Source organism: Hakea prostrata, chromosome 2 (assembly GCF_041222555.1).
Source record: "Hakea prostrata isolate BN-2017 chromosome 2, UWA_Hpros_2, whole genome shotgun sequence".
In the NCBI taxonomy this organism is placed as follows: Eukaryota; Viridiplantae; Streptophyta; class Magnoliopsida; order Proteales; family Proteaceae; genus Hakea; species Hakea prostrata.
Genome location: NC_142601.1, coordinates 68,588,514 through 68,793,387, shown reverse-complemented (window position 1 = coordinate 68,793,387; position 204,874 = coordinate 68,588,514). Strand labels below are relative to the sequence as shown.

Sequence of the window (204,874 nt, the reverse complement as noted above, 5' to 3'; positions counted from 1 at the left end):
AAAAATTTGAATGTGTCACGGTTGATCAGTCATGAACTTGAGGTCCTCTAAGTCCCTAGGATGCGTTTGATAATGTTCTCAGAAAATAATTCTTTTGCTTTTAGAGAAGACAAGAATAGTTGGTAGACGGGTTGGGTCATTTCTTTTGTTCTTCAAGAGCAAACTGATCAGAAAAGTTGATATAAAAAACGTCTTTTGAAGGATATGAATTACATGTTCTTATAACAGAACAAAAACTTAACAAAATAATCTCAGCAGTGAAGGTCGTCTTGAGATTACCCCCAACCCTATTCCTACTTGTAAACCCTATCCGCTTTGCTCTCTTACCCTGCAATCTTGTTCAAAAACAAGTTAAAACAAATGCCCACTCCAAACAAAGAACAATATCTTAGCACATAAACATGTAAATATGGTTTATACAAGCACTGGTTTTTTAGAACAGAAACATTATTGAACGTTGATTAAGAGAGATACAATTAATTAACCTTAGCTAGGCCCTCGAATTTGATGGTTTCCCCTCTTTTCCTCCATTTGTTTTTTCCTTTTTATCTTCTCTCACCATAGATCTATAAGACATTTGTCTTCAAAGATCGATCAATCTGTATCTCTTTCCAACCATGATGACCCACTAAAAGATACCCATTTAATTGCTTGGCCAAGTTAAGATCTTATTTGTTCAAGAACTCGATAAGCTTTTGAAAAGGACCTTTTAGAAGTGGAAAGAAAGTTCAGTAACATAAGCACCTAAGTTCTCTAGCATACCATTTTAGATTTGAAGTAGTTTCTGACAGTCTTTCCAAAACAGATGGATGCATTGCATACACTGAAGTCTTCATCATCGTGTTCATCATAGCTTGCACCATTATATGCACTGCCATCACTGTTCCTATTAAAATCATATACCCTACTTAGAGGTCCCCCACTACCCAAACTCCTTGAATTTGAATTTTAACACAACTTTAATATGGAATCGATCAATCCATCTAATACTCATAATTGCTTTCAAGCTTCGAACTTGCTACTGTAAATAGGTTCACATTCTCCACAATTCTAGCTGAATTATGTTTATCATGGTATGATTTTAACAGAACTTTACTGTTTATTCACTCCGATGTATATTTTTTGGCACCAAAGATGATCAGAGAGCGTGCCATAATCAATTTGAATCCCCTTTAATGACTGCAATTCTGAGTTGCAGACTTGAATTTCTAATTACGTTTGAGGAAATGTCTCATTTGGCATTTTAACTCAAAACACAATGTGTCAGAAGAATGAATAATTCATTAAGTCTCACCACTGACAGCTGTGCTATAACTCAATGAAGAACTACCAAGGATCCCTAATTCTAATACATGTCGAAACAATACAGGAATGTAGATGTATATACAATGACAAGAAATAAAAGAGAAATCCCACTAGTTTTGTTCCAGAATTTGCTCATCTTTAAAAAGTTGAATTTGCAGTAATGCATTAGATTCATAAGTCAGCAATTTCTCTTTTCTTTCTTCCCAGATTAGCTCACATAGGTCAATCAGTACCGATAAGCTACATATAGTGTCTTCTACTTTCGCATTCTAGCAGTTACTTTCATTAGACCCATCATTCCCTGCATTAAGCATGGCTCAAACCGGTCAGAACAAGTTAATTTTCCATCAAAACTGGATAAATCATCTAGCTAATGAATGTATGCCTCGGTTCTCAGAAGTTATTGAACACTGTGCAGTCAAAACCTTGTCTGCTTAGAATGAAGAGCCAGATGCAAACCTATTAAGGAGAATAAAACATTTTTTCATTGAAACAACTAATGAAAAAATAGAGAATAGAGTAGCCTAGTGCAACCCTTGTGGGATAATTAGTCTATAGCATCACAGCAAAAGCTAATTAATGTAAATGTGACAAATAATTTTGCATTGACTGAAAACTGTACAGGACAGTTACTGCTGTACATTCAATTCCAAAGTCTCAAACAAAACCACGAATTTCAATAGCCACCCCCCCCCTCCCAAATCCCAATTTCAGGGTATTATTAGACTGGTTTAATCTTCATATTGGTTTGTTTATTGACTAAGTGTTCATATGGAAGATCCGAGTAGCAGATTCTCTTCATATTTCAGGGTACTATAGGGACCAGTTTAATCTCCAGACTGGGTTCTTTGTTGACTAATCTCAATCCAGCCATTTAATTTCACACTATCTTCAAGGAATCATTCTACCATTGGCATGATGCAATCCAACACAATTTAGTATCCATCCAAGTCTTTGATGCACTTTTATCTAAGTTCCTAGGTTAGAAACCTAAATTGCAGATTCTGGAAACACCTAGATGCATTTTTATCTAAGATCCTAGGTTAGAAACCTAAATCGCTGACTCTGGAAACACCTACGGTTTACAATCAATGGTCAGAACATTGGAGTTCTGGGGGTTGGGTTACGGTTGGTTTGCAAACACCGACCAAACTATTTTCTTGACCAGAACAGGTTGATTTTGACTACAAACAGTTGACACAGATTCTGTTTTCGAATTATATTTTGTATCATGTTAAAAGGGGTGCCTAATAAGAACCTATGGTTCATCCTATCTACTCCCTTACCATCTAGCCTGCATATATATTCAGTCTCCTTTGTAACACCCATTGGATCACGTTTATTTTAAAATGGATTCAAACAAGTGGTTTGCGGCCCAAAGCATAGAACCTCTCATTCTGGCACCAAATTTACCACCCAGAGAGAACCCATGGGATTTGCAGCCAATTGGGTAAGAGAAAGCTAGAAATATATCTCCCCCATTATTCCTCAACACATATCCTATACCTGACTGTAGTGGGTTATCGCTGAAACACAATCAAAATTCAACTTGAAGGACCTGCTGCAAAAGGGAGGCTGACAGGCCACAGATGGACTATGGAACTTCACAAAGACACAGAGATTTTGCTAATATTAAAAAGAGAAATGGTAGATGAGAAGTAGAACGGAGAGTAAGCAAAAGACATACTCATCCACAATATAGGATATATCCATTTTGAGTTTCCAATTGCCAACAAATAATTTTATGCAATGCTAAATATAAGTAGAGAGGAGAAGAAAAAAGGTTTGAGGTAGTGCCAGAGCATTAGTCTCCATGGTCTCCAAGGCCGTTATTCATTATGGAAGAACCATCAATAATATTGCTCATGTCTACATAGACTACTAAAGGACTGGCGTTTGAATCCTCCCAACCTTAAAGAATATAAAGGCACCTAAACACCTAAACGATTTTCCCATAACAGCCGGAAAATGCTCACTACTGACAAAGGATCAACCTCCCCCCCACCCCCCACCCACCCCCAAAAATAGGACACCTAGCCTTGACGAACTCTTTTTTTATTTTTTTATTTTAAAAGGGAAATCAATGTAATTAATATACCTGTATTTCTAGGAATTGCTAGCTTTTGGGCCTTGCATTTTCTGCGGTTGTGGCCAACCTCTTTGCACTGAGCACAATGAAGTGGTCTCTTATCTACAGGGTCAGGCTTCACTTGCTTCCCCTTCGGCCTGCCAGGTAAACGGCGAACAGTAGGAGGACGAAGGCCAAGTCCAGTGCTGGAATCCTCATCACTGTTTCCATCAGTGGCAGCACCATTAGGAATTTCATGAATTGGTACTGGGTGCATCTGCTCTGAGTATATCGCCTGTTGTGTCTCTTTCAGGTAGCAAGCTTCTACATGATGATACGCATCCGCATTAATACTTCTAAGAGCTGCACAACCATGCTCGCAAGGGAGACCTGTCATATCCCATTCCCGACATGTGCAGTTCCTGTTATGTAAATCAACAACATACTTGTTAGGTAAAACACATACTTCAAATTTTGAGTCTGACAAATAATGGACACCAAATCCTTGACTTCTCTCCATGTTTCCTTTTAATTTATCATCAATCTGGCTACCAACTGGAAGCTGCCAAGTTGAAGCTTCAGTACGCTTTCCACACATGAGGTCTGCTATCTTCAATCGAATTAGGTTAACAAATCCCATAATTGGCAATTCTTGAGCTTCTTGAACCCATGTGGTAAAAGATTCATCAAAATTCAAGCTGAACTTGTCATAACGCTTACCCGGGAAAAGAGAATTAGCCCAGCACATAGGTTCACTTTCCAGCACCCAATCATATGCCTCATTAGAAAGTGACTGCATTTGTCCCAGGGCATTATCAAAATCTATCCGGTTCCTTGAGTATGCGAGTTTGTCCAAGATTGTCCTCAAGGCATCTTTTATAGAATTAGACAAATGCTGGCCTCTAAGAAACAACTTGAAACTTTCACTCAAGTGGCGGTAAGAATGTGCATGACGCACAGAACCAAATGTATCATTAACTGCCTGAAGGAGGTGTTCATTCCAGTCTGAGACGAAGATAATGTCTCTACTGTCTTTCAGAGCTACTTTCAAGTTTCCAAAGAACCATGTCCAGTCTTGCAAAGAAGCTGACTCAACCACAGCAAAGGCCACTGGAAACATATCATCATTTGCATCCATGGCTGTTGCGGAAAGGAATGTACTAAGAAACTTTCCCTTCAAGAGTATACCATCTATAAACAGAATAGGGCGGCAACCCACCCGAAACCCATGAGTGGAAGCATTGAATGAAATGAATAACTGATTGAAGGTAGAGTCATCTTTCTGTGTATAAACTGCAAGAGTCCCAGGGTTAGACTTCATTACTCTTTCGCAAAACCCAGGTAACAGCTTGTAGGAGTCCAAAAACGACCCGTTGACTTCCTGCATTGCAATTTCCTTGCCCCGCCAAGCTTGCTGGTAAGTTAAATCCACATTGTAGTCACGCTTGAAGTCCTTAATTATATCCATTGGCAAGTAACCAGGATTCTCGCGGACCTTGTTTGCCATGATCTTTGCAATCAACCTCTTTGGCATGCGAACCTTTGAAGCTTTTGAACAATTATCTTTGTGATTATGTGATTTTTCATATTTGTACACCCTCACCTTGCCAGTCTTTCCCAACATGCTTGCAGCAATGGCCCATGGGCAACCATCAACTTCACATTGTGCTATCATACGGACTGAAGCATTCCTCGTGTACTTATACCCAAAGCCACAGGCAATGGAGTACTTGTTGAGTTCATCTCGAAATGCATCTGCACTATCGAAAATCTGTCCAACACCCTCTATTGTGCTTGCCCATGATGTTGCCAGCAGAGGCAGCCGTTCTTCAGTGGTTAGTGAATCAACATAGTCTGAGTCCTCTAAAGGTAACTCTGTAGCAACACTTCCAGAACACCTGGGTGTATTGCAAATAGTTAACATTGAATATAGCTGAATTGTTCAAACCAACTAGGCTCCATCAGGTTGCAAACTAAAAATAATAATAATAACAAAAGGGAATTGAACATGTAATTCAAATTCAGTTGCTAATTTTTATTTTCCTCATAACCAGATAGAGCACAAAAATTATGTTACCTAGAAACTGCTGGCGTCTGTAGCTGTATCAATGTCTCTTCTGCCTTGATTACATATACATCAGCAGTTCCTTGATTGAAATCCAACAAATTTGCAATTTCAGCTTGACCAGCCAAGGTAAGAAGGCGGGCCTTGTCATATTGGATAGTATACTTAAGTGTTACTGAGGATGGGTCGACTTTGAGTTTACTGCACACTTGAGCCACAAAATCATCATATTTGGTACTTTCGTCAACCCTTAATCCTTCAGTAATTCCACCACGGTAAGCAACAGAACCATCTGGGTTTTTTAAAAGCTCGCCACCGGTCATACAATAGCAGAAGAGAACCTTCTGAGCGTTCCGTTCCATTTCTGAATTAAAAGGAAATTAATCGAATTCCATATAGAGCGACACGATTAGAGGAAGAACAAACGGTGAAAGCCTGACAATCAACCAATGATATAAGCTGTTGGGGATGAAAACTATAATTAAAAAGAAAACTGAAACCCTAGAAAGATTAATTACGATCAAAGTACACTAACCCATTCACACGGAAATACAAGTTAAACAATACCTGAACTTAAACCAAGATTGAAAATGGAGAGAACCTGCAACTTGGAAGCGCGCCTTAAAGACTAATTAAGGGTATGATCATGGAGCATTCAATCTTCTTCAAACAAGAGAGTAGCTCGACCTAGCAGCAACGAATAGTATCGTCAGGCACCATTTTGGATCCTCCGGGCAACGCGGCGAGCGAATTTGGGGAGGGAGACGGAAGATGGGCAGGTGGTGGCGGGAGAAGATTAACGCATCGGTACGATATTACCCCTAAACTATTTAGCATTAACCACCAGATTATTTGATATTTAATTTTAGATTAAATTACAAATTGCACGTTTTAGTGGGACTTAACCAAAAAATATATATATATATTTATTTGATATTTATTTTGAATTAGATCATTTTCAACTATACCCTAGGGTTTCATTCAAATTATAAGAAGGGAAAAAAATTATATTTTGAGTAACTCCAGCTCTCTAAGGGTTCTACTCAAAAAGAAACAACCAGTTGAGGAGTAGGGGAAATAAATACTCAATGCACAAAGGAATAGAAATCCTCTTCGCCTGAGCAGGCCGAACGCCCACCCCCACCCTCTTGGATGGGCACCACATGTCCTACTGGTGATACGACAGGCGAGCCATCTAGAATGCAAGGGAAAAGGCAACAACCTATCCGAGTAGAGAGGATCCCTACACAAAAGAGAATAAATTCGAATTGGTGTGGATGATGTTTGATTTCATGCAAAAGTAATCAATCCATTTTGGATCTTCAGGTAATGCAAGTACATCATACTACCATCTTACCAAAATTAGAAACGCACATCATAATACTAGTAAGTCTCAGATTGTACTACAGATAGGGATATATGATCAAATGAGAAAAAGAAGAAGAAAAAAAAATATCCTTTTTAAGAGTAGTGGAGTCAAGAGTCTCATACTCGAATGGTTTGAGCTCATCCATATATCCATAGCCCAAGCTCAAAAGTGAGGGAACTAATCTGAAAAGTCAGAATGCATGCAAGTTCATTTACTCAATCAAGTGGGACTAGTCTCACAGCCGATTATAAACAGGATAAGAAGATTTCAGAACCATTCAAAGTAGCCACAGAGACGTTGAGCCAACAAGTGATAACATGAAGTCATCCTGAAGCATTACATGGCGGAAAACCACTGTTAGCACTGTTATGCCTCTATTAAATTTGTGGCAGTTTTTGCTTCCAAAATTGAAAATGTAGCATTTTGGTCATGGAATCTCTTATCCCTCAGATAAGGAAGAAAACATTTTCAGCAGACAGATTCCATTTTAACAGGGAAATAAACAACCAGCACTATCCTTTCTCCTTTTTTTTTGGGGGGGGGGGGGAGGGGTCCCATCTAAAGTGATCCAAGGTGATAGCTTTTCAATTATGGTAAATCCAAACAAATGAATTTTGCTCACTCTAGTCCTAATTTTGAGCAATAATATACAACAAAAATGTTACAGAAAAGTATATCTTGGATGCAGTGAGAAGCATTTTTGTCCTATGAACTTAATATACACCTGCCAGTAACTTCTGATCCTAATTTGATCAACTTCCAACCTATCAAACCATCTATTCGTCATAATCCGAATCCTCACTTTCACTTTCTTGATCCTCACCTCTTTCCTGCATTGAAATGAAAATAAGTTTGTTTTTCCAAGTGGTCACCATGCTAAAACTTCGCCATCCAAATTATCCCATTAAACAAAGTGAATAAGATATCCCATAAATCCTAAAGCAAAACAGTACAAAACAAACAAACTACCTTCCTCTTGATATACTCTTGCATGGCCTCCTCAAATTCTGCTCTTTTCTCTGTGGCTGTGTCATAGTATTGAACCTTCTCCTGTAAAATAACCAAAAGGAACAGATAAAAACCAGACACATTAACCTTCCAAGAAAGAATGACTTCACCCTGCCGTGGGAGGGGGTTGGAAGGGGTATGTTTACTTTCTTTTCTACAAATATCTTTATCTATTTGGAAAGGGTGGGGGTGGGGATTGGAAACCCAATAAAATAAATGCTGCAAAAAGATTTTTTACACCAGAAAAGGTCAAGCATCTTACCACTGATAGATGGATATTAAGCTTCCCAAAGAGCACCCCAAAAAAAAAAAAAGAAATGTTGACCACAGATGATTGAGTTAATGAAAATAATCAACTTGAACTAAGATGTTCATAGATATCACCGAGATCACTTTTGAGCATCAGAGGAATATAATCTCACGTAAAGCATCCCAGTTCTTGATGAAGACAAATATTCCAGCAAGCAATATTATCAAGGATTTGGCTCCTCTCTTAGGAGAAATCTGCCAATGGGTGCCCAAATAAGTGATAAGATTCAGCCACCTGTAAACATTCTAATCCAAGAGCACTCATTAGATTTATTCTTAACCTTTGGATTAAAATATTCCACATGATTGAATCCTATCACTCATTGGGCTCTCATTGGGAGATTTTTAGGAGAGAATCCAAACCCTATTATCACATGCCCAAGAAGAACCAGGCCCACGATTCTTCATCTGGTTTTTTGGGCCAGGCAATAAAGCCCATGGTCTGGGTGTTAGCTAGTTCTCTCAAAACCAGAGTTGTGGAGGGTTATATGCAGTTTCTAACTAGAGATTTATTTAGGTATTATTTAGGTCTAAGTCTTTCATTTCTAGCTAGTAGTTTTATTTTACAAGGTTCTACCATGCGCTGAAATTTTTATCAGTGCTTTCCATATTCTGTTCTGAGTGCTACCTAATTTTTTGTAGTGCAACCAGAACCTATATAATTGTAAGGCTACAAACCTATACAGCAAAAAATCAGCCTTACACTAAATGGGGTCAATTACATGAATCCTTGCCTTACAACCATATCTATTTTCCAGACCATACTAGATATAAGGCCTAAGCAATGCATGTCTTTCCTAACCACTTCTCCTAGAGTCATTTAGATCTCTCAATGGCTATTTTAGATCCTTCAATCAAAATCAAATTACTCCTCTATACTGGTGCATCTATAGGCCATTGCTAAGATTCCCACAACATAGAACTCTCTCATATCTTCTCATGCATCAGAGCCACTCCCAAATCAACCCTAATTTGATCATTCCTGGCTTTATCCTTTCTAGAATTGCCATACTTGCATCTAAACATCTTCATCTCAACTAAACATCCATGTGATGCTTCTTAGTTGCTCAACAGTCTTCAGCATACATCATAGCCAACCTTATGACTACCATGGTACTACCCTTTAAAATTTTCCTTTCATGTTTAAAGGGATATGACGATCACACAAAACTCCAAACTTCTCCACTGCATCCATTTTATTTTAGTTCTTCCTGAAGCCCCATGCTCTATATCTCCTTCTATATTTAAGAGTGAGCCTAAATACCTAAAATAATCACTTTGTGGCTCATCACTCCATATTAATGTAACCAAGATCACACATCACATACTCCCTCTTCATACTCATCTTAAAACCTTTTGACGTAACCTTAGAAGAGCTAAAGGCCAAAACAGGACCACTGAATAGAAACAACTCAATTTGGGCAGAATTAGCATTAGGGTCTCAAAATTTGGGGAAATTGGAGAATTGGTGTTTACGTTTAGAATTCAGGAAGAGACTCAGGTCGAGCGTTAAAATGACTGCGGTTCAATCCAAATAAGGACAGAATCTGATGGTCGGAACTGAAGTTCTCAAATTTAGGGTTTTGGGAAATTAGATATGGATATTCTACATATAACAACACTGAAAATGGTTTTACAGTGAATTCATTAAGAAGATATCATTCAAGAAAGAGAGAGAGAGGGAGGGAGAAATTTCAGAACAAGTACTAGGCTGGTAAAAGAAGTAACTAGGAAGTCAAGGAGACCACATAAAGCAAAACAGAACATACAAAAAGTGAGGATACGATAATATATGATAATATTCAAAATGTTCAAAGAATTCCAGGTCCTTCACTATTCAGGATACAGCCAATAAATGATGTCATGTGAATGGAAATCCTCATATATTATTTAAGCTGCCACAGGTGCAGAATATGACTCGAACAAAGAAAAAAAGAATGATGAACTACTACGGAATACCAACATTGTGTATGCATATTTGATGAAGCATATATCTTTCTTCCTGATGGTCATGATAGGTTGTTTAACCATCTTAAGGGATAAGTTAATCATGATGTATATTGCATCAGCAGTCCCATATTTACACTAGTGTCCTGCATTCCAATGAACCAACTATGTCTATGATTCCAACCCAACCCCCCCCCCCCCCCAAAAAAAAAAAAATATTTCCTGATCCCTTGTCTTCAAAGGTGAAAATACTTATCTGCATTGATACATCTACCTATCTCTTAATTCCCAAGATGTCCCAGATGATTTGTGTGCAATGATCCTTGAACAGTAAAGTCCCTATTCTAAACTTGACCTTCTTGTGTACTGCAGCAAGTGGCGGCATTCTTGGATATCATAAGCCCTTGTGTAAGCCCACACTTAAAATGACACTTCAGTAGGCCCATGTTCGGTACCAGTGACAAGATGTGCTTTCTGTTATATACCCGGATAGAAGCCCTTGTGGTAATTTGAGAAGAAAAATTTGAACATTTCTTCAGTGGCATTGTTGTCAAGAGTTTCTTGTGGTGCTACTCAGAAACCACTAGGTTTGAGTGTGAGCCAAAACATTTGAATTATTGTTGGAACCCGGAAAAGAATTGTGAGGGTGACTACACTTGGTCTTGGGTGTAGATGAGTTGCCAGACCACTCTAAAACACTTTTGTGTCAATCTTATTTTCTCTTATCTCCTGTCAATTACATTAGCACACTAAGCATACAAATTTGCATTCATCCTTTAAATGGCCAACTGAGTTTTTATTTGACAATCATAAACAACACCCTTATTGCCCACCACTCCTCCAAAGACTACATGTTCCATTATGATGGTAAAAGTTACAGTTCAGAAGATACAGACAATCAATGCCAGAAATTTACTAAAAGATAGGCTACAAATGCAGAGAATTGACCAAAAAAAGAAAATTTTGAAGAACATATCTGGTGCTTAAACAAATCAACAAACCTCATAGGTCATTGTTTTCCATTTCTCTCCACATGCCTTACCAATCTGAAACATGTAAGTATAACAACAAGTGTTGAACCACCAAAAAGATACATCAATTTAAATCAAACAGAATGTGAAGCAGCAAGAACATACGTCACGCATCGACTTGACATCTGGATTCTTTTCTTGGAAATCCTTACGGAAATCTTCCCTTCAAAATCACAAAGAGGAACGGTTAGAATGCAGCATATATCTGGATTTTGCACCTAAGGCTTTTACAAGAATTGATTTATGGTCCCCTCTATTCATTGTAAGATTTGTTAATATGATTCACTCCCTAAAGTTCTTTCTGTTCAGCTAGTCAACAGGTGCACTTGCAAGGATGGGGATCCAGATTTCTTGTGATAAAGAATGAAAATTTCAGATGTGGAAGAGAATGGTGGAAGAGAATGACAAGGATGATGTTGCAAAATTCAGACCCAACCCCGCCCCCTTCATTTTCCAGGATCACCCCAAAAAAGGGAAAAAGTATCTACAATGAAGCTCTTCAATGGAAAAATCATCACAATATAAGAGTTTCTCAGTAATTCACTCTTAAGAGTTCATGCAAGGTTTAACTCTGTCAGGAGTCCACCTTGCTGCATTATTTTCTCTACTTTTATCCTCATTAATGCTTCTCTAAATCATTTCAGGCACCCTATTGTAACACCCACGACATGTGGTGTCTTGACAAATAATGCAGCCTTCCATCAAAACATGCTCATTTAGTAGGCTATAGAAATAAACCTTTTTCAATGTCTCCCTAATGTCCTCAGCCTACATTAATACTTCTCCATCTTCAATTTTAATACATCTAACATGATCAAAATTTGTGTTATTCCTTTATTTCATCATACATACCTTATATATTAGTTTCTTCCCCCTTCTTTTGTGCTCAGATTGTTCCAAGAATCACTCCTGCATTTCATCAGAACTGAACCAAACTTGCAGCAAAGCTTCTTCACATCAGGGCCTACAGTCGATCCTCCTTGGAGCCCAAACAGTATTGCTTTGCAAATGATTTCATATCTACTAATTCTGAGTTATCTTCATGACTCAACTTATATCCATAGTAATTGGCTGAAATTGAAAGCGTTAAATTATACTAGCCTCCACCTTAGCTAGACCTAACTTTAATACTGTACAGGCTGGTTTCATTTCTACCTCCTAAGGAACTAATTCTGGTTTATTATACTTCGAGTTCTGCTGCTCCATGTTATCAATCCTACTGCATAGTGATTCTTAGCTGAACCCTTCCCACATTAGCCCAAGAAAGCAGAAGATAGTAGTCAAAAAAGCCCCACAAATTGGATCAATAATTCTGATTTATGCTTTACCTTTATTACTTTGTTTCTTGATGAATATACTTATATAATATCTTATGATTTGTTTATTTATTGTTGGTGTTTTCATACTAGACTATTACTAGTATAATTATATCTTACTGCATTGATATGCCTCACATGGTGCATATAGAGAATCACATAAATTACCATTAGTATACTATATAGAGTTATTAATGCAAACCTAGGGCACCAAGCTTGACCCAAAAAAAAAAACCTAGGGCACCAAGCTGATGCCTCGGATAGCTATTAACCTATACAGTTTTCAACTTTCACCTAGGGCTCCTGCCAACAAACCTAGGTTTACAAAACGGCTCAATGTTTGTTCTCCTCTGTGTTACAGATTTTATTTTACTTTCAAACATACTAACTTTATGATGTCATTGATCCTATGCACTAAATGGAGATATATTGGACTAGAAAAAAAAAACGGCCAACCCTATCCCCAAAAGCTTCCGTTTTGGTTCCAAAATAATACTTTCTGAAATTCCATGGGTTAGTTGAACTTTGAGTACAAGCCCATTTATACATTGAGGAATAACAAAATGGAAAGAAGTATGAAAAGGCAGTGGTTAACAAAGTGAGTAATTGTGGGAAATTGTGAGCGAGTTACATACAAGAAGTAGAAGAAAGCAGTCGGGGGCTTTTTGGGTTTATTGGCGTCCTCTTTCTTGGCTTTCTTCTTTGTCTTGGCTTTGGGTTTTGCCGCCTTCGCTGGTTTCAATGCTTTTGACCTGCAATATATCCAGCAAACAAAGTGAGGAACCAACTGAAGACCAATCAACCAAACTTATTGGAAAAGAAAGAAAAAAAACAGAGAGATACCAAAGATGGAATAGAAGAGTAAGCAGGGAAAGATTACTTCAGGGAGGCCGCTTTGGTGCTTTCAGCAGAAGCTCCTACCTTCGACCCAGTGGTTTTCTTCACCATTTCTCACTCGCTCACTCACTCTCTCTCTCTCTCTCTCTCTCTCTCTCGGCGTCGAAGGTTTTTCAGAAGATTGGGCTGCAGCTACGCTTTGGACTCTGGTAATCGATGACGTGCATCATCAGGCTATGTTGGGGCTGGGCTGGGCTGAAACCAGCCCAGTCCAAGGGTATGAGTCCAAGAATGTGTTGGGAGTTTGGTTTTGGTTTACCACGTAAATTTTCCTTTTGGCCAGGTCAGCTCTTACGGAGTCCGGATTGTTTTTCCCGATGGTTGTTGACCACGAATTACAAGAGACCTACAGGATTAGAATGTTAGGGTTTAGTTTTTAAAATATTTTATTATTTTTTACTTGTAGGTCCCACATTATTTTTTACTTGTGGGTCCCACATTCACTACATCAGCCAAAGCTTTGCCTCTAGGTTTTAGGCTTGGGAGAATTTGAACTCTTGATCTCATGCTATGAGACGATGGTCTCTTACATCCGCGTTAGAGATTCTAAATTATATTTCAAAATTGTGTCATGAAAAGTATAATGTTACATTATTTGTCCATTTACATGGATTACTCCGTTGTTCTAGCCGTAAATGGATTTCCGCGAATTCGCATTCGACGTAAGGGTATCCGCCAAATTTCCTACCGGAAATATCCGTATCCGCTAAGTAAGCTCATCGATTATCATTGCTTCAATCGGTTTCCGGATCAACTTTATCCGGATGGGTTTAACATTTTCCTTTAAAAATAGATGTAATCGGATTCGGATCCGGTAATCGGATTCGGATCACTCCCTAATCAAAATTTCGAAATTTATAATAAAAAATGTCAAAAAGTGACAATTATCAATCAATAATCGGATATTTTATCGGTCGATTATTATCGGTTCCGTGTTTCGATTCGGTTTGGATGCCTTCTCTTTTGCCGGTTCGGTTCGTTCGGTGCGGATTTGCTCATCGGATTCGGTTACACATGGATTACTACCGTTGTATCCTTATTATATGGCTCTTAACTTATTGTGAAAAAACAGTTTAAGGGTGATTATGCCAGCCAGGTTCGCCCAACCCGGTTCAAACTGAAACTGGTCGAAGTTGGACTCTTAAGTTTGTGGCAATCAGGGCGAGACATGTGAAAACTGAAAGAAGAAACAACAATCATTGAGGTGAAATTATAATTGTGTCTTGTTTGACATCTACAATTTATTAAGTCCCAACAGCACCTGGAATCTTTTTCAATCAACTACAGGATACCAATTGATTGGCATCTTCTCTAATCATTGGCACCTTGAGATGTGAGTGATCTTACCGACCCATAGAAAGAAAGAAAGATACAGGTGTATTGAAACTGGTGGCTTTGCCTATTGGAACACTTACAGTCCAGCCTGTGAAAAGTTTGGTATAGGGTCTCAGAATTGTAAAATGTTTTTGACAGCCCAACCTCAACCCCACAATTATTCTCTTTGTGATTATGTGGTTTTGCCAACACTAAAGAACTGGCAGATTCCTGTTTCACTCCACTATTGGCTAACCTTCCTTTATAAGCATGGAAGCTTGCCTTTCCCTTCTCAGAACTCAAAAGCCACTTCCACAGTTCCACAGAGCAGTTGTTGTCTAAGCATTTGGCTCTTCCTTCCTAGCATCTGAAGATTCAGTGAGAAATGGAGAGCTGCAGGTTGGTCATCTTCTTCACCATTTACATAATGGTCCTGATGGCATTCTCTGGAGTCACAGTTGCAGTCGATGATTTTGAAAGGATTGCACCATCGCCGTCGATGCAGAGTGCTGGAGTGGCTCTGTCTGCCCCAGCCATTGTTGCAGCCATAGTTTCTCTTGTTGCTTGGTTCTTTTAAATTTTATGTTCCTGAGTGCTGTGTCTTGAGTCAGTTTTTCATATTCTTTCTGTAAATGGGTTTTCTTTTCAGTTCAAGTCTGTAATTTCAGGGCTATTTAAGCATTATTTGATTGTGGTCATCACTTGTTCTAGATCTTTCAGCTGGGGTTTTTTCCGAACTTTGGTTTGCACATCTATATTGCTCAATTGCAACGATCTTTCCTCACAGCATCATTTGTTTCAACATCCAACAACTGGATCAGTAACCATGGCTGAGGTTATCTTCTCTTTTATACAACACAAGCAGGTTTCTCATCTTTTATAATCAACAAAATTCAGCTATAGGCTAGATAGGTTACTTGAGCTAACAAGCTTATCAATGGGGGGGGGGGGGGGGGAGGAGAGAGAGACGGGAAAGATTGTTGATGTGAATATGGCTTAGCTACATCATAACAAAATCAGTGTTGCTTTATGGAACCAAATAATTCTTCAAATGGACGCTTTGGAGCTTCAACACGAGAAACAATTTCGACTACCTTATAAGAAGCTTCTGGGCGGAGCAATGCCTCAACAGCAACTTCTGCAACCTGATCCCTAGATATAGAACCTTCATAAAGTGTATCCTAGAGGAAAAAGAAGGGGGATTTCAGAAACATAAACGAGTATCAGTGAAGTAAGCATGCAACAAGGCCTGTGAGAATACTTGAAGGGGAAAATGATAATTCTTACCTCAGGCTCCATAACTATGTTACCACTTGGCGGGTCATTTCTCAATCCACCAGGCCTTATGATGGTATAGTCAATACCAGATCTCCTGATATAGTTCTCTGCCTGTAGCTTTGCTACCAATGTTAATCCAAATACATTTAGAAATATGTAAGCTGGATTGAGTAGTTGCCCCATTGCAGCTCCATTGACCAAAATAGAACTGACGAGAACAAATTTCTTTACACCGTTTTTCCGGCATGCTTCAACCAGGTTTACAGTTCCAAAGTTATCAACCTGTAACAAAACAATGATCTTCGGATGCAAACAGAGTTCATACCTTATCAAAGCAGATTCTAATGATTATTTTATCAATTGACACCTGACTCAATATGATGGATGAACGGATAAATAGGTCGTATTTTGCTGCACAGAAGATTATTAATAAGAAGAACGTCAAAGAACAATGTGAATATCTACCAGGAACAAAAAGAACAATGTGAATATATTCTTTTCATATAATGCTCATATATTTATGTCAATTGGAATATTGTGATGTATCTTGGGTGGCGAGTTGGGACTTCTCACTGGAGCTAATGTGATGTCAGAGTCCAAATCCTACACGGCGTAATGCACACAAGAAGAAGTTCCACCTGCTATCTCATTCATCAAGTTCTCTCAACTTTATTATTTCCCTTCTTATCTCAGCGAAGTTTACGAAAAACCCATTCTTGAAGGCTGACACAGCAGAGATCCATGCTCTTTCTCCTTCCTCTGTTTCTGAAACCTGCAAATTTGTTCCAGCTTCTTCCTGGTCTTAGTATTCTCTGCACGGGATGTGAAACAGTGGCATAAACAGCACCTGAAATGATTGAACAGTAAGGTATGACTCAGATCCAAGGAATACTCCCTTTTGATGATTCCAGTCTCACCATTATGTACCAAAGGATTTGCTGTCAGTATTTTTTTACTTCCCATCGTGATTTCCAGAGCTGGTGAGGTCTGTGACCACTCAGCTATTTGATCCGAATCCTGAGATCTGTGTCAGTTTCCAAGCTCTAACGGAACTGGGTTGTCACAAAGAACCCACTCCAATATAGGGATTTGGATCCAACCCATCAGATACGAACCCTGTTCATGCAGCTAACAATATCTCTGGAGAAAGGTGCGATTAGTGTTCTTGACATCAGATCAATGTCATCAGGATTGGATCTCTCGGGATTGTTTGAAGCAAGGAGGAAGAAGATGAAGAGGTTCATGTTGATGATAATAGCAATGGCAGAGAGGGTTGTGGAGGTTGGGAAGAAGCTAGGACATACAGCAGAGAGAGAAGGAAGAGACGAGGGCTTGGGCTGGGGAAGGAGAGGATCCCAGAATGTTCACGGCAGTGCTGGAAGTGGCATCTTCACTGTTCATGGTAGAAGTGAGAGAGGGAACTAGGGAAGGAGGAATGGATTTGGTGGATTTGCATAGAGAGAGTTGAAAGTGGAGCTTGAAGATATGGTCCTTGCCTGGCACAATAATTCTATTTGAGAGCATGCACTAACCTCTCCGAAATTTGGATGGTTTTTACTTGATCAACTGACAGGATTACGGAGCTACTGATCATCGGTTTTGCTTCTACATTCCCATAGTGGAGGTGTTTGGTGAGGTTGTAAGGTAGGCACCACCCCTGTATTTTTGTCCTCTAATTTTACCAACCAACCCCCTGGATGCACTAATCCGAGCTCAAAATGGATTCGAATTGTGGTATAAATGAGGAACAGCGGATTAGTCATTTATTTGCCTACAGAAAATATCCATTAGTCTTAAATATGTTTCTCCTGCTTTGATTTAACTGCTTTTCTTCTATCTGTTCAATTCATGACTCTGATTTGTTCACTTTGGTTAAGTAATTGAAGAATGTTTGCTGGTTAAGTTGTTATTACCCACGTAATATGTAGAGTTGATATGTTCCTTTAATCTATGTAAAGATTCATATTGGAAGCTAATTGTGTGGCGAAATGTGGTATGGTATAAAGAGTTAAAGTAGACTGGTTCTCTCCCTTTGGTAAATTAACTCACTCTCAGTCAAGAAGAAATAATTGGCGTTTAAATTCCTGGGATTTCACAAATGACCCCATCAGTTTATCCAGTTTTACTAAGCATTTTATGCTTTATTATACATGTGAGTCCCATGTTTCATGAGAGTTTGAAGCCTTCATGTATTTAGTGAAGACTTGAACTCTTACAATCACCTTAATATAACTTAGAAATGAACTACTGAAACTTTCCTGGTTTTTTCATCCATGTCAATTGACTAAATAAGAGGTAGACATGGCCTTTGAAGATTTTGTTATTGTTTTTATAATCCATAGCAGCATCTAGCTTCTTCAAGGACATCATGTTAGTTCATTTATTTCAAGCAACATGATTAACACCGGTTTACTAAAGCAGTATCCTCCCTCCTGAGATCGTTACAATTTTTTCTTTAAAAAAAAAAGAGTGGATTGATTAAAGAAAATAACCAGCTTTCAACTCATTACTAGAAACTAAAAATTTTCAGAGGTGGAGTTGCAATAAATGCTAGATTTAAGTTCATGCTATCATGGGGCAACAACATTACAAGTAAGCAGGTCTAATGGTTACAATAATGGAGATAACAGCATTTTGGACTTCCTCACTAAAACAATCCTAGTTAGAAAATTACAGCAAAATCAAAAGATTAAATGGAATCGATAATTGGACAGGAATTTAGTATTTTCTGCTGCTGAATAAATTCTAAAATGAGCTACTGAAATTGCCTTAAATATTACTAGGAGACCTAAGCGCAAGCAGAAAACAAAAGAAGAAATCAAATGCACTACCATCACTAACCAGAATGCAACTGAATTACCTTCCATGGAGTCAATAGATCCCATGAGGGTCGAAAACCAGTAGCGCAGATCACAGCTTCAGCATCATTACCTATAGCTTCAGCCAGCTTATCCTGACCCTCTGTTACATCGGCTTTCACCTGCAAAATAGACCGACATCAGACCTGGATTCTCAACACACTGCAAATCAAAACAAACCCCATTAAAAGGAAAATTAGCTCACAAATTGCATGTCTGGATTGTCAGAAAGGCTAGTCTTGGCCTTCTCTATGTCACGAACCCCAGCCTTCACTGCAAAACCCTTCAGCAGAAGCTGATTAACAATTCTTTTTCCGGTATTCCCAGTAGCTCCGGCGACGAAGATTTTCTTTTTCTCATTCACATTTACTTCCCCCGCCTCTGTAATTTCATTTCCTTCCATCTAAGAGTAGTCAACAAGAAAGAAAAATTATTAAGTAACCCCACGAGATAGACACCAAGGGTTATTGGTCATGACCCAAAACGAGGAAGAGAAGCACAAATAGATAAATGGTCCTTAAATTGCAACCAAGAACTGCTTAAATTGGAAACCCTAAAAGAGGAGTGTGAGAAGCAACTTACCTTGACAGCTTTAATGGAGAAAGAACAGCGGGATTTCGAGAGAGAAGATGCAGATAAGGGTTTAACGAAGGAAGCCTTAGCTTGGTGGAAGAGAGAGAATAGACACAAATGAGAGTGAGTGTTGGCAAGGAAGAAAGCTGTGTTCATTTTATTTTATTTTTTTCCTTTAATTTCTATTCTTATTTTCTTCTCCTTCGGTTACCAGCTATGGAAGTGGAACGTCTGCCTCAATTTTCTCCTCCTCTGAATAAGAAGATAGAACGATGACAAGTGGCCACACCAAAGCCGTATAAATTCGGACAACACAGCAAATCAGATATTCATTTTCTCTTCATTTTTTTTTCTGCTTATAACCGACTAGGCGTTCGAAGCTAAGTGATCAGTAACAGTAAAATGTTGTTCAACCTACAAATTAGATTTCGATTTCTGCCATCTATATATACCTTTCAGATTCTGCTGGTGCACGAAATCTAAATTCAGATTTCGGCATCTACCATTATCTGATCACCCGCTCGGACCATTAGGAACTTTGATAAGTTCAAAATCTCCTTAAAGAATTTATATTTAAATTATATATAAAATGCATCTTATTAGTCAAAGTGTGTGTAAGCTCCAAACAAACTTCAATTCTCTAAAGAAAAAAATAAAAATTTTAGTGGATCCAAATCTGATTTTAACCGGCCAATTTATGACTGGATAACCATCAAATTGTTGGTTTGATAATGACCAATACCTCGAAATGAGAGACAAAAAGAATTTAGTTATAATGTAACAAACCACGAGTCTGTGTTTATCCCTGGGTAATGAATCATTGTGACGCAACTGCCTTTACTTGAAACAGCTCTTTGATGAGTGGGGAACACATTCAGGTTTATTTTAAGGCAACTTATTAGCGAATAACTATAACATTAATTTAGTGATCCTTGCTTTTAAGATGATAGGCAGTATAAATTCTCAGAAACAAGAACATACAGAGGTACAGAGAAGGGGGAAAAGAACCAACAAATCTGATGATTCCTATCTTTCAACCTTTGCACCAGCCAAATCTTGCTTGTGCTTATCGAAGTCAATTTACAAGTTTAAGCAGAACCATTTATTTTTTTTAACAATCCAAATTTCATTCAGAAACAGAGTAGGAACAACAACACAAGGCCTCAGAATTACACATCAGCGAGCCAAGGAATGAAATATGACCAGTCAATCCTCCCTGCTGAAATGATTCTGCTGAAATGATTGCCTTCTTGGCTAAAGAATGAGCTATGAAGTTACATTCCTAAGACTAAGAGTAAAACAGCAAAAAATAAAAAGAGGAAAGGTGAACAATATCATCAACTACATTTTGGACCTCAGTGAACCATCTTTTTTAAGTCATACAAGACTTTAAAATGCAACTTAATTGGAGTTGGGGGAGGAATAGATGAAAAGAGAAAAAGCAAACGATCATTGGACACTCAAAAAATGAAAAAGAAGTTCACAATTTAATGTGACTACTCTTAGATAAGTAGCAAGAGTGCCTGTTCTAGCCAAGACACCATGTAGAGAAACATATTAATAAACCAGTCTTGGGTTTCCACCATGCACTTCGTTCAACCATCCAACAAACCATTCAAGCCCTTCACGAAGGGACAAAGTGATGTTTTGTTTTGAGTGAATGATTTTTGCTCCTCCATTGTCTCTTGATACTCCCTGAAATCCATTATGCAAACCTTTTAACTAGTAAAGAAGTAAACAGAACACCCTAATCTACAGTATGCAAGCAATTGCAAGATTAACATCATATGCAGCCTATTAGTGTTACAAAAAACTTCCACAATGCTGACTAACCAGCACAACAATGACAGATAAAAATAAAGATTATATTTTTGGCCAATAACTCCACAGTTGTTGAACTTCTCACATTCCATGGTTTTGACAGTTGAAAAGAAGTGAGGTTGACAAGTTTACTCAAGTTAACTCACAAAGGCTAGTGCAGAAGGGTTTTACCAAAGTGAGCATTAGGTTTGCATTTTGATCTAAAGATAATCTCCACCACCATCTGGAAACATTTGCTTAGAAGCCCATGCTCTAGCTGCTATAATGCATGCCCTCAGGACATAAGTATGCATATTAAAAAGTTAAAACATCAATGGAGGGAAAAAACAAGATATTCACAAATATTCCAGCCAGAGTAACCAGTGATCAAGAATGCAAAAAAGGGTTTCGGGAGGACCAGTAAGCAAGAAAACCATTAAAAGCTTGGAAAATCCTAGGAATGGTGTTCACTAACCGCATGAGTTGCTGGCTGGAAATTTGCTCCTTGCCATTGCTTCACATTATATGCACCATTTCATCAACTATCATCAATTTGTTATCTGCTTGTAGTCTCTGCAGAAAATATCAATTTTCCATCCTCAGGTAGGTAATGTGGATTCAATCCCAACTTCTACTTGGCAGACAAAAAAGAACACGATATGATAGAAGAGCCCCAGCAAACCCCCCACCCCCACCCCCAAAAAAAAAATGCTGCTTACCTCTAATAAAGATATTATTTCTGGCCTAGTGAAATGTACAGCTGCCCCTGTGTTGACAACCTCTTCTATATCCGTAATAGATATCAGATCCAAGTGATTAGCACGCATATGCTGTCCAAATACAGACTCAAATGCTGCTATTCTGTAACCCAACAGAAGAAATCAGAAGGCTGAGAACCACACTTAGATGATAAATTAGGTTCAGAGAAATACTATGTTATGTGACTGAACTTGAAGACAGACCTTTCTGTAGAAATATTGAGACCAGGTTCAGCCGTAGGAGGTTCATCCAAATCCATGGCATCCGTAGTGGAACTATGTAATCAAGAAAAAAAATAAAAATATATAAAATTGCATAACCATGCTATTTTGAAAAAATGAAAGAAACTTGTAACACTTACACCACCTAAAATCTTATGCATCACCAATACTAGACTAGAATGGAAAACCAGCTGATAATATCATGACAATATTTGCTTGTGTTTTGAAAGGGTGCAGTAAACAACTGATTGCAATTAAGCTGTTAAAGGCAAAAGAGATACCCGAGCCCAATGCACATAATAAGTCCAAGTTCAAATCAGTTTTGTATTTGCATTGCTTTTGGAAAATTTTGGGATCTAACTGCATGATTTTCCCCCAAAAAAGAGACTATTTCAGTGTAAATATTTTGCAGGAAATGGTTAAAAATATAAATGAAATTTCATAAATATAAATCCAGAATTTTTTTTATTGAAATATGACAATTTCCGACAATGAATTCTGTTTTGTATTCTTAAATGTTTCTAGATGAAATGGAAATCCTGAAAATCCTACAACAGCCACCTCCGGAATTAGAGGAATGTCTTCAGGCTGATATGTTGGTTGGGCCAAATTAGTTTTTTCTTTGTTTTGTTTTCTATGCATGACCCAGTTCTTTCTACCAAAAAAAAAATGTTTTTAGATAAATGGGGGCAGATTCATGCGTGACCATGATAGAATTTCCACCCATTGTATAGTTGAATCTTTTTCCCACTCAACCATTACTAAACATGCTACCTTGTTATATAAAATTGAATAAAGTACAAGGCCAAACCAAGAAGATAGAATTTTAATAAAAGCTTCTTCTCTAGAATTTTTTCAATAAACATAAAAAGATCTTAAGAAAAGTGAACAATTCTTATTAACATTTTCCAGATATTAAAGATTTCTTTTGTGCTTGTGCTCTTAATAATTATTTTTTAAACAGCAACATAAGATAGAGGTGCATAATACATAATTCCTTGTGCATATCAGCATTATAGTTGCAAAATAGGGTAGCTGGTTTTTTTTTTTTTTTTTGGATGAAAAAGAAGTTTGGACAAATTCCAAGTTTGCAAATTAGCATAGTCTGAACTTCTACTGAGACATCATTCTAAAATACTAACCCTCGTCCTGTAGCAGTTCCACTGGCATCATTGTCAGCTTTTTGCTTCCTCTCCAATTCCGTTGCCCTTTCTTGCTCCCGATCCTCCATCTCTGTCAACTCTTTGTGGTAGATGGCAAAGTTTAGAACTTGAAGTGCAGCCTCAACATCAGTTTTTGTAACCTGACCAGACAATATGGCATTCAGAACCAATGAATAGAAAGCATGAAATCAACAATAAAACTATTGTTCAAGCTGTGACAAGCATGATAAATGCAACATTTAAATAGATACATTGCATCTAATTGCAATTCCAAGCTTTTCCACATCTTAGATTAAATTATAGATAGGAAAAAAGTTCTAGAATTGGCATACCTTTTTACTCAGCTTCAGTTTGGCATGGGCCGTTGAAAGACGAATTATCGTCTCCAGTGTCCTTGCAGTGATTGGAAGTGTTCCTCCCGATCCCCCTCCAGATGCCTACAGGAGAGAGAACCAATAAAAACCCCCAAATGATCCCAGAAAGAACAAAAAAAGGAGGGGAGCTAGAATCAAGCACATCCTAGCAACTTCAACTTGAAATATTTGCTTGAAAATTGCTGATACCAACCATCCCATTCGAGCTGGAATCCCTAAGCTCCGCATATGCAGTTGCGATGGTTTCAGATGCCTGTAGTTAAAAGTTTTGAGTATTTACAAAAGAATTTACTATCAAACATCACATAAAACTGTAGGTAACACGTATTGGTTTTGGTACTAGTATAAGCTGTGAACTTCATAAGAGAGTTCCATGGCAAACTAAAAAATGCTACTGGAGTAGAGTCAGCAGACTACATGCAAATGAACTCTCCATAGAAGAAAGGTTATGGTGGTTTATTAGTAGGGCAGATGATGAAAAATAAAGCAAATAGAACAAACCTCATCAGTCAGGGCTGGCTGAATCCTATGCTTCGCGTAGTGAATATACTTCTTAAGAAATTTGATTGTAAGACTGTCTGCCCTTTTCCTTTTTTTTCCCTGTAGCATGCGGTTATACTTAACAAAGACAGCAGAGTTGGCATCGGTATCATCTTCTCTGTCTCTAGAAGTCCTATCAGGTGCTGTCCAGCCCATGAAATTTTATGTTACTTCAACTCAACAGTTTCACATTAATAAAGAAAACAGAACCCAAAGTTAACTTTGACTTAGGCATCACTTACCTCCATCAACTGCAGATTGATACCGATGCATGCGAACAACATGCTCTGAGATCTGACTGTCAATATCAGGATCCATTTGATCCAACACAATAAAGAGCAGATCAAAACGCGAAAGCAAAGAGTCTGGAAGTCCAATATTCTTTGTTGGGGTGAGTGAACGATCATACTGTCATTCAACATCAAGCACATAATCAGTCTGATCATGTGAAGCAACATCATAAATTTTTAGGCAGTCAAAAATTGGTAGATTAATGGACTAAAAAAAGCAGACAACCAAAATATAGCTTACCGTCCCATAAATAGGATTTGCAGCTGCAACTACACTGCATCGAGCATTTAGTGAAGCATGAATACCAGCTTTGGCAATAGTTACAGTCTGCTGCTCCATTACTTCATGTATGGCAACACGATCTTGATCATTCATTTTGTCAAACTCATCGATACAAACAACACCTCGATCAGCAAGAACCATCGCACCAGCTTCTAGCCTTCTCTCTCCTGATTATACGAGTCCAGATGGTGTTATCCCAAGTGAATCACCAGATTATCGCAACAAATAACAATCAAATGAGAATTATTACCAGTTTCTTGATCAGAGGTAACAGCAGCAGTCAAACCAACACCAGATGAACCCCGACCGGTTGTTGATATTGCCAAAGGAGCAATATTCATGATAGCTCTTAAGAGTTGAGACTTGGCAACAGAAGGATCACCAACCATCATCATGTTTATGTCACTAAATGTGAGCAAAGCGAAAGATGATAGTAAGAACCAATGGAACTTCTGTCATACATAACAAATCATGCGGAGACAAAAGCATTACTCACCCTCTTAAGTGGGTTCCATTTTTTAGGTTCTTTTCCATTCCCCCAAGCATCAACAAAATCACAGCTTTCTTAATCCATGAATGTCCGTAAATAGATGGTGCAAGTGAATTACCCAGCAAATCAAATGTATCAGTTCTCTCAGCTATCTTTTTTATGTTTTTAAGATCATCAGTTGTATAAATTGGAGCATTTGCCTCTTTGTTGAGCAGAGATACATTGTTAGCAATGAGGACAGTCCTATAGAAAAAGCTCAGTGGTTCAGACATTTAAATCAGAAATTATTATAGGTGTACCATGAAGATAAACAAAAGAAATTAAAAAAATATGATGAAATAAGGGAACCTGAATACTCCATTTACACTGCCCTTGCTTCTCCCAGGGACAGCTTTATATATCCCGACAATTGCTACACGATCACCAGGCTTGCATGAATCTACCAAGTCATCCTCTAGTATTACATCCACTGTTCGTGGAAGCTGACCAGGGGCAGAATTCTCCGGCACTTCCTGCATGGATAGTGTCTGATGATCTTTGTACTTGCACAACCCATACTCAGTCACCAACAAGTTACCATTTTCATCCTACAAAAAAGTTGATTATTCACATACCACTCTTATAAAGACAGAATGGCAGAAAAATAAATTTTCAGAATAAAAGTTGAGATTACCCTTGTAGGATACACAGACCCTGTTGGTAAGCCAGCATTTGATGTTATGTCTCGATATTCACGGGACAAAAAGGCATTAGTTGTGGGGCAGAAATGAACACTTTTGACAACTTTTGGCCTTACAAGAGAACCTTCCATTGAAAAAATAGATGAGAGTTTAGGCACTTATCTAAAACATTTTACATAAATTGAGAAGCGCTAAAACTCAATCTAATATGACAACATTGTACCAGTTTCCCATTATATACATCATAAAACAATGCCTTTAGTTGAAAAGGCATGTATCATGTCTTGAAAAAGCATATGGGAAAGATGTCCACAGCAGAAAAGTAAACATAGATGAAATATGTGTCCAATCCCGAGCTTCACTCAATCTAATAAGATTTTGAAATGCAGCAACAAGTCCTGGGTTACATTTATTTATTTTTCTTTAATGGAGAAGGGATGAAAGGGAAGTTTGAAGGGTTTGCTCTCTTAGACATAAATCTCATAATATGCTTTCAGTTTCACATGCCCCGACCCACTCTTGTACATAATCTTTAACTAGAATTCAACAGGTTAAGATCACAGACACACTTCCAAGTCCTAATGCTCAAGTTGAGGACTTGGAATTGGAAGCTCAGTGAATTGCTCGATTAAAAATTGGAAACAGGTGATTTCTGCACCCCCTTGAACCACTTTGGTTTAATGATCTTCATTTGGTTCTCAACGTTTCTTTTATTTGATAAACATCAGAAAAAACAATGAAATTATCTTTGGTGGCAAGGTCCCCATGTTTATTGAATTAAAAAAACGCAAAATAATGACAATTTGTTTCTACCTCCCAATTAATTTTCTGGGGTTTTTTTGTTGGAATTGGTGTAGCCTAGTCCAATGCCTGATTCTGTATACTTATCCACCTAATGCTTAACCAGAAAATATTTCAAAGGTATGTTGATCAACTGGGGTAAAAACCCCAAGCGTCAAATAAACCGAAAGCGGCTGGATGAGAGATATTGGATTGATGCGGTAACATAACAAATAGAAAACCCACTCCTTTATTGCCCCATTACCCATTCAGATTTAGCTGAAATGCACCATCAATATACTTTTCAACCTATAAACCCTAAGCCGCTAAGCCCAGTAGAGAGAGAGAGAGAGAGAGAGAGTGGTACATTTGGTAACGATCCCTTCAACGCAGATCATAGAGCCAATGAAGTTGGAGAGGAGTTCTCTGGGAGTGACCCTGCGGGATACAAAGGGGCCCTCGAAGCCGACAAGTACATGCTCCCCTTCTTTTAGGTATTTCGGATCTATGTTGCGGGTTGCCTCTGTCAGCGCATCAGAGAATGGCTGCATGTATTCGCTAGGGTTCTGAAGCAGTCTGAGAGTAAAGAAAACAATTTTTGCAGTGATTTCAAAATTACAATAAATCGAAATGAACAGAGAATAAACAGACACCGGAAGAAGACAAGGAAAGAAGTGATCACATACCGGCGAGGCAAGTCTTCGGCTTTGAAATCATGGAGATCGGACACGTCGATGATGAGACGGCGGCGTTTATGGTCGATCATGTCCCTTATGGCTTGCATGTAAATACCCTGCCCAACCTGTTATTATACATTATTATTGGAGCAATTTCAAAACTAGGTCATCCTAAAGAGTTTTAGAACAGAGAGAAACAGACAAATCAACTATGCTTACATCTTGATCCAAGAACTCCATGAAAGTTCGCTTGTTAGCTGCCATGGATTCTTCGCTGATGTCCATTTTTGCCTTTGTTACTGCTTCACAGCGAGAGAGGGAGAGAGAAAAATCAACAGAGAGAGAGAGAGAAGAAAGATGAAGAGTCGACGGAGGGTTCACTCCGACAGTGCCTGCTTTTTTCAATTGTCTTTAGGGTTTTGGCGGGAAACGGGATATGACGATGAAGGTTTTGGCGGGAAGAAAACGGGCTAATGTGATCCGTGCATCGGATACCCCAGCTTATTAGGATTAAAGTGCATGTGGTGTCTAGCGTTGATGGATGACACGTGGATTCGTTAAATCTTAGTGGTTCAAAACTACATTCATGATTCAACCAGCTTAAGTGGAATATATCAGTTTTTCTTTAAAATGAATTGAATAATATTTCGAACGCTTGAGATCTGATGGAATATATGTAACGTCCATCAAATGCTTGGCACCATCCGGCATCACAATAGCAGCACTAGCCTAGCAAAATCCCAAGATCAAACCGTTTTATTTAATGCAAAATGTCATTTTTCACCTGTTACTATTGGTTGACACAATATCAGATACTAGCTTAGCATCCCTATCATTGTGGCTAACCATACTCTTACGAGTTCAAATCACATTCTCGTAAGGAAAGAACAAGTTGCGTAGAACCCACATGACCCTTCTTGAGAATTTTATTTTTTATTTTTTATCTTTTAATATTTGCAGGGGTTTCACCCCATCCAATATAATTCAAAACCGTCAAGAGAGTACATCATTTTACCAAGGTGATCTAAATTTTATTATTATTATTCACTACGCTTCTAGAACTTCAAAAGACCCCAACAAGCAATAGCCATTGATATGACAACAACGCTAATACGCCACAATGACATTGGAAAAAAATTACTACAAAATTTGGAATGCCATAATTTTATTTTATTTTTTGGTGATAAGGAATGCCGTAATTATTAAAAAAAAATCCATTTGAGTATAACTTTTTTTAGAAATATCTTATTATAGTAATAAAAAAACATTAGAACCTGACCATCTTAAAAAATTTCCGTACAATTTTTTGTCTCTAGTATCAGTGGGAGGAGTCCAAACGGTTACAGAAAAGAAGTAAAGAAGATAATGTATTTATAGAAGAAGATAACTCTTAAGGATGCCAAAGGAGGAGGAAAAACAACTGAGAGAGAGATAGAGGTGTTAATTATCTTAGCCCAAGACCTGAAAACATGAAGCATGTTACGAAAATGAGAGCTTTAGCTTTGTGGAAGAGGGAGACTAGACCAAAATGAGAGTGAGTGTTTGTAGCGAAGAGAGCTGCTACCTCAATTCCCCCTCCCCCCAATAAGTAGATCGGTGATTTAAGTGGCCACACCAAAGCCTCGCACTAAATAAAAATGATGCAACAAAATCAGATCTCGATTTCTACCATTTATATGTTGAGGACATGAATGCACAACCAAAAAGAATAATATGACTTAAACATGTACGAAGAATTTAATGTGGTTCAGTAAAACTCTACCTAAGCAGTAATTCAAGTTCTGAGTGTTGTAAAAAGGTGAATAACCCTACCTGAAGAGCTTTCTCCTTCACCCAAAAGGATAGGTTTGGTCAGCCAAAAGCATGATTTAGAAGAAACCATTGTACACCTAGTTTGCAGTTTGCATCAACAATCAAACTTTCTTTTTCACCCTTAAATCTTGCTAGGAGGAAAAAAAACACGTACAAATCTGGGGTTTCCTATCTTTCAACCTTTACTCCAGCCAAATCTTTCTTGTACTTGTCAAAGCAAATTTACTAGTTTAAGCAGTGAACCATCCTTTCTTAATCCACAGAACACTAAACCAAACGATGTGTCAACCTCAAAATACAACATAACTGGGGTTGGTGGCGGAATGGATGACGAGACAAAATGCAAACTATCATTGGAATCTCTTGAAATTTTTTTTCAAAAGTTCACAATCTAATGAGACTACTATTACATGAATTCGGATCATCACCCCCGACGGGCCCCGACAATTTTTCCACCACAAAAACGCTGGCCCACCTCTGAAAAAAAAAAAAAACTCCCATCACCACCCCTGCCACCCCCCCGTTTTTGTGGTGGTCGCCGATCCGGATTCCTATTACATTTACATGGGCACCAGACTTTCTCCTGAGTTGGCAGTAAAAAGGCAGCACAAATAAAGTGCCTGTTCTACCCATGACATCATGTTGAGAGACATTAATTACCACATTGCTATAGCATCCAGCTTACCAGTCTTGGTTTCCACCATTCCACCATGCACCCCGGTCAACCATCCAACAAACCATTTAAGCTCTTCACGAAGGGGCAAAGAGATGTTTTAATTATTATGAGAGTGATTTTTGCACCTTCACTGTCTCTTCATACTCCCTGAAATCCATTACGCAAATCTTTTAACCAGTAAAGAAACAAACAGAACACCATAATCTACAGTATGCAAAGAATTGCAAGATTAAAATCATATGCAGTCTATTAGTGTTACAAAAGACTTCCACAATGCCAACTAATCGGCACAATAATGAACAGAAAATTTTAAAGATTATATTTTGGCCCATGACTCCAAACTACACATATTCCATGGTTTTGGAAGTTGAAAATAAGTGAGGTTGACATGTTACTCAATTTAGATCACAAAGGCCAGCCAACGCAGAAGGGTTTTAGCGAAGTGAACACTAGGTTTGCATTTTGATCTAAAAGATACTACACCATCATAGCTGGAAAAAACTTGTCATGCAAAGCATAGTGTGAACTTCTACTGAGACATCATGCTAAAAATACTAACCCTTGAGCTGTAGTAGTTCCTTTTTTTTCTTGCCCAAAGACCTGTAATAGTTCCACTGCCAGCATGGTCAGCTCTTTGCTTCCTCTCCAACTCCCTTGCCCTTTCCTGCTCCCGATCCTCCATCTCTGTCAATTCTTTGTGGTAGATGGCAAAGTTTAGAACTTTAAGTGCAGCCTCAACATCAGTTTTTGTAACCTGACCAGACAATTTAGCATTCGGAACCAGTGAACAGAAAGCATGAAATGAACAATACAAATATTGTCAAAGTTGTGACAAGTATGATAAATGCAACATTCAAAAAGAAACATTGCCATCTTATTGCACCTCAATTCCAAGCTTTTCACATCTTAGGTTAAGTTATAGATTGAAAAAGTTCCAGAATTGACATACGTTTTTACTCAACTTTAGTTTGGCATGGGCAGTTGAGAGACGAATTATGGTCTCCAGTGTTCTTGCAGTGATTGGAAGTGTTCCTCCCGATCCCCCTCTAGATGTCTACAGGAGAGAGAACCAATAAAAAAAACTCAGATGATCCCAAAAAGAACAAGAAACAAAAGGAGGGGGGGGGGGGGGCAAGAATTAAGCTCATCCTAGCAACTTCAACTTGAAATGTTTGCTTGAAAATTGCTGATACCAACCATCCCATTTGAGCTGGCATCCCTAAGCTCCGCATATGCAGCTGCAATGGTTTCAGATGCCTGCAGTTGAAAGTTGTGTGTTTACAAAAGAATTCGCTATCAAACATGACACAAAACTGTAGTTAACACATATTGGTTTTGTGCTAGTATAAGCTGTAAACTTCATAAGACAGTTCCATGGCAAGCTGAAAAATGATATTGTAGAGTCGGCAGACTACATGCAAATTAGCTCTCCATAGAGGAAAGGTTATGGTGGTTTATTATTAGGGAAGATGATGAGTGATGACAAACAAAGCAAATGGAACCAACCTCATCTGTCAGGTCTGGCTGAATCCTATGCTTCGCATAGTGGATATACTTCTTAAGAAACTTGATTGTAAAACTGTCTGCCCTTTTCCTTTTTCTTCCATGTAGCATGCAGTTATACTTGACAAAGACAGAGGAGTTAGCATCAGCATCATCTTCTCTGTCTATGGAAGTCCTATCAGGTGCTATCCAGCCCATGAAATTTATGTTAATTCAACTCAACAGTTTCACATAGACAAAGAAAACAAAACACGAGTTATCTTTGAGCGTGTGTGTCACTTACCTCCAACAACTGCAGGTTGATAAGTATGCATGCGGAGAACATGCTCTGAGATCTGACTGTCAATATCAGGATCCATTTGATCCAACACAATAAAGACCAGATCAAAACGGGAAAGCAAAGAGTCTGGAAGTCCGATATTCTTTGTTGGGGTGAGTGAATGGTCATACTGTAGATTCATTCGACATCAAGCACATAATCAGTCTTATCATTAGAAGCAACATCATAGATTTTTAGGTGATCATGAATTGTTAGACAAATGATATAGTCAATGTAAACTAAAACCGAAAACCAATATAGCTTACTGTCCCATATATAGGATTTGCAGCTGCAACCACACTGCATCGAGCGTTTAGTGAAGCATGAATACCAGCTTTTGCAATAGTTACAGTCTGCTGCTCCATTACTTCATGTATGGCAACACGATCTTGATCATTAATTTTGTCAAACTCATCAATACAAACAACACCTCGATCAGCAAGAACCATTGCACCAGCTTCTAGCTTTCTCTCTCCTGATTATACAAGTCCATTTGGTGTTATCCCAAGTGGATCACCAGATTATGGCAACATATAAGAATCAAATGAGATTTATTACCAGTTTCTTGGTCAGAGGTAACAGCAGCAGTCAAACCAACACCAGATGAACCCCGACCAGTTGTTGATATTGCCAAAGGAGCAATATCCATGATAGCTCTTAAGAGTTGAGACTTGGCAACAGAAGGATCACCAACCATCATCATGTTTATGTCACTAAATGTGAGCAAAGCAAAAGATGATAGTAAGAACCACTGGAACTTCTCTTATACATAACAAATCATTCCAAGACAAAAGTATTACTCACCCTCTTAAGTGGGTTCCATTTTTCAGGTTCTTTTCCATTCCCCCAAGCATCAACAAAATCACAGCTTTCTTAATCCATGAATGTCCATAAATAGATGGTGCAAGTGAATTACCCAGCAAATCAAATGTATCGGGTCTCTCAGCTATCTCTTTTATCTTTTTAAGATCATCAGTTGTATAAATTGGAGCATTTGCCTCTTTGTTGAGCAAAGATACATTGTTAGCAATGAGGACATTCCTACAGAAAAAGCTCAGTAGTTCAGGCATCTATATCAGAAATTATTATAGATCTACCATGAAGATAAACAAAAGAAATTAAAGAATCTGATAAAATACGAGAACCTGAATACTCCATTTACAATAATGCCCTTTCTTCTCCCAGGCACAGCTTTATATATCCCTACAATTGCCACACGATCACCGGGCTTGCACGAATCCACCAAGTCATCCTCTAGTATTACATCCACTGTTCATGGAAGCTGACCAGGGGCAGAAATCTCTGGCATTTCCTGCATGGTTAGTGTCTGATGATCTTTGTACTTACACAACCCATATTCAGTCACCAACACGCTACCATTTTCATCCTGAAAAAAAGCTTATTATTCACATACCACTCTTATAAAGACAGAATGGCAGAAAAAGAAAATTTCAGAATGAAAATTGAGATTAACCTTGTAGGATACACAGATCCTGTTGGTAAGCCAGTATTTGATGTAATGTCTTGATTTTCACGGGACATAGAGGCATTAGTTGTGGGGCAGTAATGAGCACTTTTGACAACTTTTGGCCTTACAAGAGAACCTTCCATTGAAAAAATAGATGAGAGTTTAGGCACATATCTAAAACATTTTACATAAATGAGTCGTGCTAAAACTCAATCTAATATGACATCACAGTACAAGATTCCCACCATATACAACAAAAAACAATGCCCTTAGTTGAAAAAGGCATTTATAAGCAATGCAGCAGACAGGTCACATATTTGTTGACTTTAATAACTCATGCTTTGGAAAAGCATATGAGAAAAACGTCCACAACTGAAAAGTAAGCATAATAAATTATGTATCCAATCCCAAGCCTCGCTAAATTTTTTAAGTTTTTGAAATGCATACATTTATTTATTTTTCTTCACTGAGAGCAGAGGAGAGGGAAGTTTGAATTGTTTGCTCTCTTGGACATAATGCTCATAGTATGCTTCTAGTTTCACATGCCTAAACCCACCCTTCTAGATAATAATTAACTAGAATTCAACAGATTAAAGTCATAGGCACACCTGGAAGTCCTAATGCTCAAGTTGAGGACTTGGAATTGGAAGTGAGGTGAATTGCCCGGTTAAAAATCAGTAACAGCTCATTTCTGCAAATCCCTCCCCCCTTGAACCACTTTGGTTTACTGTTTAATCTTCATTTATTCCCAACACTTATTTTATTTGATAAACATCAGAAAGAAAAAAAATTAACTTACCCTTGGTGGCAAGGTCCCCAAGTTTATGGAATTACAAAATCCAAAACAATGACAGTTTGTTTCTTCCTCCTAATACCTTTTCCAGGGTTTCTTGTTGGAATTGGTGTAGCCTTATACCACACTTAATTCTGTATACTTGATCCACCTAATGCTCAACCAGAAAGTATTTGAAAGGTATGTTGATCAACGAACAACTTGGGGGGAAATCCCAACACTGTTATTCCATTTGCACCAACGGTGTTATATAAACTGAAAGTGGCTGGAACAAACCATATGAGAGATGTTGGTTCTAGAGATACAGATAAACTAGTTGATTTAGTAACATAACAAAGAGAAAACCCCCTTTTTTATTGCCCCATTCCCCATGAAGATTTAGCTGAAATGCACTGTCAGTGTACTTTTGAACTTTTCAAGCCTAAGCCACTAAGCCTAGTAGAGAGAGAGAGAGAGAGAGAGAGAGAGAGAGTACATTTGGTAACAATCCCTTCAACGCAGATCATAGAACCAATGAAGTTGGAGAGGATTTCGCTGGGAGTGACCCTGCAGGATACAAAGGGACCCTTGAAGCCGACAAGGACATGCTCCCCTTCTTTTAGATATCTTGAATCTATGTTGTGGGTTACCTCTGTCAGCGCATCAGAGAATGGCTGCATGTATTCGCTACTTTTCTGAAGCAGTCTGAGAGTAGAGAAAACAATTTTTGTAGTAATTTAAGAATTACAAAGAATAGGAACAGACAGCAGAAGACAGGGAAAGAAGTGATCACATACCTGCGAGCCAATTCAGTGTTGAATTTGTGGATGTCGAACATGTCGACGATGAGACGGCGGCGTTTACAGTCAATCATGTCCCTTATGGCTTGCATGTATATACCGTTCCCAACCTGTTCTTATACATTTGAAACGATTTCAAAACCATTAATAGATAAACAATAGAGTTTTGAAAGTCATAATGATTGGGAAAAAAGTTTAAACAATTAAATACGAAAAAATTGCTTTAATCCTTGAGATAATGTCAATATCCTGTATCTAAATTCCCTCTCCCCCCCCCAAAAAAAAAAAAGATAGAAGTAAAAACTAAAAACAACCAAAAGTATACAAATGTAATCATTGACAAAGAGTTGGCATAATCAATTAAGAACACTTATTTTTCTGTCTAAGAAATATAGCCACCAAATGCATACTGAACAAGATTGATCCCCATTGCAATGCTGAACAAGAATGATCAACTGAAACAGAACAAAAGTATTTCTAGAGTACCAATTCTCAATCCTTATACAGGATGCACAAAACAACCAAACATCTAAATAAAATCTAATTTATGAATCTCAAGACATGCAAATCAAACGAATACCAAAGATAACAAACTAGATGCTAGAATCTCACGGACAAGAAGAGGATTGACACGGAATCACAATAAGCGGGGTGGTTTCTCGAAGCGAATGTACGACATTCACAATAATGACGAACGGAATGATTTCTCCGAAACCCTACCCCTAGATACGAGAACACCAAAGATCAACAAAATTACGCTCGATCGGAAAAAAGAAAACAAATAATTCACCGAAGAATATACCGATTTCCCCTATGATCTTAATAATCAAAACCAACGCGCGAAACCCTCAAAATTCAACAACATCAAAATAATCTAAATACGAGACCCGATCGGACGTCAAAACTAAATGAGTTATACACCAGAGAGATTAACGCTGCTTACATCTTTCTCCAAGAAATCCATGAAAGTTCGCTTGTGAGTTGCCATGGATTATTTGCTGATGTCAATTTTTCCTCGGCTACTGCTTCACCGTGAGAGAGGGAGAGAAAAAGAAAAATCAAACTGAGAGAGGAAAGATGACGAGCCGATGGAGGGTTCAGTTCTAGGGTGACAGTTATTTTCAATTGATCTCAGGGTTTTGGCGGGAATAAAAAAGGCGCTAATATGTGCAACTAATACAAACTTTAAGTACTAATAATTTAAGTGAAGTAAACCGATTTTTCTTAACCAAACCATTTTGGAAGTTGAGATTGAAAGGAGTGCACATGGCATACATTCAATGCTATGCACCACCAAGTCAGATGCAGCCAATGAACGATATTTTGCCTGATTTGCCGAGTTCGGCTAACTAATCAGCGAACCGGGCGTAAGGGCGAAATCTCGGTACATTCAATGCTATGCACCACCAAGTTAGATGCAGCCAAGGAACAACATTTCATCCGATTTGCCGGGTTCGCTAACCAGCGAACCAGGCGAAAGGGCGAAATATCGCCGAGATTTCGCCCCCCAATTTGAAAATTTTCACCCCTTGTTTCGGGGGTATTTTTTGTCAATAATTTTGATGCCTATTCTAATTTGATACAAATATGTGGTAAATTTGGATATTTCCTATAAATTCTTCCATTTAAATTCTACCTAACCACATTTAACATGTTACCTTATGAGGCTTACATCATTTGGACATAAATTAAAATGATTATCCATTCACTTTGAATATTCTATTAGGGCTTGTTTGGTTTCTTTAATCTAGAGATTTCAAATCTCTGGATTCATGAATATGAGAATTATACCCGTTTGGTTGTAAAAATCTCTAGATTCATGAAATCTAAAGATTCACCTTTTGACTTTAAAAACGTGAATCTGTAGATTTATGGGTAAGGGGTAAAATCCAAAGATTTCAAAAAAGCTATACATTTGCACCTTCACAAAAATCACGCTTGATCAAATAGTTTTTTAGGTTGAATCCACAGATTTCATTTCACAACCAAACATTTAATTTTATAAATTATGGTTCCATAGATTTGAAATCTCTAGATATTTGAAATCTCCAAACTCATGTAATCAAACAGGCCCTTACAAAATTCATTCATAATTTAAAGAGCAAATTGCACTGATACTTCAAAATGGAGGCCTTAAAGCATTACACACCACTTTATGTTTAAAAATAACATAGACCCCAAAATTGATTTTTTATTGGATATATTTGTCTAATTTGTAACTAAAAACCTATAAAACACTATTAATTATAGGGATATTTTTTAATATAAACAATAATTTAACTATATTAAGTGATAAATTTGAATATATTCACCAAAAATTCATTTTTTTTTATTGTATATATTTGTCTAATTTGTAACTAAAAACCTATAAAACACTATTAATTATAGGGATATTTTTTAATATAAACAAGCTTTATAATTTGAACTATTTTAAATTATCTATGAGATTATCCTTCAATCATAGCCCCTTTTGAGTCTTGAATCATTGGGATAGAATTGGTAAGATTGTCTATTGATTCTAAAGATTTTTTTATATAGAATCGCAAGAGAAATCGTCTAAAAATATAGATATATTGCGATATATGATGAGATATCTCCAAAATCGCCCCCTGGGGCTTGGATGTAAAGGGGTGCATGTGAGGAGTGGGGGAAATACCATATAGATTTTATTAAATTTGTCCAAAATACTATGTGAAAATAAATTGATTTTCCTTTGAAACAAACCTTACCAGTTTTGAGAACTTGGCGGCCCCCCCCCCCCCGTCGCCCATAAAGTTAGAAGTTCGTATTCACATAAATATGGGGCTATACGGTTTGATATGGGTAAACTTGACAAAATATAGGCCCACACTCATGTGATAAATGCATTTTAATAGAATAAATGTAATGTGAATTAAACGCTGGCACTATAGCCATCATCATGTGAGCACCACTTGCCTAGCAAAATCCCAAGATGAAACGGCTCCACCGTTGGTTGACAGGTAAGCAAGCAAACCTTTCGTTTCTTCACACATCAAAAACCAGCTCAGCATGTTTGTGTCTGTCCTCATTGTTTACCATACTACCCCTCTGAGGCCTCTGAAACATCGAAAGATCACACAACGGCCATTAAAGAGGACAACATCGTAATTATGCCACTGTGACCTCCCGTGCGGCCGTGCCTTCTCTAGATAAATGTCTACTTTGGCGTCAGCGTGAGGAGTCCAAACGGTTATAGCAAAGAAGTGAACGGAGCGACACAAGAAGAGGAACTGTTCCTCAAGGATGCCAAAGGAGAAGGAGAAGCAGGTGAGAGAGATAGAGGTGCTGATCATCTCAGCCCAAGATCTGAAGAACGTGAAGCATGTAACGAAGATGAGAGCCTACGCGGTTGTCTACGTGGAACGTGACATGGAAGCGAGGACACACGTGGACGAACAAGGAGGAGTGAATCCGGCATGGAACGAGGTGTTGAAGGTCAAGTTTCACAAGAGCTTGGAGAACGATGTGAAGACAGCTCTGAACGTTGATATATACGCGCATGGTCATATACGGGAGAAACCGGTAGGAAGTGCTAGGGTGCTTTTGTGCGATGTGCTGAAGGGTGGAGACTCGTCCGAGCCGGCGGATAATCCGATTCAGTGCATGACGATTCAGGTTTGGAGGTCTTCTGGAAGGCCTCAGGGGTTGCTCAATCTGTGGGTCCCACCCACCGGTAAGTTTCTCATCCGGCGAGATTCCTTGTCTTTCTCCGTCAAGGATGACGGCGTGGCTGCTGAGGCGAAGGAGGTTTCGAATGAGAAGTTGGAGTCGGTGGCGGTCGAAGACGAAAAGGCCACTCGCCGCTCGCATGGCGAGTAAAAACTGATGAGTCACATGTTGCCTAGCCCTAGAGTCACCGGGGTGGGTTTTATGTGGGGCAGTTGTTACTGTTGTTTTTTCCTTTTCTTTTTTTAAATAATATTTTCTGCAAATGAAAGTCGAATATGGTTGTACGGAAGAGTGAAAAGCTTGTTATTAACTTATTATCAGAATTCAGATATTTTAAGTGTAGTCTACGTTCAAGTTTCAACTATGACTCTGTGGCCCAATGGATAAGGCGCTGGTCTACGGAACCAGAGATTCTGGGTTCGATCCCCAGCAGAGTCGATTCTTTTGAATTTTGTGTATATACTATTTTTACCCATGAGCGTAAGTTGCAGAATGAAGTTGAACCATTTCTTTCATTAACTGCTGTTAAGTATATTCTTGTGTGATATATATTATTGGTTATCTATTGTGAATTTCTAAAGGGCATTTAAGTCATAACACTAATACATTGGTTACCATTTGTAAATAGCTAAAGGAAATTTCAGTTATAATTTAAGAATATTTTGGTCCCTAAAAAACCAAGATAATCCTTTGCAAGTCAAATGTCGTTAGAAGCGGATTATTCTATATCATTTGCTTTGCGTTTTTATTTTCCTTCATTCATCTATGATAAAGCATTTGAAGTCCTTTTTCTGGGGGTAAACATGGTGTGGGAGAAGTCAGGACCCATCAATCTGTATGTTAATTTGATATAATTCTATATAGGGGAAACAATCATTCATATTTTTCAATTGCAAAGATTAAATTACATTATCACCCTCACTGAAGAAAATAAAACTGAGATTACCAGTTATTTTTGACACTGACTGTGTCAACAAGAAAATCTCGATAGAAAATGTAATACGATTGCTGTGAAAATACAAATCTGGAGCAACTTTCTCCCTTTCCCCTTTTAGTAACCTTATCTAGGTTTGTTTTGGGTGGCAATGGCAGAAGTGGTGGGAGGGGGAAGAGTATATAAGGATTTCAATTGCTTGGTTATAAGCTTGCTGTTATGGAGAGCCAGTTGGAGTTCCAAGTCATCTGACCACCACTGCTCCAACCCGTGTGCCTCAAGAAACTTCTGTTTACCTTTGGACATCACAAATAGCTTAGCTGCTACATTCCCATCACCAGGATCGTTGTTCTCTTTACCAGATGCCTCACCATTGCCTGCTGCCTGAGTTGCTGCAGCCATTGTCCCAGCCGGATCAGTATAATAGCAACAGACATAGTCACTGTTGTTCACATACAAATGTGGGATCCATTTCTTCATTTCTCCACTCCCTCCTCTTCCTAAAGTAGCATTAGTAGGCTTCTGTGCCTCCACTTCTTCACTAGTTTTGATCTCAGCATTTGAAGGAAGCATTGATTTTAATCTTCTCCAGACATGCTCAGCTTTCTCTCCAATGCTTCTCAAACTCATGGCTAGTGACACAGATGGTGGATTGAACAGATGAGTCTCCACAAAAACTCCTTGCTTTGCTAATGCTTTGCCCACTTGAAGAGCAAAACCTGCTCCTAAGGAATGCCCAGCAATGCATATATTAGAACTCCCATGTTTCTCCACTGTTGTTTTTAGTGCTTCCAAAGCTACATTAAATCTAACAGACCCTTTCAGGCTTTCCCATGCTAGAAACCGGAGATCATCTTCTATGTCCCTTCTAATTGTTGGGCTCTTCAGTACTGTTCCTCTGAGTGCTAGAACAGCCCTTGGAGCACCACTGGGTCTTATGACAATGAAGTCAGCTAGAGCCGCTGATCGATCCCATTCCAGTATTGCCCCAAAAATGGAGCCATCCCTTTCATCCACTAATACTTGGGTCAACTTGTATTTGAAGGGCTTCCACCATTTTGGAGCAAGAGCTGTTGCTTCTGTTCTGTTCTCTTGTCTGTCAAGTTCAAGCAAGTACACTGCCTGTATGAAGCAGGCTATGACTGTTCTTCTATAGTTGGCATCTTTCCTGCAAAAGCAAGCAGTGGGCGGTTGAAAATGCTAGCAAAGAGTGGAGCAACCCCATAAAAATAACTAAACCTAAATCACTGGTAAAAGTTCAGAAAATGTTGGTTTAAATTATGTTCAAATGTAAAAAAAAAAATAAAAATTGATAATTTGGAAAGAATCTATAGTCTGAGTGAGTTTTCACCAAGTACATTTAGGACTCTAAAGCACTGGTTTCATCAATTAGCACAACTAAAAAACAACAATTATAAGAATCAAAGCCCCTTGTAAGAGCTTCTATTTACTCAGAAACACTGGAGAGGCCACAAGATCAATTTTCTAGCATTTGGGTCAGATGCATATTTTGATTTCCCAGATTTTTTTTATAATGGCCCGAAACAAGAACGAGAAAAACCACAGAAGTTTAAAGGAACCAATCTGACCTTAATAAATCTATCTAGTCTCCAATTCAAATCTAAAAACAAAGTAGGAAAGGGATTTTCAAATATAATGTGTATGGGTTTCTTCATCTCATTTTTATACACTTCTGATCCACACAAAAAGAGAGAAGAAAAGAACCCTAATTATAGTAGAGAACCCAGTTACAGTTCATCCTTGAGGGTTTGCAACGATTACTCAGAACTAACAACCCATTGCATAAGTAAAATAAGAAGGTTCATACCAGCTAGAGTTGATGAGTTCTCTCCAGTTGGGGGAAGAAATTTTTCGAGGTCCAGAGACATGGAAAGCGTAAGGATGACTTTCATCACCTTCTGATGCCATGAAAGAATCCTTCACTGCTTACTTACTCTCTGTTAGTCTGCTATCTTGACATGCTTCAACAGAGCCGAGTTCAAGTTGAGAAAGCAACAAAATGAAGATAGAAAGAGAGAAGAGAACAACGGTCGAAAATAGTGGTGGAAGATGCTGAAAGAAAGGAAATGGAGGAGAGAAGAAAGCTTTTCAACTTTGAGAAATTCTGATTCGTTGTAGCTGTAAAGTTCAAAATAAGAGAGAGAAAACTTAATAATTAGATGGTCTCCACTTTCGCTAACTGCACTATTCATTAATTTCATTAGAAATCAAACGGCCGGATATTCCCCGGCTTCTGCGCACCTAACGGTCATATTTCTCTCCGATATTTGTTTGCTCGTGGTATCTCCTATGGCTTTTCCGGATAGACGAAAAACACCCTGAAATAAAGCCGAAGGCTCGCATTAAGGCTTTACAGGAAGGTCATCGTAGTAATTTGCAATTTTCTGAGCGTCGACATGTGATGAGACTTTCCCACACTTCTCCTTTCCTTGTTGGCTAAGTTTTCCAGGGTGGATTTGGTTTCGGTACTCCAAGTGGCAATTTGGCATGTGAGTTTAGGTTAACGTGTAAACACGTAGCCGCGTTCATCAGCCTCCATGAGAGAGGTCCACACACGCAAATATGCAATCTGGAGTAAATCTAGCGATTTCAGATGCACCCGTCACAAGTTTCTTGTTTTTTGTTTTTGGGTTGGTAACCACTTCCCACGTGTGTTAAGAAAACCCATTATAAACCTATCCTGGTTCTAAACCATAAAAAAAAAGACAGTAGGGCCCACATAATTAAGGCGATTGAAAAAAAATTCCTACAACCACAACACACGCACAGTGGCACAGTGCTATAAACAAAAGATGTTTACTATAAATTGGAATATTTTTTACTTGTAGGTCCCGCATAAAATAGGTCCACATTTTAGCTTGTAGGTCCCATATGTGGCTGTAACGCCGTCAGAAGAGCATTCTCATCAGGGAGATGATCCATACACATCAAAAGCCTGTTTTAGTTGACAAGTACTAGTTTTTTTTTCTTCCTGTAGATAATAGACAATTATCAATGCATCTTATTGAAAATTGTCTAAATAATACATGTAACAGCCCTTCACAAACATCCTCTACAGACACCACCAACCTCCTGACTCAGAAGATAACAGAGAGTAATGGTGAAACCAGTGCTGTCAAAGCCAAAGAGAGACAAGGCGGAGGAAACAAAGTCAAAAGAGAAAACAGAGAATAGGTTTAAAGACCAACCATGGTTACGGGTTGGAAAAATTCTTTCACCCAAAAAAGGAAAATTCTAACCGTAAAATTAAGATATGACAGATGTCCTTCATCAAAGGGTGCACATGATATTTTTTTCCCCTCCTTTTTTTTGTGTTTGGGGAAGAGGGGTGGGGGTGTTAAAACACATGATAGAACGCATCAAAACTTGAGCTGATAAAAATTGATGGTAACAATATGTTTTGGCTGTATCGAACCAGATAAGTAAACCGTAAACCCTCTTGTTTTGCTAATAGGTGTTAGTCATGTTGATTTTGTACAGCAAAGTCTACTCCACTACTTTGACCACTCCAGGGCCCCTACTTCCTCAGAAAGGTACACGCTCAGTCACTCTTGGGTCTTGTGAGGCCTGAGGCATGCGCCAAGAACCACATTATGATGACAATCATCACTGTTCTTCCATCCTGCTCGAATTGCATAATTTAGAAATGAAACTCGAGTTGACGGAGGTCTGCTACTACTATTTTGAAGAGCTCAGGCATGCATTCTTTCACTTCTTGCTTTGTAGAACTGGGTTTATCTTTCCCTTTAGTTATGGAGCATTATGACTCTGCCTTACCAGGTTGGTCTGCTTTTGGTGCAGCTTTCAGTTTCTCCAGTTGTTTTAGAAGATACTCCCGTCTTAATTTCTCCCTGTAAGCTGTAAGTTGCTCTTGCCTTCGCAATTTGCGAACAGCTGTCTTTTCCCTCGCTTGATTAGCTTCTTCATGGACCTCCCTAAGAAAAACACCAGGAAAAGGGTCATGATATAGAAATTTCAATCCTACACGTTTGTACCATTAAACAAAACTGAATTATTTTCCCACACCAGAGAAAATAATTTTTTTCAGCTCAAAATCAATTTTCTTCCAAATGTCAGAATTTTATTAGTTCATTTTGTCCATCAGTATTTCAGTATTTTCCAGTTTCATCATTCATCCTATTCTCATATGAATGCTTACTGTAAATACAATTTAGTAGATGGGTGACCAAGTATGGACTTAGTATGAAGTTTTTATTGTTTGATTTGGTTTGTGTTCCTCAGTTTTGAGACATTCTTACAGCACCCAATTCTATTTATCTGGTCCATTATTGCACAGCAACAACTACATCCATATCCAGTCGAACAGTACATGACGTGGAATCTAATTGTTATCCAGTCTAATAGCACGTGACACGGAATCTGATTGTGTTTATAACATCTGATAATACCAAGAAAGCATAAAGTAGTATCATGTTTGACATGAGGCCAAAAGAAGAAACCAAAAAGTGTGTGGGAAAGACAAAAATTAATCAGTAATTTAGCCTGAAAAGTGAAAACATTTTTTTTTCTTCGTTGAAAGAAAATCAAATAATCTATCAAAACCAAATGCAGCAGGAAAGCCCTGGCACTACTTAAAGACGATGGCAGAAAGGTGTAGCTAGTTACCCCCTCGAAAAAAGTTCAGGTTTTAAGTGCGGTATGGGTGAAAATATGATTTTGGGACTCAGGAATGATTGGTGTTCATCAAAACATCACGCAGTGTTCAAGGAACCCATAAAAAATAGAAGAGTTCATCCATGCACCTCAAAACAGCATTATGAAAACAAAGCAGGCCGTACCTCACAAAACGCTTGTGTTCAGCATTATCAAATGTGCCAGCTGTTCGTCCAGGCCCAAATGTTCTCGTGTTTGACATCACAGGATCATCAATGTCATCTTCATTTTGTGCAGAAAATCCAGGGGGAGCTTCAGGGGCTTGCTCTTCCTTTTGCTTATCCTGTTCAAGGGTCTTACTGAAAAAGTCCACACAATACTTTTCCTTCTCTTCTTCATCAGGAAGTTGGCCTTTTGCAAGTTTATCATATAACTCGGCCTTCCTTTCTAATGCTGCATAGCTGACGGATCCATCATTTACTGCTTTCAGCGCAAGCTTATCCCTAGCATTTTTGTACAGACACACATAAGATGAGCAATCAAGAAAATTTAAGCATGATACTAAGATTTTGAAGAGCTATCACAGGTAATAAACAAGAGCAAAAGAGAGCAAATTAGCACCAAAAAACTATTTAAGACTAGGGAGAGAGAAGGCTACACGGTCATGGGCACCTGGAAAAAAAGAAGCCTTGTTCCCATACAAAAACAGATAATCCCAGTGCATTCAAGGCACATTGTGAATCTAGGCTTGGGAGCCACACAAGGCGCACTACCAGGTAGCATTCTATTTCACTTGAGATTAATAGCAGTTTGTTGTGGCTAATAAGGATTTGCCATTGATGTTAACAGTACCAAGGATAGTAGAAGGCACAGTCACCCCTGTGTCTTGTATTATCTTTTTTGTACCCATGGCAAAAGTATTAATATCAATCTTGCTGATGTTTTTAAATTTATATCACAAATTTTCTTTCTGGTGAAAAATTCATAACACAAAATAACCATAGAACAAAGTAGGTGATTATTTTATATAGTTTCACAGGGCAGAGGTTTGTTTTCACACATCTTGACATCATGCACAATTTACTCTGGGTTCCAGAACAAAACTTAATTGGTTGAAATTTTGCACCAGAACGACAAGAAAGTAGGGTTGTTTCAGCTTATCTTTCTAACACTATGTGCCCCCCTCTCTCTCTCTGGGGGGCTCATAATAAATATTAGGTACCAACTTTTGCCTCACACTGCACTTTAATAGGAGATACCTATGGAAGAAAACCCAATAAAATAAAATAAATAAAAAATGGAGGAGGAGGAGGAAAAGGTTAAAACCTCAAGGAGAAAGGCTCAGTTGGAGACCAACAGACCTCACTATCAAGAGGTCACAAGTTGCAACTTGAAGCTTACCTATTAAGAAATGGTAATAGAGTAACTTATCTACCTTTTTAGGTAATGCTTTGGAAGGTAGAAAAGTGGAATTTTATTTAGAAGCTTAAGTCCCAAATACTTGAACCATGTATCCAAAATTCTAGGAGCCAATGTTTCTCTCTGAGAAAACAAAAAACTCAATTGAGTGCAAAACCACATGAAATCCAGTAAAACAGTGAGAACCCATTAAATATATGGAATTGAGGCACTCCATTCTTCATAGAATAAGTAATGTAAAGCTCTCAACCTATTATGCACCTGACACTTTACTACTCTCCCTTTTTATCCTCCTATTTTAGAATGTGTAAAGCGTTGTATCCTGCAGCCCCTGACATTATCCCAGCCAATTTTATGTCAAGGGGATTAGCTATGGTTAAATTGGTAATCTAAGTTGTAGGTGGCAAAGAGAATGGGAGGGTTTCTGTTCCGTCCTATTCTCTCCCACCCACCCTCATGTTAAGGTAGATACAGTAGGAGCTATGAGAATATTAAACTATTTCTAATATAGTTTGTTGAAAAATAGGTCTGTGATGCAGATAAACTGCCTTGGACTGACCCATCCCAAATGGGTTTTCAGACCAAGATGTACCAGGAAATATGTTACCTAGGAAAATAGAGTCTTTGATTATTTACTTTATTTATTTTAGATATTAGCCATGTATGATGGAGGTCAAGAGTTAGTCTTATTCTTAGGAGTCTCTAAATTTTCTTTACAAATGATGGGGGCCCTTAGACGAAGATAGGACACATGAATAGAGTTTAAGAGATCATGTGTGGCTGGTGTGTGCATTTGAACACTCTTCTGTCCCCTGCGTCTCTGATTTTTCAGGCATTCTGCTTCTCTTCTCCCTACTCACCATTAGTTAGTTGTAGGGTTAATGGTATCAATCACGATAGGAGAGTGCCCTTATGATGTGGTTGTGTTTCCTAATTCCAAGTTCTTCTATGTTTCCTCATTAGTTTATAGTTAGTACTTATCTTGAACAGTGCAACACTCTCTTTTTTTTTGGATGAATAAATAATCATTACTAAAGAGGATAAAAGAAAATATAAGGGCACAAGGGACAAAGCCCAGGCAAAAGCAAGACAAGGGCCTCAACTAACAAGCAACCTGAGAGGCATCTAGCCTAGCAACACCTAAGAGCAACAATAAAAGCAAACTAGTTACACAAGCACAAGTGGCCCAAAGCCATACTAACAAGCAATCTAAGAGGCATCGAGCCTAGCAACTACCTAAGAACAACAATAGAAGACGCTAGTCACAAGTGGCCCAAAGCCCTAAAATTAGACCAGAAAATACAACCACAACAAGTGGACCAAAAGGGCAGCAGACCCCACTAGACACGATCGGTCGGAGCCAAGAGAAGCCTTTCTTGCAACACTGTGCAGGGACCTACGCAACATCTCCACAAATGCAAGGGTTGGTAGCAACACAAGGTTGAGACGAAGAATGAAGAGAACATATCAGAGTTGGAAATGGTTCGGAGAGTTCAACAATGATGTCTTCATGGCTTTCCCCCAAAAAGCTAGAGAGGCCATCTAAGGCTGGAATCCTCAACAAACTGAAATGAAACCTTGAAACAGGAAGGTGAGAGGGCAAGAGAAGGAGAAACAGAGGGAGAAAGAAACACCTGGATCTGAGAATGAACCCGATTCAGAGAAAACAGCTATGATGGCCCTCATGGCTTCCCCCTACGCCGGAGATGCCATTAAGGACTAGAAACCTTGATGAAGAAGCTGAAACCAGAAACAGAAAAGGGAGAGGGAGAGGAAGAGAGAAGGAGAGACTGAGGAAGGAGATGAGACCATATTTGTGATCGAAATAGAATTGGAGAGATCAGCAACAATGGCCCTCATGGCTTTCCCCCGACACTAGAGAGACCACTGAAAACAGAAACCCTCAACGACCATAGATGGAACCCTGAAACAGCCATTCTAGTTTTGTTTTTCTTTTTTTCCCCCCTGGACTGAGAGGAGAGGGTAGAAAGGAGATGAGAAGTAGGGAGAAGATGGAAGCAAGAGCAGAGAAACAGGGAGGAGATGAGATCGAGAGGAGAAGAAGCAGAGAGAAAGAAAGGAGAATCAGAGAGCGAGAGGGGAAGGAGGCGGAGAGACACTGACAGACAACCTGTGTCTCTCCGCCTCCAGAATCACCCAACACTACCACGGCAGAGAGGAGGAGGAGAGATGCAGAGGCGGAGGACCACCAACCTCTGCCTCAACAGCCGCTACCGATCCCAAAGGCAAGTCGCTTCTTCAGATCGCAGCTGGTCTTGGCGCTTCCCTTCAGATCGCCAACTCCCTCTCCAGATGGTTCAGTGTAATTCAAGATGCAGAATCGGGAAATCAAATTCTTGATTATAGGGTTTAAGTGAAACTCGTTTTCAAGAAGATGCTGTGCACACTCTTAGTAGGACTGTAGAAGTGTAATTGTTTGGTGTTAAATATGGAACAAGCACTGAACATGATAGACAAATTGGATCATGCTCCAGCAAACACTCTCTTCTTTAGTTATTCTCTTCTCTCTCTTCTATTGCAGTTACTGGTTACAGATATAGTACTTGATATCATGCCGCAATATCTTGGAGATATTTACTGGTTCACAATCTTCCCAGAGAATGTAAACAAACTTTAAAGCTTTTTAAGTTTCTTTAAGGTTTTCTGTTATTTTTTATTATGTTGAACTGTAAAAATCAATTTGATTGATTTGGCCTTGATGCTAGATGACTCAGTTGGTTGTCTAAAAGACTAAAAATTTAATCTCTAAAAGGTGTAAGGTGTACAAGTACTCCCTAATCACTCGCTGTCATCCACCCCACAATTAAAACAAAGTTCCATGAGAATAATGTTAAAGAAAAAATCTATAAAAGAATTCAAATATGGTGGATGAAAGTGGAGAGGTGCGTTTGGCGTCTTGCGTGATTGATGTATTCCTTGAAAGGTCAAAGGAAAATTCTATAAGAGCGTCGTACGTCCAACTATATTGTATGTTGCACAATGTTGGGCTGTGCAGAAACATCATGTAGGTAAACTCAATATAGAAGAAATGATGATGCTAAGATGGATGAGTGGCAAAACTAGGACGGATCAAGTAAGAAGTGGTCATACATTCATACTAGAGCTATGAGAAAGTAGATTGAGGTGGCACAACCAGGTTCAAAGGAGGCCCTTAAATGCCCCAGTACAGAGAAGTGATTTAATTTAGACTGAAGGAATCAGAAGAATTAAGGGCATAATTAATATAAAATTAAGAGAAGCGGTGAGAAAGGATATGCATAGCTTAGGCCTTGTAGCTAGTATGGCTTCAAATAGAGCTGACTGAGAGGCAATGATCCATGTAGCTGGCCCCATTTAGTTGGGAAAAGGTTTCTTGTTGTTGTTCTACAAAATCTATGAAAGGGAGGCACGCAAGTGGTGGGGTGGAGGGAGATTGGATTATCTCAGGTTGAGAAAGGGCCCAGTTTCAGAGGCTTATAGTTTTAAGGTTGATTTGGTTTCAATGTAGGCATAGAGAAAAGAATATTTAGATTATAGTATGTATAAGATATATTCCAATAGCTTACTAATGTCAGAACTGTACTTGTTAGCATGATAATCATAGGTTATACGCAACTATTATGGTATAATACATTCTATAATCTTATATGTGGAAGTTTGTCCAAATTCCAAACCCAACCTTGGAATTCATGGGTTGGGCTTGGGTCCCCATGAATGGAGTCAACTGCCCACCCTAGTGAAGTTTTGACATTCATTTTAACGAATAGGTAACTGATGGAGAGCAACTGCAATAAAAATGCACGATATGACTATTGTTTCTCTTAATTTTTTCTGTTATTTTTTGTCCTTCTAATTTTGTCTATTTTATGGATGAGTGCTTGAGGGGCTCAAGTACAATAGTTAAGGCCACTGAGAGTATCCCCAGATCTGTCAATAGCATCCATACATGAAATGATTGGACCCTAACAACAGATAACTAGCCAATTTGCATCTACCGCAAAATAGATGGGAATAATTACTGCAAGCAACCAATGAGTAGGTTTTCCAATCAAACATAAGCAGACATCACAAATAAAACAAAGCACCATCAGAAAATAACACAGCAGAAACAAGCATGGGAAATAATACATCCATGACCAGCCTACACAACCCCCCCCTCCGACAAGAGAGTCAGTTTATGTCATCTTACTAACTAAGGAATGGATTGAGCCTTTCATTTATAACATTTGAGTGTTTTTCAGTCTTCTTTACAAGTTTTAACAGTATATGTTACAGCCTCCAACAGGAAATTGATGAACAAAGTTTGGCTCTTAGGCTCTTACCCATGGTTCTGTGGTGATTAAGAATGCTCCTTCCCTGTGTGAACCCTGCCAAAGTCCCAATGCCTTGGCAGTGTTTCTTTTTCATTCAGTGTTGCAATTAGTTCCTTCAAATTCTGTTTTAACTCGTGCAACTGAAGTCAGACTCTGTCCTTGTGATTCTTCAGTCCTCCCTTCAGTGGGATTCTTGGACTTAAGATATTTTGTATTTCCGGGGTTCAGTTCCAGTTCAGAATTATTCATATGACAGCACCCCCCCCCCTCTTCCTTCTATATTCTGTTTTCAGTTGTTCTAGTTCCTTCACCAATGCTAAACATTATAATTGCTGAGACTGAACCATAATCTAATTGCCTATAAGAATATAAAATATGTATCTAATGAACCTGCTCATAATTAGCTTTCAACAAAATTATTGGATTATCTGTATACTATCACAAAATATCCCATATTCTCAGTCCACCCGTTCTGACTGAGAAGCCATAAAAATAACAGCTTCTTTTTCTGCCTTTTGAATTGCTTAGTACAAGGAGAAGAACCAAACTGGACAGTAACTTCTCCGTGTCTCTAAGGTAAGAAGTCAGCGTCATGAGGACTGCTACACCTATTTCTTGCACCTAGACCCATCAAAATATCTGGGATACAAAATGAGCATGCAAAAACACCTTGACCTGATTGGTACAAGTACAGGCGAAAAAAGTTGTTGACCGCAATCAGATGATTGACCACCATCTGGGGCACTCCAAATACAGAAATATGACAAATTGGAATCACATTTTTTTAGTTTAAAAGCCAATATTTAGGAGCCTACAATTTTGCATCTACCTGATTAAACTTGCAAATGTTCCATAACTTCTATGACAGTATAACAAAACTAATCCCCAAAGGTTACCTATGTAGAGGAACCAGTTTATTCAATGCAAGGAATCTCGAGAATTTGGGGTTTCAGCTGTGTTTCTTAGAACACAAGAAAACGAAGCTTAATCTTCCGTTGATCAAGCTGGTTAGCAGTAATACTGTTTAGACGATTAACCAAATACAAGGAAAGAAGATTATCTAACCTGCTCTACTAAACCAAACGAGGGGAATTCATTTCAGTGAATTATCCTCTTCCCACATTAATGCATACATACTCCTACAACTACAACTACATCATTCCCGACTAATGGAACATCAACATTCTTCATTTAAACTCAAAAAGCATAGTAAGAAAGCCCTAGAAGCTCATATAGAATTGTTATAGATTAAAATTTTAATAAAATTGTTCAGTATGGGTTACCACAGAAAGAAAACGATGACAGTAACACAAAATAAAACAAATAACGTACTTGGTAGCTCGAGATTCTACTCCGGAGTTTTTCTGTGCGAATACATCATGGGCGGCGATCTTCTTCTTGGCTCGGTGAAATTCTAAATCGGGCGTTAATTCCTTGGCCTTCTTGGCCTCTTCTTGGGACTTGTAAAGGTGCGCCTTCAGTTCGAGGATGGAAGAAGCACCTACGCCTTCGATAGCCTTATGCTTCCTGGGCATTATGGAAGATTCCGTGAGCCATCCTAACGACTCCACCGTCCTCTTCTTCTTCTTCTCCTCTTCTACCATCTCGAAGATTGATTAATTTGTGCCGCTGAGTTATCTCCCTGTGAAAGGTCTTGACAAATTCTCTAATGGAACGAAATAGAATTGCAGTACCGCCCTAGACGCGCAGAAGCGTTTTACAGAGAAAGGGAGGAGAAACCAAAAGGTTTCTTATTGTCTCGTTGATGTATGTAACCAAGCTCGTGACAGAACTTCATTATAACCACTCTTTTCTTACCACTTTTACCCTCCCACTTTTTCCTTTTTCCTTGTGTAGCTCTTAAATTTTTAATATGACAAACCAGCCGTTGAATTTTTCCTGTATTTTTACAAAAGTAAACAAAACTAGTTAAAACTGAATTTGCACTCAATACTTTACTCAACAAAACTAGTTAAAGTTGAATTTGCATTTCAAAACTAACTAAAATAGTAATTTCCCCCCCTAAACTAACCACATGAAGAGGAAAAATTACTATTTTGTCCAAAAGAAAAGAGTCACTAATTTTTCATATCCTTCAAACATTTTCAACCCATATTAATGCGGTCAATTTTAGGGGTAAAAATGTCCAAAAGGATGAAAATTTATTATTTTAGTTAGTTTTGTAAACGTAAACTCAATTTTAGCTAATTTTGTTAAGTGAAACATTGAGTGATTACTTTTGTAGAAGAAAACCTAAAAATAATTAATCATGTAAAGAGGGGGAACTTCTAATCCCCAAATGAACCATGCCCACCAGATGGAGGAGGAAGAAAAGCTACATATACCTGTGGCTTTTTCTAAAAGAATTTGGAAATCTTAATGGAACCAATAATGATGTTGCTTATGATCCCTCTCAAGGTAAGCTTAGTCATTGGGGGATACCTAAGCAATGGTATCAAGTACATGATGATCCTCATTTTGATGATAATTTGAAACACACTTTCTTTTTTTTGGAGGACCTGCAGGAAGAGACTGTAATGTTCAAGGGTTGGTGTCATGGAGATTGATAGGAATTATTCATGAGGTCTTGTAATTCTCAAACTCATAACAAAGTTTTATATAGAAGCTGAAACATGATTAAGAGTTTCAGTGAGATCTGAGCCATGGAGATTTATCATCTTGAATTGCTGACAGCAGCTCCCAAATGTGGCCATCCCTCTGGGTAATCAATGGAAATATATATTAATATAAAGCCACCCAGGGATATTCTATTCCAATAATTCAACTATATTAGAACAATATTAAACAAATGTGAGGAGAAGTCCTTGAACAACAACTAAATGGATCAAACCAAATTATCCTTAGCCTCTAAGTTTTCATTTCTAAATATTAAATACATGTGAGAAGTCATTGAACAGCAACTAAATGGATCAAACCAAATTATCCTTAGCCTCTAAGTTTTCATCTTGCAAGTTCCCTCACTTTCTCTGCTCTACATGGTCAACCTAACATATCCATCTATTGTTTATTGTTTTCATTGTCGTGGGGAAGAAGAAAATCAAGTTGCTAGGCACCCCCGTTGACCTTCATATAGGCCTTTATAAGTAGACATCTAAGCTCACTACCAAAAACAAAAAGTAGACATCTAAGCTGCGAGAAAGCTTCAGTGATAAACATGGTTAAAACAGCTCTCATAGGAGAGACCAATCTCCTTCTTCCTCTGTTCCTGTTCCCTCTTCTCTTTCTTTTGTACAAGCTTTTCAAATCTTCCCCACCCAGAGGTTCATCTCTTCCACCAGGACCATCTCCATGGCCCATCATAGGCAACATTCACCAATTGGGAAGAGAGACCCATGCCTCACTCACCCACTTAGCTCAAACCTATGGTCCACTCATCTCACTGAGACTTGGTCCCCGGCTTCTAGTGGTTGCATCATCACCAGCCACAGCAACTGAGATACTCAAAACTCATGACACTGTACTCTCAGGCCGCTTTGCACCACGGTCAGCAGCCGACCTTAAGGACAACCCAGAAAGCATGACCATTGCATGGGCTCCTGAATGCAATGATCAATGGAAGAATCTACGTACCCTTTATCGATCTGAGCTGTTTTTGGGCAAGGTAATCGAGTCTCAAGCGATCTTGAGGGAAAAGAAGGTGATGGACCTGATAAGTTTTCTGAGTTCAAAGGAAGGTGACGTTGTGAACATAGGTGAAGTAATGTTCGCTACTGTTTTTAACATCTTGAGTTCTCTTTTCCTATCAAAGGATTTGGTTAGCTTTGAGGATGATGGTAGTGATGGAGGCATTAAGCAACTGGTTAAGAGGAAAATGGTCTTGGCATCTACTCCTGACTTGGGTGATCTGTTTCCAATATTCAAGAAGTTAGATATTCAGAGGCTAAAAAAGAGAACGAACGAATTGTTTGAGAAGATCAGTGCTAGGTGGGAGAACATCATCAGAGAAAGAAGAGCGAAAGTTGAAAGTGGTATTTCAGGCCAAGAAGATTTGTTGGATGTTCTGATCAACCATGGCTACACTGATTATCAGATCAACAACATGCTTCATGTAAGACGCATGCAAACATTCTGTTTCTCTCTGATTTAGATTGAATTAAGGTCAAACTTGAGATGCCCATTCAATTTTTTTTGAAATTTTCTGTTTCACGTGCTTGACAGGAGCTGTTCACTGCTGGTACCGATACAAGTAGAATAACAATTGAGTGGGCAATGGCAGAACTGATGAAAAATCAAGAGGTCATGAACGAGGTTCGCAATGAACTTACAAGGGAGATAGGAGAAAAATTCGTGCAAGAGTCTGATCTACCTCACCTACCCTATCTTCAAGCCTGTGTGAAAGAGACACTAAGACTACATCCTCCAGCACCCTTGCTGCTTGCTCATCGAGCAATTGATAGATGCACTGTGATGAACTACACCATACCCAAGGATTCTTTAATATTCGTGAACGCATGGGCAATTGCTCGAGACCCTGAGGTTTGGGAAGATCCATTAGCATTCAAACCAGAGAGGTTCCTTGAATCTGATGTTGAATTCAAAGGTAACCATTTCCAATTCATACCCTTTGGGGCAGGAAGGAGAATCTGCCCAGGACTACCCATGGCTGCCAGGCAAATTCATCTAATTCTGGCTTCTCTGATTCACTCCTTCGATTGGTCTCTCCCTCAAGGCATGGATCCAACCAATCTAGACATGAATGAGAAGTTTGGAATAATGTTAAGGAAGAAACATGCTCTACTCCTCGTCCCTAAATCAAAACTAGGTCAGTGAAATGGATAGAGAATTAGTTTTCCTTCCTCAGTGTTTTGTGAATGGATTATGTGTAAGTTTTGCTTGACCGCTATGCAGATCTTTTGTATTTTCTTCTCCTGTGAATACAATTCTATTCTAATATTGATGAATAAACAGAGAAGGGTTTTGTTTTTGTGCACAAATTGGGACCAATCATACCGTATTTAGGCAAACACTACCAGATTTCGCAAGGAGCAAGTCAATGGAGAGTGAAATGGAAAGTTGGAACTTGAACCTTCTCTTTGCCCAAACCCTTCCATGGCACTCAATTATTGGGTTGCTTCGCTCCACTTAAGGCCTTCATCCCCTGTATCATCGGTCCCGAAATGCAGATTTTTCCATTCCATCTCTTCAGGCCCACCACCAGGAAAACAGTTCTCTGTTTCTTGTAAGATAGCTGCACAATCAGATGGAACAGAGGATCCTTCAAGTTTCTCAGGTGATACATTAAGTTTCTGCTTTTGATATTGATTTATCTATCTATGGTCACTCACCTCTGCTATTACAATTGAAAAAATTGTCAAAATATAGGAACCGTTAAATCTTTCGGCAGAAATAATGAATGCCAACTAATCCTGGCAAACCAAAGTAGAACTGCCATGTCCTTGTTTTTTTCTCATGGCGGTGGATAGATTCAGTGAACATGGGCTAGCCTAAATTGGTACAGATGAGTTTCTTCTAAATCAAAGGGCATTTTTGACAACCCATGCATGATGATAAGAGGTCATGGATGCATCACTGAAGAGCTGCAAGTCCACAAGTGCCTCAACAACGCAGATGGACAAACCTAGAGAAGAACTTCATTTTAATGTTCTTAGTGCTTCAGTTTGATTAAACTGACTACTTATAAGAAAAATGTGTTAACAGAGAAGTCTGCTCTGGAAGCATACCCATTCATGAAGATACCAAAAGGCTTCTTATGTGTCTTGACAAAGTCACCTAATGGAACGAAACAGAATTGCAGAACCGCCCTAGATGCGCAGAAGCGTTTTAACAGAGGAAGGGAGGAGAAACCAAAAGGTTTCTTAAATATTGTCTCATTGATGTAACCAAGCTCGTGACAGAACTTCATTATAACCACTCTTTTCTTACCACTTTTACCCTCTCACTTTTTTCTTTTTCCTCTGTTGATCATGTGGGTAGTTTTTAATATGACAAAACTACCCCTCGAACTTTAATTAGGAAATAAATAAAAAATTATCCCTTCAACAATGTAATGACCAAATATATTTCCACACACATCCTATTTTCATTGTTCTAGCAGGCACCTAAAAATACTGTTGTTTGACTAAAAAAATACTCTTGTTTGACTAAATACCTCTTCATGTAGGTGGGTGAAGAGATTTCCCTTTATGTACGCATCTCCTTCTTTCACTTTATTAAAGATTAGCCATCACCAGCCTCCAAAATCACCCAATATAAAATCCATTATAAAGACAAGGTTTTAAGAACTCAAGAATTCTTTTCATTTTTTTCCTTTGTTTTTAGATTCAATATTTTGAATAGATACGTTAAATGTTAAACCCATCATTAATGGCAACTTTGTATACACAAAGTCTGTTCTTTGTCACTTTTGCTTTCAGGGTGTTTAGTTTTTGGATTACAAGACAAAAAAACAGAGCTTTTAAAATTTTTAGGGGAGAATTGAATGACATGTTCAATTGTTGTAGTGGATGGGGAAGACTTTGGGATTTTAGTGTGGATCCTTGTAGTGGCAAATCGGGATGGCCGATGGGCAACGATTGGAATATCTCTTTAATAGAGGGTATATTTATTATTTTATACTTGAATGGTTTTTTAGTAGTTTGTTGTCTTTTAGAATGGAGTTTCTGTCATTTCGATTGCTGTATATATAAACCTCTTTTTGGGTTTAGAGTTTCCTATGTTTTGTAATAAGTGTTGGGTTCTCTCCTAAACTGTTGGGATTTTTCTCTGGATCCCTCTAGTGCCTTTCACGATGGTTGATGAGCAACGTTTGGAATATCTCTGTATAGTTGGCATATTTCTCATTGGGTTTGATAGGGGTTTTAGTGGTTTTGGTTGTAGCTTCATGTTGTCTTTTGGATGCATGGTGTTTTTGTCATTTCCAGGTGCTCTAGATAAATCTGTTTTTTGGGTTTAGAATTTCCAGTGTTGTGATGCCAGTGATGGTTCTCTTTCTGGCTATGATTCTTCTCTAGGGTCTCATCTTTGCGATACTGTATTGTTATAAGTTCTTGGTGTTATATATATATATATATATATATATATTATCTTCAATCTTTTGAACTCATCCTTAAATATAGGTCACTTGATCAAATCAAGTAAATCTTTGCCTCTTTGGGGTCCCTACCTTTAAATTGATTTTTTAAATTAAAGAGTTTATCCAACCACGTAACATTTAATGCGGTCCACAAATTTGAAAAAAATGGTACAATTATTGATAATGATATTTTTTTTTCCGATAAAATATAGGTAAAATTAAAGCAATAATATAAAAAAAATATATACACATGACATCAATCCTAAAAAGTTAAATGCAAACCAAAATTTTATTTGGTAAGAAATGTAAACAAAATTTTTTTTTTTAGGTAAGAGATGCAAATCAATGGTAATCAGTTACCTACTAACTATAGACATTTTATTCACAATACAAAATCAAATAACAAAAATTGCAGAAGAAATAAAGAAACATAGAATATAAAATCAAATTAAAAAGAATAATAAAAGAAAAATGAAAAAAAAAAACAATAAATAAATTGAGAAAGAGACTTAATTGTGGAGTAGATTTTTTTCCAAATTTTCTTAAGCCACGCTTATAGAAAGGGAAGAGAATAAATAGGAAAAAAAGAGGATACACGAGAGGAGATAAGAGACTAAATAGGGATTGAAGAGTTAGTTTTTAATTAGAAAGAACATTTTGATTTTTGAATACCTAATAAGATTTTTTTTTTCAAAAATTTCCCTTAACCCGCGTTTATAGAAACAGAAGAGAATAAATAAGAAGAAAAGATGAGAGAGAAGAGGGGAGAATAAATAGGGATTGATGAATTAATTTTTATCAGAATGACATTTATACCCATCATTTTACCTTTAAAATTTGTTTACAATATTATGGGGGCCAAATAGTGATATTTCACATGTGGGAAGAGAAAAAACTGGAGAAATTAAAGGAATTAGGAGAATATGCATAAAATTTTAAAAAATCCGGGGGACCATGACCCCTCCGGCCCCTTCATAGGTCCGCCTCTATATATATATATTATCTTGAATCTTTTGAACTCATCTTTGAGATACTGAAATTGTCATTTCAATTTCAAGCAAGGGAAGGGTGAAAAAGTGGGTTTTTTTTTTTTTTTTTGGGGGTTGGGGGGATGGTGTTGGGAAGTAGGGTGGTTTTTGACAAAAGCCGATGGGTGATATCTTACAATCCAAAAGGACAATGGTTGGTGATAATTATTGTAGGAGAAGGCAAGGCAATGGTCATTTAACTTTTGAAGTTAATGGGCTTAACTGCCAACCGTTAACTTGTGACTCACATGTCATTTTTGCTAGGTAAGTGACTTAACTCATGTTTTAACCCATTTTAAGTGCCCCCATTAATTAAAAAAGTCTATCATTATACGGTATAGTAATGGAATGGGGACAAAATTGTCAATATGGATCACATCAGTATTTGTGGAGTTGCCTCAGTCAAATAAGTTTGTTGTTTTCGATTTTCTTATTAGACAAAATAAAATGCATTTAACCACCTTTTTCATGGGTTGAACTTCATAGTCGTCGACGGTTGAGATCAAATCTCGACCATTTGTTTCAATTTCAACACGCTAGATCAAATCCAAATTTTGGTCAGTCAACCGCACATGGTTTGTATATAGACGCCCAATCCTTTCTCCATGTTTGGCAAAAAAAAAGGGAGAAAAAAAAAATTTCTCGGTTTTCATTTTGTTTAGGTAGAATTTAAAAGTCCATAACTAAAGCTATAGAGTTAAATTAGTAGCCATCCACCTGAAAATAAGTTTTAGAATTTGTATCGAAGATCTCTTAAGTTTGGATAATGCGATTCAAATGTTGACCATGTGTGGAGAATCTTAAAAGGGTGTATGGTTTGAAAGGATGGAATCCCTTTTCTTTTTATTTTTTGGAATCCCAGTTTATGATCCGTGAGGTCATTGTTCACGTCTACCTTCTCATTTGACGCTTGCGGTGATGTAATTAGAATAAGTTATGGCTGCTTTCTTGATTGACGTATTAATCCATCCACTTCAACCTGAAACAAATTGAAATATAAATACGAAGCAATGATCGGTTCATTTTCATAATCTCTTGTGCAAAGCCTCTGTTAATCTCTTTCTTTTATCTTTCATCAGCAATAATGGAGATGTTAGCATTCTACTACTTCCTGGGTTTTTTTCTAGCTTTCTTTCTACTCTCCAAACAATTCTTCCAGAGGAGGAAAAACCTTCCACCAACTGGTCCTCTCTCCTTACCCATAATCGGCCATCTCTATCTGTTCAAGAAGCCACTTCACCAAACCTTGGCTGGTGTTGCAGCCCAATATGGTCCAATCTTACTACTCAACTTTGGCTCACGCCGTGTTCTTCATGTCACATCTTCCTCTGCTGCTGAGGAATGCTTCACAACTAATGATATTGTCTTCGCCGACCGCCCTCGGTTCCTTTTTGGGAAATACTTGGGTTTCAATTACACAATCTTCGCCTTGCCCCCTACGGCCAGCATTGGCGTGATCTCAGGCGCCTTATCACTATTGAAATCTTCTCATCTACTCGTTTGCAGATGTTCTCTAAGATACGTATCAACGAAGTTCACTCCTTACTCCGGCGGCTCGTTAACGCCGGAAAATCTTCCAAGACAGTAGAAATGAAGTCCACCTTCTTTGAGTTAAACCTCAATAACATCATGATGATGATTGCTGGAAAGAGGTACTATGGTGAGGAGGTTAAGGACTTGGATAAGGCAAGACAATTCCAAAAGCTCGTAGAGGAGATAGTGCTGGTGGAGCTTCAAATGTTGAAGATTTCTTGCCATTCTGGGTGAAATGGGTTACTTTTAATAGATTGGAGAAGAAGTTCGTGAGGCTGCAGAGAAAGAGGGATCAATTTATGTTGGAACTGATTGAAGAGCATCGGAAGGCCAGGACTCAATCCAAGGATGAGAAGTCTTTGATTGATGTTCTTTTGTCACTACAAGAAAAGGAGCCAGATTACTACACTGATGAAATCATCATTGGCATTATTCATGTAAGTAGCTTTAACCCTACCCTTTTCCTATGTAACTCAGATATAAAGGTTCAAAAGCTGATAGAAAAAGCTGAGTAAAGCATTTATATATCCTATCCATGGCGCATGCCCTTACACTAAATTAGACCCCATTAGGCAGGAACCATTCTTGTATACCCTTAATTAGACTGATGATATCCCTTCATTGTGCAGGTTATGCTAACAGCTGGGACAGATACTACAGCAGGAACCATGGAGTGGGCAATTTCATTATTGCTGAACCATCCAGAAGTCCTCAAGAAGGCACAAGCTGAGATCGATGCCATTGTAGGAAAGGATCGACTGCTCGATGAATCAGATGTTGCCAAACTCCCATATCTTCATTGCATCATAAATGAAACACTACGGTTGTACCCTGCAGGTCCAATGCTAGTACCCCATGAATCATCAGAAGAGTGCACCGTTGCAGGTTATACCATTCCACGTGGCACGATGCTGTTGGTGAATGTGTGGGCCATCCATAAGGATCCCAAGTTGTGGGAAGAACCCACAAAGTTCAAGCCAGAGAGAATGGAGGGCATTGGAGGAGTAAGGGATGGGTACAAGTTGATGCCATTTGGGTCTGGGAGAAGGAGTTGCCCTGGGGAAGGTCTAGCCATGCGTGTTGCTGGCTTGACATTAGGCTTACTGATTCAATGCTTCGATTGGGAAAGGGTTGATGAAGAGATGGTCGACATGACTGAAGGTGCTGGTCTCACCTTGCCTAAAGCTAAGCCCTTAGAGGCTAAGTGCAAGCCACGTCCAGCCTTGTTAAACCTTCTTTCTCAACTTTGATACATCCAGACCAGTGGCGGAACATCACACAACGCTTTGCTCCCTTAATTGTTCCTGGTTTTTCTCCTTGTCAGTATGAAATACCTTGATTTGTCCCCCTTAATTCTTTGATGCTTTTTTTATAGATACTGAATATGTACGAATAAGAGTATAATTGTGTGAAAGTTTATTCTTCTATTTTTTTTATAAATTATTTATTTTTATTTGTGATTGATTCGTTGAAGTGAGAGAACATATATTTTTAATATATCAAATTAAATTTAAATTTGTATTATATCTAGACTCTAACACCTGCAACATTAGATAAAATTCTGTATATTTGAATTTTGAAAAATTTGTTGTAAGTCAAATAATAAATAGAACATTTCCACAAGCAAACAAATCATGGAAGAATTCATCATCTCCAAGTCTTCCTTTGGACTTGAATTCATTGTTTGAATTCTATCTCTATTTTTTCCTATCATGACTGATCTATGGTAAGAACCTAGTCAAAAAGGAGTTTTCTTTTCTTCTTCAAAAACATTTCCAGGAACAAACAATCAGAAGAATACATCCCCAGGTCTTCCATAAATTTAAATCTAGTTTTTTCTGAGCGAAAAAAAAGTTGGGTGAAAATAATAGGTTTATAAATCAATCTAATTTTATAGCAAAAAAGTTGGGTGAAAATAGTTTTTTTTTTTTAGGGAGAAAATAAGTTATAATCTTATAGATGTAGGATCAAACTGTAATAACACAAGATTGAACATAAGTCACAATTTTACATAAGTTCTTTATTTATTGTCACTTTTGATTTACTCCTTAAGAAAAGAAAAAACATAAAATAAAAGTTAACAATTAACTAAACCTTGTGGATGCAAAAAATTCCTGTTGGGAGACTCATCCACCACAGTTAGATTTGCGACCCGGGTCGAACATCGGATTAGTCAGGGCAAAGCCTTGGAACCGGGTTGGCAAAAAAAAAAAAAAAACTAATATAAAAAATTCCTTATTATGATTGAAATTACTCTTAAAACTGGTTGTAAATTTTAGATTTTTCTAAACAATGTACTCCTAAAAGCCACCAAAAAAATCAATTTTTTACTTATTTATTTCTTAATAAATATTATGAAATTAAAATTTTCTTTACTATACAAAGTGCTTTATTGAGAGTTGAACCCACATCCTCTTCACTAAGAGGTGTTGGTTTCAACCACTAGAACAACTTTGCATTAGTTATGAATTAATTTTATCAAAAAGAAATTTATATATATATATATATATATATATATATATATATATATATAAAAAAAACTTATCAAGTAAATCTTTTTATTTGTTTAGTACTAAAAATTTTGTATAGTTTATTTATTAATGCCTTAATTTTTTTGGTTTTTATATTAATTTCTCTTATTTTTCTTCAATATTTTCTCTTCCCACATGTAAAATGTCACTATTTGGCCCCCCCAATATTGAAAATAATTTTTAAGGGTAATATAATGAGTATAAATGTCATTCCTAATTAAAAACTAATTCCTCGATCCCTATTTATTTTCTTCTCTCTTCTTTCTCATGTTTTCTTCTTATTTATTCTCTTCTCTTTCTATAAATGTGTATTAAAAGAATTAAAAAAAAAAAAAAAACCTTATTTGTATTTAAAATGTTATTCCTAATTAGAAACTAACTCATCAATCCCTATTTATTCTCACCTCTCTTTCCTCTCTCATATTTTCTTTCTATTTATTCTCTTCCTTTCCTATAAGTGTGGGTTAAGAAAAAAATTGAAAAAAAAAATCTTCTCCATAATTATGTACTCTATCTCAATTTATTTATCGTTTATCTTTTTCTCATTTCTCATTATTATTTTTATTTGATTTTATATTCTTTATCTCTTTATTTCTTCTACAATTTTTGTTATTTTATTTTATATTGTGAATAAAATGTCTACTGTTAATAAGGTAAAACTACAATTGATTTGCATCTCTTAACTTAAAAAAAAAAAAAAAAAAAAAAAAAAAAACTTAAAAATTGGTTTGTAGGTAAAGAAAATTTTGGTTTGGGTATAACTTTTTAGGGTTGGTTTTTTTTTTCCTCTTTAATTTATCTATATTTTGTCAAAAAAAAAATATTATTATCAATAATTTACCTATTTTTTTCAAATGTACAGACCCTACAAAATATATGTGAGCATATTCTTTAAATAATAAAATAATTTAGAAGTGGGACCTCAATGGGTTTTATAAGGGCTCACACAATATGTGTAGCAGAAAAACATTAGTGTTTCCTTAACGAGAAGGTTATTTTGGATTTTTATTCTTGGCCCCCCTATGTTGGATCATGGATCCACCCCTACACTCGAGGATGTTAAATTTTGAATCCAAACAAATATATTGACAACCTAACCTCGTAACAAAATGTTCTAGAATAAGAGAGCCAGCCCGTAGATGTTAAGGTTGCTTTAGAAGCATCCACCCAAATTTCGTCAATAAAGCTAAATTATAGACAGAAAATCATAATGTAATTACTACACAAAGTAGAAACTACTTAGCCTTCAAAAATCCACCCCGTAGATCTTAAAGGCTGATTTAGAAGCATCCACCCAAGTTTAGTCAATATCGCTAAATTATGGTAACAAACTATAGTGAAAAAAGAAAAGAACATATCCTGTGCATAAGGCTTCCATTACCACTTGATCACAATGGAACAAACGTTACAACTAAACTAAGACCAAATGTGCCCTCATAACTTTTTTCATTGGTGCTTAATGAGAGATACCCTTCTAATAAGAGACAAGCATTCTTCGAAAGGAAGCCCATCTTTTATGTTTGGCTAGTCTCATTAAGGTTTAAAATATCTCACGGTACAATGATACTAGTCAATAGGTATCCATATTAGACACAACCGATATGATACATGTTAATACATCTCTCTATTGAATTATATTAAATTGAGTTTCTTACATGAGTCCCCTCCATTTTCATGGGAAACAAACCACACCCCCTCTAAAATTAACACCTTGCAAATACCCCCTCCACGTTAACCCCGTTACTTAGGACTGTTAAATAATTTTAATATGATCATATTACCTTCAAATATGGTAACGTTTGAACTTCTTATTTTCAAAGTCATACCACCTCACTCCTCATAATTTACTCACAGTTACTCACGATGCCTCGTAATCTATCATCATTACTGCAAATTGACGCTCACGATTACTACCGGAGGAACATTTGGGGAGAAGCAGTGCATACCTCATCTTGAGGAGAAGAAACATTGCAGAAGAAGAAGAAGAAAAAAATGCAAGTGAGGTATACACTGCTTCTCCTCAAATGTCCCTCCGGTGGTAATTGTGGGCGTTGATTGGCAGTGGTAATGACAAATTACGAGGCATTGTGAGTAAATGTGAGGAGTGAGGTGGTATGGTTTTGAAAATAAGAAATTCAAACATTATCATATTTGAGGGTAATATGGTCATATTAAAATTATTTTACAGTCCTAAGTAATGGGGTTAACGATAGAGGGGGTATTTGCAAGGTTTTTGATTTTAGAAGGGGTGCACCTTGTTTCCCATGAAAATGGAAAGGGCTCATGTAAAAAATTCTTGAAAATAGAAAGTTCAAACGTTACCATATTTGAGGGTAATATGGTCATATTAAAATTATTTAACAGTCCTAAGTAACGGGTTAACGGTGGAGGGGGTATTTGCAAGGTTTTGATTTTAGAGGGGGTGCATTTTATTTCCCATGAAAATGGAGAGGGCTCATGTAAAAAACTCAATTTTTTAAATACTTTGTTATTTTTTACCTGTGGGCCCCACAGTAATATGAGGTTGTAAATAGGGGTGTAAATGGATAACCAAAATCCGCTTTCGAATTTGCATCCGCATCCGTTTAGAGGTATCCGAATCCGTCCGATTATTAATAGGATACGGATATGGTATACCCCTTTCTTACCGAATATTATCCGTCCGATAAAATTATCCGATTAAGTTACTTATCTAGATTTATTATTCTTATTTTTATAAAGTTTACCTATGAAATGTGACTATTTTTGTAGATTTTCTACTAAAATAGTTACCAAAGTTGTTAAATTCTTAAATTTCAAACCTAGCTCTCACAAATAAAAAGGTAAAAATGTAAATAGGTAGTCGAAAATTTGTATTCAATCTATATTTATGCCCATTTAGAATAATCTACTTAAGAAAATAACTATCCGATTATCATTCGAATCCGATAGAATCCGTCCGAAAACCGATAGGATATTATCCGAATCCGTCCGAATATAATAGGATGCGGATATGGATATATCACTATCCGATCCGAATCCGGTCCGTTTACACCCCTAGTTGTAAAGCTGGCTTCCCAGTTGCCAATGGAGGAGGAGTAGGATGGTTAGGAACCTGCTTCTCAGTGGAGAAGTCATGGGTTCAACTCCTACGGACGGCATATGTATATCCGTATCCCTATATATAAAAAGTTAGTTATTGGCAAATTTCACACGGAAAAGAAAACAAAATAAAACAAATAACATACTTGGTAGCTCGAGATTCTACTCTAGAGTTTTTGTGTGCGGATACATCATGGGCGACGTTCTTCTTCTTGGCTTTCGGTTTTGTGCAAATCTTTTCTCTGTGTTTGGCCAGAAAAGGAAAAAACATATTTTTCTTCATTTTCATTTTGTTTGAATAGAAATTAAGAGTCCATAATTATTACTGTCGAGTTAAATTAGTAGCCGCCCACCTGAAAAATAAGTTTTAGAATTTGTATGGAAGACTTTTTTTATTTTTCAGTTTGATTATCTGAATTCAGAGATTTCAAATCCATGGATTGGTGAATCAAAAATTAGTTGTAAAACATCCCTAAATTCTTTGTCTAGTTGTAAAACATTTCTGAATTCATCAAAGGGGTTTCACTTTTTTGCTGAAAACGTGAATTAAGCCATTTTTAGGTGTTAGGGCAAAATCCATGAATTTTTTGAACATGAATCAGTATATTTAAAATCTTACTTCATTTCAAATTCCTAGATTCATTTAATCAAACACGCAGAGTTTCTATTTATCTGATTCAAATGTAAACCACTTGTTGAGGATCTAAAAAGGTATACAGCTTGAGTGGTTAGAATCCCAGTTCATTTATGATCCATGAGGTCATCGTTCACGTCTACGTTCCCAATCGACGCATGTGGTGATGTAATAAGTTATGGCTGGTTTCCTCACTTCCTGATAATGTTGGGCCAAACCATGATATTGATTGACGTATGAATCCACTTCAACCGGAAACAAATTGAAATATAAATAGGAAGCAGTGATCTGTTCCTTTTCATCTTCATCTCTTGTGCAAAACCTCTGTTAATCTCTTACTCTTCTTCTATCCATCAGCAGTAATGGAGATTTTAGCATTCTACTACTTTCTGGGTTTTTTTCTGGCTTTCTTTCTACTCTCCAAACAATTCTTCCAGAGGAGGAAAAACCTACCACCAACTGGCCCTCTCTCTTTACCCATAATCGGCCATCTCTATCTGTTCAAGAAGCCACTTCACCAAACCTTGGCTGGTCTTGCAGCCCAATATGGCCCCATCTTACTACTCAACTTTGGCTCACGCCGTGTTCTTCATGTCACATCTTCCTCTGCTGCTGAGGAATGCTTCACAACTAATGATGTTGTCTTCGCCAACCGCCCTCGGTTCCTTTTTGGGAAATACTTGGGTTTCAATTACACAGTCTTCGCCGCGGCCTCCTACGGCCAGCATTGGCGTGATCTCAGGCGCCTTACCACTGTTGAAATCTTCTCATCTACTCGTTTGCAGATGTTCTCTAAGATACGTATCAACGAAGTTCACTCCTTACTCCGGCGGCTCGTTGACGCCGGAAAATCTTCCAAGACAGTGGAAATGAAGTCCACCTTCTTTGAGTTAAACCTCAATAACATCATGATGATGATTGCTGGAAAGAGGTACTATGGTGAGGAGGTTAAGGACTTGGATAAGGCAAGACAATTCCAAAAGCTCGTAGAGGAAATAGTTAGTGCTGGTGGAGCTTCAAATGTTGAAGATTTCTTGCCATTCTGGGTGAAATGGGTTACTTTTAATAGATTGGAGAAGAAGTTCGTGAGGTTGCAGAGAAAGAGGGATCAATTTATGTTGGAACTGATTGAAGAGCATCGGAAGGCCAGGACTCAATCCAAGGATGAGAAGTCGTTGATTGATGTTCTTTTGTCACTACAAGAAAAAGACCCAGATTACTACACTGATGAAATCATCATGGGCATTATTCATGTAAGTACCTTTAACTCTACCCTTTTCCTATGTAATTCTTCCTGGGATTTGATACAGATATAAAGATTCAAAAGCTGAGTAAAGCATTTATCCTATATATCTATGGCCCATGCTGATCTTATACTAAATTAGACCCCATTAGGCAGGAACCATTCTTGTATTGTATACCCTTAATTAGACTAATGATATCTCTTCTGCTCTTCATTGTGCAGGTTATGCTAACAGCAGGGACAGATACTACAGCAGGGACCATGGTGTGGGCAATTTCGTTATTGTTGAACCATCCAGAAGTCCTCAAGAAGGCACAAGCTGAGATCGATGCCATTGTAGGACAGGATCGACTGCTCGATGAATCAGATGTTGCCAAACTCCCATATCTTCATTGCATCATAAATGAGACACTACGGTTGTACCCTGCAGGTCCATTGCTAGTACCCCATGAATCATCAGAAGAGTGCAACGTTGCAGGTTATACCATTCCACGTGGCACGATGTTGTTGGTGAATGTGTGGGCCATCCATAAAGATCCCAAGTTGTGGGAAGAACCCACAAAGTTCAAGCCAGAGAGAATGGAGGGCATTGGAGGAGTAAGGGATGGGTATAAGTTGATGCCATTTGGGTCTGGGAGAAGGAGTTGCCCTGGGGAAGGTCTAGCCATGCGTGTTGCTGGCTTGACATTAGGCTTATTGATTCAATGCTTCAATTGGGAAAGGGTTGAATGAAGAGATGGTCGACATGACTGAAGGTGCTGGTCTCACCTTGCCTAAAGCTAAGCCCTTAGAGGCTAAGTGCAAGCCACGTCCAGCCTTGTTAAACCTTCTTTCTCAGCTTTGATACATCCAGACCAGTGGCGGAACATCAATCAAACACTTTGCTCCCTTAATTGTTCCTGATTTTTCTCCTTGTCAGTGTGAAATACCTAGATTTGTTCCCTTTAATTCTTTGATGTTTTTCTTTTTCAATACTGAATATGTACAAGTAAGAGTATAATTGTACGAAAGTTTATTCCTGCTATTTTTATTTGTGATTGATTCGTTGAAGTGAGAGAACATAGACTTTTAATAAATCAAAAAATCAAATTTTAAATTCAAACCCAACGTAATAGAAACTCTATCCTATAATTGTATAGAATAGGAGAAAAATTTTGTATTATATCTAAACTCTAACACCTACAACATTAGATATAAAGTGTATTAATAGCTCTGTACCATACTACGTATCATGCATACATATAATCACTATAAAAATCAGATGGTTTTTGACAAAAGAGAAGAGTAAACAGTACGTCATCCTCAATTGATTTACCACACAGCCACATGTGTGGTTAGAAAAAACCTAACGCAATGCTTTTTATTTTTTATTTTTATTCTTATTTTAAAAGCTAGTCATTCGAGGAACTCACTCATTCTTTCATTTTTTCTTATTTCTCTTTGCAGACGTATAGTCACAACGTGCAGAGCTTCTATTTCTACTTCCCATGTTCTTCTTCTTTCTGAGCTTCTCCATCCAGAAGATGCAAATCTGATTTTTGGATAATCCTTGGGCTCTTCTTCTTCCTCTTCATGTGCTGCCATGGCTATTGTTTCTATTTCTGCTTCTGCTTCAAACAAAAGGGCTACCAAAGAAATGGGAGGAAACCAACCCAGTAAGGTCGAATAGAGTACCCAGAAAGCAGAGTTTTTCCCAGAAATAAGAACGGTTTCTGCATATTTGGTTTGGCCTTGATTTGGGAGTATGTTTAATTTTGATCTCATAACGAAATTCGGCGATAAATCTTTAAGTATAGCCAATTTCGCGGCGATATCTCGCAAAGTTTGTTTCGCGCCCTGGTTTCGGTTTGCCAAGGGGGCGATATCACCGAAATTCAGCGAGATATCGTTTGGCGATATGTTCTTCCATAAGTAAAACTACCATTGCATCTCTTAACTTTTAAAAAAAAAAAACACTTAAAAATTAGTTTGCAGGTAAATAAAATTTTTGTTTCCGAATAACTTTGTTGATTTTTTTTTCCTTTAATTTATCTATATTTTGTCAAAAAAAAATAATATTATCAATAATTTATTATTATTATTATTATTTTTTCAAATATACGGCCACAAAAATAAAATAATTTAGACGTGGAACACCAAATAAGTTTGCTAAGGACCCACACAATATGTGTAGCAGAAAAACATTAGTAATTCCTCAACGAAAAGATTATTTTGGACTTTTTTTCTTGGCTCCCCTTCAATGTTGGATCCTGGGTCCAACCCTTGCCCCTGATGATGTTAAATTCTGGATTCACCCAGATTCAAACAAATATATTGACAGCCTAAACTCATAATAAAATTTTCTAAAATAGGAGAGCCATCCTAATATGTAATTAGAACAAAGAGTGAGAATTACTTAAGCTTCAAAACTCCTCCCCATTGATGTTAAGGTTGCTTTAGAAGCATCCACCCAAATTTCATCAATAAAGCTAAATTATGGACAGAAAATCATAATGTAATTACTACACAGAGTAGAAACTACTTAGCCTTCAAAACTCCACCCTATAGATCTTAAAGGCTGATTTAGAAGCATGAAAATATCATGTGTATAAGGCTCCCACTACCACTTGATCACAATGGAACAAACTTTACAGCTAAACTAAGACCAACCGTGCCACTTGATTACGACTATTAATTCACAAATTTATACTCTTGTGGGTCTTTTGAACATTGTGGAAGGCATCACTCATTTGTCTTTCTATTTTATTTCATGTAATTTTTCTTTTGTTCCTAAGGGATGCAATACTGTTGCTCATTACCTAGCTGGGAAGGCTGTTACCTCGGCAAGGAGGATTATCTGGACCAAATTCCTCTTCTTGGTTGTTAGATTTGTGTAACTCTGACACCTTGTATGATGCTTGCTCTTTGAAATAAATTTCGATTTACCAAAAAAAAAAAAAAAAAAACAAAAACCATGCCCATTTATTGCAATGATAACTTTTTTTCAGAAGAAATAAAAATATACATTGCACCTTCTAATAAGAGACAAGCATTGTTCAAAAGGAAACCCATCTTTTATCTCTGGGTAGTCTCAATTAAGGTTTAAAATATCTCACGATACGATGATACTAGTCAATACGTATCCATATTAGACACAACTGATATTATACATATCAATACATTTTTCTATTGAATTATATTAAATTATATTGGCCAGTACAATACAATATTCGACACGAGACAATATCTCCCCCTAAAATCACTTGCCTGATACAATATTCGATACCAATACTTTAAACCTTCCAATCCCCTTAATTGATGAACATAATTTATCTAGGCATGAAGTCTGAAGCTGGTAACAATCGAAGCAAATGCCACAACGATTTGAAGTCTTCCCAATGAGTCGGGATCATCTCCCCGTTGCAATGGGGCCCACAGGTGGAATTCATGATTTTTTTTAGAGTTTTTTACATGAGCCCCCTCCATTTTCATGGAAAACAAACTGCACCCCCTCTAAAATCAAAACCTTGCAAATACCCCCTCCACCGTTAACCCCGTTACTTAGGACTGTTAAATAATTTTAATATGACCATATTACCCTCAAATATGGTTAACGTTTGAACTTTTTATTTTTAAGAATTTTTTACATGAGCCCCCTCCATTTTCATGGGAAACAAGGTGCCACACCCCCTCTAAAATAAAAAACCTTGCAAATACCCCCTCCACCGTTAACCCCGTTACTTAGGATTGTAAAATAATTTTAATATAACCATATTACCCTCAAATATGATAATGTTTGAATTTCTTATTTTCAAAACCATACCACTTCACTCCTCACAGTTACTCACAATGCCTCGTAATCTGTCATCACCACTGCCAATCAACGCCCACGATTACCACCGGAGGGACATTTGAGGAGAAGCAGTGCATACCTCATCTTGAGGAGAAGAAACGTTGCAGGAGAAGAAGAAAAAAAATACAAGTGAGGTACGCATTGCTTCTCCTCAAATGTCCCTCCGGTGGTAATTGTGGGCGTTGATTGGCAGTGGTGATGACAAATTACGAGACATCATGAGTAACTGTGAGGAGTGAGGTGATATGGCTCTGAAAATAAGAAATTCAAACATTATCATATTTGAAGGTAATATGGTCATATAAAATTTATTATATAGTCCTAAGTAATGGAGTTAATGGTGGAGGGAGTATTTGTAAGGTTTTTGATTTTAGAGGGGGTGCACTTTGTTTCCCATGAAAATGGAGGGGGCTCATGTAAAAAATTCTTGAAAATAAAAAGTTCAAACGTTACCATATTTGAGGGTAATATGATCATATTAAAATTATTTAACAGTCTTAAGTAATGGATTCACATCCTCTGTAATTCCCTTCCTTACAATTCCCTGCAATTCCCTCATAGGATTGTACCATGTGGCATTTAAGTAATCCAAAGGTTACCAACAAACTAGAGTTTAAATAAAATTCAAATTTATGGGTGGGTTTAAATAAAATTCAAATTTATTTTAAATTAGATAACCGTTGGATTACTTGAATGCCACATGGCACAATCTTATGAGGGAATTACAGGGAATTGTAGGGAAGGGAATACAGATGATGTGAATCCCTAAGTAACGGGGTTAACGGTGGAGGGGGTATTTGCAAGGTTTTGATTTTAGAGGGGGTGCAGTTTGTTTCCCATAAAAATAGAGATGGCTCATGTAAAAAATTCAATTTTTAAAATATTTTGTTATTTTTTATCTGTGGGCCCCACAGCAATATGTGGTTGTAAAGCCGGTTCCAATATCATAAATAAGTAGTTGATGGCAAATTTCACACCGAAAAAAAAAACGATGACAGTAACACAAAATAAAACAAATAACATACCTGGTAGCTCGAGATTCTACTCTAGAGTTTTTGTGTGCGGATACATCATCGGCGACGTTCTTCTTCTTGGCTTTCGGTTTTGTGCAAATCCTTTCTCTGTGTTTGGCCCAGAAAAGGAAAAAAACATCTTTTTCTTCATTTCATTTTGTTTGAATAGAAATTAAGAGTCCATAATTATCACTGTCGAGTTAAATTAGTAACCGCCCACCTGAAAAATAAGATTTAGAATTTGTATCGAAGACCTTTTTCAGTTTGATTATCTGAATTCAGAGATTTCAAATCCATGGATTGGTGAATCGAAAATTATTTGTAAAACATCCCTAAATTCTCTGTTTAGTGGTAAAACATTTCCAAATTCATTGAATTCAGGGTTTCACTTTTTTGCTAAAAACGTGAATGAAACCATTTTTAGGTGTTGGGCGAAATCCATGAATTTGTTGAACCATGAATCAGTATATTTGAAATCCTATTTCATTTCAAATCCCTAGATTTATTTAATCAAATACACACTTTTTATTTATCTGATTCAAATGTAAACCACGTGTTGAAAATCTAAAAAGGTATAAAGCTTTGAGTGGTTAGAATCCCAGTTTATTTATGATCCATGAGGTCATTGTTCACGTCTACCTTCCCAATCGACGCATGTGGTGATGTAATTAAAACAAATTGAGATATAAATACGAAGCAGTGATTTGTTCCTTTTCATCATCTCTTATGCAAAGCCTCTGTTAATCTCTTTCTTTTATCTTTCATCAGCAATAATGGAGATGTTAGCATTCTACTACTTTCTGGGTTTTTTTCTAGCTTTCTTTCTACTCTCCAAACAATTCTTCCAGAGGAGGCAAAACCTTCCACCAACTGGCCCTCTCTCGTTACCCATAATCGGCCATCTCTATCTGTTCAAGAAGCCACTTCACCAAACCTTGGCTGGTGTTGCAGCCCAATATGGCCCCATTTTACTACTCAACTTTGGCACACGCCGTGTTCTTCATGTCACATCTTCTTCTGCAGCTGAGGAATGCTTCACAACTAATGATATTGTCTTCGCCAACCGCCCTCGGTTCATCCTTGGGAAATACTTGGGTTTCAATTACACAGTCTTCGCCTTGGCCCCTTACGGCCAGCATTGGCGTGATCTCAGGCGCCTTACCACTATTGAAATCTTCTCATCTAATCGTTTGCAGATGTTCTCTAAGATACGTATCAACGAAGTTCACTCCTTACTCCGGCGGCTCGTTGACGCCGGAAAATCTTCCAAGACAGTAGAAATGAAGTCCACCTTCTTTGAGTTAACCCTCAATAACATCATGATGATGATTGCTGGAAAGAGGTACTATGGTGAGGAGGTTAAGGACTTGGATAAGGCAAGACAATTCCAAGAGCTCGTAGAGGAAATAGTTAGGGCTGGTGGAGCTTCAAATGTTGAAGATTTCTTGCCATTCTGGGTGAAATGGGTTACTTTTAATAGATTGGAGAAGAAGTTCGTGAGGTTGCAGAGAAAGAGGGATCAATTTATGTTGGAACTGATTGAAGAGCATCGGAAGGCCAGGACTCAATCCAAGGATGAGAAGTCTTTGATTGATGTTCTTTTGTCACTACAAGAAAAAGACCCAGATTACTACACTGATGAAATCATCGTTGGCATTATTCATGTAAGTAGCTTTAACTCTACCCTTTTCCTATGTAATTCAGATATAAAGGTTCAAAAGCTGATGGAAAAAGCTGAGTAAAGCATTTTATCCTATCTATGGCCCATGCTGATCTTATACTAAATTAGACCCCATTAGGCAGGAACCATTCTTGTATACCCTTAATTAATTAGACTAATGATATCTCTTCATTGTGCAGGTTATGCTAACAGCTGGGACAGATACTACAGCAGGGACCATGGTGTGGGCAATTTCGTTATTGTTGAACCATCCAGAAGTCCTCAAGAAGGCACAAGCTGAGATCGATGCCATTGTAGGACAGGATCGACTGCTCGATGAATCAGATGTTGCCAAACTCCCATATCTTCATTGCATCATAAATGAGACACTACGGTTGTACCCTGCAGGTCCACTGCTAGTACCCCATGAATCATCAGAAGAGTGCACCGTTGCAGGTTATACCATTCCACGTGGCACGATGCTGTTGGTGAATGTTTGGGCCATCCATAAAGATCCCAAGTTGTGGGAAGAACCCACAAAGTTCAAGCCAGAGAGAATGGAGGGCATTGGAGGAGTAAGGGATGGGTACAAGTTGATGCCATTTGGGTCTGGGAGAAGGAGTTGCCCTGGGGAAGGTCTAGCCATGCGTGTTGCTGGCTTGACATTAGGCTCATTGATTCAATGCTTCGATTGGGAAAGGGTTGATGAAGAGCTAGTTGACATGACTGAAGGTGCTGGTCTCACCTTGCCTAAAGCTAAGCCCTTAGAGGCTAAGTGCAAGCCACGTCCAGCCTTGTTAAAACTCCTTTCTCAGCTTTGATACATCCAGACAAATACACTGACAGCCCAAACTCCTAACAAGAAGATCCAGATTAAGAGAACCATTCTAATGTAATTACTGCAAAGAGTGGGAACTTAACCTTCAAAAACCCCCTCCCTTAGATCTTAAGGTTGATTTAGAAGCATCCACCCAAGTTTAGTCAATAAAGCCAAATTATGTTTTGGACAGAACTACAGTCAAAACAAAAGTAAATATAGGACATATCCTGTGTATAAGGCTCCCACTGCTACTTGGTCAGAATGGATCAAACTTCATAGCCGCATCGAGACCCACTGTCCCTTTTTATAGCATCTGAACTGCAAAAATTTGTCCCAGATGAGTCCGAAATTATACAGTGGTGACGGCCGTACTAGACTATTTGGGCATTGGACTGGGAGTTCCATCCAGAGTCTCAAACTAACATCCATTGCCACTTCAGCTTTGATTCCATGTATTCAGTAATCGATCTCGTTTTGTTTATGATATACATCTGAAGGCTGTTTTAATACCTTATGTCAAGGTTTTGTTCAAGTTAACAGAGGTTTGCCTATTGACATGGCTGTTAACACTTCTGACAATCATGGATGAATAGTTGCAATGCAGTTCTCCCTTCACCAGGTAGAATGAGAAAATAAAATTGGAATATCTACTATACTAAAAACAATTGTAAGAGTGGTATATTGTTCTAATTTGTATTTTTCATTTTGATTTGAGTGAAGCATGACACTGGAGACTGGTGTCTGTATATGTGAGTAAAACCTACTCCAGTAAAATATTGTACAGGCTTATTCCCAAGCACGAAGAAATTTGCAACTATGGTTGTTTGGAGAGGGGGCACTTATAGTCCTCCAAATGAACCATGCCCACCAGATGGAGGAGGAAGAAAAGCGATATATACCTGTGATTTTTTTTTAAAGAGTTGGAAATTTTAATGGAACTAATAATGATGTTGCTTATGATCCCTCTCAAGGTAAACTTGAAGCCATTGTGTGTGGGGGGGGGGGGGGGGGGGAGAGATTCCTAAGCAAAGCTATCAGGTACATGATGATCCTCATATTGATGACAATTTGAAACACTTAATTTTTTTTTTTGGAGAACCATGGGGATGAAACTGTAATGTTCGAGGGTTGGTGTCCTAGAGGTTGATAGGCATTATTCATGAGGTCTTATAATTCTCAAACTGATAACAAAGTTTTAGATAGAAGCTGGAACATGATTAAGAGTTTCAGTGAGATCTGAGCCATGGAGATTAATGGTGAGAGGCTTAATTACTTATTTATTAATGCTGAGAGATCAATGCAGAATAAAAAAGATACTCCCCCCATGTTAACATAATAATTGGACCACATCTTCTTCTTCTTCTTCCATGACTTTTGGCTATTACAAAGTACACTATTAATAATTTATCATCTTGAATTGCTGACAGCAGCTTCCAAATCTGGCCTTCCCTTTGGGTAACCAATGGAAATGTATATTAAAATAAAGCCAATCAGCGTGGATGGTTACCGCGTTAAGGACTAAGGAAGATCTGAGAGACTGTATCTAGGGATATTCAAGTCCAAGAATTCAACTATATTAGAAAAATATTAAATACATGAGAGGAGAAGTCCTTGAACAGCAAGTAAATGGATCAAAGCAAATTATCCTTAGCCTCTAAGTTTTCATCTTGCAAGTTCCCTCACTTCCTCTGCTGTACATGGTCTAACATATCCATCTATTGTTTATTGTTTTCATTGTCGTGGGGAAGAAGAAAATCAAGTTGCTAGGCACCCCGTTGACCTTCATATTGGCCTTTATAAGTAGACATCTAAGCTATGATCAGGAAGTAGACATCTAAGCTGCAAAAAAGCCTCAGTGATAAACATGATTAAAACAGCTCTCATAGGAGAGACCAACCTCCTTCTTCCTCTGTTCCTGTTACCTCTTCTCTTTCTTTTGTACAAGCTTTTCAAATCTTCCCCACCCAGATGTTCATCTCTTCCACCAGGGCCATCTCCATGGCCCATCATAGGCAACATTCACCAAATGGGAAGAGAGACCCATTCCTCACTCACCCACTTAGCTCAAACCTATGGTCCACTCATCTCACTAAAACTTGGTCCCCAGCTTCTAGTGGTTGCATCATCACCAGCCGCAGCAACTGAGATACTCAAAACTCATGACACTGTACTCTCAGGCCGCTTTGCACCACAATCAGCATCTGACCTTGAGGACAACCCAGAACGCATGACCATTGCATGGGCTCCTGAATGCAATGATCAATGGAAGAGTCTACGTACCCTTTATCGATCTGAGCTGTTTTCAGGCAAGGTAATTGAGTCTCAATCAATCTTGAGGGAGAAGAAGGTGATGGACCTGATAAGATTTCTGAGTTCAAAGGAAGGTGAGGTTGTGAACATTGGTGAAGTAATGTTCGCTACTGTTTTTAACATCTTGAGTTCTCTTTTCCTATCAAAGGATTTAGTTAGCTATGAGGATGATGGTAGTGATGGAGGCATTAAGCAACTGGTGAAGAGGATAATGGTCTTGGCATCTACTCCTGACTTGGGTGATCTGTTTCCAATATTCAAGAAGTTAGATATTCAGAGGCTAAACAAGAGAGTGAACGCATTGTTTGAGAAGATCAGTGCTAGGTGGGAGAACATCATCAGAGAAAGAAGAGCGAGAGTTGAAGGTGGTGTTTCAGGCCAAGAAGATTTGTTGGATGTTCTGATCAACCATGGCTATACTGATTATCATATCAACAACATGCTTCATGTAAGACACACTCACGCACGCACACTGTTTCTCTCTGATTTAGATTGAATTAAGATCAAACTTGAGATGCCCATTAAATTTTTTTGAAATTTTCTGTTTCACGTGCTTGACAGGAGCTGTTCACTGCTGGTACCGATACAAGTGGAACAACAATTGAGTGGGCAATGGCAGAACTGGTGAAAAATCAAGAGGTCATGAACAAGGTTCGCAATGAACTTACAAGGGAGATAGGAGAAAAATTCGTGCAAGAGTCAGATCTACCTCGCCTACCCTATCTTCATGCCTGTGTGAAAGAGACACTAAGACTACATCCTCCAGCAGCCTTTCTGCTTCCTCATCGAGCAATTGATACATGCACTGTGATGAACTACACCGTACCCAAGGACTCTTTAATATTCGTGAACGCATGGGCAATTGCTCGAGACCCTGAGGTTTGGGAAGATCCACTAGCATTCAAACCAGAGAGGTTCCTTAAATCTGATGTTGAATTCAAAGGTAATCATTTCCAATTCATACCTTTTGGGGCAGGAAGGAGAATCTGCCCAGGACTACCCATGGCTGCCAGGCAAATTCATCTAATTCTGGCTTCTCTGATTCACTCCTTCGATTGGTCTCTCCCTCAAGGCATGGATCCAACCAATCTAGACATGAATGAGAAGTTTGGAATGATGTTAAGGAAGAAAGATGCTCTTCTCCTTGTTCCTAAATCAAAACTAAGTCAGTGAAATGGATAGACAATTAGTTTTCCTTCCTCAGTTTTCTTTTTTTTTTTTTCTTTCCTTCCTCTGGGTTTTGTGAATGGATTGTGCAAGTTTTGCTTGACCGCTATGCAGATCTTTTGTATTTTCTTCTCCTGCATACTATTCTAAGATTGATGAATAAACAGTTTTGTTTTTGTGCACCAAAAAGCAAGACAGCAATAAGTAAGCATATTGAACGGCTCTGATCAATTCATGATGGGACAAATCATACTGTATTTAGGCAAACACTAAAAGATTTCTCTGTGAATATATGTGGTGGAGCAGCTTTCCAATCTAAATTGTGGTGAGCACCGACTACAAAATGACTGAAGAAAATCCGCAAGGAACAAACCAATGGAGAGTGAAATGGAAAGTTGGAACCTGAACCTTCTTTTTGCCCGAACCCTTCCATGGCACTCAATTATTGGGCTGCTTCGCTCCACTCAAGGCCTTCATCCCCTGTATCTTCGGTCCCGAAATGCAGATTTTTCCACTCCATCTCACCAAGCCCACCACCAGGAAAACAGTTCTTGGTTTCTTGTAAGGCAGCTGCACAATCAGATGGAACAGAGGGAGGAGTAACAGAGGATCCTTCAAGTTTCTCAGGTGATAGATTACGTATCTGCTTTTGATATTGATTTTTCTATCTAGGGTCACTCACCTCTGCTATTACAATTGAAAGAATTGTCAAAATATAGGAACCTTTAAATCTTCGGCAGAAATAATGAGTGCCAACTAAATCCTACCGGACAAAATAGAACTGCCATGTCCTTGTTTTCTTCTCATGGCGGTGGATAGATTCGGTGAACATGGGCTAGCCTAAATTGGTACAGATGAATTTCTTCTTTCAACATGAATCAAAAGGCCTTTTTCACAACCCATGCATGATGATAAAGATCATTGATGCTCATCACTGAAGAGCTGCAACTCCACGAGTGCCTCAATAACGCAGATGGACAAACCTAGAGAAGAATTTCATTTTAATGTTCTGAGTTCTGACCATTCATTAAGGCTTCAGTTTGATAAAACTGACTACTTATAGCAACCGGTGTTAACAGAGAAGTCTGCTCTGGTATTTTTACTTTTTTATCTTTTGATTTAATTTCATGTTTTAAGAGTGGAAGCATACCCATTACTAGTTTCATGAATCAAACTCTCATGTCAATTACTGTTCCATTACTGCACCATGTAGAAGACAAACTGTGATTTCAAACTCACTAATTACTGGTTCATGGTGAAAGGTTCTTTGTCTTCCACTAGGAGTCAGCTAGATCTCTTGGAACAACTGACATCAACCAGCTCCTTGAGTGATGGTAGGTGCACTCTTTCTCAGGGAAGAGGAAACTTCATGTTATTCAGTCATTTTGATGTAAACAAATTTGCTTCATGACTAGGTTATGAGAGTAGTGGCGATGATCAGCGACGAACAATTCGTGATCAGCTCTCTCAGCTGGTTGGAGATAGAGAAGGTCAAGACTTCAGCATACCCTTAGGTAAAGATTTAAAGAAAGTGGCTGAGAAATTTTTAACCATCTCACAGAAGAGGAACATCAAAAGACAGGCTTACTTGAATGAAGTCTCTCGTAGAAATGATAGTGTTTTCTTTGCCACAATTGGAGCATTTGTAATTATCCCACCAATTCTTATATTAGGGGTAGCTGTATTAACTGGTTATATACAACTTTTTCCATGACTTTAATCAGTATTAAAAAGGACATCTGAAATTCTTCCAGTTATCTGGAGTATTTTCCTGTTCTAGTAATGATGTTCCTCTCTGGATCTTTTTCCAGTCGATGTTGAGCACCATCTTTTCTTTGATTTGTTACTTGATAAAAAAAACTTATCTGTAATTAGACTACCCTTATAGCGATATATATTACATCAAAGTGCCTGATGATTCAGTCTTCATAAATTGTTCTAGAAATACCTGTCAGATGTAATCTGTTTCACCACATTACTCTTTTGCCATGGTTGCCGAATTTTATGCATTTGCATTTTTACCTACAACTGTTGAATTACTTGCAATGGTAATTCCTGTTGCCTTGCAACAAGATGGTCAAATGAGCCATTTTCCAGTAAATGAGTGTCCGTATCCTCGTGCCATGTAAGTACCAGCCAAGAAGATGTGATTGTGTCTCTGCTTTTCACTTTGTTGACTCTATCCTTGCTTGTTCACACTTTTCAGTGAAAAAGCACACTAGGCATCAAATTGCTGAGAACATCAGTCTGAAGAAATTTTATGTTTCCTGGAAAATATATTTGTGGTTAAAACTTGAATTGCTGCCATGTTTTGAGTATGATTTTTGCTGTTCTTCTCTCTCTCTGCCCTCTCTTCTTTCCCCTCCATGGGTCTGGTCTGGGCACATTGATCGTCAAGGTAAACAGTTGCAATGTGGCCCAAGTGAGACCTCAACCACCATGGTCACATAAAAATCACAGGAGAGTATTGGTTTTGAATGTATGCTCAAAAGATGAATTTGATAGGGATATTTCAGAGATGTTTTGAGCTTTGATAAAATCCATGATACATTCCTTTTATACACAACACAAGATTACAAAGTATACTGATGAAAGACACAATACAATTTCACAAAGTGCAGTACTTATCAGGGGCTGTAACACAGATGCTTAGAGCTTAATGGCAAAACTATATTCAATCCTTATGGCTTATACAAATGAGCACACCATCCATCAATTAGTCTTACCTAAGAAGGTTAATAAAAAACACTATTGTTTCTTCCATGACAATGGAACATTCTTCATTTAGTCACATGAATTCCAAGAAATCCAATCTCTCATGGTTGAGGAAGAAAACCCGGGGAAGACAAAAAATAATCACATGTTAGTTGGGAGAGCACCCTTAAATTGCTTTTCCATCAAGGCACAATCATATCCTTTCGGTTGGTTGTTGGGGAAATTACTGGAGCAGTGGGTATGGCGGTTTCATTACTTAATATTACTCCCTGCTTATGCATATATTCCCACTTGTCTTGTAACAGATAGAGGAGAGCAATGGAGAATACCTCAGCAGTGAAAAGCAGAGTCCAAAGTCTTGTACTTTTCATTGTCTTCTTCTCATAGGCTAGTAACCCAGTGTATATGTTGATGATCCCCAACAAAGAGATTCCAGTTCCAAGTACCCAGTGAGCAAAATACCACACACTTCTTCCTTTAGTTCCTCTGTACAGGGGGGAAAAAAAAAGAGGAACTTAGAGAAGCATACAACCCCTCTCTCTCTCTCTCTCTCTGAGATGCCACCCACCCACAGACACATTGTCACATAAGAAGATAAAGCCTCTTAATCTTGAGGAATCAGTCGAATTACCTTTGAGGCCTGAAGAATCCAACTATGACTTGCAACCATATGATACCATAAAGAACCAAGCCTATTCTTTGATGGTTGTTGCTGAAGGAGTTATCAAAATTTCTGATGGACATGACTGCTCCAGCTGTAGCAAGGAGTACTGAAAGTATCTGTTAAATGCAAGCAACCAACAAACCTGATCAGTATATGATAATAAGAGCATAAATTAGCCAAACTCTACAAAGATTTGATTACTTTCCCTACTATCTCAAGCCATATTTGGGAATGAAAAAACAGAAATCCTTGTCCTTTCTCACTGTAATCTTTGGAAGCAATGTCTGTGTGTGTGTTTCTACATGGCTTGCCTGGACAGATTCAAACCAAGACATTCATCTTCCATTAAATGATAAAAGAAGTACACAGTATGTAAATCAATAGTTATTGCTTTACTTCTACTTACATCCAACCATGCTCTTATAATATCTGGTTTGGAGACCAAGCAAGATGGGTTCTGGACTAATAATTCCATGGTAAGATTGAAAGAAATAAATATATTTTTGGGGTCTCTTCATCATCATTGAAAAGCCTTAGTGTTCTACCCTATCTGATAATTAAACAAAGTTAAAAGGCAGTAATGATCACAATTTTTGCCTCCAAGAGAATTCACGATTCAGTTAAATAACGAAAAATAGAAAATAATCAGGTGGTTGGTTCTTCATCAAGGAAAAGTGCAGCCTACGTAACACAAGAACAGGGGAAGAGGCAAACTAACCTGCAATATAACATGGAAATAAAAGATAACCTTGAGCCTTCTCCGACATTTCACTCTATTGGACATTCTAATGATAAGAATACCAACAGGCATTAGGAATCCCATTGAAACCCAGAGGAGGAAGCCATGGACAGTAATTTCAAATGAAAGCTCAGGGCTCAACTGTGAATATAACATAAAACTGGTTAGCTCTCAAAAATACTTTGAAGATTTTCAGATATAAGATATTTATAATCAAATTCCCTGCTGGTAGCGTAAGGAAGAAAAATTCTTTTGCTGCAGTTTTTAACTGGAGTACAATGAAGGGAGGGAGAAGGAGCCAACCGACGAGAGAAGCAAAATATGAGTTCTGAAGAAAATTTAGAGACTGAAAAAGTACCTTTTGCGTGTTCTGAGTTTTTCTCTTTTGATTGATCAAGTGTTTTTTCTCTTCACTTGATGAATTCACAGAAGGCACGAAAACAAGGACAACAATAGCGATAGCAATTGTAAGAAAAACTAGCTTCTGAAAGATTTTCATTCTTCAATATCAAGCAAAACAAGGGCAACCCACTTCAGGTAACTGAAAACACTCCTTGTATTCTTATCTGTTTGAGATAAATAACAGGAAAACTGGGACTAACTTGAGAGCAACTGCTGAAAACACTCCTTGTATGCTTGGCCTAGATGAAGTTCTTAAGTAAATCACACAGACCCATTCGCTGACGTCTCCTTATGTCACTGTATCTCAGATAGAGAAGCAAAGAACTTCGGTATTTGGCCTCTTATCTCCATACAATCTTTCATCTAGAAACTGCATTTTCCACTTTGACAGGAAAAAAAACAGTGGGTTGTTCATTAAATTATTAAAAGGGCTACTTTGTATGAATACACTGTGGCCTCTGTGTAGTGATTCTCGATGGTGCTCTGATAGGTTTGCCATGCTGGTAAGAGTAATTGAAAATGTAAAAGAAATGGTGGCCATGAATTGTAATTCATTCCATGTGGGCCTCACTAATACTTGCTTTTTTAGGTGGAAAGAAAGGAATGTGGAGTTGCAGAGAGCATAAACCAAAAAGCATGAGACTTTTGGAGGGACACATAGTAAAAGACAGTAAGGTATGGAAGTAAACGCATACGTCCATTTTCTGCATTTCCACTTCCACTGTTACCCACTCCGAGGTTCCCAATAATAGTATCCTTGAAAAGATAGATAGTATCCATTTTTCATATCCAGTTTGAATTCCTCTCAATATTTTCTTGACAATGGCCTGAAAAGTCTATACCATATTAGTCCATATTTCAAAATATGAAGAATTGTGAAACACCTAACTTTTAATGTGAAAACTTGTCGTCAATCAGAGAGAGAGAGAGAGAGAGAGAGAGAGAGAGAGAGAGAGAGGTGGGCTCGAAGAAAGCTGCCTGTGGTCTTGATTGTAATGAACACTTCAACCTAATTTCTTGGCAACCATGATGATTTGGATCCTACAGGTTTCAGCCATACAGAGGAACATGTAAATATAAATCTTTGAAAAGTTTGAGAGTGGAGAGAGAGAGAGAGAGTTGAGGATCTCTCTAATAGTATCATCAGAAGGGAAACAACTGGGCAACACGATTACATGGATTCCAATCTGATGTTTTTGTTATTCAAGAGCAGAGACATTCAGATTAGGCTCTCAATTATTTATACCAGACTCATCATGCTTAGTGAGAATTAAAACACATGAGACCAAATCTCAGGGAATTATTTAGGCCTCATTATGCTTAAGAAGAGATACAACACAGATTGGGATCATTAAATAATCTTAAATGTTGAAAAGTTCCCTTTACTTCGTTAGGCAAAAGCTGTGATCAACATGAAACTGATGCATGTTTGATCATAAGTTGGACCTAATTTTATATTTCATTTGGTTTGATTAGTTGTAAATTGTTATTATTCTTATGATCAAGATTTACAGTTCTGGACCTTAACCTATCACAAACAGAAACCTCACACCTCTGTGACATTTCATCAGAGGCAGCTCAGGGAAATATTGGTTGGATTAATTGAGTGTTTACACCAACCATAACTTCCAAAAACTTAGACTAAGCAGATGGAAAATCATTTCAGAGGGGTCTTTGTCAGATCCTTATCCCAACACATGAACTAATTATACTATTTCTCCCCTGTTGTTGACACATCACATGTGGTTCAGCAGCAATGACCTGCATGAAATCATGAGATTTAATGCATATTACTACGTATTTCATCTGATATGGATTCATAAGCTGAGAGACTAAAGATATTCAAAGGAAGACTTTGCTTTCACTATATAATTCTGCCATTGGAGAACTAGATAAGAATCTGTAGCCTTTAATAGAACAGAGGAATGGCAACTTTTTCAATGGAATTTGACTTTTGCTTTTGATTTTAGGCCGTTGTTTAACCATATTAGGAGAAAATAAAAACTAGAAAGTGTTTCTTAAGGATAATCAAGTGGGTTCTTCTAAATAAAGATTATAAAAGGGGATGCTCTGTAACAACCTCCAATTTAAAAAAGGGAATAATCTGCTTTTTGGCTTTTGGGCTCTGTAACCGAGATATCAATGAAACAAACAAATAGAGGATTAGATCCAGGCAATGAAGGGTCCTACTAATTATTACTGTATTTGTTAGAGTCTGAGTTGTAATCTAATTCTAAGGATTCTTAACAAGAATTTAAAGTTTCTGCCTTTTAGCTTAATTCTGACTGCCTCATTATTGATTCAAATTCTGATTTTGCTCTTTAAACCTGATTTGTGTATAGAACAAGTCTTCAATGTGAAAAACTATGGATTTTGAAAATCTGGTTTCCCTCACCGACCTTACCTACAAAGGCTGACCAGTCACACTCACCACTCTATGCCATGCATATCACATACGTATGATTTTGTGTGCAGTTTTCCCTTCAAGTATTGATTGTTGTGGTAGTGGTAGGAACACTAGCAGGAAAGCGAAAGCTAAACTCAATAATTTCTCATTGTCAACAACTTTGTTGTGCGCTGTGAAGAGAACCCAGAACTTCTCAATCAAGATTCTCTGTTCCTCGTGGCTGTTTTGATGTAAATTTCTCCATTACCTATTCGGGCCACCCTTCTCTTTCTCTTGGCCCATCCCCTTTGCTCTCTTTTGAGAATCCGGATCACCACCCCGATGGTTTTTCCACCACAAAAATGGTGGGCCCCACCACTGAAAATATTTAAAAAAAAAAAAAAAAAAAAAAAAACCCCTCCGATCACCACCCCTGGCCCCCCTTTTTTTTTGTGGTGGTGAGTCGTCTGGGAGCACAAAGTGCTCCCCGACGGGGTCGCAGATCCAGACTCCTCTTTTGAACCCATCCGTGGCTTCCTCTCTTGGGCCTGCCCCTCCAATTTCTTCGTCTCCTACTCTCTCTTTCCTAGCTTCTGGGCTTGGTCCACCCATCTCTCCCCTAAGCACTTCCCTTGCTTTAGGGACTCCCTCAACTTCTATTTCCCCTAATGGAAAAAAATCATATGTTGTGTACATCTCTCTTATATGCATAGCAGTACGCTTTTATACCATATAGAATGTGGTGATTAAAGACTTGATTATAAGTGCACTATTGGGCATTGTAGAAAGATGTGCACAACAAAAGATGTTTTCATATTCCCTTGTCCTCTCTCCTCTTATGCTCTGGGGATTTCTTACATTCTCTAGAGCATCTCTAGCCTCTACTCTTGTCATCACTCTTTTGTGCTTCGCTTCCTTGTGCTTGCGATTGTCGATCTTCCTCTTTTGGATCCCATGGAAATTCACCCCCTTGTTCTCTCGGAGTTTTTTGGCCCTTATGAGGATACTGAATTTCTTGAGGGTGCCCCTTATTCCAATTGCGATGGGTGTAGGAGGAGCAATCACACTATCAAAAATTGTGGTGGCATTGGTGAAGATTTTATTGTAAATTTTAAGTCACCAAGGGAAGAATTTTTTTTTCTTCTTCTTCATATGTATTTCCTCCTTTAATTGTTTGCTATGCTTTTGTTCAACATTTTGTTGCTAGTTGTTCCAACTTCTTCTTTTCATGTGGTTGGGATTGTCCCTTAGTGTAATTAGTTCCTCCCTCCCCGTTTCTCTCTTTGGTTAATGGTTTTTTTCTCTCCATTCATTCTTAAAATAAAATAAAAATAAAAAATAAAAAATCTTCACTAGAACTATGAATTAGAATGATTTGTAAATATTATTGCCTAAAAATTGGAAATATTCGGATTTCATGGTTTGAGGTTAAATCTATTCATGCCCTTGATTGACTACAACTTTACACCCTTGACTGGCATACTCGTGGTGCATGTTACTCAAAACGAATTAGATCAAAAGAGCAACTGGCGATAATAGATTTTAAGTGGATTAGTAAGATAATTAGGTTATTTCAATTAATAAGTGAACTAGTAAGGTAGTTAGGTCATTTCAACTAACATTAATATGAGTAACTAATGATAGTTTGGTTATTCCAATTTCAAACTTAATGGTGTTAACTTTTAGGATTTTTTGCAAAATTGATGTCTCCTTAAATTGATTTTTTTGGGATATCACAAGGGAGTCAAATGCAAAACATCAACTTTTTTGGGTTAAAAATGCTATGAGGCAAATCTCAAGGGTCCAAATAAAAATCACCCTTCAAGAAAATATAAATCGTGTAATAGAGGAGTTTATATTATTAAGTGGGAGGCCCAGAGGATCTGGTTTTTTATTTTGCTTCCAAGTGGGCCGTCTAAGGAGGCACCTTAAGTGGGCCAGGGAAGAATTCACGAAGCCCAATATTAACAACTGGAGGCCCACACATGCTCGTCGCAATTCTGGATCGGTGGTTTCTATGTTCGACTCGTGACGTGAGTAGCGGCTCAGCGCTTTCATGAGTTTTTACTTCCTTTCAGAGAAGAAGAAGACGACAGTTGAAAAGGCCGCGGCCGCGAAGGTCAAATTCCCATCTACGTGTACAAAGAGCAAGTGAGCACAGAAGGTTATTCATTTTTTTTTTTTCTTTGTTCAATTGCCGCCGGCGATTTAAGGATTTGCGATGAAATTGATCTGTTAATCTCCAATCGCAAACCAAATTCTAGGGTTATTTTTTTTTCCCACCAACACGAACATCCCTGAACAATAAACCTTAAGAGTCAATTAATGGCGGCTGTTTCAGTAGCTGCAGAATGGCAGCTCCTCTATAACCGCTATTACCGCAAACCCGAGATCTACACATTGCAGTGGAAACACATCGATCTCAATCGTTACAAGGTAGCCTGCGCTCCCTTTGGCGGACCGGTTGCGATTATTCGTGACGATTCCAAGATTGTTCCATTATACGGAGAATCGGCCCTGCGTAAGCTTCGTATTTTCAATTGCGCCGGAGTTCAGCTATCCGAGACCGTATGGAAGAACCCAGGTGGACGTCTCGTGGGCATGGCATGGACAGATGATCAAAATATAGTATGTGTTGTTCAGGATGGCACTGTGTATCGTTACAACATACACGCAGAGCTACAGGAGCCAAACATCTCAATGGGTAAGGAGTGTTTCGAGCAGAATGTCGTTGAATGCGTGTTTTGGGGCAATGGAATGGTTTGTATCACTGAAGGGTTCCAGATTTTCTGTATCCCTGATTTCAATAATCCAAAGCCTTGTAAGCTTGCTGAAACGGCAATTGAAGAGTTGCCCCTTTGTATGGCGGTGATTGAGCCACAGTATACGATGTCGGGGAATGTGGAGGTTCTTCTTGCCGTTAATGATCATGTTTTGCTTGTTGAAGAAGAATCGGTTCAGCTGCTTGGGGAAGGGGTGGGTCCGTTGCAAAAAATGGTGGTGTCACGGAACGGGAAGATGCTTGCTTCTTTTACGCATGACGGGCGGCTTCTGGTCATCTCTACTGATTTCTCAAAGATCATATTTGAGTACAACTGCGAGGTCTGATTAAAAAGTTTTTCTTTTTCTTTTTTTTATTATTTAATTTTGTATTTTTTATTATTACTTGTAGTACTCTAAAAACAAATAGAATGGGATAGCCCTGAATAGCGAATGCATTCACTCTGTCACTGGTTTAGTTTCCCATAGAAAGATGTAACTTGGTTGAATCTTGGTTGAATATCGTTGAATAGGATATAAGGTTCAGATAGATGTGTATCCGTATATCTGGTGACAACCTAAAATTTAAAGCAATTCGGTGCTGAATTGGAGAGATAGGGGATAAATTTTTTCAGTTGTATTTAGCATTGTTTGTTGAGCATGGTTTTGATGGCATTCTTAACAGTGAACTTATCATGTTGCAAGAACTTATTGAATTACATTACTTTGACTTCCATATTGCAGTCAGCCTTGCCTCCAGAACAGTTAGCTTGGTGCGGGATGGACAGTGTGCTGCTTTATTGGGATGATATGCTTTTGATGGTGGGTCCTTATGGAGATCCAGTGCGTTATTTGTATGATGAGCCTATTATTCTTATCCCTGAATGTGATGGAGTGAGGATCCTTACAAATACAAGCATGGAATTCTTACAACGAGTTCCAGATTCTACGGTGTCCATATTTAAGATTGGTAGTACGCTACCTGCAGCTTTATTATATGATGCATTGGATCACTTTGACAGACACAGTGCCAAGGTATGTTCATTTTTCTTCATGTATTGAATGACAAGCTCATTATTGCTTTGACTGGCAGTCCAGAGGCTCTAAAGTACCTTTAGGAAAGGTCTTCAAGAGAAATACTAACCATACTTTTAGTGGGCAATAGTTTGATTTGAAATGTTGCTTGCACATTTTTTTGGTTTTGCTGCATCTAGAGAAGTTCATTTGTTTCTTTATTCTTAAATTTATCATGTTGTATGTATTCATTGGGCAGTAGATGATTCATCAATTCCACACTCTGCTATTTCTTTTCGGAAATGAAGTGAAAATGATGTTAAAGGACGTATATCGTATATCCAATATGCAGTTTGATCTGTCATAAGCTGTTTAAAGTAACTTGAAGGTAGACTTCTGAGAGAATTCTCTATGAGAGTGTACTATGTAATGGTCATATGAAGATGAAGAATTTGAGACTTCACAATAACCTATGACATTTGTGCATCAGATTAAGTGTTTAGCTGTAGATTTTGGCAAATGGGGAGCATACTATGTTATAGTCATATGAGGATGTATAATTTTGAAATTCACAATAACCTAAGACATTTGTGCTTCAGTTTAAGTGTTTAGATATAGACTTTGGCAAATCTGGATTGAAGTCGTGCGTGTTGTTGTTCTCACCTTAGTTTCACCCCTCTTCTTTTTCTCCTCTTTCTTGAACATCTGGAATCGCATAGCTGCTGTGACAACTATGGGTCTCAACTCTCAAGTCACTACAAGGTGAGTTTTGGTGAAGCTGAATAATACAATACAGGGTCACTAATGAGAGTATGTTGCGATCCTATTATGAGTGTTTATCGATTTAGTATTAGATTCCCCTTGAGATGTTAACAAGCAGCACAACAACAACAACCATAACAATAAGCCTTTTCCCAACTAAATGGAGTGGGCTTCATGGATTCTTGCCTCCCAATCACCTCTATTTGAGGCCATACTAGATATAAGACTAAGCCATGCATATCCTTTCTCACCACTTCTCCTAAGGTTATCCTAGTTCTTCTTGTTCCTTCGATTTGAATTAAGTCATTCATTTGTATAGGGGCATTTGAAGGCCTCTGTTGAACTTGGCTGTACCACCTCAAATGACTTTCTCGTAGCTTATCATTTATCGAAGTTATCCTCATTCTTTACTTTATCCTTCCTAATTTTGCCAGTCATCCATCATAGCATCCTCGTTTCCAACATATTAAGTTTATGTATTTGATGCTTCTCAAATAGCCCAATGCTCCGCACCACACATCTTAGTTGGTCATACAACTGTCCTATAGAGTTTTCCTTTGGGTTTTAAAGGAATACGCCAATCACACAAAACGTCAGAGCATGTCTTTGCTTCGTCCACCCTACTTCTTTATTTATGATTGAACCCAGTTACCTAAAATAATGGCATTGCAGGATCTCCTTTTAATCAAGTTCACCATCTCATTATCCATTTGCTCATGACCAAAGTTACACATTAGATATTTCGTCTTCATACTACTTAGTTTAAAACCTTTTGATTCCAAAGTTTCTCTCCATAGTTCTACTTGGAAATCTTGAAGATTTAATTGACAGATCTTTGCATGTGGACCAATTAGTGTTTGGATGAATTTTCAACAATAGTTCCTTTTTTTTTTTTGTGATGTAATATCCAATGCTGTTATAACTTTTTTTATTGGCTGCGGAGCATCTGGATAACTCTTACCATCTTTGACAGGCAGATGAAAATTTGCGTTTGATTAGATCCTCCTTGCCTGAGGCCGTTGAAGCGTGCATTGATGCTGCAGGTCATGAGTTTGATGTCTCTCGCCAGCGAACTTTATTAAGAGCTGCAAGCTATGGCCAAGCATTTTGCAGGTTTATCTTTTAAGAGCTTGCCCAGTTCTCCTTTAACCCAAAGTGCAAGTTAGAACAATTAGAAAGAACCACATGTATTTTTCATTTGAAATATTGCTTTCATGATGGATCATGGAATTTATAGTTAACTTAGTCATGTTTAGGATTCTACTGTTAGTCTGTTTCCAAAACAGGGTTGATTTCATGAAGCAAAATTACTTTTTTCCTTTGTTCTCAAATGATTTTGTTGGATTAAGTAAAATATATTTTTCTTATGGACTTCAGTTTTCCTAGTGTAATTTAATGTGGTCCTTTCTGATGATACTTCTTAGATGATGTTATTAGCCTTTTCTTTTTCCCTCTTTTCTTTTCTCTTTCTTTCTTTTTTCTTTTGGGTGTCCACATTGTGTAATCATCTTGCAGTTTATCTAAATGGTTAAAACACAGTCTTCTGATTTACACTCTCGGTAATGATATCCAGTTGGCTTTGGCAGCAATTTTCAACGTGACCGGTTTCAAGAGATGTGCAAAACATTACGAGTGCTAAATGCTGCGCGCAACTATGAGATTGGTATTCCCCTTAGCATTCAGCAATACAAGGTCTTCAATACTTACTGAATCCAGCTGCCTTGTGTATTCTGAAATCAGTTGCTTATTTTCTCTTGACTTTTCATCTGTTCTTGTTCCTTTCAGTTGCTTACTCCAGCAGTTCTGATTGGTCGTTTGATAAATGCTCACTGCCACTTTCTTGCGCTGCGCATATCTGAATATCTTGGACTGAACCAGGTAAGCTTTTGGAATTTTTAGTGCTGTAGATTGCTTATTTTCAAGAATGAGAGTTTGTTTTCCAAAGTTTCTTCTGATGTCTACCCTCTGTTAGTTGGCCTCAACCAGGTAAGCTTCTGGAACTTTGTAGAGCCTACTTTTAAGAGTAAAGAGTTTATTCTTCGTAATTCTTCCGATGTCTACCTTCTGCCAGTTTCTGGGACCAACACTGTATATTGTATAAGCCTACATGGTTTTTACATTTTACATCTTGGGCATCACATACTGCTTTCCTATATTCTGCATTAAGCATTGTGTTCCTTGGCTGTTTTCGGTTGCACTCTTTGTCCCATTCCTTCTCCTTCTTATTACTTTATTTTCGACAACTCAGCCAGTTAGTCAGCCTGTTGTGAAGTTCTTCACCTGTTTGTTGTACTTATTTTCAGTTGGTAGGTCTTTGCTCTTAAATGCTTATTGGTTTTCGGGGCCTCGTCTTTTCTCTCCGTGTGCAAGGCAAACTGTTCCAAGTGGAAGGTTAGTCTTAGTCATCAGACGGAAGTTTGGATTCATGGTGAATCCTGCTAGGGTAATAGCCAGGAAATGATGATAAAATCCTATGAATTCGAGGTCTACTTACTTTATAAACTCTAACTTGTCCTCCGCCATGTATGCATACATCCATTAGTGTTGAAATCCCTTCCCTGATGATTATCGGGTAACCATGACACTTTTTTACTTGTGCTCTACTGTCTTATATGCTACTTACTGAAAATAGTTACAATAACCTTTTTTTAATTCAATAGTTACTATAACTTTGTTACTTCACCTTTTGAAAGCAAAGCATCATTTTCCCTGGAAATCTATGTAATCTTCCTGATTTATCTTGTGTAGGAGGTGGTAATAATGCACTGGGCATGTGCAAAAATAACAGCTTCCTTACCTATTCACGATGCTGCTCTTCTCGAAATTTTACTTGATAAGGTTCGTACACAATTGCACAAATAATAGCTTCCTAACATTTAAGAGGTCTTCATGTTTTTCGTCCACAAACTGCTTTACTCAACTTCTGAACTGATACTTTGAATTCAGCTGAAACTATGCAGAGGGATATCTTATGCAGCAGTTGCTGCACATGCAGACAAGAATGGACGCCGAAAATTAGCTGCAATGCTTATTGAACATGAACCGCGCTCCTCCAAACAGGTTACTTTGGATTTTTCTTTGTGGTGATTAAGAGAGTATCTGTTTTCCCTTCTTTGATCCAATTACTCGTATATTGTTTAATTTTGTAAGGAGATAATGCTGCAGTAATTTTTCTAGATAACTGAAAAACAATACGGTCATTATTGTTCTTGATTATCAGGTCCCACTATTGTTGAGCATAGGCGAGGAAGACACAGCTTTAAGCAAGGCTACCGACTCTGGTGACACTGATCTTGTGTATCTTGTTCTTTTTCATATCTGGCAGAAGGTATTAGCTTCAGCATTCTGTATGTTACTTTTCGTTTGTGATCATATATATTTCAGATTGAATCAGTTTTACCATATATGCAGCATCAATGATGCTGCTGATGACAGATTTTACCTTTACCATGATTTTCTTGTCCTTTCTTGTTTGTAGAAACTCCCCTTGGAATTTTTCAGTATGATCCAAGCAAGGCCACTGGCTCGTGATCTCTTTATCACATATGCTCGGTATTTTGTGCTCAACTGCATCACGTATTTATTATATTTATATATTATTTTTTCCGTTTGGATCTTCGATCAGAAGGAAAAAGATTTTGTAATCCTATACATGAGAAGCAAAATAGGTGTATATGTGTATGTCTTTGCTAGGAGATGTTTACAACAAAATGTACATGTGAAAATATATTATACAGCCCATAGTCTTGTGCTTCACTCCTTAAGTCTCACTTTTGAGTCATCCCTAAAGCTTGGTGTACAGATAAGCTGTTCATAAGAAGTGAATTCTATTAATTGGGAATCTTTGACCGTTGATCCTCTACCTTACCATATTTTTATTGGTTTTGATGGGCTTCTTTCCAACTGTTGTCGTCTAGATGCTGTCACCAAATATTTTGTTTTGCCAGTGGAAACTTAGTTTTAGATGTGAATTCACTAGTCCTTTACTTTTCAGGTGTTACAATCATGAATTCCTGAAGGATTTCTTTCTCTCAACTGGACAGCTTCAAGTAAGTTTTAGTTGTTTGACCAAGTGACCAACTCTATGGATCAGAGCCAACTAATTTATTATACTTTTCACTGTGAAGGATGCTTATTTTCTAGAAGGAGTTAGCTTTCAATTTACCATATGATCAATTCTAAGCTAATGTTGGGGGAGAGACCTTTATACTCATAATGCAACTTTTTGCTGTTTGATTTAGGATGTGGCTTTTCTATTGTGGAAAGAGTCATGGGAACTAACAAAAAATCCAATGGCTAGTAAAGGATCTCCACTTCATGGACCACGCATAAAGTTAATTGAAAAGGCTCAAAGTCTCTTTGCAGAGACCAAGGAGCACATGTTTGAATCAAAAGCTGCTGAAGAGCATGCAAAATTACTAAGGTAAAACAGATGCTGATTTTGTGGTAAAGAATCCTGAGAGAAATTCACTCTACTCTATTGTGTGATTTCCATCTACCTGTATCCTTTATCATCTAGTTGATATGAAGTGTACTTTTTTTTATCCACTGTCGGTAGCCGTAGCACAGGCAATAGCATAACTTTATTCACATATTGCTGAATTGATGAAGTTCTTCTAGTCTTTTTGTTTGTTCAGGAATTGCAAATGCTCATTTAGGCCCTTTGATTGGAGCACATACACTTTTAAAGAAGATTTTTCTGTTTACTGTGCCCACTGCTCCTATCCATGCTTACTTTGTACTAGTATAAGTGGCTTTCCTGCTGTTTGGCTCTAGAAGGGGTAATCCTTGCATAGTGTGATTCTTGTCAGAAGGAAGTGAAAGAATATTCCCTAGATGTTTCAATAAAGATCTTGAAAGATGTTCTGTACTCTAAATTTAGTCACATGAGTGGTATTCAACTTGTGGTTGATCTTATTCCTATATCATCTTTTCTGGTATTCCCATTATCGAATAACTCCTACATAGCATAAAAAAGGGCGAACCCAGATCCAAAAAACAAGGAGAGTACGGGGGTGCAATTTTCGTACATGGCCTTACGCTAGCAGTTTTTGTTGAGAGGCTGTTTTGATACCTTGACCTCTGGTTATAACTGTGGTCCACTGACCATTGCATGAAGGTCTGCCCTTTAAATCCTACATAACATTCTGAGTTGGAAATCAAGCTGATTAACTCTTGAGAAAAGGATTTATCTGGGAAAGTCTAAACCATGTGCAGTGCCAAAGTATTACTAAACCCATAGATTGATTGCTAGTGTGCATTTCATACTTTCTCTAACATGGCCTATTTTTTAACTGAATCTTAGTACAAGAACACATACAATTCAAAGTAAAATTACTTCAGTACCAACTAGAACAAATGCACCCTCCCTGCATTTGTTTAGTTCCTCGCACTGCCTTTTCTCTTTGTCCCTGAGGGAGGGGAATGATGGCACCTCCTCACAGCGCTGACCGGCGGCGGACTGAGAGAACCTGTTTTCTGATCAGGAATAGCCCTTTAGGCTGGCCCCTACTTCATTTACTCCTGCTTGATAGAATAGGCGGTTCTCTTTCTGTTAGCAAGAGTCTGCTGTTAAAGAATAGGCTTTAACTAATAGACGGATGGGATTTCTTGATTCTAAACTGACATGCAGAGCAATGTTAAACAGGTTGTTTAATGTTGTCATGTGTGATTAGTTCCCTATTCAAATTGTTCCTCGATGGTCTGTCAGTATGCATTGGTATTGTAGTGGATAGACATGTAAATATAAACCATCTCATAAGTCATTCATTGTACATGCCTGCATGGCTTGTTAAAGAATCAAATATGCGTAGCCAACTATACCCACAAGAAGTCACCCCTATTTCCATTCTAGAGTCCAAGACTCCTAGTATCAAAACAAGTTCTGGCCCATATAACCAATAATACAATGTTCTTGTTGCTGAGTCAAATTATTTTCTGACTTAACCACTAAAGCTGTCAATGTCATTTCTTGGCAGAGGAAATGCTCAATACCATCTACAGCATCCCGCATGGCAGAATAAATGCTTAATGTCATCTACAGCATCCCATAAACGGGATCTTGCACAAATTTTCAAATGATGGAGAAAATCTTTGCTTCCACTGCATTCCTCTGCTGCCCAAGTACTTGTTCGAATCTTCTACAACCACTAGAACATTGATTTGGCCAAGAAATATCATAGTTTGGTTTGATAACTGTTGGTGGCAAAACTGTCAATTTCACCCAATATTGAGAAACCATGGCTTTATAGCTTTGTCCCATTTCATCCGATGTTTAACACACTGAGATTTTGGTCAACATGGTGGATATCTATAGTATCTCTGGCTGATCTGCTTGGACTGCTTGTGATACCAATAAATTTACTGAAATTTAGTACCTTGCCTGTTATCCTGAATATACTTAGCTCTTATAGTATCTAATATAATAATAACTAGTGGAAAATTACGTTATCTTTTGTTTCCCACACATGAAGCTTTTTGGTTACAGAATGTTTGTTACTTGCAAATTTCTTATTTCAGATATTGAGAAAAGCTTTAAGTTTCTTTCATTGATGCTTAGGTTATTTATTCGTGGAATTTACTTCGCCTTGTGCTTTGTTGGTTACATGTTTTGAACTCCTATTCTTTCTATACGGATTGGGTTTCTGCTGTTTCTGATCTTACAATTGCCGTTATTGCAGAATGCAACATGAACTAGAAGTCACCACAAAGCAGACCATATTTGTTGATTCAAGTATCAGTGATACAATCCGTACCTGTATCGTTCTTGGAAACCATCGGGCTGCAATGAAAGTTAAAACAGAATTTAAGGTTTCTTTCCTGTACTAAGCATTATGCTGTATGCTATGATTATTGTATAGTAAGCTTTATTTAAAAAAAACTACAGTAAGCTAGGTAAGCAGGGGAGGAGCCAGGATTAAATAAAAAAAAAAAATTTTTTGGGGGGGGGGGGCGAATAATAAGTCCGGATCACTTCCCCAACGGACGAGCATTAAGCCACACATATTGTGTGGGCTCATGTGGGACCCATTGTTAGATTATTTTATCGTATTTTAGTTCAATTACTTCAATAATTCTTTTTTTTATTTTTTTTAATAAAACAATTAGTTCAATATAACTATACAAGTATACAATGTTAGAAAAAACAATTAATGTAATTAGTTCAATAATTAAATTGAAAAAATTTAAATTAGGTCATCATTTTTTTAAAAAGAATAACAGGAAGAAAAAAAATAGAGAGATAGAATACATATTACTAAAATTATTATTTCAATATAATGTTAAAAAAATAATTAGTTCATTATTTAAATTGTAAAAGAAAAAATCAATTGGTTCATGCCTTTGTGGTTTTCTAAGTTTTTAGAAAAGAATACAAGAAAAATTGAGAGAAGAGAGAGAGTACTTGTTAATTGTGGATGATTTAGGAAAACTCGAACTACCTTAGCCATTTTTGAGAGGTGTAAGGAAAGAAGAGAGAAAAAATAGGGAATAAAAAAGGAGACTTAGGAGAGAATAAATAAAAATAGAAATATTAGAGAGTAGATAAGGAGAAATTTATGGATAGTGATTTAGTTTGTAATTAAGTTTTAACCTTCTGTTCCTTAAAGGTAGGGGTTTAATGGTAACCGTTGGACATTGATTAAGAATGACATTTATACCCGTCATATTTATCTTAAAAATTTATTTTTAAAATTTGGGGGGGGGGGGAAATAGTGGTATTTCACATGTGGAGTGAGAAAAATAAGGGGAAAAGAAGAGAAGTAATCATATTTAAAAAAAAAATTTGGGGGGGGGGGACCCCAGCCCCTATGTGGCTCCGCCACTGTAGGTAAGTGCAGTTTCTATGTAAAGTCTATGGGGCAGGTACTTTCCATGATTACTGTGCAAATGTGGCAGTGGTGCAGGGAGCCAAACCTTCCAGTAGGTGTCACTATAATTGCCACATGGCAACATTTTGATTGTCCAACTTGAGTACATATGTTGTCAATCATCATCTAGTCATGGTTACATTTTAAACCTATCTGTCTTCGCCAAGTGTTGAGGTAATGCTTTGGAAAATATTTGATAAACAGGGGAAGGGCCCAATGGGTGGGTGTGGCCTCTAGCCAATGATCAAAATTGTAAATCATCAATTCATGTGGCAGAAAATTAGCTGGTATGTGAGAAATGCTTCCACCAGCGTGTCGAGCCCTTTTCCATGTTATTTTTTAATCAATTTATTTGTTCATTCCTTTTAAGTTCTCAATGGGTGGCTCTTCTTGATGCAACTCAAGTGTTGCGCAATTCCAACCTGTTTGTGGGTTCAAATTTTGGAAACAACCTCTTCTGTGAAACAGACCCTGCAGTAGCTGGAGACTCGTGTACTGGAATGTCCTTTTTATTCTATAACTTTGTTGTCTAACTCCTGATCAAAAAGTTTTGTACATTGGCCTTTGGCATCCACATAGAAATATATCATTGTTGTGCTTATCATCATTAAATTTTGTTTCTTTTTCTCAGGTTTCTGAGAAGAGGTGGTATTGGCTCAAAGTATTTGCTTTGGCCACAATCAGAGACTGGGATGCTCTGGAAAAATTTTCAAAGGAAAAACGACCACCTATCGGTAATATCCTCTTCTTTTTTTTTGGGTTTTTGTTTTGTGGTTGGGGCCCTGGGGGGGGGGGGTTGTTGTTGTGGAGGGGGATTGTCGGGCTGGGGTTGAATTATTTGATATTCAGTTGCCTTACCTATCCTGTCATCTAGGCTTGCATCTGAAAAAAAGTTTTGTCAATTTCTATATACTGCAGCGGGGCAAACTATTGTTAATCATGTTTTATGTAAAGAACTGACCTTATCTTAAACTATTAACTTGTCTAGTAAGTTCTTTTACCAATATATTCCCATTGCAGATATTTGACAGTGATCAGGAAAATTGTTACAGTTTCCACACAAACTAATTATTTCATATCCTTGACAAGTTTATGTTTGTCCGGTACCAATTGTTGTTGATCCGCGATCGATCCAGAACCAGTTTACCTCATTGATCAGAAGTTTTAGAAGTACTCAAGCTAGTGAACTGTACATAGCGGCTAAGGGGCCTATGATGGTTGGCTGAGTCTAGAAAGCACCGAGAACACCACTTCCAGATCTAGAGCCCGGATCACCCCTTCTAAGTTGGAAACTAGCGGCAAGCCTGCGAAGGTAGCATTCTTGGGAGGGTTAGAAGATGAAAGGGCAGCAGGGATGGAGAATTCACCCACACAAGTTTATAGACCATTGTGTTGTGGGTAGAGAGATCTGAACTAGTAGGGAATTGTGGCATTGGGACGGCTATTATAGATTTTAGCTGTTGCATTCATGGTTGTCATGGTGTCTAGACAATCGTAGGAGCTAGAAGAGGGGAGAAAACAAAGGTGACACAAGTGAGGTGTCAAGGTACCGCCTTGGCATCCTTTGGCAGAGGTGTTATTGGCTCAACAGTGCTTGCTTTGGCTACAGCAAGAGACTGGGATGTAATAGGAAATTTTCAGGAAAAATACCAATAATTATTCTTATCTTCATATATTCTTTTTAAATTCTACGATATCCTTGCCTATCCTTCCATCTGTCCCCTTCTGCCAGGAATGAAAAAGAAGGTGGTCTAGAAACCGTTCTAAGGATGACTTTACAAGACTCTTACTTCTGTGCTTTTTGAATCAAATAGGTTATAGGCCATTTGTGGAGGCGTGTATTGATGCAGACGAGAAAGCTGAAGCTCTAAAATACATCCCAAAACTCACAGATCCCCGAGAAAGGGCTGAGGTAATTGAGCCTGTTTTTACATTGATAAGATGTATTATGCTGTCTAGGTTTCAAGCTCATGTTTCCTAATCATTTGATTGCTCACATCTCTTATATACAATCTCAATTTCCCTTTTGCATGTTTGGAATATTCGTGTGTGAAACAGTCATATGCACGCATTGGCATGGCCAAGGAAGCTGCGGATGCTGCATCACAGACGAAAGATGGTGAATTGCTTGGTCGATTAAAGCTTACCTTTGCTCAGAATACTGCAGCTTCATCAATTTTTGATACCTTGCGAGATCGGTTGTCCTTCCAAGGAGCTTCTTAGTTTTTCCACTATGCATTCCTTTGTGTGTTTTTGAAATATTTACCAACAGTGTTCAGGGGAGGGCATCCATGGGGTGCAGCAAAGTGGTACCGTACATTAGAGGGGGTTGTTTTGAAAGAGAGATAAACACGACATCCTTCCATGGCAGCTCAGCGAACCACCTCTCTTGTGTTTATGAGTTTGGAGTGAATAGAAGGTGTTTAGTTTGATGACTACTACTACTACAGTGTAACATCGGGAAGCAGGGATTTTTTTTGCTGCTTCCTTTCAATTTTTCTCCTGTTAAACTTTACACTGTATGTATAAGAAATCAATTGATTCTGAATGCAAGTTCTTTTCTTTGGTTTCCTTTTGCTCTATATCATCAAAGAGTTGCTCAGTTGACAATATCCCCCACCTCTTAGTGTAGAGATAATAGGTTTGATGCTCTTTGTGGTTTATGTAGTCTCCATCCAGTTCAATAGGGTTAATATTAACTTGATTTAATGGTAGTTTTCTTTTTCGCAAAAAAATAGTCTCCATCCTGTGTCATAAAGCTAAATTAAAAAGCTATCCAATTCCCCCCCCTTTTTTTTTTTTTTTTTTTTTTTTTTTTTTTTTTCACCCCCACAAAAAAAAATTATATAAAAATTAAGTAAATGAAGGATTTTAACCTTGGAGGATCAAGATCTTCTACGTCTGAGCAGGGCATGCATTTATGTGTGTCCGTTGGATGCCTTGTCCACAATAGAAGATTTAAATGTTCTAATACGCACGGAAGTACACCTTGCTCGGACGCAAAGCATTTGCCTTGGACCAAATTTGTGGAGTTTTAAAAAGCCTTGGGGTGAAAAGTTGGGCTATCAGTTTACCGTACAAGTTTCATTGATTAAGGAAGCTAGTCTTTCACTTTCTCATCCTAAACAACCAAAACAATATAAACTTTCTATATACTTTTAAGAGAAGTAGAAAAAATTTGATTTTTTAAAAAATGTTTTCATCCCATTTTTATTCCAGCAAACAAACGCAACCGTAGAGTTCTCAGCTCCTCTCGGTCCTTGGGCGTGGTTCGATGCCCGTATCAGTCTTGGTCGATATCTTGAACCACGTAATGCAGTCATCAGACCACCTGAATACGGTTTGCCCCGACTTTTGGATATAGTCGTCGTTAGGGAACTTACTGAGGGTAATTTAGTCTCGAAATATCACGGAACCCTAGCCCTAACCCGAGTCGCAGTTATAATTTACAACCTCTTGAGCTCTCAGGCTTTCTGTGTTTTCCCGCGAGGCGCTTACGATAGTCAGGGTTTCTCTGTTTTCCTCGTGAGGTGCTTACCACTGCTCCACTGATCTGCAAGCCTAATCTATCACAATGGTATTTCACGCATTTAATCTTTCTCTTAGTTTCGTTCTTCTTGGTTGTCTGTTCATCTGAGCTTTGCTTTGTGATTGATTACTGGATCTGTTCTCTTCTCATGTGTATTTCAGTCTCTGATTGCAAACGAAGATTTCCAACACATTCTTCGTGTTCTGAACACCAATGTCGATGGAAAGCAAAAGATAATGTTCGCGCTGACGTCCATCAAAGGTATTGGGAGGCGGCTTGCCAACATCGTCTGCAAGAAGGCCGACGTCGATATGAACAAGAGGTTTTGATCTTTTTTGCTCTCTGTCCCTTTTTATTCTGCAAGTTGACGAATTCTGTTAAATTTATTTGTTTTCGTGACTTTGACATGCGGTTTTCTGTTGAAACTGAAATCGCTCTACCACTCCCTCTTGGTTATGTGGATTCTAAATGATTTTTGCTTTTTCAAAAGTTACTTATTTAACAAAAGTCTCTATACGTGCGACCTGTGATGAGTCCTACATCATTCCTTAGTTGTTTTTTTGAGTGATTTGTTGCTGTGTTGTTAGGGCTGGTGAACTATCCGCGCAGGAGCTGGAGAATCTCATGGTGATTGTTGCCAACCCTAAACAGTTCAAAATCCCTGACTGGTTTTTGAACAGGAAGAAGGATTACAAGGATGGGAGGTACTCTCAGGTCGTGTCTAATGCGTTGGATATGAAGTTGAGAGATGATTTGGAACGGTTGAAGAAGATTAGGTAATTTCTTATATTAATTGTAATGATTTTCTTTACGTGGGAAGGTTTTGATACAGTAGGATTCATTAACTAATTGCATGTCTCGTTTTAACTTCGCAGCATTATTGTGATGGTATATTGATTATTGCCTCTTACATAGATTTCTCCCTCTAATTAGTATGGTTTACGCTTTATCTTTGCTAGATTTTGATGACTTAAGCGTCCGAAGTACAGACTATTGCGAAAAATGTCTTGTTTTCTATGCAATATGCAATTATTTTTCCTACTCAACTGCAAAATTTTGTGGGAGTATGGCGGTTCTGTAATTCTGTTTTATATTACATTGTTAACCTTTGAATAGCTTTTATCCTGATCTTAGAATAAAGGTTAAAGGTAATGTTGCACTTTTTAAAATATCACTTGTTTCAGAAGCCTTCAAGGCCTCAAGCCGATACTGTTGAATGGATGATCTTGTTTGTGCACGTTGGTGTATTTGGATCCTGGAATAGGGATGCTTATCTGCTTGGTTTACCTTGAATGGTATTTCTTGTATTCATTATCTGTTAAAGTCGGTTTTAGAGGTATAGTTGACAAACTGCATATGAAGTAGGATCCATCTTATTAAAATTGCGGATTGAACTTGTCTGGTTGAATCATGAATATAATGCTATATTTCAAGAATGAGAGCTAAACATTAATTTGTGGATTAAGTTGTCATTTTCTAACTTGGGAAACTTTGGAAGTAGAAAATTAGGTCTATAGAGTTGTAGCCAGCATTGGGGAATTCAAGAAGACATCAAGGCAACCCTATTTGTTTGCAGAGTGATTAGATCCACAATTGGTCTCAATCATGATGGGTGGTAAAAGTAATATTTTGGAAATACAATCATGTTGGACTAAGAGATTCTTGAAGATGTAAGGGAGACTAGGAGAGTGATCTCAACTTATGTTGGTATTGCCGAATGCTGAAGATGTAGCAACATTTTCTTCATCCTAGATTTTGTTTATCTTCTTAGTAGGTTTAGAAGAAAAGTATTATGTTTCATTTTACATCACTCATCTCTTCTACATCTAACTGTACATTTATTGGTGCCTCATTTTTCTGAGCCACAATAACTACCAAGTTTGAACCTCCAAGAGAGCAGTAATTCCGAGATCTCACAGTTGCTTGAGCAACCATCCTTGAGACATCACAGTTCCTTGATTTATTTCTTATCTATGAAGGCTTACCTTAACCACATGTTGAATAACATCTTATTAGGTTAAAGATAATATATATGACATAGAAGATAAAAAGAAGAACAGGAAGATAATGAAACAATTAGCCTTGCCACAGTGAGTTCCTTTAGAAGATTAGGTACTAGTGAGAATGAACTATTTGTAGATGTTAAATTGATAGATTCACTACTTGTTAACTGATGGCGTGATAGGTAAGCTTGCTTTTGGTTCATCTTCTTGTGTGGGAGGATAGTCCTGGTCTAAGAGGCTTGAATACACCACATGCACACTTGGATTGGCAAGCTCATAACGGTTCAGCTGCCTGTGTATGGGTGGACAGAGCTGGTCTAGTAGCGCTTTGATACGCACACACACATATAACCAAAAGGAAAAAGAAGAGGAAAAAAAAGAACACACACACACACACACTCGTGTGTGATCCATGCAATGATGCAAAGTGAACTACCAGGTACTGTTTTATTTTTTATTAATCAGTTCACAGGAAGTCATGATTGTCTCATGGTATTGAAATAATTGCTAGGTTATCTTTAATGCACAAATTTTAAATGTCTTTCAATGGCAGTTGCATCTTTGTAAGTAATACTTGTGTCCAATTGTTTTGCGTTGGACAGAATCATTATTTAAAGGTTATGATAAATTACATGGTTAAGCATCACATTGTTGGCGTTTTCTGTCAAGCTGCACCTACCAAGTATATTGTTAATGGTATACTACAATTTAAGTGCTTGAAAAGAGCACCTTCTTTTTTTTTGGGGGGGGGGGGGGGGGGGTTCGGAACAAAGGTATACTTCCATAAACTATTAGATTTATTTGTCAGAGAAACAGTCAGTTGTTTGGATCTAGGAGGGATTCTCTAGAGCTTTGATTCCTTAATTCTCTGCTACTATTGATTTTTTATCATTCAATAATATTTCCCCTCACCTAGAGAGAGAGAGAGAGAGAGAGAGGAGGGGGGGTGGAGGGTGTGATGTCTGTTTTTAATATTTGATGTTGATGCTGACATATCTGCTGTTTTTTAGGAACCATCGTGGTCTGAGGCACTACTGGGGTCTCCGTGTCCGTGGTCAGCACACCAAGACTACAGGTCGTAGGGGTAAGACTGTTGGTGTCTCCAAGAAGCGTTAAGCTTGTCTGATTTTGGATTTCTAGATAGATTATCAGGTGACTTCTGTAAGAAATTTTGAATTTTTGACTTTATGACATTGTTCTCCAAATTCTTTCGGAGCCACTGTTGATTCAAAGATGATTATGGTTGAATATGAGGTGGGAAATCTCGCCATCCACTCTCCCAAGTTAACGTCTTTTCCTTCCATACAAATTTAAGAATGTCCTTTGGGTTGTTATAGTCCCTATACTGGGTCAGGAACTTGAAGGTCACAACTTGAGACGATAATGATCTCCTTTAAGAGTGTCATTTTGGGACTGGTGCTTTGTTATCAAGTTCCCAAACCAGCTTCCCCGAATTGGAATTCATTTTGTGAACGGATTTCTTATAATTTGTTTATTTTATGAGTTATTTTCACTAGTTTGCTTGCACCGGAAAAGAAAAGGTTGAGTTTCTTGGTGTTAAATTTCCCACTCACTGTTTCATGATATTGGAACTGGGAAGACTTTGAGTTTCTGTAGCATTGTTTCCAATTTTCTTAGTTTTTACGGTTCAATGGAGGACCGTCACAGGTCTCTGTGAACTGTTTCTTTTCACCGACAGAATAATCATATAAACTTAGGTACGGATTCTTGCACCATCCTGGATCTGTTGCTTCAGGACTAGCGAAAAGCTCTAATTCAGGAATGCTGGGTCCTGCTTTCTATGATGTAATTCTGGACTGGAGTATTCGTCTTAGGTGATGTACGCGGCATAAAGAATGATACCTAAATTATGCTCCATCAGTTGAGGGGATTAGGGCTAAGCCATGCGTAAATGGTTGTTTTTGTTTTGTGTTTTCTTGATGGTGGAATGGAAAAAGCTTGGTTTTGATAGTATTGGTGGAGTAAACTACACCACTGATAATATGTTGGTTGCAAATTTTGAATGTGTGCATATTAACATGATTAGAAAAAGTCAACCAAAATTGAGTCCTTTATAAGTATCTCTACAGATTTGAATTTTTTCTTGACAATTTCAGGAACTTCAAATCATTTTCTTCTAATTTCTTAATTGCACATAATTTCCTTTTTAAAGTATATATTGTTCATGAGTTTACTTTCCATCAAATATTTATAGGGTAATAAATAAATAAACGAAAAATAAATGAGAGTAATCATATTTGTACCTAGGAATCTGCTTTGGATGTTTCAAGAACAATGGAACATTCCAATGCTGGTTGTTGAGCTTCAGGATGTTAAACCCAGAGAACCACCGACCCACAACACATGGTAGGTGCTTTTAGATTGTAATGATTTTTGTTCTGTTTCAGATGTTAAAGTTAAGAGTCAAGATCTTTTAGATTCTTCCTCCCACGTAGCCCGGGTTGGTTCCATGTCAACAGTGTCCTTATGTCCAGCTGGCATCGCGGCTGGCTGCTCAATTTTTTTTTTTTTTTTTTAAATAGCAGTGGTGGAACTTCTACATTATGATCGTTTCAGCCACAGAGATCTCACAATCGGTACCCACTCACTCCCTCCAGCAGCAATGGTATAAATATAATCACCGTTTGAATGCTTCTTTAATATCGCTTTGCGGGGCTAAAGATGTACCTACAAGCAAGATTTAAAGTATCGGTATCGAGTACCGATACGGCTAGGTGATTTTAAGAAACGTATCCTCCTATATCGAATATTGTATCACTCTAACTAATGTATTTTATTGTATATGGAAGACGTCGGATGTGGGTCAAAAAAGATCGGGCAGTATCATATGGTATCGTGGGATACTTTAAACCTTGCCTACAAGTGAATTGTCCAAAAATTGGAGAACTTTACATGAACGTCCATTTTTTATTTTTTTCCGCCTTTTTTACAACCAAAAATCTTTCTTCCTATTGAAACCATTTATTTTTCTATTAATAGTAATGAAAACCAGAGAAAGAAACTGTAAAATCAGCCTGAATTCTGTAGAACACTAAATTGTTTAAGGGAGATACATAGGGAAGTATATGTGATGAGGATCTCAAGGCAGCTGAGATGTTAAGATTACTTGAGTCAAGCTGTTCCCTTCAGACTTGGATAAGCTGTATTCTCATACTTCCCATCCCAACTGTTCAGAACTAGAGAAATTAATGGCTGAAGTGAAAAATTGAAGAAAGGAAACTAAACAAAGCAGATTAGTGACACTGACCTGCACTCTTCATTTGCTGGAAGCTTGAGCTCCAATTCTTCTTTAAATGGTTGGAAGACTAGATCCAGTTTCTCTGTGCTGACCTTATCAAGAGTTGCCGGGTCCCACTACAAAATTTTATCAAATTAGATAGATAAGAGAGAGAGAAAGAGAGAGTCAGTAATTACCTTTGGGGAATTATCTTTGTCGATGGTTAGAGCTCTGATACCCTTTCCAAAACAAAAACAAAAACAATTTATTCATCTCTGACATGCATTGCAAAACAAATTGTAAATTTGCTCCACTCTTTTCTTATTTTCACCCAGATGTCCAATAGTTGTAATTACTACCTCATAGACATCACCAAATATTTTGCCTCTTAATATGTTGACTGTGACTCTGAATTCTCTCTTCAGACATTCAGGCAAACTTTGTTTCCTTCCCTCTCGAATCTGTGAAAAATGAAGAAATGGAACTGTAGGATATAGATGCTAGAGCTCGCAAGAAAAGGCCCAAGAAACATAATAAAAATGGCAGTTAGAAAGCACAGACGATCCAAGCAAGCATACCGATCTTAATGTTATCTTTAGTCCTGTGGGAGAAGATCTTTTCAAACCCTTGAGCACTGGACCTATCCATTCATTTCCCTTAATGTTTCCTTCAGATTCCTGAACAGCAAAAGATAAATTTCATAAGGTTTGAACAGGGTGATGGTACAAAACTCAAACAGCCTCAAAACCCATCCTTTTACTGATCAGTTGATCATCTCAATGGCAATTGATCAGTTGGTTGATGGAAGTCCGCAAAGGTTGATGTGCTCAAAACACATACTTGTCCATTGACAATAAACCATAGACCTAATCCTCCAAAAGAATAATCTTAGGCAATTTCTGGTGCAATATGGCTAATGTCAGCAAGACATCCATTTGGCTTATTCAAGTCTATCCCATCAGATGGATGGTCACAGATTTTACTGTGTTTTAGTCCATCAAGGAGGCACGTCTATTTGTGCTTGAATAGGGATCATAAGGGCTGGTATCATAGAAGGTGCCATTTCCAGGTATTCAGATGAATCAGCAATGGGTAAGATTAATAAGAAATGCAAACAGAAGAAGAGTAAGATTGAAGACTGTAAAGAATCAAGGCCTTAAACAAATGTCATGTGTAAGTTAGCTAGAACCTGGCCACTGGTCAATTAAATGAGACCTGAACCTATTTTCACACATCTGCGAGTTAAAGTGATAATGGAAACTCACAAATGATTTTATAATTTCCTCAACGGAATCCTTGCAGAAGCATTTGTCAATTATTGACTGCCTGGTGAAAAAACCAGAAAACAGTACTGTAATACCCATGACACTAATCCTCTTCTCTGAAGGCAGAAAAGACATGCTTCATCAGTTCAGTATTATTACTTTTGTAAGAAACTATCTTCATCAAGTTGAACATCAACAGAGAATTCCTGAATGACTGATTTAACAGCATTGTGGTCCCCAGAGTTCAAACTAATCAAACGCCTCTCAAGCTCAAGCAATTTCTGAAACACAAAAATGTCATAATATGTTAGTAATTTGAACGTCCATGCTTGCAATTGGTATAAATGATACTAACACAAAAATTTGGATGACAATGTCTCAGATTCATTTTTATATTGCTTACATCACCTCCAATATAGGTTTCATCCAGGAACTCCATACCTTTTTTCCTCTCTATGTCTCCATGTACTCTGGGATTGTGGACATACTTGTATGTACCTGTGGCATGTCTAAGTAGGTTTTTGTGCTTCTTAGGTATATCTTTTGTCCATGGAAAAGCCAGAAGCAGTTAATTCTATAACACCAGAGCAATGCCATACATTTTACAGATTCAGATATTGTCATGCTGTTCCAGTTCTGGAAATATAAGCATCCAGTGAGTCTGCAACAGCTCCACTATACTGTGTGGCTGAAAATGCATTTCAGACTTCACATGATGCTGCCTTCTCCAAAAACACAGTGCATTTTGAGACCAGCATTCACTTTTGGGCCATCAAATTCAGTAGCAGATTGACTTAGTTTTTCCCTTTTCTGAGGATTTTCAACTTTTCACTTCCTAAACAGGGCTTGCAGAACTATTGATTTTGATTCCATCTCTCCAAATTAAAGAAGAATAAATATTTTATGGTGGTGTTACAAATGTAAAATTAAGTTATCTAAAATCTCAAATATGTGATTGTTGTGTCCAAATACTTATTACCTGTCTGGGTTCTGCTTCTGCTTCAATAATTATGGAAAAGAAGTGGTCATTCTTCTATAAAATATGAATCTCTTGAAATTGAGCAGGTAATCATTTTTGCAAAACAAGGTGGCTAATGATCTCAAAAGGATATAAAAATGAGTTCATACCACAGTTGAAAACATGCAGATGATTGATATTTATAGAGTATGGAAGTCATAATCTTTAATAAGCATGCTCAAAATCAATCTCCTTCCAAAATGGAGAAAATACTTTAATATGTGTAAGGATATGCAGACAACCATCCACAAGAGTATAACTAACACATGAAAGATTGCAAATTTGATCGTTCCAAGACCAAAGACTGGGAGGACCAAAAAAAAAAAAAAAAAAAAACTAGAAATTGTTGAAGGCTGAATCTCACCTCTGAAGGAACAAAATAGGTTGCCAGACCAGTTGCGATCAATTCCTTCCCATTCAGTCTAGCTCCTGTTAAAGCCAAGTATTCCCCTGTCAAATTGCAATTGACACATTAGTTGCAGGGAGAGTGTAATGAACAAGCATCATCTTCCTAATTGAGTGGTTCTAGTTATTCCTCCCATAAAACGAGCATCAAAACACCATTCTTACCTATTGAACTCTACCTGAATTATGTCATTTTTCTCACTAAGTTGCAAGCTTACCCAAATACCCGGGAAGACGTGGAAGAATGTAAGTGAAGCTGCAGTCAGTGTAAAATCCAATGCTAGCTTCAGGCATGGCAAAAACCTACAAAGGCAATGGGAATCTCATAAATCTAAATAATTCTTCTCAAGAATTATTACTAATCTAGCAATATCTCAAGCAGTGTCAAATACCTACAGTCTTATCTGTGACAACTGAGAATTTCATTGGAACCATAAGAGTTGCACCTCCACCCATGCATATTCCATTAACAAGAGCCACCTGCTAGCAACAACTTAATGGGTAGGACTTAAAATTTCTCCAAACATAATTTGCATAAACAGAATAAATGTTATTTCTGTTCACAAGGCCAGGCCTCGTACCTGCGTTTTCTTATAGATAAACTGGTGATAACACAGCCAATACATTCTATATGCAACCTCTAGGCAGGAATCCTCTGTAAAAGAAAATTCCTAAGTTACTTCTCTGTCCACATGGATATGACAAAGATTGTAAATAATCTTCAGAAAAGCTGCAGATGTTGAGGAAAAAGCATCAATCAGCTTGAAAGTGAAAGAAGTAAACTCTTTGGGTGGAATACGTACCTATCGTCCTCCCATCATAGAACATCTTTAGATCCCCACCGGCAGAAAAAGCACGTCCAGCTCCCTAGATAATATTCATGAACAAAACTAAAAGTATAAGGCAAAAGAGCATGGAAAGCATACCCAGCTACTGAATTCTGATAGGAATTAACAATACTTACCTTGATTAGGATAAGCTCTGTATCATCATCTTTCTCCCAATTCTCCAGATGCTTACTCAGCAGAGAAAGCTATCACAATGAGGGGAATTTATTACTAAAAAATTTACTGTTCAGCAAATACACTTAATAGTTGATAAGGAAATCAAAGAACTGGGAATTAATATGACACCATGTTCCATGAAATGACATTCAGTTGACGAGGCCGGTTCAAGGTGAGCAATCTCACATGATTTACTTCTTCAACAAGAACCACCTAAAGGATAGTAACAAAGCTATTCAGTATTCTAAGAAGCATTTTTCACCACAGATATCAATTGAGTATTGACCATATAGAGAAGACAAAATAGACAGTACCTGTTCTGCTGGGTTTACTGAACCTTGTGCCATTGAAACAGGTAGTCTGTTATAAACCAAAGAACAGTACCTGAATAAGAAACTGATTTAGAACTATGATACCAATGCAGAAGAAATCCAAGCTGGAAAAAGGATATATAAAGGCGAGTAGCTGTGATATTTCATTGTAAGAAGTAATACGTAAGGCCAGTGATGGAAACCACATTACTTAGCAGAAAGGAAAACAAAATTTTGGGTATTTATCAGTCAAATCCTTTCTTCACGCTACCAAGTTTATCAAGCCAACAGAAACTAAAGCCGAAGAAGAAAACGAAACAGACATTTCCTCAAACAATTAACGAACAGAAAGAAAGATCACCATTGATGCGGGAAAAACTCACAATGGCAAAAGTGACGTAATTACCCGGAGAAGGAAAACCAGAAAACAGTTATAGACGTGTTTATAACATGAAACTGGTGAAGCAAGTGCTGTTGAAGGTGTTGATTGACTTCACCAAGTAACGACTACACTTGAGTCAGACCGACCACCTGTCCACTTCCCACACCAACCTGTTTTGAGAATTTTTTACGTATCGAAGCATGCAAAATGGCGAAAGCATGGAGCACGTTGGTGCAATTTTCTTCGTGGATGATTGGCAGGGAAAAAAGGGTCATGAATGATTACCATTTTTCTCCAAAATTTTGATATTTAATCTTCAAATTTTTTCTGGTAGTCATCAACCCAAATTTTACATGGCAACTGGCCTTCCCACCAAAAAACCAAGGATATATTCTATTCATTTGCCACCTAAATCCTACACAAACCCAGTGCCTTCTGCTGTGAGATGCAACTTGGTTTCTATTTAAAAATCTCATAGAAACGCTTTTTTTGACGATTTGGTTGCATTTAAATCTTGAATTCGTAAAAAACTGATGTATGATAATCAGGCTGACTGTGTAAGTGGCCAAGTGCTTTAACAAGTGGATAGACCCAACCGCACGCATGATGGATGGACACTGGTCAGGTTCTACGCTTTCATAAGACAGATCGACTCAAACCCAGTTCATCAGATTCATTTGAAGATTTTAATCCAGAAGTGAAACCATCACCAAGACCCCAACTGACCAAATGAGGAGCTTCTCTTTCAGAGGAAATTAAGTAAAAATTTTGGTGTTTTTTGTTGATTTAGAACCAAACTTCATTACAAACCCGAAGACCAAAACAAATTTGCTAGCATATAAACGCACATAAATCTCTGCAAATAAGACAACCTAAAAAGCATGAGCCAACATAAAGCTGTGAACTTTTGGCAGGTCCCAGGAAGGTGCATGAAGTATAGCACATCCACCTTGAAAAACCAATTCACAACTTGAAGGATTGAAGACGATTGCACAGATCAGACATTCGCCAAGGGACTCCAGTGTACCTTGGATTTGGGACTAGTTAGTAGTTACCCAGCTGGCTTTTCAGCAAGGTTGCCTAAAACATCAAGTGGTTAAGTAGACAACACACCATTAACAAACTTTGCCGGCATCAGCGATGATCACCAGAAACATTCATATGATCATGATCACAATGACTAAATATATAATCATATAATCGATACTGTCAACATTAGAAAAACCTTCATTCTCAAAAGATAAGCTCCATCTAAGTTTTAGACAACAAAAACCTAATATGACTGAAAGAAAACTCCGATAAACAGAATATCTGAGCATCAAACAAAAATTTCAGACTCCCAATAAATCCTAACCTCAAACATCCTCTATGCAACCTGAAGCCGTTGGGAGTTCAGAATTACATGAACAAGTTAGGTTTGGTTGCCTTGTATGTGGTCTTCAACTTCCTACTTGGAGGCCTAACCTTCCTGAACACCAAGGGGAACTTGATCTTGGCATTGTGGAATTGCTTGGTGCTATCTCTCTTGCAGAGGCTGGCAGGGACGGTGGCAGTTTTGATGATCTGAATGCAGGGGAACCTCACTCTGTGTCGTGAAGCCATTTCATTGTACATCTGTTCAACACCGCCATTAAGAGTGGTGTCACGGAATTCCTTGTACATGTTGTGATAACCAGTCCGGCTTTGATAACGCAGCCAAATTCCATAGTTCTTAATCTTGGTAGGATTCTTCTCGAAAATCTGCAACAAGATCAGAACCAAAATCATTTTGTTTCTCCAAACTGTTGGAAAACCCATGTAATCGATTGCAGATGGCCAACAGAATCTTAAAATTTTATAAACCATGAAATTCAGAAACCAATTGATGAATACATATCTGTTGTGATCCCAGGTTCAAATCTCTATGGGCCCATAAGACCAGTAACTGCCGTAGTAAGTAAGTCTATTCCTTTAGACTTATTATATACACATTATGAACATAAATGGCGTCTTAGGTAAACTTTGAAGGCCCAAAATCCTGTATGATGACTCAGGCCAGAAAGGGAACAGGAGGGCAACTAATCAAGTCCCAGAGATATATGAAAAGGTTTTGTTCTGCACTGCATTTTTATATCCACAAGGTAATATACATGAATGGATAACTTCCAAAAAAAGAGTTCGACTCTGCAATACAGATCCTACCAACTCGGCCATGACCATGAACTCAATTATTGATCTACTGAGAGTCAATCATTTTATAATGCTTAATAACAAAGGGCAACGAACTAGCAATTAATTCATCTAAACAAAATTGTCCTCCCATGTATCTGTGTCGCCTGCTCATTATGAATCTTATTATCCAGGATTACCATCCTGAGTTCCCAGGCTTATTGCTGACTAATCCCACAGCATCTACCAAAATCCAATCCCCACATTTCAAAATTTACACTAGATTTGTTTAGGTAATAAGAAACAAAATAATATCGGTAGTGTCGATATAATGTTATTAATGTCCTATACTCCTATAAAGAATATTTTACATCTTAAGCAACAACTTTGAAGTATGAATATCACACAATTACCGTACTACCCATTGGCACCAAGCATTCCGATTGACAACTCACATATGACAAAGCAGCCAACAAAACAGGACACGTAAAATGCAAACCAACCTCATTGATTGCAAGAACTTGTCCATTGCTCTTCTTCACCTTCTTGAGCTTCCTCAAGAAATACCTAAATGGATTAACGAGAGCACAAATTCATCAAACAAAAAACACACAAATCATAATAATTACACTATGACAGAATCATCCAACAAAAACGATAACAACCAATTAGTCGTCACAGAAGTAACAAGACACATGGAATCCAATCAAATGAATAAAATCTTACACAAGCAGTAAAACTAATGGTTTGGGTTTAAGTCCCTTACCAGAACTTCGATTTCGCACGGACATCGTTCGTCGCCCAGAGTTTCATACGGTAGATCTTCGGGTGTTCATCAGATTCAGTTGGAAGTGCTCTACCGACCACCTGATACTGGTGAAACTGGATCGAACACAAAACACACCCATCAATACATTTTTACCAAAAAAAAAATGATTTTCTAAAATACGTTAATTGGAAAATATTTATCTGCTGCTCAAGAATTCAGCTCTAATAGGGCAAATCTATTACAACCCCGGAAAATTTAGAGTTATATTTCACGAAAACAGAGATCTAGGAGGCATTCAGGATGAGAATACACTAAATCATAAAAGAGAAAGGCTCACCCTGAATGTAACCATTTCTGCAGAGAAGGTATTTTAGCAAGAACCTTCAAGTCTGTTCTCCTGCTTCTTCCTCCTCCCTCCTCTTCCCGTTGGATTTTGCGGGGACTCTTCTTTAGGTTAAATACGACAGACAACTTCAGAGGGTTTGCGAGCTGGGGACAAAACCCTAAATTGTGCACAACCTGGGTTGGGCCAGGGTTCTGCTAGGATTGGGTTCACATGGGCTCTTATGGGCTGGGATGGGCTTGGACTAAATAACGTCAATTTGGACACGTATGGTAGGTTGGTTTAGAATCATTGTCTTTTAAATCCTTGCAGCTCTTAGAAGGCCATGCATTTCAAATTTAAATTTTTTTTGGTCAGACTAATGCCGGTCATAAAATTATTTGTTTGGTTAACCTAAAACTTTTGAATGAATTATGTCCATTCATCCTAAAAATGCATGGTATAGTTCAATATACAATATCACTGAAATCCGATATCATATAAAAATCTCATATCCACGTTTAGGTAAAAAAATAAACCCTAAATTTCATGAACCGGGAACCAACAGCTATTTAACCCCCCCCCCCCCAAAAAGAAGAAACCAACGGTTGTGATTAAAATTGCTATGTATAATTTAGAACACTGCATGAGACAAAAAAGTGGTTAATCCTCTATACCAACACCTCTCAGTGAAGAGGTCATGTGTTCAATTATGCTTAAAAAATCGCCTCTTTCAAAAAAAAAAAGGGTTTTTGAAAAAAAAATGTTAATCCATTAATGTGGTTGATTTACAGTAGGGCTTGCTTTTCCATGAGAAGTAAATTGTTCACAACCCGAGTACAGTTTTACGCTAATGTGACAAAACGGAGGGGGTGTTTATGTTTTATTTCCCCCCTACACAAACCATAATATGTGAGCCATTTCAATTTTGAGCTTGTGCCATACACAACTTTTAATCCCCTTTTGAAGTCCTTACAAATGTCTCTATCCTTGATTGATACATGCAAATACAAGGATGATTCAAGGATAATAGAGGTCCCTTTGAGGGACATTGTTAATGATCTACATAAGTTTGTAGTGTCAGTGAGGTGCTCACTTGTTGAAAAATTGATCAAGGGTTCAATTCGTAGAAAGAGCCTAGAGCCTTGGGCATTGTCCACATATTAACAGAATTGGATGGAGACTCCATAGGGGCAGAATTGAAAAGTGGTTTTCCAGTTTTGGTTGATCAAATATTCCTATCAAGGCAAAGGAAGTTGGTGCAGACCATTTGCGATTCAACTTTGGTGCTCCGCATTAGTGTCAATCATTAGCAGTTCAACGTGTTGCACATTACATGTCCAGCATTCATGTCTCGGCCAATATCTCATTGGCATAAGATTTGAAGTTGGTGCTGATCTTTTTCATTCACATTTTCTTTCTATTTATATTTCAGGTTCCACCATATATCCAACAGTCAAGTTGCGGTCCTTTGTATTGATGTGTTATCAACGCATGGAAAAAGGTTTAGACAATCAATAGGATATACAAACAAAACCAGCCCATACAGAAAATTACACTATTGCAATCTTCTACCTTCACAAAATGAAGAAAGGTATATTGCAGTCGTTTAGATAGAAGCATTTCTTGTCCAGATTAATACAGACATCTGAGAATTTCATGATCACTTTGCAGAGGATAGACTATTTTTGAACACATTATATCCTTCACAAAAAAACTCAGATGGGAAAAATAATAATAATTAAAATAACACCCTGATTATTTCAGAATTTAGTGGGGAATTTACATCTATCTTTTTCTGAAGAAGCTTCTTTCCGTGGATCACCAGTCCCAGTCCCAGTCATGAGTTCCCTTTGTTACACCAAAAACGATAGCAATTACAGCGAGCATGGCCTGCCAAGTTTGATTCAGTTTTCAGATTGCTAATTAATAAAAGCTAGCAAAAATGATAAATCTGGATAAAGCAAGAGAAAAGCTACTGCAACTTGAAACACAAAAATAAAAAGGAAGAGAAAAAGAATGGGCAAGCACCAGTTTGGATACTAAAGAGCAACTAATCCAAACAAAAACTTAAGTCCATGCTCACTCATAATAGAAACAAAGCCTTCAGGTTGACCCAAATTGTGAACAACTGATCAACGAACACTGAAAAATAAACCAGGGCTCAACCAGAGAGTCGATTCCCAAGTTTTAAAGTCAAGCTGTAGTAGTTTGACTTGCCCAAGTTTGGATACTATAAATGGAATCTGTATTAAACCACAACCCCTAAACCAAAACCCTATGGCAACAAGAAACACATTATATAAAAAATTTGGAGTCAAATGGTAAACCTTCAACATTAATTAAAATCTAGTACCAAAAGCAATGTACATAAGAAACGATCCATGATACATACAAAAGATAAACAGCACAGGATGTGTTGATGATGATCCATAGCAGCATTCTCTTTTTATTAGATTTATCTAACACTTGCTTTACCCAGCTGAATTTCTTCACTTGGATGCCAAGACTGGTGAATAAGGAAGCTGACAACTTGGTCAAGTAAGGGGTGGTTACACCTTCAATATTTTTTGGGAAGTGTTCCTTTGTAAATCATGGTCAGTCGAGGGTTCTATTGTTCTGTTGTTACTTTTCATCATCGAGAACACTTTGACCACTTACATGGAAGAAATTGTTTTTTATTAGCCATGGGATCTCAATAAGATCTTGAAATAAGATCGATCCCAAGCTAAGAAATGCACTAGAGCAAAGACTGTGGTTGATATCTAAGTTTTGCAAAACTAGGCATGTGATAAGCAAGATCTCAAATATCTGAAAGGATAGGGGTACTTTTTCCTTCTAGAACTACACTAGGCACTCTGAATCTCAACAAAGGCTATTATTTTCTTTTTTTAACTCTGAAAACAAACACAGAGCCTTCCTACTGTATGAAGAATTTTCCAATGTAAGGTGGAGCATGAGATTATGTATTTCTCTTTCACTTATGGTCTACAGGTATAGAGAGCAGGGATTGACATCACAGGGTGTCTCTCCTCCAACTATATTATTCAAGATGGATTTAGTCCCAATCCTGAGACTCGCTTAACTTGCTCAGTTCCAAACACCATGCCAGAATTAACATCCCCAAGCTCTCAAATGAAACAAGGAACTTCTAGTTCGCAGGGAAGGAAAAAACAAATAAAGAAGTGAATTGCTAAGACTAAAGAGCAATTACTATAATATAGTTTTAAGTAATGAGATGTTTATCATCCATGGGTGATGTGCTCAGGAGTTTCAGGACCCTGGATGTTGTCAGATTTTGTTAATCCGGCAATCTTCGGCGCCACTGCCTTCAAGGCTATGATTTATTACTCTTTCCCTCATTGCTATTAAAATTATTATTAATTCCCTACCACTTCAAAATAATAACAACACTAACAAATCAATCAAATATCCAACACTAATACCAAGGGGAAAAAAGGGAGGGGGGGTGGAAGGGTGGATACCCAACATTAACTTGAAATATTGAAACAACTGAAGCCCATACAGCTTAAAATTTTTCAAGCAAGATAAACAGGGACTAAGCATGAACAATTGCCAACGATCAAAGTCAAGCAGATTTAACAAATACATCAGCCTTGATGCACAGAAAAGCCGGACAAAAAAGCAATAGTAAACATCTGTATGGTATAGAATTTGAATAAAGACATTTACAAAGGCAAAACCAAGAAACAGATGGTCCTTCATATTCAAATGAAATATGGTAGATAAGGAACACTTACAGCAACAGTACAAGCAATGAGACCAGGCTTCTCTCTGTAATCTACCGACCTAACACAGATCAGTATGATTGCTCCAACATACCAGGGGACGGCCGCAAGAAAGAAACCAGAGATAAAACTGGGAAGTACAGATAATTCATATTCAATCACATCTATTTATAAATAAGCACCAATAAAAATATTATTTCAAACGATCCAACAGACATACTATCAGAAAAAATAATAATTTTAATCATAAAAATGGTGCATTTTTCATAGATGTCCAACTTTGTTTTAAAAAAAAATACAGTTATAAAGAACAAAATCTGTGAACTTACAATAACCAGCCAATACCAATACCACAGCAAGGAAGGCGGCGCTCTCTTACAGGTCTTACTTCAGCAACTGCAATAACTGAAAACCAGCCAGAATAAACTGGTAAATGGATGCTGGTAACTGAGTATGAAATGATAATTTAACAAAAATTCAAGACAAATTTTTTTTGGATGAATAAAATTCAAGACAAAGTTGAAGTACAAAATAATTTCAAGATGTGATTTATGGAGAATTTTTGTCTACTCTGGAACGCAGATACATTTGAAAAAAGCTGCTAACAAAATTGAATAGCTATCTCAAAGGAGTTTAGCTGTCCAAAAAGAAACACAAAAAGGAATTTAGGCCAAAGTTGAACGGATAAGATACATAATATCTCCTGAGCTATTCTGCCAGAACTAGGCTGACAAAGGATACTATCACCTGATGATGGGATGTTCAACCTGGACAAATACAGAACAGCTCCTAAGAAATTCCACAACAACACTAAATCACCATGGTATTCCACACAAGCAAAACATCCTCAGGCAGACCCCATGGATGGGACAAGCCACAACACTTTCCAGACATATACAGTTACAACACATCTTTATATGCAACATGGAACTAGTACAGGATTACTATGAGTTTTTCTTGGAAATTTTTTCTTTGGTCTCTGGGGGGCTCACACAATGTGTCTTTTTAAATATGTCACTGATAGTTGTTGATATGGGTGAACAAACATGATATGAAGCCACCATTATTTTTCAATCCATTAGTAGATCAAAAATAATGGCCAGACAAAGATAAGATTAGGTACAGAGGTAATTCTGCAATAAAGCACCTATTGTTTTGATCTCTTCTTTTATACTGCTTTTTCCTTTTCTTTTATTGGGGGAGGGGTAAACAGCCCAGTGGCTGTTGGCTACATCAAGCTTGATTAAACATTTTCATTGGGGGTTCATATTTTTAGAGTAGTTCATTCTTTAGGAGAAGTCTTCTTCTTCTTCCTCATACTTTCCATTATTGTTTACTAAGTTTTGTAATATCAAACTGTTACCCTCTTACACCATTACTTTCATCATCAGATCACTGTCACTTCATCACTGTAACCAATGTAGATCCATTAGCTCCTCATTTTTTTTTTTTTTTTTTTTTTTGTGGGGGGGGGGGGGGGAGTAAATTCTTCATAAGCCATTACCATCATCATAACCCTTACCTATTCAAGCACCATCTTATCTCTGGCCCTTGGACTAATTCCTATAATGATGTGGCCTTACCTTGCTTTGGCAAAGAGGCTGTTTTCAGACTCAAAACCATGACTAACTTATCAAAATAGAGCAACCTTATCATTGCACGAAGATCATATTGCAGAAAACAGGTTAAATGAAGGTTCTTCCACCATCACCTCACCAAGTTCAATTGTAATTCACTTTATCCCAGATGTTTAATTGTTATACATTCAACCTGCTTCATCAGGTTTTGAAGTTCTAGGAGTTTACATCCCTACCCTGTTCCTTTGATTGTACAAGTTACCAGATTCCAGTTCTATAGGCAGCCAATCCCCTTCACATTTTCCACTTTGACTTTGTGATCTTCAAATCTTTTAAAAACCCAGTCAAGTACATCGATATGCCCCTTAATCCACTGCATAAATTGATATTTGACTAGAATCCTATTTTCAAGTGCAAACACGTTTCATCAAAATCAATTGAAATGATATTTAAATCTAGTTGCAAAATAAAGGACTATTAATGAAACCGGAGGCAGAGTAACTACAAAGTGTTCTGGAAAGAAGACAGACATTATTCCTGCATACGAAGACATAAAAATTGTAAGGGAATTGAGAAGTATGTGTATTGTCCTGCATACGAAGACATAAAAATTTTCCTGCATACGAAGACATGAAATTTTTCCTGCCCAACAAAATCTATGCTTAATCAGAAAGTTCTCACCAAGATCAACAATCTACTAATAAAAACCAAATGAATCCAAATATTATCCTCCATTAAAGGAAGTAACACGAAAATTAGAGAGAGAAGAACCATACCTGGAACAGCTTGATAGCCATGAGCAAAGTAAGGAGGAGCAGACGGCGGGTAATGGGAAACCACACCAGGAGGAGGAACCGGCTGAGGGATTCCGATCACCGTCTGAGGCGGAGGATAACTAGGAACACCTTCAAATGTTCCATATTGTTGATGTTGTTGCTGATAATCACCACCCACAAATCCTCTGCTCTTTCCTTCTTCACTCATCTTCAGAGACAAAAAGGAAACGAACCCACGATTCTACAATTTAGGGTTTCCCTCGTTTATATTACCGATCAAATCGTGGTTTTCCCCTTTCTCTCCAAGATTCACAAATAATTTGCAGATCAAATCGTGATAACTGCTTACGCTATTATCTGGATTAATAATGCGGAGGCGCGTAGCTAAGCTTTACGCGCCAACACCTCCTTCCGAAATCGACCCTACACGTGGCGCACACAGAGCCTTTTGGACCCACTTTCGATATCTGGTGAAAAAACAACATGAACATCAAAATGGAATTGATGAAAGATTCCAATCTAAAGGTCTTCAATCATGGAATACATGAACGTAGTATATTCCAAGCGGGTATGAACTTAACTCCTAATTGAATTTTCTTTGAGTTTAGCTTTAGCATTAAGTAACGTTATAAATTCATTAAAAAAAAAAAAATTCAAACTCATCTTGAAAGTTGAAGTTATTATTTAACTCCAGTCTTAGGTTATAATTGACATCAATTGATCTAGGGTTTTGCTTAACTTAAAAGAAACGATTAAATTAGTCGTTCACAAACCAATTTGAACATTGATGACAACCTAGTTTAAATGTGCAATCTGATTTTTTGCCATTGATTTGAATTTTTGACTCTTCTTTGGATTATTTTTGCACATCATATTGTATTGATCTCGTAGCTCTGATACCATGATACAACTGCTCATGATCCCTCGTAAGCTAGGGGTTTTGTGTGTTGCATCCCTTTATGCCATGTGACTTTATTGCATAGAGCCATACATGTATGTAGACCTGAAGACACAGGGAAGATCATTACTGTAATACTCACCTAACAGCTCTAGCTTTAGGGATAAAACAGTTAATGCCCATTGCAATTATGGAAAGGAATTTAATCTCAGCTATTGATGATAGAAGCAAGTCATTAAAGTCAGAACTAACTTGTATCCTATATGAAGAACTAATGGAACAGGTAGCCCTGCTGGATACATTTCTTAGTCCTTTTCTTTGCTTTTGAACCTCAGCTATTAATGACATGTTCACCAAGTTCTTCCTTACCCAGATATGGTTATACTAGTTCTCAAAGCAATGTTTGATCACTTCTGGTTTTATCTTTGAGGCAGTAGCCTTCTTTTTATTAAATGTCAATCTTATTTATGAGGCTTTTAATGTCCTACCTGAATGCATTTGGTGATCATTACTTGAGAAAGCTTCCAAACAAAATTCCCAATTAAATGTCCTGGTGCACCAGAAATTCAAGCAGGATTAAAGGTCTCAGAGAAGGAAAAAGATTTGAAACAACAGGCCAGAGTCCTCAGAACATTCAACAACACCAACACATGAAAAACATGCCTATGGTAGGCTGTTGGATCATTACTCATAGATGATAAAAACAATGTGTGAAGCATCTAAGATATATTTAAAAATTAGAATTGTATCAGGTGAATCTGCTGAATTGTTCCTGAGTGGGTGATCCTTGCAGTGTTCTTAGGGTTTATGCTGAACTTGGAGATTCTGGCTGAGCCTGAAACCAATTGAGATACTGATTCCTTTCGGTGGGATATCATGGTAGGCAAATTGGAAGAAATCATTGATGGTTCTCATTTTTTTGATTGTCAACTGGTTTATTAGATTACTCTTCATATGGTTGTAGACTTGTGAATTTATAGCAACTAAAATCTTGCTTGAATGTTGATTTAGTTAGTCTGAAGCAATGACAATTTTAACAAGTTAGCTTCCTTTGGAAATACATCATATGAATTGGTCACAAGTTCTCACAATTGCACTGTTCCACCCTTGGATCATATTGTTGACTGCCTTGGCCAAAGTAAGAAATGGAAGAGTCATACACAACCAAACAAAGCCTCACCCTCCTACATTGCAGGTTGGCTATAGGAACCTAATCAACCATTCTATTCTGTTCAAATATAAAAAGTCCTGGCACTTAAGGTAAACATTTTTGCTAGGACTTGGGAGAAACTAGGTCTTAACCTGAGTTATCAATCATGGCACCTAACCAGTAGTTCTAATTCTATTAGGCTTGCAAACAAATATTGTAGCTGATGCCCCAACCATTAGAAAAGAGCATGGACTTGGAAGGATGAACTTTTCTCAACACCATTTTGAAGCTCTTACTCCTTATTGTGGTTGGGGCTGCATCAGCATTAACAACCTTGTGTGCATGCCATAGAAGATCTGCTGTGATAGCAGTGGGATACACTATCTTCTTATACCATGAAACTGAGGGTGGGAATTCTTAGAATTTGAGCTTCGTGGACAGGAATTCCTTGTTTAGTAACATTCTGATGCTGATGGTTTTCAGAAAAGTGTTAACTTTTCTTAATTATTAGGAGTTTCTTCCTTTTCTGACTCTAACCTTTCACTATTCATCTGTTGATTTGATCAAATGTAAAGCCACTCTTTTAACTGGTTTTGGACAATGCTGATGCATTATTAATTTGTATAGGAGTGCAGTGCAACCAAGGTTGCTTGAAGGTACAACTATCAATTGTAAGGTTGAAGTATTCAAAAATCTGTAATTGCTTTGTGATACTGGATTCCAATAACTGTCCATTCCCTAATTATATGAACAGGTGAATGATGTACTATATAATCCTGAAAAACCAAAGTTGGATCTCACCCTAGGATTCTCATCCATGGACTTTAAAATAAATCATAAAAGTAAGAGTAGAACTCTGAAATGTTTAACAAGGTATACTTCTCTTTCTTCTTTCTTGCTTTACAAAAGTATGACAAACTCATTAGCAATGCTAACCAGATCAAACTTGAAATTGGGGAAAATTTTGATAAAATATATATTTCAAGTGTTACTCCTACCTTTCTTCAAAGGGGAATGAACTCAGAGTCTTCTCCCCACAGATTTCTAATATCTATACAGTTCTCCAATCATCTTGCTGAACAGTCAAGAGCTAACATCCTAGGATCAACACTAGGGTGCACTTAAGAATTTATGTGGACTTCAGCATTGCATCTGAATGTTCAGGTCTTACAGTGATGAACACTGATCAGTCTCATTAACCATCACCTTCATGTTTAAAAGCTTCTAAACATCAGAACACTTCATCGGTGCAAAGCCAAGCCTAGACTTCTTTGTGTCATACAAGATATGGAAATTCTGCTGCTGGTAGTTCCCCAGTATTGAAAGAGAAGAAGGTGTACCTAGAACTGCCAAACAAACAATCTCCTCGGGGTCAAGTCGGATGAAATAATTCTCAACTGGGAAATTCCATACAGCTCCATCTTCAAACAGAATTGCAAATTCAGGCAACTCTACTTTCTCCACTCCAGACACATTGTAGCAAAGATCCAACACAGGCAAATCCTTCACTACAGGGTAGCCCTTCACTTTCTGGGTGAACGCCTCTTTGATTAACTTATATGCAGGGTCAGCAAAGTAACTAAGTGTTGTACCCGAATCGATGATGGTTCCTCCAGCACCCTCGGACGACAACTGCCATGTCTGCTCTGGGATTTTTAAGGCCTCTCCACCGACCATGATTGATTTGATCTGAATATAGTAGAATGTATCAACTGGGTTTGCTTTTCCAGCCACCAATTAGGTGAAATTCAATTCGGGATGGCTCATGAGGCTCTTGTCTTCCCCAAAAATCAATTTGCTGCTCACGCTCAAATCGCTGTCCCTATCCACAAGACAGTAGGAGAAAGTGTGTCCATAGAGTGATTTCAGCTGAGAAGAGAATGAGAGAGGACCCCTGCCAAGTCCTAGTAATCCAGCTGCTCCATGAAAGAGGCCTCTGTTCCAGTGCCCACATCCAAACATGACATTTTCAACTTTCTGGAATTCAGACTTTCCAGCAGGCGATGTGAGATTGACGGTGAAGGTTTCCACAGCAAAATCTCCGGTGGTGTTTGAGAAGTCACCATACCAATAGAAGTAAGGGCAGCTCTGGTTCTCAGATTTGCAGGGCTGTGGAGGATCAGGAGAGGATACCAGTTGACAACGAGGATCATGGCAGGTTATATTCTGAAAAGAAGATGACTCTTGTGGGTTATAAAAGGGGCCATTCTGCTCAAAACAGTCATGGCAGGGAAGACATTGTATCCAATTGAGATCACTTCCAGTATCAAGTATCAGAGAGAAATGTTTTGGAGGGGTACCCACAAACACATCCATGAAATACTCGCCTGATCCAAGGGTGACCCCGGATTCTAAAGTAGCCATAAGGCTGCCAATGGAATCCTCTGTAATAGATTCAGGTGCTCCTGATGATGGAGAAACCTGTTTAAGCACCTGCCGTGGCTGCTTCTCCGCTGTCAATCTTGCGAGCATGTTTTGATTCTTCTTCTCCTTGATCCTCTTGTGAAGTGTATGGATTCTGGTGATGTCTCTGCAGGTAAATTCAGTAACTGATTCCTTCTTCCCAATCTGGGCTCTTTGGGTTGATCTGTGCTTGAGTTGAAGCTTTAGAGATCCTTTATGGACTTCTTCGCCACTTACCAGAGAGCCATCACCGTCGTCGTCATCATCTTCTTCTTTTTTTTCTTCAGGCATGGCTGCTTCTGAGAGCTTAGCAGGAGTCCTCGTCATCTGACATCCTGTATCGGCCGAAGAAGCAACTGAATTGAAGCCTGTTAGATCAGAAAGCTGTACCCCGACAAGCCCAGATTCATTCAACTTGAATATGCTTTGGCCTGGACGTGCTGTAGCAGCACCGAAAGCACAGAAGCAGAGGGAAAGGAGAAACAATAGGAAAATTTTGTGAAAAACCATGCCTTCTTCTTCTTCTTCCGCCTCTCTCTTTACTGAACAACTCGCCCTATATGAAAATACCCAGAGAACAGAAAGTTCAAAACCACAATAATTGAAAAAACCCAATAAGAAACTTGAGACTAAAGGAGAAGATATCAATCGAAAGAGTTTTAATTGGTGATCACAAATGGAACTAAGCAAGTAGAACAGAATCCAAAAGGCCAAAAAATTAATGAAAATGGAAGCCAAAAAGGAAGCTAGAATTGTTCCTTTAACAAGTTCAATTGCAACCCAGATGCAACTAAATGGGGAAAAATGAAAAAAATGAGAGAATAAGAATGTAACAGTTGAAGAACCCAGGTATACTTAAATATATGTTAATAAAAAAGATTAAAAAGGAAAAAGAAGTAACGCAGAAAGAGGATAACAGCGTTATTAGTCTAGGTCTCTGGTGGAGACTTTGAATCGTTGGTAAAAGCAGAACAAAGCTGAAAGTCTAAAACACGGCTTTGGAGTAGAAAAAATAATGAAGGAAATGGTCTTCTCCTTTACTTTTTTTTTCTGTATTTTACCTGGTCTTCTTCTTTCTCACCCTTTCTAACTCCATTAGATTTCACATTACTCCCGAGTCCTAACTATGTCTCTCTCGCTCTTTCCTTGCGACTCCATCTTAGCTTTGGTTGGTTGAACTGAATGGGTTTAAAGCTAAACTGAAAGTTGAAACCGAATGATAGCTGCAAAGAAGTTACTGCTCAAGTGCTCAGGTCGCAACAGGTATTTAAAGAAGCAAAAATTCTTACAAAGTAGTGATTTTCACCTTTCTCATTTATGCCCATGTCTTCAATTGAAGTCCTTCGGCTAACATTGATGGAAAGCTAATAGAAGACAGTATTTTTCTTTCTGGTAGAAAAGTTAAGGGCAGACGTTGAAGAAAGCAAAAGTTGAAAACGACGGAGAACACATAGTGGATTTTGACTTGCTAGGATGGTTCGTTACATATGGGTCCTTCAGCCACACACACAACTTCAAAAAAAAAAACACTTCTTCTTTTATAATTTCAATTTGTTTACCATAGAGAGAGAGGTGGTTGGGTTGAAATTGAAATTGGAATGAAAATTGAGAATCTGCGTGCAAGATTCAAATTCTATGTATGAAAAGGGTGAAATTTGCTCAGCAGATAGATTCTTGAACAAGGGCTCTAATGATACAGAGACCCTATTACATTCTTTATTGTATTTTGGTGAGATTTCGCTTTTGGAAGTGACATTTTGCTGAGATTTGACTTTTGATTTCAGTCAATTTTTTTTTTAATAAACAGTATTTATATGAGAAGGAAACCCAAATATTATCTTTTGATTTAATTTCTAATTATAAATTTATATAGTTAGTCAACATTATTTTATAATTTTAATTACATTGTTGTTCTCAATTATAAATTTAATCAACAATTTGAAATCTTTGAATTCATGAATGCGAAATTTATACCCGTTTGGTTGGAAAATTTCTTGGATTCATGAATTATAGAGATTCATCTTTTTACATTAAAAATATTAAATATTTGTACATTCATAAAAATCTGGTCAACTAATCGGTTTCCTGGAATGAATCCACATATTTCATTCTATAGATTCAGATTAACCAAACAATTAATTTTATAAATGATGACTCCATAGATTTGAAATCTCTAGATATTTGAAATCTCCAGACTTACATAACCAAAAAGACCATAATCAATCTCATAGATTTTTAATTATGTATTTCAAATTATAGTTTAGTCAACCTTATTTTATTATTTCTATTATATCTTTTGTTTCCAATTATAATTTCACCCTAACTTTACTTTTACAAAGCCAGAACAAGAAGATAAGCTTCCTAGCTCCAAACCACTTATATACAAAACTGCAGTGTTATAATTGCAGCTTTCTTGGGGGTAAAAATTGCAGTTCTGATCTGTTCATCGCCAATTGGCACACCTAAAAGGAAGAGAATCTTGCCAATTCGGCTTCAGAAAACAAACACCAATGTCAAAACTCGTGAAGAACAGGTGAGCTAAGAAGAGGGTCCCAGTCCACCAACCCTTGAAATATAAGGTAAACCTAGTAGAAGAGGCAATCGTGTCCATACAGACAAAATTCATAAAAAGAATTTCATCGAGTTTGGGTTGGCAGAGATTTATGGGTTAATTAGTACATAGCAATCCAGATGGTGGGACTTATCCAATGGCATCTTTGAATTCTTTTTAGTTGATAAGAGAGCAATCCATTCAGTTCTTTTGCTTTTCCACCATTGGAACTTTTGGTATTGAGAAAGACAATGATCAATCAGCCACAAGATTTGCCTTTACTGTGCTGCAACTTGAAATTTCAAGAGCCAAAAGCTTGAAAGGAACAGTTTTAGGATCTGGGTTGCATGTATATTTCCAGTATTTAGAAAGTTAAAAGAGTAGCAGAAAGATCCACAAAGTTGGCCAAGGGGGAAGCAGCAGGCTATAGTGGCGACCACTACCACCATCAACACTACCTTTCAAGAGTCAAAAGAGAAAATTAATTTCCCAATACATTGCAACATTAGAGTATGAATTGACTATTGCAAATGGTTCAATGAATTGGTTACCCTCCAAAAATGGGCACTTCTAGTGATTACAGAAAGAAACCCTAGACCAATATTCCACACTCCAAAGATATTTCCAATTGAATTTTTCTTTTTCTTTTGTAAAGGGCTTCCTTGGGTTCATACAGGAACTCATAACAGGTCAGGAAGGAAGTTGTAATGGAAACAGAGTATAGGTAGACATGGTCAAAGATTAATCGATCGACCACCATATTGGACTGGTTCCATTCATGGCTGTTGTAGTAGTCTACTTTGCAGGTTAGGGTTTATTAATTCATGGTCAAATATTATTAATGAAGTAGGACATACACATTAATGACCTTAACAGGAATTTGATCTTCTTTTTTATTTCTGGGTACGAGAATTTGATCTATTTTAATTGTAGGTCCAGAGTACTTACATTAGTTTAGCAATATAAAGAGTACTCTCACAAATTTTCAAGCTTCAATCATGAATGGACAGAAATTTATAACTCAAAATCCCCTCACCTGTTCAGGAAAACACGCTCAGTTTATCAAATCATTAAATTAGCTCATGTCAAGGCATGCATGTCTCATGCCTTCTAAAGCGTTGAATGGGGCTACCTGGGTTTAACAACTCTATTAATAATAACCTAAAAACTAACAATGTTGCATGTGATCCACACAATGTCATTGTGGTTCTTAATCAATCTTTTTAGGGTTTGAATTAAAACAAGTTCAGATCGATATAGATAATCAAACACATTCTAGAATTTGATGGGCATGTATTCTTGAATTCTTCAATGAAGTTTTATGCCTTGGGTGGAGAGAGAGAGGGTGTTGTTGAGCTTGTTTCTTCAATTCAATGCAGCTCTTGTGGAAACACAAGAAATTAAGAAGATGAGGGAGACAAGGGTGACTCTTGGGGATAGCAGACATAGTTGCCATGTTGACTTCATTGTAAAAACCAACGTGAAACGCATAAAAAAGAGATCTTTAACTGATTTTAGTATTGAAGGTTGAAATGTTTCTTTGAGTTTTGACGTTTTCTGAAAGAAACACAGCCCCCCAAATCAGTATTTCCACCATGTAAGGCATTTTGTCTTCCATGTGATTTTTAGCTTCTCTAGGCCTCGTATCAATAAGTTGCACACTGTCACATCTACTACTCAAATTTGAAAGCTTTTACACTTTAACCATGTATGATGTATCATGAACAGCTCAAATTTGAAAACTGTCATCTCCAGATAGGTTAGAAAGGTGGAAAATGTATGAAAAACAAGGTAATTCATTAAATAAACTAGCTACAAAAGGCTTATATCTATTTAGATAACTAAACTAAAAGGTCAGAAAATGACATGAATCTATTTTTTTAAATCAGGAAAAGTAGTCAAGAGCATGCAAGTTAGAATAATTTCATTAGGTCAATATCACCAGAAGAACTCCACCAATCTCCCATCAATTTTAGAGAAGTAGCTAGAAATTGTAGCATGTTAACATCTCTTGAGTCACTGATTAGGGTTTACCTTGGTCTGGTTCAATTCAGACCCATTGAAAACAGTTCAATTGGAGTTGCAGAAACCAAATTTGAAGTTTGTTCAATTGGACCAGCTAATCAAAACAGTGCAAACCCTAGTTTCTAGGAAACAGTAAACAAATGATTTACAAGTCACAAAATTCAAATGAGAAAACTTTATGTAAATTTATAAAACCAGTCTTACACGGTCCACAAGAAAACCATCAAATTTTAATCAGAAACATCCAAAGCTCAAGTGGGCAATACTTCTGGGTTTTCTAATGATCTAGGAAATTTCAAAGGTAACGTTGAGAGATGAGAACCTGAAGAACACGTATCAGTGTCACCAATTTCCAAAGCCAAAAAAATGCCATAGTTCTTGCAAGCTACAATTCTTCTCTTTCACGAAACCATTTGTAAACGCACACCTTTGTCCACGTTAAATCCCGGAGATAACACGCAAAGAAAAAGAGAGGCTCTCCCTTTCTTTGAACTGGGTTTGTGATTTGTCAACCCAAGAAAAGAAAAAAAAAGAACTGGGTTTGTGATTTAGTGTTTGTTTTATTTGGAAATTATTCCCTTTTAATGAATTCCGTTAGTATGTTTTCTTGGGAAGGTGATAAATAAATGGTATTGAATACAATTTTTTCTTGGAATGTATAAATTAAAATTTCAGGACCCAACACGCAATGAAGTTAGGTTTGCTTGAAATACCATTGATTTGTCTTCTTAGCTGAAGTAGATTTGATCACAGAATGAATGTCCAGGAATACTCTTTTCAAGCTTTTAAATATTTATAAAAAATGGGTCTTCTGTTCTCTTCCTTCAAGTGGCAGCAACAGATGGCAACTCATGATCTCATGCCTAGAGCCTTGGGGACATTTAGATATTTTTGCAGATAAGCTTTTTAACCCTTCTAATGGTTTTTATAAATCAACAGTTGATGATGTAGGATTCCACAAGAAACAGAAGATAGCAATGAAAGCCTAACCGAGTTCTTTAATGGACATAAAAATCTGCAAATCTTTACAGGGGAGTAGCACTTCTGGCTCAATCAGGAGAAAGAGAAAAGCAGGTTAGATTATATGCTTTTTGCTTAAAATTGATTTGAGCATAGGGTCTATAATTCACAGATACATTGGTTACCATAACTGGATCACCATTGACTGATAGACATACATGACAAAGCAAAACTTGGATTTAATTGAGACAATTTTCAAATCCAATGGGATACGGTTGCCTAACTTTTTGAGAAAAGCACAGCTCCACTTTGGAAAATTCCAATCACAAGTAGTATTTATTTAGTTTTTCAACATTCTATCTTGGTTTAATAACTAAATTAACTGTTTCAAACAGTTCAAATAGATAAACCATCTTGGCTGTTTTGTCATAATCAAATACCAAACCAAGTAAGATTTTCGTGCTCTCTACACAATCTCATGAGATTACAGAACCTCTTTCCTGAACAAATTGTGTGGCAAACATGTATACTTGTGGCTTCATTATACTGCATACGTCAAAAAACAGAACCCCATTTCTTAACTAGGAAAATAACATTTTCTTCCTCGAGATATTTTGTTAGCAAGCATCATAGACATGTAATCAATGTTTATCGCTAATTGCAAGCTTGAACCAGAACAGTGGTGAGAACACATATACGCCAGTAAGCACAGAAAAATCCTTCGCTCTCCATAATAAATTTTCGTAGCTAGGAAATTGAAAGAACAAAATCGAGGGTAAGAGTATTCTTCACTGGATCCCTCTTGTTCCTGTTTCATCCCCTGTTTTGATCCATTTCGTTTAAGTTTTTTTTTTTTTTTTTTCTATTTCTACATCTGTTTCTTCCTTCTGTTTCTGAGGTTTCTTTCAGTTTCTTAGTGACAATAGGTGACACAGCATTCTTAAATAGAAGCAGTAAGCCTTCTGGCCTTTGTTATTTACAGTAATGGCGAGAACCCAGCTCCTAAATCTTCAGGGCTTTAGTTTACATCTTCTTTATCATGAATGAAGTGGATAATATCATCTAGAAGGAAGGCCGAACATAACCACCAAGTGTGGGTGATAATACAACATACAGCATTCACAAAACATGTATCCTTTACATAAAATAAAACCTATTTGGATTTTACAAGACGACTTAATGCGTTTGGGTCTGGCAGGATACGGCCTCAGATGGTGTACCTTCAACTGGGTCTTGCAATCCACAGACCATATTGGCAGGGACCGCCACATCTATCATGTTGGGGTATGGGAGATTCAGATCTGCAAAAGAAGCGTTTAGTCTTGTAAGTTGGCACTTGAATCAAACATTATCTGATTGCAGGCAACAAAAACATAAAACTATTTTAAGCCATCATTGCTTTTACTTACTTTCCATGATATTCTGGAATGTTTCCTGCCAGAAATAATTCCATAATTGAAATGATTAGATGATTAGTTTTAGAATTCAAGGAAAATAACTAAGAACAAGCAAGCAGAAGAAAAGATTTTTCTGTATGAAAATAACAAGAAATGGTTCCACCAGTGATTAAATCATTGAAAATCATCCTAAGAAAAACAAAGGTGGATTAAATTCATGCCATCAATTCCCCTTCTCACTAGTCCATTTGCTTTCAGGAAGGAGGACAACTTTTCCTTCAAATACAAGAGGGAAGTGGGAGACATGAGGGAGACATGATAAGGAACATCATACCTTTGAAAGGGGAAAAAAACTTATTATGATATACAACAAGAAGAAGTCGGCCTCATCCCATTTAAATGGGCTTTCTGAATGAATCCTTGCCCTCCAACCAGCTCTAACTCAACAAGTTTTCGCTGCCAGTCCGAAGCCCAGATAAAGGAGGGGTTGGTGCACATACGCAGCAAACCCTTTTCCATGGATTCCACATCCTTATATTATGAATGTTATACTGATACACTCATTAATTTAAAACAGGGGAGTAGCCTTCTCTAAGCTAGAGAGATACCTGCGCTTCACTTAAGAGGTTGTCAAGGCAACAAGGAATCACCTAGGTGACCAGGCGGCCCCCTAGGCACACCTAGGTGGACGCTTTGACAACCATGCTTAAGACACATACTGCTGTAAAAGATCATACTGAACAATACAGGTTAAGTGGAAAACATTGGATTTAATAATATTGGTTGATTTTTAAAATCAAGCTGCGAATGGGGAGGACAAAGGTCAAGCACAGAACAGAGAACACAAATTTACCTCATCCTTCGATAGACGAGGATTATAGACCATCTCCTCTTCAACAGTGGAAACCTGGAAGAGAGTAGCAACCTATAAGTGGAAAATATTTGATATTCTTGCCTAACCTATAATAAACATAAGGTTTTCCTTACTGTATATCCTTTATAGTCATGACCAGGATAAACCAATGTATCTTTCGGCAAAGTGAATATCTGAAATCATCAAAAGAAAGGGTTCAAATATAAGCAAAACTCTTTCTCCTTCTCTTTAGTTCATTCAGAAAGAGCACATCACATCTCATCCTACCTGCGAATGGACTGAATTGTAGAGCTGTTTCGAGCTTCCGCCCTGCATATAAAATACTAACATTAAACCATAACACATTTATGTATTCAGCCCTCTCTTTTTCTTTATCATAATCTCTTCGAATAAATTATTTGGTTGAGGAAAACCAATATCCATAAAAGCATGCAGTCAGAATCTCAAGACATTTATGATGATGATGATGACCAAGAAAGTATACCCTTAGGTTATATATTTCCAACTCAGGCTGCACAGAACACCAGATATTTCTAAGTTTTCTATTTACTCATAAATGAACTCCCAAATTTAGTTATTTAGTACAATTTCCACAAACACATTTAACCAAAGTGATACTCCGCACTCATGCAATAGTAGCATCAACATATACAGCCATAAGATTGTCATCCTCCTTTGCCAAATACTTGTCTCACGAGAAGCACAATTTTTCTGGCAAATTACCCCACAAATTACCTCAAAATAACCATTTTTGGGATTCTAAGTGCTTATTTTCTTGAAGAATATCCTATTTAAGAACAATTCTTTTGCTATGTACTAGAACATATTTGAAGATGGAAGACCCACCTGAAAATCTGTCCTCCCACATCCACGTATCAATAAGGCATCGCCGGTGAAAGCCATCCTAGGTTGAGGCTGATCAGGCGCATCACCAGTAACATAAGTAATGCAACCACTTGTATGACCTGGGGTAGCACGGACCTGTCAAGAATACATAATTCATTATGTTTGCACAGAATTTGTTATCAATACCTGAAAAGAAATTAAGGTAGCTTGTGTTAATGTGCTTTGATTTAATGTTACCAAGAGTGAAGTCAAGGAATAAATATGAAATACCCACTAATGGATAGCAAGGGGGGGAAAATATATAAACGAGGCTTTATAAATTCTCACAAATCATCACAGCTAAAATTCCTCTGGTTTCGTTATGTTTCAAAAGCTCTCTTCCTAGGCAAGCCAGGAGCATCCACTAGTCAGGAGCCTTATTCTGTGCAAGGTGGTCATACATGTGAACATATCATGAACTTTGCATATCGATGGGCTATGCATGTAATTGTATGCAGGTCCTTAGATCCCCAGACTACAATAAGACATGTATAAATGCATTCATAGAGTGTTGATTGGCTGGAATTCCATATCCAACAAAGCAGAGGCCTTTGATCACCTTCTTTACTTAAAGTTGACCAATAAGTAGTAGCTTGGAAGCTAGGTTAGTAACTGAGGGTGATCCTATGAAAGAGTTCAATAAGGTGCCAAACAATATAAAGTACTGAAGGAATTTTTTTTTTAATTTATCAAATAACTCAGTCTCGGTCTCCATTGACACTGTCCATTTTGTTAGTGGATATCATTGTGCAGTTGAATCTATATATAACACTGTTCTTATTTATGGAACAAGAAATCATATTTGACCATCCAAAGAAGAAAAAGAACCATAAAGCAGTTTCATTTTAAAAAGGATGTCAAGTGTGGCTAATTCTCTGTACTGAAAAAAAAATTGCAGATTAATGTAGTATTTTACATGGAATCAATACTTTATCATCTGACAACCCAAGCCATCTGTGTATATCACTGACACTCTCCATTTCATTAATGGATATCATTGTGCAGTTGAATCTATACATGGCACTTTTCTTATTTATCAAAAAAGAAATCATATTTGACCATCCAAAGAAGAAAAAGAAGCAGAAAGCAGTTTCATTTTAAAAAGGATGTTTAGTGTGGCTAATTCTTACTGAAAACAATATTGCAGATTAATGTAGTATCTTACATGGAATTAATACTTTACCATCTGACAACCCAAGCCATCTGTGTACAGTAACTTCAAACATTTCTTTAATAAATATATTTTGCATAGATTACTAGAGAAATAACCCTAACTCAAGCCACATTTAGTCAGACAAAATAAGGCGATGGATGATGAACTAATACTATCAAGAAACCCTTATTATTATGTCATGATACTAAATCATAAAAAGGGCATAGGTTACTTTGTGAAACCAAAGAAGACATAGAATTCTAGACAAGTAGGAGCTAGAATTCAAGTTCATATCATTACATTAATGAAAAAAAAACCAAAATTGTCTGCAACCTTACCTCCAGAAAAAGATTACCAAAGTATATTTTATCACCATGCTCAATCAGAAGATCAGCTTTTGATTTGCTTGCTTTTGAAATAATCGACCTCACCCCTGGATACTTACTCTGTAAGGAACAACTGAAAACATTTTCACATGACAAAAGAACGAAAAATATTACACAGATTCAGAGTTATCATCATCCAAGGTGAGCACAACAGCAGCCAGCTGCCTTGACACCTTGGCTGTGAGGCCAAGCCATCCATTCAGAAGCATGCGAACATGTTAATTCCCAAAGTTATATCTTTCAACATAAAGACATACATCATGTAAGATTCCAAAAGTCCAAAAAACCCAAGGGAGTAAAAAGAGATTGCAGCAACACATCACAGTAGAAATGAGAAAATTTGAAGAATTTTATAAAATGTAGTGGGCAAGTAAATTTGGTTCTTGGTCCAGTCAACCTTGGAACACAAGAGCCTTGGACCACAAGGGGCTGCTACTTGTGTGGCCGATGCATTGACAACTAAGAATCTGTGGTCTAATATAAATAGGACTGCCTCTAATGTGTATCCGAGGACAGACTTTGGTCCCTTAAATAAGCAAAAACAATAATAAAAAGAATTCACTAACCTTGATAAGGCCAGTTCCTGTGACATGGTCAGCATGAACATGGGTATTCATAGCATAAATGAGCTGCAATCCCAACTCCTTAACAAGATTCAGGTCTCTGTCCACCGTTCTGTATACTGGGTCAATCAACTATTGAAATTTAAATCAGTCAGCATATACTCCACATATGGTCAAATGCACTCCCTCCCGAGTTACAAAATTAAAAATAGATGGGATTCAAGAGGAAGCAAAAACAGCATCCGCAGGAATTGGCTCAATCACAAGAAAATTATAGAAGAGGAAAGACTGTCCAGTATAGAAGTCAAGAAATTAAAACCAAGGAACTTGAATATATCAAAGATACAGAATTATAAGAATCTAAACTGGATTGATGAGGGTAAACCGTAAGTAGTCTTGACTGGAGGACTCAGCCAAACTGGGTGGACCAGGGCCTATGTTAGATCCAACAGTCTAGGTAACCAATCTAAACCTATAAAAAACCTATTTTGTTCACCATGCAGAGGTACGTTATTCAATATTCTCAACTAGCAATGAGGCTCTGAGATACCTCATGTCCAGAGTCTCTTCAAGCTGTTGTCTTGCCACTGCCACTGACTTGATCGTTGGAGACGTTTCCATAACTACCACAGGTCGGGCACGTTGGTTTACAGGTTTCATCTTCCCAGGAGAGCAAGTATCAGGTTTTGGACGCAACATGGACCAACAATGACCTCTCCAGTTTTAAATTTCGTGACTCAGTAACCATAGCAAGCACTGAATCATCTAAAGATGCTAACACCTATAGAAATATATCCATCCAAATATTCAAATAAAACTGAAGCAATAAAGATAAAACACAAACCGACGAGAATTCATCCACAATAATTTCTCTAGAAAAAGGAAAGAGAAAGGTGAAATCCAAAGAATAAACAGATTTGAACTAAGTTCTTCTTTTGGGGAAATCAAATTAACGAATTACTCTGGAAGTCAAATCAAAAGAATGTAAAAATGAATCGAAAAATCCCTACAAAAATTTGTGAATACAATATCCGAAAAAGTAAAGCAACGTTGACACAAATCAAACAGTTCAAAATAAAGTCGGATCCCACAATTCCGTAGTAAAAGTAAAAGAAATAAAACAAATGCCCAAAAGATTAGAGAAATACGAGTTTTGAAGATTAAAACCCTCACCACAGCAGGTTTTTCAGGATGAGCGACGTCGGCTAGCAAGTAAGTAAACGTTGAAGATTCCTCATCGAAGAACTGACGAAACAAGAGCTTCGATGACTCAAAGCCGGAGGAGGCACTGAAACAGAGGGGAAGGAGAAACACTAGAAAAATTTTGTGAAAACCCATGCTTTCTTTTCCTTCCGCCTCTTTGGTTGCTGAACTCGCCCTATAAAAAATACCCAGAGAATGGAAGGTTCAAAAACACAATAATTCAAAAAACCCAATAAGAAGCTTGAGTATTTAAGGAGGAGATATCAGTTGAAAGAGTTTTAATTGGTGATCAGAAATGGCACTAAGCAAGTACAACAGAACCGGAAAACTCCCAAAAGAAGTCCCTTTGAAAGAACCCAAAAGACAAAAAAAATTAAAACCTAAAAAGGAAGTTCCAGGAATCCAGTTGTTCTTTACAGAGGTTCTATTGAATTGCAACCCAGATACGGCAAAATGAGGAAAAAAGAAAAAAAAATGAGAGAAGGAGAAAGTTCCAGGTATGCACGGTCACTCATCATAATGATTAGAAAATTGATTTTTTTTTTTGTTCCTTTTTTTTTCCTGTCTCATTTATGTCCATGCCTCCCATTGAGTCCCTCCCTCGACCAGAATCAATGGAAAGTTATCGAGGATGGTTTGTTTTTCTGGCAAAAAAGTTTGTAGACGTTGAAGAAAGCAAAAGTTGAAAACGACAGAGAACCAGAGAGGATTTGGATTTTTTTCTTTTTTCTTTTTCTTTTTTAGTAGCTATACTTTTTCAAATGAAAGTTGAAACATTGATCATAAGAATTTATCCTACTTCATCATACTTCATTATTTTCTGATGTTTTAATAAAATTAATTAACATAGATAATTACCTCTGCTCCTCTAATTCTTGTATTGAACAGTTGTGTGTTATTTGGCCTGAGCATGAATCATACCGGCTTATGTAGACTATACTAGACTTCTGGTGGTGCTACGCTATCGGGATTAGTGCTTGCGCCGATAGTGTATAGGACTAATGCTTTCATAGGTCACACTCGATAAAAAGTCCGAACATTGCGTAGCGGGGGTGCTAGGTCACCGCTACTGCATCCCTCTTTTTACTTTAAAAAAAATAGATAATTCACCAAGATTTAGATTTACTAGATTGATTCATTACTTATGGGTCTTTCAAATTTCTACTACAAGTGGCTCTAAAATAAAACTTTTCATTGGTCTATTTCTAATCTTTGGTTAAAGGAATTGTATAATATGATGTCAATGGAATGAATATATTTATCTCTTACCAAAAAGTAGAAAACACTTTCTTTCTTTTTTAATTTCAATTTGTTTACTAGAAACTAGAGAGAGAGAGGTGGCAGGCTTGAAATTAAAATTGAGAAAGTGAATTCATTCACAAGAATGGCGTGTAACACAAATTCTATGCTTAAAATAAATAAATAAATCTGAAGTAATAAAAATTAAAAAAAAGGGGAAATTTTGCTCTGCACATATATTATTGAACAAGAACTCTAATAAAACACAACCTATTACATTCTTTTACTGGTATAATATCATATCCGCATTCTATTATATTTGGATGGTTTCGTATAATATTTTAGAGTTAAAAAATTTATAAAATTAAAAAAAAAATTAATAAGTAATTTCATAAAATAATTTTATTGGAACAGTAGTGTTATAATTGCAGTTTTCTTGGGGGGGGGTAAAGATAGCAGTTCAGTTCTGTTCTCTTCTGTTCATCGCTATTTGCAACCCTAAAGAAAGAGAATTTGCCACTTCGGCTTCAGAAGACAAAGACCAATGTCAAAACTGGTTAAGAACAGCTGAGATAAAGAAGGTTCCCAGTCCACCAACCCATGAAGTCAAAGGTAAACCTAGTAAAAGAGGCAACCGTATCCACACAGAATTTGATAGGTACATCATCCGAGTCTGTGTTGACAGAGATTTAAGGGTTAATTATTACAGTATTTGGATTAAGATATCATCAAATCAGAAGCTAGAGATCAAGGTGGCTTCTCCAACACTGGTGGTCTCACACTGGAAACAATGATCAGCCACAGAATTTGCCTTCTTCACTGTGCTGCAACTTGAAATTTCAAGCTTCAAAAGCTTGAAATGAACAGTTTAGGGTCATGGGCTGCTTTTATCTTTCCTGTATTTAGAAAGAGATAACTAGTAGCAGAAAGATCCACAAAGTAGCCCAAGGGTGAAGCAGCAGGCTACAGTGGCGACCACCACCACCACTACCATTTAGAGTCAAAAGAGAAACTTAATTTCCTAGAACACTGTTCAGGAGGAAGGTGAAATTTAAGCCTCCTAGGGTTTATTAATCCATGCTCAAATATAATTGATGAAGCAGAACATACACATTAATGACCTTAACAAGAATTTGATATATTGTAATAGCATACCTGGATTGCTTACATTCTTTTAGTAATAAAAAGAGAAGTAATGTCCCAATCTATCAATCATGTTGGACAGAAATTTATAACTCAAAATCCCTCACCTATGTTCAGGAAAACATGCTCAGTTGATCAAATGATTAAATTAGTTAATGTTAAGGCATGCATGTCTCATGCCTTCTAAAGCGTTGAATCGGTCTATCTGAGTTTAATCAATCTGAAACATATTAAAAAAAACCCTAAATTGATTTTGGTATTGAAGCTTGAAATGCTTCTTTGGGTTTTGAGGGTTTCTAAAGGAACACATTCCCCCAAATCAGTATTTCCACCATGTAAGACAGTTTCTCTTCCATGTGGTTTTTTAGCTTCTTTAGGCCTGTAAGTTGCACACATTCACATCTACCACTCAAATTTGAAAAGTGGCATCTCCAGATAGGTTAGAAAGATGGAAAAGGTATGAAAACAAACTTAATTCATTAAATGATATTACTAGAAAAGGCTTAAATCTATTCAGTTAACTTGTAAGGTCAAAAAAATGGCACTAAGTCTATAGATTATAATCAAGAAAACAAGTCAATGTCCTAAGAGAACATTTTAGTTAGAATAATTCGAGTGTGTCTGTATCACCAGAAGAACACTCCACCAATCTCCAACCAACTGTGGAGAAGTAGGTAGGGATTAATGTAGCTCGTTAACATTTCTTGAGTCTCTGATAGGCCAGGTTGGTTTTAATTTGGTGTGGTTTCAATTCAGATTCACATTGTAGTTGCAGAAATCATATTTTTAGCTTGCTCAATTGGGTCAACTGATCAAAACAACTGAAACCATAGTTACTAGGAAACAATAAACAAATGATTTAGAAGGCACAAAATTCAAATGAGAAACTATATAAATTTATAAAACCAATCTGCGTGGTCCACAAGAAAACCATCAAATTTTAATCAAAAACATCCAAGCTCAAGTGGGCAACACTTCTTGGTTTTCTTGGGGCTGTAATCTATATTTGTATTTTGAATGGTGTCGAAAATTTCAAGGGTAACCAAACGTTGAGAGATGAGAACTTGAAGAACACGCATTAGTGTCATCAATTTCCAAAGCCAACAAAATGCCTTGGTTCTTGCAAGCTACATTTCTTCTCTTTCACAAAACCATTTGAAAACGCACACCCTTGTCCACATTGAATCCTGGAGATAACATGCAAATAAAGAAAGAGGTTACCCTTTTATGAACTGGGTTTGTGATCTAGTTTTTGTTTTATTTGGAAATTATTTCCTTTCTTGAATTGGATTGGTATGTTTTCTTAGGAGAGTGATAAACAAATGGTATTGAATACATTATTTCTTGGAATTCATAAATTGAAATTCCAGGACCCAACACGCAATGAAGTTAGGTTTGCTTGAAATACCATTGATTTGTCTTCTTAGTTGAAGTAGATTTGATCACAGAATGAATGTTCACAAATACTCTTCTCAAGCTTTTAAATATTAAACAAAAATGGGTCTTAATCGACAGATGGCAACTCATGATCTCATGTCTTGGGCCTTGGGGACTATCAGATATTTTTGCAGAGAAGCTTTTCACCCATTCTAGTGGTTTTTATAAATCAACAGTTGATGGTGTAGGATTCCACAAGAAACAGAAGATAGCAATGAAAGCCTAACTGAGTTCTTAACATCAGACTCTGCAAATCTTCACAGGGTAGTAGCACTTTTGAGTTTTGGCAGAATCAGTAGAAAGGGAAAATCATTAACGCCAATAAATTAACCAGGATAGGATAGCTGCATTTCTCAAAGCAACCTCAATGTTTTCTGCTTAAATTTGATTGAGTTAATTGGATAACTTGAGACAATTTTCAAACCCAGTAAGATAAGGTTGCCAAATTTTTTGTGAAAAATATATATTTCCACTTCGGAAAATTCCAATCACAAGCAGTATTTATTTAGTTTTCCAACAGTCTATCTTGGTTTAATAACTAACTTAACTGTTTCAAACAGTTCAAACAGATAACCAGCTTGGCCGCTCAGTCATAATCAAATATCAAACCAAATCAGAATTTCGTGCTTTCTACACGACCAGATGAGATTACAGAACCTGTTTCCTGAGCAGATTTTGTGTGGAAAATAAGTATATTTGTTGCTTCGTTTGACACTTAAAGCCTTGAATACAATTCCATAATGAACCTGTTAGATGCAAAATCTAAATAAAATGCTGAAAGGGTCTTCATACTGTGCACGTAAAAGACAGAAACCAATTCATTGACTAGGAAAATAACCTTTTCTCATAATCAGCCGTGACTTACACTCGAATGATTGATGGGCATGTTTTACTATGGTGCAATTCTAAATGCTGGCCTGCACCAGTAAGGCCCAGGAAAATCCTTTGCTCTCCATGACAAGTTTCCAGTGCTAAGAAATTGAAAGAACAAAACAAGCAGTAAGCCTTCCAGCCCTTGTTTTCTCCAGTTTAACTGCTTTCGAATCACTTAAACAGGATTAACATGAACGATGAGTTTAACAGCAATGTCAACTACCCACCAGCTCCTAAATCTTCATAGCTTTAGTTTTCATCTTCTTTATCATGAATAAAAAGGATAACTATCATCCATCCAAATAAAAAAAAACAATGGATAACATCATTTAGAAGGAAGGCCAAACATACATGAAAGCATACAGCATCAACTGTTTTTGTGAGTACAACATACATCATTCACAAGACATATACCCTTTACATAAAAAAAAAATTAAAAAAAGAAAAATCCAAATAAGTTTTTGATCAGTGAAACAGAACATACTATTTATTTATATAAGGATGAGGATCAGTCTCCGATTCTACATTTGGCCCACCTATTAGCTATCATATGACTCATACATTGTGACTCCAAATCTATAAGCAAAGATAACTGGAGACCCCTATTTACAAGCTGCAGAAACTAGAGCAATTAATTCTAATATCCAGACACTTAGTGGACAGTTGAGAAATACAAACTAGAGCAATTAGTTCTAATATCAAGACGCTAACTGGACGGCAGAGAAATACATTCTAAACCTGCAAAAAGACTAGCTGTCAACTGAAACTCCTCATCAAACCTTCCACCTTTGCTTTGAACACACGCTCCTTGGTAGACAAAACAAAAGCACCATCCAGCACACTTCATGATCCCATTCGAAATTCCTGCAACCCATAATGTTGGGGTATCAGAAAAAGGCCAACATAAATTGAGATAGTCTTACATTCTCCCTTCAATTGATCACTAGATCAGTATTCCAAAACTCCTTTTGTAGCTGCAAAAGAGGGATCCAATACTGAGACCGGTGAAGAACAGTCATGGGGTAGGAGTAGAACAAGAGGCTTTTCCAGAATTGAAGAGAATCCTGTTATGACTTTGCCAGATATAATAGCAAGTAACAGCCAAGACAGAAAAAAACCAACATTTATCTGTCAACGAAAAAGTGGAATGTTTAAAAACACAATCACAGAAATGAGTAACAGAATTAAACCGAAGAGCCTCTACATTCAAACCTAAAGGTCCACTTTTCCAAACTCTGCTGACCAAGTGCAAGAGAAAAATAACTGTCATTCCATTTCCGAATAATTCGAACAGAAGGAGCAAGCCATCGAAGGACATACGGGGTTACCTTGTAAGGAACTGGACGGCAATAATCCAGAATGCAGAAGCTTCGAAAAGAGAAAATTGTAATGGGTAAAAATCTTTAGTTTCCAGAAAAAAGAGCACCATCTTTTCTTAGGAGATCGACCAGGAGGAAGGAGATCAAGATAAGCCTTTTTAGTAGAAAAAGTTCCAGACTTTACTGTATTAAAAATCCAATTATCTTGTTTAGAAGTGATAGGGGCAGACAGAATAGCAGAACCATATCTAGATGGGAGGGAAAGGATGGTCAGGTGGGGAAATCACTGGTTTTGATGAAGAAACTCAGCAACTTTAGATTGCTGAAGAGTAGAAACATCCAAAGGCAATCGCCAATCGATGACCAGTATTGTTTTAATCCATGGATCGAAGGCCATAAAGCAGAGGTCCCATCACCAATTTTACAAAAAATCCTAGGTAAAAGGGAAGGAATTACAGATTTAATGCCTGACCAAACCTAAGAACCAGATTTTTGAGAATTGATGGGTAAAAAACCAGTGTTAGGAAAATATTTTCACCTATTTGGATTTTACAAGACGACTTAATGCATTAGGGTCTAGCTGGACACGGCCTCAGATGGTACTTTAACTGGATCTTGCAACCCACAGACCATATTGGCAGGGACCGCCTCATCCATCATCTTGGGATATGCGAGATTCAGATCTACAAAAAAAGGTGTTTATTCATGTAAGTTTTCACTTGGAACATAACATTATCTAGCTGCAGGTGACAAAAAGGGAAAACTATTTTAAGTCATCAAAGTTACTTACTCTCCATGATGTTCTTGAATGTTTCCTGCCAGAAACAAATCCATAATTGAAATGATTAGAAGATCAGTTGAAGAATTCAAGGAAAACAACTACTAAGGAGCAAGCAGAAAGAAAGATTTTTCTGCATGAAAACAACAAGAAATGGTTCCTGCAGTGAATAAATCATTGAAAATCATCCTAAGAAAACAAATGTGGATTAAATTCATACAATCAATTCCCCTTCTCACAAGTCCATTTGCATTCAAGAAGTCAGATGACTTTTCCTTGTACTACAAAAGGGGAGTGGGAGCCATGATAAGGAACATCATCTCCTTTTTTTTTTTTTTTTTTTTTTTTTTTTTTTTTTGGGGGGGGGGGGGGGGAATAAAAAATAAAAAATTTATTATGACATACAACAAGAAGTCGGCCTTATGCCATCTAAATGGGCTTGGCTAATGGATCCTTGCCCTCCAACAAGCTCTAGCTTGACTAGTGTTTGCTGCCAGTCCCAAGCTCAGATAAAGGAGGGGTTGGTGCAAGTACGCAGCAAACACTTTCCCATGGATTCTACATCCCTATATTACGAACATTATACTCATACATTAATTTAATTTTGAACAGGGGAGTAGCCTTCTCTAAGCTAAAGAGATACTTGCACTTCACTTTCAGACACCTACTTCTGTAAAAGATCACACTGACAATACAGGTTAAGTGGAAAACATTGGATTTAATAATATTAGTTGATTTTTAAAATCCAGCTGCTAATAGGGAGGACAAAGGTCAAGAGCAGAACGGGGAACACAACTTTACCTCATCCTTCGATAAACGAGGATTATAGAGCATCTCTTCTCCAACAGTGGAAACCTGGAAGAGAGTAACATACTACGTAAGTCAAAAATATTTAATATTCTTACCTAACATATCATAAACATGATAGTTTACTTACTGTGAACCCTTTATAGTCATGAGCAGGATAAACCAATGTATCTTTCGGCAAAGTAAATATCTGAAATCATCAAAAGAAAGGGTTGGAATGTAAGCGAAACTCTTCCTACTTTTCTTTAGTTCATTCATAAAGAGCAATCCACATTTTATGCCTACCTGCGAATGAACTGAATCATAGAGCTGTTCTGAGCTTCCACCCTGCATATAAAATGCTAATGTTAAACTAAAGACATTCATATATTCAGCCCTCTCTTATCATAATCCTTTCGAGCAAATTATTGGGTTAAAGAAAACCAGCATCCATAAAAGCATGTGGCTAGAATCTGAGGACATTTATGATGATGATGATGACCGAGAAAGTACACCCTCAGGTTATATATTCTGACTCAGGCTTCACAGAACACCAAATATTTCTAAGTTTTCTATTTAGTCAAAAACGAACTCCCAAATTTAATTATTTAGTACAATTTCCACAAACACATTTAACCAAAGTGATACTCCGCACTCATGCAATGGCATCAATATATACAGCCATGAGACTGTCATTCTCCTTTGCCAAATACTTGTCTCATGAGAAGCAAAAATTTTCTGGTAAATTATTCCCCACAGGATACCTCAAAATAACCATTTTTTGGAATCTCAAATGCTTATTTTCCTGAAGAATATATTATTATAAACAATTCTTTTGTTAAGTACTAGAACATATTTTGAAGATGTAAGACCCACCTGAAAATCTGTCCTCCCACATCCACGTATCAATAAGGCATCACCAGTGAAAGCCATCCTAGGTTGAGGTTGATCAGGCCCATCACCAGTAATGTAAGTAACACAACCACATGTATGGCCTGGGGTAGCACGGACCTGTCAAGCATACATGATTCATTATGTTTGTGAAAAACTTGTTATCAACACCAGAAAAGAAATTACAGTAGCTTGTGTTAATGTGCTTTGATTAATGTTACCAAGAGTGAAGTCAAGGAATAAATATGAAATACCCACTAATGAATATCAAGGGAGGCGAGAAAAACTATGTAGACATGGCTTTATAAATCTCACAAATCATCACAGCTAAAAATCCTCTGGCTTGGTTGTGTTTCAAGAGCCCTCTTCCTAGGCAAGCCAAGAGCATCCACTAGTCAGGAGCCTCATTCTATGCAAGGTGGTCATACATGTGACCACATCATGCATGTCATCATATGCAGATCCTTAGATCCCGAGACTACAGTAAGACATATGTACATGAATTTTTAAAGTGTGATTGGCTGGAATTCCATATCTGACAAAGCAGAGGCTGATCTCCTTCCTGGCTTAAAGTTGGCCAATAGGCAATTGCTTGGAAGCTAGGTTAGTAACCGAGGGGGATCCTATGAAAGAGTTCAATAGGGTGTCAGACAAAAGAACATACTAAAGGATTTTTTTTAATTTATCAAACAACTCGATCTTGGTTTCCATTGACACTGTCCATTTCGTTAGTGGATATCATTGTGCAGTTGAATCTATACATAACTCTTTTCTTATTTATGAAACAATAAATCATATTTGACCATCCAAAGAAGAAAAAGAAGCATAAAGTAGTTTAATCTTAAAAATGATGTGTGACTAACTCTTTGTACTGAAAGCAATTGCAGATAATGTAGTATCTTACACGGAATCAGAGCTTTATCAGCTAACAATCCAAACCATCTATGTATAGTAACTTTAAACATTTCTTTGATAAATAAATTTTGCATCGATTACCAGAGAAATAACGCTAACTTAAGCCACATTTAGTCGGATAAAAATAAGGTGATGGATGATGAACTAATACTATCAAGAACGCCCTTGTCATGATGTCATGATGGTAAAGTGGTAAACAGTAAAAAGGGCCTAGGTTACTTTGTGAAACCAAAGAAGACAGAATTCTACACAAGCAGTAGCTAGAATTCAAGTTCATATCATTATATTAATGAAAAGTAAACCAAAATTATCCACAATCATACCTCAAGAAAAAGATTACCGAAGTATATTTTATCACCATGTTGAATCAGAAGATCAGCTTTTGAATTGCATGCTTTTGAAATAATTGATTTCACCCCTGGAGACTTACCCTGTAAGAAACAACTGAAAACATTTTCACAAGCCAAAAGAATGAAAAATATTATGCAGATCCAGAGTCATCATCGCCCAAGGCGAGCACAACAGCAGCCAGCTGCCTTGACACCTTAGTTGCAAGGCCAAGGCATCCATCCAGAAGCATGTCATATGTTTAATCCCAAGCTATATCTTTCAACATAAAGACATCCATCATGTAAGATTCCAAAGATCCAAAAACACAAGGCGGTAAAAAGAGATTGGAGAATCACACAACAGTAGAAATGAGGAAATTTTAAGAATTTTATAAAATGCAGCGGACAAGTTCATTGGGTTCTTGGTCAAGTCAACCTTGGAACATAAAAGCCTAGGACCACAAGGGGCTGCTAATTGTGTGGCCAATGCATTGACAACTGTGATTATATATAATTAGGACTGCCTCTAATGCATATCTGAGGGCAGGCCTTGTTGCCTTAAATAAGCAAAAACAATAACAAAAAGAAATTAACTAACCTTTATAAGGCCACTTCCTGTAACATGATCGGCATGAATATGGGTATTCACAGCAAAAATGAGCTTCAATCCCAACTCCTTAACAAGATTCAGGTCTCTGTCCACCGTTCTGTCTACTGGGTCAATCAACTATAGAAATTTAATTCAGTCAGCATATACTTCACATGTGGTCAACCCCTCCCCCTCCCGATCTATGAAATTAAAAACGAATGGGATTCAAGAGGAAGCGAAGATACGCATATTCGCAGGAATTGACTCAATCACAAGAAAATTATAAAAGGAAAGAAGGACTGTCAAGTATAGAAGTCAAAATAAAACCAAGGAATTTGAATATACCAAAAGTACAGCATCTTAAGAATCTAATCGTTGACTTCCCCATTTTTAAATATCAAAGTCGACTCAATAGCCATAGCAAACACTGAATCGTCGAAATATGATGACATACCTATATAAATATACCATTCTACATATTCAAGAAAACTGAAGCAAAAAAGATGAGGACGAATTGACAAGAAATCATCCACAAGAAGATCCCCAGGATAAGGAAAAGAAAAGGTGAATCCAAAGAATAAGCAGACTTTAACTGTTGGGGATAACAGGTAAAACAATTTCTTCTGTCCCCAACCCCCACCCCAAAAAAAAATTAGGAGAAATCAAATTAAAGAACTACTCTGGAAATCAAACAAATGTCGAAAAGAATCGGAAAATCACAATAAAATTTTGTGAATAAAATATACAAATAAGTAAAGCAACATTGACACAAATCATACAGTTCAAAACAAAGTCGGATCTCACAATCCCGTAGTAAAAGTAAAAGAAATAAAGCAAATGCCCCAAAGATTAGAGGAATACGTGATTTCAAGATTGGAACACTCACCAGAGCAGGTTTTTCAGGGTGAGCGACATCTGCTAGCAAGTAAGTATACGTTGAAGATTCCTTCTCAAAGAGCTGACGAAACAAGAGCCTCGAAGACTCAAAGCCAGATGAGGCACTGAAAACCCTGACCTGCGACCTCACATTGGTATTCAATTTCTCCGATGCCAAAAGATAAGGAGATCCTGTATTTTTCGAAGATTGAAAGAAGAGATTGGAAGAATTTACAGGAAAACGGAGGAGCTTAAGCATTTTCTGTGTTTAGAATCTGAAAACCGAATTGGAGGACAATCAAATTGCCTTTACTGTTCGTTCGTAAATTGGAACTGAAACCGGTATATCAACAGTCTTCAGACCAACAGCATTGGAAGATTTGTGTGTACACAACATTCCCATACTGCACACACCCATTTTTTATCCGAAATTGGTTCAATCATGTGCGTGACGCTCAAGCGATCTACGACATTTGCATCCGAAATTTCGAAGCAATTTTTTTTTTTCGGGTACCGGTGCTTTTTTAATTCTGCTTTTTTAATTCTGAAAATATCAACCATCCTTCGCTGATGAATTACAGTTTTTTGGCAATCACACGTTTTGTTCTGAACCCAAGACTTCTCTTTGGGGCCGGCAGGAGGGATCCAATTTCTGGTCCGCTTGCCAACGCTAATCGCGCACCTATCTCCCTAACACCATGCCCATTCCCCGAACAGGATCTCGTGAGTTCCTCACTGTTTCCCCGCGGTCCAATTCCAACAAGATTTTAACCGACTGATGAATTACAATGTTGTTTCAAGATTTTGATCAGATGCACCCAATGTATCGCATAAAGCAATGTCCTTCTTTACTAGCTTGAATTGAGACGGGCCTTCCTGAGTCATCCGATCCTCCTTTTTTTTTCGCTGGTCAATGCGCACCATCCTCTACTCTGTGGGTAGAAGGTTGTACCCAAGCTTGTATTTGGGGAAAAAGAAAAGTGTGTTTGGGACGGAGGCTTTATCCCCCTCAACACTAGAAGTGCTATAGTACCAAAAGTGACCCACCTTATAAATGTGTGGTGAAAATACATCATAAAAATTAAATGATTAATTATTTTTAAGGGTTTTCTAATAAAAGTATCCATTCAATGTTTCAACTGATTTTTTTTTTTTTTAAGGTTTCAAGTGACAAAACTAGTCAAAACTAACTTGGAGTTTTTTCATCTTTACATTTTCATCACCATGTCAATATGGTCAATTTTAATGTTAAAATGTCAAAATAGATGAAAATCACTATTTTGATTGGTTTGTGTGTTTTAATTTAATTTTTATTAGTTTTATTAATTAAAACATTGAATGATTACTCTTATAAAAGGAAATCTATAAGTAAGTAATTATGTACCTTTTTCAAAAATATTAAAGGAAGACAATCCTCTACCTATGCAGATAGAAAATCAGGACTTAGACCTTTCTTCAAAGCATATTTTGCCTTTTTGATTGTTTCTGGATTTATGAATTTTAATGACTAAAAATGAATTTGGATCCTCTACCAATTAGAGTAGAGGAATGTGTTTTGTTTTTTTCACGTTTTTCCATCACACAATACGTGCAAGATCCATCTCGAATATTGACAAAATTAATTAGAAGTGGGATTCTAATGAACCTCACATAAATCACACTCTATTATGTGGCGGATAAATATAAAGAGAGCACAAACCCTACTTACTTTGACGGATAGTGAATTTGGATTCGGTTAAAACACCGTAATTATTCAACAAAGTGTTTTTTCTCCTCTCTTTTTTGTTTTGGGGTAAAAAGAGTTCTAAAGTGATATTTTTTAGGTAAAAGAGTCCTAACAATGGTACTCCAAAGATTCTCATGAGATCTATATAATTTTCTATCTTTGAAATTATGATATTCATATTATTTTTGCCATTCAAATACACTAGAACCTTGAATTGTATTCATAAACATTTTGATTCAATCGAGAATGTATTTCACCAATAATATTAGACCAATCTAGACTAATTATGATTTAGTCAGGGCTTGTTTGGTTACATGAATACATAGATTTCAAATCTCTGGATTCATGAATCTGAGAATTATACCCGTTTGGTTGTAAAAATCTCTAGATTCATGAATTCTATAGATTTACCTTTTTACACTAAAAACGTGAATTTGTAGATTTATGGGTAAGGGGTGAAATCCAGAGATTTCAAAAAAGCTATACATTTGCACATTCACAAAAATCATGTCGATCAAATAGTTTTTTAGGATGAATCTACAGATTTCATTCCACAACCAAACACTTAATTTATAAATTATGACTCCATAGATTTGAAGACTATAGATTTGAAATCTCTAGATATTTGAAATCTTCAGACTCATGTAACCAAACATGCCCTTATTAATGTATCTGTGAATTATTGACAATTTACTAAAGTAAGGGGTTTTCATTTGAATTTTCTAAAACAAAAGCACCGCAATGGACAAAGGAAGAATCAAGGCAGATGGAGTCCACCCTGATCCTTACCCCACACACTCTCTCTTCCTCTAGTTCTCTTACAATAATAGTCACTTGGACTCTTGTGAGCCCCTGTTCTTGTCGAGTGCCCTAATTTCAATTTTCATACCCGTGTTATTATGCCTCCGCATTCTTAATTTATCTTATGGAATTTTTTTTTATCAATATGTCGAACAATTTGACCTATTTCCACTCTATTGGGTGTTTTTCACAATTTTTATTATCAATTTATTTCCTATCGAAAAAGGCAAAAAAAAAGAAGAAAATCTGCCATAGCAAATCCGAGTGCCGATTCCATGATTTCCAAACATGGCACATGGGAGTATTGGATAGAAGTGGGACCACATTCAGAATTCCAAATGCTTAGAAGGACACCCTTGCATTAATATTTGACCTAAAACTAGCCACGACCACTATACGCTTTTTCAAATACGCCTTGACCAAAACAAGAAACAACGTTACCTGAAACATGCAAAATTCGCCAAACCATTAAGCCGATGCGCCAAGCCAAAAAGGAAAAAAAATCCAAATGCGTCAGAAAAACTGTGCAACCCATTCACACCACCCACCAGACCTTCACATCCCAAGCTGGCATGTCTATCTCTCTCTTTGGTGGATTTGAATCCCACTTTGGATTTAGAATAGGATGGGCAAGAAAGAGGAGTGCAGGTGATAAGCTTGTGCTCTCTGCTACAACATGGCTCATGGCAGAGTTGTATTCTCTGAGCCATGCCTTTGGTTTTGGCAGGGCGAACGCGCAGAGAGAGAGAGAGAGTCTAAAAATAGATGAAATATTCAGAATCTCAACTTCCATTTCATTTTATTTCAACTTCTTCACAAAAGAATACAAATTTATTCAAGCTAATTTCCATCAATCTTAATAAGCCAATAGTCTTTTTCTGATACCCATCTCATGAAATCACCTATAAAACCTATTAGATATATATTTTGCTTTCAAGAACTCAAGAAACCGTGCTTTATCACCTAGGTTTCAACTTTGAACAACAAAAACTTCAGATCACAGGTTTCAGCTTGTTCTTGTGGTGTTTGAAGAGAGCAAACTTGTTCCAAACCCTCCCCCTCACTCTGAGTCTCTGACCTTCTCTAAGATCTTGCCCAGGAACCACACAGCTGGCAAATGAGCAGCGCATCGAGGTAGAAGGCTATCAGGTCTTGATGAAGAGACAAAGTTGGCTAGCTTCAGATCACCCAATCTTCGAGCAGAGATAGACCAATACCCCGATGCGGTGTTATATGAATCAACTGCGTGGTCTTGAGCAAGATCTTTCTGTCAGCATAGGCTTAAGCTGCATCTTCCTTCCTCCTAGTATTTTATGAGCCCTGCAAAAGCAAAAAACCACAAACATTATATGAAGAAGAAGAAGGAGAAGAAGAGCTTAGCACATGTATCTTAAGAACAGAACCCAAAAAGAAAATGCAATATTGAATAAGCTTTTTAGTAGTGAAGATGAACTCTTCAGTTGCATTTATAGAAGAAGCTCCTGAGCACTGATAAATGATCTATGTTTGGCTCCTGTCAAAGCGGTAACCTACCCACTTTTTTTACTATGTTTACACACTTTGTTCTCCAACCTAAATTAACCCCCCCCCCCCCCAAACAACAAGCACCTTCATGGTGATTAAATTTCTATTCTGCTGCTGTAGATATTGTAGAGCATTAATTTGATATCAACTAGCAGTGAAAGTAAAGGTTTTTTTTAATCAAAGCAGTCAAAGTAAAGGTTAGATGATAGTAATTTATTCTTTCCAGTGACAATACAAGGTAAAAATCAAATTTGGTTATTGGATTTCTGGTTTGTTACCTGCCATTTCTGGTTGTTTGAACTTTGAAGTTTGAGAGATGAGGGGAAGGGAAAGGTCAGTTACCTAAAAATGGGGTACTAACTGGGTATGGAGTGATGGTCTTGGAATTTCTATTAAAAGATAACTGATGCATACCTAATGGTGTGTCTACTATCAATCTTCACTTTAATAGCCAGACATGACTAAAGAAGAAGGGTAGGTATCATTCTCTTCAAGGAAAGCTTACTTTAGCATTCAAATTTCTCATAATAATGACAAAAGCTTCTTACTTTGGTAAAAAGGAATACAGAAAATGGGTTTTCAAGGTAGGCCAGAATCATTTACATATTTTCTACCATAGTTTAAAAGATAAATTTCACATAAACTGAAAAAATGCACATCGGGCTTTCCCCCTGCCAGAACCGATGGATGTTCACAGATGAAAGGAAACTAAAATTCTGGAACTAAAACTGAAATCCGCCCACCCTTGATCATATCTATACATCTATCTATCTTGTTATTCTCCTCTGTTGATCTTATGGTTCATCTTCTGTTCATCAGAAACTTAAATAAATTTTATTAAATCACCCCTGGGATTCACTAAACCTGCCTCTATTATTGAACTTAGTAGCAATTTCTTTTTATATACAGCAGAGAAATAGTTTTAATTCTATTGGAGATTACAGTGGTTACAAGGTAGATTGTGTTTAGAGTTGGAATAGATAAGTGTTACAAAATAGATTGGATGAAGTATAATTGATCAAGAGAGGTTTGAGTCGGATGAAACTCAATGGTTGAGATAAGGTAAAATTCAAGAAGACTGGGTAATGTTGGACTTAGAGATCCAGTGCTTCACGTTTCATTGAGTTGGTTAATATTGGGCGTTTCAAAAAGCAAAATTTGGATGTTGTTTTTCGCCTTTGGGATTTATTTAATTCATATTTTTCTTCGATTAGTCATATCTCTCCCCCTTTAATGTTTTGGTATGCAATTTTGTGGTTCTTGATTTCTAAATATATTTGCTATCGTTCTTGTGGTTTTTGTGACTTTTTTTATTGACTGAATTTTTAATCTCTGAACTCAATCTTTTTCTTACGGAGAGGACGGTGACTTCGTCCACGGTGGCAAGTGTGTCTAATAATATCATTTATTGTGTAAAGGCATTTATAATTTGTATTTTAAATTTAATTGAATTAAAAAAATACTTATATTATTTTATCCATCATTTAATCCATAAAATTTACCTATAGATAACTTATATGATACTAGTACAGTAGTACCATATATTTAAGATATAATATTAAATAATCAATAATTTTATATTAAAAAAAAAAAAAAGGAAAGACCAACTGAACCAACCTTTCGCCTTATTTAACCAACAAGAGAGAGAAAATATTCTAAAAAACAAAATAAAAAAAGAGGGGAAAAAAAAGAAGTTTCGTATAAAGAATGATTTATCTTGACCACATGAAATCTAAAGAGCAAAGAAAAACAAAAGAAGGCTTCTGACCATTCCCTTGGACACGTAGATTATGCGTCAAACCGACACGCAAATTATGCGTCAAACCGACACGCCGATCAATCCGTTGGTCAAATGAATCGTAGAGACTTGAGACAGTCACTCTTTTAATGCTTACGAGTTGCATTTCCTTTCGTATCGGCAAATCCTCTGTGATCTGCATCTCACTCGGTTTTTCTTCTTCACGCCTCCGACAGCGGGGATACTACAGAATCTTCGATAGAAAGCCGTCGCATACTTTCTCATTTATTCAGCTGCTGGTGATTTTTTTTTTCTCTCTTCCGTATTGATTGAATTTCTCTTTTTTGTTTCTTGATTGATTGACATTATAGTTCAATACAACTCAGTAATATACTTATATAAACATACAATTCGAATTTGCAGATACGTGGAACCTCTGGTTTGATGCGTTGCCTGCATTATTTCAGTTTTTGAGTTAATAGGAACCGCTGGTTTTGGTAAATTAGGTTTTATTACGTTTCAATTGATTATCGAGAAGGCGTCGACGTTCAATTTCTGCTTCATTGGAAATAGAAAATAAGAATAAGATTTTGAAATCGATGAATGTGACCAAGTGAAGGCGAAACATAAGGAAGATTCTATAGGTATCTGCATGATTCCGTTGAGAACCATAAAGATTTGAATGATAGCAATAGACAGGGATTTTGTGATCCAATTTGATTAAATTTGTTCAATTATGTTAAGTTTTTGGATTGTAACTTGTCTTTCTTCATTGACCAATTCTATATTACTGGCTTCTGCGCTTCGACAGAAGGGATGGGTATAACGGAGGTCTCTCTCATACATCATATTGCCATCGTGTTCGTGTTCCTCTGGAGCTTGTCTTCGTTCGGCTGGTGTCATCCTGTCTTTTATTTCATATGTTTGATATATCTCTATCAGGTATAGCTATTGGCTCTTTATGATTTTTTTTTTTGGGGGTGGGGTTGGGGGGGGGGGGGGGTTTGCCGGCTAGGAATTTTCATATCAACTTTGGTCAACGGAAATTCTTTAACTAAGCAGGAAACTGAATAAGAATATTACAACTCTACGCTCCTGAATCTTGTATTGGAGTTGAGATGGTCAAATCATGTTTCCTCAGTATGCTTTTCGGTGTCTCCTACATCCCAATCTGAGCTGCTGCTTCTTTTTCTTTTTTACTCCTGAAAGGTCAACGACTTTTATACTCAGAGGCTACGGAGGAGATTACAATTCGAGGAAAGAAAGCAAGCAAACCAGAGAAAGGTATTTTCCTTTTGCTATATGGTTGTGATTGTTCTAGATTTCTACAGTGTTTTTGGGTGTTTTCCTCTTACTAAATGGTGAACGTGGCATTTGTGCTTCCATTTCCAGTGTGAATTTATGTACTATTAAGGGCTTCTAGTGATGTGGCAGCATAGTGCATGATTAAGATTTTCTGGTTCTTTCAGGTACTTTCCGACTCAGAGACCGCGCGGTGGTTGAACCATGCAGTGGAAAAAATTTGGCCAATATGCATGGAGCAGATTGCATCACAGAAACTCCTCCTTCCTATCATTCCCTGGTTCTTGGAGAAATACAAACCTTGGACTGCTGTATGAGTTCACTTCCTGAGTATTTGTATTCCAGAGAGTACCCAAAGATGTACTTTTATTCCTGCATTGATCTGCTTCTGATCCCATTACCAGTAATATTTATTATGCAGAACCTAACCATTATATGAGATCTTTTCTGTTGTGGCCCCAAGTTGTGGTCTTTCTGGTTAAGTTGTAACTAACCATGTAGCAGTCTGCTCAACACAGATTATGTGTTTGTTTGTGTCTGGGGGTGTCTGTGTTTGTGTGCTTGAGAATATGTATTAAGATGTTGGGTAAAACTTTGATTAATGTTTCTTTGTGGTGCATTGATAAGTTAATTCTCTTTACATTCTACTTTATGTGCAGAAAAAAGCAGTGGTTCAGCACCTGTACTTGGGAAGGACCCCTCCAATGTTCACAGATGTTAGGGTTCTTCGCCAATGTGCTGATGATGATCACTTGGTATAAGCCACTGTTCTACCCTCTCAAGCAGATCTATGTTGCTTACTTGCTTTGTGTTCTTATTCTTTTTTGTGGGGGAGAAAAGGAGATTGTAATATTTTCCATTTTCTGTAATAGAAAGCTTACAATTAAGTGAATGCAGGTTCTGGAGTTGGGAATGAATTTTCTCTCTGGGGATGATATGAGTGCGGTGCTTGCTGTGAAGCTGAGGAAAAGGCTTGGATTTGGCATTTGGACCAAGTTGCATGTGACAGGCATGCATGTAGAAGGAAAGGTAAAAAACTGAATCTGAAGTAGCTTTGATTGGATGTCAAGCTTTCATTTGAAAGGGAGTTTTTACTGGTCGTTGATAATAACTCACAGAATAATGTGATGGAAACTGCCAAATTGGTTATATCTGGTGAGAAGTGTTTCATTGAAGTCCTTCTCAATGAATATCAAAGTGGCACAGGCATCCAACTGATAGATATCAGGAGACCACATGGGTGAAAAAGACGAATAAAACAATGGAGAAAAATAGTATGGATCTCTCTAATTGGGCATTTGATGAGTCTCAAACTCACAATGAAATGTGAACGGGAGGCTTCTTAACTTTCTTTTCTTCAATTTTTTGTTGGAGCCAAGATCGGAGCCGAGGACGTGGCAACAAGAAGCCATGTTCTTTACCATCTGAAACAGCTGCAACCTCAGCTTCAAATATTCTTACCCTGTTCAAGTAAACAACTTATAAAGGATGATCATGCCTAACAGGGTTCAAGGAAATGGCACAAAATTTTAGTTAGGTTTTCTTTACAGGACGAATGAATGAAATAGGGGGTTTTTTCAGCTGCATATTATTTATACTGAACATGTGCACTTACATAAGTTTCCTTCATAGTTGTCAAGGCGTTGCCTAGGCGTCCTAGCCCTCTTTTGGGTCAACCTGGTGTTGCCTTGTCGCCTAGGTGATACCTTGACACCTTTCTTGGTGTCGCCTTGGTTTTTGTTGTCCTCTATTACCTCGCCTTGTCGCCTTGACAACTATGATTTCTTTGCTCAATGTTTTATCTCGCAATCTTAATTTCATGCTTCAAAATTATGAAGAATATTAAATTTGTTGTCATTCTAGACAAGAAATGTGACTAACAACCTTCGTTTTTCCTCTTCCTTTTTTGGTTTTTTATTTTTTTGTTTTGTGGGGTGGGGGGGGGGGGGGAGGGTGATGTTCTGATGATGTATGAAGCAACAAATGTGTTTGGGTTTAGAAGGAAAATTCTACAAGACTGTTACCCAACTAGCTATGATATATACTGTGGAGTTTTGGGCCGTTAAGAAGCATCATATAGATAATCCAATGTAAGTAAGGAATGGTTATATTAGAGCTGGTTTGGGAGTAGCTCCAATAAATGATAAGCTATGAAAAAGTTGTTTAGACATGGCACGGCCACATTCTGCTAGAGCCTCTAGATGCCCCCTTTACGTAGGGATTATCTAATCTAGATTAAAGGAACTAGAAGAGCTACGAGAAGTGGTGAGAAAGGATATTCAGTTGGCATAAGGCTTGTCATCGTTTTTGTATGAAGACCAATTGATCTCTCTCACTTTTTTTGGATCTCTAGTATCATGACAAGTTTTTTCTTCCCCACTCTTTTCTAGGTCTTGATTGGTGTGAAGTTCCTTCGTGAGTGGCCTTTTCTTGGACGTTTGCGGGTTTGCTTTGTTGAGCCACCTTATTTCCAGCTGACTGTAAAGCCCGTCTTCAGTCATGGACTTGATGTCACAGAACTTCCAGGGATTGCAGGATGGCTTGTAAGAATTTATGCCATGAACTACATGATTACAGCTTTTTTGTTTACTTTTCAAGGAATTTGACCGTGTGCATATGTTTCTTTTCATCAGGACAAGCTTCTTTCCATTGCTTTTGAACAAACACTTGTTGAGGTTGGTTCTGCATTGTCTGTTGATAAACTGACCTCTGTCAACTTCATTTTTGTTTTTCCTTCCTTGCTTTATCTGCTTGAGGATGCACTGGTAATCCAAGTTCCAAACCTTCTTTTTTAATTATTTGTTCTTACTTGAACCTTTTTGACTTTTCAGCCAAATATGCTGGTTGTTGATGTTGAAAAATTTGCTTCAGCTGCAACAGGTAACTTCAATGAAAGTTATCAACTTTTTTATTTTATTTATTTATTTTTTATTATGTTTTCCATTGATGACTTAATGGAGGTGTACTTTAGATTCAGAGGACTCTAAGATAAGCCAGTCTAAGAAAAGATAAATAATTCAATAAAAGTTTTGGGATTGAAAAGGGGGGGGGGATTCATGATCAATGATGAAGAGAGACGCCCTAAATTTTCATTTTTTTTCTGACATTTTATGGAGGGAGAAATTTCTTAGAATGTTCATTGATTTAGACTGCAGTAAATGAAGTTATAACCATGTCTTGAGTGTGATGCAGGTCCAGCACCGTATAGCCTATTTTCCTTTGAAATCAGCCTGATAGATATGGCAGTTCGACCTTTGTTTAATACATTTGTGTGGTCATGGGCCTATTCTATGGGCCAGAAAGTTTAGCATCTAGGCCAAATACAAAATAGGTTAGTTTATTAGTTTAATTAGTCATTTTATATAACTACCAAACGTAAGTTTTAAGGGTAGAATAGTCTTTTTCTTATTTTTTATTTCAGTTTTAGGAGTCTTAAGTCAGTTTTTATTATCCTAGTTTAAGTAAGTTTCAAAGTCCTGATTTCACTAGCATTTATTATGTAAGGCTATGAATAGCCCCACATCGATTAGAATAGGTGACGGTTGATTAATAGATAATGTTTCCCTTTAAGCCTTGAGTGCTTTGTGTGTGTGTGTGTGTCTTGCTGCTGCATCTATTGGTTTATGTCAACTTTGGTCAGAGAAAGTCCAAGATTTGAGTATTACATGGAGGTTCTTGGTGAAGTCAAGCCAATTCCTTGCTATGGATGAATAGACAGCCTTCAAGAAGCCATTCTATTAGATCCAAGCATTATAAGGCTCCTCATCTAGGTTTCTGGTAGCCTACACTCCATTTTCCACTTCTCATAACACCCATTTTTATTTTTCTTGATTTTCTTAATGTTTGGACTTTTCAAGAGACCTAAAATTCAAGGTCCGATCTGCACCAATTTAGCCATTAGATTTGTCCCACACTTTAGGTGCGTCATTCCCCTAACACTAGTGACCTTAGATCTCAGCTTGACCCGTTCGAACTATCTAATTGCGAGATATAAATATTTTCTTGAATTTTTATACTCAAAACCTTGAAAACAGGAACCCTTGTATCGTTTAATTTAATCAACCAAACCCAACCATACTTGGAGAATCATATCTGTATATTACCTATTGAGTCCAAGTTTCAACCCATTTTGATGCCTACAGACCCTAGCTTCCTATCTCAAGGAAGTTACCCCACATCTCTCATGGGATGGGCTACATACCGTTGATACCCTAAATATCATTTAAGATCGTAACTAACCTTTTTTCCCCTAAAACCAAACCTATCCACCCTATATGAGTTGGTTTTATTAAAGATCTTGGCAGAACTGTACCTCATTCAATTGAAGCTACATCAAAGTGTCATCTGGTTGATGATATGACATTAAATTAGGGTATAGGTGTTCAATGCCAATAAAGCAGCCACTGCCTAGATCATTCAAATTCTGCCTTGATGCCTAGGCGGTACCTACATGACAGCTTGACTACTCTAAGAGGAAGAAATCTACTTGATGAATGGCCTAGCTTTGCCACATAAGGGTGATGTGGTAATGCCACGTGATGGGTATTCTAGGGAATGACCTGGAATGTTAACATGTCAAAATTTCAAATTCAATCATTTATGCTCACATGAATTTGTATTTTCAACTGTCTATTTATTTTAGTCGCTTTTTAGGATTTTCAATTTTCAACTGGATTTTTTCTTTTTTGTTATTCAATCAACACCATTTCAGTTGAAGACATGTGGTTGGGGGTTCTTGCTTCTTATTTTTCACAGTTTGTAGGACCGTCAAACCTGCCATTTGGAAGATTATTAGCTGTTCAAGAATCTTTCCTTGTTGGGCAAATGTAGCATCACAAGGCAAACTTTGCTTTGATATAAATAAGATGAGTATAGCAGAAGAGATGAGATTGTCGAGGAAGATGTGTCGTAAGACCAAGAGAGATAAAAGTAACAAATGATTGAATTAGAATCAATTTGTGAGTTGCACCATGTCTAGGACAATTTTTTTTAAGAGTTGCTTAAGATGTTATGGTTTCATTCAGTGGAGACCCATACGGGCACCAGCAAGGAAGAGTGACCTAATTCAATCTGAAAGAGTAAAATGGGGAAGTACAGGCTTAAAATGACCATTGAAAATGTTGTAAGGATGTGCATGTGGTTTATTAAGATTATGGTTGTTATTGTTGTTGTAGAAGTCTTAGATGGTATCAGAAAACCATAATGCTATTTTTCTTCCATTTCCCATTTCTACTTGTCTTGGTTTAGTGTGATTGATTTATATCTAAACGCAAGGACCTTTTTCTTTTTCTTCCCCCCCCCCTCCCTTTGGGGGGCTTTTTTTGGTATAGTTTTTGACTTTCTTAATTCACTTGGTTTGACCCGTTGTCATATAGTTATCGATGCACTTGGAAGGTGACATTTTTCAAAACCACAAGATAGATCTAAGCCATAGATTTTTATGATTTTTCAAATCTTTATTGTCTATTTCTCCACAAAGTTGGTAGAATGCACCATTGTCTCTCAAAGTTATGGTACACATGCATGGATATTCACAGAATGCATGTCAATACAGTAGGGGTTATTTGATTGAATAGACTTATTTGACGCATGGCTAAGGTCCATGTCCTCTTTATCCAAAGGTTGGAATGGCAAATCATTGTCTAAATACCAGATGCTTTTGACATTCAGAAAAGTAATGGCTCATGGGGATGGCAAGGATTCACCATTCTTTTGTACAATTATTTTGTGAAAACTAATATATAATTATGCTTGTATTTGATCAAATGCTATCAATATGTCATCCATTTTGTAAGACCCAGTTACTTTCATAATCATATTGAATACCTGAGATGAGGTATTTTGTTTGTGAAAATTCCCAGAAAACTTTGGAAGAACAATAAGATGACCTAGATATCTACGACCACCTCATGTTTTTGAAGCTATGACTTCCATCGATTATACATTTCTTTGTATGGCAAAGTGCCTGTGAGGGTGTGTTTTCTGTAATCTCTTGTAGCTTGCTTCTTGTACAGATTAAAATTTTCAATTATTCATGTCTGTTCTTGCCTTTAAATTTTGTCAGATAGTTGGTTCAACGTGGATGAGAAAGATCCCATTGCATATGCTAGAGTTGAAATTGTGGAAGCAGCAGACATGAAACCATCAGATCCGAATGGTTAGTTACATACACTATCCTATGGATACGCAATTTCCATTAAGTTAGTGCTTAGTCTGTTGGATCCTTTTTGTAGGATTGGCTGATCCTTATGTAAAGGGACAGCTTGGCCCTTATAGATTTCAAACAAAGATTCAAAGGAAGACTCTGACTCCAATATGGCAAGAAGAATTCAAGATCCCCATATGTACTTGGGAGTCACCGAATGTATTAAATCTTGAAGTTCGTGACAAGGACCCTTTCCTTGATGACACCCTTGGGTTTGCTTCTCAACTATGACTTCTATTCTTTAAATAATAAATTTACTGGTCTTAGGGGAAAGGTTATGTGCAATTCACTTGCATCATTCTCTGAGCACCCCCTCCTTTTTCCCCCTTTCTTTCCTCTTCTCTCCCACTTTCCAAAGGGGGTGGGGGCAAAGGAGTCCACTATAGTCATTTTGGTCTCACAATATTATCTTAGATTGATAAATTCATGTGGACTTAAAGGTTCTTATTATCAACAGAGACTGTTCTGTAAGCCTCGGCGACCTAAGGGACGGGCAAAGGCATGACATGTGGTTGCCTCTTAAGAACATTAAAATGGGGAGACTGCATCTGGTTGTTACTGTGGTTGATGTCGACAGGAAGGTACACATTTTGTCTTTTACCTAAAGTAAAATTTTAGTTTGGACTTTCCCCTGAATTCAAGGCAAACTTTCTACAGGGAGACGACCAGTTGGGCCCTGAGGAACTGTCAAACGAGAAAGAAAATAAAAGCTTTGAACCATTAAACAAGGAAGAGAATAAAAGCTCTGTTGTAGCTGAAACTACTCCAAGAAGTTCTGAATCATCTGAACAATCCCCAAATTTTGCAGATAAATTTGAACCCATCAACTTTGAAGGGCAACAACGGACTGGAGTATGGATCCATCATCCAGGAAATGATGTCCCACAAACATGGGAGCCTAGAAAAGGGAAAAGCAGGCACTTTGAAACCCAAGTACAAAGTGAGAATAATCATGCCACAGGAAGTGCCAATTCAGCAGCAGCAGTGTCCAACAAAGATGACAGTAGCAGCAGTGATGGAAATCCAGCAGAAGGCAGGCCAAAACCACTGAAAGCAGTTCAAAAGGGCCTACATAAACTTGGTTTGTTTTTTCATAGGAGCCCTAGAAAGGATGAGCTTATCAACACAGATGAGGTGGTTCATTCACCACATGTCAATCTTCTGGCAGTCAATGAGAAGATGACTGGTGTGAACCTTGTTGTGGATGACAATCTTACTGCTCCAGCTGCTGTCGGAGAACCAATAGCAGAAAATGGTAGCTCTAGTCCTGATGGAAGTGTACCTGAAAGCCCAGGGAAGGGCAACATGAAAGGGATGGCTAAAAGCATTTTCAAGCATGCTGGAAAGTCTGCTCATGGCCTAAAGCAATCCCTGTCAAGGAAACTATCAAGAAGATCCAAAGGGGATCCAGGATCAATATCGGCCGAGACTGCTAGCCAAGGATCCCCAATGTTGCCTCAGAGGGAGAGTATTCGAGAATCAGACTCCTCTGATGAGGTATCGACGACCTCTACAAGGGATTACGGTCATACCCCTAAATTTGATGGGACCACCTTTGATTCAAGTTTCGTATCCGAACATGGCAGGGAGTCGTTGGATTTGAAGGATCAAAATGTCCAGGGGGGCCATTCTGAATCCCCAACAAAATCTGTTCCTGTTGTGGAGGTTTCTCTCAATGATGTAGGACGGAAATACCTTGATGAAACAAGACGCTCTGATATGCATGATGGAAGAGTAGTTGAGGAATCCTTGAACGCCAAAACATCACAAGCTAACTAGGTAGCAAAACAGAGATTATTCTTGGTGATCCACAGTACTCTCCATTGGTCTTCCACTATGGATGGATGCTAATCTACCATTTCAGTTTGCACCATCAGCTTGCCCGACCAAGTAATTGTGATATACATGGCTCGGTACATCAGGTCTTGTAAGAATGTTGTATGTAATTGCCTTTCAATATAAATCACCTGTAAATTGGAGTCTTTGTTTTACTTTTGCTGGCAAATTGTGAACCATTGATGTAAGAGTTTTTTCTTTTTCCTTACCATCATAGGGGCACTCGGTAACGACCAACACTTATTAGTATTAGCGAAAAGGTCACGGGTTAGATTCTTCCTAATGGTGTGTGTAATATTCTTCCCCCTACCCACAAGAAGTTCCCTTGTACCAAAAAAAAAGTTGTTTCTTATTATAAAAAAAAAATGAAATAGCTCCTATATGATTGCAAGTGTTTTCCAACTTAATTTATATGTTTTCTGTAGCAATCTCTGAAGTTCCTGTGAGGCTTTATGGCAGCTTACGTCCTCATTCCCATTTGTGTACAAAACCTCCCAGAGACTCATGCTGTTAAAGTGCTTTCCCATCCCAGGAAACAATCCAGTTGTTACACCGAAGAAGAGAGAGAGCTTCAAATTCATGGCAGACAAACCACATCAGGGAAGCAACTTTCCAGAACGTCCATGTTCTTCCCAGAAAACATAGTCTCAATGATCTTCCTCCACAAACCCATCTTTGGAACAAATCCCTGACGTGTCATCTGCCTCAGAACCCAGTCAACATCGTCCAGTAAGCTTTCTTCACAGAGGCCCTGAATCACCAACTTGTAAGAAAGAAAACTTGGGAGCAGCCCCTCATTAATCATCATTTCCATGAAACACCCTAGCCTCGACAAATTTTCCAGAATCAAGTAAACCATACAAGACAGTTTGATAAGATCCAGAATTTGGGTAACAACCCTTTAACTTCATTTTCTCCAGAAGCTCCATTCCTTCGCTCAATCTCCCTTGCTTGCACAACCCTGAGATAATTACATTGAAAGCAATAGTATCAGGATAGCAACCCTCTTTCTCCATTCTCTCAAAAAGCCCAAACCCTTCATCAACTCTACCATGCTCACAAAGGCTATGCATCAAAGTTGAGTAGGTCCTCACATTAGGCCTGCAACCCTGTTTGGGAAATTCATCGAGCAAGGCGAAGGCAGAATCTAACTTATCACAATCACACAAACCTTTGATCAGAATATTGAGGCAGCAAGCATCGATTGTCACACCCAATCTAGGGGCACCCAGGTAGACTTCATGAATCACATCGAACTGTTTGGTTGAAACAAGCATGTTAAGAACGAAATTGAAAGTCCTGACTTCTGGCCAGCAATTATACTCTGGCATACTGAAAAGAGTCTCAATCGCTTTATCAATGTAACCAGCCATGTTTCCGTATATTTTGATCACTCCAAAGAAGAATTCATCGGAAAGCTTACAACCCCTTTCTCTTTTAATCCTCTTAATTACGTCTTCGATTGCATCAAATTTCTTGGCATGGGCGAGTTTCTCAATCACAAGAGTGAAAAGTGCTTCATTAGGTTTGTAATCCTTGCGTATGGACACTCTCCCCAAAGCATTAAGAACTAATTCAGAATCTCTAAGTGGCTTGAAAATTTTTATGACTTCATTGGGTGCTAACCAGTCCTTATGATTCAAGCGATCCAACACTCTAACCTTATCGACAGATGTTGTAGAAGAAGAAAATAGTCTGAGATCCACCATGAAAGCTGAACTGAAAACTGATTTGGGTATCTTATGACGACTGTAGGAAACCAACCGATAGACCATTTTTGGATCCATGCGTGTAGCCATTCGATCAACCATCAACAGAGTCACCTAAAACTCTCATGATATTATTACTTATTTAGTGGTAACCAAAATACAAATATTATGAACAAAAGCGAATGCATTTATCGTGAGTAAAATTTTACACATTATTAGGCATGAAATTTGTTTATTTCAGTCTTTCTTTTTTCAAGAACTATCATGATGAAACTTAGAGGATAAAATAAGACACTGGAGTAAATCAAAGATGAATCTTTTATTGGAATTTTATTTTTAGAAGTTCAAAATCTGAATCCACACTTCCATGGAGTCCTCATTTTTTATCACCTATTATCATTTTTCTTGTTTCATCTGTTCATCTTCTACCCTACTATTCACTTTCTCACAATGTATTAGAAGCCCTTAAATCTCTATCTCTAAGATTTCCCATGTGTCTTAAATAATAGGAAATTTTACTTTCTGTGAAATACTTTATGTACGCCAGCCCCTACCACTATTCAACCCAAATGGCCCCCCCTACGATCCCACATCCCATCTCTTCTTCCTCTGTTTATTCTCTTTCTAAAAATCATTTCACCTGCATTCTTCAAGCTAAAATCATTTCACCTGCATTCTTCAAGCTAGGAATTCTTTACCCATGGAGATAGAACGACATCATCAATTAGGATAGTGGGAGACGGGATAAGTTTCTAGAAATTGGACAAAACAACATTTATTTATAATTCTAATGGACGTAAATTGGCTTTCAAGATTTGGGTTTACCACATTGGATTACCAAAGAGATAAAAAAGAATAAAGTGGACTCTGTTTGAATATAGATAAAAAATGAAAGATGTGGAAACCCTTTATAATAAGGCAAAAGAAGAGAACGAATATGCAGTTGGTTACAGGAACTTGGATGTATAGGATTTGAGTTATTGGTGCTATCTTCATCAAAATCTATGTGCTCGTGATGTTCTGATAAAGGGATCAATTGGGTAAAGCCTTTGGCAGTTACAACTGTCATTATTCTTTTGATTATCTGGGTATCAATTTGGGTCATCATGTCATGGATATTTTGAAAGAATTTATTCTTTTATTATTGAGAATCAAACACGGGTTTTTTTGAGATAATTTTTTCTTCACTTTGTTGAAAGTTAAATAGTGAAGTTTTGAAAGATCTTCTACTTCACTTGTTTAATAGTGAAGGTATTAAGAGAATTTATTCATTACATGTCAAGAGTTAAACCGTGGAAGTTTTGAGATAAACTTGATATTTTTTTCTTCCCTTCAAAATTAAACAATGGAGGTTTTGTTAATTTCTTAAAAAAAAAACTGTTAATTTCTTAAAAACACTATCTTGCTGGGATTCTCAACTATCTATGTTAACTTAATTAACCCATAAATAATATAAAGAAAAATAAGAATTTTATTGAACGATTCATAATTAGTTAATAAATCTTACGGTAGATATTTAGAACTATTTAGCTACTATATTCACATGTCCATTCAGCTACCACTTTCCTAAAAAAAAAAAGTTTTTTCATTAAATTCCAAAATATATTATTTTTCAATAAAATTCGCAAATGAGCAAACATGGCATCCCGTATTTTGTGTTGAAAGCAAGAGAAAAATGATAAAAAAAAAAATTTGAGTTTCTTATTTTAAACAAACCAACTATTGAATTATTAAGTTCAATCAAACCAAAATAATTTTTTTTTAAATTGAATTTTGACTTTTAGATCTAAAGAGATGTTTATGGAAAAATTTATCATTGTTTTTCATGGTAAGAAGTAGATTTCAGAGAAAAAGAAAGAAAAAAGTTGATGGATCCAAGATTTTTCGGCTGGTTGTGTCGACATTTATTTGGTCCTTTCAATTCAAATCTTCTCATAAAAATGGTAAAATAATACATTTTTTTTTAATAAACATTCAAAATAGTACGTTGAACGGCTTAAAATTTTGAAATCTATAAATTCCATTGGTTATCATATGTTTCATTATGATTTCGTTAAAGGGGTGTGAAAGAATAACGAAATATGTTATCAATGTAAAAAATATTTATCGTTGAGATACTTCTTAGCTTTCTTATAATTGCATGTATTCTAATGGAGGGAGAAACACAAATACAATACACACGTTAAAAATTATCATTAAGAAAAACTTCGAGGGGTGGCTCAGTTGATAAAAGACCAACGCTTCCACGTAGGAGGTCAGCCCTCTGGTGAATTTGGAGAAAATTGGCGAGATTTCGCCGATATTTGAGCGAGAACAAAAAAAGGTGATATCAATCTTGGGGGCCGCCACCTAAATGAAAGATAAGAACTTACCACGGTACCACTAGACCTCCGATAAACATATTCTACTACATCTCACTGGTATTTCACTGGTTCCCCGAAACTCCGTTTTATTCTGGGGGTTGCCCAAGCCTCCAACAACTCCGCGGCTGGTTCCCCATAAACTCGTTGATTTTTGATCTGTTTTTTATTTCGGTAACCACCGATTTGGCGGATAAGTTGTACCGGGTTCTACTAGCTTGAGAGTAGAGGACAATATTACCCTCACCCCCTCACCACTATACATGTTTTGCGGGCACTGTCCACCTTGTTAGTTCAAAGGTGGGTCATGTAAGAATAGTGGTGAAGGCAGAGAATTGGAGAGTGTGGATCATCTCCCCAAATGAAAAATACTCCCGCATTATAATCACAAATTAAGTGGGGCACAAGTAAAAAATAATAAAATATTTAAAGTTTTAAACATAGTAAACCACATCACTATAATATTGTGGAATCCGGATCTTCTCCCCGTCGGGGGAGCACAAAGTGCTTCCCCATGGCTTTCCTGACCACAAAAATTAGTGGGTCCCACTGATGTTGAAAAAGTTTTTTTTTAATTTTTTTTTTAAAGTGTTTTTCACAGTGGGCCCCACTGATATATGTGATAAGGAAGCGTCTGGAGCGCGGATCAAAGGTGATCCGGACTCAATATTGTGCGCCTCTCTGTAATTTGTGTCTAACAGCCGTTGTAAAGATGATCGAGCCTAGAAACGGATCCCGATTCATTGTCATTGGCAAAGCCTCCTCTGAGCAATCTACCATATAGAATATTAGCAGGTGATCGAACTGTTATCGTAGGTAGTGTAAATGGATGGTGATGAGGGTTATCTTTACACTCAAGGTAGAGGAACCAGACTCGTTCAATCCTATACACCATGTTTTTCTTTTTTTTTTTGGTAGAAGACTAAGGCAGTAACCAATCTACACATCGTCCACGATCAAAGTGCCAATGATCAGAGTCCCAAATGAAAGAATTACGACTAAGATGCTCATAATTTATAAAAATTGCAGATTGCATGGTGATCATTTTTGGATCAAATGAAAGAACGGTCCTTAACCAGAAACCTGAAGAGGGGAACCCTAAACCCCAGTTAACAAATGGTTTTCTTCTTCGCAAACTCCACTTGTCAGCTTTGGTTGATGGGTTTGCCGTCGAAATGAAGGAGTTAAGAGTCCGTGCTCTTGTTGTTGTTTAATGAGACGACGTTGTGACGCATTCAAAGGATTTTCAGATACAAATACTTCTAGGGTTTTAGCCAACCTGTATATCCATCGCTGTCCAGTAGAACATTTCTGAGTCTTCAGTTTCTGTTGAAGCAGAACAGCAGCGAGATTCGCCATGGAGAGGCAAGAGATTCTGGCGGCAAAGAGGAGATAAATGGTTGGATTCAAAAGGTCATAACCAGAGAGAGAGAGAGATTTAAAATTAAGGGTAAAAAGGTAAATAAAATATGTTACAGCACCAGTGCACCACCAGTGCACCGCATTGTTTTTCTTACTAGGTCGGTATCGAACAGTTCACAGTATTTCGGGATTTCCCTCCTATTACATTTTCGAGCATAGTGTGCCCACCATGTGTTTGTCAAAACGGTTCGCCAATTTTGAATGAAGAAATTGTGGCATTTCCTAAGAAGCATCCGAAGCAGCTTCATCACTTCTCAGAGCCGAACTTACTCTAAGTCTAAGGTTCTTTTGGGTCTTTACCCTGTTTCGTTTTTTCTCAAATTTGTTCTCTGTTGATACTTTTACTAAGTTCTGTGCAGATGGATCATCTGGAGCGTTGCAGCTACAACCCAACCCTGCGTTGGGATCCAGAGGTTGAAAAGTACTTCGTCACAGCATATGGAGCTGACCAGTTTTCTAAAATCTCCAAAGCCCTTACGTATGAGAGTCTCTTACTTATCATGGCTACTGTTCCTTTAATTTAGTTTTTGATTCTGTAATTTCTGCAACCTATGGCTCCAAATGCTCCTTGTGTTTCCTAAGTTCATAGCTTTGTGAATTTCTTTGCAAGTTTTTCCATAAAAGACGATTTTTTATTGGCGGAAGTATTAAATACGCTATTGGCATTTAACACCACCCCGGCCTAGCCTCCAATCCCACCAAAAAAAGGGGGAGAACGGGCAATGGGACACCGGGGAAGGAAATATCGATAGAGAAATGATTCAGTATGCATGTGCTCTCCCACTTGAAGCTGTCAGACTCATCGGTACCTATTTGGTGGACCCTGATTTTGTACTGGCTTGAATACTTTTATACTTATGCTACCATGTAGTCAATCCGTACAGAGTTATGTTTGGATTTACCTATCTGGACGTTTGAATTTTGTACTTATATTTTCCCCAGTAAAGGGCATTTAGTTATGGTTAATGTACCTTTTGGTTTAGTTGTTCAAAAAAGAATTGAATTTTTCTTGCATGAGTAATTGTCTTCAAAAGCTGACATGGGAATGGTGCAGGAGGCCTCAATTGGTGGGGAAAAAATGGACTACAGTTTTGGGTTATGTTGCATTTGGAAAAGTCGAAAAGGGAATAAACATAGTGATAGTTTGATTCTTTGTGGCTAAATGGGAGACATAATAGAATATATTTCTTTGTCTTAGAAAAGGGGGAAAAAAAAAAACAATAGAGCAATAGGAGATAGTTCTAAACGGATCTAAAATCAACTTCTTTTGTGAATGCATTAGCATTTCAAACTATACTTGAATTGCTAACTAAATGTTGAAACAACTAATGTGGAGGAACAACATGACCTGGGTAACATCCACGACAGTGAAAATGAAGAGGAGTGACACCTTGTTATGTTCGTCCTCTTACTAAAACTACTGCTAGGTCACTGAGGATGAAGGTTGGTGCCACAACCGTGTCTTTTACCTATGTGAAGCATAATGGTCCTAATAACCATTTATGGATCATAATAACCAATAGAGGTAGTTGCACTAATGTTTTCTTTGAAGACATTGTTTGCAGTTAGAGCCACATCTATACCTCTATAAAGTTGCATGGCTGAATTACACTAATCTCAAGAGCATTGATAGGTACTTTCTCACCAGCTCTATTGGTGGCTTTGTGGATATGGTAGAATGTGAAGCCCTTCCTTTGAAAGTCTGTCATACTCTTCCTGATTGACTGTGACTGTTTGATAAGAAGGCACATCATTGTGGGTATGCAACTACCTACTCTCTTAAGCATGGCAATGAAGAGAGGAAGTTCTTCCTGCTAAATATCCAATAGATACCATCTCAAGAATTTAGTGGGATGATCGTTCCTTCTTCAGCCTGCTGACCTAGCTGGCTTCCTTGGTGCTACTCAATGGAACAGTTCTTTTCAAAGAATGAGAATTGATGTAGCAGTACTCAACTGGTTGGTCAACATGACTGGCTTTGGGAACGAAACTCAGATGGAACCAGCCATTCCTTTGGTAGTTTGTTTAATCTTCAGGTCTCTTTATTACTTTTATTTTGAGTTTGATATGTGAGGACAGGAGATAGTGTTTGATATCAAGTTAGTTTCAGCTGTACAGTCTAGTTTGGAGTCTTTGTATGTCTTTTCATATATTAGCGTGTATTCAATGAATAGTAGGGATTTGAAATGTGAAGTACTATATTGCTAACATGAGTGCATGATTATGTGATTTTCTGTTCCTCCTGCAACTTTAAAATCCATCCAAGATTTCTCTCTTTTGTCTAACTGGCCCTTCACCACTACGTCAATGGTTCCTCCATATTAGTAATTATCTGGTTCTAGGTGATAAGGATTAGTTCTTTTTATTGTATATGGTTCTTTGCGTTACAATTTTTTTTTTTTTTTGTGTGGATTTCAAGGCTTAACTAGTTAAGTATTATAACTTTAATATATGGTATATACTTTGGATAAACATTTATCTGCTCTAAATTAAGGAAAAAGGAAGTCCTAATTTTCCTCATTTTCTTTGTATTTATTTATTTACTATAATTTGATAGGCATCCATCTTGCTACTCTTGTATTCGTGTGAATACCCTCAAGTCTTCAAGTGATGCCATTATTCTGAAGCTATTGGAAACCCTGAAAGAAGCAGGGCTTAACTGTGCTACTGATGGCAATAGCACAACTAATGCCTCTGCTGATGTTGAGATGAGTCAGAAGCAAGGAAGCTTTTCAAAGGAAATCCATCATTTTCCAGACCACCATTTTGAAACAAAGACTGGAGAATTTGGAGATGGGGATGCTTTGCACAAGTTTTCAATATCTAAGTCTCAGATCCCTGGATTAGACAATGTTGTGTTTGTTAAAGGTTCAGGACCCCACTCCATTGAATATGGTGATGCATCTAACAAACTTCTGAAGGAGGTCCTTGTGAGCCGCAAATGTGCTGAGGCAGTTCTCCGAGGTGCTCAGGTACAGTGGTTACTGTATGGTTCTAGAAGATTTTTTCTCTCCATTCTGCCGTACCATGTAATTTCTGTATTTCATCTGGCATGGGCATTGAAGAACACGTGTCTATCCTAGTTGAAAAGCTCATTACGGGATATTCCATTTGTTATAATGTATTTATACAAATTTAGGGAAATCAAATCCTCTCTTGTGCTTTGGTTTGTAATTATACGACTGTACATCTGCTGTACATGTGAACTTTTCCCTTTGTCTAATGCTATTGCCCTTTCTTTCAAGAAGTATTGCTTATGTTTGGTTCCTTCACGGTCTTGAGTTGTCTCATGCATGGAAGCTGTATGGTCTGTGGATCATTAAATATTACTTCTAATAAAAGTCATGACATCATGTACTTCCATGCTAATGCAAAATGTCAATTGTATTTTCTTTGGGTTGGGGAGGAGGTTGTGGGGGAATAGAGGAAGGGTGCTTTCTACTCTTATGTTATTTCCCCCCTCTATTAGTGAGTGTGAGGTTTATCAGCAGCAAATGAATGCCAAGACAAAGGTGCCTTCAGGGGTAACAACATGAGTACCTAGGTGGGTGCTGATGGTGAAAAGAAACATGATACTCTTCATTAAGAGGGCTTCCAAAGAAATAAGAAACAGTGCTTGGCAGAGAATCATGAACTGGCAAGGCTTGGGAGATGCCTTAAAAGTTAGAGCTTACCTAGCCAAACCATGAACTAGCAATTGAATGCTCTAATAAAGATTATCAAACCCCTAGGACACATTGATACTTACATCAAAATTGCTAGTTCATGGTGCTCTTCATTGATACTTGTCGAAATCAGACAGGTTTTGATGGGATCGCGTGGTTCAAGCAGTTCTGGTTGAACCACGTCTAAACCTGGTAGTATATCAAATATGGTTGGAACCTGGTACGAGAATTGACTAAGGTCTCGTATTTTAAAATGTTGAAACTGAGTATCTCAGTCATAATGGCAAGTTCAAATGGAGATTTAGAGCCTTGCTATGAACTATGAAGAGGTTTCCAAGATTATAACTTATCTAAAACAATTTAAATTAGATAAGATATCTTAAAGTACTGCTGGAACTTAAACACGACTAAACGGATGACTAATTAAAAGAAATAAACTCTTAATTGTGGGTTTTTTTTTTTTTGGTGGACAAGAGTATAGATCTGAGTCATGCCAGAACTGCATCTGCAAGGCTGAGTTAAACTGAGTCTAGTACCTGTCTTGATGCTCTTGAAGATGTGCATCAATGAGTCATAAAATATAACCATTCTCTTTATTCTTTATTTTATTTTTTTGAAGTTTCTTGCTAACTGAACTTCCTGTCTGTTGCTGATTTCGTCTCCAGTTTCCTCATTTGATGGTCTATATTACTGTGAATTTCAGTATTCTATGATACTTGTCTTTTGAAATATTCTTGGTAGACAAATGGAATAGTGCTAACAAGGCATTCTTTTCCTCAATTTACCATGGATACTTCAACTTCAGGTATTTGTTCCGGGTGTTTTAGCTTGTAGTGCTCATGTTGAGAAAGGAGATACTGTTGCAGTTTCAGTCGCAGTAGAGCAGCCTAACCTTGATGGTAGATGGAGTGCTGGTATGACACGAGGGACTGTTCTACAGGGGCTCGAGACAGGCAAGTAGTACAGTATTTGTCTGCCATTCCTCTACAAGGAGCCTCTTTAGTTGCATATGGTTGATGTAATTATTTTTGGGTCAATGTTCAACCTGTTGCTTTGCCCTGACTAAAGGTTACAAGTATAACTGTCATGATGAGTCCATTATCTGTTCAAAGGAACTTAGCTACTCATGCATCAACCTTTTTATAAATTCAACATGCTTCGCTGGAAGAAGGCAGTTTATGCTTCAGAAAATTTGGTTCCTTGTGAACTAATGACCATGTTAGACTTCAAACTCAACATTCATCTTATGTGAATAATGTTCATTACTATCTGATTGGGTAGATGCTTTTGAGGTTTGCTTCATTCTACATGAAATAGGAGTATGGATGAGCATTGTACACCATAACAAATGCTGCTTGGGCTCAACAGAAAGCAGTTCACAACAGTAACAACAACCATAACCTTTTCCCAAGTCAATGGGGGTAGGCTAGATGGATCCATATGAGCTAAATAGAAGAGATGAGAGAAATAACAGTAGTAAATGCAAGCATAAACGAAGACAAGTAGGAGCCATGGTAGCATTCCAGGAACATCCTTTACTTGGGATCAGCCGCACGGTTCCTCTGTCAGCACTCATATGGGCCTCTAGTCCTAGTAGCTGTCTGCAATGGCTACTATAATTATCTGATAACATTGAGAAATCCCTTCTGAAAGTCATGAAGTACAGAGAGTCATAAGTGCATATCACTCCTATAAGCATAATTGACACCCTTGGAGACACCCACAACTGACAACCCCTTGTTACACTTCCAAAATGTTGCCTCATTAGGGAATCTAAGTTTCTGTTAGAATTGTAGTTTTCAAGGTGTTGCCTTGTGCACCTTGGTGAGGTTTTGACCTAGGTTTAGGCTGTTTAGCACCATATTCATCAACTAATGTATTTTTAAATTTTAAGGGCTTATTACCTATTGGGCTGGACTTGGCTTTTTGGTCCAAGATGGTTCATCAACTGAAGAAGTGAATGGGCTATGTTTCTGTTAGCTCCTCTGTCATACTTTTTGCCAAACATCTTGGCATCTACATCAGTATCAGTCTGTATTGGTACTGTAACAGCTGTATATATACCATGTAGGTTCTGTATATAAATGTTCAGTTATCTATTCTGGGGTTGCATTGACATGGTCAATCTTGATATGTACTGGCTGTATCATATCACTAACCGATTCCATGATATCTATATGACAAACACTTTGTAGGATGAAATTGAAATGGAAGTTGGTATTATGGTTGAAGGTTCTCTTTTGTGGAGGATTTGTGTACAATGATCATCCTTGCATTTTAAGCCCGCCACCTCCACCCTGGAGAAGAAGGGAAAATAAAGATTAGAGGAAAATAGATGGGAGTTATTCTTGCATGGATGTATACCTATTGATCAATAGGCAACATGTTAAAAAGCATCAAATTATCTCTAATTTATAGAGTTCTCTCTTGATTCAGAAGTCTGTAATGTGGCAGCATGCTCTTGGACTATGAAATGACTGGTTAGCACCCCCATCCCCTATTGGAGTTGGGAGCTGGTTGATGCTATATCAGGAAGGGTACTTTGTGTTTTGAGTTGAGTTGAGTTGAGCTCAGTTAACTTGCTATGTGACTAGATGCACTTGAACTATTGAAGGGGTTTACCTCTGTATCCTTCCATAATCTGTAGTTCTGGATTGTTTGACTTTTTTTCCGGATCCCTTCCTTTCTTGTGTAAGTTATAATTATCAAGGATGCAGGCAGTACATAGAAAGAGACATCATGTTCAGATGGCTTTTATAGGAATCAGAAGAATCTAATCTTTGACTACTTCTGTTGATTGCCTGAATGTATTAGCTTAAGACTGCTTAGATCCTCTGTTCTGATGTATGTTAAATGGCAGATCCTTTTTATCATGAAAGAAATGGTCTTTATATTGGTCAAGGAACTACAATGATGTCAAGGGCTGGGATCTTCCGTGCTTCAGAAGGAATAGCGGTGGAAATGACAAATAGAGTATATAGTCTTCCCTCCTTCAATGGTATATTTCCTTTGTTTCCTGCACTCAAGGTTGCCAAATGCTTTTACCCCTTAATTTCCCCATTGTTGTTTGCTTTGATGTGTAAGCAGTCATTTTAGTTCTCTCATAATCACAATTGCTTTAGATGTGGTCCTGTCAATTTTAATCTTGAAAAGTTTTGGTACTTTAGTGGGATGATTTGATTGACAGAAAATTATTGAACTTGGGTTAATATTTATAGATAAAAAAATTCACTAAATCTTAAGGAATGTTAAGCATGAACCACTAAAGACCTAAAAAGGTAACAGAAGTATGTCAATATAACTAGAGGAGATTTCTTCCTTCTCATGAACAAGTTTCAGGATTCTTTGTACTAAATGACCCCATTACTCAAAGAGACACTAATGAGATCCTTTATATTGTAATCAAGATCCTTTCAATCATGGTTTGCGGACGACTGCAGAATGCCATGGACTTAAAGAAATTGATGTTTGTGGATTCAAATTCAGCTCAAATCCTAAAACTTCTCTATTTTTATAAGAGGTACGGATTATAAACAAGTAATTAGATAGATAGCAAGCCCAATCAGCATTTAGTTTATGCTTCAACTCTGAGGTGACTATGCTTCATGTACGACAATCTATTTGTCCTAAGTTGAAATCTTTGATCCTTCATGTCTTTATACTTCTCTTGGCTTTATGTTATATGTTAACTTTGTTTCCATGAGTTTCTATAAGACAAGTTGTTTGGTCTAAAATGTGAGTGCTATCTTTTGTCTTGGTTCATTTCAGATGTGCTTGAGGGGGAAATCTTTCTTCAAAACTTGCCCAGCATTGTCACTGCAAATGCTCTAGGTACATTAGTACATATTGTTGCATGATATTTGTTCTTCATCTGGTGTCCCATTTTGTTCCTTATGTGTTGCCCTTATCCAGAATTTCTTTTTATAGTTTCTGGAGAAAATTCTTGGTTTTGCTATTCACCTTTATGCAGATTGTTTTGGACAAATAAATAAATTCATTAGCCAAAGGAAAGGGGGAGGGATAGAATACAATAGCAAACCAAAGAGCAAAGCCCGTCCAAAAGCAAAGAAGAAGCAGTCTCAACAAACGGCACCAAGCTTTCCAACATAGCTAAAAAGGGAGAGCAGCTAAAGAGAAGAGAGCTCAGAAACACTAGGCAACATAGTGAACCATAGAACAATGCCAATAGGCCAAGCTAGACTGGGCAAAACCTAGTTTCTTTCTTGAAGACTTGAAATCAACAAGTCTCCATCAACTTGGTAATGCCCCTTGGTAATACGGTTGCTTCTCCTTAGAGCCCACAACCCTAAACCCCCTGGCCCCCCTTGGTTTGGTTCAAAGGCTTCATTCCTCGTTATTCCCTTACCCTTTGGAGGGCCCTTAACCATGCCTTACCTACCCAATCCTTCCATATTAGCCGCCACATCCCTACAAACCCCAATTGCATCCTCTGTTGGAATGGTTTGGAGGACCTTGAACACCTATTCTTTTCTTGCCCTTTCTCCAGATCTATTTGGAAAAAAGCCCTAGCTTCCATTTGATCCCGTTCGAGGCATTCTTTTGGATTTACCCGTGATTGGTCTTGGATTTTGAGAATCTTTTCAGGTACTTCCATTTTCGATTGGATCGGTAAGCTAGTATATTGTGCATCCATTCATCACCTTTGGTGGGAGCGCCAACCTTCGGAGATGGATTTCCAAATCCCGTTCTATAAATTGGATTTGGAATGCCATCTATTTTGATGTTTCATCTAGATTGTTAGCTATTCCCCATCCCCCGGTTGATGATACCCCAAGGAGCAGGCTTATTGTTGTCTCCTGGGGTCTTAGTTCTTCGTTTCGGCCTCCTGCTTGAAGGTCTTGTTCTCTTGTTTCTTTTAATATAATTATTTATTCATCCAAAAAAAAAGGGGTTGAGTTTCGGTCTTGGGAATTCCCTCAAAGACGTCTTTATTGCACAATGAAGAAAGGTCTGGATTACTAGAGACAGGCTGCCTGCAATAGGAGTTGATCGTGTCGCTAACCAATCAAAAATAAAATCCTATACTAATCTGCGGGGGGACTATGGGAACTAAAGGCTGTTGATTGATTAACACTAATTTAAACTAAATCTATTAATTTGAAACTTAAACTATGATATGTGAGATCTTTGGGTTTCGTCCCCAATTCTTTTCCCTAACCGTTACTCTCACTTCAAAGCAAATTGGGTGGTGTTCCTGTTGCCCTATCTTCGCGCTATTGTCCTTCGCGGGCTTGGCCGCTAGTTCCGAGCTATGCATCTTTGGCCAAACTCAAACACAATCAACTAGAGATATGCAATCTTATGAAATGCTGGTTCATCTACATCCCTGAGGCTAGCTACTCATTATCATAGTTCATAGATGATGAAACATGGGGGGGGGGGGGAGTGTGGTCTTCTTCTTCGCATGGAGAGTCGGCCGCTTTGCCGTCTTCCTTCTCGTGGTTGGCTTCTCTTTTTGTCTCCCGCACACTGAATCCCCTCTCTTTACCCGTCGATTTGACCTTTATTCTTTCGGAATTTGGAACTCCGGGTTGTGATATTTTCAATATCATTCCATAGCATCTTGAATCACCGAAATCCAGCTCATCGGAGGTTGCCCTACTGGGTGGCTTTTCCCGTTTTCAGTTTATTACCATTTGTTCCTTAACCTCCACCTATTTCCAATTTGGCTGTCTACTTTTCATGTTTCTTGGCGCGATTGTGCCATGTTTAAATCCACCAATATCTATTATTTGCCACTTTACTCCATATTATCTCTAATTCCAAATCTCCTTATTCCTGATCACTACTCAATTGCTCTCTTTAATTATGTTGGGTTTCTTTGGTTGCTGCTATCGGAGTTGGGGGAACAAATGAAGGAGAAGGGGCTAGCCATGCTTTTAAGAAAATTGGATATCCCTAGAAGGGGGGTTGCACTGGAATGACAGGTGGAGAGGAAGAAGATATCAGTTGAGAATGGGGGGAGAGGGGAGGAGGAGAGGGCCACAGGTGGAGGGTTGGGGGAATATGAGTTGGAGGGGATGGGTTGAGAGTTCAATGGGCTAGGAGAGGTTGGATTGAGTGGAGGGTGAGGGTAGGCCAAGTACCCTAGGGAGGGGGAGGGAGGGAGAAATGGTGGAAGAGGAGGAGAGAAAAGGGTTGGGAAAGATGAGTTGGGCTGAGTGGTGTGAGTGGGTGGGTCACAATTTGAGAGGGGAGGGGAAAACGTGGGCTAGAGATTTGGGATGTGAGAAGGGAGGGGGAAGGGGTGGCTTGGGCCAAAACAGGGGGAAGGATGGGCTGAAATCGAGAAGGGTTCTTAACTGGAATGGCAGGGGTAGGCTTGGGTTGGGAGAGAAAAACAAGAGGGTTTTTTGTTTTTTGGGGTAAAGGTGATTGGTAGTGGATTGGTGGATTGTGCTGGGGAAGATGGTCAGAGGGGGCAGTAGTCGGTGTTGGTAAGAGAGGGGGAAGGCCTGAGTCGTCAAGGGGGTTTTGGGAGAGAGGAAAAGGGGGGGAGAGGGGGAGTGAGATAGGGATCTTGCGGGAGCCTTCATCTGGGCACAAGAATTGACCTTGCAAAGACAGTGACTATGACTCAAGGTTCTTCTTCGCTGTCACAGAGGTGGTCAGCAAGGATGCAGATTTTTTGTTCACTTTTTGGCTTTCAGATTTGGAGAAATCAATTTATTGACATGAAACTTAGAAATTAGCTAATTAAAAAAATTATATATGGTGTATCTAATATTGTATTGTCTGGTTTTTTGAATTTATTACTTTGCCTTATGCGATTGTAGATCCTCAGCCTGGGGAGCGTGTATTGGACATGTGTGCTGCTCCTGGAGGGAAAACAACTGCAATTGCTATGCTTATGAAAGATGAAGGAGAGGTCGTTGCTGTTGATCGATCTCACAATAAGGTGCATCATAACAGAACATGATTACAAAATTGTCCTCTATTTCCATACATTCCTTGACATGACAGATGAATCAAATATCTGATCATCTAAATTAGGCAACTTTATCTTTGGAATTTCAGTAGCAGGTTTTTGATAAATTAAACCATGCCTCTAAATTAATGGATTTAATTGTAAAAAACCTTTTATTGTAGGATTGCTACCTAAAAGCTCACTAACATCCTTATAATTAGTGACCAAACTTTCATCTATAACAAAATGGTACCTGAATATGCTAAAGTCCAGATCTTTGGAATCCAGTGTCAAAAATAAACTAGTCTTTTGATTGGTTAACATATAAAAGCAAGACAAACATATCCTTCCCCACCCCTTCCCCATGTATTCCTTTTTATCTTGTTGGCAAAAATGAGGTTTAACATTTATTCTTTCAAAGATAAAAGAGATCTCTGACACAATTTTTTTTGAGCCAGTGAATATCAAAGCAGCAAACTGTAGACTGGTTAATTTGGTTCAGGAAAATGACTTAATGTCCATAGAGATACATAAGTGCATGCTGTGTTCTCTATAGACATATCCACTTCCAATTCCAAGGTTATAATGTCGGTCTTATCTCGTTAGATGGATTTAGTTAGTCTGAAACTCAAACACCAAAATCCTTTTTTTTTTTTTTTTTGGTGAATACAAATATCAATACCAAAGAGAAGAAGTTTTTTCTCTTTTTGGTTGGGGCAGGCGGGAGAAGAATGTACAAGGAGAGGAGAAAAAAGGGGTGTGAGAGGGGAGTGTGAAGCAACGTCAGCCTTAAAATGGCTGGATGGGTTGTAAAATGGTAGGATTAAGGCCCAAGGTGACAACAATATGCCTGTTCTTTGGGGACTCAACGAGCAAGTAGCATTGCCTAGGCTACATGGCAACACCTGACCTGTAGGTGCCACCAAATGACTTGAACAAAATCATGCTTGGTTTCTATTTTACAAATGAGTTTGAGCTTGCACACTATATTTTTGGGAAGGCAAATGGCAGCCAACAACTGATGGGATGAAGGAATTTGGAGGTCTCTTTGCATTTCCACAAAAAGGCATAAAAAAGAGTTTCAATGGCTTTTGATAGTGGTTTTTTGGAGAAAGATGCCATGATAATAGATGTATGAGGATTTAAGGACTGATATAATGAGAACAGTCCTACCATAAAATCTTGTTTTTTCTGGTTTTTGTTGTGTTTGCTTTTTCTTATAGATTGAGATATATATATTCTCTTTTCTTCATCCTAGGTGATGGATATGGTAATTATTTGTTTTTGATGAACTAGGTGATGGATATCCTTAAGTTGGCTGCTGAGATGGGGTTGACTTGCATAACTGCATGCAAGCTTGATGCCCTTAAAGCTGTTTCACTAACAGGCCAGTCAGTTGATTTTGCCACTCAGAATTGTAATGAAGAAAATCAAAAGGCAGATTTTGGAAGGTTAAGTACCCTTGAATACCCAGTGGAAGTTGTACAATTCCCACTGGAAGGTGTCAATGGTTGTTTGACTCACGATGGAAATGGTAAGTAAAGCCTCTTCTACAATCTGTTTATTATTTATGCTTTCACTTTTTCCAGATAAGGGGGAAGGCTAGAAGCCATAAACTAAAGTCATGCTTTAGAGTTCCAAAATATAACAAAATACTTATTTTGTTTTGTGCTACCAGGATACACTAAAAAGTAATAATTATTAGCATAACATGCATACTATTGAGAAATGCTATAATTTGGTGTCTAATAATTCATAGATTAGTTGAATAGCTTAGGCAGGGATTTAGTTTTCAAGAATTGAGTCAGTGAATAGTCATTGATAGCCACTCAAGTTTGTGAGTGTTCTTACAGATTACTGTTATCGGGCAGAATTCATGGTTCTTTACTTCTCAGGGCTGGCTGGTTATGTCACCTGCTTCATAAACGGATGTAGTGCTCTTTTGAGATCTAGTTATTGCTGAACTTAGAGTGATTTTAAACAGGCCTATTATTTTTCTTATTGACTATGTCTCATTCCCAGAAGGGATTGATGATAACCAACTCAACAAATCAGCTACCAATAAAAAGGTGAATCAAGGAATTTACGACAGCAAAGCTCACATCAGGAAGAATGCTCGTAGACTGAGAAATGGACCTGGAAGAGGTCATTGCAGGGGTGCCAGGGTTGACAATTCAAAGGGTTTCCCTCCTTGTAGTTTTGATCGAGTCCTTCTTGATGCTCCCTGTTCTGCCCTTGGTTTAAGACCTCGACTATTTGCTGGATTGGTGAGACTTACTGACAATTTTTGGTTACCTTTGTTTCCTCATTATATTTATTGTGTTCTTCATGATACGGTTGAAATTAAAAGCTTCAAGATTTATGCCACTGAAACTTCAAGAGAAAAAGATAGAGGGTACACTATTCACTAAATAGAGATAATGACCCAAGATTCATTTTTTCAATAGACACTGCCCCTCAGAAAAAGGCTTATGATGGGGTACACTGATACCCAAAAAGAAAACAATGCCAGCACATAGAAAACCTGGTACAATAGTGTGAAAGAGCATTGAATCTTTTTGGACCATAAAAACAAACTAGATCACAGGTGTGCTTGTCCTGTGAATTCATGACCTTATTTTTGTCCATGATAGAGATGGTGGGATTGGTGGACCATAGATGCCACAACATCAGATGTTGGATGATTGGAAAACAGATTTTTGATGACATGATGTGGATTAAAGAGATTTTTATATGATGTTAGGTATATATTGTAGCATTTAGAGAAGAGGAGCAATAAAAGAATTACGATTCTCTTTTCATCCTGTCACCTTTTTCTTTTGGGAACTACTTGTCATCTTACTGTTACACCTAAAATAATCATGGGGAGGGGATCAGTGACGAGACATATGAATTAAAGAACTGCGAGAAGGATTTTTATCTACTTAGGTACTGACAAGGTCATGTTTGGTCATCTCCTTGATGTTTGATTCTGACATGTGCCTATTATTTGATCCAACGGTTGTCAACATTTCAGTAAAAAAGAAAAAGAAAAAAGATTTCTTATTCGCTCACTTCTCATTCTCTCTACACATGACACCAACGGGCACAAAATGTAGGGTTACAACAACATATAACAGAAACCTTTGTGCTTCCTAGATTTTGAGCACCTGATTTTTTGTCTCTGACCACGTGTTACAACTGTTTATCTGAAAAGCTCGAGCTGTTAAGAAAGGGCTACTACAATTTGCATCACATACATCAACAATGATGATGATCCCATTGATGTCCTCAGTAGGATCCTGCCATATTCAAGACTTGTGATGCCAGACTTAGAAAGCTTAAGCAAGTCTGATCTAATTCAAAAGGTAAAAGTGGGCTAGGCCATTTTGAAGTTTTTCTGCTGGTATTTTGGGAAAGTTATAGATAAAGTCTTTGTGTTGGCATTTCCACCTTCCTACTGTTGCAGCATAGAACAATGTACAAGCAAGCTAAAATTCCATGGGGCTAACGTGATTTTCAGCCATTGGGAGATTTCACTGTTCTAGATATTGAATTCAAAAGCCTCTGCTTATCATTGTTCTCTTCCTCTCTCTCTCTCTCGCGTGCTCTTACACAATGGCTATTTTCTTTATTTTTCATCACAATCTGTGGTATGGGATGGTGATGTGGAAACAGGCTTGGGCATAGTGGTGAGCTAGAGGACTATCAAAGGAGTATTATAGCACATTGGAGATGCCTGGTGCTTACCCGATATGCCAGCAGCATTGACCAAGCCTGGCTGCTGTGGCAACAAAAATGACATTAAGGTGTTGGTTGCACAATGATGGAGATGTCCTTAGAGAATTGCAAGGAGAATGTATCTTGGTGGTGACGGATATGGAGACCATTTAAATTTGCTGTTCAACATCTGTATTTTTGAAGAACAAAAACTGTTAGTTCTGAAGGCTCCTTTGCTGTTTCATTTGAGATTGGATAGATTTTGAATGATATCAAAGCCCATCACATGAATTTCACCATAACTATTCTGCTCCAGGATGCAAGATGGGCAGTGAAACCTGTCTATGTATGACTGGTGTATGGTGGGAAAATTTGTTTGTTTCCCCCCCCCCCCCCCCCAAGTTTGGTGATAGTTGACTAAAGAACATGCATAGGTTGGTATGAAATGGAGTTATATAGTAAGGTACTTTCCCTATTCAAAACCCAGTATCGTTTTTTTTTTTTTTTTTTTTTGGGGGGGGGGGGGGGGGAGGGTTGTATGTTTTGGGGGTATTAATACTTCAAGGGCAAAGTTTGAGTGGTGGAGGAAAAGGACAGCCATCAGTGCTGCTGCCCCCCCCCCCCTCTTTCTCTTCTCTAACTTGGGGCATACCTCTGACTGTGGGGAACCCCCTACAGAGGCCATCTGAATCCCTTGGTCAATGGAGAATCCAGCCATCAATGGTTGTCATTGTCCCCACACTCCCTCCCTTCCCTCTGCTTGGTCTGACTACCCCATACTGTAGGGGATCCCCGATAGGGGCCATCCAATCCCCTTCTTCAAGGGAGAGTCCAGCTACCAATGGTGGTCAATGACTGCACTCTACCCCTCCCCTGCACATAGGAGTCTAAAATACACCTGTACTTTGGGGGATCCCCATATAAGCAATCCAAACCCCTTGGTCAAGGAATTCTCCCATAACGATTGGTGTAGGAAAACTAGATACTTATTTCAATTATCAATATTTATGATTATATTCGTTCTACTCATTTGATATTAAATTTAATCCTTCCAGTCTTAGGCAACCATTTTTGTGTTCAGCTTTATGTTTCCACTGGAAGCTAATTCAACTTACTAATTATTGTGTTATGCAGGAAACAATAGAATCTTTAAGAAACCATGGGAGGTATCAGAGAAAGATGTTTGACCAAGCTGTCAAGCTAGTTCGGCCAGGCGGAGTCATTGTGTATTCCACGTAAGTGTGCATTAGAGGTTTCTTCTTTGTTATTACTTTTCAGCTCACTCCCAGCGCTTTAACAAAAGTTTATATATAATGAGTTCAATGTGACTGGGGAATATAAGTTTGTCTCACTATAATGAAGTAATGTATTGCAATCATGTTCCCAGGATCAATTTCAGAAGATGGTAAGTATTGCAGCCTGCATACCGTGATGTTTGTCATGTGGTGTTAAGAACCTTTGATTTCATTTGTTGGCAAGTGTAGTTTTCATTAGTTACAGTGGACTTCCTTGATTGCTAATTGATAAATTTGTCTAGAACCTCAGGATGTAATATCTGACTTCTGGGAAGATCGACAGATTCACCAGGAGAAAAGTGGACTGATGGGAGGTCTTCCCTTGTATATATAATGAATAAAATTGTATGCCCCCTACGCATCCAAGAAGGAGAGCACTTAGGAGGTGGATTATATCAGTAGTATACTTCTATACCATTATCATTTTAATTCTTGTTCCAGTGGTCAGGACTAGATTCAATAGCTTTGATTTGTAGAAAAACTAGCCATGGTGCTAGGGCTTGTGCTATTAACACATCAGTGGTTTACTCTATGACATTTATTCATTTATTATATGAATTTAATATTTAAATCATGCTTCTTGCATGACATCATATTCGAATTCATATATCCAAATCCTCTTTTAATTTTTTGGATCCTTAGATATCATAATCCTTGGCTGATTCAACTTTTCAATGAAGATACTTGACTGAAGTATCCATTGGATATAGAACCAAACTCAATGTGGATGAGGGTACACAATTCGTATTGTGAAATATCCAACATACACTTCAGTCACAAAATTAAATAATGTATCAGGAATTGTGAATTAGTTACTTATACATCTCTGTCTAGGAGGCATGAATTATTTTAGTGACTAAATTTTGTGTTGTACAGTTGATTTGGCAAATGGGATGATAACAGGAGGAATTGGTATATATCAACAGATCACCCAACCTTCCAACATTGGGAGTATTAAGTAACTATTTGTGTGTGTGTGTGTGTGTGTGTGCATGTGTTATTTCTTTCTTTATTTTTTAGCTTTTTTATTGGTGTCTATTTTATCTTGATCTGTAGTGTCATTTGGGAAGCAAAGTTCATATTTGTGTATTGATTTTTTAAAACATTAGAACTCAATTTTATGTTTTGGGAAAACATTGTTTTGGTAAGGGTAAAACTTCAATTATGTGAAGTGGTATTATATTCTTTCATGTATAATTGTTTAGTTGTTGTCACTAATATCTCTTTCTGATTGTGGTTGTGAGTTTTGGTGTGGATATGATTATGTAATATTTTTGCATACGTCCTACTTTAATTTTTTAGTTATGGTTCATGAAGCTCTTTTTAAACCTTAGCAAATTTAAAGTGGAGATGGTAACTTCACATTGAATGTTTTAGTTTCAGTAGTTCACTTTGTGAAAACTGCTGTTGAATTTTTTTATTGTCCTAAATCTTTTTTTCTTCACCTAGATATTGTGAAAAGAATCAGGAGGTATTTTGAACTATAAATTTCTTATGCTTCTAGATGTACAATAAACCCTGGAGAGAATGAAGCACTTGTTCGTTATGCTTTGGATAAATACAAATTCCTCTCCCTGGCTCCTCAGGTGAGTGCTTACTGCTGATTTACTTGATTTCTCATATGCTTTGACATTATTTATACCTCCAATATATCATGGTCCAATATTTCCAACTAGTGAGGATATCTCCCTTCACAATCAAATTGCCTTAAATTCTCTGACATGAGTTACTAGTACATTTAACTATCAGGCTCTGCTTGTTTTGAAAAAAATTCACTTTAAAAAAGTCAATATATACAAATCTGCTGGTTGAAAGTTCTAATCTTTTTCTAATGGAAAATTTTAGAAGACTTTTAGACAAAATATTAATAGTCAACTTTTGGGGTTAAGGAAAATGTGAGGCAATTTAATTGAAGAGAACATTCAAGGATGCATCTAGTCTTGGATTTCGAGTCATAGCTCAATTACCTAGACTGAGAATTTCCAAGAAACTCTGTTATCAAAGCGTTGCCAAAGTGGACATCAAGGTGATGGTCAGCCTTATTGATGAGCATCAAGGGACGCATTGTATGCCATATTGATGCCTTATAAGTTGAGTGTATCTTTCTTGACATTTTATGCTTAGATTTCATTTCCTTTTTTTTTTTAGGGTTGTTTTTTTGGGGGTGGGTGGGGGGGGGGGGGAGGTGAGAGATTTCTTAGAGAGATCAAAATTTATCCCACAACACCACATATTTTGATTGTACACTTTGTTGTAATGAAAATGATGGGATCCTTTTAAGATAAAAGGGTAAAAATAAAAAAGCAAAAACCTAATTGTTAAAGAGACCAAATTGTTTATTGGGACTTATTAGAAATCAAATTAGAAGAAATAAAAGAAATTTCATTCCATACAACCATCAAATTCCTTACTAGTTTGACTTCATAAAGGGTTAATACAATTACTGCTTTCATTTTCATATTTTGTATGAATCAAAATCATATGTTATTATGCTATGTTGCTATTGTTACATGATGAGATGGTCTTATATATCTTTCATTACTATGACTAATTTTTGTTTTATACGCAGAATGATATAAGTTTTAATGTGTTATTTGTGCCACATAAAATGGTGTTAATGTGCAGTTAAATGCTTTGTTTGCCCAGGTGATGCCTTTGAGGCTGCCTAATTTCCATGGCGCTTAGGAAGGCCCCCAAAGGCCTTGGTCCCCTTGCTGCCTTGATAACTATGCCAAGAAAGATATGGTTGGTGGCTGTGGGGGACAATTTCTCTCTTAGCTGAAAAAACTATGAACAGAACATGTGCATTCTGTAAATAGTAATGAAAAAAAAAAAATGGAAGAAATAGGGAAAAGAAGAAAAAGATGTATCGCTGCAACTGTGGGGAGTCATAGCCATGAGGGTTAGCTCCCAGTTCTATTCATACGATAAGGCAACATATTAGGGGCAAAAAAAATCCAAGAAAACAAAAAAGATTTTTATTTTTACTGTGAACAGTACCCAAAACACAATAACACATTCAAATACACACTTTCAGGTGCTACCCAATAAGAACTTTGTGAGATGCCAGTGCAGCTTCTTCCCCAATGAGTGAGAGATATCCCTTCTTTATGCACTACCATAATTCCATATATATAACTAGGCACAAAGGTGTACAAATTGGTCAACATCTTGGGTTTTTAAGTTTGCTCATCTTAGATTCTCCTACTTGGATCGCAAACACTAAACGGGAGAGGAGAATTAATGGTTTAAGGATCTATTGTTCCAAGCAGACTAAGCTGCAATAACTCAGCCTTGCCCCAACTAAATTGGGTTGGTTATGTGGATCATTGCTAAACGAGTAGGGAAAACTGGGTCCGCAGAAAGGGGAAGTAACAATAGGGCTCTCGTGTAGCTAAGATAAATTTGGACTCTAATCATGGACACATTAATGAAGTAAATACCTTTCCTGCACGGCTGCACCCCTTATATATCGACCCACTGGGCCAGTACAATAACAAAACCCAACAATTAAGAACCCACCTTAATCTATATCAAATTCTGTCTCAAATTTAAGCCAGATCTGCAATAATTGTGGTGGTCATACAAATCAGTTGGTGAACTAATTTCAATCTTTGTATAGGGTTTCCCGTTTTCATCAGCTATTGTGTCCATGTGCTCAGAGATAATAAATATGTGTTGATCAAGACACTCAGATATGTTGATCTAAATGTTTTGGTCTGGATATGGATGTATATTTTTACCGCGTTATTGTCATGCTTTTATTTAATGTGTATGTTACAATTAGCCCGCTTCTGGTTCTGTCTTATTACGTGTTTGATCTGGGGGTCTTCCTATTGTAACTTGTTTCTTCATTTGGCTTCCAAGAGAAGCATAATTTCTGTACGTGCGTAAGTAGGTCATCCTTAACCTCATAAAGGTTGTTGGAATACCAAGAATTAGAATTTGATATTTCTTTTTATTGATCGTAAATAATTTGCAGATACTAAGCTTTACTGTCTTTTAAAGTTCTGACCAGATATTTATGATGCATCCAGAAACCAAGAATTGGAGGACCTGGCCTTGTTGGTCACTTCACACGTTCTGATGGAACAATTGAGTAAGTTCTTGTCTCCAATCAAATCCTGGTCTTTATTTATTATGCAACTCGACGTTGAGTAAGAAACTGTTATTTGCCAATTTTTTTGTAGCATATTACTATGAACTCTTCTGCTTTTTAATTTAGTTTGCTACTGATTTCATCTTGCAAATTTGTTTCTTGTGGAATACAAAGGCATTATCCGATCATCTGTGTGGTTATTTATTTACTTTTCTTTTTCACTATTTTGGCTACGATTTATAAAATGTTTGACTGACAGATTGGTTTATGTCTAACTGCGGTATCAACTTTTTATTGCATCAACATTTTAACATGAAAGTAAGTTGATACTGAATGCATGGGAACATGATGTGCACATTTGATTTCAATCTAATTCTCATTTCTCTCCTAGATTTAGAATTGGTATGGTGATGCAAATATTCTGGCTCTACTACTGGTTGTCAATCCTTCAAGTTGGGCCAGAATTGAGAATGTCCTTGTCCATTTCTTCAACTTAGCACAGATTTCCTTAATTCTTTTCCTTGATTAGTTCAGAAGGTGGTAGCCTCCTCTATGTTCCTTTTGCAGGACTACACTCAGTTTTAATATTTAAGTATTATAATTTCCAATATTTTCTCATTAATAGTAGTATTGACTCAACTGACTTAACTTTGGTGCTTGATTTCAGAGAATGGTTAAGACCTGGAGAGGAAGAGCTGGTTCAGAGGTTTGATCCATCAGCTCCACTTGATACCATCGGTTTTTTCATCGCCAAGTTTAATGTTGGCCAGGACGATTCCTGACTTAGGGCGAGGGTATCCGTTGAGTACCGCAATTTCATTGTATGGTGGTAATCATTTGTCACTTTCAAACTGGAGTGACTATCAATTTTGAGACTGGTAAAAACCCTTTCTCTTGTGCTGTACAATCAATTTTTACGTGGTAGGATCAGAAAAGCTACTTTATTCAATTGGTTGAGCTGAGTACTGAGAAGAAACAATAATAACTTATCATCCCGTTTGTATCTTTTTGTCCCCCCAACCAAAGATTCCTCTTTTCATGTTGGATTGTTCTGGTTTCCTGTATTGTGCTCACCCGTTCTGTGAGGTTTGATGTCAGCATCGGTTTATACTTTACAGCAGTAGGTGGTGGATATGATAGGCACAGATCAGCAATCCATATGGTGCAGGTGGGAATAGATCCTTAATCTTTTATAAGATATGGTGTAGATGGTTTTGATTTGTCCTCACCTATACCTATGTTGATAAGAACTCAACATCAGATCATGAACAAGTGTGAATTTGCCCAATAAATGAAATAGATGAATGACTAATAGCATCTTCCTCACCTGTAGCTTGGACATAGCTGATATAATTTAACACATGGGTGTATGTCTTTTCAAAGTTCTTCTAGGAGGAAGAGGAATCGTATTGGTTTTTAGGGTTCATTTCTTTACCTTGCAATTTGGTTTCTTTTTATCTTTTCCTGTGCCTTGCGCATGACAATATTAAACCATCAATCTGGGTTCTTATTAGTCTTGTTTTCTTTGGTAGAACCCATTAGTCTTCCTCAGCTTTTACCTATTGATAAGATAAAGACAGTCTCTGAAGCTAGCTACATTCTCCTTTGGTATTAAGGAAAACATAGAACCAAAAAATAATAATAAATCATAAATAACTCTCAACTTGGACAAAGCAAAAAATTCCTACCCGGGATTTAAAATTTAGAAGAAAAAAAAAAAGGGAGCAAAACCAAAATGATATCACAGATCCAAAGAGTCCCAGCTCTAGTTGCAACTTGCAAACCCTAGAATCGTGCTTTTATTGCCAGAGACAACCGATTGGTTGGTCTTCCAAGGAAGCTCCATGCAACTCCATTATACAACCACTACTACCATAACCAAGCTTATCACTTGGGAAGGAAGAAGTAGAAGACCAGTGCATTTCCATATCATCAAGCCTATCAAGTTCATGGGTAGGCAAGAAACGTGTTTCCTTGACTTCAGATGGATCTTCCTCTAATCCAAAATCTGTTGTTGCACCATCCTTGCGATTGCCTTTCATATTGGGATCATCAATCTCTGCTTCTAGAGATTGGATTATGTATTGTAACCTTTCATCCTCCTTCACATCCTCCACTTGTGATGGTTCTTCTAGTAAGAACATGAGTAGAGTTGAATCAATGCCAGGAATCTGGATTCCTTCAGGCTTTTCCTCACCCATGAATTCCCAGTCCTCAAACCCAGAAGCAGCTGCCATATATGCTGTTGACACAGGGAGAAAGTAAAAAGAAGAGATGATGTAATCACTACCAGAGTGTCAAGGGATTAAATAGAGGAGATCCCTAATGGATAAGCCATGGAGCTTTACCCAAGAACTATACCTGGAAGTCACCTTACAGGCACCAAATATTTTATGGTAGATTCAAGACCTCATTTGTGGTGGAGGGAGACCACAACCAATAACTCTCTCCACCATCAAGCAAACTGAAGGGTAAGTAATAGTAGAATGGTACTTTTAAGATTATGGATTAAAGTGAAAAGAAGAATAATGGAGACAAGTGAGCGGCCATGTAGTTGTAATTGAACTAAGGAGAGAAAGAGAGAGAAAGAGAGGTAGGTAGATGGAACCACGCATTACACATTGGGCCAAGACCCACCACCCAGTCAATTCAATGCTTCCGGAATTGAGTGTGGGAACTGATAGGGGAACTTGTGGACTCCAATAAAGGTGTGTGGAAAGGTGTGAATGTACCTTGTGAAGAGACATTTTCCCTATAGAATTGACTAGAACTTAGCAAGAGTAATCAACTTTAATGGGTTTAATTTAACTGGTCTCAAGGAATCCGATCAGTATCTATGGTGGTCATCAAAAAATATGTTTGGAACCCACTCATGACTTGGATGTATTGTTCAATATATTGGTCAGGGTTACATAGGATGCTTATGCTATAACAACATCACCGAAAGCATTCCTTTATTAATTACATTTACATGTGTTTGCAACTCTCAGGAGATGATTCTGTTGCCATGGCTTTCAATGGAAAAAGAAGCAGCAGCAAAAGATAACAAGTGGTAAGACAACTCACAGTGAACAGCAACTAGAGTGGTTGTGTTCAAATAGAACAACATGGGTGTTGTCACTTGTCATAGCATCACCAGACAAATAATTGTGAATGGTGGAGCCATTAATTCCCACTAGTGCAGCACTAGATAAAACAAGAGTTGAGAAAAGCTGGGATTAAAGGGATGGGACCAGACCAGACCAGACCATGAAGAGGCAAATGAATTGGTGGAACACACTGGGTTTAGCTATTGCCGTCAACTATGGTTTTTCACAATGTCCACTGCATCTGTGATCACATCAACTTTAACTTCAATCTAATATTTTGGAGTGTTGGAAGTTGGAAACTACAGTGATGGTCAATTTATGGGGGAGCCAGTTCTGGAAAAAAAAAAAAAGAAAAGAAAGAAGAATATCATGCATGGAACTCAAGGTATTGGAGGTCAGCATCAAGTTAAGGATATTTGAAAATCTGAGTCAGTCAATAAACAAATCATTCATACTTAATGGAAACATGCGTTTCGCATTAAAGAGAGATTCTGGGTATTGGGTTAGTCAAAAATATGGAGAGGGCAACCAAAAAGAAATGAAAAACGTTAAAATATTTGAAATCTGACTGGTTTAAGAATTCTTCTTAGGGTCTCAATCATGTGTGTTGCGAATGTGAAGTTCGTGAAAGTCATGTCCCTTAATAGAAAATTATGATTATAAGCTGAGGTGGTGATAGAATTTAATATCAATGGGGACCAAGTACTCGTATTATTGATATTCCACACATAAAAAAAAGGATTAGAGATAAAATTTGAAGAAAAAAAAATTAAGAGGGGCCAAGTGCTGAGATTTAATTCATGAAAAGAGGATTAGAGGGAAATTTTCTTTTTTGGCAAGTAAAAAGGTTGACCCGACAATTTCTTTAGCACGCTCATTTTCCGCCTTCTGTTCCCCACGCATAGCATTCTAACCTCGCTAATAAGGATTACGAAGCGAGCAGGCAAGAATGAAGACTAATTGAAAGCAGATAAAAATGAATTTAGCTCTCAAACCGAGTTGGCTGGCCATAAACCATGTCCCTAGGATTGGACTGACTAATTATGTAACTCGGCTTTCTTCCATTCCAGTAGATGAAAGCTATAACAAGTAGGCTAGAACTATGACGAATAGCAGTGCAGGAAGTGTCTAAAGGAATGGTTATTCATGATAACCCTAATAGGAATAGATCATAAAAAAAAAAACTGTAATATGAATAGGTACTAAGAGAAGTTTTTGATTGTATTTTTTATCGTTGGCAAGAGGCTGGTAAGAGTTAAAAAAGATAATGACACATCCTACCGTTCTGGAAAAAGCTTGGGTCATGCATGGTTTGATGGTCCTGGGCATAAATGCGCAGGACCCAAGCAAGACCCACCGTTCTACAAGAGTGAAAAGTTTCTCGCATAGACATCTATCCATACTGAAGGAAAGGCAAAGAGAAGTAAAAATTTCATTGTTAGGTTAGTAGATTGATATTTCTAGGAATAGTATCTAATCCTCTTAGAACTAATTGGAACCATTTTTTCAATTTTTTATTTTTCAATGAAGTATGTTCCCTAAAACCCATTTTGTAAACAAATTTTCTCATCAATTTAAATTTAAAATGAAAAAAAAAAAAAAACCATTTTAACAAGAAAACCAAAACCGTTCTTCGAAAATATACCAAACGGTCATCGTGAGTGTTGTTCATCTGAGAGATCTCGGTGTGGAAAAATTAGATCGAGCTTCAATTGCGTAGGATTATTCATTTCAAAAAGTACAGTTGTTAGATCGAGATCTCAATCGAGATTTTCGATCAAATCAAATCAGTTGGTAACAGTCGTTAGATGGGGTCCAATTTTCACATGAATACTTATAATTGGGCCAAACAACCTGCCACCACTTTTCTTTTCTCTTCTTTTCCTTTTCTGTGTTTAATTTTGTTTTCTACTAAAAGATATCTGTCCGAGTTTACCTACCGATTCGACACAGTTACAAGGTAGGGTTTCCAAAGCTGTTAAAAGGTATCTTTTCCAAAGTAAACCATACCAAGGAAGAAAAACAAAATCACAATATTGTAACAAAGGATAAGGAGCTTCCTTCATTAATTAATTAACTATCTCAATCAAATTACATATCTACAGCCATCCAACGGCTACGTATACCGGTCCCACAAGGTTTCATTCAAAACGGACACGTGGCAACATTTTAATTAATAGTACATCACTGAATCATAAGTTTGCTGCCATAAGGGGCTGTATGCCTGCTCCTCCACTGGCGCTGTATAGTATAGGTGAGAATCATAATCTCTTACTTCTGCAAACTCAAGTTGATCATAAGCACACGTGTCCATGTACCAGCTGCCCATGTCATCACACAGGGGTGAAGAGGTCATTTCCATATCCAGCCAATCAAACCCATTATCATCTAGTCGAGAATCTTCGGACAGATAAGCTTCGGAAATGCATTGAACCCCACCCAACTCAGGTCCGGTCGCCGGTCCGGCCGGTGCACGAACCGTGACCTTCGGATCAATCTCCGCCTCTAGAGAGCGCATCACAAAACCCAATCTTTCTTCCTCTGCTTCTTCAACTTGTGATTCTTCTAGCAGGGAAACAAGAAAAGCTTCATCGATGTTGAGAGCTCCCATGGCTTCAAACTGATCAGATTTCCCTGCAAAGAGATTCTCTGAAGAAGACATTGTAGAAGCAGCCATCTTGGGTTTGAGAGAGCAGAAAAACAAAAGCAGGACAGACACAGAAGAGAAGAGAAGAGAAGAGATAAATAGAAGCCAGAATGAGTTAGCAGCAGAAGAGGTGTAAGGGGTTTATATAGGGAGATCAATCCACCTCGTCACAAAGGATAAGCCCCGACAATCATGTGCACCTAATATTCTTTTAAAGATTTGAAAAAATCCACAAAACCAACCGGAGTGGACCCTGCTGTGATATCAACAGATAACTTAGAAATGGAGAGAAACTTCTTGTGTTCCACTTGTCTGGTCTCCAAAAAGCATTAAAAAAGAAAGAGCTGTATTAGATCTACATGTTATACAGTATTCAAGGCAACAAAAGGCAAAAAGAGCTCAACTTGAAGTGGGGAGAGAGAGAGAGAGATTGTTAAGGAGAACCAACCACCACAAGCTTAGGTGCACATGGAAGCACCATCTCGTGTTGGGTGGCTTTAAAATCTCACAGTGGATGATCTGGGTTGGGTGGAGAATCCACAAGCATGTGATTTGTTCGTAGAAATGCGCCAACAATATCCTATTTTGACTCTATTCTCCTAATCTTCCTTCACCAAGCCTTTTCTTTGCTATAAAAAATCTCTATATTCTAGAGATACGTCTCCATCAAATACTACTCTTCAAGGTAAGATTCATGTTATCAAAACGTTACTTGAATAGTTAATTGATGTGCATAAAGTGATTATTGTACAGTAACTGCACTTAAAGCTCTCCCTAAAATATGTTTTCATGGAGTGTATTTGTGATGTTTCAAGTTGTAATAAAGACAGCTCCACCGATTTCAGTGAGAGTCTACCAATAAATTTTGAAGGGTTAATTTAATTAATCAATAATTTGTCTCCGTTAAGCAACAGGGTTTCTTTCTTTCTTTTGAAATGATGATTAAACAATACAATAGCCTAGCCTGTGCGTGTTTCTTGTTGATCATTCCATGAAATAAGGTTAGGTGTCGGGTGAATCTTTTAAAAATCTTTTATTTTAACTTTTGCTAATTGCTCTTACCATGATCTCTTTTTTCTCACTTTCCCTTCCTGACTTCCCAACATGATTTAATATTGCTTGTTTCTTACAGCATGGGTCGCGTTTGTGACCCTGTCTGGTGTCAATGGGCTGGATGGATGATGGAAGGTCTTAAGTGGTCCACTGTGTAATGAAAGCTTCATCTATTCTACCCAACATTGCCGACATGGATGTCATCTTTCTTTCTGGGTAAATACCACCTCACAACCGTAGGCTCTAGATGGGATTTCTATGGCCATTGTGACATGATATGTTCTGTCTTGTACCTCAGAGTGCTCTGTGGCTTTTCTCTCATCTGGTATGTTTTAGATAATCTAACCCTAGTAAGGAAAGTGATCTGTTTTGAATGGTCTTTCTTAAATACAGGTTTAGGCACTGGTTGATAAAGCTTCAGATGGTCATATAAAAGGGGCATTTTAGAGGTAAATTTGCTTTTGTGGTCTCAGGCTCCATTTCTAGATCGATTGACTTAAAAGCCAATACAAGAAGGTATGCTTGTATTAATTAATTATGTACCTTACTTAGCTGATGGTTGAAACTTGAAAGTAGAACCCAGCTTCCTCAAGAACCCAACTAATTAACAAGTGTTTAAAAGCCAATGAATGGAGAGGAGGAAGGGGTGGTGTGTCGTGATCACAGGGCCAACACAAGCAGCTGGAAATTGAGATGTTTCTCTACTGATCATGTTAGATGTTGTTGCCTCTATTACCATTGATTCTTAACTTCCCTTTGGTCTTCAATTATTATATGCATTCTCAGTACTCCAAGTTGCTGGGGGGGACCTTTACACCACATGATGACTCATCATCTTCATCAAACTCCCATATTCCTACCTAACAAGAGCCAGAGAGAGAGAGGCCATGTGAGAAAGAGAGCCTGTGATTGGAAAACTTCATGATCACCTGCATAAATTTGGGATCAAAGGAGGGGATTTTGAATCCCAAGAGCAGAAAGAGCCGATGGAGCTGACACATCACTATGAGAAACCAAATCCAAAGCAGGGTTCCTTCCATGGAATGAATTGTAAAGCAAAGACTATACGTACGGATCGAGGAAGGTTTGGATTATAATATCTTACCTAATAACCCATAATTAAGTAACGTGATCAACTGATCATGCTTGTTTTTTTTATCAATTACTTTCTCTCATATATCTCTCTCTCTCTCGCAGAGTCTCTCTGTCTGCTATCGACATGGTATTTAAGAAAAGAAAGAGATCCATAGAGACATTGTCGGTGGATTGATTCAATGAAATACCAAACATGGACGACATGGCCAACATCTGCACCGGTCTGTTAGTCTTTCGTGGGTGTTTGGTTACAAACACGCTGACAGGCTGGTCACGCCACTTCTTGCGGGCCTCCATTGAATTGATTTGAATTGAAATCCTCTGTAATCTGTATGAGTGAGAGAGAGAGAGAGAAAGAGAAAATATTTTCAGGTTCTGTTTCAGCATGCGGGTACGGAATGCACTTGAATATTGGTTGGTCCGACCATTACGAACCAAAATCATATTGTCTCCCCTTCCAAATTATGATTGTATAGATTCTTCTTTGTTATTTATAATTGGTGGAGGATAATATCCAAGAGATATGAAATGGGACTTTTGGGTTTTTTTTTTTAGGCCTATTTGGTTATATGAGTCTGGAGTTTTCAAATCTATGGAGTAATAATTCTTAAAATTAACTGTTTGGCTAAGTTGAATATATGGAATGAAATATGTGGATTCATCATTAAAAACTGTTTAGTCGAAGTGATTTTATAATGCATAAATGTTTAGGGTTTTTATAACAGGGGTGAAATCTTCACCCCATACCCATAAATCCACAAATTCATATTTTTAGTGTAAAAAGATGAATCTTTAGATTTTATGAATCCAAGGATTTTGACAACCAAAGGGTATAAATTTCACAATCATGAATCTAAAGATTTCAGATATTTAGGTTCACGTAACCAAACAGACACTCGGGGTTTAGTTTTAGAGTTACTGTTAAAGAGTTAGATTTGTTGATGATGACCAATGCCCTCTTAGTGAAGAGGTTATGGTTCAATTTTTTCCAGACGGGATGAAACTTAGATAAAAAACGAAAAAAAAAAATTTCAAAAAAAATCAAAGGAGGCTCCACTAGAGATATCTCTAATTCATGCCTGGCAAGTGGCAATATTTTGGCTGAGAATTCTTGGTTCTCTTTTGTGTATATTCCCAGCATCAAATTGACTACTCGTGGGCTTGCTGGACCTATTCCATATATGAAGCCCAGAGGAAGAACTCCCTCCCTTTTGGACTCTTTAACTCTATGAGGGTTCACCTACTTTGTCTGCTTGATGTATTTTGAACTTGAACCTAAGTTCAAGCCCAAGCCCAAGCCCAAGCCATTTAGAGTCTTTCTAAATTTCTGGGTCCAATGAAATTCATAAGTATAGGAACAAGACCCATCAAATAGAGATTTTTTTCTTTCGATTGTTAATACGATAAGCAATGGCTAAATTGACAGCCTCTGCCCTATTAATGGAGATCAAATGAATGTTCATGACTGGTTCTTGGTTACGTTGAGCTATTTTCTTAACCAACCAGATCACTTTCTAGATCGTTAATTTAATTTCATATAACCAAGCTTCATGGAATCATTCCAGTTGGGAGACTTATATCAGGTTGAGGAAAAGAAAGTCAATTGCTGATTTTCCTTTTCCTATGTGAGGAGGAAACTTTCAAAGTTGTTCTAAGTCTACAACTAAGTCTAGCACAAATCCTCGTATATTCAAAGTCTTGCTCCACTCCAGGTAGCTTCAATTGTGAGAACTTGAATTCAGAAACACTAGAAGCAAGGGTTTCAAGGGGTCACATTGTTATGATCTGGGTTAGAAAGTAGAGTGGCCTATGAGAGGGAGTACTTGTAAGGAAAGGTTGGGTTAGCATGGTCACTCACACAAGCAATTTTAAGGGCATGTTTGGGTTATTGTGGTCACTAATCCTACACTATAAATGTTAAAGGGCAAGACAATTACAAGGAACAAAGAATGATTTTCACAATTTTCCTAATTCTCTCTCTCTCTCTCTCTCTCTCTCTCTCTCTCATTTCTCTTCTCTGAATTTCCCCAAATTCCCATCTGATTCCTACCAAAACTTCTTGAAGCAATTTCTGTAACATGCATTGGGTTGGGTCAGTCTAAACCCAATTCTATCCTAGGGGGCAAAACCCTCAAAACCCAAACCCTACCTTGTCAAGTTCTTCTAAGCCCTGAGTTATTAATCCTATTTTACCTTAACTTTTGACCCTAAAAACTAAACAAAATGTATGGGTTCGGGTGACAAATAGGCATTATCTTAGCTCTCTTGGTGACAAAATAACTTTTCAATGTGGTAGAGGCGAGGGTGAAAGGCGAAAGAATTTAAGAATCAATCCAGATCACCCCAAAGCTAAAACTCCAAAACTAAGCTTTCCTAATTAAAACGAGTCATACGTGGTGATGGCAAATTATTAAGGACACAACCTATTAAAGTATCAATGATTTGACAATTATCTACCCAGAAGAAATATTTATTTTCTTGGTTAAACAAACTGATGAAACACACACTCAGTGTAGTTGTATTTCAGTATTTCAGTATTTGTATATGAAGTATTTGAAGAGGTAGTAGGTACTCCTGGGCCAAGTTGATTTATTAAAGAAATCCAGTCTCACTAGAGCCCATCATGTTGGAGCCTGGCCCACCTGGGGTGGGGTGGGGTGGGCCTCCTCACAAATCCAAGACGCAAGCATTTTTCACATTCTTTTAATGGCCTTGCCAGCATGACACTGGTCTAATGATATGCTCTCTTTTTTATTTAAAATTGTATATTTTGTTCTGGCCAGCATGCAAGCAAGCAAGCAAATGGGTTGTCAACCCATCCTATATTTGATGGTTCATAAAAAATAATTCAAAGGAAACTCTAAAATGTTTAGGCAACAATCATAGATCGATCAGTCACAGGTGGTGTTCATGTTCTCATAAAAAAAATGATAGTTGTTGTTGTCGTTGGTGGTTGTCAGTTGTCACTATATAATGATTTATGAGAGAGAGAGAGATTTTAGATCAAATTTCAAGTGTTCCTAGATATCCCTACTCTTGAGTCTTGACTTTCATTGTATGGTGAGAGAGTACGTTTGAGCTGCTGCTGTTGTCCATCAACATATATGGAACTTTCTGATTCATCATGTAAAGCTCTATGCTTTCTTTCTTTATGCTTTTCACCTACACATTAGACTGAATCTACATGGGCCCTATTGAACGTTTTACATAAAGCCCACTGCGGGTCCTATCTAACCGGTTAAAAATTCAAACTCTCTTCTCATGATGGGATTTAGATTTCATCCTGAGAAAAATTGATATAGAGTCAATAGAGGAAAATTGATATAGAGTCAATAGAGGGTTAATAGAATGGTTGAGAATCTGACTTCTAAGTGGAGAGGTCATGGGTTCCACTTTTGCTTTTGTGCAACAGCTGGATGGGCATCTGTGCTCTCACCTTAATCCGAACCATTTAATTCAACGGTTCAGATGTTAAATGGGTATAAGGCTGCTCATCCAGCCGCTGGCTGCACCTAAGCAAAGAGCCTTTGTTCCATCTCTAATTTCCCTATACATAAAAGAGCCTTTGTAAGAACCCATTGTGGGTCCCATCTAGCGGGTTTCAGATTTACACGTCATTACACAGCGTTAATGAAAAAAATAAACAAGAGACCGTGATAGACAGGGATGCCATTTTTCCTTTTTGAGAAAGCAAAACAAAATGGATCATTTCCAAACCAATTTAATGAAAAACAAAAACTACAACCAATTTCTATTTCCTTCTTCCCCAAACTTCCCCTGCCGCCGCTCATCATCGACGTATCACGCCCCTACGAAAAGAATCTATAGACAACACGTGGCCACTTCAATTCAAAGACACATGCAGGATTATTATATCATGCGAAGCAGAAGCGAGGGTACCGCGAGCATCTCCTGCCGAGGTAAACTAGGCAATCATCCTTGGGGCAGATGGTGGGGACATACGAGATGTCATCACAGCCGTCGGTTTGGTGCCTCTTAAAATCGATCAGCGACGTGAACATGGCAATGAATAGCACCAGATGATTGAGGGCGTATCTCTGCCCCACGCACTGGTGGGCCCCAGAACCGAATACCAAGAAATTCCTCTTGTACAATTGCTCCTCCTTCCGTTCCTCCGAGAACCGTTCCGGGTCGAACCGTTCCGGTTCGGTGAACCCTTGGAAAGATGACTCGAGCACCGAAGGAAACACGATCGTTCCTCTGGGAATCGTGTAAGTGTCCGTCAACGGAAAATCCTCCCCAGCTATGTGGGGTACAAGAGGCGCCGGAGGTCGAAATCTGACGACCTCACGCGCCACCGCTTCTGTATACTTCATCTCTCTCAGTTGCTCCACCGTGATCGGCGCGTCTGATTCAGGCGACCAAATTGCACCGACCTCTTCTCTCACCTTCTGCAAGACTTCTGGGTGTGAGTGCAAGAGCGTCACAGCCCATAACAGGGACGAAGTGGAGGCGTCTTGTGCTGCGAAGAGGAAGTCGAAGAGATAACCGCCAATCTCGATATCTTCGGATGACGGCGCTTTTTCGCCGGATTCCGCCGCTGCATTGATCTCCTTCACAGTCTCCTGCATCCAGAAATCAACCAGACACGAGGGTTCTTCTCCGTTCATCATCTTCGCTTTGCTCTGACCAGCACAGACGGCTAGAGTTTCACAAAGCCTCTTGACGGCAAACCTCGCACCTCGGAACCCAAAGCCTGGAAGATCGATTGGCAATTTCATCAAACCCACGTTGAACAGATTGTAATCTCTATTGAAAGCGTCCCGAGCTTTCCCATTCAGGTAAGGCCCAACGAAGACAGTCTGAGAGGTTTCGAGGTTCATGTCACGACATAGGAAACGAAGAGCAATGGGCTTGGAAGGATTACTTGAACTGAGAGATTCCCAGTGTTTCAAATGTTCAAGAATGATCTTCTGCTGCAAGTTTATATAAGTGGAGAGGGCCTTAAGGGTGAAATTAGGGGCAATTCGACGGCGAATGTCTTTATGATCCTGGCCCATCATGTAGATGAGATTGTGTTCACCAAAAAGCTTTTTACCAAATGGGTGGCCGATTAGGTGGAAAGCATCAGGTCGAACGTTGGCGAAAATCTGGTGAGAAAGCTCAGAGCTTCGTATGAAGACGATAAACCTGCCGATTATGTAGTTGGCAGAGACGCCCAAAGGAGTGGATTTAGCAAAGGAAGACTGGAGGTTCCAGAACTTGGTTGGGTTACTAATCAAAGAGATTGTGTTACCCAGAAAAGGAAACACTAGAAGAGGACCAGGGAGACTTCGCTTCTTCATCAGGTAATTAATTTGCTCCACTATTATAAGAAATGCAACGAAGGTGATCATGTAAGGAGTAGCAGGTGCCAATGTGCTCCATATCGATTCCATGGGAAGAAAAAAGAAAGGAAACAATCGAAGCCCAGGTGAGAAATTCTGGGGAAGTGTGAGAAGGGTGATGATGTTTTTTTAAAGAAGCACTCCAGCAGCTAGAAGGCAGAACAAGAAGCGGAAATATGAAACCTGTTTTTCTTGATCAAAAAAGAAACAGAAGTAAGTACCAGTAGATTCTGGTAGGCTCATTGAGCCCAGAAGGTATTCTGAGACAAATAACAAAAGATTCTGGTAAACTCATTAAAAGCGCAGCAAGCTTTTTTCAAGCAAGAAATAAATAAGGAAGCCAAAAGTGCAAGAGAGAAATGAATCGAGGAACCCTCCCAATCGGGAAAAGTGTAAAACAGGGAGTGTGACAAAGGGAAGGAGATTTAAAGGGAAAGAAAAAGAAAGAGAGGGAACATGAACATGAATACCCACAGTGGCGGAGGGGCCATGGCATCCGGATTTTTTTTAAATTTAAAAATTCTATTATTTTTCCTTATTTCTCTCACTTTACATGTAAAATACCACTATTTGATCCCTTTAAAATTTAAAAATAAAAGTTTAAGATAAAAAATGATGAGTACAAATGTCATTCTTAATCATTATCTACTGGTTATCATTAAATTCATAATTTTAATGAATAAAAAGTAAAATTCTAATTAAAAACTAGCTCAAGATCCATGAATTTATCCCTATATATTCACTCATATTTTCTTTCATATGTATTCTCTCATGAATTTCCTCTTTTTATTCTTATATTTTCTCTCTTTTTTTTCACACGATCTCATAAAATATTGGAGTAGTTAGCAGATATTGAAATTTTCCTAAATCTTCTCCACAGTTATCAGATATTCACTCTCTTTTTATCAAATTATTCCTCTCTCTCACACTCACGATTTTTCTAGTACTCTTTTCATAAAGCATATATTTTTTTATTTAGTTGTTCTTCATAATCATTTAATTTTATTTTTGAATCCCTAAACTTTCTCATAAGGTTTCGAATCCTACTCATAGCAATTTAAATTTTAAGTTTTATTAGTTGGTCGTTTAAATTCCTGCCTTATTATATCTAATCATAATTATTGAATTTTTTAAATTAATTTATGATAAATTAAGTGTTTATCCCATATTTAGTTAATAGACTTCAAATCTATCTTTTTTTTTCTTATAATTTCTCCTACAATTTTTTTTTTCACTTTTTTCTTTTATGATTTTTGAAAGTTCTTTCTCATAATTTTAATCCTACTTTATTTTAATATATTTTTTATAATTTACTTATAATTGTGTTATCTATATTTTAATATTCTTATTAATTTACCTAAATTTTTACTGTAAACCCACGTCAAAATATATAAGAAGATTGTGAGACAGGAACTACAGTGGGTCTTGCATTGGCCCAAGTATATTCGACCCCAATATTCAATCCAGGCTTCACCCTTGAATACCCACAGACAACTCCAGCTGGGCCAACCAATAGATGATTTGGCAAATTCACACACAGTTTGGCAAAGGATAAAGTAGAGCCCACAGAAAGAGAAAGAGAGACAAGTCGGTTGATCTTCAAGACTTCAAGTACACTCGCTAGGGAAGAAGGGACAGCGAAATTTGGGACTATTCAGGAATTTCAGTAAAAGACGAAAAGAATTGGTGCTTTTATGGTCATTGGTGTTATCGACTTGGCGGGAAAAAGCCTGGCTTGGGAAGGAGTGATGACGAGTCATCTGCTGATTCGCTGGACTTTCGTCGCTTTCTCACTTTCTGGTCGTTAATCTGTCGAAAGTTTTTTCCTTTTCCAGAAATGCCCTTAAAAGAAACCATAATTCCTAACGTTGTCTTGATGAGTGGTGACAGCGACGTTGGAATTTTCTAAAGAACATTGGAATTCACCTTTGGCAGGTAACGTTCTACTGCTGCTCCCAAGCATCTACAGGTAAGGGCCTCTCTCTTTCTCTCTTTCTCTTTCTCTTTCTCGTGTGTTCTTCATTTTTTCTCACACTTTTTTGGTGTCTTTCTCTATTCATATTGGGAATTGGGGAACCAGCTAGTTTTTCAGCCTTTTAGGTTAAGGTCTTCAGATCCCACAAATCAATAGATGAGACTTGACTTTGAGACTCAAGGACACTCATCTCTCTCTCAATGAATCAATGTATTATGAAAGAGAAAACCCATCATTCCTACATTTTATAAGGGTGCTGTAGATGAATCCGGATCATCGCCACTAACGAGGAGCACTCTAACGGGTTTACCGCCACAAATTCGGTGGGATCCACCGGTATAAAATAATAAAATAATAAAATTAAAAAAAAAAACCCTCCCATCACCCAATCCCTGGGTCCCCTGTATTTATGGTGGTAAAGCCATCGAAGAGCACAAAGTGACTACCCTGACGGATAGTTGATCCAGACTCTGCTGTAGATCCTCACATTTGTCATCTTTAAGGCCCTAAGCTGCTTCTCTAGTTTGTTCAGAGGGATCTTGCAACAACCTCTCATCCCATCCCATGCGTAAGGTTTTAGGTTTTCATTTGAGCTTGAACTATAAATAAATCTAGACAAGTTCAATGGAGATAAAATGATGTTTAAAAAAATCAGACACACAAAAGACTTTGGATTCTGTCAGGGTAGAGATATGTGTTACACTCACGTTTTCTCATCATATAATAAGGATGGAGTGCTTACCTCTGAGCATTATTAAAGTAAATCAGAAATAGAAGTAAGATCTCTCATAAATTTCTCACAAACTCTACCCCTTATAATATGATGAAAGAACATGCGAAAAACGCATATCTTTAGAAAATAACATCATAAAACCAAGTTCTAATTGAAAAATATAGTTTTTGGCAAAAATTTTAACAAGTGGTCCATGTTGCTATTTTCCTTCTCTTTGTCCTGTACCTTTAACCACCACACTAGAAATAGACAGCTACAATGTTTTAGACTTGTGTAGTTGTTTGGCTGATGTCTATAAATCATGACTTTTCCATTAAAAAGTTGATGAGGGATCCAAGATAATAGTTTATATTTATTTTCCTTAACTCTCTCTTTTGTATTTTGGGATAGATAGATTCTGCAACCTGCTAAGTGCATGTTGATGTTCTTATACTTGCACTTTCAGACTCTTTTCTTTTTTTCTTTTCTTTGTTGCCCTTTCGTATTGTCATCTTAGTGTTGGGGCTCTTGTGTTTGATACTTATCCTTTCATTTAGGTTTAATTTTTACTAAATAAAAATCTGTCAAAACTTCTGAAAAAATATTTTCAAAGTCAATTTTTTTCTTATTTAGTTGGATGACTCAAAATCATGGTTCATGGACAAGAAAATTCAATAAATTATGATCTATGTGATTTTGATACCCTAACAAACTAGTATTTAATCCCAAGAATCCCTAATCAGCCATTTTTGTAAATAAAATCAGGGGCTATCCAGAGGCAGTCTTGCTATATACTCCACCCACAAAGCTTTTTTAAATTTAATTATACTGAAGACATTTTAATAAAACAGATGAACACCCTCAACCCAACTAATCTTTGTATCTTCTTGGAATTATAACATGGATATTCTTCCAATCCGTTGTATAATTGTAATCCTTGATCAAATCTTGAGTGTAATGTAATCTATTCTATTGTATCTATTTGTATTGACCAATCACCTAATCTATGGGGTCGAATGAATGGTATATTTTATTTCTTGGCTCATTTTCCCTCTTTGGTTGCAGTCCTTTTCTAGTACTGTGTTCTCGGCTTTGCCGGCAGAATAAATTGATTATTTTTCAAAATAAAAAAATAGAAATCTTTGCTAGCATAATAAAACACACAAAGGAGAATCTCATCGACCCACTTAGCCCCAGAGAGAAAGAATTGGATGATTTAAATAATTTGTAGTCTGTCATGTACAGTCAAGAACATTCTTCACAAGAGAAAAAGGATACCTAGAAAGTGTAATCAATTAACTCATGAATCGCATGGTTACGTGTAAAGATGCGACGCCACATTATCTGATCTTAAGTTTTTGATAGATCACATTAAAGAACACTGCGTCTGTTATCTTTTATTATATAAACTATTTTTTTGATAAACATCTTTTATTATATAAACATGTTAGTATTTTTCTAGTTCTTTACCAAAAAAATATGTATTTTCCCAGGTTAGAAAAGATTGATTGCTGATTCCTAAGGTTGCCAAAGTTCAACTATAATAAGATGGGAATAGAAGTATATATTCTTTTC

General features: G+C 37.6%; 25 protein-coding genes, 1 long non-coding RNA gene, 1 other non-coding gene and 3 pseudogenes across 38 annotated transcripts; 13 read left to right on the top strand and 17 right to left on the bottom strand.

The window, feature by feature from the left end:
- Positions 1-1,160: 1,160 nt before the first annotated feature.
- LOC149026042 (uncharacterized) lies at positions 1,161-6,244 on the bottom strand. Of its 2 annotated transcripts, none has more exons than XM_089146264.1 (4): positions 6,006-6,244; positions 5,451-5,873; positions 3,404-5,271; positions 1,161-1,606 (listed from the first exon to the last, which is right to left on the bottom strand). In XM_089146264.1, exons 2-4 carry the CDS (start codon positions 5,798-5,800, stop codon positions 1,575-1,577), a joined length of 2,250 nt encoding a protein of 749 aa, XP_089002390.1. In that variant the 5' UTR covers positions 5,801-5,873; positions 6,006-6,244; the 3' UTR covers positions 1,161-1,574. The 2 variants fall into 2 exon arrangements, with proteins under 2 accessions (XP_089002390.1, XP_089002391.1); XM_089146265.1 differs by having other exon boundaries at positions 5,451-5,802.
- A 1,120-nt stretch (positions 6,245-7,364) lies between these two features.
- On the bottom strand, positions 7,365-13,460 carry LOC149026041 (HMG-box (high mobility group) DNA-binding family protein). The gene is made up of 6 exons (XM_089146262.1): positions 13,299-13,460; positions 13,054-13,170; positions 11,208-11,265; positions 11,073-11,117; positions 7,777-7,857; positions 7,365-7,637 (listed from the first exon to the last, which is right to left on the bottom strand). Exons 1-6 carry the CDS (start codon positions 13,364-13,366, stop codon positions 7,584-7,586), a joined length of 423 nt encoding a protein of 140 aa, XP_089002388.1. The 5' UTR covers positions 13,367-13,460; the 3' UTR covers positions 7,365-7,583.
- Positions 13,461-15,214: 1,754 nt separating this feature from the next.
- On the bottom strand, positions 15,215-19,619 carry LOC149026040 (NAD(P)-binding Rossmann-fold superfamily protein). The gene is made up of 5 exons (XM_089146261.1): positions 19,348-19,619; positions 18,971-19,168; positions 18,768-18,887; positions 15,917-16,189; positions 15,215-15,810 (listed from the first exon to the last, which is right to left on the bottom strand). The coding sequence occupies exons 1-5, from the start codon at positions 19,492-19,494 to the stop codon at positions 15,646-15,648; spliced, it is 903 nt and encodes a 300-aa protein (XP_089002387.1). The 5' UTR covers positions 19,495-19,619; the 3' UTR covers positions 15,215-15,645.
- Positions 19,620-20,263: 644 nt separating this feature from the next.
- Positions 20,264-27,740, bottom strand: LOC149026039 (DNA replication licensing factor MCM3 homolog 2-like). The gene is made up of 17 exons (XM_089146260.1): positions 27,615-27,740; positions 27,405-27,520; positions 27,086-27,294; positions 25,932-26,062; positions 25,607-25,845; positions 25,265-25,501; positions 25,019-25,173; positions 24,727-24,935; positions 24,438-24,603; positions 24,157-24,338; positions 23,849-23,908; positions 23,614-23,718; positions 23,261-23,421; positions 22,101-22,172; positions 21,858-21,999; positions 21,614-21,711; positions 20,264-21,033 (listed from the first exon to the last, which is right to left on the bottom strand). Exons 1-16 carry the CDS (start codon positions 27,678-27,680, stop codon positions 21,655-21,657), a joined length of 2,307 nt encoding a protein of 768 aa, XP_089002386.1. The 5' UTR covers positions 27,681-27,740; the 3' UTR covers positions 20,264-21,033; positions 21,614-21,654.
- Positions 27,741-30,040: 2,300 nt separating this feature from the next.
- On the bottom strand, positions 30,041-35,733 carry LOC149026038 (DNA replication licensing factor MCM3 homolog 3-like). The gene is made up of 14 exons (XM_089143615.1): positions 35,689-35,733; positions 34,743-34,855; positions 34,596-34,650; positions 32,993-33,092; positions 32,851-32,908; positions 32,510-32,746; positions 32,264-32,418; positions 31,972-32,180; positions 31,670-31,835; positions 31,390-31,571; positions 31,081-31,140; positions 30,833-30,937; positions 30,484-30,637; positions 30,041-30,087 (listed from the first exon to the last, which is right to left on the bottom strand). Exons 1-14 carry the CDS (start codon positions 35,731-35,733, stop codon positions 30,041-30,043), a joined length of 1,686 nt encoding a protein of 561 aa, XP_088999741.1.
- A 2,276-nt stretch (positions 35,734-38,009) lies between these two features.
- Positions 38,010-38,585, top strand: LOC149026037 (protein SRC2-like). Its single transcript, XM_089143614.1, has one exon. It carries the CDS (start codon positions 38,010-38,012, stop codon positions 38,583-38,585), a length of 576 nt encoding a protein of 191 aa, XP_088999740.1.
- Positions 38,586-38,800: 215 nt separating this feature from the next.
- TRNAR-ACG (transfer RNA arginine (anticodon ACG)) lies at positions 38,801-38,873 on the top strand. Its single transcript has one exon. It is a non-coding gene; the product is annotated as a tRNA-Arg (tRNA).
- Positions 38,874-39,236: 363 nt separating this feature from the next.
- Positions 39,237-41,599, bottom strand: LOC149026035 (alpha/beta-Hydrolases superfamily protein). The gene is made up of 2 exons (XM_089146259.1): positions 41,198-41,599; positions 39,237-40,537 (listed from the first exon to the last, which is right to left on the bottom strand). The coding sequence occupies exons 1-2, from the start codon at positions 41,296-41,298 to the stop codon at positions 39,496-39,498; spliced, it is 1,143 nt and encodes a 380-aa protein (XP_089002385.1). The 5' UTR covers positions 41,299-41,599; the 3' UTR covers positions 39,237-39,495.
- A 668-nt stretch (positions 41,600-42,267) lies between these two features.
- LOC149026034 (uncharacterized protein At4g18257-like) lies at positions 42,268-51,490 on the bottom strand. The gene is made up of 3 exons (XM_089146258.1): positions 51,069-51,490; positions 44,190-44,507; positions 42,268-43,325 (listed from the first exon to the last, which is right to left on the bottom strand). Exons 1-3 carry the CDS (start codon positions 51,338-51,340, stop codon positions 43,151-43,153), a joined length of 765 nt encoding a protein of 254 aa, XP_089002384.1. The 5' UTR covers positions 51,341-51,490; the 3' UTR covers positions 42,268-43,150.
- A 1,390-nt stretch (positions 51,491-52,880) lies between these two features.
- Positions 52,881-54,682, top strand: LOC149026033 (putative (S)-N-methylcoclaurine 3'-hydroxylase isozyme 2). Its single transcript, XM_089143241.1, has 2 exons — positions 52,881-53,805; positions 53,916-54,682. Exons 1-2 carry the CDS (start codon positions 52,912-52,914, stop codon positions 54,525-54,527), a joined length of 1,506 nt encoding a protein of 501 aa, XP_088999367.1. The 5' UTR covers positions 52,881-52,911; the 3' UTR covers positions 54,528-54,682.
- Positions 54,683-58,902: 4,220 nt separating this feature from the next.
- Positions 58,903-60,825, top strand: LOC149026032 (cytochrome P450 81Q32-like; annotated as a pseudogene). Its single transcript, XR_016171460.1, has 2 exons — positions 58,903-59,788; positions 59,981-60,825. The product of XR_016171460.1 is annotated as a cytochrome P450 81Q32-like (transcript).
- A 5,099-nt stretch (positions 60,826-65,924) lies between these two features.
- LOC149026031 (cytochrome P450 81Q32-like) lies at positions 65,925-67,783 on the top strand (annotated as a pseudogene). The gene is made up of 2 exons (XR_016171809.1): positions 65,925-66,850; positions 67,063-67,783. The product of XR_016171809.1 is annotated as a cytochrome P450 81Q32-like (transcript).
- Positions 67,784-72,421: 4,638 nt separating this feature from the next.
- Positions 72,422-75,059, top strand: LOC149026030 (cytochrome P450 81Q32-like). Its single transcript, XM_089146253.1, has 2 exons — positions 72,422-73,349; positions 73,546-75,059. Exons 1-2 carry the CDS (start codon positions 72,459-72,461, stop codon positions 74,164-74,166), a joined length of 1,512 nt encoding a protein of 503 aa, XP_089002379.1. The 5' UTR covers positions 72,422-72,458; the 3' UTR covers positions 74,167-75,059.
- Positions 75,060-75,977: 918 nt separating this feature from the next.
- Positions 75,978-77,881, top strand: LOC149026029 (putative (S)-N-methylcoclaurine 3'-hydroxylase isozyme 2). The gene is made up of 2 exons (XM_089146254.1): positions 75,978-76,923; positions 77,037-77,881. The coding sequence occupies exons 1-2, from the start codon at positions 76,030-76,032 to the stop codon at positions 77,646-77,648; spliced, it is 1,506 nt and encodes a 501-aa protein (XP_089002380.1). The 5' UTR covers positions 75,978-76,029; the 3' UTR covers positions 77,649-77,881.
- A 94-nt stretch (positions 77,882-77,975) lies between these two features.
- On the top strand, positions 77,976-79,969 carry LOC149026028 (myosin-G heavy chain-like protein). The gene is made up of 3 exons (XM_089146257.1): positions 77,976-78,269; positions 78,905-78,976; positions 79,058-79,969. Exons 1-3 carry the CDS (start codon positions 78,074-78,076, stop codon positions 79,354-79,356), a joined length of 567 nt encoding a protein of 188 aa, XP_089002383.1. The 5' UTR covers positions 77,976-78,073; the 3' UTR covers positions 79,357-79,969.
- Positions 79,970-80,029: 60 nt separating this feature from the next.
- LOC149026027 (cytochrome b561 domain-containing protein At4g18260-like) lies at positions 80,030-82,586 on the bottom strand. The gene is made up of 4 exons (XM_089146255.1): positions 82,119-82,586; positions 81,740-81,901; positions 80,989-81,137; positions 80,030-80,843 (listed from the first exon to the last, which is right to left on the bottom strand). Exons 1-4 carry the CDS (start codon positions 82,257-82,259, stop codon positions 80,540-80,542), a joined length of 756 nt encoding a protein of 251 aa, XP_089002381.1. The 5' UTR covers positions 82,260-82,586; the 3' UTR covers positions 80,030-80,539.
- A 3,993-nt stretch (positions 82,587-86,579) lies between these two features.
- VCL1 (vacuoleless1 (VCL1)) lies at positions 86,580-99,717 on the top strand. The gene is made up of 15 exons (XM_089146252.1): positions 86,580-87,650; positions 88,053-88,343; positions 90,058-90,197; positions 90,671-90,776; positions 90,870-90,962; positions 91,833-91,922; positions 92,031-92,144; positions 92,305-92,412; positions 92,563-92,636; positions 93,079-93,133; positions 93,326-93,507; positions 95,765-95,894; positions 97,584-97,686; positions 98,767-98,864; positions 99,011-99,717. The coding sequence occupies exons 1-15, from the start codon at positions 86,874-86,876 to the stop codon at positions 99,173-99,175; spliced, it is 2,526 nt and encodes an 841-aa protein (XP_089002378.1). The 5' UTR covers positions 86,580-86,873; the 3' UTR covers positions 99,176-99,717.
- Positions 99,718-100,410: 693 nt separating this feature from the next.
- LOC149026025 (small ribosomal subunit protein uS13z/uS13y/uS13x) lies at positions 100,411-104,016 on the top strand. The gene is made up of 4 exons (XM_089146251.1): positions 100,411-100,529; positions 100,643-100,803; positions 101,069-101,257; positions 103,495-104,016. The coding sequence occupies exons 1-4, from the start codon at positions 100,527-100,529 to the stop codon at positions 103,598-103,600; spliced, it is 459 nt and encodes a 152-aa protein (XP_089002377.1). The 5' UTR covers positions 100,411-100,526; the 3' UTR covers positions 103,601-104,016.
- A 1,360-nt stretch (positions 104,017-105,376) lies between these two features.
- LOC149026024 (3-hydroxyisobutyryl-CoA hydrolase-like protein 5) lies at positions 105,377-111,058 on the bottom strand. Its single transcript, XM_089146246.1, has 16 exons — positions 110,109-111,058; positions 109,729-109,798; positions 109,544-109,627; positions 109,375-109,443; positions 109,214-109,277; positions 108,992-109,065; positions 108,807-108,890; positions 108,629-108,713; positions 108,370-108,455; positions 107,147-107,268; positions 106,988-107,048; positions 106,301-106,399; positions 106,082-106,183; positions 105,920-105,961; positions 105,753-105,859; positions 105,377-105,671 (listed from the first exon to the last, which is right to left on the bottom strand). Exons 2-16 carry the CDS (start codon positions 109,759-109,761, stop codon positions 105,617-105,619), a joined length of 1,167 nt encoding a protein of 388 aa, XP_089002372.1. The 5' UTR covers positions 109,762-109,798; positions 110,109-111,058; the 3' UTR covers positions 105,377-105,616.
- A 247-nt stretch (positions 111,059-111,305) lies between these two features.
- LOC149026022 (large ribosomal subunit protein eL20) lies at positions 111,306-122,724 on the bottom strand. 2 transcript variants are annotated; one of them, XM_089146248.1, is made up of 4 exons: positions 122,703-122,724; positions 113,022-113,137; positions 112,759-112,822; positions 111,306-111,847 (listed from the first exon to the last, which is right to left on the bottom strand). In XM_089146248.1, the coding sequence occupies exons 1-4, from the start codon at positions 122,706-122,708 to the stop codon at positions 111,506-111,508; spliced, it is 528 nt and encodes a 175-aa protein (XP_089002374.1). In that variant the 5' UTR covers positions 122,709-122,724; the 3' UTR covers positions 111,306-111,505. The 2 variants fall into 2 exon arrangements, with proteins under 2 accessions (XP_089002374.1, XP_089002373.1); XM_089146247.1 differs by lacking the exon at positions 122,703-122,724 and adding an exon at positions 113,362-113,485 and having other exon boundaries at positions 111,310-111,847.
- LOC149026023 (large ribosomal subunit protein eL20z-like) lies at positions 114,751-119,785 on the bottom strand. The gene is made up of 4 exons (XM_089146250.1): positions 119,449-119,785; positions 117,425-117,500; positions 117,108-117,225; positions 114,751-115,239 (listed from the first exon to the last, which is right to left on the bottom strand). The coding sequence occupies exons 1-4, from the start codon at positions 119,654-119,656 to the stop codon at positions 115,168-115,170; spliced, it is 474 nt and encodes a 157-aa protein (XP_089002376.1). The 5' UTR covers positions 119,657-119,785; the 3' UTR covers positions 114,751-115,167.
- Positions 121,825-125,492, bottom strand: LOC149026021 (aspartic proteinase nepenthesin-2-like; annotated as a pseudogene). Its single transcript, XR_016171808.1, has 3 exons — positions 125,206-125,492; positions 124,961-125,122; positions 121,825-124,455 (listed from the first exon to the last, which is right to left on the bottom strand). The product of XR_016171808.1 is annotated as an aspartic proteinase nepenthesin-2-like (transcript).
- Positions 125,493-130,348: 4,856 nt separating this feature from the next.
- Positions 130,349-136,476, bottom strand: LOC149026020 (persulfide dioxygenase ETHE1 homolog, mitochondrial-like). 3 transcript variants are annotated; one of them, XM_089146244.1, is made up of 10 exons: positions 136,277-136,476; positions 135,867-136,071; positions 134,697-134,825; positions 134,083-134,190; positions 132,553-132,687; positions 131,974-132,015; positions 131,820-131,879; positions 131,686-131,739; positions 130,845-130,869; positions 130,351-130,736 (listed from the first exon to the last, which is right to left on the bottom strand). In XM_089146244.1, exons 2-10 carry the CDS (start codon positions 136,029-136,031, stop codon positions 130,612-130,614), a joined length of 843 nt encoding a protein of 280 aa, XP_089002370.1. In that variant the 5' UTR covers positions 136,032-136,071; positions 136,277-136,476; the 3' UTR covers positions 130,351-130,611. The 3 variants fall into 3 exon arrangements, with proteins under 3 accessions (XP_089002371.1, XP_089002370.1, XP_089002369.1); XM_089146245.1 differs by lacking the exons at positions 135,867-136,071; positions 136,277-136,476 and adding an exon at positions 135,244-135,821 and having other exon boundaries at positions 130,349-130,736; XM_089146243.1 differs by having other exon boundaries at positions 130,352-130,736; positions 135,867-136,475.
- A 4,188-nt stretch (positions 136,477-140,664) lies between these two features.
- On the bottom strand, positions 140,665-147,500 carry LOC149026019 (persulfide dioxygenase ETHE1 homolog, mitochondrial-like). Its single transcript, XM_089146242.1, has 10 exons — positions 147,082-147,500; positions 146,205-146,333; positions 145,601-145,708; positions 144,348-144,482; positions 143,778-143,819; positions 143,623-143,682; positions 143,487-143,540; positions 142,698-142,722; positions 142,446-142,590; positions 140,665-141,452 (listed from the first exon to the last, which is right to left on the bottom strand). Exons 1-9 carry the CDS (start codon positions 147,328-147,330, stop codon positions 142,484-142,486), a joined length of 909 nt encoding a protein of 302 aa, XP_089002368.1. The 5' UTR covers positions 147,331-147,500; the 3' UTR covers positions 140,665-141,452; positions 142,446-142,483.
- A 5,503-nt stretch (positions 147,501-153,003) lies between these two features.
- LOC149026018 (C2 domain-containing protein At1g53590-like) lies at positions 153,004-162,624 on the top strand. 3 transcript variants are annotated; one of them, XM_089146239.1, is made up of 14 exons: positions 153,004-153,159; positions 153,284-153,504; positions 153,675-153,802; positions 154,070-154,144; positions 154,330-154,473; positions 154,822-154,917; positions 155,060-155,191; positions 156,553-156,705; positions 156,796-156,837; positions 156,994-157,042; positions 160,227-160,319; positions 160,396-160,579; positions 160,825-160,948; positions 161,025-162,624. In XM_089146239.1, the coding sequence occupies exons 3-14, from the start codon at positions 153,677-153,679 to the stop codon at positions 162,144-162,146; spliced, it is 2,340 nt and encodes a 779-aa protein (XP_089002365.1). In that variant the 5' UTR covers positions 153,004-153,159; positions 153,284-153,504; positions 153,675-153,676; the 3' UTR covers positions 162,147-162,624. The 3 variants fall into 3 exon arrangements, with proteins under 3 accessions (XP_089002365.1, XP_089002364.1, XP_089002366.1); XM_089146238.1 differs by having other exon boundaries at positions 153,672-153,802; XM_089146240.1 differs by lacking the exon at positions 153,284-153,504 and having other exon boundaries at positions 153,672-153,802.
- LOC149026017 (Pentatricopeptide repeat (PPR) superfamily protein) lies at positions 162,582-164,049 on the bottom strand. The gene is given in 2 exon segments (XM_089146241.1): positions 162,582-163,020; positions 163,022-164,049. Coding segments are annotated over 2 exon segments (1,233 nt in total). The 5' UTR covers positions 164,015-164,049; the 3' UTR covers positions 162,582-162,780.
- Positions 164,050-166,975: 2,926 nt separating this feature from the next.
- LOC149026016 (NOL1/NOP2/sun family protein) lies at positions 166,976-188,416 on the top strand. Of its 3 annotated transcripts, none has more exons than XM_089146236.1 (13): positions 166,976-167,976; positions 168,054-168,172; positions 170,252-170,666; positions 172,165-172,312; positions 174,220-174,357; positions 175,128-175,190; positions 178,157-178,278; positions 179,584-179,821; positions 180,313-180,554; positions 183,121-183,221; positions 184,786-184,867; positions 187,319-187,380; positions 188,048-188,416. In XM_089146236.1, the coding sequence occupies exons 1-13, from the start codon at positions 167,896-167,898 to the stop codon at positions 188,160-188,162; spliced, it is 1,926 nt and encodes a 641-aa protein (XP_089002362.1). In that variant the 5' UTR covers positions 166,976-167,895; the 3' UTR covers positions 188,163-188,416. The 3 variants fall into 3 exon arrangements, with proteins under 3 accessions (XP_089002362.1, XP_089002361.1, XP_089002363.1); XM_089146235.1 differs by having other exon boundaries at positions 166,977-167,976; positions 180,310-180,554; positions 188,048-188,414; XM_089146237.1 differs by lacking the exons at positions 166,976-167,976; positions 168,054-168,172 and adding an exon at positions 168,181-169,730 and having other exon boundaries at positions 180,310-180,554; positions 188,048-188,415.
- A 4,226-nt stretch (positions 188,417-192,642) lies between these two features.
- On the bottom strand, positions 192,643-193,146 carry LOC149026015 (uncharacterized). Its single transcript, XM_089143613.1, has one exon. It carries the CDS (start codon positions 193,144-193,146, stop codon positions 192,643-192,645), a length of 504 nt encoding a protein of 167 aa, XP_088999739.1.
- A 1,101-nt stretch (positions 193,147-194,247) lies between these two features.
- LOC149026014 (uncharacterized) lies at positions 194,248-195,614 on the top strand. The gene is made up of 2 exons (XR_016171459.1): positions 194,248-195,253; positions 195,367-195,614. It is a non-coding gene; the product is annotated as an uncharacterized LOC149026014 (long non-coding RNA).
- A 3,262-nt stretch (positions 195,615-198,876) lies between these two features.
- LOC149026013 (cytochrome P450 710A11-like) lies at positions 198,877-201,022 on the bottom strand. Its single transcript, XM_089143240.1, has one exon. It carries the CDS (start codon positions 200,661-200,663, stop codon positions 199,140-199,142), a length of 1,524 nt encoding a protein of 507 aa, XP_088999366.1. The 5' UTR covers positions 200,664-201,022; the 3' UTR covers positions 198,877-199,139.
- Positions 201,023-204,874: the final 3,852 nt, after the last annotated feature.

Coding starts and splice junctions, on each gene's coding strand:
- LOC149026042 (XM_089146264.1), bottom strand. CDS start 5,800: ATGGAACGGAACGCTCAGAAGGTTCTCTTCTGCTATTGTATGACCGGT. Junction 5,272..5,450: donor CAGACGCCAGCAGTTTCTAG/GTAACATAATTT, acceptor CAATACACCCAG/GTGTTCTGGAAGTGTTGCTA. Junction 1,607..3,403: donor AGCAATTCCTAGAAATACAG/GTATATTAATTA, acceptor TGCTTAATGCAG/GGAATGATGGGTCTAATGAA.
- LOC149026041 (XM_089146262.1), bottom strand. CDS start 13,366: ATGGTGAAGAAAACCACTGGGTCGAAGGTAGGAGCTTCTGCTGAAAGC. Junction 7,858..11,072: donor GGAAAACAATGACCTATGAG/GTTTGTTGATTT, acceptor GTTATTTTACAG/GAGAAGGTTCAATACTATGA. Junction 7,638..7,776: donor AAGAGTATATCAAGAGGAAG/GTAGTTTGTTTG, acceptor ATTTCAATGCAG/GAAAGAGGTGAGGATCAAGA.
- LOC149026040 (XM_089146261.1), bottom strand. CDS start 19,494: ATGAACACAGCTTTCTTCCTTGCCAACACTCACTCTCATTTGTGTCTA. Junction 19,169..19,347: donor TCTCCATTAAAGCTGTCAAG/GTAAGTTGCTTC, acceptor GACTACTCTTAG/ATGGAAGGAAATGAAATTAC. Junction 15,811..15,916: donor ACATAGTTATGGAGCCTGAG/GTAAGAATTATC, acceptor TTTTTCCTCTAG/GATACACTTTATGAAGGTTC.
- LOC149026039 (XM_089146260.1), bottom strand. CDS start 27,680: ATGGACATCAGCGAAGAATCCATGGCAGCTAACAAGCGAACTTTCATG. Junction 24,936..25,018: donor TACCTCTGATCAAGAAACTG/GTAATAATTCTC, acceptor TCGTATAATCAG/GAGAGAGAAGGCTAGAAGCT. Junction 23,909..24,156: donor AGCCAGCCCTGACTGATGAG/GTTTGTTCTATT, acceptor TTTTAACTACAG/GCATCTGAAACCATCGCAAC.
- LOC149026038 (XM_089143615.1), bottom strand. CDS start 35,733: ATGGCAACTCACAAGCGAACTTTCATGGATTTCTTGGAGAAAGAT. Junction 34,651..34,742: donor AACACTGAATTGGCTCGCAG/GTATGTGATCAC, acceptor CTCTACTCTCAG/ACTGCTTCAGAAAAGTAGCG. Junction 32,181..32,263: donor TACCTCTGACCAAGAAACTG/GTAATAAATCTC, acceptor TTGTATAATCAG/GAGAGAGAAAGCTAGAAGCT.
- LOC149026037 (XM_089143614.1), top strand. CDS start 38,010: ATGCCAAAGGAGAAGGAGAAGCAGGTGAGAGAGATAGAGGTGCTGATC.
- LOC149026035 (XM_089146259.1), bottom strand. CDS start 41,298: ATGGCATCAGAAGGTGATGAAAGTCATCCTTACGCTTTCCATGTCTCT. Junction 40,538..41,197: donor GAACTCATCAACTCTAGCTG/GTATGAACCTTC, acceptor TTGCTTTTGCAG/GAAAGATGCCAACTATAGAA.
- LOC149026034 (XM_089146258.1), bottom strand. CDS start 51,340: ATGGTAGAAGAGGAGAAGAAGAAGAAGAGGACGGTGGAGTCGTTAGGA. Junction 44,508..51,068: donor GTAGAATCTCGAGCTACCAA/GTACGTTATTTG, acceptor CAAAAATGCTAG/GGATAAGCTTGCGCTGAAAG. Junction 43,326..44,189: donor GAACACAAGCGTTTTGTGAG/GTACGGCCTGCT, acceptor TGTTTTTCTTAG/GGAGGTCCATGAAGAAGCTA.
- LOC149026033 (XM_089143241.1), top strand. CDS start 52,912: ATGGTTAAAACAGCTCTCATAGGAGAGACCAATCTCCTTCTTCCTCTG. Junction 53,806..53,915: donor AGATCAACAACATGCTTCAT/GTAAGACGCATG, acceptor CGTGCTTGACAG/GAGCTGTTCACTGCTGGTAC.
- LOC149026030 (XM_089146253.1), top strand. CDS start 72,459: ATGGAGATGTTAGCATTCTACTACTTTCTGGGTTTTTTTCTAGCTTTC. Junction 73,350..73,545: donor TCATCGTTGGCATTATTCAT/GTAAGTAGCTTT, acceptor TTCATTGTGCAG/GTTATGCTAACAGCTGGGAC.
- LOC149026029 (XM_089146254.1), top strand. CDS start 76,030: ATGATTAAAACAGCTCTCATAGGAGAGACCAACCTCCTTCTTCCTCTG. Junction 76,924..77,036: donor ATATCAACAACATGCTTCAT/GTAAGACACACT, acceptor CGTGCTTGACAG/GAGCTGTTCACTGCTGGTAC.
- LOC149026028 (XM_089146257.1), top strand. CDS start 78,074: ATGGCACTCAATTATTGGGCTGCTTCGCTCCACTCAAGGCCTTCATCC. Junction 78,270..78,904: donor GGATCCTTCAAGTTTCTCAG/GTGATAGATTAC, acceptor TCATGGTGAAAG/GTTCTTTGTCTTCCACTAGG. Junction 78,977..79,057: donor AACCAGCTCCTTGAGTGATG/GTAGGTGCACTC, acceptor CTTCATGACTAG/GTTATGAGAGTAGTGGCGAT.
- LOC149026027 (XM_089146255.1), bottom strand. CDS start 82,259: ATGAAAATCTTTCAGAAGCTAGTTTTTCTTACAATTGCTATCGCTATT. Junction 81,902..82,118: donor AAACTCAGAACACGCAAAAG/GTACTTTTTCAG, acceptor TTATATTCACAG/TTGAGCCCTGAGCTTTCATT. Junction 81,138..81,739: donor ATTTCCATGTTATATTGCAG/GTTAGTTTGCCT, acceptor TGCATTTAACAG/ATACTTTCAGTACTCCTTGC.
- VCL1 (XM_089146252.1), top strand. CDS start 86,874: ATGGCGGCTGTTTCAGTAGCTGCAGAATGGCAGCTCCTCTATAACCGC. Junction 92,145..92,304: donor AACCGCGCTCCTCCAAACAG/GTTACTTTGGAT, acceptor CTTGATTATCAG/GTCCCACTATTGTTGAGCAT. Junction 93,508..95,764: donor GAGCATGCAAAATTACTAAG/GTAAAACAGATG, acceptor CCGTTATTGCAG/AATGCAACATGAACTAGAAG.
- LOC149026025 (XM_089146251.1), top strand. Junction 100,804..101,068: donor GACGTCGATATGAACAAGAG/GTTTTGATCTTT, acceptor CTGTGTTGTTAG/GGCTGGTGAACTATCCGCGC. Junction 101,258..103,494: donor GAACGGTTGAAGAAGATTAG/GTAATTTCTTAT, acceptor GCTGTTTTTTAG/GAACCATCGTGGTCTGAGGC.
- LOC149026024 (XM_089146246.1), bottom strand. CDS start 109,761: ATGGCACAAGGTTCAGTAAACCCAGCAGAACAG. Junction 108,891..108,991: donor TTATCTATAAGAAAACGCAG/GTACGAGGCCTG, acceptor TGTTGCTAGCAG/GTGGCTCTTGTTAATGGAAT. Junction 106,184..106,300: donor TAAAGATAACATTAAGATCG/GTATGCTTGCTT, acceptor CATTTTTCACAG/ATTCGAGAGGGAAGGAAACA.
- LOC149026022 (XM_089146247.1), bottom strand. Junction 112,823..113,021: donor CGTGCGAAATCGAAGTTCTG/GTAAGGGACTTA, acceptor TAATCCATTTAG/GTATTTCTTGAGGAAGCTCA. Junction 111,848..112,758: donor AAGTTCTTGCAATCAATGAG/GTTGGTTTGCAT, acceptor ATCTTGTTGCAG/ATTTTCGAGAAGAATCCTAC.
- LOC149026023 (XM_089146250.1), bottom strand. CDS start 119,656: ATGAGTGAAGAAGGAAAGAGCAGAGGATTTGTGGGTGGTGATTATCAG. Junction 117,501..119,448: donor TGGCTATCAAGCTGTTCCAG/GTATGGTTCTTC, acceptor GCTGGTTTTCAG/TTATTGCAGTTGCTGAAGTA. Junction 115,240..117,107: donor TCATTGCTTGTACTGTTGCT/GTAAGTGTTCCT, acceptor CAAACTTGGCAG/GCCATGCTCGCTGTAATTGC.
- LOC149026020 (XM_089146244.1), bottom strand. CDS start 136,031: ATGGGTTTTCACAAAATTTTTCTAGTGTTTCTCCTTCCCCTCTGTTTC. Junction 132,688..134,082: donor TTGGTAATCTTTTTCTGGAG/GTAAGGTTGCAG, acceptor TATTCTTGACAG/GTCCGTGCTACCCCAGGTCA. Junction 130,737..130,844: donor ATTCCAGAATATCATGGAAA/GTAAGTAAAAGC, acceptor CTTCTTTTGCAG/ATCTGAATCTCCCATACCCC.
- LOC149026019 (XM_089146242.1), bottom strand. CDS start 147,330: ATGCTTAAGCTCCTCCGTTTTCCTGTAAATTCTTCCAATCTCTTCTTT. Junction 143,820..144,347: donor GTGGGAGGACAGATTTTCAG/GTGGGTCTTACA, acceptor TTTTATATGCAG/GGTGGAAGCTCAGAACAGCT. Junction 142,591..142,697: donor ATTCAAGAACATCATGGAGA/GTAAGTAACTTT, acceptor CTTTTTTTGTAG/ATCTGAATCTCGCATATCCC.
- LOC149026018 (XM_089146240.1), top strand. CDS start 153,677: ATGGGTATAACGGAGGTCTCTCTCATACATCATATTGCCATCGTGTTC. Junction 153,803..154,069: donor GTTTGATATATCTCTATCAG/GTATAGCTATTG, acceptor TACTCCTGAAAG/GTCAACGACTTTTATACTCA. Junction 154,145..154,329: donor AGCAAGCAAACCAGAGAAAG/GTATTTTCCTTT, acceptor TGGTTCTTTCAG/GTACTTTCCGACTCAGAGAC.
- LOC149026016 (XM_089146235.1), top strand. CDS start 167,896: ATGAAGAAATTGTGGCATTTCCTAAGAAGCATCCGAAGCAGCTTCATC. Junction 180,555..183,120: donor CTCGACTATTTGCTGGATTG/GTGAGACTTACT, acceptor TGTGTTATGCAG/GAAACAATAGAATCTTTAAG. Junction 183,222..184,785: donor GGAGTCATTGTGTATTCCAC/GTAAGTGTGCAT, acceptor TTATGCTTCTAG/ATGTACAATAAACCCTGGAG.
- LOC149026015 (XM_089143613.1), bottom strand. CDS start 193,146: ATGGCTGCTTCTACAATGTCTTCTTCAGAGAATCTCTTTGCAGGGAAA.
- LOC149026013 (XM_089143240.1), bottom strand. CDS start 200,663: ATGGAATCGATATGGAGCACATTGGCACCTGCTACTCCTTACATGATC.